This window comes from Cydia splendana, chromosome 1 (assembly GCF_910591565.1).
Source record: "Cydia splendana chromosome 1, ilCydSple1.2, whole genome shotgun sequence".
Classification (NCBI taxonomy): Eukaryota; Metazoa; Arthropoda; class Insecta; order Lepidoptera; family Tortricidae; genus Cydia; species Cydia splendana.
In genome coordinates, this window is record NC_085960.1 from 5,121,897 (window position 1) to 5,410,254 (window position 288,358).

Genomic DNA, 288,358 nt, shown 5'->3' on the forward strand with positions numbered 1-288,358 from the left:
CGTCCACTAGACTCGCCGAGGCGAATCGAATCGAATCGCAATAATTCGCCACCTATATTTTCTATGCAACTGCGTCCATTGACGAATTTCTGCGGCTACGCGTTTCGACTAGACTCTAAGCTACGTGAAGTGCTTGCTTGTGTGCGCACGTTCGTTCTTCAAGTAAATAATGAAAAATATAAAAATGAATCCATATTTCTCTTGGTCACGGCATCGCACGTGAACGGCTGGACCAATTTCACTAATTCTTTTTGTCTTAAAGTTGGTCAAGCAGATCTTGTCAGTAGAAAAAGGCGGCAAATTTGAAAAATGTAGGCGCGACGGGACTTCGTCTCATAGAAAATTTGAATTTCGCGCCTTTTCTACTGACAAGATTTGCTTGACTGTCTATATGTTATAGTCGGTTTAGACTCTCGCGCGAGCCACGAGACGAGCCGCGAGCCGCGCCACGAGACGCGAGTGTGAACGGTAGGCTCGTGACTCGTCTCGCGGCTCGGCTCGCGCTCGCCTGGCTCGCTAGGAGAAGCGGTTTTTTGGGCACGAGTCAAAGGGGATCGCGCGGGACGCGCGCTTGCGTTCACACTCGCGTTCGACTTGTCATCCGATTATAAACCTTATGCCGTGCCGTTAGTGTTTAAAATATATTAGCTCGACGAGCTTACGAGCCATGAGACGAGCCTTGAGCCGAGCCACGAGGCGAGAGTGTAATCAGAGGGCCTACCGCGAACCACGTCCGAAGTGTTGCCTCTTTGTCGCACTTATAAATTCGTACGTAAGTGTGACAGGGAGGCAACACGTTAAACGTGGTTCGCGGTAGGCCCTCAGTAGCTCGACGGGCTCATGCGCTCAAGGCCACTCGAGGCGAGCCACGAGACGCGCCGCGAGACGAGCCGCGAGCCGAAAGTCTAAACCGGCTATTAGTTATTGTCAGGAGCAGTTTCTTATGACAGAAAAAAAATAAGAAAGTTGCGCGGAACATTAGAAAATTTAAGAAAACTTAACTACCATATTAACTTTGATAACATGTTTCTTGCGTGAGCTTCTGCGGAGAACTGACGATCGACGCCGATATCGGAGGCGTGTGGAGCATGGTATAATAATATACTCCGCCATGGTCTAATAAAACATGGTCTTCTATTCCCAGAGTGACACGGGCTACGTCACAATAACATTGCCACTTTATTTCAACCTGATTTCAACATAACATGTTACATGGGTACATTATAGCTATGGTTAATAAGTTAAAATATTTCTCTATAATTTTATAATTTTCATTTATAATGTATTTTATCTTAAATTTTACAATAACACGTCATTTTTAATTATTCGTTAGCAATATCTTCCGATTCACGAAAGAAATTTCAGACGTTCGGGTAATTCTGTTTACATTACTGGCAACACAGGATAGCGCTGTCACATTTGACAATTCGGATCTAGATAACTTCATGCCCTGACGGTCATCCTTGACGAACGCGTGTTAATTGTTATTTCCTTCTCGCTCAGTGTCAGCAGTCGCAGTGTTTTCCAAACTTTTCACGTCGTAAGCTTGGTAATTAATGTGTAACTGTGAATTAGTTTTTTCAACGTTTGTCTTCTATAGATAAATAAAGTTTAATTTAATACATTAGATTTGTTTTATTTTACTATGTTTCTACGCGAATCTCGGAATAGAGTACCAGGCGGAGTATATTATTATGCCATGATACTCCGCCTGGTACTCTATTCCGAGATTCGCGTATGACCTAACTGACACGGGCCTACGTCATCATGCTGTTTACAGGTTCTCAAACTTTAAAATGTGGGAGAATTTTAACCAACGGTGAAAATTATTTTAACGATATTAATTTTAAGTTATTCATGTAGAAACATAGTAAAATAAAACAAATCTAATATATTAAATTAAACTTTATTTATCTATAGAAGACAAACGTTTAAAAAAACTAATTTACAGTTACACATTAATTACCAAGCTTACGACGTGAAAAGTTTGGAAAACACTGCGACTGCTGACACTGAGCGAGAAGGAAATAACAATTAACACGCGTTCGACAAGGATGACCGTCAGGGCATGAAGTTATCTCTATGAGTTATCTAGATCCGAATTGTCAAATGTGACAGCGCTATCCTGTGTTGCCAGTAATGTAAACAGAATTACCCGAACGTCTGAAATTTCTTTCGTGAATCGGAAGATATTGCTAACGAATAATTAAAAATGACGTGTTATTGTAAAATTTAAGATAAAATACATTATAAATGAAAATTATAAAATTATAGAGAAATATTTTAACTTATTAACCATAGCTATAATGTACCCATGTAACATGTTATGTTGAAATAAAGTGGCAATGTTATTGTGACGTAGGCCCGTGTCACTCTGGGAATAGAAGACCATGTTTTATTAGACCATGGTGTGGAGCAAAGAATATAATGGTGTGGAGGCACTAGGAACGTTCGATTTATCTGCACAGTCGGACTGCACAGATTAATCGCTACGATTTATAGTTACGTGTGTAGCCAGCATAAGAAGATACTATCATAGCCAAATAGGCAACATCACTAGTTAACACAATAGTTGACAAGTCATTAGTCATTACCGTCACTAGAAAAAGGCGGCATATTTAAAAATGTAGTCACGAGGGGGGCCAAAGATAATTAGAATTTCGCGCCTTTTTCTACTGACATAGTGAGTTTGCCAGAGTATAGCAGCAAAGTCCAATAAAATAAATAAAGTTGAAAGCTTTTAGCCCCCATACGCACAGGAGCTTTTTCAACGCGCGTTAAAAAACGTTTGAATGACACAAATGGATAACCATGTATGTATAGATGGTCAAGCAAATATTGTCAATAGAAAAAGGCGGCAAATTTAAAAAATGTAGGCGCCAAGGGTTATCGTCCCATAGAAAATTTGAATTTCGCACCTTTTTCTACTGACAAGATTTGCTTGACCAAGTATATTCACACGACAGCGGTGGCGCTTTTTATCAAGCGTTGTTGGATTTTCGACTTTAAGCCTTGGTCTTTAAATCAAATTTAGAGTGCGGACAGATTCAAGCGCTTTTTTAACGCGCGTTGAAAAAGCTCTCGTGTGAATGGGGTCTTACTGACAACTGGTTAACCAGACTATAAAACCTAGCATTCATTATCCTGCCAAACCCAGCAGAACTTGCAAGTAATCATTTCATAATAGCCGTAATAGACTACTGCACCGCACCGCGACCTTGGTGCGGTCAAAATATATCTTTCTCGCTATAACTTATAGTTGCGTCCTTAACGCACGTACGGCGACCACTTCAAGTCGCGGTGCGGTTCGGTAGTCTGTTACGGATTTTTGGATTGGGCTGATTGGGCGCACGGCTGTTAATCTACGTACAACGGAATGTGTACGATAGCGCCATGTTGCTTTTAGATGATACTGACAACTTGCCGCGCTCTGATTGGCCGATCGTCGCCTAAACGTCAGTTGTCAGTGGTTGTCGCCCATGTTTGTTGAAAACTTTGAACAGTTTAAATTATTTTCAATTGCAATAAAGTGTTGATCGAGTGAAGTTCTTGTACTTATCCTCTCCGCTTTATTTGTGATTCATCCATCACCCAGTTCTGCAAGCATTTATGCATTGTGCAAAATGTATTATCAGTGCTGTGTGTGTAAAACTCTGCGAAAGGACGCTTTTACTTTGTACCGTTTTCCTAGTACTGAGAAAAGACTCATTATGTGGTTGAAGTGTTTGGAAACAAATGGTTTTGGAAATATGTCGCCGGAGCAAGTTCGAAAAGCTTATATTTGTGAGAAACACTTCGAACAGCGGTTTGTTTCGGCATCGACACGGCGTCTCAACGCGAAGGCTTATCCTTCGTTATTCAGTCAAGATGAGATTAACAGTGGGATCCCATCTCATGAAAATGCCGGTAAGTGTAGAAAATGATAAGAAGTGATATAATAAATCAGTCTAATCTAATTCGTATCATTTACGACCATAAAAGATAATGTCATAAACTTCTATGCAATTGATGACTCATGAATCACGGCATGGTGATTTTATTATGTGTAGGTAATACAAAGTGTTTGTTTATTCCTGTAATAAGAGCATATGGTTGGGGTGTAGCAAAGGGGGGGCTGGGACTTAGAAATTTTTTTTGCAAAGTGGTGTCATTATGACACCACTTTTAAATGATTGTAATGTGTAGATCACGTGAAAATAAGCATCTTTTATTAGAACAACTTTTCTATAAAATTAAAAATGGCCGAGTTAGACGCCTCCAAAGATTGGTGTTTTTAAAGGGAGCTGGGACTTGTAAAATTTTCATCGAGAGTGGTGTCATTATAACATATATTTTAAATGATTGTAATGTGTAAATCACATCAAAATAAGCATCTTTTATAAGAAAAACTTTTCTCTAAAATTAAAAATGGCCGAGTTGTTGGACTTTTTATAATGTATATTTTAATATTTGAAGCCAGTGGCAGCGAGCGAGCGAAGCGAGCGAGCAAGACCTTCCTGGACAGAGCCGACTTGGATATGGTTAGGTTAGAAGACTAAGGCGGGAGCTTTGCTCCCGCCTTAGTCTTCGAGGTTATTTTTTTTTTCAACAACCCAAAAAACGTAATTACACAGCAACTTTCGGGTCAAATATCCCAATTTTCGTGTCAAATATCTCGGCCATTTTTGACTTTAGAGAAAAGTTATTCCTACAAAACAAGCTTATTTTACCATGTTGTCTACGATTACACAATAAAAAATAGGTGTTATAATGACACAACATCAAAAAAAAAATCTAAGTCCCAGAAACGGCCCCCCTTTCGTACACTCTGACCGAGCATATGTTTCTAGTAAGATAATTATTTCATGCGATCGATATTAATATCTTAACACTTGTGTGTTAATTTTAGCTTAGCATTTTTGTACTTCTTTGGGTAAAGATATCATTGGCAAGTGTTGCAGTCTTTTATTAATTATTTTATTTATATAGAAATTTCCCAATCCTAAAAAAACACCATGCAGAATTTGTAGATAAATAATACCACATTTCACTTTAGTTATTTAAAAATAATATTTTGTTATCAATTTTAGAAAACATGGATCCGCTGAAAGAACATGCATATGTTCGTAAATCACATGACGACCACACATACTGTCAACAAGTGCCTCAAAAAGGTTTGTTTAATTTTTCTGAAATGCATGATAGCCATGATAGATACTCAATTACATTTTAGATGCAAATTAATGCCTTCTTATCAAAGACATTATTAATATTATTATGCACATATATATTTCATTAATGGTACTTAGATCTGCAAGCAATGTAAAGAATCAATTTCTTGTATTAAGGTCAGGCATGGCTAGTGTTTCCATGGGCAACATTTTTTTTTATAAAATATCACCACAAAAGTAAAAAAAAGTCAAAAGTATTTATTTGTCAAACATAAGTACAGGTCCCATATACATCACTGTATCACTATGTTGTGCCGTAAGGCATACAATTTTTCATTTATGGACTGTGACTGCATGCTGTGCGTAGTTACCATTAATTATCAAAATCATCTAACAAAAATTCACATACACTATAATTATATGTTATTAAATATTTATCATCCAAAATTATCATTTAAAAGTTAATTAAAATCTATTTATACATAATATGCTTTGTTATCAAAAAATTTAAATAACTTACTTTTGAAACTAATCATGTCATCTGTATTTCTTAGTTCAATAGGAATTTTATTAAAAAATTTGGCGCCATTTCAAATATACTTTTTCTAAATAACTCCGTTTTGGAAGGCAATGAATTTATTTTACCACTCTACCCTACCACAGTAATATTTCCAATAAGGAAACAAAACTGTCAGAGGAAGGACCTACATGCCTTACCAATATACGTACATTTTAATTACGCATGTATATAAGAAAAGCCAAAGTTATCCCATAGAAGTATTTCCGTAACTACCCATAACAAATTTGTAGCAATGTGCACTGTGTAGGTCCTTTGGAAGATATTTTATAATAATTATAAGCCCTTATTAACAATAATTTTCAACGGTTTTAATGTGTTTATTATGTATTTCTGTTTTAGCGTCTCCTGCCATTCCATCCACATCGGGGGTTAAATCAACCGCAGTGGGCCATACACCAAAACAGACTATGGGTAAGCTAAATAAATGAATATGACACTATTTCCTATGTATTTTAATATTATCACAAGTTATTAGTAAATCTTATAAAAAAAAATTAAAGTGCTATTTTATGTTACAGCCGTTTCTATAGCCACAGAACCTGTCCCGACAACTTCAGACATTGAAAAGGAGACCATGCCCGAACTATGCAGCAGCTTTATTACAGAACTTGTTGTAGCTGAGAAGGTTACAGCTTGTATTTCACCTAGTGTACAGTCACACAATGAAGGTTAGTGAATTCTTATCATTTTTACAAGCTTTTATTTACTTTCACCTGACCGTTGTCTGTGTGTAATCAAATCTTGCAAGTTAAATTTGATCCACTTACCGGTTTCCGATTGAGCTGAAATTTTACATACATATGTAAGTCGGGTGACAATGCAATATTATGGTGTCATCGAGGTGATCTGATGATGGAGACCGGAGGTGGCCATAGGAACTCCGTGATAAAACAACGAAACCTAATTGTGTTTGGGGTTCTTAGAATTGTCTCGATGAGTATTCGTTGCTTGTGGAAAAAAAAGTACAGTCGGCGATAAAAGCTTGTACCAAAAATGAAATTTTGGCCAAAAACTTATTTTGTGTTATTGTATGGCAGTGACAGTACATATAATAGTACTTAATCATTTTTAAAGCAATGGCAATATTTTATGTTATTGTATGGCAATGACAGTGTTTACATAAAATAGTACTTAAACTTAATCATTTTTAAAGCAAAGGCAATATACCTATTCCCCACTATCATTTGAAACTTTATTACAATGTGATAGAGTTCAATTTTACATAATTTCTAACACTCTTATGCCCATTATAGGGTTATCTCACTCTGTCTTTCGCGTTATGAGTATGATGATAGTCACTGAGTAATGAAAAATAAAATCAAATAAATGTGTCATTCTATTTTACGTGCTCAGAATCACGAAGTCTCTCTGTTCTAATAGGAGAAAAAAAGCCCCAAGGTTTATATTCCTATTTCGTTACCATTTTCCATACTAAGTGTATGGAAATTTAATAATTTCAGAAGTCAATTTGTGTAACTAGTAATTTTAATGAAACTAAGTTTTACCTGTTCAGGTCTCGAAATTCTTGAATAACGATCATCATGTGTAAGTCTAACTAGAGTATGCCCCGTGCGAGCCTGCTAGAACTGAGGCATGATCCATATGTGTGAGACTGATTGTTTCATAATTGTTATTTCTATTTCAGCAGTCTTTGTAACAACTGCTGAAGCTGCAATCAAACAATCAAATGCTGAAGAGCAGCAGATTTTGCCAGAAGCAAATATTCCAGAATGTGTTGCGGTTGAGGAGGTTACCTCTACCAATTCACCAAGGGAACAGTCTCAAGTTCAAAGTTAGTATTTACCTTGACAATATTTATATTTGATATTTTAGCCGCAATTTGTACATTGTAGTACAATTAAGTATAAAGTACCTGGGAGATTGAGTTTTGCTCGGAAAACATATAAAAACGCTTTACACACTAATTCAATCGTCCTAACTGGCATCCTAACTAAACAAATGGTTCTAGTTAGTGCAGTCAGAGTCTTACTAAACGCAGTTACAAAGAACCGTGTCCCGATTTGGGCCATGGTGCGTCCATTAATGAATCGCATACTAACGGATAGGGGTTTACGAGTACATTCACGGAAAAATAGTTTCATTGTTAATCAAAGTGGGCATATGATTATAGGCAACCCAACACTGGTGGCTTAATTGCCGTTTATGTCTGAAGATTCTTCAAGGATATTGTCAAATCTTATAAAATATGTCTCCCATTTCTGTTCATAGACGTTTTATTATTGTGTTAGATGCCTTGCATACTCTTATTACCAAATAATGGGCTAATTTGGTTATTTTTTTTAATGAGTTTTTCGGAACTTATGTACGAAATATCATTTGATATTTGCCAGTCGCTTTTCGGTGAAGGAAAAACATCGTGAGGAAACCGGACTAATCCCAATAAGGCCTAGTTTCCCCTCTGGGTTGGAAGGTCAGATGGCAGTCGCTTTCGTAAAAACTAGTGCCTACGTCAAATCATGGGATTAGTTGTCAAGCGGACCCCAGGCTCCCATGAGCCGTGGCAAAATGCCGGGATAACGCGAGGAAGAAGGAGAATGCGCTAATTTGGCCCGGTAGCAACGAAATCATACCGTATACCCAAAAGAAGGGGAGAGGGGAAATAGTCGGCTCCCCAGGTCTAATCTATGCTATATTTCTTCATTTTATTAGCAATAAGGGCAAGTTATATATCATTTTTGTATAATTTAGAGACGAGGAATTCATTTTTGAAATAATCGTTATACCTTTTCATACAAATAAACTGAATTTTGCACAAAAAATGAATATTATATGTATTTTTAGGACAATTTTGGCCTTTACAATCACAGTGTGGTGATTTATACTAAATAAAATATTGGACAATTTAGCTCATTTATTCCTCATTCTAAAAAGTATCACTTTATAATAGGCACTCATATATTTTTTGTGAATAATAATTTGTAGCGCGCGGCGGTAACGATTTCCATTTAAATTGAATTATGGCCAAAGTCAAACATTTTAAAATGTTAAAAAAAACTGAATCTGTCATTTGAAAAGTATGAATACAATGTTTCAATATTTTACAGATAAATTACATAGGCCAAGCAATAAGAAGGTATAGAGGGAAATGCTAGGAACACAATTTTTGACTCCGTAACTTTGTTTGGACTAGTTAGGAGGTGAACATATCAAAAGTCCCCGGCCGTAGCCCCGGTGCTGGGGGTAGAGGGGGAAAAGAAGGTCTCATTTTTCGGTTTTTCACTTATATCTTGGAAACTTTGCGTCTTAGCGACATGACTACTAAGACAAACTAAAAGCTGATAATTCTTTTTACAAGTTTTATCAAGTCAAGTTTTTCGATATCTTAAATAGTTTTTGAGATATCCGCTCTTGAAAGTTTATTTTAGGGCTTTCAATTTTATCTTGATATCTACATTAGTGAAGCTGATAGGCCGTGTTTGGTATCATTTTCGTATAAATAGGGGGTGCTGGGTTTGGGGGGGGATGTCGCTAAGACGCAAAGTTTCCAAGATATCAGTGAAAAACCGAAAAATTAGACCTGCTTACCCCCCTCTACCCCCCAGCACCGGGGCTACAGCCGGGGACTTTTGATATGTTCACCTCCCAACTAGTCTAAACAAAGTTACGGAGCCAAAAATTGTGTTCCTAGCATTTCGATGTAGGCTATGCACTATATCTAATGATATATAAGTTACTTCGGGACGCGACATGGCCCAGAACCCATACTATCCGGAATACGGTTCTTTACGATTTAGGAAGGATTTTGGATTAAGTAAGTGTCCACATAAAAATTTCCTAAATTAAATTAAATGCTTATATTTTTCAGGTGTTGTTGAAGTTAAAGTTCAAAGTGCGAAAAGGCCACAGAAGCAGAGGAAACGATTGATTGGGAAATTAATGAACCTGACACCAACGGGCCGAATGATATACGACGAATATAAAAAATCTAAACGTCAGGCAGATTTTTACCACAGGGCTAAGAGGGCCTTGAAATTCAACAAAGAGAAATCCTTTCAAGAATTGACAAAAGACATGAATCCGTATGCGAAAACTATTTTGAAAATGCAAATCAACCTTTGCAATAAAAATAAGAAAGGGCGTCGATTTTCATTGGAAGAAAAACTAATAGCACTGTCGATAATGAAACAAAGCCCTAAGTGCTATAGGTTCCTGCACAAAATTTTTATCCTGCCGTCGCGATCGACTCTAAATAAAATGGTTGCAGGACTTAAGATCGAGTCTGGGATTTGTCCTCAAGTATTTGAAGTAATAAGAAGAGAGGTATGTATCTACGTCATAAAATCTTAGGATCTACATTAAGTAATTGATAACTGAGTTAAACAATATTATGAAATCATAATTTTTAATAAAAAATACATTGCGAAGATTGTAAAAAAAAAACTAAAGCAAAAAAGGCATATTAAATTTGAACTTTCGTATTTTGATCACATATTAAAACAGTTAAGACCTGGTCTTACGCGAATTTATTGTGTAACCTTAATTTCCGACGTTTCGACACAGGTTTCAGTGGTCGTGGTCGCAGCTAACTGATGTCCTAGTAAAAAAAAATCGCGTTGGACCCGGTTTTAAATATATTTTAATAAAAGGAATATGTAAAACACGAGGTGGTGATGGTGAGGTTCCCTCGTGAGAGCGCTGACTAGTTAGATGGTTTCTACCTAGTTGGCACTCTTATTAGATGGTGATGGGTTCAGGCCTGGCTAATCAGAAACAAGACAGATCTTCCAATAAGAATTTTATTGAGCACACACACAGAGTATAGGTACACAGTTATCTTATAAAGCACCGATGATGAAGTCCGTAATGACACTAGCACTGCACAATTGTCTTTGTTACATATGTTCACTATTCACTACGCGAATTCAAACTGTTCGTTTACTTAGGTAGGCGACCGACCGTATAGGTGATACGGGTATGGCGAATTAACGATGTGACGAGACGTACTCCGCACTGGGCTTACGCCTTACTAGGGTAGGAGTTACACCGTGTGTGATCGGAATTGCGACCGTAGAGGGTTTATGCAATGTGTGATCTGGACGGGCTTGCTCCGTATTAGTAAGGAGTTCGCTTGGAGGACTTGGTCTAGTAGACAGCCGTGTGAATCGGAATTGCGACCATATAGGGTTTACGCAATGTGTGATTCGAGACTGCCGTGCCTAGAGCAAGGTCCTAGCTAGGAGCCGACTGGGATGTCAACTGATTTGGGTCGTGACCCGGCGACCTTTTATACTACTTGACCGCGTGGGTGAAGCGACGCTCTCGGGGCTCGGCGTCACCTCGCGGTGGGGGTGTAACCGATGTTTGGCGCGCGAATCTGGAGCGGGCGACAATTGCATCGTAGAGAAAAAATGGCATGGCGGCGGCATTACTGGAACGCACGACCGTTGCACTATAGAAAAACTGCGTGGCGCCGGCGCTTAGCGGAAGGGCCGGCGAGATCTGCTACCTGCGTTACGCGTCGTGGTCATTTTGGGTCGAAGTTGAGTTTGCTGGTGCTACAAATATTGTTTTCATTTTGTTGAAAATTATAGAGTTTCATTGTAATAATTGTAATTTAAAAGGGACCTTGACCCGCGCTGTGAGTCATTCTTGGCTGTCCATCGAAATTGAACGCAGCAAGTGTGATAGGTACCTTTTCACTGGCGGTTTATTTAGTAGTTTCATATTGTGTTGAATTTTAGATTTATTAAGGGATCTTAGATATAATTTAGTTTTATTTGTATATATACATTTAGTTAAATGTTTTTAACGCTTATCTATGTATTTAAATTTCAGACCGAAAAATGGAGCTACAAAAAAAAACTGTGTTCAGTCATATTTGACGAAATGTCTTTAGAGGCTGGCTTGTCTTATGACAAAAACAAAGATAAAATTAATGGGTTAGTAGAGCTTGGCGAGAGAAAAAATGATTTCGCTGATCATGCCCTCGTGTTTATGTTGAGAGGAGCTGTCCACAAGTGGCAGCAGCCAATAGCCTTTTATTTTTGCCAAGGCGCTACTAAAGGCACAGAATTAAAAAGTATACTCGTGGATATTATCACAGCGGTTGTAGGATGCGGGTTAAAGCCGATATCCCTTATTTGCGACCAAGGGTCAGCTTTCCAAGCGGCTCTAAATTGCCTGAAGGCTGACACAGCGCGTGACCAATTACTGACAAATCAGGAACCAGGTTAGTAGTACTTATAGGTTTAATAACACTTTGAATTGATGTATGTTAAATAATTCTTCAAGGCTTAATTTTTTTTTACCATAGCGCGGGGCAGATCATTGCAAAGCCATCGTAAAACAGTTGTAACTCGAAAATAGAATAAGATATTTCAAAGGTGTGATATTTGAAGTGTTTTTTTAATTTTCTGTGTTTTTTTTAGATGGCACAGTAACAATAAACGAAGTCAAACTGATGGTTATATTCGACCCTCCTCATCTTATTAAAGGATTGAGAAATAATTTTTTGAATAAAGACATTTGTTTTGAAGGAAAATTATCCACATGGAGAGACATCGTGGATGTATACGAAACGGACTGCAATAATATGGAAACAAGAATGCTGCATAAGTTAAATGACCAGCATGTGATACCTGAAAAAATTAAAAAGATGAAGGTTGGTGCCGATTTTTACTAAGACTGCGCAGAGCGTCAAGTGACGCCCTCATTAGGGGGTTTGTGTTTTCTAATAAACCAATTAATTTCTGTATAAATAAGTATATATTAATAGTGTTGTCCTACTTATCCCACAATAATTAATCTGTGATATAGTTTTATATGTTACTTACTTTTGACTTCATCACTTGAACGGAAAAAAGTGGCCACCATTTGCCATTTAGATGATGTAGCAAAATAAAGCTATGAGACAATAATGATTATAATGAACAAAAGTTGGTGAAATCAATAGGGCTACAATTTTAATATATATACTTACACTTACTGGATTATAGACAAATGGATTGGTTTATTAGAAAACACAATAATGAGGGCGTCACTGACTCACTTGACAGTCGATACCCTCTCAATGTGTGAAATCTAGTATAACTAAAGATTTTCTTATACAATCAACTAGCATATGCTTTACCTATGTACTGTAGTAAATGGTTCCGTCCTTATAATCAGCCTATAGATGCATTGAGAATGTTATGACCAGTTGGAATATTTTAATGATTTTATATCCTAATACTCAAGTAATTTATACTGCATTCACATTGCTGCATTTTATCCGCTAAAATATAGTTTGGTTATTGGTATTTTAATATATTAACGATATATTACATATTGAGTACTGAAATATATATTTCTTTTCAGGTCAAGAACTGTGTAAAAGTATTTAGTTACACACTGTCTTCGGCTCTATCTTACACAGCCAACTTCTGTAAGTAATTATTTTTTCTCCTTTTCACTAACATAAATAGTTAGGTACCCATTTGTAGAATGCAAGAGTAAAAAGATAGTTATACTGGGTGTGGCCTGTAACATGAGCAAATAATTAAAACATAGACTCTACTCCTTAAACGGTGATACTTTTGTTCAACAACTTTTAAAAATTATGAAGTATTTTGACTCCCTATTTTTCATACAAAATAAATATTATCTTCAATGGACGCCATCGCCGCGCCATATCATTGTGATAGACGTTGCTTGTCATGCCTTAAACATAACAAAATTCGCAATACATTGCGTCTTAGAATAAACTTTAAAGTGTATTAGAAATCAAACCACAAGTTATTTTTTAAAGTCGCTGAACAAATGTTGGTCAGTATGAGGAGTACAGCCTACAGTTTAATTTTTTGCTCATATTACAGGCCACACCCGGTATATAGGTACATATCTAGATTAATATCCGGTAGACCGAGAAGACTCAGAACACGAATCCCTACTTATATTATATGCGAAAATATTTGTCTGTCTGTTGCTATAAAGTGCTGCAGGGAATGAAATGAAATTTATGAAGATAGAACAATAGGTATAGATAGTGAATACTATTGATGATAAAGTACCTACTTGAACTTCACAAATCTATTATGCATAAAATAAACAAATATGGTCATTTTCTTGTTTTTAGCTCACTATGCGGACGGCAGACCTGTGAGTGAAACATTAAGAAACACTGCTGAAACAGTTTTGTTCTTTGATAAATTGTTTGATAGCATCAACGGATCAGCAACCTATTCACAAAAGAAAGGAAAAGAGCTACGCTGTGCAGTGACAGAAAAATCTAAGCACCATGAATTTTGGCCGGAGAGCATCGAGAAACTGGAAAAAATTAAATATGTAGATTCCAAGGGAAATCCGAAATCCGTGCCTTCCTTAAAAAACTTTATTGCCACGGTAAAAACATTCATGAAGCTGTGGCAGTTTTTTAAGAGCAAAAATATGACAATAATGCGCCCAAGGTTCTTCAATTCAGATCCAATTGAAAACTTCTTTGGCCAAGTCAGGGCCTATAATTATAGGAACAACGACCCCAACTGCCACAGTTTCAAGAACACCTTTAAATCATTATTGATTACTAGAATGATAAAGTTTCATGGTGACGCTTATAATTGTGAGGATGACTCGGCAGACCAAATAATTAATTTAAAATCATTATTTGAAGATAGTGAAACTGCTAGGGTCGAGCCGGGTCGTCCCAAAGTAGGAGATGTAGAAGATACTGTAGAAGAGGCCCAACGGGAGCAACTAAATGTTCTCCATTCGCGAGCGTACACTGCTGGATGGGTGGTAACAAAAACAATGCAGAAATATAATAATCAATGTGACAGTTGCAGAAAAAGCCTTACTACTAAAGAAGGCGCAATCCACAAATGGATTCATCAAAGAGAGTATGATGCCGCCACGAAACGCCTTACTTACCCATCCAGAGGTGCTGTTCGGTGTTTCGGTACAATTATTAAAGAAACTAACGGATTCTTGGAACACCGAGCCCATGAATTAAATCTGACGGCCAAAATTATGGAAAAAATTTTGTTCAACAATCCATTTAGTTTCTTTAAATGTACCACACACCGTGAAATTTTGTCATATTTTATTTCCGTGACAGTAAAGTTCTCGATTACAAATTGGTGCAATAACATTAATAAAATATTAAAAGGAACGGATATTGTGCGGATAAAAAACCGCACTTTGCCTGCGATGCAGCAGAAAGCTTTTTTAAAATATAAGAAAAGACTGAGGAATAAATCGTTTAATAAATAAAATTGTGTTTTATTTAAATTATTGCGACAAGTGTAGTTCCCGGCATTTAAATTGAACACTGACTCAATTTTACTGTATAAGTCGGTGTTCAATTTAAATGCCGGGAACTATATCAATTATAAGTATTAATTTCCTAAGGAGGGGGGGGCTGGTCACGCAAGGTTGGCTGTATAGGCACCGTGCAGAAACTATAGATGGCGTTATAATCCCGACAGTAGAGACACCGTGCGAGTAAAAAAAGAAACTTTCCAGACCCATTGGATGTCACTGTCAAGTCTGTAAATGTGATTTTACTGATTTTACAATGAATAAAATTATAAAATATGGTTTTCTACCAATAATCAATGATCGCCAGCGTGGTCAAAATATATCAAAAGGCCAAAAGCTATTCGAGTCAGGACATGTTTTTGATGTCACAGAAACAGTTGGCCAACAAGAAACAATATTAACTGGCAAAATTGTTGCTCAGACAAAAATTTCAAATGTATATGATGTTAAGATAACAGTAAGTACTTTTCTAAATTAATTGTTATTACAATATCTTTAGAAAACCATTATTACTATTTTTAATTTTTATTTCTGTCGTTTCAGCTTGATTGCAATAGAAACATCAAAAGTGCAATTTGTAAATGCAAGGCAGGTCTATCAGGACAATGTAAGCACGTCTGTGCCTTAGTCCATTACGTAAATTCTGCAGAAAGTGCAGAATCGAAAACCAGTCATGCACAACAATGGGGCAAACCAACGTACCGAAAGTTACTGGGTTATGATAAAGGAGTGACAATGGCAGAGTTATTTCCAACCCCACCAACAAGTATTAAACTTAATAATTTGATGAAACAACTAGAATCAAAGGATATTTCTACAGCTACGTTAGGTGAATCGTTAGCTCATACACCTTTGTATAAAGTTTTAGAGTTAGAAGAAAAACAAGAGAAAGAAATTATAGCAGCAGAAACGTTGGTCGACTTAGTAAGAATTACTGAAATAACTAAATTAAATGAAAAGATTAGCCAGCTAGTGCTAGAGATTTTTACATTGCAGGGCTTTGCTATTTATTATTACTCCTCTGAACTATCACTACCAAAACATTTAAAAGACTTTTATAATGATAAAATTTGTTGTAATGTTGATTCTGGTTCAAATATTTGTTTTGAAACCATTGACCAAGCAAACAGTTCTCGTTGGTACACGGAAAGAAAATTGAGAATAACAGCAAGTAATGCACATAAGCTAAAGGGTGATCGTTTTGATGTAAACAGAGTAATAAATGATTTATTAAGTACAAAAAACATTGAAACATCAGCTATGAAGTACGGTAAGAAGATGGAAGAAGTGGCTTTAACAGAATATAAAAATAAATATTTTCCACATTGTGAAGTATTGAAGGTTGGTTTAGTGGTAAATATCCACCAGCCATGGTTGAGCTGCTCTCCAGACGCTGTTGTGATTTGTGGCAATAATATATGGGAAAAAAAATTAGTAGACATTAAGTGTCCTGCAACATGTACAAATAAACCTGTAATTGAAAGAGATAATTTAGTTACAAATGTAAAATATTTACAATTTGATGAAAATGGTTTAAAGTTGAAACAAAATCACTCAATTTATACACAGGTTCAGATGCAAATATATGTTACAAATATACCTGTCTGTGATTTGTTTGTATATTCTCCTAAGGGAAGTGTACTAGTGTCTATTAAAAGGGATAATATGTTTTTATCTAACTTAGTTCTTCGTCTAGAAAAGTTTTATTTCACTTATTATTTACCAAAGTTATATGCCAATTTATTAGAAGAAAACAAAGAATAATTTTGTATTTATTTTATGTATAGTAGGTTGTTAAATAAAATAATTGAAGTTCAGTTAACAAAATGTTTTTATTTCCTCTGTTTATAACTTTCAAATTACTAAACAGATAAAGCGGAGTTTATAAATTGTACTTGAACAAATCAACTTGTGTTGGGCCGGGTTCGATTACTAACCCGGTGCTACACAATCTTAATTTTAAAAAGTTGATTTTTTCAAGTACAATTATAATGTTTAGTTTACATAGTGTTAGTCAGTATAAAAATACGTTATAAGCGGAGTTTCACAAAAATGTTGCTTTAAAACAGTACATAAAATATTACATTTATTGTTTAATAATTGGATTTTCAACATTTACTAACGCACAAACAACATAAACTATTTGATCTCTATATTTTAACAGACTAATTGGTATTTTATCGAAAATATGAAATTGCTTAATCCTCTGTATGACTCTTTCTATGTGGATTCGCAATGAAGCAATTTTATATGTTTCTTCTACTTCCTCCGGTGAAAATTGTTGTTCATGAAGAAACGGCGGCATAACTACAACAGCTTTTTTCTTATCAACTGATGTTTTAATAGCAGGAAACCCTTTATCAGCAAGGACAGTATCACCAGGCTCCAATAAATCTATCACTCCGCAATGATTTGTTATAAAACAGTCACTAGAGCGACCTCCATAACATTTAGATACAAAACTTATGAATCCACAAGGAGTACAACCAACTAAAAATTTTACTGTATAACTATGTTTATAATCTGAGTACATTTGAACCCTCTGTTTAACTGTTGGAGGACATTCTGTGTGAATCTCAGTACAGTCTATTATGACACGAGTATTTGGATAATCGATTTTAAATGACTCTGGCATATTAATTTGAACAGTTAATTTTGTGGGCCATATAATGAATTTTTTTAACACAGAGTGTAACAAAAACAAGTAGGTTTCAAATATTCTATGTACGGTTGTTCTGTGTATTTGAAATATAACACTCAATGCTGAAAAACGTAATCCTGTTTTTAGTTTCATCAGTGTAATAAGTAACTTTGTTTTTTTATTTATAAACTTGGTTTCGACATCAGGAAGTAAATTCAAGAGTAGATTAAACACTGAAAATGAAACCCCTGTTGTGTTAATTAAATTTTCATCAGTTTTCATTGAACTTATCCCATGAAATCCAGGGCAAAGCAGAATTTGTGAATGTTGGTCAATAGGGTCACAACTAAAATCCTTCATAACTTTGTTAACTGTAACAATATTTGCTTCACAACTTTTATGTGTCATTATTTTTGATACAATGTTACACTGGACCTCAGCAGTGCAAACACCATTATAATTAAATAAATTACATAAAAAGAATGGAGTATAAATCTCATTTTCACATGATATATTATCATTTTGACATCCGACACTTCGACTGGATGGTTTTTGAGGTTCAAGTTCAACACTATTTTCAGGTCTTAATTTCTGACAGGGCTTATCTTCTTTTACTGATCCTGCTCGTTGCATTCGACGTTGGTGTCTTTCAAATCTTTCAATTTTTTGTTCCAAGTTTTTTATATTTTCTTTAACAGGAAAAATTGTAGGCACATACGACGGGTGTAGAGGATTTTCTGATTTTTTGTTGCCAATAAAATGGGCGCTGCAGATGGTGGTATTTTTAGACGGGAGCCAGTTATTTGGACGTCTACTGAAAGAAACAACGGTTATAGGTTAGGTTCAATGAGCATCGAAAATTAAACTGTCTTCAATAATAATTACCCACAAAATTGGTGGTTTTTATATAAATAAAATCAAATAGTACTTTTTAAATACTTGAATGCATACTTACGTGTGTTTTACAACTGCATTTATCCATTTAATTCTTTTATCCTTGAGCCATGGCATGTGAGTACTATTAGTAGGGAAATAGTAAAATTTTACACCCTTGGAGTTGTTTTTGGATGTATTACAGCATCCAGAAATACAACAATACATTTTGATAACTGAAATTGGCAAAATTTAACACGAAAATTCAGAATTTTTTCCGTGGTTTGATAGTAGAATTTTTGACACTTGAGGTAAAAGTTTCGGATACGAGTCACGAGATGGCAGAGTCATCGCTACGCACGGTGCCTATACGTTACGTCCTTTGCTACGCATCAATTCAAAATTAAAAAAAAAAGAAACGTCATACATGACTAGGAGTACAGATAAAATATACTTGTCTAACGTACATAGTCTTTGTTCCCGAGTTGGCGGTCTGATCTCTTTGTAGTCTGTGATTGGGCGGCAAACAAAGGAAGTTATATATTAAGCGGGAGCGAGCTGTCACTTTTTTTGTCATACTAAATTGAACCTTATCACCGACTCAGAAAGTTGTTCGTACCAGACTAGAGAAAACGGTCCACATGAGATAGAAAACCAGAGCCCCGTGTCTCACTCGCAAATGTTGCCAATGTAAAAAAGATACCATTGTGGCAGTATTTATATCAATATACTACTGAAAGTAATTACCTTCTTATACTATTTTAGTGCTTACAGTTCTGATATCTTTTAAGTAATTTGTTAATTATTATGATGTCAATATTATTAACTGATTAAACCAAGCATGTGCACAACAAAAAAACATTAAATTGAATATGGTAGAAATTGTAGTAACTTTGAATATTAATTGGTATCCCCAACTTGATGACATATTTTTCATGTACACACACACACACATGTATACAATACAAGAAAACATTGTCAAACTCCAAGGCCCCAACGCTTTCTGTTCTCTTTGACGGCGCAGCAACTAGTACCATTTCTCTCTCCTTGCTCTTTTAAAAATGCCGTTTGTCAAAAAAGGACAACCATACTGTTGACAAGATGGACTTCAAATCCAAGTGTCCCCTTTTTAGGTAGACCCAGGTTGTGCATGTGCACGTAAAAACGTATATGTGTGCTCTTTTAGGGCACGGACGTAGAGAGTAAACTGGATAGTGTACACTGGCCAAAAAGTGTGTCCACATGAGATGTCAAACCTGAGCACTCCATCTCTTTCTAATTAGGGTGACCATAAGTCATATGAATGTGGGATATTAGCATAAGATGGAATGTATAGTTTGGCCAGGATCTTTTCTCATTCGTGCATAATCAGAGAGAAACATACTGTATTTTCCCTATGCTAGTATAATTGCCCCAGAAAAGAGATGGATAAAGTTTTTTTCTCTTCTGTAAAACGCTTCACACAACCTTACTTAATTTAGTAGTTATAAAGTTATAAAAGCTGTTACAGATGGGATGGGCGTATTGGATCGCGATCAATGCGATCATGGTTGATTGTGAGGAAGGTGGTCCGCCGTACGTCCATCGTACGTATTGGGTGAAAACCAGCGTAGTGTCTTACAGACACTGCTTATGCTGAGCGGCATCCTATTTGGTGTATGTTATTTACTGTATTCTTAACTTTATGTTGTACTTACCGTAATCTAGGTATGTTTTTGTACGCCAAATAAATATTTTCTATTTCTATTTATTTCTATCAAAGACAGCTATAAGAGAGAGCGAGACAGATATTCAGGGTCGGGTAAAACGTTGTAGTTGTACTTGGTAATTCGCAAATCGTATCGATTAAAAACGCTGCCTTCGGTCGTGTTTTAATTTATCACCACTCGTTGCGAATTTAATTCCTACTTTCAACACTTGCAACGCAAATAAATTTATATTATTACTATGCCCACTGGTTATCGATACTAGTCATTTTGTCAAGCCCTAGCGTAGCGTAACAATTTATGTTTTTACACGAAATTATCTTGATTATTGACTAAAATGATAAAATATTAGCACACGACGAAATAAAAACTTACATTTAACTGTGTAAACCGGCATTCTACACTATTTATGCTCTTCATAATTCATAATTTAACAAAATACCTATCACTATCAATATCATACTCATGGTGTGTTCATATACGTGATGACTTCCCTTTTGCATACTTTAGCTATTCTTTAAGCGTCATCGTAGATCTGTAATTGAAACAAAATTTTCAAATTTGCCGCTTTTGTATACTGACGGAAATGTCGGCTCAACCTATATAGAATCGATTACATATATATAAATAGTTAGAATTAACGTTTCAGTAATTAAATATTATGTATAAATATGAGTCTGTAATGTCCAAGGACTTCGGGTTTAATTTTTGGCAATTATGTAGCTCTCATTACGTGAATCGAATAATTAAACATGCCGAAATAAGTATATCTTTATTTATTTATTAGTATACTATTTAGGTAAAGTTATTTTTACATTAAGTATGAAATAACAATTTTGTAAGACCGATCCAAATCGTACCGACATCATGGTCACCCTAATCGTCATCAAGTTGGGGATACCAATTAATATTCAAAGTTACTACAATTTCTACCATATTCAATTTACTGTTTTTTTTGTTGCGCACATACTTGGCTTAATCAGTTAATAATATTAACATCATAATAATTAGCAAATTACTTAAAAGATATCAGAACTGTAATTGGAATATAGCACTAAAATAGTATAAGAAGGTAATGAATTTCAGTAGTATATTGATATAATTTTTACCACAATGGTATCTTTTTAACATTGGCAACATGTGCGAGTGAGACACAGGGCTCGGGTTTTCTATCTCATGTGGACCGTTTTCTCTAGTCTGGTACGAACAACATTCTGTCTCGGTGATAAGGTTCAAATTAGTATGGCAAAAAAAGTGACAACTCGCTCCAGTTTAAACAATATAACTTCATGTCTAAACCATAGACTTATAATATATAGAGACGGTGTCTCAGCGAGCTGTCACTGTTGCCACTTTTGTTTAGTGTACGATTAACAATGAGGCCCACCTTGCTGTAGCCATGTCGATAAAGTCATATCGATAAACTATCGACATTTCTTGCAATTTTAATTTTACTTCAAAGGTTTAACGGTACCTAAAATGAACAAAAACGCTTTTATTCTTTATTGTGGTTATCAGATCACAATTTTATAGTCACGCCCCAGCAGGGAACCAAGGGAAAGTTCAGATATTTAATTAAAATACATAAATACCTCCTAAAATAGGTGTTCCGTAATAATTGAATTATATTATAATATATTCATTATCCATTAGCATTTCAATTATGTTCATGTTTAACGAAGATATTGAAGCTTCAATTAATCGCTATTTCGTTCCACTGTGTAGCGTTTATCGATATATAACATGATTAAAATCGAGTTTTCACATCCCTAAAAGAGCACACATATACGCTTTTACGCACCCATACACAACCTGGGCGCATCAAAAAAGGCAACACTTGATTTGAAGTCCATCTTGTCAACAGTATGGTTGTCCTTTTTTGACAAACGGCATTTTTAAAAGAGCGAGGAGAGAGAAATGATTCTAGTTGCTGCGCCGTGAAAGAGAACAGAAAACGTTGGGCCCTTGGTCTAAACTCACGATTTTGTTAAGCTCTCTCCAGACTATGCGCGTGAATCGCGGGCGAAGCCGTGAATGCGGGTGTTGAGGAGGCTTTGCGTGCAAGACAGGGGCAAACAGGGGGAATCTACCTGCTAGATTGTGATGGTAATACCCTGCGATCATATATAACCACGGTAATACCCTGCCTTTTTACTTTCTTCCTTGCAGCGAACTGCATCCTGCAGTATTGTATTTTAATATTTGCCGCCTTGGATTGCCGCGTTTTCATAGAAGGCTTCTATCCCTGTGTTAGAAAGAGACGCTAACAATGTTTACAGGTTACTAGAGTCTGGCTAGCCAAAAATTGTTGACAGATATTTCGTTGTTGTATCACCAATTGTCTATGATTTGAAAAAAAAGCTAAAAGTCAGTTGACAATTTATGTCATTCATTCAAATTGTTTGCGGTTTATAAGGGGTTTATTTTAAGTAATATTAATAATGTCTATACTGAGTGAGGTTCGCGAACTATTATTTATTTAAGTTCGTAAATAATTACGACAATGTGCGAAGTCGACCTATATTACTTACTTTACTCTTTGGAGATAACTTCATGCCCTGACGGTCATCCTTGTCGAACGCGTGTTAATTGTTATTTCCTTCTCGCTCAGTGTCAGCAGTCGCAGTGTTTTCCAAACTTTTCACGTCGTAAGCTTGGTAATTAATGTGTAACTGTGAATTAGTTTTTTCAACGTTTGTCTTCTATAGATAAATAAAGTTTAATTTAATACATTAGATTTGTTTTATTTTACTATGTTTCTACATGAATAACTTAAAATTAATGTCGTTAAAATAATTTTCACCGTTGGTTAAAATTCTCCCACATTTTAAAGTTTGAGAACCTGTAAACAGCATGATGACGTAGGCCCGTGTCAGAGGTCATACGCGAATCTCGGAATAGAGTACCAGGCGGAGTATATTATTATACCATGGAGTAGAAGCAGCTATCTGCTAAAGTGAGAAAGTAATAGCAACTTTTACTACTTTCCCACTCTTACTTGCCTCATGTTCTATTCGATTGTAATAGGTAGTTGCATTCGATAGGCCATCAATATTAACAATCGATATGTTTTCTGTAATAGAAAACTTACTAACTCCATAGACAAGGGTACTATAAGCGTTAACTTTTTATGTAAATCGAAGCGAAGGCGTTCGTATTTTCAGCCAATTAATAGTAAAGTAAAATCATGATAAAATTAAAATAAGGTAGAACTATATTACGCCTACTAATAATTTATTGTTTATTTATTTAGGCAAATATTACTTAACAAGTAAAAAAAGTATTTTCACAGACCATTCCAGTCAACCTATCAGTGAAGAAGAATGGACGGGTTTATTCTTATTTCAAGTATTATGTTAGCATTTTGATTTTTGGGGAAAATATTTTAAAGAATGGATAAATAAATCACTTGTATTTTTCCTATATTTATCGTATGTTAGTGCGTGAAGTTAGCAAGAAACATATTGGCGCCAGCGGAACTTGTCACAAGCTAACTGCGCTGAGGTTGGCTACACTGTAGTAACTACGTGGTCGCAAGAGTACGAAAATGTAAACATGCACAAACATTTTTTGATATTTTTCCATTATTGGAGTTATAATAAACAATTTACCCTCTAATGAACTATATTTAAGAAAAATAATTCAAGTGATATATCAAAAAATATCTATTTAAGCGAAGTTTCGACATCAATTTATTTTCTGTAACCGTAGTGAATATAGGTGGAAGCGTCGTCAAGCGCTGTAGAAATTTCAAGTCCGTTTAATGGCGGACGCCAATAATTTGGAAGTTTCGTGATTCTATTGTTCTGTTTTCAAGTATTTCAATCGTTTATTGATTCGGGAATGAGTTTTGTTATTAGTGATCGCGCTCAAAGTGTTTCAAACGTGAAAGTGCTATGAAATGTTCTGTTTTAACGTGACAAAAGCGCCTACTAGCTATGTAACCTTTTCCCTAACCTCGTTTACGCCAATGGAGTAGATATGTGATCGATGTGTGTGCGTCGGTGAACGATTTTTCGTCCGTTTCGCGTTATTCTGTGCGAAGTTATTCGGGTTATTAGTGATGGAAGTGTCCGCGTCGCGGTTTTGCAATCCGACGCCCGATTTCGACGTAACGTAAGCGAGCCGGTCGATCGCTAGAGCCGAGTGTAAGCAGGCGGCCGTCCGCCACCAGCCGACATGGCTGCAACGCAGGCCGAGTCTCAGCGTAGCGATACGAACGTAGATCAGACTCCATCGGAACAGCTCAGTGAATCTCGGAACGCTCTATTACAAAACGGCACCGACAAGTCCGTCGGGCGCGTTCCGCCCGATGGCGTCGTGAACACAAAGAGTAAATCGCCGATGTCAGGCGAGCCGGGGCCGCCACGAGACGGCGGCGACGCGCCCGGTCACGACCGGATCGCAGACCGACCGCCGGGCGATCTGTACGGTCAATATAGGTATCCGGATGGCACGGATCCGTACTACGCGCAGCGGCCGGGATTCGGCGGGAAACCGCGCGGTCCGCCGCCGCAGCAGCGCTTCTTCCCGGGGCAGCCGACATCGCAGGCGCCGGGACCCACGCCGACGCTCAACTCGTTGCTACAGTCGAGTGGTGCGCCGCCACACCGCTACCCTAATAGTTACGAGCAGCCGCCGGCGGGCTACGGGCCTGGGCCTGGTTGGCCTCCGCCGCGGCCCATGCCTCCCTATAACCCTCAAGCTAATCCCTATAGGAATTCAACGGTGAGTCAATCTTAAATTAAAGTATAGTATGTAATTTTCTTCTCTAGCTCTGTACAAATTTAGAAACAGCCCCTCCCTGAGTGGGAACTCTTGTACCAACTCAATATATGTGAAGAATAAGGTTTAAATGGTAATAACACACAAAACAAACAATCTAAGTACAAAGAAATACCTACCTAAGTAGAAAATGTCAGGGCACCCACATGTGCTTTTAGTGTCACAGAAAAATAATGATAAACTAAAATAGATAATAACATCAAACATTAAAATCATTCTACTCTTTGTATAGTTGAGTCAACAAAAATTTTACAAGCCAACATTCCAAAATATTACATGCCTCTAAGACCCTGACAATAATAAATGATTGTGTAAATATATTTTTTGAACATCGGCTTGTAAAGATGCTTGTAAACTCAGTCTTACCTAATTGCTGCACTCTCTTTATGAACATTTTCTGCTGCTGTGGTATAACAGAAATGGTTGTGATGGTATAAAAGAAATTTTATTACTGAGGCCCTAAAGATATCAGGATTAACAAACAACATGGTGAAGGAAGAGTCAAACCAATCCCTCTTTCTTTAGGTAATTTATATGTAGTGATTTTCTTTAATCACTTGCTTACATTAGGCTACTATTTATTTACCTGATAATATTTAAATAACAATGCCTACACTCACGTGAATTTTTGTCGTTATTGGCGACATGTTTCGGACCCATCGGGTCGTTGAGGGTCGGGTCGGGTTGTTATTTAAATATTTATAAATATGGCTCAGGAAAGTTTAATTTCTATTACCCTTTTTTTACCTGATAATATCTGTAATAAGTTTAATGACTACTACAAAGTTATCATAGTTCTATTTGAGATAGATATAACTTACAAGTGAGTTAAAGAGTTCCAGGTATATGCCAATGTTGTTTGCTAAATAATATTTTCAGACACACCTTGTACATGTTTATGATTTTTATAGATGTGGATTAAACATCCATTTATCATTTACCAATTGAGGTAGATAATTTTAGTAACTTGTAATCCCAAGTTTTAGGTAATGCCTATTGTGGATCTTTCACCTAAAAATATTTTTGACTGCACAAAGAGTTAATATAAAGTAAAGTAAGCCTAGGACCGCATTATTAAGAAATGTGTATTGGTGTATCTTTTTATTCTTTTTGGATTATAAAATTACTGTAATTATTAAAATAAAAATTGTGTGTAGTACTATAAAAAATATGAATATCAAAAAAAGTTAATATAAATAAAAGATCAGTGTCATATTAAACAATAATATCTGGGAGACATTCCATGGCTGGAAGGACAAAAACAAAAACATGGACCAGATTAGTTCATAATAAGGAAGAGTGGAGAAGATTGGGGAAGGCCTTTGCCCAAAGGCACACAGAAGTGGTTACCGTAGAATGTAGATTAAGGAATCTGTAGATATAGTATAAAAAAAATGTACCTATTCTGAAATAAGGCTATAAATAAATAAATCTGGGAGACCGAGCTTTGCTCAGAAAATTTATAAAAATTCCAAAATGCGCGTTTTCCCAGAGATAAGACCTAGCTAGATCGATTTATGACTCCCGAAAATCCCCATATAGCAAATTTCATCGAAATCGTTAGAGCCGTTTCCGAAATCCCCGAAATATATATATAAACAAGAATTGCTTGTTTAAAGGTATTTGATGCAAAGCAAGAATTATTTATTTTATTATTATTTTGCCACTTAGTTTATGTTACCTCTTCACGCTTAAACTGCTGAACCAATTTAGTTGAAATTTGGTATGGTGATAGTTAGAGTCCCGGGGAAGGACATAGGGTAGTTTTTAACCCTGAAATCAGCCTTTAAGGGGGTGAAAAGGGGGGTAGAAGTTTGTATGGGGAATCACTAAAAAGCAGATTGGATAAATAAATATTATAGGACATTTTTTTACTTGACATAAGGCTTGTCTTGTGGGTACTAGACGTCGATATGTATAATATACACATATATACAAATACTTATATACATAGAAAATATCCATAACTCAGGAACAAATATTTATGATGAACACACAAATAAATGCCCTTACCAGGATTCGAACCCGGAACCTCCTGCTTTGTAGGCAGGGTCACTACAGGGGATAAAAAATAAGCTACCCAAATTACTAACTCCATGCCAGTCCATGCAGATGAAGTCGCGGTCAAAAGCTGGTAACTAATAAATGATTCGGTCAAGTTATGTTTTCATGTATGGGGAAGACAAACAAATTATAGCCAGCATTCAATGAATGTAGTATGATACCTTTGGGTATGGTGCTTTACGCACACTAGTGTCCCATGCACGCCCCCTGACGCAACCCTCCCTTTTAGCATGAAATATGTCCCGGGTGACGGTTTTTTTTAATTTTTGAGAAAAGTATTAGATTTAGGAATAAAGTGTCAAGGCAAGAAATAATCCTTAATAAATTTTAAACAAAAAAGGTTACATGCAACTTTTTGGTAAGTCTCACCATATTCATGTATTAACTTGTTGAAGTTCAATATAACATAGTACATGATAGTACTGAAAGAAATCTTATACGGAAAATAAGCTTGCAAGGTTATTCTCCGTGTAAGATTTCTTGTGCACACTAGTGTGCGTAAAGCACCATACCCAAAGGTATCATACTACATTACAGCATTTGATGCTGGCTATAATTTGTTTTTCAAAAAACACAATTTGACCGAATCAAAATATCAACATTCTTACTTCTGCAGTGTTGTTTATAGCCTCCTAAGATCTAGAAGCAGTTGTTTTGTTTTTAAATATAGAACCTTTAGTTACTCAATAAAGTAGTAGGTTTTGGTAGGTTATTTTATTTAGTTACCCCCCTTATTCATAGAACTTTACGGTCCTGATTTACATAGTTAAATTATGTTTTATCCCTTTCTTATAAATACATAGTCAAAATGACAGATAAGGACAAACGATTATTAGCTATTATTAAATTGTATAAAGGCCTGGCCAAACAGCCGGCGCGACGCAGCGCCGCGGTCGCGCCGCGCGACCGCGGCACATGCTAACAGGTTACCGATGTCAAACAGACTGCGTCCCGCCGGTATCACGCCCCGCTTCTGTCGTGCCCCGCGCCGCGCGGCGCCTTGCGTCCACGCGGCGGCCCGCCGCGTCGCGCAAGGTCACATCAGTCGAATCGGACGTTAGGCAGCGAGCGGTGCGCCGCGTTCCCGCGCGGCCGCGCCGCGTTCACGCGCGCGATGAGGGCGTGTTGAGAGCGTGAGGCCGGCGCGATCCGCGCGCGCCCTGTTTGAACAGGCATCGCGTCGCCATCACGCGGCGCGGACGCGGCGCTGCGTCGCGCCGGCTGTTTGGCCAGGCCTTACCGGGACTTAATCGCGTATTTAAGTTTTAAGATTTACCTCGTTGTACAATTTAATAGTGTGTAAAAATTGTGAAAGTTTAATTTAAATCAGCGATTATTAGCTAAAGGTTCCGTCACACAGGCGCGTTTCCCGGGCGGGGCGTGAGCGTTTTATATCTAAAAGCGGCGCGCCCCGCTCACGCGCCGCCTGCAAAACGCGCCTGGGTGTCGGAGCCTTAATTGGGTTTGTAGCGCGTTTATGTAAGGGGGGTTAGTACAGTCAGCAGCAGAATTTGCCAAGCGGGCGAGGTGTTCAAAATTACCTCCACACGCTCTTATTCTCTTAACAATAAAGTCACATCAAGATCATTTTGAACACCCGGCCCGCTTAACAACTTCTGCTGCTGACAGTACTTAATAATCATTTTTTACAGCCTTACACTGGCTGCGTGTGCGTAGACGTGCGCGTGCGCAAAAATGTTTGAGCCACGCACGCACAGGACACGCAAGCGCTGTGCCGTCTCTCATAAAGATCTGTATATTGCGCACGTGCACGGTACGCACATGGACCCGGTGTACGAAGGCCTTAAACGCGCAAATCGCAGAAAGGTTAAAAACAGTTCTGGAACCATTCACCATATTTAAGCGATGTTTCTATTATAGATTTAAACGGTGAATCATCTTGGAAATATGGTGTGTCAAATTGTCGATAGAAGAATCAATGCTCGGGTTCTTTGCAAAAAAATGTTGTTTCATTCAATTTGTTTGCTGTAGGTACATGTGTTATTGGTGCGGGTGGCGAAGAACTGAAAGAAATGAAGAACTTATAACTTTTCCTCTTTACTTCTCTAAGCGCCACTTGCACCATCCCACTAACCCGGGTTAACAGATTAAACCTGGCGGCTTAGCACGGTCGCGTTTTTATCCCTTGTCACCATGCCTGTCACGTTCTAACAAGTATGTAAGTGCGAAAGGGACGCGCATAGTGATAGTCGATAAAAATGGAACCGTGCTGAGCCCGCTGGAGTTACCATGGTTACCAGTACAATTTTACACTGGGATAACGATTTAACGGGTTAACCCCGGGTTAGTGGGATGGTGCAAGTGGCCCTAACGAGGTTAGGAGGTTAAGCATGTGTACATGTGATTTTTTGTCAGTAAGGTATAACAATTCCTAATTTTTTTTTATTAAAAGGTTCTTGAGAGGTTTAAGATAGTTCCTATCAGGGATGTTGCGAACATCCGCATCCGCAACTGCGGAACTTCCGCATTATATTTAACATCCGCATCTGCATACGCATCCGCATAAAATCGATGCGGAGCTTATGCGGGTGCGGATGTCGAACAAGTCGGTACAGGAACGTCTTAGCGGTGGCCTAAGTCATTGGCGCCGCCAGGATTACTTTACGTGCATATTTGGAATAGAAGCACTTGATGCAGTCATTTGTTTTTTTATGTCATAATAATAGTTTGACCAATCACAATTGGCTAGCTGGGTAAATTTTTGAAGAGTGGGTTTTTTTGTATGGCTTTTTTTCTTTTTTTGCAATATTAGAATAATGATTGGGTAAAGGGGGTGTTTTAACAACATAAAATATAAGGCATCAATCTGCTTTTTGAAATATGAACATTATGAACGCTTAAATATCGACATTTGTATGTCACTTTGTCGACATTTGTACGCCACATTCGACATTTGTATGGTGTAAGTAGCCGTACAAATATAATATTATCTTCAAAGTTTTTTGACCATCTTTCGTACATCATGAACCCGATTGAAGCAGTTATTAGACACGAAATTCTACCATCAGTTTGCTAACTATAATTATAAAGAAACACAAATCATTTGTATATCAACAAATAAGGGCCCATACGAATTTCGTAGTAACCGTACCAAAATATACGTCCCTTAAAAAGTTAACCTTATTTTCTTCAATCAAAAACACCGACTCTGTGTCCACTAGTGTTGGAGATCGAAGCCCAAGTGATGCACTATTGTATCGTATGATAAACGTAAGTAGTGAACCAACAGACACACTATATTTTGGGAGGCATTCTTGAATCATAACAAAAAAAGTGCCGCGCCGTCAAATACATAAACGCTATCCTAATTTTAATAAATAACGCATTATTTTTTATAAACAATAAAATCAGATCTCTAAGCTAAGCTAAGCAAAGCAATGCTCTTTGTAAAGGTATTACGTTTTTGACAATACGTTACCGAAGTCCAAAGTTATGATTTTTTGCTGAGCCCTCACGTGAATACTGTTCGTTAAATGTAAGTAGGTACTTGGAATTTTAGCCTTAGGAAATATACTTAGTGTTCACAGGAAAAGAGTAGAGGAGGATACTGAATTCCTTGACAAGGTGATGAACAAATTTGGACAGCAACCTAGCCTTTTTTTTATTGAAACAGTAACTTAATAATGCTGGTGTAATCGGGTAATTTTTTTTTTTCTATTTATTTTATTTCCTGACAGGGGGGTGCAAGTGCACCCCCTTGCACCCTGCTGCCGGCGCCCATGGCCTAAGTGCTAGGTAATTTCGTCATTACCTATAACGAAATCGTCTAGATCCAGAAAACTCGGCCAAGTTACTGTTTATTAAATATAACGCACCTATATTCTTGCTCCAATACTAAACGTATCGTTTTTTTTTTAAATAATAAAATACTAAAAATGTAATATTTGACGTTTTCTAAGTACCTAATCTTGACATACGCCTCCGCATCCGCGGATGTGAGCCTTTAAATATCCGCATTCGCATCCGCGGATGTCAAAAAATCTGCATCCGCAACATCCCTGGTTCCTATATAATTACTGTGGACCTTAATGTAAATTACGATTGTGTTTTTAGAACATAGGACGCGGTTTTTGTTAAAGATACCTAATGATATCGGATATTGAAAGTAGGTATGTACCTACTAGGTATTTCACTTTCGAAAACTGTTCTATTGTGATATCTGCCAGTGACGGCGTGTCGAGAGGAAGCAAACAAGAAAAACACCGCGAAGGAATAATAACGCGGTCCGTCGCTGCGGGTTGGTGAGATATAAAAACGAAAGCGCACAGCGATAGTGAAAGTTTGATGTGTAGGCAAATATTACTCGCTTCCAGGCGGAGATTTGTGCGTTCGCCTCTCGGTTCCGAAATGCGATAAAGCTTGCCGAAATGCGCGGATACACCGGCGTTTCGCAGACTCCTCTCTTTGCACATACATTATGTAGCCAACACCGGTGGGACGTGTGTTTGACGGAGCCTGGCTGAATGGAGGAGGCCTTGACATCTGACACGTGTACTTACACATCCAGCTTGGCTTGGGAGATGAAAGGGATATCTTTTTTGTTTAGTTCCTCGTTGTAACCTGCCAGCATCGTTGCCTGGTTCATTTGAATACCCAACGTGGAATACGGAAATTGTTTTTTTTCTCTGTAGTTTCTTTCCTCGTATTTTTCTACGGTAAGTATGTTTGTAATGGCTTATCATATGTGTGCTAGCTGCATCTAATAAGTTCGGTATCTACCGACAACAACCTACCTAGTACCTACTTATCTTAGGAAAGATTATGATTGACATAACACCTACTCGTGTTCTTCGGTTGAGTTTTCTTGAAACCTTAACTATCGCAATTCCGTAAAAATAAATTCCAAAGGCAGTCAGTTGTAAACAAAGTTGTACGGATATTCGCAAAAGCTATTTCAAGTTGAAATCCTACGACTGAATCGAGCAGCTATAACAGGCGGCCATAAAACAATGCATCGAGCACGTGTTTACACTTTCGAGTTCACATTCAAGGTCGTACGCATTTGTAAAGGATGTGCCCGTGTAGGTTGGCCGGTGAACAAATACCGGTTACGTAACGTTGTCCCACTTCCCACGACTCCATTACGATTATCTTCTGACACTTGCGGCGAGCTATCGGCATCGTTTGGGGGTTGGGGAAAGTGAATTTTGCATATCATATATACGACACGATACTTAAATATGATGTGCACCTTAACGTGAAAACATGACGGCAATCTAGGAAGGGGAAGTACAATGGTGCTTATCATAGGATTTCCCCTTTTACATGAAACAAGAGGCTAGCAGTCACGTCCATGCTGTACAGGGAAAGATCTGATTCAAAAGGGTTCACGTCTCATACGCCTTAACCCTTACAATAGTTACATTATAATGATAAAATAAACAGAAAATATAAAACAAAATCATCGCCGTGTATGAACCTGGACTGGCTACCAGGTGTTGATGATTATGATGAGTACCTAAATTTTCTGAGAAAAATATGTCAAGTAGATAATCTACATTTTTATATTATTAGAAATAATGTTTATGTTAAATGTATTTAAAATTTATTTGTATAGGTATATTTGTTAACAACATATTAAAATATATTAACTCACATTTATAGACGGATCTAACGTGAGCTAATGTGTTCAAAACGCGAAAGTTTAAAATATTATATTAAAATATGTTCCATTTGTATAACGTGTAAATTGGTTAAGTATATGAATAACAAATGACTTATGACTTTGTTTACATTACCTACCTATTGATAAAATCACTATTGTACAGAAAAGGTAATAACGGTAAATTGGTTTGTTGACACTATTTTCAATATCCACCGTTCCAAACTCGCAGTAGTTCTCGCATCTAATGGCTCACAGTAGTTTACAATGACCAATTTATAGAAAGCTATTCAAATAATACCCTATTTTCCTGTGCACGTGGATGGCTAAAACAAATTAAAGCGATACGAAGTTATAAATTGCATTCCATTAGGTAAAATTGAGGTCAAATGCTTTGCTTGTCTATTTGGGATAAATTATTGGTACTATTTTGGTTACTTTGTATTTGTACAGTCAGCATTAACAGTAGCACTCTGGATTACTTTTCCAAATGGGGATATATCTCGGCAGTACGTTTTCATAAGTATCTGCTGCAGTTGCAGTCTAATTATTCTATAGAGATTTATCGCTCCCTTTTAGATAATGGTAGAAACTTTTGACGTCTACTGAGTGACTAGTCTGATCCTACTCTGTTCGGATGTTTTAATTTACATAGTTTTGTTTTGGAGTGGTACCTAATTTCCCCAGAATTTTGTTACTCTTTCGATACTGTAATAGCTCGTGTACAAGAAAAGCAATGTATTATAAGACACTAAGGCCTACTGTCCACGGAAGGGTAGCTGCATAGACGCGTATTCGTCATTGTACGCTTGGTGTACGCCGTGCCGCTATATAGTTATAGCGGCGTGTAAGCGCGGCGTGGGCGTTTTATATGTAAAAGCGACGCGCTGCCCGCAAAACGCGCCTGTGTGACGGAGCCTTAAATGTGAGACGTTGGTAGTTTTGCCCTAGGCCTAGAGTACTTTTGAGTTTGACTACTTATGATTGTATCGTAACGTAATACAGGTAGGTGTCCAGTCCACACTTCCCAACTCCCAACTCGACGACTATAGCGCCTGTTTTGCCTGAAGATTTTGGTGTAGTTATTAATGCACAGATTAAAAAAATTCGGTAGTTGATAGGAGGCTGACTAGTAAATTAATAGATTATTGTGGTAAAATCCACATGGGTAATTGTATCTTTTATTGAATATTGTGTGACCACAGTGCTCTTTAGGAATTCCAGCGTCTCGGACGTGAAGGCGCATTGTCATTGAAATCGCTATGACGTTACACTGATTATTTATGAATGGGCAAGCATTGTGGAATTAGTAATTTATCTCGGCATGTCGTTTACTCACAATCGTGTTAGATAGTTGTCGATAAGGAGACACGTGGTTGCGAGGTCGACGACCCTACATACTCGTGTACGCCGACAGCTCGGTAATAATAATAAAATGTTTCCTTGCGACTGGTTCAAGGGCGAGTCGCTGATATCGGCAGCGCCCGCTATATTTAGATTTAGCTGTGTATTGTGGATATGTATTGCTACACTTGTCTTATGTTTTAACACGCTCGTTTCTCTTCTCTACCTATTTTCGCTCACATATGTTTTACCGAACGTTTCGATCCAAAGCCCGATGACAACTACTGCTTATGTGGCACACCTTTGACAGGTGTAAATAATGTATTCCCACCTGTTCCTCGCTTCATATGCCGTGCCAGCAGCGACAGTATAACATTCGACATAAGCGTCGTACCTACATATATATTAGTAGTTTCGGCTTATCCAGTTAGAATTTGCTCGTCGGAGAAGTGATCGATTTCCTATTCTCTCGTATTTAGGGCGATACGTGGTGCGTAGTGCAGCCGGAGTAAATTTCGCTCTCGCTTTCGTATCGCAATAGAGGCAGTGTGTACATGAAAACGAGATGAATGGGCCGACGGAGACCGTTCGTTCCGAGTCCGTGATGTGGATTTCGTAAAATCAATGCGAACCGTCTCGGGCCCGCGTGCGGCCGATAATCGTGTCATTGTGTTGTGCTTGGATAATGGGGACGGCCCCGATCGTCTACCGCAACTACGAGGGGTCACTGACCGTTTAACTGCTTTAATGTGTTAAAATTTCACTTGCTTCATACCGAGACTGATTGATATTCCATGGTATAATAAAAGGGTTTATTTTGGTTGGAGTAAGACCTGAGCAGGTGGACAACTCCTGAAAAGATTGCTTGACAAAAAAGTGTTTATAGTATGTACGACCACGAAACAAGGCGACGGCTCTCTCAATACTACCGCATCAGAGTGTTGTTGTGCAGCATCTGTAATGATGTCACTTCTGTGAATCTTAAAGTATCCAACATGAAGCACCTTGCATCATCGTGATTCGTATCGGCGGAGTGAGACGTCACTGGCACGTCACACGCCTGCATTCATTCATACAATATGTTGAATGTTGTAATGGGGTCGTTAAACCGACCTGACGTCACATAATTGCCGGCTCCCTTCGCCACTCGCCAGTTGAAATCAAAACGACGGATTAATAACAAAACAACGAGGGAGGCCTTTGTAGGTCAAGCACATTATCAATACCAACTATTGTTTCAATTAATGCGATAAGAACAAATTGTTATGTTCGTCATGTCGATGACAAAACAGGGTATTAATATATGTTGTAAACAGATCATTAATGAACTTAGTATTTTATTTACCTACTTGAACGTAATGAAATGTGCTATGATGCAATGATTTCCGTTCCAATGACAGGGTAATGTCTATTCTGATTTCTAGCTCTAAGCCTAAGCGACGAGTTCAAAATAGTGTGTTATTAGGTCAGCCTTCTATTATTATCTCGACACGACCTACAATCTACAATTCAAGTCATAGTGAAATGGTAATCAGTAACCGAGCTAACATTGCGATACCGCTTTCGTCAAAAGATGTAATATTATGGAATAGTTTGACTTCAATTATCATGTCATTTCTAGACCCGCAGTCTACAATTCTTATGACTGTCTCTAGTGTTAGATCAGGTTTTGTAGGACGTTAGTAACTCGATCCTTATCTTAACAGTGTCATTCCTTGGTATTTACGGGTGTTGATAATTTCATACTGGCCATGGCTAAGGAGTAAGGAATGCAAATCGGTTATTTTTTTTGTATGGAAATAACCGCGGTTTCGGTTAAAAACAGAATATTTCCATACAAAAAATAACCGATTTGCATTCCCTACTAAGGAGGAAACTGGTTTTAAGCTAACCTCGTCGAGATACTCGTAATGAAATGTTTGAAAGTTAAGGATACTTTGCGTAATCTATAATGACGTAGAATCGAGTCGATCGTATTAGCGACATTGTCGCCGAGAAATCCAGACGTCGAATGAAGACGAATGGTGGCATACCGTATCCAGCGAGGGGTGAATATTTCTTTAATCCATGAGTTGTCGGTACATAACGGGGCGCGCGTCTATACATAGTGTACATCTACATTGAAAGGTCACGACCGCCACTCTTTATGTACTCCAGATAGTAGGTACCTATAGGGAGTTCTTTATTGAACCGTCTTGGGTGAAAAGGGGTCGGTTTATTAGGTCAGTAACACTTGTAATCCGTTTGTTTACACTTGTGGCGTCTTTGAAGGACGAGTTTGACTATTTAACTGTTAAATGAGGAAATAGTTACTTAGTGTAGGTAGATAGATGGTATCGTTTTAGACATTGTCATTACTTGATGAGATGAGAAATGATACTTGACAACGGCTTATATAAGTAACTTTAGCACGTGCATAATTCAAGTTTACGGCGTAAAACTTAACGGCGTTAACAATACTAGCTTTGTAGTTTGTTTAGAAATTGTCCTTCAATTACATTCACACCGCTATGCAGCAATTCATTCATCGTCTTCAACGATCACTCGATCATCACCGATGATCAAAGGCTAATAATACCGATTGATACCCAATTAGACTTCACCTTCACCCTCTCCCAAGGAGATCTCCCTGGCACCTGTACACGTGACGTGATGTGCTCTAAAGTTTACTAGGACGATTAGATAGTAAACAAAGAATGTGTCGTGTAAGATCGGAGTGCAAGCCACCTGTTGCCCAACAGCAGCACCTAGTTACCGCGAGCTTGACATTCACGGGGCGCTCGTGACGGCGCAGACCGAAATAACTTGCCGTAACCGACCGCATAACACGACGTAATGCTCTTTCTATTTATAGAGTCTTATAATTAAATACACAGACATTTGTATTTACCAACCGCTAGTCCGTGACGCCATCGCGGATTGCGATACGCATGCGCGTCGCCGCTCACTGACGGCCGACCGATGCTGCAAAAGTATATGTCCGGAAAAAAAAACACCTTTTATGAATTATTAACTCGGTCCGTTTTAATTAGCACCGTTATAATTAAATGACAAAGCATGGGGACCGGTGTAAAAAAGTTGACAGAAGCAAGTTGTCGCTCTCGCGCCCGTTACTTCAGGCACACGTCGACGGAAGTCGGAACAGATGATTCGATGAATACGGTTTACGTCCCATTGTTGTAACTCAAACTCGTATAAAAAGTAAACCGGTCAGCAGGCCTTTTATCGCTCCTCGCAGGAGCCGATGAAATTAAGTAATAATAGTAATAACAGTCAATCTCATTCATTTTCCCTTTTACTCGCAACAATATATGGGTTCGAGTTTTTTTGTAGATACGCAAAGGGATACCCCGACGGCGTTTTATGTAAAGGAAGGCAAGGTTACACTCACACATTTACATAGTGGTGTGTCGGCGTAAGGTGCGTTTGTAGTGGAGGGAATCCCCAACTTTTTACAAACACAATCAAAGTTATGTAATGTTTGCTCGTATCCGCCGGCGCACGGGCTGCTACCGTTGTTTGTACGAATGCCGATGTTACACATAACTTGCCTCTTGTATTAGTCATAGGTCATTAACATTACCGTTAAACGGTGTTTACATTTTAACACTCAGGGTAATAAATTGTTTTACCTTGACTTTGGAATTTATTTATCCGTCATATTATTATGTTCTGTGGATACAAGTGCAATAATTTTGTCGAAATAATTACATCAGTTGTGCATTATTTAAACAAACTTATTTCTTTCATAGTACATATTTTAAAAATTTGTTCCCCTTCCCATTAAACAAGCATTGTAGTTGTAGCAAACTGTTAAATGATTCAAAATCACCATTGTAAACGTCACACGTCGCGTTGTAAAGGGCGAAGGTGTAATTGCAGTTATTATGTAATGTTTCGGCCGTCGGTTGGCAATGACATAATAGTGATGCAAAGTGGGTGAATGCGCCGCTTCTACCGGCCTGGAATCCGGTCACATTCCTAACGGCCTGCACTTGCACTCTAGTGCCTGCAATTATATCACAACATTCACAACACATCTCACTTCGCGACATATTTATGTCACTCTAAAGTAAACTAGTTTACTAAGAAAACGTTGGAATTGGATTCTAGAATGGGATTATGTGTGCTTCACCAGATAGACGCAATTATATTATGTGCGTATAAGTGTCTTGCAACTTATATTGTGCACGTCAGCACGTCACATTCTTACACCATTGTTCAAAATCGTTGATTCTTATACTATAAATAAATAAATATTATAGGGACATTCTTACACAAATTACTTCCCACGGTAAGCTCAAGAAGGCTTGTGTTGTGGGTACTCAGACAACGATATACCTATATAATATACAAATACTTAAATACATAGAAAGCATCCATGACTCGGGAACAAATATCTGTGCTCGTCACACAAATAAATGCCCTTACCGGGATTTGAACGCAGGACCATCGGCTTCGCAGGAAGGGTCGTTGTCGTTACCCGCTAGGCCAGACCGGTCGTCGACTATACTACATAAAGATGAAGGTACCTATTCATTTATATTCATCTATACAAATTCCATACGACGGAAACAAAACTAAATGACATTTGGAACAATGTTTCCAGCACTAAAATACTACACGTGATAAGAAATTACTGATTACTTGACTTACTTACCCCTGTTTTCAACTTACCTCAACGACCTTAGCATACATTTTAGCATCAAATACAGATCAGACACCTCATTTCTTGGCTTTGCTTCAATCGAATACCTAAATAGAGCGAAAATCTTATGTAAAAAAATAATAATGCGGTCCTGAAACGCCTGAAGTACAGTTTCTTTTATTTTTTAGGATCGTACCCATACAATAACTTGGTTTGAAAGTTGTTAAAATATCAACTCTTTATACTTGGATCATCGCTTAGGTTTCACTGCATCTTAATTTCATTTTACCCGTTTACCAAGATTCCTAGATCTCAAAAAGGAAGTGTCAAAATTCTTAAATCTCAGAATGTCTAAATTTATTTCTCATAATACCACATTTTCATAATGACTTGTAGACAGCTTGTAGTTGATTAAAGGCGAGTACACAATAGATAGGTATGTATTTATGTAATGATAATTGATAATGCAGCCGGCTCTTTCCGTAAACACGCCCGTTGTAATCCCATGTACTGTACTACGTAGAGTACTAGAGTATCATTTCAACCAGAATATTCATCCAAATAGATGAGTTTTTTATTCGTGTAGCTAAGTTCTTGCTTTGCTACGTCCTAATTGCCCAGTTTAAAGGCTTGGCCACACACAGAGCGCGACGCAGCGCCGCGTCCGCGCCGCGTGATGCCGACGCGAAGCCTGGTCAAACAGGGCGCGCGCCGATCGCGCCGGCCTCACGCTCTCAACACGCCCTCAAGGCGCGCGTGAACGCGGCGCGGCCGCGCGGGAACGCGGCGCACCGCTCGCTGCCTACGTCCGATCCTACTGACGTGACCTTGCGCGACGCGGCGGGCCGCCGCGTTCGCTCGGCGCAGCGCTGCGCACGCGCCGCGCGGACGCAATGGGCCGCGCGGCGCGGGGCGCGACAGAAGCGGGGCGTGATACCGGCGGGACGCAGTCTGTTTGACGTCGGTAACCTGTTAGCATGTGCCGCGGTCGCGCGGCGTGGACGCGGCGCTGCGTCGCGCTCTGTATGTGGCCAAGCCTTTAGCCTCGAAGCATGAAACCGAATCCATTCCGTTGGATATAAAACGCTTCCGAACCACATTCACTCCTCATTTTACACTTTGGCATTGCTTGTTCAAAAGACTTACCTCTGTGTTCACACACTGAATGAACCTTTGAAGGTAAACGAAGTGTAGCATTGTAAAACAAAACTCAAAAGGCAAATGAGCTTTAGAAACAGTTTGGCTTAGATAGCAAAAAAGGAATTAGAGCATCGGTTTTACTTGTTTCAATCTGAATACGAACTTTGATTGGAAATGGCGTTTTAGAAAGATTTTACATTCCTTCTCATATTTAAATAATATTAAATATGAGAAAGAATTCCAGAAACGGATAACGCCGTCCTTAGCTATTTTTATTCCTATATGTTAATAACAACACATTTCCTGTTCCTTAAAAAATAGGGACATTGAAAACTGAAAACAAAAGCCCAGGTGAATTAGTGAATTCGAAGGCATAAGGTCTTCGTTAATTCCTCATTTTAAAACCACATAAGCGATTATGGAACTCGTTCCTCTGGTTAGGCATAAATACTTGTGGTCCGGACAAGTGATCCTTTACCCCCCTACCTTTCCGACAAATGCCTCCCTGTACTGGCCTGACATTTATGAGACAAGGTTTACGTTTCGAGGCCAGTACATTTTGTTAGTCAATGGACTTTGTATTTGCAATAGTTTATGCGTTGCAACTATGGATAGCTATGCTTGTTTGTGGGCATATGAGGATGCGTGGAGGGCGTAGGTGCGCAGCCCGCGCACTGTCGGCCAATTACTCCATAAATCAATACGGATGTCGCCCTATGCGGTGGTTCTTTGTTCCAGCAGACTGGAGATCCATGGCCCGTCTCAATGGCTCCAGCTCCGGAAAACTCACAGAGGTATCGCGGGGCCGGATGATTACTTATTAACGTAGGTGGAGGCTGGCTGGCAGCACGGGCGGGCCGAGCCGAGCTCGTCGCGCGATCGATGCCGTGTCGGCCAATAGCGCGCCGCCGCCCCCCGGCTTCGCGCCCTGCGCAACCCTCGCCGCACCCCCCCGCGCACCGCACACCCTCAACACCGCCCCCATAAATCATTGAATCCGCCATAAAACACCCCCGATGTTCGTAAAAATGAAACTAATTGCGGACACAATTCTCATATCTTCTAGTAAAATTACCTACATCCGAGAACCGGGCCGGAAAGTAGTTGGAAAAGTTGCAGGTTCCATCTAAAACATTTACTGCGAACAAAGCGAACGCCGCTCCCCGTCACTCTTTTGCTTCGTAGCGGGGCTCGTACGAATAATTCAATTTCCATCATAGAACAAAATGAAAACTGAAGCGGGGCGACTTTGTTAGCACAACGAATTATTGCGGACGTCAATTTGTTAGACATGTTATCTGGATGGAATTTACATTAAAGATAAACTTATTATATAACAGTCTCCTTTTTGATGAAGCATGGCATGAAAGGGTAGGGAAATTATTGAATGCTTTTATAAGATACTTACTGCTATGATAATGTCGTATTCTGTTGTCGCTGTCCCAGGTGACAGTTTATTTGGTTACTCTGTTTACATTCTCGTACTCGCGTCCGACGCCGACGGAACCTGGATTTAAGTAATTGTATGAACAGTTTTGTTTTGTGGTGTGTGTGAGTTTACAGATAACTGTGTAGATGGAGGTACATATCATAGGCACAAGGACAAGTCTGTTTCTGCAAACGATATTAGACTAAAATTACTGGTGTGTTTTAACCCATAGAAATCTAGTGCGATGGACTCACAATTTTCGAGACAAACACCAAATTGACCGTACCGTACCGTGACCGACAAATAAATAAATAAATATCATATTAGGATATTATTACACAGATAGACTACGCCCCACAATAAGCTCAATATGATAGATACCTATAGATAAATACATAGAAAACGCCCATGACTCAGAAACAAATATCCTTGCTCATCCTCATCACACAAATTTGATGTTACTAATCCCGATAAATAGCTAAAGTGCAAGGATTTCTGAGTGTGATTGTACGAAGTTTTAAGAAGGGAGTCTGGCTGGAAGACTGGAACCGACGGTAGATTTAAACCATCTGACAGAATTGGAATTCGCAGTAATACAATACAACGATCAGTTATTGCTTGCATTGGAAAAGCCGTGTTACTTATGATAACTTGTTATGACTCAGATATTAGTTGAATTGTAACCATTTATTACGTAGCGTACCTAGGTCAGGAACGACATTATTTTTGACCTTCATTTGCATTTTTCCTAACCCAAAATCATTTGGGCAATCGAGGGTCAGGGACGAACTACCTTGGCTGTTGTGCGGTTCAAGGTTGCATGGAATTTCATTTCTCCCACCTACTCAAGTCCCCCTAGAGATACCCCCTGTGGTCTTAATTAAGGCATGATCTAATGTTATGTGTGTTGTTGTTTATAGCCACCGCGAGGCTTCGGCGGGCCTCCGTACGGCGCGGGCGCCCCGGGGGGCCCTCAGCAGCCCCCGGCTGGCTACGGGCCTCCAGGGTCCTATCCTCAGCGGTATCCACCGCCTCCCGGCCCACCGGGAGCACCCAACTCCAGGCCGCCGTTCTCCTCGCATCCGGTAAGTATCGAAACGCACTACACACCACAGGGCTTATTACACCTAGATAAATGGAAGTGAAGTTCTCTCCGCCATATTGCATCACTCTTAATTATCTTAAATGTGTCATAATCAGTCAAAAGTGTTGTAATAAGACAATAACATTCACAATACTAGTGATCTTGTAACGTTTTCAGTTGGCGTTTTATGGACAAGTTACTGCTAACTACCTACCCTTTAAAACAGTATTCTAAATGACACACAATAAGCACAAATACGTATGTTTACACACAATAGTTCTACGAACTAACTTATGGAGTAGTCCGTTGCAGTTATGTTTGTGTAAGTGTATATCATTGTCATTTCATTTGCTGAAATCACTTCACATCCCCGTTGCAGCATCTGTAGAGATCTTTATAATTTGAAATGATGACGCCTCTATTGTCAAGGTGTTAGAGTCTTAGAGTGTGTGTTCAGATATGTTTGAGCATCTTGGCCGCTTCGATGTATCTGATGGCGACTGTACTTACCGAAAACACCGCACCGTACACTTGGTTGATTTGGTAGTTCTTCCGAACAACACCTTCATCGTACTTTGCGAAATCGAATTACTTATTAATTAAGTGTAATTTAATTAATTTACTACACATTGTCTTATGTTCTCTCGTAGACAAAGATGTCCTTAGAAAGATCTATTGTTTTACTTAATACTGTAATAATTATGCTTTCTGAATCATATTTAACTCTTTTTATTATTGTTGTAAGATATCAATTTGTGGCATTCAATATACGGATTGATAGTATTATGTCGGATGTGCCTTTGATCTTATCAACTTGACCGATTACAATCCCAATAGCACTATGCAGATTGTAATTTGCGTCTATGTATCACATTATGTGTATGCAAGCCGCAGATTAATTCTGATTGATAGCTCAGATATGTGGGGATTAGGGTCAATAACCTGAGAACATATGTGCGTGTTAGCATAATAATAACAGGTACCCGTAACTTGATGCCTAATCTACATCATCTTTATTAATATGACTGTTTAGCATTATATCATGCTTCAATTGAGTTATTGTCCGTATGACGCTGTCATGTGTTTGTTTAATGCTTTAGTCTTCTTTCATAATATCTAGCAAGATCTTTACGTGTTAATATGCCTGAATAATAAGAAGATTAACGTGATTAATTTCAATATAAGCGTAGGTCTAATAAAGAAACGTGTATTCCGCTCTATCGTCGCCGTCGAGGCATTATTACACGATTCATATTTAAGTCCCAAAGTAGAGAGCCGAGTCGAACGTTTTCTCAGAATCGTTGAGCCGGCGGCGGCGGCGCGTCGGAGCCTCATCCACTCAAACGAACATAACGTTCTATCATACTTAAGCTTCTCTTAGCGCGGATCTAAATCCAATAGCATAGGTTCTAAGTTCGCTTGACAGCGCGAGATACGCTCGAATGACGTAAGCCGCTTCGCGCTCGCTGACGTAAGCTCGTTGTGCAACGGAGCTCGGAGGTACGGTTTGAAGCAGGGCTCTTGGAGCGAATTCGTGTAGAAATCGGAGTTAAGAAACCGTCTCAATAGGCGGGAGGACAGCTCGGAGGCAAGGGCTAGTGCAGGCTGTCATTAGCGTTTAATAATACCTTACAGTCCCTTACACTCGTAACATATTACGTATATAAAGCGTAACTTTAGTATGATTATTTTCGTCAGCAGTGTATCGTAACCATAATGAAAGAGGGGTATGTAGGTAACTGTCTTCTCAACATTAAGGTTTTCTTATTTGCAGAAATATATTCCCTACTACATATTAGCGTATTGATATTGACACTTCCCTGCTGATTTAGTATGATATGCTTATATCAGGTTAATACTGTTGAAACGTTAATTAATAGCTAGTACAGAATAATACCCTAATTTAAGTAATACAATATGAAGCTGATTGCGGTGATGGCGTTGTTTATTAGCATATTTGTCGCAATTTCTTATATATATTTTTGGGTCAACCATTATAACATTTTTAGTGAGTCTCTTTATGGTTCTACCATGGATACCCAATATTTAATCATTCCATGACATAATCATTTCCCATACATAACTCGCACTTTCGATCATGTAAATTTCCTTCGTCTTCCAAACAACTAAATATCTACACAGACGTGCACTACTATGTCATAATTTCTCACTTTACCATTTTTATATTTAAGTTTAGTTTTTAATTAGTTTATGTGTTATTTTAATTATGAAATAAACAGTTTGTACTCTTTACCATTATTGAATCACATAAATTACACTATAACAAATATTAATAAGTAATATTCTCATTCAATAGAGTTGCGAGCGAAAATGAAAACGTGGAAAAAGTCCGATAGCAAGCCAGCGTCTGCGATTTATTATTTGATTCAGTTTATTTCTAATTCTCCGTTAGCGGTAACTTGTTTGCCATTTTTCAGTCTGCCAATTCCGTTTGACGTAGAATATAATTTCACATTTCCCCGGTCATCTCTGTTTGATTACTTAATTGGAATTTAGATATTGCTTCAATTTGTAATAAAATACCTATAACTTTATTTTAAAAACACCTATCCTATTTTAAATTATGAAAATACTTGCCAAAAGTTAATAGTTCTAGGGTAACGGGAAGTAAGTACATACTCTATACATTTTGATTACCTTGAGAGTGTCGAAATCAGGGACCGTTACCGGTATTCTGACTACAGGTTATTATTGAGGTATAACCGGTGTAATTTGAATTTGGGTATTTATATCACTAAACCTCCGAATAGAGGTATTCGAATACCGGTATTCAATTGTGTTATCGGTTTAGCCAATTGACAACAAATACTACTATTTGATAGTTTACTCCTAAAGCTATTACCGGTAATAAGTAAGTGCCAATACCGGTTGTAGTAGTACTACGATTCGTTCCTTCGCTACTCGTCAAGGACGTGTTCTAATATGCACAGCATTTGCAACGCCAACGTCATGGAAATGTCATCGTTAATGTCAAATTTCTATGAAAATATGACGTTTATATTTTAATAACACTCCCTCACTTTGTTCTGTTCTAATTGGTGCAGAATTAGCTTAGACCAGTGGTTCCTAACCTGGGGGTAATTACCCCCGTGGGGGTAAAACTGGTATTTTACGGGGGTAATAAGCTAACCTAATATAACAATACAACAAACGTACACATTTTATTTTTTATTACCATTGGGAGGAGGGGTAAATCAGATTCCCTAGTTAGTCATAGGGGTGACCGGACTGTAAAGGTTAGGAACCACTGGCTTAGACAGACTCTAATATCTAACAAGGTCACGCCGATGCCACGCCGATAGCACAGCGTCGGCGGCGGCGGCACGAAAATTTTGGCGGCGAAAGCGGCGCGCCGGCGCGGCGCTCATATTTCATATGGAAATGTTTTCTAAGATTAATTATTTTCATTAATTCATTCATTCATTTGGATTTAATTCGTAATGTTTCTTGGTTAGTATTTTCCTTGCGTGTCGTTTCACTCGGTAGCAAAGTTTGTTTAAAGGATGACTCACGTTAGACCGAGCCGTGTCCGGGCCGGAGCTTCCGGAGCTTACTTTTCTATGACATGACAGGCGATCACGTGATGCTTTTCATAGAAAACGATGCGCCGGGAGCGCCGGCCCGGACACGGCCCGGTCTAACGTGAGTCATCCTTTAACCTCGTGCCTTGAAACGGTCGCAACGCTCAATTTTACAGTTTTCGGACCACTTGCTACGCTCGTGGTTAAATTATGAAATCTTTCGCTTGCACAGCGATCAATATTAGCATGAGGACTTAACAACAACTTTAACCTCTTGTAATAATTATTTGTTTTACAACCGCTAAGTTGTTGGTCTTTACTCTTTGATCACGTGCAGTGAATACCGGTATTAAATACAAAGACCATTACCGGTATTCTGAATACCTGTTATTATTGAGGTATTAATGAATACCGGTATTTGATTATGTCAAATAGTGTACAAATAGCGATAAAGACAAAAACGGAATGACAGCAATACCTCTAATTCAAATACAGGTTTAACATTTCAACCGGTATTCGTTTGGCAGTTTTTATACAGGTATTTAATAAAACCGGTTATACGGTCCCTGGTCGAAATATACGTTTTTTGCGGCACAAACGGTCGTAGGTATATTATTTTTTTGCGTTAACTTAAAGTTTGATTTTTTCCCAGCTTAAAGGGACTGTAGACCTGAGTATAATTTCAACTCGATACCTCCACGCGTTCCCGAGACAAAGGGTCTTTACAGACAGATGGACGGACGGACGGACGGACAAAAAAGTGATCCCTAAAATTACTAGGAAATCTGAGCGTTACCAATAATATTTATGCCCCCTTTTCAAGACGTTCAAGAGTTGGGCCCTAAAAATGGCAATTTTTGTTAGGTGGTAGTCCCAACTTCCCAGTCAACTTTGGGAACCATTGCTATAACTATAAGTGTTCCGTTTTTTCCTTTTGAGGTAGGAAAGCCCAAAAAATAATGGGGTCTAATATATAGTTCGTTGAATGAATATACAGTGTACAGTGAACAGGTTGCCAACTAAGATAATTAGGTGCGTGTATTGCACTAATGACCACGTAAGGCAATATCTGGCCTGATGCGATTTGCATGTATTTGTCCGCTAAAGTGACTGTGTCATACATGGGATGATTGGGATATATCGATTGAGTTGAAGTCCAATTATTTTACAAATCTAGGAGTTCTTGTCACATGCGCGTTTAAACATTGCTAATTTTCTTTAAAACATAGATACATATATGTACTTTATTGTTTGTCATAAGATTATCATTGCTCATGTTGACTGATTTTCAAATATTACAAATTTGCGTTAAAATCACTAAATATTACCAAGAGGGAGGGGGGGTCAAAAATAGGCCAAATATGATCACATGATTTCTGGACGACCCCATGATACTCAAACGATTTCCGTACTGTGGCGTGTCCACCGTGTGCCACTAAACACCACGCAGTTGATGCTCGCATAAAACTTTGGTAACCCCTGCACAAGCTCGTGACTTCTGGTCAGTGTTCCCCGTGCGTCAAGGTTGCAAGTTTCCGGAAACACGGATCTGGACACGGGTCTTTGTTTATATTGACCGACCAATCACTTCCACCTCCATTCATTTGCACCAGATAGGGATGTTAGCACATCATGTCGAATAATTTACTATCATAATACATAATTATATAAAAATAATGCGTTTTTTTGACAAAAACTTCATGTTTAATACAGCTATTATCGCGACTTCTTTCAACAGCATCATTATGACAGGCGTCATAATTCCATAGAAATTTGACGTTTATGGTAAAACTACACACTCTGTGCTGTCAAATACGCTGCAGATTTAGCTTAGCCTGACTCTATTATAATTTATAACAGTCCTCCAGACCATTCTAACAAACCCAAACACGATTAGGTTGCGTTGTTTTATCACAGAATTCCAATGGCCATCTCCTGTGTCCATAATCAAAACAGCTCGATGATACCATAATATTGCATTGTCATTGTCACCCAACTTACATATATTATGTAATATTATGTATGTGAAGTTTCAGCTCAATCGAATATGATGATCGTTTATTTTTTGTACTCTGTATATTTGTTATCTGTATTATATATGTAATTTTATTTATTTAAATTCACGGTATATTAAGTATATAGGGTGGAACATCTCTTGGGACTGAGCTGAAAGGATAGTGTTATCCTAGTGATCTACAATCGAGTTATTATAATCGTAAAGCTGGAATTGACACATGTCATGTCATTAATAGGATCTTCTTGCTAAGGTTGAAAGATGAAACATACAGATTTTTGCACAAATGTTTGACAAACTGTATCTCAAAAACGGTTAGAAATATTAACGTGATTAATAAGTGAAAAATAAAGTACTTAGCCTAAACAATTCCCCGTTTGCATAAAAGTCCCTCATTCTGTTCCACCCGATATAGCGAAAACGGGGTTTACTTCTACTGATCTGTTGAAACTTAAAACAATCGAAAATACAACACTGTCGAGTTTGTACTTATAAGAAACGTCTCGAAAAGTGATTGATACATGTGCTAAGGAAGGTACAGTCGGTAATAAAAATGTAAAAAAGAAACACTTATATAACGAAATTTGTTGACGTGTTAGAGATCTTCACTTTTAGTTTCTTGCTTTGTGGCGGTAGAGGCAGATGCATCGGAGGGAGTCACTTTCTCCTTGTAAAGGAACTAGGGCGCGAGTATATTGTAGTAAGGATTCTGCCGCGTGTCTCCGTACATAGGTTAGGTGGTATCTTGCGGGTATTGCGGGTTGTGAGATAAGGCCCGCATCCGGGTGCAATGAATGCGACGGTTTCAAGGGCGCGCCTCAGGTGATGACGTACGGCACCCCACCGCCACCCACCGCGGCTCCCGCGGGTGTTCCGGCACCCACCTAATAATGCACGTCTGCGCCCTGTCTACCGCGTCCGCACCCGCTGCAACCTTGAGTGCTCTTGGGGACGCCCGCAAAGAAAAACGAAGAAAAAAAGACAAAAGTCTGCGACCATCGACACAAATCTTGGTCACCCTAGTCTCATACTTCGCGCAACCGCGACGGCTTCTATACAGCCGTTGAATCCTCTTAGCTTTAGTCGTCACACGTGTACTCCAAAAACAATAACAAACGCTCATAATAAGAACGACTATCTAAACAAGAACGTCGATATTGATTGTAGCAACTGACGGCAGATAACAACAGTGCCGCTCGTCAGCGTCACTGCAATTAGACATTGCGTAGTGAATATCACGTTGATAGCTCTCTAATTATCATAATAATAGTGGAGGCGTACGATGGGGGTGGCGTCCCCGTCAGCTGAGCGAAAACGAAAGTAAACAGAACTCGGTCAAAGGGTTTGTACTCACCTACCCGCAATATTTATGTGGGTACGGGGGGTGTACCCACACCCGATCCGGTCGCCTTCCTTTGATGGATTGGTTGGCGACTGGCGCGGATTATTCCACTGAAACTCGCTTCAACTCCACAGGCAGGCAATAGCCGCGATTTCCTGTTTTGCTCTTCCAGACAAACTTTACCCCCGAAGTTATAACTCTGGGAAAGTGGTCGTTCATATTTTGTTTTGTTTGCGACCCTTCTTTAACAGTTCTTTTTATAAATCTGTTGACAGGAATCGTTGTTTAACAATATATCTTTCATAGAGAAAAAGTTTATACATAAAGGTGTACCTACCCGACTACCCATTGTGCATCACAAACAAAAAAAATATAGGTGTTTATGCTTAAACTAATAACGCATAGACAGATAGTCCCCATACGGCTAACCTGTCAAAAGTGAAGCCAGAACACGATCGATGTGTGCGTGCAAGGCTCGTGTTTTACGCTCAGCAACACACACATATATAGAAAAACGTGTGGCCAGTAGGTATATAGATATTTCCCTCAAAGTGGGGTATTTTAACCACATCCTTAACACTTGGTTATTAATAATTTGTAAGTGTGTAGATTTGATTTTGTAGCAAAAGCTTTTTATGTTCCTTTTAAGGATTTTTTGCATTTCTGTAGTTTTCAATAAAAAAACTGATATATATTTACTATTTTTTATTTAAAATGTGCATAAAATAATAACAATAATACATAAATTGGAATAAAATAATGAAGTATTTAAAAATATATCATTATTATTATAATTAATAAAATACGTTCATGTTAACCGACGACTATTTATTGTGTGACAGAACGACATGACAGCAATTCATATAAAAACATATTTGGAACACCACAGTTCCATATTTAAATCAACACTGTAGATGGCGCTGCTGGATATCATAAAACTACACCCCCACTATATCTAAGCATAGCCATCAGCATCATCAGCATTAAAAAAACAGCTTTAAAAAGAACTACACATACCTACTACTTAGGCACAAGTCCTAACTTCTCAACAAATCTAAAGTGCTTGACAAACCCTAGACTCTTAGTTAATAAGTCAGCTGGCATCTCAGCTGTCGCTAAGTATTTTGCTTCTACCACACCTTTAGCTATTATATCCCTACTAAAGTGGTAACGTATGTCAACATGCTTCGACCTATTATGAAACACAGGGTTGGCAAATAACTTCAGAGCACTTTGGTTGTCATTATAAATTGTAATTAATGACATCTTATTTGTAATTTCATGGTACAATGACCTTAAGTACATAGCTTCTTTAATACACTCAGAAATACTAATATATTCTGATTCACAACTGCTCAAGGACACGCTATTCTGCTTCTTACTGCACCATGAAACTACACTGCCAGACAAAGTGAAACAAAATCCTGAATAGGACCTCCTATCAAGAACATTACTGCCCCAGTCAGCGTCAACAAACCCTGTAAGCTTTGAATCAGACTCGCTACTATACCTGAGGCAATAGTGTTTTGTTTTCTTGAGATAACGCAAAACACGTTTGGCATGAGCCCAGTGTTCTCTACCATGACAGTTATTAAACTGGCTCAGATACCCTACACTAAAAGCAATGTCAGGCCGTGTCAAAACCGCTAGGTACATGAGACTACCAATGAGTTGTTGATAAGGTAATTCAGTATCACAGCTCTCACCTTTATCTAAGCTCAATCTTTCCTCCATAGGAGTTTGAGCAGTGTTACAGTCTGTCATATTGAACTTATGCAACAACTTGTTAACATAATCCTCCTGATCTAAAGTTATTACATTATGTTCTTTATCAACACACACATTCATACCTAAGCACTGTTTGACCTGACCAAGATCTTTTAATTTAAAATGTGAAGACAGTACCTGTTTCAAACTTTTGGTTTCCTTTTCATTATTAGAAAACACAAAGAAATCATCGACATATAGAGCTACTACAGTCAAACCATTGTCATTTTTCACATATAAGCAAGGTTCAAGTTTAGACCTAGTATAACCATACTCGGTTAAGCAATCATCTACCCTCCTGTACCACGCCCTTGAGGATTGTTTGAGACCATATATGGCTCGCTTCAACTTAAGCACCTGTCCTTTACCTTCAGATGAAGGAAAGCCTTCTGGCTTCTCCATATAAATATCCTCCTCAAGATAGCCGTTCAGGAAAGCAGTAGTCACGTCTAAATGAGAAATATCTAAATTTAATTGAACCGACAAAGCAAATAAAAGTCTGAGAGTTGTATGCCTTACCACTGGCGCGAAGGTTTCGTCATAGTCCACTCCGTACTTCTGAGTATAGCCCTTGGCTACTAACCTGGCTCGGAACCGCACATTGCCCTCACTATCGTACTTCTTCTTAAGTACCCACTTGCACTTTACGACACTAGAGTCTTTTGGAACGCTGACAAGCTCCCAGGCCTCGTTGTCTTCGAAACTTTTCAACTCTTCTGCCATAGCTTGTCTCCATTGCTCTTTCTCTGGTCCGCGCAAAGCCTCTGATAGTGAAAGACCACTGGCATCATCCATCCTGCTAGCATCTGAACATAGATTTGAAATGCCATACCTTTCAGGCGCTTTTCTTTGTTCTGCTGTTCTCAGGACTGGACCGATCCTCTCAGGAGCAGGAACATTTTCAGGAACTGAAACACTCTCAGTTGTGGTGTCTGCATCCTCATACTCACTAGGGTTCATTGACTCAAAAGATGAATCAGTCAAAGTTCTGGAAATATCTGGACTCTCATCCCCCACTGAACTTTGACACCCTACTTCAGCTTTTTGTATTGTTTGTTGTTGAACTTCAATTTGGCAATACTCTTGTTTTTCAAAAACCTTTACGTCCCTCGCTATGAAAAATGTTCTCTTTTCAGGATCGAAAAGTCTATATCCTTTGACCCCTTCTGGGTAACCCATTAGGATAGCTTCCTTAGACTTTTTCTGCCACTTCACCCTTTTCTCTTTGGGGATGTGGACCATGACAGTACTGCCGAAGATTCTTAGGTGACTTAGGTCTGGCTTTGTCCCTGTCCACATTTCAAAAGGTGTTTTGTTGTTCAATCCTGAAGCTATTGTCCTGTTCCGTAGATAAACTGCACAACTACATGCTTCTGCCCAGAATTCTGTGGGTAGCTCGGAGTCAAATAACAGGCATCTAGCCTTCTCACACACCACACGATTCTGGCGCTCGCACAACCCATTTTGTTCAGGCGTATAAGGGTTCGTCCGTTGATGCAGTATCCCATTTACCTTCAGGAACTCGCTGAACTTCTTGCTTGCATTTACTGATGTCAATCTTGTCGCTAATACTGAAACCTTCCACTGCATCCTTCATTTTCGTCATGTATGAGCTGTTAACATGGGCGAGACGACGGTGCCAAGTCTCGGCAGACACTGCCATAGCAACGTTGGTCGTATTTTCTGGCATATTCAATTTGTAAACGCCGTTTGTCAAAGTAGCCGTAGCAACAAGCTGTCCACTTCTGTTGTAAATCTTACAACCTTTCTTAGTGAAGTCTACTTTATTACCTTTCTTTATCAGTTGGCTTACAGATAACAGGTTCGTAGTTAAACTCGGTACACATAAAACATCTTCAACAGTTATGTCGAATTCACTGTCGGGAGTCACAGTCGTAATCTGTACGTTTCCGGAGCACAACACTGGCATACATGCCTTATTTGCTGCAACTATCTCGCGAGTAGCCGGCTCGTATGATGCATTCATAACCCAACTTTCATTTGCCGTAAAATGGGTACTAGCGCCGCTATCAATGTAGTAATCATTTTTCTTAAAGTCGGCACTTAAAAACACAGCACTGAATGCATTCGACTGTTTACGGGTAGTATTTTTTTCGATATTTGGGCACTGATTTCGATAATGCCCCGGGACCTTGCATCGAAAGCATTTCACATTGACAGTTCTGACTTTTGACATTTCGCCGCCATCCTGTTTACCACAGACAATCTTTGTTTTATTCTTATTGTTATGTTGGTAACTTGACGTACTCGCGAACGCACTCTCAGTCTCGTTCCCATTCCTTGTCAAATTTGAATTTTTCTCTTCCATGTCTAAAAGTTTTGTTTTGATGGCATCTGTCGTGATAGAAATGCCGGAATGCTCTATTGCCATGATCATTGGGGAATATTTCTCAGGCAAACCTGCTAATAATAGCGAGCCGATCCATTCATCACTAATGGCAAAACCCGTACCACTTAATTTTTGACCATTTTCAACCATTTTCGTTACGTATTCTGTCATCGAAGTTGAATTTTCGAGTCTTATGGAAATTAAATTTCGCAACAACGTAATTTTTCTGGCGAAACCAGAGTCATCAAATAAGCTTTTGAGTTTAGTCCATAATTCAAACGTAGTTTTGATGCCTTTTACATGGACATACAAGGAAGGGTCGATTGTCAAAATCAATTTCGCACGGGCTTTTTCGTCATCTGCAACTTCTGTACCCGTAGCTTCTGGCTTACGCGCAATAAACCTTTGCGTGCCCTCTAGGATAAGAAAATTCTCTGCAGCGAAAACCCATTCACAATAGTTCTCTCGGCCACGTAACTTGGGCACATTCGTCACATAGTTTGGTGACGACATCTTCGGATTTCTGTCACAGATCACACTCACAATATATCACACACGATACACTATAAACTGGCAATCTAATACTTGACTAACCCCCCGTATTTATCACTTTAAATCGCCCATAACCTATAATTAATAAAATACGTTCATGTTAACCGACGACTATTTATTGTGTGACAGAACGACATGACAGCAATTCATATAAAAACATATTTGGAACACCACAGTTCCATATTTAAATCAACACTGTAGATGGCGCTGCTGGATATCATAAAACTACAATTATACAATTATACAAGGAACTTAGCGTATTCATTTTAAACGTCATGTCTCATTTTGAGGAAAAAATATTAACTACACTGGCAACATTTATGAGAAATGGCGGCTGACGAAACTTTGGATTTTTGTATTTACGATTACGTAAAAATATCACATTAAACTCGATACTTACGCGTGAAATGTAATGTCAGTCTGTTTGTTTTTATGATATGATGCGTTGTGAGTGTTGTGACGTCCATTCACTGCACCAGTGGTGGGCAAAGTACGGCCCGCGGGCCATCTGCGGCCCGAGAATGGATTTTATCCGGCCCGCCGCCGGTCCTATGAAATAATTAGTATATGGGCTATATGGTATTGGCTCACGATTATCACAAATAAAAAAAATGGCTACAATTCTGGCCCTCCACTTAAATTTCCTAAACTTTCTGGCCCCCCATGAAGAAAGTTTGCCCACCACTACACTGCACAAACAACCATCTTTCCATGTGTTTTTGATTTTTAAACGGGAGGTGTACACAAACCGATCTGACCTTGAGAACTGCCAGGGCCGTTCGAATACGGTGACACGAGTGCGACGACGTCGCACTTGAAATGGCTTCACTTGGTATGTACGGACACTCTATCTATGCCTTATAAATCTATGTGTTTATGAATATCTCGTTTGGAATTGGAACCGACCCCTTTGATTCCATCGATTCGATACGAATGACGAGTGTAGCCGCGATGTTAATTGGAATGATAGCCACCGTCCTATCGTATTGAATAGGTATTTAGGTTTCGGCTTTGCTGGGAAATAGGCCGCTGCATACCCAATTACGCATGCAGAACTGGAAAACCCAAGGCGTACCGACGCCCTAAGCCGATTGAATCCTTGCCCTTTTGAACTTCGTTTTAATGTCTTGATAGGACAGGACGTTATAATAACTTAAAGACGCCTCCAAGTTTGGGGAGGAATAGTCGATGCCGCCATCTACATAAATTGTACTAACGGTACATTGACCTTTGTCCTTATGCTAAGGATAGAAATGGAAGATAAGTACGTAAGGTTAATAACATGACATTTCATTTGATTTCGAAACCCAGTGACTGAAGAATTCTTTATTTATACAAATCGTTTGTCTTTGCATATGATAGAGAAATTACTTTAGATATCCATTTATGTTTTTCGAATGAGTGTGATTTAGACCCACCCCGGACACCCCGGCTGTCTGTGGCTATCCTATCGCATGCAAATAGAGGAAGTGAAGCAAATGACTCCTTGAGCCGGTGTCGCAAATATCGGCACAGGCTTATCTGACAACCTTGAAACGTGACCGCGGAGACCGCGGGCCCGGAGTGAAAGCATTCGGAGATTGACTGAATCACCGCTGCAGTGAACCGTGTCGAGCACGCCTCACTTAACCGCAGGGGTACTGCTGATAACATCGTAAATACTAGGGATGTACCGACTAGTCGCCGACTAGTCGGGAAAGCCGACTATCCGGCCTCATTTGTAGTCGGCGATTAGTCGGCGACTAGTCGGCAAAAATGGCCGACTAGTCGGCACTTTATAAGTGACAGAAAAACAGGACGAAAATAAATAAACAGCAAATATTTATTTTCATAAGATTTTCACCTATTTCACCCAAATTCCTATTTAGGGTGCTTACGAAAACTGTTGTTCAAAATATTGACCGTGTGGTCGCTTTCTTATGTCCGATTGTCCGGTCGTCGTATGAAATATAGCCTTAGATTTTTTTTATTTTATTTTTTAGCATTAATACAATATGATAAATAGCGCGAACGATTGTTTTTTACTGCATCTGAATCGAACTTAAACCAAACTAATGATCTGGCCGACTAGCCGACTAGTCGGCCGCCTAATCGGCCATCCGAGCGCCGATTAGTCGGCTAGTCGGCCAAATCAATAGTCGGTACATCACTAGTAAATACTACTTTACTTGCCTTCGGTGTTCCTCTGAATACCATAGAATGTCTAAAATAAAACTGAGCCTGTTTCTAATCCCTTAATCCTACCTTCCTTACTTTTAATCTTATGGGTACTGCGTTGAGCTACACCACTTTGATGTCAGCCAATATACATAAAAATATTTCATAACCAAATATTTGGTATCGTCTTGGGTCGTCCCATTCGTTTTTCATCAAGTTCTTAAATTAGTCCTATTCTGCTTTCGTCACTCATTCTACATTCGTCACAATCGTCGGTGGCTTTCAATTTATCAGAACAAGTTGTCGGTACAAGATTGATCGAAAATTTATGTTATGTCTTATTGTGTTGAATTAGGTATGATATAATTGAAAAATCCCGGTTGTGCTCTTGGTAAGAGAATTGAAATTGAAATTGCATAATGATGAAAGAGGTTACTCATCAAACATTAATGACGTGTAGATTTCTTTTGCGCTCGTCTTATTAAATCCATTCCTCGGTGAGCTCAGTGTAATTGCAAAGAGGATGGAGCATAATGCCTTTAATATGCGTACCCATTAGATGCATGGTCAAGGCCATAAGTAAATATAGTCTCGGAAAAGTAGAAGACTCATTTGTATACGTACACATAGCTGCAAAAGTGCATACCCACTATAAACGTGATTCATTCATAAAGTGGATATGCACTTTCAGCTCGCTGTACCTCATACGTTGAAATAGTAGCAGGGAATTGAAACAGAAGCGTAATAATCTAATAATTGATTGTGCATAACAAATGCATTGGTCTCAAGGCCGTTGGTGGGCGAAGTAGGGAGAAAACACCCCATAAAGTAACATCAGAAAGCTATTACTTCGAACACGTCACTCCAGCCATTCATGCACGGCCGACTGAAATGAAATGTTTTCTGCGCCCACCTCATCCAATATTTAGCGAGGCTCGACGTTAATTGCGGCCTGTGCAGACATTGTAGTAGGTACTGGTAGGTGCGTAGTGCACTCGTTCGCAAGTAAACGGGTGTGCATAATGGATGCACGGTCAAGGCCGCGGCCGACGACCCCTGCACGTGCGCAATTGTTTCATACCTTATTGTTGTTGGATGGTAGTTTCAAATCTTTGGTTGATTATGAGGTGAATTCATTGAAATTTGATTACTAAGTTTGGCATTAGGTATTTGCTGCAGGCGCCCTATTGAGATACCTCAGTTGTGCTATTAAAGGACATCTTGAAATCAAATCTTGACTTGACTTGACCATGTGCTTTAAACGCGATTTCACTTGCGACACTGTAATGTATTGTTTCACATTAATGTAAGAATACTTAGTATTGTTTTCTTTTTAACATTTATGTGTCGCATAGAAAAATGAATGATTTAGAAAATCGTCCTCCATACATGTTTGATGAAACATACACACCTCGCACGAAGTACCTATTTTGCGATTTCCTATTACGAGTTTACTAGCATACATAGTATCTAGAATCGTGTGCGGGCCTATTAAGATTGAAAGTTGTTGCATAATTAAAATATGAAAAACAGATAATAGCTGAACAACAAAAAGTAACAATGTTAACTCACGTTATCATATTCAGCATAGTTGCAAATATCTTCGACAGAATGCGGTAGCGTGCCAACAAAATATAGGTTTGTGTCGGTATTGAAGTCGGTTGATTCGATCGCTATGGGATTGTTTAAGTGAGTCATGGCCAAGGACGGCTTAGATGATTAATCGTACGATCTCATACCGATTAGATTGTTGCTCGACATCTGTACGAAACATGTTTACCGCGGTGCTATTTTCCGCAACTTCATGCCATGTGGTTTGATATCTTAATCGTTCTATTAAATTCTTCGTTCTTACATGGTACTTATGATCTAATTTTTTTTTATTTAATAGCCTATTTTGTGTCCCACTGCTGGGCAAAGGCCTCCCCTTTCTTCCGCCACTCATCACGGTTTGGTGCATGTTCCCGCCAGTCGCTGCAAAAAGCGTCAAGGTCGTCCCGCCATCTCTTTTTTGGTCTACCTCTGCCCCGGCTAATCTGGTAGAGTCTGTGCGGAAAGAGAAGAGCCGTGAAATGTATGGGATCCAATACATTCTACGACTCTTCTCTTTCCGCACAGTCTCTAATGATCTCAATGGTCATTTAATTTACATCTCAACTTCAAGCGTTTTAGATAATAATTAATATGATAGGTGTTCAATTTCATTGATATTGTTATTTTATACTTTGCTGTAGCAGGGTTTTATTGATTGTAGTGACCAAGAGAAAATAGATAAAAATGGAATTATATTCTGACCATCAATACATTATACATTTAGTGCAGTGGAAGTAATCAGTACGACCCCTGCTGTTTAAATAAAATATTGATGAACATTGTTGCTACCAAATGTATCGTTCTTTTTAGGGTTCCGTACCCAAAGGGTAAAACGGGACCCTATTACTAAGACTCCGCTGTCCGTCCGTCCGTCTGTCACCAGGCTGTATCTCACGAACCGTGATAGCTAGACAGTTGAAATTTTCACAGATGTATTTCTGTTGCCGCTATAACAACAAATACTAAAAACAGAATAAAATAAAGATTTAAGTGGGGCTCCCATACAACAAACGTGATTTTTGACCGAAGTTAAGCAACGTCGGGCGGGGTCAGTACTTGGACGGGTGACCGTTTTTTTTTTTGCCGTTTTTTGCATTATGGTACGGAACCCTTCGTGCGCGAGTCCGACTCGCACTTGCCCGGTTTTTTATTCTTAAATAAAGTCATATATGTCCAATAGTCTGGCCTCTATGCCACTGACATGACACATCAGGCAGGTTCATCTTTTAACTACTTGTGATACAGTTTATGAACTATTGCTTCGTTAAATTAGCCAATGCTAGTTACTGTTGATTATTATCTCATTCAGTTTTAACGTATCGGAATATTTTCAGGGTTACGAGAGAGGCGGTTCGCCTCAGCCTCCTTCGCAGCCGCCGGGCGCGCCGAGCCCCGGAGCGCCGCCGAGCGCGCCCGGCGGGATGTCCCCGACGCAAGACTCGCAGCACCCGCCACACCACCCGCCCCACGGGGCGCAGCCACCTCCTCAGCACCAGGTAAATGCCAGCACCAAACAGAGGCTCGCTCGCAACTAGAGCACCGCCAAGCGTGGGAAGACTGTCACCGACACAAGATATGGAGTGGCTGCCCCAAATCCACGCGCCGCTACCTCATTATCTTAGGGCCGTTTGTACTAAACTTTCTGTTAACGTCATCATCATTCAATTTAAGAGCTGGGCTCTTGTCGATGCAGCGTGATGAAGTTGTCTCCACCTTGGCCGATCTGAAGCCAGCCCTTTAGTGTCCTGGTACGACACGGCCCCTACATGCTCCTTTACTTGGCTCATATAACTTTACCATGTTTTTCCCCTCCCTCTCCTTCAATTTATCTATGATGTTTCTGATGAAGTGGTCGTGTCATAGCAGGTGGCCGATCATTTTCTGTTAACGTCATTGTAGTTCAATAACTACCAAGCACAATTGCTTGTACAAAAATTATCTATGGGGGATGACAGCTATCACCGCTGTTTTAATTTTAAACGATCAGTTTGATGATTGTGCGTGGTTGCAAGTGGTGCAACCCACAAGTCGTGTTAAGCTTTCGAAGCCGTTGAGCAAATTCGCCACGAGCAAGCAACTGTCGGATTTTTGTACCCTCGACCCTCACACCGCAAAGCTTCGTTTCGTAATTTAGATGTGCATTGTTACTACATTAATGCAGGCATGTAGAGTAGAGACTGTGGAGTTATACTAAGGAAGCCTGCTCGTAAATATTTATCAAAATTAGAAGAACACATTTCAAGTTGGTCTGGTCTTAATGTATTAATATTAAGATCAAATACTAAGGTTCTTACTTGTACTTGCCCATTGTAGGTGCATATAAGGCTTGTTCGTAACTACTTGAAAGTAATATATCGTTTTATCATACGAATATCACTATGACTGTGTCTCAGTGATACAGTAACTTTAAGTATCTCGGTCCCTTTATCTTGATTCTGCAATTGTTATAAAATGCCCTCATATAACATACATCAATAATAACACGGGCATTTTTGTATGGGCATTATTTAAAATATGTGGGAATGGAAATCCATACCCAGAAAATTGCAATCAGTTGATTGCATAGCCTGCTGGATGACGCATGTATAAAAGTAGAACTGTGCAATTGATAACAAATCGCTGTTATCGATGTACCTACCTTTATCAATTATCATACACGGCCCGGCCAGTGTGTTGGACACGACGAAAAGGTTCCGCCGCTGATTACGGTTCGTACTAAAGGAAAGGAACGCATAACGATCACTTTGTTTTGAAAACTATCGTAACCGGTGTTTTGTCGGACCGTAATGTAAGCCACATGTGGCGATGAGCGAGCTGGTGGGCGGACGACGTATTAAGTGTTGTCAGCTTAGCAAATTAGGTGATTCATTCAGTATTTTTTAAGCAGTCGTACTTCCTAACTTTTACCCGTTTCTTAGTGCTGCTAAATCAGATTGACCAGTAGCTGCGGTTTCGCAGCGTTTATGGTTCTTAGGTAGGTTTTTTTAAAGTTTGGAATTGATAAAATACCATAACTTAAAATGCAATGTACGTCACTTTATCAGATGAAAGATACAATTACAGAGTTACAGATCGGCTAGTAATAATCAATTATGATGTGAAGCAATACATATAATAACAGATAAAAAGAAAGAACACTAACAAAACTATATGGATGGATGTTTTCAGTAGTTTAGTATTACACATTATGATTTGGCAGCTTTTTAAACTCGCGAGTTGGCAACACTGGTCATGTTTGCATTTCGTTTATCGCCCCGATATCGCGGCAAGGCGGCGTCGGCGTCGGCGGCGGAAATTTTCGATAATTTCGGCCGAGTCGACTGCTCCACTGAAATACGTTTGCGCGAGATAGCGAAGCGAACTGGCAAGATAAACGGCTTTTCTCCGATTCCGAATGCTCTGAAGTTGATTTCGTGGATGTTTATCTAGTTCCGGGCTTTACTAATACAGAGTCATTTGATGTTTACTTTGCGTCCTTTACATCTTCATCTTTCTGTGACACGTTTACGAGACAAACTGTACATCTTGATACCTTATTTATTAATCAGTAAGGCCCCGCAGAATCATCATATTCACCACTATCACGAAGGATCTCGTTTAGACATTCCCGAAAATGTAACAGTTCAATATTAAAATTATAACGTTTCGGTGCAAATTTCGTCTCGTCTACTAAAAAGACTTAGCGGAGTTTAATGAAAATTGTCTGCCAAGGTTGCCTTAGAGAAAATATTTCACTCACGAATTGAAATCTCCGAAGGAAAGCTTTATACCTACTTTAAAATTGGCGAGGTGAAACTCGGGTTATGAACCTAACTGTTATTGCATTGGACGCAACCCTCGGCCCGTGGTTTTGTTTATTTCAGCCGTGGGCATGGGCGGGGCGGTAATAAGTGGCCTTTGTCATAACTGTCTTATTTGTTTACTTTGTCCTAAATGAACTAACTTGCTGCTTTATGAAGCTCCAGTGGCGAGGCGTCCGTAAAACTCATTCCTGGTTGCATATTTTGATTCTGGAACGGAATGGAACACCTTGGCTATGAGTTAATTCAGAAAAATAGGGTCGTTGCTCAAATAGGGCTTGCCTTACGGTTATTTTGATGAATGATGAATTGATGACCATTGCAAGGGCGCATTATCTTTTAGGTAGATACATACTTTTGTATGTATTGCATGAATGGTTGTAAGCTTAATTAAAAATTCCAGTAATTTCCCCTTATTATAATAAACGTAGGCATGTCATACATGTCGTGCCGTGTCATATGTGTGCGTGACTCCATATCATCAGAGCTACCTACTGCAGCGATCGAATAATTCATTGTGAAACGTGAGCGAAGGGTTTTTGGCACGCTCGGTTCCTCGGAGATTTACATATCCCTACTATACTCCCGAGTTGTATGGACCGCACGTGGCCGGCGGCCTGCTGCCAACGATAAGACATGCTCCTTAACTACATCTTCCTACATATTAAACGTATTCCATAACCATGCTCTTGGCATCTACTTTAAATTTGAACTTTATGTACTAAGGTAGAAGGTTGCTTCCGATTTGTGTTTTCTAGAGTTGCCTGAATGATACGATATTAGCATGGTAATTAGTGCTTACTAACGTAGATACAACTATCAAAGTGACATTACTGTTTATGGAAATGAGCAGGTTAATTTAATTCTCATTATATCAATATAGCATTATAGCTGTTTGAAAATCTTTTATGCAAATATGTACCATGTAGCACTTTTTTGCTGGGTGTGAATAGAATATTTAAATGCACTTTTTGATACTCGAATAAATATTTGTAAGTCCTTGACAATTACAAAAGGAAAAAATTATCTTTCAAGTAATGTAAATAATGTAATGCAAATATATGGAACGATTTATTTCCCCCTTTTTATCGAAAATTTTCATTGAAACCTCGCAATTCATGCTTAAATGCTCGTCGATAATTCAGAGAGAAAATACTTTAACGTAGAAAAAATTAAACGTCAGTTAGCTATCACATGATAGACGGAGCAGAACAGCAACCCTCGGGAGCGGGCGTCTTCTGTCGATTTAACTTTACGCTTCTCTCTAAACACTCCGTTAGGGTTACGGGAACTTCGCCTCCAATTTATGCTAACGTAACCGGAGCCGAGAGCGCCGATACCCGTCTATTCAAATCTTTATTACACCTGCCAGACAGCCGGCAGTTACCCTTGTTGCCGACCGACGGCAAAATAAGATAAAGTTCTGCAAGAGTCATTAACAATGTACCTAATGATAATACTATAGTTAGCTAAGCAAACAGTGAAGTGTAATTTGCCTAATTCGCATATCGATGTAATAACGTCTAAAAAATAAATTGTTTCTCAGTAGGCTTCACAAAAGTCCCAGCGAGCGACGCGCGGCTAATACTCCACGATGTCAGTAGAGAATTTCGAGAGTCAAGGGCCATTCCAGCATCGTGATCGCTAGTGTCCTACGCTCGAAATGAAACGTCGTATCTTATTTTATGATTAGCGGCTCGAAAGCGCTCAGTAATTTTGTTAGTTCCGCCTTTCTGGTGCTGGGGGCGAGTACGGCGAGTGGAGATCGATGCGCGTGTTGCGTGCGAGAGCAACAGGGACAGAACCAACCGGCGCTAGCGCGGTCCCTATCGCGCGCACCGCCTACCAGGCAGCCATGTTTTGCTCGACCTGCGCTCGCCCGACCGCCATTGTAGCTAGTGATGTTCCCCGTAACTTCGACTCGATGTAACACGCTATTATACCAACTCTCGCCCAACTTACTCGGCCTGCACCAATAACTGCCGAATTGCTTTTCGCTCCTATAAATCTACGGAAGGGATCTAATAGAAATTGCTACAGTATTTTCTGTTTAAAATATGTATTTAATTCTCGGCATGTTTATAATGGTTCAAAAGATCAAAAATGTTTGTTTTGGGACTTTTGAGTTTGAAAAAATCGATGAAAATATACTCTTATATAATAGTTTTACTCTACCACTACCACTTAGGTAAATTAGATTAGATAAAATAAAGAAGACGCTGCGCCATTTTTATGAATGTTTATGCCAAATTGAATGTAAATTCATTCTGAATGCTCACAGCGACAGCAATCAACGGAGTTGTAAGTTCGGCGTCATGTAAATAGCTTGCTTTAACGTAACAATATAGAGAAGTTTGTGTGTCGATAAAATAATGTCGATATAAAAGGCTTGCGGTGCGGGTCCGGAATTAAAATGTCAGACGCGCGGCTCGGGCGAGCGAGGGGGCGAGTGGGGGCGCGGGGCGGGGCGGGCCGGCCGGCGTTATTAATAACCATAAGCCTGTAGACGCACGAACGTCCAGAGGGGCCAGCGCGGTAATGAGGAATCACTAATTATATTTTACTGGACTCAAGCATTAAACCAACGTTAATTACGATGCAATGCTGTGGTTTATACTTGTAGATTTGTTTTTTATATCCAATTGAAGCGTCATACCGCTATTATAACCCTTATAATGCTTCATATTGACTTTAGTTGCTAAAGCTTAGGTCTATAAAAATACAAAAGTGTCGTTTACTTAAGCCGCGCTATCTCCAAAGCTCGCAGAACACAACTGAGCCAGAATGACAAGTTATAATGGTCCGGCGGACCGCTTTAATATTCCCCCACAGTCGCTCGCGACAGCTCTGCGCGCTGCTAGCCCGCCAGTAAAAAACAGATAACACAGTATATTTTATTGTCAAGGAAATATATTGTCAAAGGCCGTGCGATTAATTGCTCGACTCTGAAGTTGGCTTTGGGGATTTTTGCCTTAAGGAATTTGACTGACATACTTATGCGATTTGGAGTTTCTTTAGATATTCAATGTTATGAAGTTATGATTACCTATTGATATTACCTAAATCGATTTATTGTTACTAAAAAAGTTGAATATTGGAATTTGGTTATGAAAAGATTGCTTTGTGAACGCTGACATACATTTTTGTACCATTGTATTTTTGGTAGGGCTTGCAATTCGAATATTCGAATATTCGAATATGTCGAATATTCGACCTGTTTTGATATTCGAATATTCGGCCGCTCAGGTTTCGAATATTCGAATATTTTTTATTACTAGGTAAAATCTATTTTCATCCGTTATAGTTACAGTTTCTGTGTATTTTGCCGGGTATTAACAGTGAATGAGGAACCGTAGGTACCCAAATGCGAAGGAAATAATGTTTTTACTGTATTCCTCTCAATAGGCTTCGTGAATACAGTTAAACCTAAGAACCTAACTCAATTTCAAAGGAAACGAAATCAAAAAGTATGTTTTATTACGGTGCGGCTAATGCTTTTTCTAGGTACAAGTAACTTTACGTAAGTTTTAAGATAAAGGGTAATTTTGTTTATTGAGTAAAAGCGTACCTTAAGCGAATATTCGAAGTCTAAACCTTGCCCTTTATCGCAATTCACAAATTTGATCATACCAAACCTACCGAACTAGTTCTAACCATGCACCTTTAGCTAACGAATGATCCACCCCGTAGTCAGCCAACTTTTTCCCTTAAATATTCCAATACCAATTATATAACTTATTATATAACAGCCGACCATTAGGAATCAAAACTAAACTTGCCAAGACTAATAAAGTCAATAAAGATTCAAAATACAATGGAATTAAAGGCCATTTTACAGGCTTCTTAACGACAAGAAGTTAATTTAAATCAGAAAATGATTAGTGATTACCTACTAAAATGTTTTCTCTCTTACATACGTGTTTGGATGGTTAAAGTTATATTAATTCACGAAACGACGCATTTATAATAAAAAGTTTTATCAAGAAATATTGAAAATGTCTAATTTTTGCGTTTTAGGTACTTACTTGCTTTTATAAACGTGGGTATTTCAGAGTAGGATGATAAAATCTAGTCAATAAGTGGATTTCTGCAAAATATCATTAATTTTAGCAATATGTGAAAAAAGCTTTTGAATAAAACGATAATAAACCGATTTTTCGTTCCTTTTCTTATTTTTTTTAAATATTCGAATAATTATTCGAATATTCGAATATCTCGTCAGAAAAAGTCGAATATTCGAATACCTGAAAGTTTCGAATATTTGCAAGCCCTAATTTTTGGTCGTATTATGTAGTTGTTGATAATTACTTAATTAGGTGTCGGTGATATTCCGATTAATAAGTTTTGATTTCAATTTAGTTTGAATTTCATTTGCCTCTAAATTATGATGTGAGCTAATGCGAAAACTCCATTCTAAAAGAACCAATTGTTTACTGTTCCGCTATGCAACAAGTTATATTCATATAATAGATGGCATCCGGGGAATTTAACCCTCATGAAACATATTTCAACTCAAAAACATGATACAAAATATGTAGTTCGTGTGCTTCAGCCCGCTCTCATAAACACACAGCAAAATGTTACAGATTCTGCGAACTTTAGTGTGGCATATCGCCCTCGCTAGCAGGAAGCCTTTAAAGCGCTGACTGCGGGGCATTCTCGGGCACGCCTGTCGCTCCCAACGCTTGCATACTCGTTTACTCAAACAAACCAGTGTACCACCACTCTCTGATCACACATCTTTGTTACGTATCCTGAGGTCAAGTTACACTTGGATCCCAACTCGCCTCACTCGCGCAATCAACGAGCATACCCGGCCAGGGTTGCCGAAATGCACACTAACAAATGGGGCCGAGCCACCCCTGCAGAATAATCATATTCTAGCCAAGTAAAAGGAAACTAAAATTAATACGTCGTGCTTTATCTCACTTAGCTCCTTAAAATGTGTTGTGATTACAGTTTAATGCAGGACATGCTCAAAGTTCTGCAAGGGCAGAGAGGGTTTGTTGATCGTGCCAGCATTTTATTTTTACTTTATTCGCTCTGTATTATAAAAAAAGAAAAATAGCTATCAAAGGAAGTGCGTCCTGACTAGAGTGCGCAAATGAAGTAAGAAAAATCAAAGGAAACATTCAATGTAGCCAACCCTATTTGAAGTGACTCTCGGAACGGACGTCAAAGGTCTAGCCTGACGACGGCACGATTTAGTGCGGGCGGTTGCAGACTGTGCTCTTGTTTCCTACCGAGCACAGGCGAGCTGAACACTCTGGCCAACCAGTGTAACGCGACCTCAAAATCCGTAACAGCTATGCATGAGGAGAGATCAATTAATACCAATTCGTTTTCTATTCTAATAACATCCCAGTGCGAAGGCGTACTGCAGCCGATCCGTGCCGGCTCTAACCGCAAACTCTCATTTACACTGCATCGGCCACATTCGAAGTACTCTTTCGGTTCACTACCGCCAGTTACTTCTATCCAAATCTAAATTCGGTATTCGAAGAGATACCGCAATCTCTGGACTGTTAGTCCTGGTACTTACTAAGCGCAGGCGAACTAGTATTTGTGTGACTTGAAAGCCGTAACAACTATTCATAATGGGAGATAACACTTATACTGGTTTGTCTGAGGTTAACGCTCGTTAAGCTCCGGGAACGAAGGGTCTGGGAGTCGTAGTAATTTTGGCCCCCCGGCTATTACACATGAGGAGCACGTTTGAAAGATTAGAACTTGTAACGCCGTCGATATCGTGCGACGCCGCTTCAAACGTCAGTTTCACGACAGACGCCCCAATATTAAAGCTATTCTGCGAAAACATGCTCAATTTCTTGCTAACATCGCTCGATTAATCCATTTCGGGCCTTGTAGGTTATGGCGGAATAGGGATTAAGATAAGCGCTTTAAAGAATATGAGCTATCAAAAGACAAGTGACCGCCTCGTTCAGCAAGTTTGATCACTTCAAACTTAATACTTCTGAAAAACGTATAGTTTTAAGCTTTTTAATAAGTTGCATTATTCTAACGCTTTAAGTAAAATTATGAAAACAAACTAATGCAATTCAAAAAAAACAAATTACAAGACAATAATAGGACATACATTTACTATGTCTATCGTTAGTTAATGTAGACACATTTAAAACATCCATTCATTAAGGCTAAAGGAAAAGCTATGATCAAGTTTGACTTGCCACACAGACGGGGATAATGAGGGTTGCCTGTGGACGACAAAGTAAATTGTCGACAAAATAACTACGTTTCGCTTTGGCGCATTCGAGACTCATTTCTTTCTTCCCTCCGATGTAAGCACGAACTTGTTTTTGTCATTCAATGTAACGGGAGAAATTGAGTTTCGACTTAGTTCGGCTGTCGTTTAAACGCTTAACATGAATCGAAACGATTGGACTCTTAAAACGTCGACAGTTTTACTTTTATGGCGAGACAGTTTTTGCGTTGGTTTTAAAACGGCCATTGCTAAATAACGGCGGTGTTATTTTACAAAAGGTTTATGTTCAATTCAATCGCAAACATCTTTTATCTTCCTGCAATGTAGCTCGAGAACGTAAAGTTATTCCTAGTGGCTTAGTATATCTCCTATAGTATTCTCCGCGTCCGTTCCAAGAATTCTCGGGTCGAGAAAGATTTTAAAATATCTCTCATGAAGGCAGATGGAAGTGGAAAGGAATAGTTTCGTAGAAGCCCGCCGCCGTTTTCAATTAGTCGCTTAACTGAGTTGCCGACTACAATCTCTTAGAGATTGTATGCCTGACACCGGTCTTACATTTATTTGACATGACATTTTGTAACTTTTAATATGTTTCACTGAGCATTCCAATATTTGGTGCCTAAGATATGACAAATTAAAAGGTAGTAACAAATTGGAATCCAATATCGGAAATCAGTTCCGGAATTGGAAACCATCCGATATTGCAAGCCCTAGTAACAAGTAATAATATGTTCTAAATGGTAAAAGATTGATTACTTATAAAGTATTGTTGTCTAAATAGAATGATTTTCGTTTGTTATGTTTATTATTTATGTTTTTACTTTCACAGGGTTACCCACCACCGCCGAGGCCACCTCAGCCGTCCACACCAAACGCACACGATCCTGATTCGGTAAGTCATTTTTTAATACTATTTTTACTTGTAGGAGCTTCATTAATAGCCTGTCAAGTCACCGAGAGTAATCTTTATATTACGGAGGTATTTTTAAAACCTGTTTCATGAGCAAAGTCAATGAAGTGAACAAACAGCAGACAAATCAATTACCTTCTAGCAAATTACTGCTAAGCTTTTTTTATTTTCATGTTCGTGTTGTTAAAAACCGTCTTCAGCCATCCGTTAGCGTTTGAATTTATCTGCACAGCGTTGTATAAGACTTCTCCGCAATCAATCAACGACGACATGCAGCCGATGAGTCACGGAACCGCTTATTAAAAAGCTATCAGGCGCGTGCTAATATCGAATAAAATGCCTTCTGTGTAAACACCAAGTCACTTGCAGAGATAGTGTAGGCTGTGTAAGTAGTCGAGAGTTTCTGCTTTGACTTTAACTGATTAAACATCTTTCCTATCCCATTGGAATGCAAATAACGAAGCAATTTTGTATTGAATTAGCAACGTTGGACAAGAGTGATGTACGCTAATGGCTGAGTAACGTACCGGGTAGAGTCACGTACGCAAACAATCAAGTAAAGCGCTATACTTAGTGCACTACGTACGTAGTTAATGCTGAAGTAGTCTTCTCGTGGCGTTTAGTGCCAGTAACATTCCGCTAAGAATGTTGCCGCTAAAAAGCACCTACATTAATAAGATGAATTTTCAGTGGAATATGATAAAGATGCCGCATTAACTGATTAATGAGATCATTACAAGCGCAATATTCGTAATTACCACCACCTCGCCGGCTCACACGTGCGGGAGCCGTACTCCAAACGGAACGGTTATGAATAAAAATAATCGTAAACGCCGCGTCTTCATTAGCGCACAGCACATGTGGGCCCTGTGAATATGAGCGGAGCCGGGCCGGGCTCTATTTGCGGACTGACACTCCATATTCCGAGTTAGCAAGCGGACTCACTTCACAATAAGCTTGTTTGCTAAATTGTGCCTCGCTACGCTCCGTTTAAAACGAAAACCTTGCGCCGTAAATAATATTATTTACATACGCCGCTATTGTTTTTATTCGCGAAATGAAAGCAATTTCCTTATTGTACCTGGAGGAAATCGAAGCACCTTTGCGCGTTGGTAACATGAATGAAAGTTAGATTAAGTTAGGAGGAGCGGAGCGGAGTGGTTTTGTTGATCGGGTGTCTATTTGTGCTGCAGCTATTCATTTGGCCATTTCATTTGGAGCGGATCAAAGTGATGGCTGTGTCGGACGGGTGATGGGAGAGTTCATTTAGCCGGCGGGCGCGCCCCTGGTGCCGTGCCGCTTGCGTGCGTTGCGTTGCGTTGCGACCTATGCGATAAAAGTATTGCCGGCGACAGTGACATATTCGTTAAGGGTTGTCACACGCCCTAATGGACAGCTAGTAATGTCAGGTCAGACATTATCAGAATGCATGGTCGGCATCACGGTTAATGCAAACTATGTATTTGCAACTAGGATTTTTAGTACCTATTTTACATTTGTTATTGACTGTTTTACTTTAAAAATCGAAAACAAAAGTATCGAAACGGCGTCGACATATCTAGAGTACCTAACACAACTTTCTAGTACTTAAATATTGCACCCGTTTCGAAAATCTTAGTACCTAATTATATAATGTCAACATTGTACGGTTGCCAAACAGATATAATCTTTTCAGCAACAGCTGACCTAATCTCCTTTTTCCTCTTTAGTCTTTTTGTCAGTATCTTTCAACCCTACAACCCGTGTGCTTGTACGCGAGCCTGTTTGATGTTGATTGATACCGTTAGGCGGGCGGCATTGTCTCGGGCCCGCGGCCGGGGGGCCCAAATGAGTGGAATTATTAAACCCGGCCCGTACGATGTTACGTTTTTGTAATGACTGTCCCGAGTCCCCTCGCTATCTATTGTAGCGCCCAACAACAGATCCTGTCCTGTCCGTATTTTTTATTTCGCTCTTTGATTATTTCAAGTGCGATTTTTAGATACGATATTAGAATTTTATGACCCCTATTTTGTATATGATTAGCTTCTTGTTTTGCTAAGGGGTGGGAAAAAACTCATTGTCATATTATCGAAGTATGTACATACTTATAAAATCATGTTTCTGCAGAATCTGCACAACGAAGTATACATATTTCTTAGAACATTATTTTAGAAATAAAGTATTATTCTTTTGACAAATTTGATATTTATTTTGCGCACAATTCATATATTCAACAAAAGCTAAGAAAATTATTCACCGCCTCTGCCGCTGCTCGCAAGCAACGCGAAGGGTTCTAATGCAAGTTATTTATTTATGCAACTCCAGGCTCTCTGAATGACGGGTCTAATGTGCCGGCTCAAGAGGAATAGGCGCCGAGGGGAGTGCTTTGTACAAATGTCCTTATACAATATCATTCATAATCGCGCGCATTACCGCGTCGCGCCCGAATGAGAAACAATATACTACGATTATACAATGCCTTAACGTTGGAGTTAACAATGCAGTTTGCGTTGGGATTACCGTATAACCAGTCATATGTTCAGGTAGAATGTGGCGTTGTGCTGCCAATGTATCTCATATTTGTTTCTCAGTTTTGAAATGAGGTTATTGAGTAAATGTTAACTGCTATTATTATACAGTAATGACAATATGCTATAAAATAACAAAATGGGAGCCGAGCCGGTAAGGCACAATTTTATTTACCGTTTAAATGCATAATACCCAAACTCCTAGCGTCTTGCGCGAGCATAATAATGCTCTGCTGGAAACGTTACTTATATAAGAACGTATAAAAGTAATGCGTAATATTCAAATGTAAAAAGCGAGAGGCAGGGCAGCCCGGTGCACGCTCATAACAAACGAGATTGAGTGGGGCGGGACGCAAATGAATGACGGCACCAGCGAACGTCATCAGAATCAGAAGTTGGTTGGTTGGTGGTGGTTGGTTGGTTGGTTGTAATCAGAGGGCCTACCGCGAACCATGTTCGACGTGTTGCCTCTCTGGTGCACTTGTGTAATTTCGTACGTAAGTGTGACAGGGAGGCAACACGTCGAACGTGGTTCGCGGTAGGCCCTCAGGCGACGGTGTGATCCGGCGAGCGTGGCTCCACGGCCGACATTTCCAACAAAATAACACCCATTGACATGAAAAATAAAAAAATAAACCACTCGTGATCCCTCCTCGTGATTTTTGTATAGCCCTTAACCTCCGAAATGCGGCATCGACAATTTGCGCCGCAAACAAAATATCTTTATCGAGTGAGCCATCGCAGCCGGCTGGCGGGTCCTCGAGCCGCCCAACTTTCTGATGGAGACCTCCATCCCTGTCTGCTAAATTGCTAAGGGTTGACACGAGACACGTCCTTATCTCTGGATTGTTGTTACGTAAAAATATTACTACAAAATCTTATTTAAATACGTACATAAACGTAGTGTCTTGAGAATGTTTTACAGTTATCAAATAGTTCATCCATACTTCAATCAAACAAGAGCCACGTGTTTTATCATCAATCATATTTTTGTAGGAAAATGTTAAGTAAGCTTTTTGAATCCTTGAATCGAATTCTTGAATCCTTAGAATCTTACCCCTACGTTATTTACTGTTTGTTTTATACCTTTAATTTAAAACTAGCAGCCAAAACTGATGCTACCGATAAAAAGCGATGGCGCTTCGCGAATTTTCGCGAGCCTTCCTCCGTTCACGACCGCCCCAAACACAAATTTCATTTGGGGAACATGAGCTCTTCCTCCAAAATTGCGAATAGTCAAGCGCGCGAGTTCCGTTTTTAATTGAATAAGCTGGGGGTGCTATATAAACCGGCCCGGGCGCGCCCCGGGCCAAAGTCGCGTAAGCAGCCTACGCAGCCTGTTTGTTTTTGATCTGAAATTTGTGCCTGTTTTGTACGCTGGCGGTGTTATCATTGCTAGTTATACCTTTTGACGTTTTTCATTTATTTGTAAAGGGCCCTGGCCCTTTCGACTTAATGAAAGGGAAAAAACTGAAAGTTGAGTTCTTTGTTTTTTGCCAGTCCACTCATGTCTATGTATGTACAATTGGATAAGGACATATTGTATGGAAAATTAATCTTTTGTTATATTTAAACCGAATTTATAACTTATTTCAACCGAAATTAGTTTCGGTAATGAAACAAATTTAATACCTCATTTATTTGTTAAACAAAACATGCGGATTATTCGTTCCTATTCAATTTTCAAAATGTTTGGTGTTCAATTAGTGTTTTGTAATCACGCAGCGAATAGGTACATATTTATTTATTCATAATTGAGATGGAACTGAACGTTGTAAATAACATTAAAAATCCAATACCTATCTGACTCGATCAACATGAACTATTAATTAAACATGTTCAGAGCCACATTATTATGTATCGGTCGGGTCGGCAAAATGTCCACTTTTATATTGATGCAGTATTGCAGTTGGTCCAGATGGACGGAGTGGCCGCGTTTGGTCGAATGTAATTATTGCGGTGAGATTTCGATAATGCGCCGCGAGCCGGCGCTCGGACAGAATGCGCTCGAAAACGTGCTGCGTTTTAATAATTTATGCGGTTCACAAAACAGATAAAGCATTTTCATGTTTTTCATTTATTGTAATGTAACATCAGCGTAGTATTGATTCAATTACATGCTGTCGTTTTTAATCAGCCCTTTAACAATATCAAAAATACAAATACCTACATATATGAAATGGTTTTATCCCGGTGCACTCATCGACTCTAACTCTCACCTAAGTTTTGTATCGTAAATAACTATTTTACGTACGCTATTCAGGTATGCGCATACGGCTTTCCTATGCAAAGAGGCAACGGTCCGTTTGGCAGTAGGGTACACAATAAAAAGATTTACCCCAATTACTGCGCCGTAGCTGTGCCGGCGCCGGGCACTTTAATCGCGCCGTAAAAACGATACAGCCGGTAACGAGGCCGTAAACCGGACCGTACGATACGGCTCTGATACGCAACCGAACCTTCTCAACTTCTGCGAGGCTATATTTCTTCTCGGATTGTATGTCATAAGACTCACAAGTTACGACCAGAGTTTGGAATTAATGCTTCTGTAGAGCAAAAATTCGTGCGCGCTATTTTTATGAAAAATAAGTAGGTACATATATTATAATATTCTGTGGATAATAAAGCTTTTTGCAGTTTTTTCTGGTGTAGGTATGTCCTGCAAGATTGTAATTGTATGATTAATTCAAACATCATCCTTGTTCCTTACGGACTGGATGTCTTTTAAATGTTAGTAGTCACTTATAGAATTTTGTCTACTTTTTATACACGTTGAATACTCGCTGAATGAATACGCTTGATCAGATTGTTGTCTGTCTGTATAGCTATATAGGTACAGGTGCATGGGTATATGGGTATGCACAAACGTTATCATATTCAAAATAACAAATCCATTAACAACAACTGATCTTGCATAAAATCCTAGCCTATTTAAAAAATCCAAATCGCAAAAAAATAGAGAAAGCAAAATAGACGGTTGCAAAATGTTTCGCATTCGGGTAGTTAGTTAGTTAGTCTGTTTCTCCTCCGTGAGCCCCGCGTGCCGGCCGCTGCATTTACTTTTAACTGCATCAGACATCGCTGTAATTTCCACCCAACGATATTAACATACTTCTCATTGCAACCACTATAAATTTAAGCCCAATTGTGACTTTTACTACCGCCCTAATTAATTCTTTTTAGGGTTTTTATTTTCATTTCACATTAAGCGAAATCCGGGCGTGCTATAAATACTTCACGGCAGTCTTAAAATTCTCGATCAGGCCACGATGTGTCAGATATAAAGTTACGACTATATATGACCAGATAAGGAAAACTTCCAATTAAATGTCAGCTGATAAAATTTACCGCTTTCCATTTGGTTAGTTTACTTAACCTTTTAAATAATGTAGGGCTATTGGTTAATCGCCGTGTTCTTTTTATGGGATAGTAGAGTTTATTTGCAGTAAAGTTGTCCTTTTCGAACTTCGAAAGTCCATTTGATATATTTTTAAATTGTGTGTGTTCATGTAATCTAGTTAAATAATAATAAACTGTTATGTATTCTGTTCACTTTGGCACTTTGGTGTACAGACCACAAATATTGGATTATTGACTCAATAGAAAATATTACCTACTTGAAATCTGCTCCACATGGCGGCGCGCCGCTGTGGGACTATCGATTTTAATTTTAATACAGTTCGATAAAAAAAAAGTAAACTACCACTTCGACTATCGTCTTATCGCAGCAAAAATTTGTCTGCCATCCTTTCTAAATTCGTCAATAGGAAGTGCCCAAACAAACTTTATTGAGAAAGAGTGGGTCGTTATTATTTCAGCCGAGTACGGATGTCGAGTCGTCGTAAAACGGCCGTGTCGTTTACGGCAGCGGCCCTACGGGGTCGCAAGCCCACCGTTCCGGGCGGTCGTAACGTAACCCAGGACCACCCCACCTTGTTTATCAATTTTCATAAACTGTAAACAGTTGTTACCGTAATACTGACTTACTAAAGTAACCTACAAAGATACGAGTACGATAATACCTATTAGGTGTAAGTCGTCTGCTGGTAGGCAGAGCGGCAGCAGCGGTGAAATTTGGTAAATTTGAAGCATAAGCAATAAGATGTATTAACAATATATTAAGTTAACAATGAATTAGGCAATTAGCTAAGTCTACCCATCTATGTTTTTAAGGGAGTTCCCTCTGCCAACAAACTGCCCTGCAGTTTGGCAGAAGAAAAAAATCTGTATAATAGGGTTTATTTCATTTGAATACATGTTTTTTTTTTTTTGGTATTGTTTACAAATTAAACTTCATACGTCACCGTAATTAAGATTAAGACCGTAGCTAATACCACTACTTAATCTGTATGTAGCATTTTGTTACTCGTGGTAAAATCACCTGAGCTAGTAGCCTAGTACTGATGTTGAAATCTAGGGAGTTTGTTAACACAGTCACATGATGTGACACCCGTGTAGGCTACAATAACCGCTTTCCATGTGCCGCGTGGGGGCTCGTCTGGCTGTTGGAAAGGTTACTTGTATAATTCAACCGGCGCCCGCCGAGCTACTCAAATTTATGACGTACGAAGGTCAACATAAAGATCGGCCTAAAGGACTAGTTATAGGTAATCGCTCATGACGGCATTGACCCCGCGACCCCAAGTGGCGTGACGCAACGATGTCGCGACCATCAATCACCGGCTCGTTGGTGACGTTTCGCGACCCGGCGCACCGACTGTTACCTAATCCCATTGTTCCTCTGCTTCCAATACTATGTTCCTGCGACGAAACATACGGCATTCAACTTTTTGTGGTATGTTTGTTGTCGTGGCATCGTCTCCGGATACTCATTTTTACAAGCTTTTATTTCACTTTCCATCTTTCATGTAGGGTGTGGTGTACAACAAGTCATATCGAGCATTTTATTCAAGAAAAGAAAAATGTGTAAGTTCTCTACATTGGTATTTGACGTTTTTGCTCGATACCAAATCGAACAAGTTTGTAATTGTTCCTCGTCAATCCTGTTACACAACCAGTGATCGATGCTTTGGTAATTAGCTAGAATGTAGACGTTTTTGTACGATGTGCTCGTAGTAATTTTTGTACTCGAAACAGTAAAACTATTTCTTACACAAATCTCTCTATTTTTATATAACTTTCAAAGAACACTGCAATATTCCAGTTGAATGATGTCATGTATGGCCGGCACGGAGTCGCCTGGTCTTACGACCGCTCCGTGACCAAGACTGCAAACGACTCATGCATACCTAGTGGCAGACCATGCCGAACACCGCGTTCTGCGAAGCATCAAAACGAGCCGTTTTTGTACCGAGGCGCGGGTGACTGCGCGCGACGGCACAAACGGACTCGTAAACAATTGCTTTCCCATGCCGTACTGATACGTATCTAATGCAAACTACGCTTTAAAGTTTAAGTAATGGGAGGATATAAATGACTATTTTTTGTCATATTTCCACGCTTAACCCTTTACTGCATGTCACATTTGTTTTGAATGTGTATTTGTCGCAGTCAAAAGTGTGAACTGGTCAAAAGAACTTTTAACCGACAAAAACAGGCAAAACTGCTTTTGACTGAGCATGTTGGTCAAAAGTAGTTTTACCTGAAAATCATTGGTTAATAGTAATTGTGACTGTTACTATCAGTCAAAAGTACCCGCAGAGATAGGTAGGTTAGGGTTATTTTTGCCTGTTTTTGTCGGTTAAAAGTTGTTTTGACCAGTTCACACTTTTGACTGCAACATATTCACTATGTTTGGGATACACTGTTTCTGAAACACCTAGCGTAGACGGTCTGAGATACAATGAACTTGGGGATAAACAATAGTGTTTACCGCAACTGTTTCTGTCTTTCAGAAAGACGAGGATTTAATTATGTTTCTGAAACAGTGTCTCTAAACAAAATGTTTATAGTTACGCACCTTAATACGTATCAATAGAGTTGAATATTATAACTACCATATACGGCTTCGTATACACCAAGGTGAGTAAAGGGTGAATGAATTAATTATTGTAGATGCGGGGTAACCTCAAACTTTTTATTAGTTATTATTCTTATGACTACAGAAGTTACAGCACTAAGGTATGTTTTTGTTTACATAACATTTTATAGAAATAGATAAAAAAGAAATATCTCAAAAACGGTCTATCTAATTTCCACACGGCTTTGTACGCATTATTATTCGGAATATATTTACAGATGGCCCCTTCCGGTTGGCGGTGATCCAACGGGGAAACCCCTACGTATACCAGACGATTTGATAATTACCGCGTGGTGTGTTGTAATGTGTACGATGTTAATATGTATTAGACGGATAGATATTCTTCCATTCAACACATTCCGATTTCATAGCCGCGTTTGGGTCAATGTCACGTCACCCGGCATCTATCTTTGTTTTGTGTAGTTGTTGTGTATTTATATTGACGTTGTAAGCACGTGCCTGTTAGCAAGCATCCAAGCGTTTCTTGCTCGAAAGTGAGAGTTCCAAGTTTCTCGAGATTGCGCTCTGCGTCTCGCATCGACCGATCCTCGCGGATTTATGTAGCCCGTGTAATTTGCATAAGTATGTATTACCCTACTAAAGCGTCACAACAAATTCGTCTCGCAGTCGTCTGCTCTGTTTAGATCATCAATAAAAATATACATTTCTTTGAATGCGTCAGTATTATTCACGAACATTGTAGCATTTGTAGCAGGAATAAAGGTTTCAACGATGCTACGCAACGCATAAGACTGGGCAAATCCTATCAAAGTAGAGCTATGAATAGACGTCGTGTCAGCTGTTCATCGGATCGCTCAGACGGTTGTTACGGCCGGGTCGTCCCGATAGCGGCTCTTACTTTGTTGTTCTGTACCTATATATATTGTATAAGTAAGTACCGAGGGCCGGAGGCGTTCGTGAGTGGGGGATGCCGCCAGATAATAAATAAAGAGTGCAACGATTGCGGCCGCCGGGACAGGGGGGCCGGGAGGAGGCCGACCATTTTAATGTTCCGACGCCAGACTTTATATTAAACATTCGACCTTGGCAGTGGCCTACATCGACACTGGGACACGCACTCCCACTCCCACTCTAATGTCACGAATGCCTCATTTAACTTTTCGATGCTATAAATAATTATCTGTCATTAACAGGGAACTGACTAGCGCACGACATTGAATTAAATACCTTATCTAAGTTACAGTTGTTGACACCGGCCAAGGTCTATGTCAGCGGTGTTTTTGTCCTGTCTCATTTGTGTTTATTTTATCCTTATCTATCTAACAAATTGTTACAACGATATGATATCAACTATTTAATATAATAACCTAATAAGTATACAATTTAAATTTAAACTTCAAAAGAGTAATGAATACAAGTTATTTTTATATGTAAATTGCACACACTTGTTTTGTAGTGTGTTAGTGAGTAAGGGGAGAAAAAACAACACAATACCTACTCAAAAGCTTACGCGAGAGTAATTAAGTTTTGATATTATGTGAAAAAATGTAAATTTAAACTTTAGTTATAAATTATGATTATATATATATATATATAGTTATAGTTATGAATTATGATAAATTATCCAGCGGATATAATCATGCCAATCTTTGCAGGAAAAAGTGGATTGCTTGAGATCAATTTGGCCGTGGTTATTCGGCCTCACTTGCGCATGTATGTAGATCACCCACTCAAGAAGCATGCGTCTAAAGTGAGTCTGCACTGCCTAATACGTCCGCGTATTGTAATCGTATAATGGTCGAGTGATGTGGGTCAGTGACGAGAGCGAGATGCCATTGAACAGTGACGTTCAGTATCGTTACTTAACTTACGTAATGACCGTGCATTGTTTTGCATGTGAGCCGCCCTACAAGTGCATAATGTGTGATGTCATGTAACATGTAAGGGAAATGGTAATGCGGCAGTAGTGATTGTGTACCGGAAGTTGACCCTACACATGTTGCTAGTAAACAGTAGTGACCAAACAATTATACATGTACTTCTCCCCGTGACTCCGTCTGCGTGGAATGATGATAATGATATTAATGATAATATTTATGATTGATAAAAAATATCCTATATCCTTCCTCACACCTCAAACCACATATCTCCATACCAAATGTCATCTTAATCGGTTCAGCGGTTTAAGCGTGAAGAGGTAACCGTCAGATTGTTACTTTCGCCCTTATAATATTAGTAGGGGTAATGATAAAGACCTTTGTATGTCCACGTCTTTCAAACTCAGTGATTTTGACGTAAGGTTTAGTTTTATCTGGCCTGTGGGAAAGGTTTTTTCACAAGACACAATAAATTTTCTACACTTTTAGTAAACTCGAGCGCCGAGAGTTAAGTTTTAATCACGTTATTAAACGAAGTAGAATTTCTCGTTTAATTTAACATAGTGTTCAGCGCGAAACGTGTGGAGATTGCCATTGTGGCCGACGTTTCCGGGCCGGACACGCAGACCATTTCCTTCGACCAATTTAATGAGATTTTTAATGAAACAGCCGATTGGACTCGACGTTTCTCATACTATAGCTGAGATGTAGATAAAACAAGTTATCTTAAAGGAGTTAAAGGAATTAAACAACAAGTATTTGACGGTAATAAGTCATTAAATATAAATGAAAATAGATTAATGTACAGTCAGATGCAGAGAAAAGGTACCACCCCTGCATACAAACTTCTATGTAGCGGTGGTACCTTTTCTCTGCAGCTGACTGTACCTACAAAAGAATTTAGGCAGACTAGGAATTGTAGTTTATGCACTGCAAAATTTCCAAGAAGATGCACAGTATACGTTTCATCAAAACAAACGCGCTGGTGTGGTGGCGGTTATGCTGCAGGTGTTCGGTGTCTCCAAACTGGTCGGGTATCCGGTCCGCGCCGCGCCGCGCCGGCCGTCCGACAGATGGCGCTGCCTTGCGCGGCGCCCCTCGTTCCCATACGAATTAAGAGCCAACGGGAGTGGTCATTTCTCCATACAAACGTACTCCTCGTTTTCCTCCGTGGTTTTTGAAGCTAGAGCAATGATTTTTAGGGTTCCGTACCCAAAGGGTAAAACGGGACCCTATTACTAAGACTTCGCTGTCCGTCCGTCCGTCCGTCCGTCCGTCCGTCTGTCACCAGGCTGTATCTCACGAACCGTGATAGCTAGACAGTTGAAATTTTCACAGATGATGTATTTCTGTTGCCGCTATAACAACAAATACTAAAAACAGAATAAAATACAGATTTAAATGGGGCTCCCATACAACAAACGTGATTTTTGACCAAAGTTAAGCAACGTCGGGAGTGGTCAGTATTTGGATGGGTGACCGTTTTTTTTTTTGCTTTTTTTTTGTTTTTTTTTTTGCATTATGGTACGGAACCCTTCGTGCGCGAGTCCGACTCGCACTTGCCCGGTTTTTTCAACACAGATTAATATTGTCAATATCTGTGTCGGACCGTTTTGCTTTTTTTGATATTTTTGTTTTTTAAGGCGCTAGAGCCCTTCAAAAATGGCCAAAATGGCCTAATTGACTATGCCGCAATGAGAGGCGTGGCATTCAAAACTGATATCAATTAGCCGAAAAAGCAAAACGGTCCGACACAGATAATTTCATAATCATTTAGATTTCCAAATTTGGTTACGATTGGTTAAGTTTTGGAGGAGGAAACAGAGGAGTACGAAACCTCGATTTTTGAGATTTTTACGCAGGATTTTTCGCCTTGTCCTTATCGCACTACTTTTAGGTGCCGCTTCCGTTAGCGAGACGGGTATATTTACCTAAAATATTTAAAACTCAGCTCCTGTTTCGTCTTAACGTTCCTTGTGAATGCCGCGCAAGTAAACAAATTCCGACTTAACAATTGCGCAGGACTTGTACTTCTTACAGGGGACCGTTGGAAAGCGGTAGTCACTAAGTCACTGTCAGCCGGATTACAATAGCACCATAAAGATCCAGAGTTCCACATGATAAGGTTAATACTGAAAAAGCAAACGACATTTTCAACTAAGTAAACCTAATCTTCTTGTAGATATAATGATATTTTTATCTGATGATGAATGATATGAAATGCATCTATCCTGTTATTGATATGTTCTAATTCAAATAAAATAAACTTATATCCCGTAAGTTACCGGATTTATTGAAAGAAGTTCCACATTCAACTTGCTTACAGAAAGTTCAGCACAGATCTCATCGAGTGGCTATTACGGTATAAGTTGCTATCTCGGAAAATAATTTTATGGCAATATCGATAATAAGACAAATGGTTTAATTACGGCGAGGCCCGGCCGCTTATGTAACTAATGGCGGCATAATCGCTCCAGAGGAATCCGATCGTAAACAGGCTCGCTAACCCACTAAAACATATTTCTTTTATTTTGCGGTGGCCTCCAGGGCCCGTATTCCTATCGCTGACAGAACAGGCGAGTCTTTCCCTCAGGCTATCTGACTTAAATTCTACCTCAAGGCATAATAATAATAACGATGCGTATCCTTTATAATTCCTAGATTATCATGAAATTACAATATTGAATTAGTAATATAAATTAATTACACTTGTAGCAATACTAATTTAGTAGTGTAATTAATTTATGGATTTCTTAAAAAGTGCATTAACCTTGGCCTCAACAAGTAGCTGTGGATTACAATTGTGACCAAGCCATTTGATCTGAGCGAAACCATCAACAGTTAGTTTTATTAGTGTAGATAGAGTTTTTTCTTTATGAAACCGTGTATGTATTGGAGATGGATCACCACATGGTATACCTACTGGTTTCCCGGAGACGAGTGCTCCGGCGATGCGTTGAGAATACCCGGCCTGGCATCAGCCGCCTCGAACAGGTTTCTATATAAATTTACGATAAAAGCCTGCGAGTTGCCGCCACAGCCTCACCCTTTCTGCATATTTTCCTAATTCCGTCTTGAATTTGAGCGCCGCATTTATGTAACGCTCCGAAAACACTGTGTTGGTTTTTCTTGTAAAATACCGTCATGACTTCGTGCCGAATGGGTGTCATTCTGAATCCCTAACAACGTTTGTCCTAAAGTCACTTGCCCTAACTGGTTTGTCCTAATGGGCACACGCTCTAACGATCAATTGTCATAACGATTATTTTCCATAATGTAATGGTTAACCTAAGACTCATTTGTCCTAAGCATTTGTACCATAACTATCAAGATCCCTAATGTTTTTTACCATATTTTTCGAAATCCCTAACAATGTTTGGCATAAAATAACATGCTCTAACTGTTTTGACCTAATGGCTATTGCCCTAATGATCAATTGACATAACAGTTACTTTTCCTATTGATCAATTATCATAAAAATTACTTTCCATAATGAATGGTAACGAACTGTTGCCACAAAAATGGGTTAGATTAGGTTAGAACTGTGACCCTCGCAAAAACGAACTGCTGCCACAAAAGTGGGTTAGGTTAGGTTAGAACTGCGATCCTTGCAAAAACGAACTGTTGCCACAAAAGTGGGTTAGGTTAGGTTAGAACTGTGATCCTCGTAAAAACGAACTGCTGCCACAAAAGTGGGTTAGGTTAGGTTAGAACTGCGATCCTTGCAAAAACAAACTGTTGCCACAAAAGTGGGTTAGGTTAGGTTAGAACTGTGATCCTCGCAAAAACGAACTGCTGCCACAAAAGTGGGTTAGGTTAGGTTAGAACTGCGACCATTGTAAAAACGAAACGAATTAGGGAAATCAAAATTAGGGCATACGAGTGTTAGGTCAAGCAACGATAGGCTAAGTAAAATTAGGTAACATGATGGTTAGGATATATAATTTTTAGGCCTAACAATAATTAGGCAAAAAAAGAATTATGCTACATAACATTAGGATAAATACTCAATATGGAAAGTGCCATTAGGGAAAAACATATTAGGACAAAAAAAAATCGGCCATTCGATAATAGGGAAACCAAAATTAGAGTATACGAGTGTTAGGACAACTGATCATTATGAGAAACAATATTAGGGAATGCAAAGATAGGAGAAAAGACTTTAGGGATTCAGATATAGATCCGTGCCGAATAATATTTATAGCTTTCATAACAAGTTTGATGATTATCCCTCACTTTGGGCATTTTAAACGTTTGTCCAATGTTTTAATTATGAAAATAAAATTGTCTAATGTGTATGTGATTTCATCTAATTTTTTAAATTTGTGAGCCTTTACTACAAAATTACAAATAAAATTTGATAATAGTATTTTTCCAAATCAGAGCTTTTTAGGGTTCCGTACCCAAAGGGTAAAACGGGACCCTATTACTAAGACTTCGCTGTCCGTCCGTCCGTCCGTCCGTCCGTCCGTCCGTCCGTCCGTCCGTCCGTCTGTCACCAGGCTGTATCTCACAAACCGTGATAGCTAGACAGTTGAAATTTTCACAGATGATGTATTTCTGTTGCCGCTATAACAACAAATACTAAAAACAGAATAAAATAAAGATTTAAATGGGGCTCCCATACAACAAACGTGATTTTTGACCAAAGTTAAGCAACGTCGGAAGTGGTCAGTATTTGGATGGGTGACCGTTTTTTTTTTTGCTTTTTTTTGTTTTTTTTTTTGCATCATGGTACGGAACCCTTCGTGCGCGAGTCCGACTCGCACTTGCCCGGTTTTTTTAGTTTCTTGCATTTCTAATAGCAATACTTTTAACTGACCATCGGTAACCCTTTTTCTTATTGACGTTTCTTATGGCTTCGGTCTTCGGTACCTGCATAGATAATTCGATATGCCTAATTTGTGCTAAGTTGCGATTTTATAACCAACTCAACTTTGCATTGCATTGTTTTTTGTAAATCAAAATTTAATATTAGGTTGTTCAAAATATAATGAATATAAGAATAATGCCCCTGCGCAGACCGTTGGGCGTCTATTGTCCGTAGGCCGCAGGCGCCGCTGTGGCGCCGCGCTTCATCTAAACTTATTGGACGGTCTTTTCTTTATTGACCACAGACCTTATTTTTAAGGTAGGCATCTTCTATTATTCCACGTAACCAACAGGGATATCTCAACGAATAAGTTGAACATTTTTGTCTTTCTTGGCACATTTGATAAATTAATGTAAGCTATTTATAGGACAATATTCGATCCAGCAAGGAAATGATCTTTGATAAAGATAAAGATAAAAGATTTTTATTCGTGACGATCACAAAACATGTACGAACATGTACAGACAACAACAGCAAGAACAGAAGAGAACAATAAGTGTGCATCACGAAATGGACCCAACTCAGCATAATGTTAGCTATAAAGCCAGCGCTGGTCTTCCGTAGGGCCCATTCGGTAGGGTTTTGCTATTATAAATAGAAGTATGTGACACTGTGATAATAACAGGGTATCTGCTGGTCTCTTTCACGTACGCTGTGTTAAAGTAAAATGTGACATTCGACATACCTGTCCTCTATCACTATCACGCGTGTTAAAAGCGGTGTCAACGGAGTTAGAAAAGGTACTAAATTTTACATACTTTGACATTGAAAATTATCATAACAAACAATATATGTCTCATAAACCATTTCACTTCTATTTGGAGGTGGCATTTTGCTGTATCGTAGATATGTGATGCACATACATCAACATACATTTGGCCCGCATCCCTAATAGGTAATATAGGAATATTGTTTGCAGTACGGGCGCGCTGATGTTCGATACACGTCGGTCGCATGCAGATCAATATTGCCTAATTACGCTCTCTCTACACAATACACAGTTACACATCCATCTATGTATATCTCATTGCTTTTTAAATTAGTGTTTCAATTTAAAATCACTGAACCGGATCAAATGTTTGTAGATTTGTTGGCTGATGCTAAACTTTATGTTTAATTCGATAGATCAATCTCTACTCTCTACAGATTATTGTATAAGTTTCTGTCACACATTTCATTTTAAAACCCACTTAATTTCTACTGATTGTATTAGGTACCAGATTATTGTATGAAATACACATTTGAATCCGGTGGTAAAAAAAGAACTGAACTTGCAAAGACGAAAGCGAAAGATTTGTAAAGCGATTAAATCATATTAAACGCTTTGATTTGATCACGCTAGTTGAATACTAATTGCAGAAAAATATACTGCAATATTAAGCTTAATTCATTTTGTATCAAGCAGAGACGTCCGCGAACGGCGTTATTAAGCATATAAATAAATTAAAAGTGGAAAAATTCACTGTCTTGGGTGGGACTTGAACCCACGACCACTGGATCACTACTCGTAGTACAGTGCTCTGCCATCTGAGCTACCAAATCCGAACCCAATACAGCGAATATTTCCCCCATATATGAGCCTGCCGTAAGATACTTACACCTCTTAAACCCACCTCACCTCACCTTTTAAGAGGTGTAAGTCTCTTACGGTTTTCTAATATTATGCTTTACAAGTTTTCCTATTGTTCGGTGGTAAACTAGAAAACTCCGAAATAGGACGTCTCCTACGTTTTTGCTTTCAAGGCACCATATCTGTAAATTGAAGACTGAGAGCATTGTCTGTAATGTCTGTTTTGGCCTATCCATGTCATTGATATTAACGACGCTGTTATCACACGTGTATGTGAACGATTTCATGTTTATTGTGTATACGTTACCTCGGCATTATTCGCATCAGAGAGCCGGCTTTTATTATTCAAATATAATGCTCTTGACTGAGCACACGTTCGTAACCTTTCATAATAAAATGAAGCTCCGACCGCTTGTTCACATACTTTTTGCTTGAACCATTCTGTTTATATTTACCATTAACGATACAATCGCTTTTATCGTTTCTAATAACCACCTAGTGTCTATGTGAGCTCAGAATACAAACACAGCACGGCCCGAAGCCATTATTTCTGTGCAGCTATTTCTTCTGAGTCATGATCTACCTTCGTAATACGAAATATGGTTCGAGCAAACAAACAACTGGTCGAGTTGGAGACTTGGTCGGGTGCGTGCAGGCAATTGTGTGTTCTGTAGCGACCCCCCGCTCTAGGTTGGTGGTTCGGTTTGCCCTCGCTCGCTCGGAGCTATACATACGTACATATGGGTCGCGGCGGCGGCGCGCGGCGTGCCGTCGCAATATCAGCCCGGTGAAATCGCTCGCCCGCCCGCTTCGCCGCACCGCATGCCTCGCCTGCGCCAGTCGCCGTGCGCCAACTGAAACGCGCGCACCGCTAGCGCAATCGAACGTTCAACAGACCCTCGCTCTCTCGTCGTCCACCTCCACCCACCCTGCCCTGCACCCTGTACCCGCCGATATCGCCACGATTACAAACGAGACGCTTTAAGGGAACGTTTTTGCCGTCACTGTAGCGCCCTTAAATCGTGTACTGTGTTCTTGTGTGAGTGCATGTGCACGTCGAGTATCTGGTGATCTGGAGCTGCACAGTTAAAGGTTTCGAGACGGCCCTCATCATAAGGCTGCCTGCAAACACAGTGAGTATTGCCGCTCTACGTCCACATGACTGTAAAATGGGACGATTCTTATCTACTGCCGATATATCGCTGTACATGTGTGTGTGCGTGAGTGTGCTACATCGAATGCGCCCGCTTGTGTTACATACCGCCGCCTTCGTGTGCGTTGGCTCAATACTCAGTTCTATTTTGTAGCCGCTAAATGTTTGTTTTTATTATCATATGACCGGCGACTGCTCCAAGTTCATTTAGAACTATTGTCAACTTTATGAAATTGTGATAGAGCTTTAACATATCATTTCTACTTCTATCGCTATATGCAACTACCAACATTCAATCGGTATCAGTGGTTGATGCAATAACGTCAATTTTTATTTATTTCATCCAACATTTACTTTGACACCCCTACTTCATATTGTTTAGATCCATATGCCAGGAACGTCCGATGAAACAGGCTCTCCAAATGGTCGGATGAACGTTGCCGTCGGCACTTTCAGCCTCGTTCAGCGTTTATTTTACTGCCATTGCTTAAGTTAGTATTTTATTAAAACTCTACCACCTCTACTTAACTGTCAAGCGTTTTAAATCAACTTAACGTTTGAATTTCTCATGCTTCCAATCATCTTTATACACAAGTGGAACGGGTGTTTTATGTATTTTCTTTTTATTGAAATACCTACCTAAGATTCTTGGAAAGTAACTGGATGAAAACGGATACTCTACATACGGATGTAACCTTTCCATCAGGTATCCTTCAATGACTAATTCAATAATTTGGATACCATAATGAATGGTAAATAAATTCTCGTGAATTTTCTTGTATCATTACGGCATCCAAATTATTATTTCTTTTATCAGTAGGTATAACTTTATTATTTCATAATATTGTCTTCGGTTACCGCGATACCTAAGCTATTATTCTTCGCGGTTTTATTCTTTCACTAAAATTTAATATTTAGTACTACCTGTGTTTCGTCTTGCATATTCTTGAAGAATAACATTTCTTTCCTCACAGTTAAGTCGGGATAGTAAATAAAGTGCTAATGTTAGTCTTCTAATAGGTTTTTAGCAGTTGATTATCTTTTTTCGGTGCAAGGCTATTCAAGGCAATATTTTAGAATTAATCTAGTTGCTTACACCGATAATAACGATTATGAGGAGTCTCTCATGTCATGTGTTAACTATGATTTTAGCTGCGTTTGAATATGAATATCAACAATGGTTTATATCCTTGTTAAAAAATTCTAACAATAAAATTCACCTATACTTACCTAAAGCTACACTACAAGTAATTGTGAGAACAAAATAAAATGAAGGAAGGAAGGAAGAAATGGAACACATTTTTTGGTTGCAAATTGGTGTTTGGTTTATGTCTGTGTAATCCGCTCCCGTCGCAGTTTTGTTCGTCGATTGTAGTGACTTGAACAGAACAGTCGCGTGGTGAAATTATTAACGTCATATTTTCATAGAAATTTGACATTAATGATGACATGGCCACACTTTGTCATTGAAAATGCCATGCAGAGTTAGCTTGGTTCGACTCTACTACAATAATAAATTATGGGACAGTTTAATGTCGGGAACTTTTTGAATATATTACAGAACACCGCACGAATCTAAACTTTACTGTAAATATATAAAGTAGACCAGTATTGTTTATATCGAGGAGTTTAGTTATCGTCGCACGTGTGTTTGTACTGGTTGTATGTATTTCTGATTATTTAATGCGATCTCACATCGTCCGCGCCCCGTCGCGTAACGTCCTAACTGCCTGTAAAGCGAATCGTTCACAGCTTTTATTATTCTTGTCGTAAAAACGATAATGGCGGAGAAAACGTCGGCGTATCGCACATTCCTCCGTCGGTCGCTCATACAAATTATACGATGTGTGTTACGTATAGCTAGGTAGGTGGGCCGTCATTATTTATGTTCTCTCTAACAGTCGGCTGTGGTGTGGGTTAAAATCGGAGCAGTCAGCTGATCTTCAATGTGTGTGTGCGTTCTTCGGGAAACACCTTTCGATGACGTGTGCGAGCTCCGCTTAATTGGACATTCACATTGTTCCCTCGTGTTTTTATGTACCTATCGTTGTAATGATTGATACGCTTGATAAACTTATTTCGTTATGAATTAATAACTGGACGCCATTTATTTGTTGCTTAATTCATTCATGAATAGCATTGTCATGCTCTTATTTTATCAATGGTTTCATAAGTTGCCTATTCAGTGTTCGTTGATTTAGTTTGGCAAATGATATCTGTTGCCGCTTAGACGCATCGCCCGATCTCTATTATTTTTACAAACAAACGTGCCTCGACGGCCGTTGTACAAAGTTCTTATAGTATAGCATCAACCGTGCAAGGAACATGTCATTTGGCAAAAAAGCCACTGCAACATTGCTACCACTGATTACACCCTCCGTAGGAACGTGTACACCATAATTTCCCCGCTTCGGCTCGTCTCTCCGCCGCTGTATTATTTCTGTTGTTTCTGTCGGTCGCAATGACACGCGATCTCAGAATAATGTGTCAACAATTACGTCATTTTCTAAATTCCATAAACGGAGTAATTGTATTATAATGAGTCACGAGGTCAACGCACTCATATTATCTAATCACAAGTTGCTAGTGTTTATACATAATCCGATTCTCATCATCGCTAAATCTAACTACATCAGTACCTATAAGTTGCCGGCGAAAGTTGAGCGCGCGCCCTCCACCCCTCCACGCTCGTCACAAATAAATGAACCAAAGTCGGCATCCGACAACAATAATAATAATTCGCTCGGGCCCGATCAGCTGTTTAGTCGACACCGACCCGAGTAACAGGTGGCCTATAAAGACATTCAATAAAGTGTACCACTTGCCTTTCGCTTGGAACCTCTATTTTACACAAATGCCCCCGCTTCCTACGCATACACCCGTAAACTCGGACTTGTCAGACTTTTTATAGCTGCCTTTACTGTCGTTAATTACTCGCTGTAGTAATCTGACGGCGATAAAGATTTGGTATTTAAGTTGAAATGGATTAGATGAGTAAGTAATTAATCAAATTAATCGACTGTCAAAGGTGTTTGTTTTCCATAATTAGTAACCGTTATTAACAAACAGCTCCATTCAAATGCTTAGTATACTTATAAAATCAAAGTAGTCAATTAGTCATAGTGTATTTAGATATGTAGTTCCTTTTCAATGTACTGAAAAAGATTTCCAGTTAGTAACATTAATTTGACTTTTGTTTCTAACAATATTTTACATAAACGTTATATTTCATTGCTTCGTTTCTGATCAGGCTTCAGTGCGACTGCGCGAGTGTTTTAAGGAATACCTTCTTATAACGCAGCGGCTTGAAATTTTAATAGGCCAGTCGAGTGGTGGGTGAGGCTGAAAGAAAATGGGTGACCGACTCGACTGGGGAGGCGACCTTTTGTCCTCCCCAACACGTGGCAAAGTACACGAACCATATGATCACTATTATTCGGTAGGTACATATAGACACGTCAGTTCACCGACGTTCTGTATCTGTAACCCGGTCTCAGCGAGCCGCCCGAAGCGCCCACAATGTTTAGCTTTCATTTCCAAGTCAATCAAGGCCCTTCTCATCTTCTTGAATGCTCGTATTTCCCTCTGTAATGCAAGCGAGAAATTTTGAAGTTTGCTTTCAATTTCATGCTTTTATCTTTATATCGGGTTACTCTGTGTAAACTATCTTCCATTTCATGGAAATTGTTGTAGCTTAGATGGCAGGAGATATTAGGAAATTTTAAAGCAGCTTACATTTCGACACTATTATTTCATCATGTTCATGTTACTAGTAATTTAGCTGTGTTATAAGGCCTTATAAAGTTCTAGTTGAGGACGGCTTCTGTTCATCATTCGCTTGTTCTCTTCCCGCATTTATGAGTTGTGTAAGACTTATAGGATTTAGTATTGTCACAAGGAAATGAAGTGTGATGAATGACTAACGACTTCCACGAGCGAACTTGTATCAATACCTCGAGCGCGTTCGTCGAATAGGCTAGTTGGTGCAGCGGCAGACGCAGTGCAGATAGTTCGCAAGACTCGGCATTTCGCTCTCGATAGCGCGGTCGTCAATGACGGCCGGTTATGTAATGTAAATGTTTACGAACCTACTACACGTGCTGCCGCCACGTGCCCACCCGAGAACACTAGCCTTGTGAATTATTTATTTACGAGGCAACATTTTCACACGCCGGTCGACGAACTCTCAATGATCTTGGAACGCATTTACTCTGATTAATCTTGCCATTTCTTGAATGACGCCGATGCACCTACTTCTAAGCGCTCTGATCGGTTCCTGTCTGGTAAGTGGTACTGTTTATTTTGGCGACGTGTTGCGACAACACGCCGCCGGGTTCCAACTCGTACCTTAATATCAACAGCAACCAATCATTGTTAATCATTGTTCGCAGAACTTGCCTTAATTCGAAAATGGTTTACCAGTGGTCAGTCAAGTGCTGCTTAGTACTTACTCTTGCGACGTAAAGTTTCACTAATCTACTCTCTTTCAACATAATACCATAAACCATAATAGCGTCATAAAAACTGTAACCAAACATTTCAACAGAAAAATGACTACAAATAGCCGCAAGCTTGTAACCGCCAGCCGTTGCAGCCGCGGCTCTACGTAGGGGATGTGCGGTTATTTCGATGAGTCCGACTATCAGTGTCTATTTATAACTTTCCTGTGATGCGTGCCACTGACCTAGCTAAACGTTATTTAAACGTCCCTTTTGTTCGTCCTGCCACGTGTTTCCTCTAAAGTGCACCCAAGTCAAGTGTTACCGACAATCCGGACAAGAGTCTTTAGTCTTCGGTTTTAATACTTTTAATCTTGGGCTAAATGGTAAAAGGCTTAGATAGGACCCATTAATACTACTACTAATAGTACAATAGCACCTACCTACACAGAAGATTTGCTCTTATTGGCACCAGTGCATATGCACCCCTGTGTGAGTCTCACTATCTCATTAAAGCAAAATGTGAGACGCAATACACATTGGACATAGAAATTCGATAGGTGGAATACCACCCTAAGTTATTAATTGCTACAGTAGCTCGTAATCGCAGAATTAGTACGAGTAGTTACCATAAAATAGTCCAAACAGACTGCACTGAACAACGTAACACGTAAATATATTGCACAACGGGCTCCAACTTTCCCTCAAAGATCAATGGCGAAATTCGTGATTGTCGTCGCCTGGTTCCGCTGCACATAGCCTTAGATCTATGTACTATGTGGAGCTCCGCGTGCTTCTATTTACTGCGGGCACATTGTGCGGTAGACGTACTACAGGAGCGTTCGGTGTTTATTTGCGTCGGGATTTGGGCCAAGTGCATTCGGTCGACGAATTTAAGCCGATGTCGTTCTCGCCGATATATCATAGAACACGCCCGAGCCGAACAGCTGATTGCCGTTGGATTAGTTGACGACTGATTTGGACGCTATTTCCGGCTTTGTTGAGAGATGTGCATTGTTTCTTGATTGAGAAGTTCCTCTGAGGTCGAAGCATACTTACAAAAAAAAGCATAGAGGAACAGAAGCCTTAATTTTTTTTTACCTAATTGCTGTGTTCATTCCATGGCAAGTGGATATACTTAATGGTCAGATTGCTTATTAGGATCAGAGCTATTTAAACAAATAAAATATGCCACTATCATTCTTACACTTGCTAAGATAATAAACATAAAAGTTAAGTGGTTTATTCGCTTCAAGTTAACTTAAAAAGGATATGCTCTAGGTAGAAGACGACCACAATTTGTAAATTGTTAGTAAGTAATAACTTTAATTTGCGATACCCAAATATTACGATGGAATAAAAAAATATTATTGATAGTTGCAGGCCTATCTTCTTCCAGAAATTAATCTAGATTATTATTTAACAGAAATACATCATCTGTGAAAATTTCAACTGCTTAGCTATCACGGTTTATGAGATACAGCCCGGAGACAAACAGATAGACAGACAGACAGACGGACAGCGAAGTCTTAGTAATAGGCGTTTGTACCCTTTTGGTACAGAACCCTAAAAACTAAGCTATGCCTTGCTTTTTACAACTCTACCCAAAGTATCCCTACTCGTACATGTACAATGTAAGTACATCCGTAAAGAATGTGACAGTGGCACTAGTTGAGGAAGTTTATCAAAACATTCCTCGTTGTAAACCGTAGAGCAAATACAGAGAGCTATCATCGGGTCTCCAAAGGCTAAAAAGTGTTCTAAATTGTTTTTACTTCACTAAAATCGACAATGCGAACTGCTTTTTTCTTTGAAATTCACGATGGCTAAAGCCAAAAAGAACTTAACCTTTTGGCCGCCGGACCTAGTCCGCAAAGACGCTAACTCACACGCCAGAGCAAATTTTAAGTAAACAACTAATAAAAAGTTTAGGGATTCCAAATAGTGATATCGATATTTACAATTTATGGTAAAAATCTCTTCAATTTAGCTTTGTTCTTATCCAGCTTTAATTTCTTTACAAATTACCAAAATTAAACATATGTTTTACACCCGAAAATGTTTAAAATACAGGGATTTGTCATAAAAAACAACCACTAAACAATATCGATTCAAGAAATAATATCGCCGCACTAGGCTGTACGAGAAGTCTTTTATACAAGACAACGGCGCTCATGGATTGACCGGAGTGCAGACCTACAAGGACCGTTTCCGCGCGGATTAAGTAATAATAGTCTCTAGGTCAACGGCGTAAGCGCTTGTCGGTACGTAAACTTTATTAGTGTAACGTTAAAGCCGTGCATCATGTGTCGATAACGTCAATATACCGGAACTGTTTTGGTGAAAATTACACGTGGGTTGAATTTTCAATGAGTGAAGAAATTATTCCGGAATTAGAATCATTCGTTATAATTTCAGTTCGGTATACATTCAATTTACGGTACGGTACGGTATACATTTAATTTACATACAGATTAACGTTCAACTTTAAAAAAAAAACCACATTAATTTCAATGTTACTTATAACAAAAAAACGAAGATCTGTTAAATAGGTATGTCTATCTGTACCACTCTTGTGCGAAGCAGTCGCTGCGGTGTATCCCTTCCCAATACGCTATTAACTCTAAATAAAATAAATTTATTTATTTTATTTATCTCTTGCAACAATCCACAAGGGGAAATTTACTTGTCTGACGCTACTTTTTAAAGCTAAAGAAGCTTCCTGAACTTTACATATAGTTATGCCTATCTGTCTCTCGTTTTACGTATTCTAGTAAGTAGTTACCTACTCGTTACCAACAATTGGCGATTAACAAGTGTTCAAATACCTACTTAAATAAAAACATATTTCTGACTTTATATTTACTTTGAAAATTCCCATATCGAGTTAACATTCCCATCCCTAGCTGTCTTGTATACAAGACAACGGCGACGAGGGACATGGAAAACGTTGAAATTTGGACCAATTTTATTAAATGCCTTATTATAAAAGAATGTATTTATGTAGCTGTATAAAAAGCAAATAAATGAAAAAACAAAGACCTAAAACATGAACTAGAGTGTAAAAGAAATTGCAATTGTTATAATTTTCACATTAGAGTGGTTGAATTTGTGTCCTGTATACAAGACGACGGCGCCAGCGTATCGTTCTATCGTTGTCTTGTATACCGGACAACGGCGGTCAAAGGGTTAAGTGATCTAACCATCCCTGTATTGAAAGAAGAGGTTTTTTTAGGAGTCGGGTTAACGTTGTTCAAACGTTTTCCTTGTTCTTGTGCAGCTTTTAAATGATAGCAAAACTGATCTCCCGAAATGTTTGAGTCCATCCATTCGTCTGGCTCTATACCAATTTACTTAAATCTAAAGGTAAATCAGAAAGCAAGTTACATACATACAGCAAAGAATTAGACGCGGCCCAGCACGTCCCGACAGCTCCCAACCATAATAATTAATTGACTCGTCCGTTCGTTATCGTGCTTTTATATTGACGTTCCCGAGCGAGCAGCCGAGCGAGCGAGGCGCGTTCGGAATGAAATTTCCATAAAAACTTTTGTACTCCGGCGGACGTTGCGAGCGCACGTTAAAATCGTCGGCCGGCAATAAAACAGCGGCCGGGTGCGGCGAGGCGCGACGACTCGCCGCGGGTGCGAGCGGGACGCCAAGAGAGATAATGGACTCTGTACGAAATGAAGAACGCGCTGGAGCGCCGAGCGAGCGAGCCGGCCGGAGCGCGGCAAAAACATCGGCGCGGTTATCGCGGCCCCTCCCTCGCCCCGCGCCCGCCCGCGCCCCTGGGACCGGACTCTGATCGACACCGGCCGGAGCCTCTCGCAGGCGGGCGGACTAACCTCGACGCAGGCGGCGTGGGGTCGACTTACTCGTGCGCCTCCTTCGCTCGCTCGCTTCCAACGGACAAGTAGAGCCGACTAATAATATTACTTCGTTTTATAACTTCTAAGCTCAGTTGCGCTCGTTCTTGACAGTTTACTGCCATGCCACTTGGATTGGATATACCAAAATCACTATTTATCCTTTTGTTTGTTTGGTTTATAACTTGAATCTATGAAACAAGCCAAATCAAGATAAAAATGACACAACACAAGCCTTATCAAAAGTATCAAAACTCAAAAGCATATGCGAAAAGATTTAGGATAAGAGTTTGAAAACGTCAGAACAGAACCCTTATGGCCAGCTCCGAAAGATGATCCGCAAAGACAACGTCTCCGTCGAGCCAGCCTCTCGTTTTGTTTTTATTTGGACCGGTGGGCACAGGCATTGTTTGCATTTGCGGGATTCCGCGCGTTGTTTTATTGTGCGATTACCGCAAGTGCCCGTGCTCTATTGACACGGACTGCCATTGTGGGCTAACTGCCGAGGTTGCAGTGTCAAGGCAACTTCCTACCTTTACTGTTTATGTATGCTAATTATTACCCTTCTGAAGTTTAATTTGACTTAATCGAGCGGGTTGCCGTCGTAAACAACTTTCCGAATAAGGTTAAATGGTTCAGTTATATTCATATTTTATGCGGATGGAATAACTTGTGCGTACAGTCACCCGCAACAAGATGTTATTTTAAGGCAAGTTCCAAAACATCTGAAGAAAAATGCTTGTAGGGTGATAAATAGACCTTGTTTAGTGTTTTTTTTGCTTTGGCGCCTTGATCGATACATACATATCTAGAATATTTTATACTAATAAATTTGTACGCGACACATTGCCATCGTGGATCCTCCACCGACTACCTTGTCACGAAAAATACAGACCTGGGGTCTTAGGGAAGTCTACTACCATGCTACTTCAAAGTAACTCGAACATGAAAATCATCAGGAATAACTAGCGGATGATGTTAGTTATATTTCACTCAGTCCTGTCCAGTCCCCGCAGTGGCTTAGAGTGAGGTTCTGTTAAAATTTAAATAATCTCATCTTCTGTCCATCAGTTTAGCATCGCCTGCCACAGTAGGTGGAGGACTGAAGTTGACGTAGCTTTTGATAAATTAACACATTTACAAATAAGTTCTTCAAAACTCTTCAAGAGTTGATTGTAGCGGACTCGGTCTCGCGCTGATTTGAAGTGGGGAGTCGGCAGAATAATCGCGCTTGATAGCGTCTATCGCGTTTAGTACGTGCCGCCGTAGATACTGGGTTTGTCCGTTGACTCAGACATAATTAGCTTTACTGCGAAGCCTTTTGGAAGCGCTTAGCACGTTTAAGAACTTCATATGGGGCATTATCTATGAAAAGGGACCTTATTGTCGATGGCGCTTACGCCGCACAGCGTCGCGCGGCATTGTATTTATATCGGAGCATCGTTAATAATGGCGTAACCGCCATCGACAATAAGGTCCCTTTTCATCTATAACGTCACATATGCTTAGTACAGACTAACACATAAAGGTGACATTGACTACTCAACAATTGAGACTAATAAACACAAAGGTGACGTTGGCAAAAATATTTTGCATTCAACATGTTTTTGAGAAGAAGGGAAGAGTGAAATGAATGTCATTAAATAAAAACGGAGTCCTCTTTAGACTAAAGTAAAAAGAATCAAAATTATATAATTATACCAAAATACTTACTTATTTTGCTTTAAGTAGATAAGGACTACGGCAGATATCTTGCTATTTTAGGACTTCTGAGGAAATTCAGCAGTATGTAAATATAAAAAAAAATAACTTTGATATAGGAAAATATTCTGTGAAATACAACAGCCTCGTAAAATAATTCACAGATTTATGAACAATTCAGATGTAACAACTATGAGTATAGACAGACAATGCATTTGGATTTAGAGTGCATCCAGGTGGATTATTCCGAATGGATGAATACCTACCAAAACATCTCACATTTTGACATCAGTGCTATTTTGAAATAGTAATGTCTGCATTATTTATAAGTATTACCATTGTAGGCTTTCTTGGTCAAATTATTGCTGGTTAAAATCGGTTGAGAAGTAACTTTTGCATAAATAACTACGAATCAATAGAGTCCGTCTAAGCCTAGGGTAATTCTACACTGATTTGGCAAGCATCAGCAAGTTGAAAAGGCACTATAACATCAAATTCCTATGAAAATGTAATGTTTATAAAGCTCTGTACACTTATTTTGAACATCGTCAAAGCATATTCGAGTAGCGACACGGGATCTTAACGGGATACGGGTAATAGCTGCCCCTCCAGCAGCTGCAATAGTAGCTCTGCTGTTCGGTGACGTTTTAGTCCATTTATTAGGCTTAAGCAATGAACAAACAACATAATCGAAATATGTAATTTATAGTGAGATGTCGTTTAATTGTTCCAGGATCTGACCGGTCAGAACAGCAATGACTCGGGCGGCAGCGGAGGCGCGGGGCGCGCTTCGACGCCGCACCTGAGGCCGACGCCCAGCCCCACCGGCTCCAGCGGATCCCGCTCCATGTCACCGGCTGTCGGTGAGTGTTACTTGCGTACAACAAATATATCAATCAATAGCTTTCCTAAATTTCTGTGACAACCCTGACTCTCGAGCTCTTGCCTCGGGCTGAAGCGGCATGTGCTTAGGATCAAGTATTAAGCTTGAGCTCCGATTATTAGTGGTCCTTTATGCTTTCCCAGGATGCGAGGAGGTCCGAGGATCGCTTCATGCGTTCATTGAAAATGCGTTCTTTTGTCTTCTTCCCAATTGGTGCCACTGGCGAATTGAATTGGCGATTCTTCTTCTTCTTCGTCGTTATCCTCACAGCTGAGGGTCGTGACCACCATAAGTAGCGCTATCTATAAGAAGTCTCCAGGCTGCTCTTTTCTGAGCCTGATGAAGTGCGGACTGTGTGCCACTATTAATTGCCTCCAGGAGAGGATCCGTCCAGCGAGTTGGAGCTCTGCCTCTACTTCTTGTTCCCTCGACACGGCCAATCATTATGATTTTCTCGAGGTTGTGTGAATTGGCGATTATGCCCGTCTAATTTAAATCGGAATAGGTAGACCTTTGAAACTTGCCGTGAACCCCACAAAAATGTGTCGGTCTTTAAGGAACTGGCGCTACTAGCTGCATTGCTCTCATTCCCCAATAATTAAAGGGAAAACCAGCAAACCACACCGCAAAATCTTACTTATTCTTTTTTTTAAGGTAAAACATAAAGATAATATTAATTAGGTTGCTATTATTTAAATCGTCCTCCTCAAGCTAATCTCAGATAATTCTCACGCAGTCAGAAACTGTTGGTTTGGATAAGTATCCAAACCATGTCCCATTTTGACAAACGATCGCTCAGTTCATCCGCCGCCGTGTTACAAGTCACTGACCCATCTATACAAATATTAAATCAATTATTTTAAGCAGAGGAAATCCGCATTGCATGATATGTTATTATAATTTGTGATAATACCAAATGTACCTACTTAATTAATTATAATGTATAAAGGTCTCTGCCCACTACACCGTATCATACCATGACCGTGCTATGAACGTGTCAGGCAAAAAAAATTATCTTTGTATTAAAAAGTATGAGACTATGCCCACTAGCCCGTTCCGTCACCGACCATACCCGTAGCGTGCCATGCACGGACCGTCAAAAATTGACGGCGAGGATATTTTGCCGGTGCCGAAACGCTCCGTGCACGGCACGCAACGTTGCCAGAACGGTGCGTGCAGGCGGCGAAACGGTGAGCATACGGGTTATAACCGCGTATGGTGACCGTTCTGAGCCCGTTATAAACGCGTTGCCATATTTCTTGCTCGCTCTTGCCAGTCTATACCGTCAGTTTTAGAACACGCACGTTAATTTGAATATTAAAATGTATGACTAAAAATTAATTGAGACTGTCCGAAAATACGAATTTATATACAATTTAAAGCATCCTAAATATATGGATAGTACCAAGAAAGATCTTGCGTGGAATGAAATTGGGGAGGAAGTAAAACAGTCTGGTAGGCATTTTGTTTAATTGTACTTTCAATATACATATAAGTATTATCATAGACGACTTAAGAGGAAAGGGGACGGCCGCTTCTCCATACAAACATAGGCGGCAGGGGAAAAAAATGTAGTCAAAATATTTTCAAAAATGTTTATATTTGAGAGGAAAATGAGGACTACGTTTGTATGAAAAGGCGATTTCGCTCGGGTCCTCCACTTTTGTCTTAATATACTTATGGTATTATTATCGAGTAATTTATTCAAAATGCTAGAGGGTACTTGAATATATTGAATACTGTTATTTTTAGGTTATTTAAGTACCTACTTATTAGATATGAGCGCCGATAGGCACTTAGCCGGCGGCGGCGCGCCGGTCAAATTCGCTCGGCGGCGGCGGCGAATCGGCGGCGTGGCCTTGAAACATCTTTGATTAATGAAAAAAGAATTCAAACCAAAATTTTACCGTAAAACATGTTTTTGCTGTAAGGAAGTTATAAAATAAGTGCATTTTTCAATTTTAAGGATAATTTATTGAATAAAGGTACGGTAAAAAAATATATATAGTATAAACGGTATCGTGCGGCATCAGAGGCGGTCTTAATCTTGGCGGGAAAATCTTTGTGAGACCCTTATCTTTTGTGCTAAGTAAAAAGTAGTGGATTCACTGTATCAGGGAAACGTCTTGACGACAGTCCAAAGAGCCGAAGTGAGGAAAATCAAGCTCCGTCATTAACCAATATCAACCCAACAAAACCGATTTATGTCAAAAAGTGAGGCCCAAGGTCGAGCTCCACCTAGTGAGAGTAGTGAGCTGCCGGTAAACATACAGCTTATAATCGAACGCCAAGTGTGAGCTTGGCAGACGGCCGAATGCCTGGAGTGCCGATTGCGGCGCGCTTCTGTGCCAGGCCGAAGGCCAAGCTGCAAGAGAGCAGATCGAGCTTGGAATTGAATTAGTGGTCCAGTGTAAGCAAGTCCGAAGACCGATAAAGACCGAGGCCACAGTGTTAAAGACCTTGAGCTTTCCTGTAGGCGCATTCGTGCGAGGCCAAGGGCCGTGCTGCAGTGGAGCTAAGATTGGACAAGAACCAATGGCCAAGCATTTTAAAAGCGAGGCCGATAGTTGAGCTTTGAATAGGGCTAAAGACTTGGAGATTCATATAGCGGCTTACTTTCATGCGAGTGATGCGATACCAAAGATTGAGCTGCGAGAGAGCAAACCTTGAAATTTGAACAATAGCAAAGTTTAAATGAGACCCGATTCCGTTTCCGACGCCCTTCCGTACGAAGCCAACGGCCGGACCTTTGGACGTGAAAACGCTTAATATCTTGAAAAAAAAACCCTTTTTACACCTAAGATTCAACCATGCTTGCAATGGTTAAACTCGCGGTGAATGACGGATGAGCTAACCAGCTGACAAAATTAGTAATTTTGTTGCCGTGGTCTACCAGACAGAAAAGTTTGAATTTACCATCGATATTTTTGAATTATATGGACCTAAAATACCTTTTAAATGTCTATAAGCTATTTCGGAGTGGCGCCGTTAAAGATCTAAACTAGATAAAATATATAATCTGATTCTGAAAGTAGTAGTATCTATCAAGGTCACGCCGATGCCACGCCGATAGCGCAGCGTCGGCGGCGGCGGCGCGAAAATTTAGTCGGCGGCGGCGGCGCGCCGGCGCGGCGCTCATATCTACTACTTATACATCTGCAAAGTATTCACATTATCTGAACAATTGATGTTAGTTCACATCAATATATTACATGTATTACATTTATATAAGTACCCTTTTTTTAGTTGAACACAGCTACGGGGATGATACGCGGATACTACGGTCACTAGTAGGTATATCATGCGATACCTCGAAGGAGGTATGCGTGGCCGCGCCCGCCTTCCGGCTGTGACGGCTGTTTCGGGTCGCTCCCCACCTCGTGGGGAGGTCAAACGTCATCATTTTATGGATGACAGTGCTTCTGTTGTAAGGTGGGTTTCTGTGCGTCCATGTTGCTAGCAGACGCGCTGGTGCTGCAGGAGATGGAGCTGTGGTGGTCGTCCAAGGTCGTGCGGGCGGTTAGGTCCGCTACGGCGATGGTGTCTGTAGTTGTAGTCGTGCGGGTGGTGTTGGTGTGGCCCGCTACGGCTGAGGTGCTAGAGGTGTAGAGGTCATGGGCGAGCGGCGCATCTTGTCCGAACGGCGATGGTGTCTGTAGCTGTAGAGTAGTAGAGTCCATAGTCGTGCGGGTGGTGTGGCCCGCTACGGCGATGGTGTCTGTAGTTGTAGGCGCCATCGGGATGGGACGTGAGTCCGCTGCGTCGATGGTGCTTTGTAGTTGCAGGAGCCTGTGTCTTGCCAAGATGGTATGCGTGACACACACGACTTCGTGGCATGGCACGAAGTATACGTGCGGTCTACGGTCACTAAACCCGTTATGCACGGATATGAAACGATGTGGACACGGTGTAGTGGGTATAGTAGTCCGTGTCGCGTTACATTCCGTGCCTGATACGTTCATAGCACGGTCATAGTATGATACGGTGTAGTGGGCAGAGACCTTAATACTTATAGAATAAGAAAATGACATGTAATTTTTTTTTTTATATTTTTATCAATAAACTATCTATCTATCTATCTGTTGACTTCTCTATCTAGCATCAGTCATTAGTCTCAGTACTCTCAGTTGCAACAAATTAGACGATAAAAATCTTAATCGCTGTTCTAAATAATATATGAATGGTGTAGCTATATACAGCCTGTTTAGATGGTTTGAAAGGATATTGGTTAGTTAATTCGTTTTATAATGTAATTATACCTAATATATCTCTCAAGAAGCCTTATTCACGGTTTTGACGGTTTATACAAACATACATAGTTATAACAAACGTAATGCCCATATACTCGTAGTTACTAGGAACAGTATCTTTTGGTCCCTTTTAATTTTATGGCCTTACGCCTCCTCTTAATGGAATGGGCACACTCTTGCACTCAGTTGCTTTTATGCATATAAAATCTAATTATATGGAGGCTTTCCACGACGGTAGATTTTGGGTTAAAACTTACATGTGTTATTTGAATTGACGTTGCTTGTATAGTATAACAAACAACATTTCAACATTACGTTCGATCACGCTATAACAAATTTCCTAAAAGTAACGCAATATCTATAAGAATGATTTCTTAATAGGTTAACGACGTCTCGTATAGGCGTGGTTAATTTGAACCTTATTCTTTGGTGATAAGGATCAAAATTAGGTTTGATTAGAGTTTGTAGGATCCTTTATTTGGCCGGTGGCGTGTTGATCAGATTCGTTGTGCATGCTTGCTTCGTCACCAGTAGACACGGGCTTTCCCGACATTGACCCACATTGAGCGGGCTCCCACAGTACGCCGTATTTTGCCCCTTTTGCGGGCGCGAACCACCCCACCCGCCTACCTTATGTACGAGCCGGGGTGGTCGCGGTATATAGGGCCTCGTGAAAAACTTACACCCACCGTCGGGGCGAGCACGCAAAACAGGACCTTCCACCCCTGAGTCCCGACGCGTCGGTCTTATGTGCCGGACCGTCGGCACAATTATGCCAAGATCTCTGTAACGCCCTTGTCGGGCTTCCCTCAAAGTGTCCTTGACGAGTTCACCCGCCACCTTATATACTTACCCACTGACACGAATTGCTTTACATACATAGGTACGTCTATCTGATTTCAGAGTATTTACTACTACTTCATTCATTCATGATACGGAGACTGATTTTCCTGATTCAATTACATGCGTGCGAGAATATATACATATATTGTTTTTATTGTCTGGCGATATTGCCGTGTCTCTAGATTATACATTTGAATCATAGCGCACAGCATGAAGAACTTAAAATGAATAAAACTATTCTTCGCCCCGTCGAATGGAAATGAGAAATGAATTCATGATTGCTTTCAAATCGGACATCACTGACTTGTGTGTTTAATTTCACGCTAGATTTTTATACAGGCACCAAATAAAAAAAAAACAGTACGCTAGCTTGAAGTAATTTCTTTCCAGAAAGGCTCTTATTTAATGAAGTCTTTTGCTCTTTATTACAATTATTATCTGTCATTCTTAACTGCAGTTAGATAGAATATATTTTAAATTTATTTTTATACTATACAGACTTGTAATTATACCCTATCACGTCAGTTATAAAACATCTACCAAAAACGATTCTTGTTTTGTTACCACGAACGATTGCCTAGCGTGGCTTTCTCAAAACATCGGATTGTAGACCGGGCGAGCCGCAACTGTGCCGTCGCACTCGAATACCGGTTATATGACCGCAATATACCTTCATTTCGATTCGTATGCGCTATCGAAACACTCCGCTATTTCTGATCCAATGCTCGGTTTGCTCGAGAGCAATACTAGGCTCTGTCCGCGCCGCGCCTTGTACTCGGCCTCCACCGCCAACTTGGTCGCGAGCTGGCGAGATGGTACAAGTTCTACATGACGGTATGACGTCAACCGTTCGGCTCGTGGGGCTTCTTGGCTCTCGACAAACACTCGGATGATGTGAAGTCTCGTATTAGAAAATTAAAGACCGAGCGCTTGAGGAAGTCCAAAACGTAAAAGAGCTTTTTTATTGGTGCGCCATGTATGTGTAAAAAAAATTTAACAACGTTTTATGGTAGCTTCATAAATATTCTACTTTATTTTCTCAGCTTAATTATGAAACAGCATGATGTGTACGGAAAAATAGCATATTCAGGCCAATTGAAAACACACCGGTTATTTTGCATCTGCCTGTTGGACGTCATCTCTCATTTTAGGCATTGTCCGTATATAGTGGACAATCGTTATCGATTCTCAAAGTATCTACTATCGACAGCATTGTGCTCTTTTCCAATCTAAGTTCCATCGTTATTTGAACACAATGAAGCCGCAATACCGCAACCCGGCGCGTTCGAAGGTGAATTGCGTATTGTTTGACGCCCGCATGCAACGTGACTTTCGAAAACGACTTTAATTTCTGTCCAATAAGGTTTCTTTTGCGTGCTAACTATATTTCTACATTAATATGGTATTTCCAACCTTACTGTCCGTTTATTTTAAGTCGATTTTGCTAGTGTGAGGTGGTTGTTGAATAGTATACGGGCGCTAAAAGCGTTTCGCAGTCGTCCGTCGTGCGTATCGGCGGCCGAGCGCAGGAATGCCATCAACTAAGATAAGGCCGGCTCTGGGGAGCGCAGCGCGCACCGAACGCCGCCGTCCGCTGTCTCCAAAGACATTTAAAGCTTCTACGTAAATTTGCGTCTACCTACGACCAATTTAATTACAACGCAATACAGTAACAACGTAAAAAAGAGAACTGATTTGCTAGGTGTACATTGATCAAAAATACATTTGGGAATGGGAATACCTACGCGTTCAAGATTTTAAATATTAAATATTTACTTTTTGCCGTTGTACGCGTAAGGAACGTTTCCAAAGACAACAAATGTTATTAAATTGACTGATGTGATGGACCCGATAAACCAGTTGACCCATGCTAATCCGTTATTTTGCATTTCTAAACATCCCTTTTTTGTATACATATTAGAAACATCGTAAATGTTATATGTCTGTGTGATTTTATTAAAGTTAGTATCCGTCTCCTTTGTGATCCATTATCAAGGGTCGGTTTACGACCCTTTGGGACTATTATAACAGTAATTGTACGGCCGGTGTGTCTGTCATCACATAAATGCTCCCATTCCGCCGGCCACGTGCCCCGCGTCCTTGACAGGGCAACGACCTCCCTAATCTAAATAAAAAAGAGAGTAGCGTAAACCTTCCCATCTTGTTTGTTGACGTCAACAAGCTCTCGTGATTCGTGAAATCTTTTTTCGTGAATCTGCGGTTAATTCTATCGCTACAAAGCCTCTCTGTCATTCAAATTGAATTTATTATTCGTTTTTGTTTTGTACGTTACTCTGCGTCACTTTTTAAAACAAAATAAAACTCCGACGTTTTATCGTTTGAAGCTTCATTTTCGCTCGCGTCATATACTCTACTTGTATTTATCTGTCTATAGCCAAAGAGAATAGATAGTATAGAGGGGTCCTGTCATAGTAAATTTTGTAGTCACAGTAAATTTACTGCCATCTATCGACACACGACTAAAACTCAAAATGAAAACGTATAAAACTATCGAAAAGATTTATATATATGGATAAATTATTTTTATATAATTTTGACCCATGTTCATTCACTGATACCTATGTGTTAAAATTGTTAAATATAAAACGGTGTCGTCAACGCCATCTAGCCGACCATAGGCCAAAGGTGTGTGCGCCATCTATCCGAGAATGACTTTTTCTTGATTTCCGAGGCACGTTTTTTTCTTAGACTTTATTCATCTTATACGGAGTTACATATGTCTTTGCTATAGCTTAGCGTGTACAGCTTGCTCTCAGAGTTAGCGTTTAATTTTATCTATTTAACATCATTTTTCTGTGTCTACGCCACGATACATTTTGCATTACACATGCAGTCAAATCTACTTATGACTTTACTAAGGATCGTAAACTTATTGCGGTTTATAGTAAAAAAGTTATAATTAGTCAAAGTATTAAACTTGGTTAATGCGTAAGAAAAGTAAGTAAGGATATAAAAAAAAACAACGGAATGCACTCCGGGAGTGCCAACAGAAGTGAAAACTCAATGACTAGTCCAAAATGTCTGCAGCACTATGTATAATTGACCCATCCTCCTTTCTATTGAAAAACTTTAGTTCCGAAATTGCTGGTCAGTGAGTTTGTTTAAAATTCGAAATTCAAATTTGTAGCGTTGATTGTTTAAAATTCGAATAGAAATTGTAAAGTTACCTTGCAGACCTCGCATCTAAATATATTTGGTCATGATATTTTGAGTTTTATTCACCAGTACTAGAGCTCACTTTTATTCGCGATTTCATCAAGATGTAGCTTTATTGAATTATATTTGAGTGATATAAAGTTAGAATGCAACTGTGAGATCCTCGTATTTCAACCCGTACAAGATTAGAACCTTTTTCATGTAATGTCATTTAGTTTTTCTTTATTGATTTAAATGCCATCTAAATGAGTGGCCATCTAAACCTTAGGGGCTGTCCATAAATTACGTCATCGATTTTTGACGATTTTGGACCCCCCCCCCCTATAATCATCCAAAAATCATGCTTCAAATGACCCCATTTCCTCCTACTTCATGTTACCGTCATCCGATGTCCAGACCCCCCCCCCCCCTAATTTGAAATGACGTAATTTATGAATAGCCCCTTACGGTCACGTGATCGCCTTACGCTGTCTCGAGTTTATCATTTTTTTCCCCACCTCAAAAAGTGCCCAGCACCGCTAAAGAAGTTTTCACTTCAAAAAAATTTGGGAACTTGTTGCGGGCACGGGGCTGGCCCCGCCCGTTCCCATTGCCCATCGCTTAATTGTATTCAGATTACCCCGGAAAAGTGATAAATCTCAGTGAGTCAAGGTCGGCCGAGGGTTCGACAGCCCATTCACCCCGTTCCGTCTGCCCCCTCTAATGGTGCGGACATTCTTTAACAGACCCCAGCCAGACTTACCCGTAGGTACCACTTATACATATCCCTATTTACTTTTGCCTTCCCGTCCCTCGCTTGATAATTAGGTGGGTACCCTCACCGACATCTCAATTCCATTCATGGTGTTTCTTGAGATATATATCTACCACATAGTTGCCTTCGGAGGCCCGCTCGTGAAACGTGTAACCAGTTTTTCTCGTCGTTTCTTTATGTAGCTGACAACTAACTAAACATTGTCTTTAGACATTAACATCATTTAGTGCGAGACGAAACAACAGTCTCTAATAGATTAGGAGACAAATAAGGTTTAGCGAGAAAAGCCAGTCGCGTTGATAACGTAGTCTCGCTGCCTGCCGGCGCCAGCGTTGGTGGTGATCAACTAAATGGGTCGACAAACACGGCGGGCGTCGTGACGCCACCATTTGTCTCAACTAGGCCGCTCTTGTTAACGCCATTGTCTATGCTCTGTTTACATTGCCGGGGCGACTCGCAGACCCGTTCTGATTACGATCCAATCGAATAACTTTAGAGCTTTATTGACTGGCCCCGGACTTATCTGATTGCAATTTAAATACTGTTACAGTCATCATTACGATCGTATGATTTTTTTAGTCGTGTTACCTACGACATTGTTGCGCATACAGGTCCGCCATCTCGATACGTTTTGCAGAGCTCGTGACATTGCCGATTTTGTAACTTCAGTAGAACGACTCTGAACTCTCAAAGGATACATTGTAGGTAATACATGAACACCTTTTCCACGACATGCAAAGAATGTTTGTGCCACACCTGATGTAATTGGTGTTTGGCTATTTTTAGGCATTCATGAATTCTAGGTATACTCGTATAGTATATAGTAACATTATGCAGTGTAACGTGTTTCGGAATGCATGCGGTGCTTTTGGTAAGGGTGTGATCAAATGTTTGGAATGTGTTCGGCTCTAGTGTGCGGTGAACGGTCCGCGGCTCGCCGCGCCGCACATAGCTCGCGAACCTCGGCTGCATGCGCCGCGCCGCGCATCGCCCAACGGTACTTACTGCATATGTGCACGATACTCATATTCGCGCACCAGCGTCAACTTATTCCTTAATGCTGGAATACGAATGTGCAGTTAGCTAGATATTCGTGGACACGCAGAAAACGGTGCGAGATGTCAAGCACAAGCCTTATTATCTGGACAATAGAGCAGTGCTGACTTTTTGGGATTCCGATGCCAAAATAGCATTTATAAAAGGAACATTTGTACTAGTAGATGTCTTACCGATGATTATGTCAGTTTATGCCGCATATGTTCAAAAAAATATGAAGTCAAGTTCTGGAAGTGTTACATATCATTCTAGTTAAATAATATGTAATAAAAGTATAGGACGTGGATGCCATGCCGCTACTTGAAAATTATTTCAGAACCAGAACAGGAGACCTTTCCTACAAGGTATTTTTTATTTTATTGAAATTATTGGAAAAATCTTTACTTATATATTTTTAGGGTTACTAAAGAAATTGAAAAAATCAAGTTAGTGCACAACAAAAGTTTTCCACCAAATTTCACAATTGGATAACGTAGGCTGCATCATAAAATATCAATTACTTTTAGATAATAAGACGTTTATGACCTGCAATGATGGGCGAGGGGGAAACCGGTTAGAAGATTATCATAATGACGACTATAAATAGTCGGACCTTAATTGGTATAATTAATGAGACCAATTAAAGCCTTTAACTTAAGCTCCCTGTCGAAAGAAAACTAGAATTTGATAAAAAAATATAACTGCTTAGTAATTTATTTAGCTTTTGTAATTAATTGGTTCTATATTTTATTTATATATTCTTTCAGAAAATATTTTTTACTAAAGTATAGGTTTAAATGGCTGAGTACGTCAATATCGACAAAGGCAAAGTTAGCTCGTATCGTAAGATCGTGATCAATCCTTTAATGCGCTTGATATATCACTGCCAACTACCAAGAACTCGCGTCGTATGTTTAAATCGAGTGCCTTTTATCTCGTCTCGCTCCAACTGCCTACCCTACCATGCCATCGAAGGGGACGGGAGATCTGAGTCGAGGCAAAGCTCAGATGGGAAAGTAAAGACCTCGGCGTGGTGGCCGCGGTGACGGGCTCTGCCCTTGACAGAGCTGGTTTTGTACTAATTCCAGTTTCAGAATTGCAACTCGACTATAACGAGAACGTTGTTACTTTAATCATAGTTGCGACTGTTGCGAGGCACGTTCTGTACTTGAGTAAATGTGTTTATGCATGTTATGTTAAAGGTTAAGGTTTGAGCTACAATCTTATATGCGTAATCTTAGCATATATACGAATATATATTATACGAAGTAAGTTTTCGGTTGAGTTATCTTTACATTTACCACAATAACGGGACGCTTTTGTATGGTTTCTATCTATATACTCTTGAAATAAAATCGCATAACCTGCTTTAAGCGCTAACAGCGACTTTTCGGCCAGAATAATCCTCTAACTAAGCGACCGATACAACGTACGTCGATCCGATGTTTCCCAATCGACAGAATTCAATTTCAATGCAACCCAGTGAACTCCGATCCGCAGCCATAAGTCTCGGTCGCGCCTAGTCGTGCAACATTGGAACCGCTGACATTCAGAACAAGCCGTGTATATCCACCGATTGCGCGGCCACGGGCAAGGCGAGCTCTCTGTCTCCTCCAGTGTTACGTGATCTCGAGATCCGTAAAAACTGTGGGTAATCAGAGAACCACATACTGGTTTGCCTGAGCCTTCGATTCGTCCGCGCTTGGGAAGAAATTAGAATGACAACCATGAATTAGCCGGAGCCCCATGATTTACTGCAATACTAATAAATTCCAATCAAGCTCAAGTTTACTTCACAGCAACAGCTTATCTTATTTGTTATAATAGCTCCCGAGAACTTAAGCAGTGTATTTGAGTGTTTACCTAACTAGGTACTTGAATAGTATGTAAGGAACTCTGTCAAACTAAATTCTAGGTATATGAGAGAAGTTAGCGCTAAGTTCGAATAACTTTCTATCTAGAAGTTTACTCTCGTTGTCGAGTACTTACGCTTGTTAGCAAGGTCAACGTCTCCTTGGATTACCGACGCTAGGAGGGCAATACCTACTTAGGAACGAAGTTGTGTAACTAAACGTAATAACGACATCGAAACGCTCTTTACTCTGAAGTTTACGACTTTTTATTTGAAAACAAAAAGCTTATTTCTGCTCTATATTAGAGCGAAAGTACTGGTTATTCACTGAATGTTTTTTATCCGTCAATTGGGTTCGAGTACCTAGGCTACCAATCCGGCGCGGAGCCATTACCAGTGGCAGTCATTAAAGGTCGCGCTCATAAACAAATAGGTACGCGGCGCATAGGTGGGCGCGTATGGCACCGTGTTATCTATGATTAAGCGGCGCCTTTCCGTCTGACGGCCGTCTGATCGCGCCCCACACTCGATAATGGCCCACTCCTGATGAGATTAAATTGACTACTAACACGTGCCTCTTTTTTCCTCTACGCTCATGCAAAAGGCAATTGAACACTCTGATTGCATTACCCGTACACAAGCGCTCCCGTTCTTTTGCCAGTCTACTCTCGCAATCAGGTTTTTTCGCCTTTCTTTTTCTGACACTTCCATGAATGCGCTCTGAAGCCGTCGGTGATTGAGTGCAAAAGCTCTCTCGCGATTGTGATCAAAGTCACGCTCCCGACGGGAACGTGTGAAGCGGGCAGCTCTGACAGACGTTAGTGTAACCCTCACGTAACACTAACGCGACCTCGTAATGCCAATTCGACCCACATAAAAGTTGCACTACCACTTTCGTCGTCGCAAATCACTGCCAGCCCGTATCTCTGCCTCGGTCAATGCGTTGCGTGCATGTCGTATGCACTTATACGGATGTAATAAAGTGCAGCGAGAATTCGCAGGCTAGCGGTGCATGCCGCTCACGTGCCGGCGGAAAACGAAAGTGAATCGGTGCGTCTCTCCGCCCTCGATTGATGCGCCCGGCTTAGGCGAGCCCTCGTTAACCGTATTATTCAAATACGAGCTCCAGCCGACGATCGATCACACCCGATACCCGAAAACGATGCCGCTTGCACTCTCGATACAGCTTAATCACACTAACATCGAGAATTATGTCTACATCCCGAGCCGTGCCATTCCAGGGACTTGCTAATTGAAGCGGTTAAATTCCACATCGATTCTGGTCTGTTGTCAGCCGCTAGATTAGATTAGACGTTTGCTGACGGGAAATCTATCGACTTTGTGAAATGTTAGCTAATGTTTTCTTGTCTTTGTCTGGTGCTTAATTCACATTCACTCTTAAGGATGCAACAGATCATCCGCGGACGTTTAAATTATCTGTCAATCTCATGTGTCATTTGGTGTCTTAGATTTCCTTGCTGAAATTACATCCTATTTCCGTACGCTGGTCGATAAAGCAAGTTCTTTTGGTTATGAACACAAATAAAGTCAAATTCAGTTTAATACGCTTGTAATTAAATTTATATTGTTGACTGTTACAGGTACGCAGAACGTACCGATGCCGCCGCGGCCGTCGTCTTCCCTGTCGGACGGCAGCGGGCCCACGTCGCGCCCCGGCGGCGCGGCGCCCGGGCCGGCGCCCAGCCCCGTGCCGCCGCCGGGCGCCATGGTAGCGCAGCCCTACCACCACGGCTACAAGCCCTACCCGCCGCAGCCCTACGGCTACCCGCCGCGGAACCATCACCCCTACCAGTACGGGTACCGGCCGCAGCCGCCGCACCCGCAGCACCCGCCGCCTCACCCGCCGCAACATTACCCGCCGCTCAAAGTAAGTTGCTTTCGATTCTGATTTTAAGCCAACTATTATGTTACTTAAGAACCCCTTGAAGAACCATTTAATATTGTTCGTTGGTTAACAGCACTCGCACATTAAGAAATATGATTTAAAGGACTGAGCATATACCGCAGCGTAATTATGTATAGTGTTACGTTTTCCCCATATATTTTGCAACGTAATAAACGATGCGTCCAGTTGCGGTACGGTTAGTCTGTAAAATAAATCTCCTATCGTGATAAATTCATAGTAGTTACTATTAGAAGTAGAGACGCAGGTTTCCAACATTTATCATAAGTATCATGATTTAGAAATGCCCATGAAATGTTCGTTTTGCTGTTGACGTTAACTTTTGACGTTATTTTAACTCTAGAGAACGATAGGCGCTCCTAGAATTACGCCATTAATAATAGCATAGTAAAGCGAAAAAACGTTTAGGCCATTTAGTTTTTTACATAATTGATGAATACGTTGACCTCATTCTGTACAACTAGGTACGTTTAATTAATTGCCATTACAGTTGTTTACCCTTGTATTACGTGTATGTGAGACAATGACGTATTAATATATTGAAGTTCAATTGTTTCACGGTCTCCTAGCGTAGACGCTAGACGGTAGTATCGGGCTTAGGTCCGAATCCCACTAGAGCATTTATTTGTGTGTTTATCACAAATTGTGTAGTGTGCTAAGAATGTTTTTATGTATTGGTTCAATTTGGAGCTAGGTCGATTTGTGTAAGATTGACCGTAATGTATTTTCAGCAGCAGCAGCCCCGGCACATGGGCCCGCCGGGGCCGGGGCCGGGGCCGGGGGCGGGCTCGGGCTCGGGCCCGGGCATGGAGGGCGCCATGCCGCCGCCCACGGTGCCGGCGCCGGCGCCGGGCGGCGAGGCGCACGACAACGGGCCCGCGCCGCCCGCCACCGCGCTCGTCACCACCGGGCCCGACGGCGCGCCGCTCGACGAGGGCAGCCAGCAGAGCACGCTCAGCAACGCCTCCGCAGGTAACATTACAACTGCCGACACTCTACTCCAACATGGAGACAGTGGCATGTCACCCGTCACCCAATAGGTTCAAAACTGCTCCGACCAGTAATGTTGCGAATGATGAGAAATAGTACATTATTGTCGAGGCTCGGAAGTAGCTACTTGCAGGCTGAGGATTCGTTTTAAACGGACGACCTTGGGAGTCCATTTAATTGAATCCGAAGCCAGCAAGTAACCTTCTAGCCGAGTCATATATAGTGCTTTTCTCAAAAATGGTGCAAGAAATATAAATATCATAGAAATATGTTACAAAAGCAACGTTCTTACGTATATATTTTCACAGAAAAAAGTAGAAACAATTGAAAAATTATCTATGCCGCCTTTTTATTTTTTTAATAAAAAAATAGAAGTGTATTTTTCTGCCGAAAATACGCCAACCTATTTGAGACAGCTAAATAGTCGCGGTACTAATTATCTGTTTGGCTGTTTAATGGGCCTGTGCCTTCATTTGATATGGCCATTTTAACTTTTAAAAAGTTTGGAACTCGACAAATAATGGAATTTGTATGCAACATTGCAGTCCCAAAATCGAGACTGCAATGTTTTTAACTTTTTAATTTTTGACTGACCATAAACTACGCGCTTCGCGACCTATTTTTTAAACGGCAAAGTCGACTTTGCCGTCCATTTTTGAGAAAAAGAACATGTCAGGCGTTGGGAGGGATAACATGTTAGTGAGTTTAAGGCCGGATGCACTATTTACAATTAGCAGACTGATTAACGTTACTCAGCAGTGAACTATGGAACTTCTCATACATTTTAGCGAACAGTTTGACCGCGACAGACGTTTTAGTGCAATCGACCGTCTGTATGAAGGAGAGCGCGATAACGCCGCTACCGGTTATCGTCATATGACCAAAGTTATTCCCACGAAAAAAGGTAAGGTTTTCTCATAACCTTCATAGATTGGTGGATGGTGGCATCGGGAACCACGTGTGTAGGATCTTTTTATCCCCTGATTGTGCTACTGTTTAAAGAATGTTTGTGTGATATTCGCTAACGTTGGCTCGTTCCGTTTCCAGCGAGCGGCGAGGAGCCGGTGGGCGGCGGCAAGGCGCGCAAGGAGTTCGGGCTGGGCAGCGCGGCGCCGTCGCCGTCGCCGGGCGGCGGCTCGCACTCCTCCGCGCACGACGACTACGACGCCTCGCCCTCCTCCTGGCCGCGCCCGCCCTCTAGTCCCGTGAGTCACGACCACAACCACAACCACAACCACAACACCCCCTACTACAAGGTTTCATTTGAAGAGATAATGTCCATTTCTTTCTGTCGAGCGATGTCAGCGACAAGCGCGACTCTCCTGGCCTAAGAACTATCCACGAAGTTACGCGTATGTTTCGGGGGATATACGGTACGCTTTCGTGAACTGTTTGCCCAGCGATGGGATTCAAGAAGACCGTACATGTGGGGAACTAATGATATTATAAATTTTAAAGAGGCGTTTTGCAAAATATCATTAAAATCTCCTGTCTATAAGTAAATCTTTCATACGTATGGCTATTTAGTAAAAAAAATATTTTATCTTAAAATATCACTTGTCACCTGTATATTTTTGTCTGGATTAAATAAGGCAATCCTTTAAAGAAAGCACGAAAGATATCGCTTCATGTGTTTGAAATTTATTCTTTTGTGTATGTTAAATGTGTCGTCTGGGAATCTTTGTTTTGTCTACTTCCCTATAAACATTTAACTACACAATCACCTACAACTAAACACGTACACACATTTACACGAAGCTCGAACATGGCAAAACATTCCAATCTGTCATATATTTCAGGTGTTTAACAGTCACATACAGCCGGAGTCCTACAGATCAAAGGTTTATATCAAGTCAAAGATCATTAAGCATGTGTAGTACTCAAGTTAGCACTCGTAACTTGTAGCTTGTGTTAGCAAATGCATGGTAGTCGATCCTTCTGACGCGAGCGCTCCTTTTCGGCGGTACCGGAGGGCTTCACCACGGACAGTGAAATTCGAAAATTGTCCATCTCCATTTTTATCGCTCTTATAGAATTAGAGCGATAGAGAGGCAAATAAACAATTTTCGATTTACTATGTTTGCGATTAGTCCCCCTGCATCATCAGCGCTTTTCGTCCTATTCGTTCGTCGACATTTTTCTGTACGAGTCTCATGAAAAATGTATATCGTCTTGTTCGCCACTTGATCGTGTCACGTTGTGTTTTTCATTTTCGATTGCTATATTGTTTTCTTGATACAAACACTCCTAACGATTTGATAAATAGCGATTGTGGCACGAAAAAGACAAAAAGCAAAATAACATATAAAAAAAACGAAAACTAAATACACCGAAGTGGATACCAAAGAAGTGAAGAAGTGAATAAGAGTCGAATCAGTGACCAAAACACAATGAGATTGGTACCAAAAGTGTCGAAAACCGAGCGGGACGGGAAACGACGATACCTTTTCGACGCTCGCTTCCGCGACCTTGAGCATCTACTAACTGTGAAGTTACATTGACACTGAAAAATGCATGACAATGCGTTTTTTGTTACAAAAACTTAAACCATTATGTGGTGTGTCAAATATAGTGTCTTGCTTTCTGCTGTTTCTTTTCTATCCGGTGTTGGCATATTGGCTTTTGATTTAGGAAAATTGATTTGCCATTCTTATTTGTTTCTATACTATTCATATATGATACTCTACATCCTTATGTAAACTTTCTGTATTGTGTATGTTACACGGGGAATATATTAGCTGCGTAATGAGATGGTTATATTTATTGCATTTGATGTGTTGTCCGTAATTGTATTTCTTTCCCTAATATTGTGAATGGATTAGCTACTTGTTTATTAGTTAATCGCTGCTAAATATTTCCTTATAGTAGAATTGAGTGTATATTTATAATTATTACACGTAGCTACTTTAATTGCAGGAAATTGTTATTATATCGGATTTTTTTCTCAGTATATTTTTTTTATACTTCTTTCTCTGTACTTGTTATTGTTACTATCAATTAAAATATTAAAAAGTTTACTTACATAGTGATTTGATAGTAAAACTCGTCATACGTTATAATTATACATGATTCAAGTTTATTATTGGCTAGTATAAAATGACGTCACGGGGCTTTCCTTGTTGATACTGTCACGCGTGGTACGAATGCTGCCGCCTGCGGCCAGCCACACTGACTCACCCGAGACCTGTTAAGAATTGCTAATTTACTACGCTTTTCTTACAATAACTGAAGATATTGGAATGTCTGCAATCCAAATATAGGATGACAATCATTTATAAAATATTACCTTGGGACCTGAAATACAATGATTACTCAACTGTATGGTATGCGGATTAATACATAAAATCGACATGGTGAACTATCCGTAAGCGTGGCTTCTTAGTGCTTAGCGAAGATTTGCTAACGACACAAAAATGTCGCGTCATGGATTGCAGACTGTCTCGTATTACGACGTCCAGACATTTACTTGACAACTATCAATCTCAATAAGACTTCGTGACACTAGGAAAAACAATATGTTTGCGTTTCGGAAGACTAGGAAAACTATTTTTGGTTAAATTCGTAGAAATATTAATAATGTTATTAACGGATAATCGATCGAGATAAATGGGGAATCCCCGTGGAGGAAAAAATGCTATACCTATAGTGAATACAAAACTTATTCCAATAAGCTACTTTTTAATACCATACAAGAAAGGCAGTTATCAACTCCGTTACTGTAATCGTAGCAATTTGGGAGTCAGGGTGACGCAATCGACACCATTATTTCCCCGAGGCGTGCTCTGGTACTCCAAGTAGGAGTTACACCATTTTAATTAATTTGACTATTCAATTTTAAGAAGGTTTCAGGCAAAAGTTAATCTAAAATTTTTATCTCATCGCGTTACACTTTAGCCAAAGAGGATGTCTGTAGATTTAGTGAATGCACATTTTTTCCCTTTCCTAAACATTATACATATTTAAGCCGAAAGCCAACTGCGTCACGCACGAATTCGAACCACGTATAGTGCGGCAAGCACATCAAAAAGGCGGTACCTAAATTTCGATGCCAATTTAAAGTTACGTGCGTTAGATGAGATGTGTCTCAGGTGGTTTTCGGCTGGCTGGTAATAAAGTGTAGATGTATGACTCGCGTGTATGCGCCAGAAGTCGGACTCGCTGGGCAAGCTGTACGAGATGGACGACGCGCCGGAGCGGCGCGGCTGGGTGGAGCGCCTGCTGGCCTTCATGGAGGACCGCCGCACGCCCATCGCCGCCTGCCCCACCATCTCCAAGCAGCCGCTCGACCTCTACCGCCTCTACCTGCTGGTGCGCGACCGCGGCGGCTTCGTCGAGGTACTAACAGACCCTTTCTTACTTTCTATGTGTATATATCGTGTATGAGCCGCCCCGCAAGTCCCTGACGAGGCGGGTTTAAGTATGTCTAACTACGGTCACTATGCGCCGCATTTGAGCTTGCGCTGGCAACAGCGCAACATAAACGTACCTTAGATGATGTTCGCATCGTGCGACTTAAACTCGGCGTGGTCACGTCTCACCACACCGTTAAAGTGGTTGACACAGGGACATTGCTTGAATATTGTCAAGTATTAACCAAAAAGCTTGGGTTGGACAGAAAGTACCTGTGTGAAAAATTACTCTTAAAGGATTCTTAGATTGTAAATGTTTGTAATCTTGCATATCTCTAATCTCTAGTATGCATTACAACGCGATCGTGCATTGTGCGGAACTTGTAGTCGTACAATAAATGCAGTTAGTTCAGGATATGAGTCTTAATACTAATCACATCGGGTATGGCGAACACGACATAACATTGAATAGGGCCTTAGAATGCGGCTAAGATCTTCGTTAATTTAAAAAATCATTGTAAGGTAAAAACAGGTACTAAATTTTGATTTCAGAAACTTTAGCCCTAATTTGCATTGCCCTAATTGGTCCAATGCGTTATTATTTTTGTATGATGTTTATTCTCTCGCGTAAGTTTTGCTACATGTCATAAAGGCCAATTACATGCAATTGTATTTATCTGTAGACACATTTCGGAACGTAAATATTAGTACTCCGGAATATCACTTAAGCGCTGCTAGTAAAACTTACGAGCGGCGCTCGTGATGCAACCGAGGCTAATGGGCTCCGCTCGGGATTTATGTTAGTGCATGTACCGGCTTTATGGAAATAGGCGCCATAAACTCGCCGGGGCTTTAACGATAGTTAATAAATTTTTATCATTGGAGCGTTCGCAAAGAGCGCTCGGCACAATGTTGCCGCACAGCCGCGCCGGCCCGCGCCGCCGCCGGTCGCCGCCGCACGCCGCCATGGTCAGTCCACTCGTTAACATTCCGACTTATCGCCGCTCTAAACATGCGCACTTTATGTCCCGCCGTTTACGTCCAATCGTGTTCTCGCCGATTAGTAATAACCTGAAACGCTCACGCGCGACTCTACTTCACATTTCAATCCATGATTTCTCGAATATAACTCGGCATTAGTTTATTGCCGCCTGCACAACTCGGCCGTTTTTACGACGCCCGTCGACTCTCTCCTAGCACTTTCGTTCCTCAAGTCAAAGTGTTCCGGGTTCCAGGTGACGAAGAACAAGACGTGGAAGGACATCGCGGGTCTGCTGGGGATCGGCGCGTCGTCGTCGGCCGCGTACACGCTGCGCAAGCACTACACGAAGAACCTGCTGGCGTACGAGTGCCACTTCGACCGCGGCGGCATCGACCCGCAGCCCATCATCAACCAGGTCGAGGCCTCCACCAAGAAGAAGGGCGGCAAGTCCAACACCACTCCTACACAAGGTCAATATTCACACAATTTTTTTTTTTTCTAATTATTTAAACTTTATTGCACAAAATAATAATTGGTTAATTATGTTAACCTTTTCTTATCCGACTTTCTCTGTGAAGATTTTAAAAAGCGTATTTGTTGGATAGATATTTTCTGACTAAGATTTAAAATATTATCATTTAAAACCGATTTATTTATTTATTTTTCATTCAATTTTATTTACAATATAAAATGTTAGCTTAAGCTGTTACTGGTGAACGTATGAAACAATATCAAAAAAGTGAATGTGCATTTTGCGTTTTATTGAAGTGTACGTGTATGTGAAGAACAATACTAGATACAGACAGTGCCAGTTGTCAATATGATGGATATTTATTACACAAAGTTTACAGTCTTCCTTGTGTATTCCGGTATTTTCTAAGTCTATTGTTTTACTCAACATAGTTGTTCGACTGTAAACTTTAACACTAGTTCAATGTTTATGTTGCATTAACAATACTAAGCGGTAAAATTTAGGGTTTATTATGGAACCATCCCCACACTGGTAACTGTACATCGGTGGACCTAATGCTTTTGTAATAAATTTTTGATTGTCAAAAACTTAACTTAAAAGTTTAATAACCACACCGGGCGGGTGAACCAGTTTTAAGTATTCGTCTGGTCAGAAAATACGGTTGTACAATTAGAAAGCGGAACCTTATCGAGTATGAGTAGTGAAGTGGGATGTTGTTTCCCAGCAGGGTCGGGCAACTCGCAGGAGTCGTTCCCCGGCGCCGGCGCGGCCGCGGGCGCAGGCGCGGGCGGGCCGGCGGGCGGCATGGACGGCTACCCCGCGCAGTACCCGCCCTACCCGCCGCAACCCAACACCAGCCAAGGTCAGCACACCACACACCACACACCACACACCGCACCACACACACTGATTACACCACCGTAGGCCGGTCGCACTACACATACCAATTTTGATCGTTCCTTTTTATATTACGCACGAGACGCTAACAGCCCAACAAGTCCGGATTGATATGGGTGTTAAAACTACACGTCTTGTACCCCCCGACTATGCTTCCGTTGTATATTTTGAAGGTCTCGGCTGAAACATTCGGGCGTATACGCAGGAGTTAAATGCGTATAAAAACATATGTGCCGTGTGACCGATCTTATTTTTTTCCCTCGGGTCGGTAACTTATATCTCCATAATTGCGAGCAACTTCATAGACTGGCGAATGAATTAATTGTATCTAGCCTTCTTGCTACGATTGCAGCGAATAAGTCCCGTCGTTGTGAACAATAATGAGTAAAAATTGGGAAAGTTTAAATCAGTGGACCCTTGTTGCTGTTCCATCCCTTTATTTATTATATAAAAGGAAACATATTTGAGTCCATATTTGCAGAAATAGGATCCAATATAAGTTACCGACCTTAGAAGATGTAAAACACTGTTAACTCAATACGAGCAACAATTATGCCAACTTAACTGCATCTGAATATTGCCGGCAGTAATTTGCATACATGCTGTAGAGTCCTTATGAAAACTAGGAAATTTATGAAAAGCTAAATTACTTGAGCGAAATTAAAAGTTTATCGACAAAATATTGAACTTTCAGATTGTCTATACTATTTTATTTCTGTATCCAAAGTACTGCCCCATAATGTGAATCAATTTGAATTTAGTGTAAATTAAATTGTATCACAGTTGAATACATCTTTAAAGTAAAATCTACTCAGGTGTATAGTATAATGGACGATAGCGGCACCTTGTGACATAATAGCACTAAAGTGATATTACTGTACAGTTTTAAACTATAGAAAAAATATTACGAAAAGAGTATTTTTTCGCATTTGATCTTACACATGTTTAATACGTATTTGATCTTTTAGTTTTTTCATAGAACTTTCTTTTCGTAATATTTCCCCTAGAAAAGTCCGTGCGCTCTAAAGCATATGACGTGCGGCGTGCGGTGCTTGTTTTCTTTATTTACGCAATATTTTACTAACTCCATCTCTTAACCAGATAATCACAGCTAACCAATCATTTGGCTCATGTGATCGCTTCTCACTAACCCTTAACCGTACACCACATCCCAGAGGAATTTAAGACTATTAATTTTAGTAATACCGGCGTTAAATAAACTATAACTAAGGGGCCGGGAATGCTATTTTTAAGAGACACTTTGTATATTTTTATGAAACAAGATGAAATACTTTTCGGCTGCACCAATTAAAGTCGAAATCTCAAACAAGTCATCTACGTATGTGAACGAGGACGTATGCACTTCGTCGGGTTTCCAAAATGTAGAAAAGTTGTGTTTGATATTCCCCTGGGCTGGCTGGGTGTACGGTACGGGGCCTGGCGCCTGGCACCTGGTAGCCCGGTACACGGCACGGTACAAGTTGTGTGGTTGTAGGCGGCGGGCCGGGCGGGCCGGCCGGCGACAACCTCGCCGCCTCCAACCCGTTCGACGAGCCGCCGGGGCCGCGCCGACCCCCAGGTAACACCGCCCGACTCACCGACACCACAAGGAGCGCCCGGGAACATACCGCTTGTCTCATTCTGATCTATAGGAAATACCTTTCTTTTATCTAGCTTTAATACGATCAGAGGAATCGACGAGTTCGAGTCCTTGCGAATAAGATTATGTTTGCGAGCGCTCCGTCTCAATTCCCCAACCGCGCGCACACCTTAACCGCGGATCTAATAACCACTATGCATGTTCATCATTCTTGATCATACGTCCACTTATCATATATATTTTGGATAACGAAAATATTGTTTACGATTTACAATATAAATGTGGCACACGCTCGTCATATTCTTTCTTAAAAGAACGCCTAGGTCAAAAAGAATAGATAGTATAGAGGGGTCCTGTCATTGTCAATTTTGTAGTCACGGTACATTTACTGCCATCTGTCGACACACGATTAAAACTTAAAATAAAATTGAAAATGTATAAAATAATCAAAATATGTTTACGGATAAATGATTCTTAATTTTTATTGTTCCATACTGACCCATGTTCCTTCACTGATATGTGTTAAAACTGTTAAATACCAAGCGGTGTCGTTAACGCCATCTAGCTGAGAATAGGCCAAAGGTAATGGCGCCATCTATTCGAGAATGACTTTTTCTTGGCCGTCCGAGGCACGTTTTTTTCTTAGACTTTATTCATCTTATACGGAGTTATATGTATCTCTGCCTAGGTAAACAGCACCTCAGTAGTGTACAGTGTACAGCAAGTTTTTGGATGTATCAACGACGACCTTATTGCTATAATATTGAAGTATCGATTATTTATTTTAGTAAATATGACAAAAGATGAAAGAAAGCCGACAACGTTGAGTGTGAACACGCGGCCCGTGGTTATTAGTTCCGTGCCTCACCCAGGCATCGGTACACTCATTAAAGTCAATCGACACCTTGTTGAGTCAGCTCGAATTTGAATCCTTTACATATGGCAACAAGGTTCAAATTTCTTGTCAATGTCTTTCTTGCACAAGTTTCACAGAATTCAACGATTTAATAGTATCACTATTAACGTTAAAGTATTATTCAGACTAGTGATGGTTTAAGATTTAATCACTATCAGTGTAATTTACAGAAAATGTATTTCGTAGGTGTGACTCAATTCTAAACAATTTCCATTGATATGAAGTAAAATATTCATTAGCTTTCGCTTATTATTGTCAAGTTTATTTTGCTAGTCTTATTGTTAACCTTGATAATGATTGTATAATACACTTTCCTAATTATGCATGGAATAACATTTTAACATTATAAAAATGGAGCATGATAGTACATATGTTATATTGGACCACATTATTAGCAGTGTGAGTAACTTGTATTTGTTTATATTCCAGGTTACCAACCTGGGTACGGATATGAATACGGGTCACCTTACCAGTCCACGAGGCCGGTATATCCACCTTACGGCCCCGAAGGGGATAGGTAAGATTTATACATTTTCATTACTAAACAATTTACATCCACAGTCATTAACTGTGATCTTCTTTTATTTATTTGAGATATTTTTTATGACTGAATATTTAATATTATGCTTACTTATCTGATTATTCCTTCCATCTCTAATCTTATGCCCTTATTGTTAGTTTGATAAATATCATTAATGATAGAGCGATTTTCGCTTCGGCCATTGTGTGTATTGTGACCCAATTTTGTCGTATGTACTACCTACTCATATGTTTCGATCCTAAAACCGAGTATTAACCGGTGTACGACGTTCAAAAATGTGCGCCTAAATAAAAATGTGGAGAGTAACCGGACGGGAGATTTTCCCGCCTCGCCCCGCACGATAACTTGGTGATGTTAATCAGAGGATACGGTGCCGGCAGCGAGTACCGCTACGGCGGGTACGCGTACCGCGGCGCGGCGCCGGGCGCGGCCACGCCGCCGCCGCAGCCCTACCCCGACTACTACCGCCAGCACCCGCACCCGCACCCGCCGCACCCGCACCCGCACCAGCAGCCGCCGCACCCCAGCCACCCGCAGCATCCCGCGCATGTCGCGCACCCGCCGCCCAACCAGCACGAGGTAACATATTGTGTTTTAAAATTACTTCATGGACACGCGTAACCTGAGGGCGACGAAACGCACGCACCGAGCCTGAGTACGCTCGATTCTGAAGCTGACACCGGCCGCCCATACATTGTTTAAAACAAATGTATGGCGGTCGGCGTCAGCGTCGACCGTGCAAACTTGGACCAGGCGTTCCGCAGCTCTCGGGTAGTTACGTCTTTATAGTGTGGGAGGCACGATTATTTTTCTAGCGTTTACTCAGTCAACTGTTTACTTATTTGCATAGATCGATAAACCCGTATCCCGCATGCGAAGAGCTCATGTTATGTCGTTATTTTTTTATTAAGAAACAATGTAACTTCGAAGTGCGAAGTTCATAGCACGTGGTGGCGGATCGATCTGTGTAAATGAATCTGTAGGATGGACACAAGACGTCTATTTCACTAACCGACCGCAAATACAATCGATTCCTTTCCAATTCTCAAGTCAATTTTGGATTTTCCTAATCGTGTTTATGAAATAGACGTTTTTTTTATGTCTATGGATCCTACTAGGTCTCAAATCTGAAATGCGGTAGGCGTCATAGTAAAGTTAATACAGTTTCAAACTAAACGGGACATTTTTTTTTCACCTTTCGAATGGATTGTTTTTTTGTAACTTTGTTAGTGGACGAAGTAGCGAAAATCATAATTCATAACAACATAATTGTGCGAAAAAAAGCAATAGAAGATTTCGGGCCTGTTGTAACTATAGACCTTTAGTTGTAGACAAAGAGTATTTTATCTATATAATAATTACCTACTATGAATATAAATGGAATGTGTGTTTATAGTATCGGCCTGAGAATATTTATGCCCTGCATGCCTGGCATGTCAGGCGGCCTCAATGTGTTTGCAATATTGTGCCTTATTGTATTGTATTCTGTACCTAATTATTGCCCGTTCATAAAGATGATTTTGGTAACACACGAGTTACTTTTTTTTACTTCTACACATATAATTAATTTTAGTTGTCAAATTACATACATAAATATATAGCTTGTGTGTTACTCTTGCCTGTCTTTTTAACTAGTAGTTTTTGTAACAGGTACTTTACCTTAGCATGAAAGTAAATTCCTACCTTGAAATTGGTCCAATATGGTAGCATGATTAAGAAAAGTCAATTTTCTCAACTTGACAGAGCGCCGAAACTAGGCTATATTTATCATTATGACTTATTTTGTAATGTTTGTATGGTACCTACGTAAGTAAATCGTAAGATTTTGTTATTGTTGTTACTTTTTAATGACAAGTGTGGCGTATAATATTAAAGGTTGTGAAAAATCAGTGACCAGAGGAAAAGGATTTAATCGTAGTAATGACAGAAATGATGCTCTGAATGAAAGCTGATCAAAACGGCATATGTGGTTGGTATATTGTGGTATCTATGTTATCTTTACCCCTCTTTTGTTTACTTAGTTGTTGTAATTGTGGTTAATTTGTTCAAATCTATGTAAAATGAACAGTCGTTTCTTTTCTGCATACCATTGATTCTATAAAAGGTAGACGTGTCACGACAACCACATATGTCGTTAGTTATGGAAGCAAAAAATGAGTTTATCAAGACGTCTGCATCGAAAGACGAAACGATCTGCGATTCCGGGGTAGTACAGTCAATAAGGATAATTTCGCAACGACACTTACCGTTTTACAAAATTGGAAATTTACTTCCGAAATTTTTTATAAATTACATACTTCATAAAAAGAGTTTGGAATTTTGCGGCAATCATAAAACTTATATTTTGCGTTTAAATAAATATGTTTTACCTGCTTACTGATGTCAATAAACGATTGCGCTTAGCACTGCGGAAATTGTGACTAGTGATGTGCCGTGGGAATTTCCCGGGGAAATCTCCCGGTGTTCCCGGGAAAATTCCCCAAACGGGAATATTGAAACAGATTAAGTGTATTACAATTTTAATTAAAGCTAGCTATAACGACAAGTAACTGCGTTTAGTAAAATAAAGTACCTAGTCAAAAACCGTAAAATGCAAAGTGGCTTCCCAAAAAAAAAACTTGGAAAGTGGATTTGCTTACAACATTCGACACTTTGGATGTTTCTCAAAAATATATGGCATCACTTTAAGCCCCCGATGTACCTGAATGCGAAGTCAGATCATTTAAAATTTTCTCCATACAAATAGATACTTATAATTTTTTTTTATCTCCAAAAAATTATGGCTACAGAATTTTTTTTATTAGATATTTTGAATAATGTAATGCAAATACATTCACAAGAACCCGTCCTTAACACTCGTATGTAGAAGAATTTCTTGGTAAAAAGCTTACGGAACTCCACTATTCTTATTAGTACCTAACTTATTTTGACCCTGTAAACTGTGATGATTTGTATCGATTTTGTTGAATAATGGCGTATTATTGTAAAAAAATATATTTTGGCCGAGAAATCATTCCCAACAAATTTCCCAGGAAGAATGGGAAATTTCCCGGGAAGAATGGGAAATTTCCCGGGAGTATAGGGAATTTTCGTAGGCGGATGAGATACAGTTTATAATATTTTAAAAAAAGTTTAAGATGCTAAGTGTTTACTGAATTTCTGATAATCTATGCGCCATTTCAAAATTCCCCTACTTTCCCTTCATATGGGAAATTACCCCGGAACGTTTCCGGGAAATTTCCCACCAGGGGAATTTTCCCGGGAACGGCACATCACTAATAGGGATGATGACACATGTTGAATTTTATAACAAAATCTAGTAAAATAGATAGCAAATGAGCAATTTATCACATATTGCGGATATTAAAAAAATATATGGAAATAATACAAAAATACAGCACCTGAAAGTTTCAAAATATAAGTTTTTTTTTTAGCTTCTAAAAACGAAATAAGTAAGGATACCATTCGATTCCTCACATTTTATCCAAAAAAAAATTGTATAGCAACTATATGCATAAACGCAATACGGTCACTTATCGTTTTGTTAGGGGCGTTTCGCGAGTGAAGTACGACTGTCGGACTTTGACTATCATTTCTGACTTTTGTATTGCTTTAATGCAATGGGTCCCATATAGACATTTGATCCTAAAAACAAACCTGATTGATTGATACCATCAATGAAAATTTGTCATCTAGCCTATTGTGACGAAAAATCCAAACTCTGTAAATAAACAATGATACTACGGCCAACTGTAAGAATCGGCCGCTCGTCGCTCGTATTATATCCTTGTCGATTGAACTATCTCGGAGGCTGTAGTGGTCGGCCGCAGCGTGCACCGCGCACCGCGCACCGCGCAGTCGACGGTACGCTAGACCAGAGGTGGTGAGGAGAAGGCTGACGGCAGAGTGTCTGTGTAGATGTCGGTTGGCGGCGGCGGCGGCGGCGGGGGTATAATGAGCTCGCAGCTCGCGCGGCAGCTGGTGGCGCCGCTGCCGGCCGCGCCGCGCGCCTACCATGTACGGAGACGGACCGTTTGTACCACGCACTCCACCACGCTTCCGACATTGGCGACCGGTTCATCCGCACACACCCACGTCCCACAAGATCCCCCGCGACTGTGTTTACCCCTATCACCTCTTGTTCGATAGTAATCCCCGGTGAATGTGATGGGATATTCGGGTACGATTCGATCACAGGACTATCATTCTAGATACATTGTGTGTTATGTTATTGTAGAAACTTTTATTGTTTAACCACTTTTATATCTCTCTCAATTTTTGATATATGTAATATATGTTGGTTTTTCAATTCGATCCTAAAAAATGCACTCAAAACTTAGCTCTTAAAACTCGAGCCCAGATCTTAAGCTTAAATATAATAATGTTTTTTCAGAAGAAATTTCGGAGGACCTTCCAATTCACTGTAAAGTAAATACGAAAGATGGGTCCTGTGATGATAAGTAACCAAGTAATTTCACATCCTGGGGAACTACAGCGAACAAGAAATTGAAGCAGTATTGCACATATCCGCAAGATTAAAGTATTGCTTCGCTCATATCGAATCGATTACAATTCAACTCGATAGACCGACGAAAATACTTTAACGCGATCGATGTGGGACATAATCTCATCCGTGGTTTTGGCTTCATTTGTTTTATTCAATTAATACCACTAGCTAGTTTGAACAAGTTCCAAGCCTGTCACTGTTAAATCCTTCTTTTTGTTGTACACTAAATTCGGCTTGCGGTACTATCAATTGGCTTTCCGGTTTGTCCATTCATCAGGCCAAAACCCGTCCGTCAAAATTTAACCAAAACATAATAAAAATATGGAAGTAAAGGTTTAGAGTGTGTGGTGGTGGCTTTTATGATAAATCTTTGGTCACTAAATCATCTGCATGCATTTAATTACACGGATCATGTTGGCTTAGCCGCGATTGAGCGGAGCCGCTTTGTACATTGCAGCGGCTCGGGGGCACGGCCGCGACGCTCTGGTAGTTCTGAGAGTTTTGGACGCTATTCGATACACTGGCGTGCAAAACAAGGCACCTGTCTTAACCATTAGCGGCTAACTTGGTGGGGCAGCTGCCTCGGCTGTAACTGCCAAAATTGGTATTCGAATTTCGTCTATCTTCAACAGAGCTATTTTGCTCTTGAAATATTTGATTAATAGAGTTAGAGACAGATTAATGTCGAAACTCTGATTTTGCAGTGGAGCCCATGAACTACTAGGAGAGTCGAATGGCAGCGCGCCGCCATGCTCTCTAGGCCGGCCACAAGCGTCATTATTATTTCTATTAAGCGTTCACATTATGGGATCACGGCCAGAGTAATAACACTTATTGTTGCTTTTTTATATAATTGTGCCGATATTTAAATTAACCGTCTGACTGAGCTATTTTAGAATGAATTATTTGCTAATGTGTCGAGTTCCAAGATATTGGAAAACTGATAAACGTGAATTCAGTGAATCGATTTGTATACCTGAAGCTTTCAACTTTTTAATAATGACTCATAACTCAGGAGAGACGGATGATTTAAATTAAGTTTTTTCGCTGTGAATAGTCGAAATTTTACATTCTTAAGATGAAGGTTCGAAAGCTACATGTAGCTTTCAAAACTATATGGAATGTTTTTCAAAGTTTTGGCTATTCAATTAATGGGAAGGCTGACGGTGCAATCACACTGGACGGTTCGTCGAATGAAAATAATGTCGGTTGTCTAGCATACTAGGTATTTTGATTTTGCTACCGCATTAATTGAATAACCCAGTGTGACCGCACCCTAAAAGTTGACGCATCGCACAAAATTTGTAACCAAAGAAGTCCCGGAGATAAAATGGTTTTATTTCATTTCGGTATCCGTGTTCAATTTGTCGATCGCGTTTGAACTCGTCGCGCATAATCAAATGAAACAAAACTATCATTCGAGTGTTTCATCCGGGGGGCATCGGGGTGAACCGCTAACGAAGCCGTCTGTCCGTCCACAGTACGGGGCGGGCAAGCCCGGCATGGGCCCGGGGGCGCCGGGGGGTGCGGGGGCCTCGGGGCCGGCGGGGCCGGCGGGGCCGGCGGGGCCGGCGGCGGGCGCGCCGCGGCGGCACCCCGACTTCGCCAAGGCGGACGGCTACGCGGCGCCGGGGGCCGGCGGGGCCGCGCCGCCCGCCCCGGCCGCGCCGCCGCGCTTCCCCGCCGCCTGGCCGCCCGGCCCCTTCCCGCGCCAGCAGCCGCCGCCCCAGCAGCCCGCCTGGCGCCCGCAGCAGCAGCCGCCGCAGCCCTGGCCGCCGCACCAGCCCTACCCGCACCAGGTAACACACACCCACACCCACACCCACACCCACCCCGCATCACGATCCACTTACAGACACCCGGGTACGGATGTCATACTCTTTACAGTAACCCTCGTTCCACACCATCATTTAGTACCATCACGGAGTCGAAATATATAATTCAAACTACTTCTTATCTACGCTCAATTATGCTCGACTCACTTATTGGACGGCTTCACATTTTTAAACTGAACGTGCGCCCTCCCTCACATATTTAAGCAAACTGGCTTCGACACGAATCATGAATAAAAATGTCATCCATTATCGTTTCTTAACTTATCACTTTAAAATTCGTAATAAATATAATATAATATATAATTACATTCTTTTCTTCGATGTTCGTACAAATAGAGATGTCTTATTATCTCATTTCATTCATACAAAATTTGTACTGAGGTTTACCTTCCATCACGCGAATTCGTTCAGTTGACGGTAAACAAGCGATATTGTTTGTAGGGTCAGGCAGGGGCGGCGTGGGGCGGCACGCCGCGGCCGCCGGCGGAGTCCTACCCGCCCGGCGTCGTGCCCTCGCCCGTAAGTCACCTCATTCATTTTTACACTGTTAAGCTCAACCCGTTGTTACAGTCATAATCACTATACGTCCAAGTAGCAGTTTACTTTTACTAAGATGCGTCTCGTTTCGCACGCAGGGACCCCCCAGCATGAGCCTCCCGGGCGGGCAGCTGAAGCGCGAGATGACGTTCCCCGCCGAGTGCGTGGAGGCGACCGCGCCCGCCGGCGAGAAGCGGCGCCGCCTCACCAAGGCCGACGTCGCGCCCGTCGACGCCTGGCGCGTCGTCATGGCGCTCAAGTCCGGCCTGCTCGCCGAGACCTGCTGGGCGCTCGACATCCTCAACATCCTCCTCTTCGACGACAACTGCATAGGCTACTTCGGCCTCCAGCACATGCCCGGGCTGCTCGACCTGCTGCTGGAGCACTTCCACCGCGGGCTGGCGGAGGTGTTCGACGCGCCGCCGCCGCCCGACGCGCCGTGGTACGCGGCGCCCGGGGCCGCCTCGCCCGCCGCGCCGCCCGCGCCCGCCGGCGCGCCGCCCGACCCCGCCCACCGCGTGCGCGTGCTGGCCGGCGAGAACTACACGCTGGCGGCGCGGCGGCGGCGTGCGCACGTCGCCTACCGCGCCGAGCCCGACGCCGCCGCCGCCGACCTGTTCGCGCCCGAGCCGCCCGACGAGCCCGAGGACCGCCACGACGCGCTCGAGCCCTGGCAGCTGGCCGACCACGTCATGCCCTGCTTCCGCGCCGAGTTCCTGCCGCTGCCCTTCGTGCGCGTGCTGCCCGGCGAGCGTGCGCCGTCGCCGCCGCCACCACCGCCCGAGCCGCGCGCCGCCTCGCCGCCGCCGCCCGAGCCGGCCGAGCCCGCGCCCCAGCCCGCCACGCCCGAGGAGGACCGAGACAACCTGGAGGCGGAGCCCATGGAGCTGGAGGTGGAGCGGCGGGTGACGCTCGCCGTGCGCGACCCCGCCGGCGTGCTGAAGCGCCGCCGCCTGGAGGACTACGAGGACGAGTGCTACACGCGCGACGAGCCGAGCCTCAACCTAGTTAGCGAGAGCCGCGACGCGCTCGCGAAGCGCTGCATAGCTCTGTCCAATATTCTGCGAGGGCTGACGTTCGTGCCGGGCAACGAGGCGGAGTTCTCGCGGTCGGGCGCGTTCCTGGCGTTGGCCGGCAAGCTGCTGCTGCTGCACCACGAGCACGCGCCGCGGGCCGCGCGGGCGCGCGCGTACGAGCGCGCCGCGCGGGACGAGGCCGACCAGGACGCGTGCTGCTCGTCGCTGCGCGGCGAGGGCGAGTGGTGGTGGGACGCGTTGGCGCAGTTGCGCGAGGACGCGCTCGTGGCGTGCGCCAACATCGCCGGCTCCGTGGAGCTGCAGCACCAGCCGGAGGCGGTGGCGCGACCGCTGCTGGACGGGCTGCTGCACTGGGCCGTGTGCCCGGCGGCCGTGGCGGGCGACGCGCCGCCGGCCGCGGCGCCGGGCTCCCCGCTGTCGCCGCGGCGGCTGGCGCTGGAGGCGCTGTGCAAGCTGTGCGTGACGGACGCCAACGTGGACCTGGTGCTGGCGACGCCGCCGCGGGGCCGCATCGCGGCGCTGTGCGCGGGGCTGGCGCGGGACCTGTGCCGGCCGGAGCGGCCGGTGGTGCGCGAGTTCGCGGTGAACCTGCTGCACTACCTGGCGGGGGCGGGCGGGCCGGCGGCGCGGGAGGTGGCGCTGCAGGCGCCGGCGGTGGCGCAGCTGGTGGCGTTCATCGAGCGCGCGGAGCAGACGGCGCTGGGCGTGGCCAACCAGCACGGCGTGGCGGCGCTGCGCGACAACCCGGACGCGATGGGCACGTCGCTGGACATGCTGCGGCGCGCGGCCGCCACGCTGCTGCGGCTGGCGGAGCACGCGGAGAACCGCCCGCTGATCCGGCGGCACGAGCGGCGGCTGTTGTCGCTGGTCATGTCGCAGATCCTGGACCAGAAGGTGGCGCACGAGCTGGCGGACGTGCTGTACCACTGCAGCCAGCCGCGGCCCGAGGACGCCCCCGACCACCACGAACAATAGACGCTCTAGTGCGGTGTGTGGTGTGACTGTGACATGAGACTGAGTTATACCTGTCGGTACGTGTACATATAGTGATACGGCGCAGGCCGACAAGAGGCCGTAGCGGTGTCTGACGTGTTAGGCTGTACAATCCGATTTTGTTATTTATGTCCACGATGATTTATTTACAAGAATGTCAATGTGCTATAATCGATTTCTATTGTTCGATTGAGAAAAGATGTATTATAACTCGTAATTTTGATTTTTATAATAAAATGGGACTTGAATCTGTTTATTGGTTTTATGATGGAGATTTTTATACCGAGTACCTTTAGCGCCTTTGTCTATAAAAGAAATCTTAGTGGAGTGTGAGGAGCTTATGTGGGCTATAAGTTTAAATTAAGTTTAATGTGAATTATTACAATAATCTATAATATATTGAAATTGAATCTGAATTTTATTTATTTTTTGAATTGGCTTTTTTTAAATTCTGCTCACCTCAATTCAAAATTGAATACGCTTATTAAGTCCGTCTCAAATTCTATTTCAAAAATTAGTTTGTGCGTGACCAAAAAGCAATCCAATTGATTTTCTACCTTAAAGTAAACGAAATAACGTCAATATTTGAAGCACGCTGCCACTAAGTAGAAAATCAAATGTATAAAAACCGTCTGTCTACGTTTGACAGATGGTTTTTGACAGTCAAACACAAACTTGAGAGAGAAATGAAATACCTGCAACCTGGGGCCGATTGCATAACAACTTGTATCTAATAAAATTAGCGAAAGTCTTAACGAAACTTCCGCTAATATTATTAGTTACAAGTTGTTATGCAATCGGACCCTGGTAGTTTTTTTCAAGAGCTGAATTGTATTTCAAAACCCTCATATCTTAGATCAGTATTTGAAATCTAATGAAGGTGTTGTCTAGTTAACTGCAATAATATAGGTGCATACAACTTAGGGTGGTATTCCACCTGTCCAATATCTTGGTCCAATGTGTATTTGCGTCTCACATTTTGCTTATTGAGAGAGTGAGACGCAATGCACCATGGACCAACAATAGGGTATTTTCCTACTAGTCAAATCAGTTACTTTTTTGAAACTGTCTAAACGATTTGCTAATATGAAATTTATATCAGACATTACATCGTGATGTCACGGTCAACTTTTTATATTTCTATCCGATTTATTAAATAGAACTTGCGTTTAAAAATAACTCCTATCTGTGTTTTTCTAATAATTACTGGTGCTTTATTTCATGCATGGTGTAAAATAATTTATTTTAAATACAGTATAATACCCTATTGGACAGGTGGAATACCACCCTTACTCAAAAATATGTCTCGTATTAGGTATGTAAAAATTGTAGGTAGAGTCTGTGCAGAAAGAGAGGAGTCATGGAATATATTGGTTCTCAGTTCCCAGATATTCCACAACTCTTCTCTTTCCGAACAGATTCTAGTTGACTGACAACCCCCGTACAACGCCACAAGGTGCGTCAGTGCGCTAAATAATTATTTTGACATTTTAGTTATTTGTATAGAAAAACTATCACCCTGCTGCTATTTATAATTTCGAAAAGTAAAATTGGGCTTGCGCTTTTATAGACCTTAAGTACCCACACTTAAAGCATTTTAGACGTATTTTTATGTAATGGCGCCAGCGCCATCTAGTTTTAACACTAGTTTTCACTACTACACATAAATAAGAATATTCCTTAATGATTTTCTTTCCATTTAGATACATATGTGTGTCTATTGCAGCGGTCAGAAAAGTCGAATTTTACGTTTAGATGTCGTAAATAGCGGCAAGGTGACAGTTTTTATTCACACAAAGCTAATATCAGGCGTGACTCACTCCGCGATTTCGTCGCTTTGCAACAGGTACAAGTACATCCGTTCCACACCAATTTTGGTGGCTAGCCATAAGCCGCGCGTGGCGCTGTCGATGTCGCCACCTAGCGTCCATATCTGTCCTGATCGTAACAGACGCGTTTTGTTAGAGAGTGAGTCTTCTGTACCTAGTACTATTATTTATTCTGTGCTAATATTCAAAAACCGGACAAGTGCGAGTCGGACTCGGCCACCGAGGGTTCCGTACTTTTTAGTATTTGTTACCTATACTATAGCGGCAACAGAAATACATCATCTGTGAAAATTTCGACTGTCTAGCTATCACGGTTCATGAGATACAGCCTGGTGACAGACAGACTGACAGTGGACTCTTACCCTTTGGGTACGGAACCCTAGAAATGGTAGACATAAGGTGAAAAAATTGCAAGTTCAGTTGCATTTTACGATTGTTCGGAAAATAACATAATACTACCCTTATGGTTGCTTATGGGTGCTTATGGTAAAAATCTATCGAGTAATTCCTTTAGGGACCGTGCGCGTTGGAGGGTCTGCCATCTTGTGGCCTGATTGGTCTGAATTGGAAACAAACTACTGTACGTTGATTGTACGCCAAAGCAGTACTGCCTTCTACAGTTCACGTACGCTTTCTTGTGCAATGTAGGTACTGCCATCTTGTGGGCTACATTGGAAGCTTAAACTTGACATTTATTCTTCCTAGTGTTGATTAATATAATACGAGAACGGAAATATGTAGTTGCAATCCCAAGGCGGGTTTTTTCAGAAGCAGATCTGGCTGGCGCACTTGACGAAAATCTGGGTTAAAGAGTAGGTACAGTAAGTAGAGTTAGACCAAGAAAAGTCTGCAGCGATTTTGATAGCCCCCGCGGTGCAAGTGTTATTTATACGTCATAATTTCATAGAAGTTTGACGTTTAAAACAATACTTGAACTGCGTGGGCTATCAAAATCGCCGCAGACTTTTCTTGGTCTAACTTTATAAGTAGTAGGCTTATATTGGCGCTTTACTTAGTCACAATTTTAAGCGTTCTTGGCTTTCAAAGGGTTAACTGTCTTAAAATCTGTCTTTGGAACTGGCAGCTAATGACATGGCTGACGTCTTATTGAAGTTAAATTCTTTATTCAACTTCTATCAAATCTGTCATTTTCCATCTTATCCGTGTATGTTTGGTTAACATTTTAACGTAAATTAATTTATTGTAGTAACTTCTCATTAAAATTATATTAGTTAAGTTAAACACTTCATGTCCCTTATTAGACTGTAATGGAGTGTAAGGCGAGTGAAAGTAAGAAATTGGTTCAAGTGTTCGATGCAACAAAACGTAAGCGTGGAAAAAAGAAAAGGGAAGAAGAGGGCAGGTCCTTAGCGCGTTCCGCTAGTGACTGTACTAATACAAGCGTAAGTAAAATATTAGGCGCCTGGCAAAATAAGTTGGCAACAAACACACCATTGAACGATACCTTAGGTCTGTGCCTTAAGCAACGGGAAAGTCGCTGAGATAAAACTAATTTCATACACCGATTTATTCTTGTTTACGTAGCTCACGCACACATTCACAACAACGATAACTGAGTAAGGTGCATTGGGATAACTTCGAAAACTTGCGAAAATAATTTTGATAATAACTAATATCTACTGCCTACACGGCTATTCGGTATCTGACGACATGGAACGCAGCGACACGTGAAGTGAGATACAGATAGGTATATCTACCGGGTATCGTCTTGGGTCGTCCCATTCGTTTTTCGTCAAGTTCTTAAATTAGTCCTATTCTGCTTTCGTCACTCATTCTACATTGAAAGCCACCGACGATTGTGACGAATGTAGAATGAGTGACGAAAGCAGAATAGGACTAATTTAAGAACTTGACGAAAAACCAATGGGACGACCCAAGACGATACCTATATATCTACCGTGTCTATTTGTTTAACGTAATAGCTGCGTCCCTGTCGTCACTAACTTACTGCACTAAGTAAAGTGTGCGAAGGGCTTTACCATGCTATCTTGCTTAGTTAAGTACTGTTGTTATTGTTAGTAGATATTTGTTATTTTCAAAATTGTCCCGTTTTACAAGTTATCCCATTACACCTTAGGAATTTGTCAGCGTGCGAAATCAGCTTGTCATGACGTCAAGTTTTTAGGATTCCGTACCAAAAAGGTAGAAAAGAACATGTTTTAACCGTGCTACCACGGCTTTTGTACCACAGGGGACCACGGGTAATTTTTTTTCCCCGTAGACCCACTGCATCAAAATGGGACTACGGGTAATTGAAAAGAACTGTATTTTACCCGTGGACCACCGTTGTCATATTTGGAAGGTTATATTGGTAGGATTAATTATTACATTCTCTTACATTTAATTATTACAAACGGCGTCGTCATTATACAAACGTGAAACGTTATGTAAATTGCCGAAAGCAAATTGCAAAGAACCGTGTCCCGATTTGGGCCATGGTGCGTCCATTAATGAATCGCATACTAACGGATAGGGGTTTACGAGTACATTCACGGAAAAATAGTTTCATTGTTAATTGAAGTGGGCATATGATTATAGGCAACCCAATACGGCCAATACTGGTGGCTTAATTGCCGTTTATATATCTGAAAATTATTCATGGATCTTATAAAATCTTATAAAATATGTCTCCCATTTCTGTTCATGGAGGTTTTATTGGTTGTGTTAAGAGGCCTTGCATACCCTTATTACCAAATTAATGTGCTGATTTGGCCCGGTAGCAACGAGATCGTACCGTGTACCAAAAAGAAGGGAAGAGGGGAAATGGTCGGCTCCCCAGGTACAATCTATGCTATAATTTTTCATGCTCTTAGCAACTTTTATATATCATTTTTGTATAATTTAGGGACGGAGAATTCATTTTTGAAATAACCGTTATACCTTTTCATACAAATAAACAGATTTTTGCACAATAAATAAAAATTATATGTATTTTTAGGGCAAATTTGGCCTTTATAATCACAGTGTGGCGATTTGTACTAAATAAAAAATTGTACAATTTAGCTAATTTATTCCTTATTCTAAAAAGTATCACTTTAAAATAGGTACTCTTATATTTTTTTTGGGTTATTCCCACTAGTTACCACCAAGTTGTTACCAGTGGTAACTACTGGGAATTTTTTTCCCACCTTTTACCACTGGTAACTACTGGGAATAAAAATTCCCAGTAGTTACGACTAACCCGAGTTGGTGGTAACTACTGGGAATAAAAATTCCCAGTAGTTACCAGTGGTAAAAGGTGGGAAAAAAATTCCCAGTAGTTACCACTGGTAAAAACTTGGTGGTAACTAGTGGGTATAACCCTTTTTTTTGTTAATAATAATTTGTAGCGTGTGGCGGTGACGATTTCCATTTAAATTGAATTATGGCAAAAGTCAATCAGTCAAGTCAAATGTTTAAAAAAAAAACTGAATCTGGCATTTGAAAAGTATGAATACAATGTTTTTAATATTTTACAGATAAATTACGGACGATATTTTTACAAATGAAATGGGTTTTTGCCGCCCTAATTATGTGGGTCGTGTGGGTGTCTATTATAAGGGTCGGGTCCCAAAAACATCGTGAGGAAACCTGCATACATCCGCGAAAAAATTCAAAGATATATGTGAAGTCCCCAACCCGTATTGGGCCAGCGTGGGGACTATAGCCCAAACCCTCTCATGCTTGAGAGGAGGCCTGCGCCCAGCATTGGGACGTATATAGGCTAATTTTTTTTTATTTTTTATTATAAGGCAGTAGACATTTTTGCTAACGAGGTATGCCCACCAAATACGCTCATAAGAACGATATATTCTATCGATATAGGCTATGCACTATCTAATGACATATAAGTTACTTGGGGACGCGTCATGGCCCAGAACCCATACTATCCGGGACACGGTTCTTTAGTGTTTCTTCTCCAAAAACATTTGCTTCACAACGTAACTAGACGGCGGGGCTCCTATTTCTGGGCGGTTTGCCCTTCGGGCATCTGAAGCTACCTAACGAACCTAACCTACCTACTCGTACCTACCTTAACCTACGCTTAAATTGAAGTGGGTCTATGGGGAAATAAATTATCTGATGAATGACCCGTGGGCCCACGGAAAGTTTCGTATTCAAAAAGATAACTTAAAACTGGAGCAGTGGGTCTACGGGGAAAAAAATTACCCGTGGTCCCCCTGTGGTACAAAAGCTGTGGTACCATGGTTAAAACACCGAAAAGAAACTTTATGGTGCGATTTTGTCTTTAACCTTTTGAACGCCAAACGGCGCATCCATTTGCCGAACCACTGACGCCACGGGGGTAAAATTTAGTTTTGTGAATAAATAATGCCAACCTAAAAGTGGGGTGTTTTTCAGTAGATTTTCATCAAAAAACGATCGACGTCAAATGCCGCCTTCTGCGTCGTTGTCACGATTTTTCGTTGACGTCAATTGCCGTCTGTGGCGTTCAAAAGGCTAAGGACCAGTTGCACCTACCATAATAAGCAGACTGATCAACGTCACTCAGCACTGAACTAGAGTCGAACAAAAAAAGTCTGCAGCGGATTTGATAACCCACGCAGTGCAAGTGTCATTTATATTACGTCATAATTTCATAGAAGTTTGACGTTTAAAATAACACATGCACTGCGTGGGCTATCGAATCCGCTGCAGACTATTCTTCGTCTGATTGTATGAAACGTTCCATACAATAAAATTTATCGGTGACAAACAGTCTGGTGCAACCGACCTTAAGGTGTTCCGCGAGCTGCATTCGGAGGACCTGAACTCACTGCACCTTAACATTTTGAACGCCACAAACGGCAATTGACGTTAACGAAAAATCGTGACAACGACGCCAAAGACGGCATTTGACGTCGATCGTTTTTTGTTGAAAATCTGAAAAACACCCCACTTTTAGGTTGGCATTTAGCCTAAGCAAATTAGAAAAATCTGCGGAAATAATTCGTGTAGTTTTGAAAATTGGTACAGGTATACCTTGTGGTGTACTGAGGGTAGGGGATGTGCTGAGGGTGTAGGGGAGGGGGGGTTGAAGGTACCTTTTTTCATATTTTTGCTCATATCTCGAATATCTGTACGAAAAGCAATAAAATTACTTCGGACAAAAGTTTTATCATAAAATTTACTACAAATTTGGTTATGTTTATTTTTACTCTACAATCAATACTTTAGGAGCTACAGGCTGTTAAAGTTAAATAAGAGATAAAAAATAGACTATTTAAGAAAACGTCGTTTTTTTGTTATTGATCATCATAAATAAAATTTTTAGTTTAGAGTATGCAAGCTAGGCGACCTGCTGATAAAATATAAAAAAAAAACAGGCCATGAGCATGTCGGGCCATGCTCAGTGTAGGGTTCCGTAGTTACCCGTCTGTCAAAATAGACTATTTGCCAAAACTCAAAAACAGCTATACCGATTAGGTTCGCTATATTTTTCGTTGAAATTCTTTACTAGGCTATGTTTTCACGATTTTTTTCAAATTTTTTGGATCCATGGTTCAAAAGTTAGGGGAACTAAAGTGTAAAACACAACTTTTTTTCTTTCAGATCGATTATATCCGAAAATATTAAGTTGACCAAAAAATGATTCTTGATGCCCCTTATTCGTTTTAAAAGACCTATCCAACGACACCCCACACTATAGGGTGGAAGCGAAAAAAAATTTCATCCCCACTTTAAACACCATAAAAAAATATGTTTTCTAGTTTATATGATTAAATTTGACACGAATATATAAATTAGTTACGCTGACAAAGTCTTAAAATATAAACTAGAAAAAATATATTTTTAGGGTGCCTCCCCTACATTAAAGTGGGGATGAAATTTTTTTTCGCGTCAATTCTATAGTGTGGGGTGTCGTTGAATAGGTCTTTTAAAATGAATAAGGGTCTTTAAGGACCATTTTTTGATCAACATAATATTTTCGGAAATAATCGTTCTGAAAGAAAAAAAGGTGTTTTCCACTTTAGTTCCCCTAACATTTGAACCATAGGTCCAAAAAATATGAAAAAAATCGTGAAAGTAAAGCTTAGTAAAGACTTTCAAGGAAAAATATAGCGAACCTAATCGGTCTAGCAGTTTTTCAGTTTTTGCAAATAGTCTATTTTGACGGACGGGTAACTACGGAACCCTACATTGAGCATGGCCCGACATGCTCTTGGCCGGTTTTTTTTTATATTTTTTTTCGCGTCAATTCTATAGTGTGGGGTGTCGTTGAATAGGTCTTTTAAAATGAATAAGGGTCTCTAAGGACCATTTTTTGATCAACTTAATATTTTCGGAAATAATCGATCTGAAAGAAAAAAAGGTGTTTTCCACTTTAGTTCCCCTAACATTTGAACCATGGGTCCAAAAAATATGAAAAAAATCGTGAAAGTAAAGCTTAGTAAAGACTTTCAAGAAAAAATATAGCGAACCTAATCGGTCTACCAGTTTTTGAGTTTTTGCAAATAGTCTATTTTGACGGACGGGTAACTACGGAACCCTACATTGAGCATGGCCCGACATGCTCTTGGCCGGTTTTTTTTTTATTTTATCAGCAGGGCCGTGTTGCATAATAAACTACAACTAATATTACAAGCGGAACTCCTTTTCTAATAAGTGAAGTTAGAAAAGGAGGTCCGCTTGTAATATTAGTTGTAGTTTAATATGCAACATGGCCCAGGTCGCTTAGCTTGCTTATTCTAAACTAATTTTTTTATTTATGATGAACAATTACGAAAAAACAACGTTTTCTTAAACCGTCTATTTTTTCTCTTATTAAACTTTAATAGCCTGTATAGTCGTATCATCGAGAGCGTGGAATTGCATATGTAGTAGTATTGTTTGTATACAGGTATTCTATATTTGAATTTTCTATTTTCTTGTACTATCAGCATACAACCACTACAAATGCAATTCCATCTTCTCGATAATTCAACTATACCTCCTGAAGTATTGATCGCAGAGTAAAAATAAACATAACCAAATTTGTAGGAAATTTAATGTTAAAACTTTTGTCCGAAATAATTATAATGCTATTCGTACAGATATTCGAGATATGTGCAAAAATATGAAAAAAGGTACCTTCAACCCCCCCCCCCCCCATACACTCTCAGCACACCCCCTACCCTCGAGGACTTTTAGTATGTTTATCTGGACACCACAAGGTATACCTATACCAATTTTCAAAACTACACGAATTATTTCCGGAGATTGCCCAAATTGGTTAATTTGACGTGGCTAATTATTTATTCACAAAACTAAAATTTACCCCCGTGGCGTCAGTGGCACGGCAAATGGATGCGCCGTTTGGCGTTCAAAAGGTTAAGTGACTCTACCTCTTTATATGAACTCCGAGGCATTCAATTACGTTTACACTAATCGTAATCATGCTCCCAAAGCAGGGTCAACTTCGTGTCGTTTCAGCTAAAGCCAGTCTACAAGAAACTGTTCCTTCGAAAACTGATGCTTTTCGGAGTCACGATGAGAGGTGATACAAATTAATTATCTAAGTACGTGTTTGAAATATTTTCTATCAGTGAGGTTTACAAATGATTTGTACTTATGATCAGGACCGCCGACAGTAGCCCGTCAGTCCGGTCTCAGAGTTCGCCGCGTCGCCACCGTCGTCCCACGTAAGTTTTCCTACCATGTTGTAATTTTATTCAAATACTTACGTGCAGTATTTCACTTGAACAGTGAACACGCAAACTTTGAAGTACTTAATCTTAAACCTACCGTTGCCTTACTGAGGGTAGGTACAGAGAATGACGTAAGCCTTTGCCCCTCGGTAATAGGTAATTATTTAGGCTGGCCTGTGGCCTGTTCACCGATGAACCTAATATTTTGCAAGTATATAGGTAATACTATATAGCTACGTGTTGTATTCAAAAGTTCTTATTTTTCAATAGCAGAAGAGAAAATATGTCACTGGCTTTGAAGGCGGGTCTTGTATCCACGCCCCGTTCGGGTTCGCCGCAAATAGTAAGTTACTTTGAATGATTACATTTATGAAACCTTCCTAGCTGACCTAAATGACTGTAACCTTAAGTCCCCGAGTGTAATGTTGCCTATACAACAAATTCTACTTCGCTGTCTATGTAAAATTCGGTTGGCTTCCAGTGCCTAACGGTCCTTAAGGGTGGTATTCCACCTGTCCAACGTGTATTTGCGTCTCCCATTTTGCTTAGTGAGAGAGTGAGACGCATAGGGTTTCTGCTCGAGAATTCTCTTGGCGAGAAATCTCGAAAATTTGTCCTAAGTCGAGACGGAAAAAAAAACACTCAATGCCTCGAGAACTCGAGAAATAAATCTCTTGTGATAAGTAAAAAGAAAACACGCGTAGGTAGGTATAACACGTGATGTGTCTATAGTGTTATTCTTTAGGTAGTTAAATAAACGTAAACAATGTTTTTTTTTTTTACATTTTCAGGTACTTAAAATTAATATATTAGGTAGTTAACCAACCAAATAAAAAACTGCCTTGATCTTGTCCCCTGTCCTATAGTTCTGGCTTCAACCGATTTTCATGTTTTGAAACTTTTGAACTGTCATGACGTGTCTTTTTTATTAAAAAAAGCTTTAATAAATTTGTAACTATTACTTGTGAAAGCAAAATAATGTAAACTATCGTATATGAGTAATTGTTACATATTTGCGATGATCTAATTTTCAAAAGTGTTTTTCAATAAAAAGACTCATCAAAATCGCTTAATCTTCTTTCTAATGCTGAATAGCGAATTATAGGGCCATGTAATAACTACACATCGGTAACTCGTAGTGGCATTTAGGTAGCACTTAAAAGATTAGTGATGAGCACACATCGGTAACTCGTGGCACTTGACAGTTTCTAACAGACTAGTGATGTGACAATGTTCTTCCTATACGAGTCGAGAAAAAGAAACCACTAAAAAGGAATTAATTAAAGTAATCTTTTAAGTGCTACCTAAATGCCACGAGTTACCGATGTGTAGTAATAACAAATACATATACTCAATTACTATTGATAAATCAAATCATCCCGATATATTCTTATTAGCAAAATATCACAATTTTAGCAGCTTCATTGTTACGTTGACTATTTCGTAGTAAAACTTCTGTAAGTATGTCACATCGAGTTAAATTTGTTGACTTGAATATTATTATCTAATAAAATACCATATGTAGGTAGGTATTGTGGTTTGATTAAATTTTGTTAAATACCTAAAGAAATACACTATAGCATCACATTGCCGGCGCGCACGCCTGCACATATAGTTTTTTTTGGTTGTTGTTTAATTTTTGATTATTAAGTGCAATTTATGGTAACTAAAAATGTACCCTATGTTTGATTATTGATCTCGCCTACGATTCCTATGAGTTTGATTTGTAATAATGCAAAAAAATGAAAATAACCTGGTGTTTTTTGAAACTTTCAAAATTTCTCGAGATACTTACTCGAGAAAGTCGAGAAATCTTGGTCGAGAATTCCCGTGCCTCGAGAAATAAAAAAGGTCGAGAAACCAGAAACCCTAGAGACGCAATGGTACATTGGACCAAGAATTTGGACAGGTTGAATACGAACCTTATAATCGGTTCATAAATGGTTATCTACTTAATTTTTCGGTGATATACGTACATGCTATCGTAATGAGATTTATGTGACCCACTTGTTTAATTTAGGATGGTGACGGTACTTTCGAGTCGGTGCCGCATGATCAGGGCTCCTTCATCTACGCCTTCCTAGAAGAAGCTATTAAAAGGGATAAGAAGAAGTAAGCCAAAATCTTAATTATGCCCACTATTGCTGTTGCTGTAGCTTTGCTAGCACTCACTAGCCGGCGGGTTGTTTCAGAGTGTCTGAAACTGGTACTTACAGTGAAACATTAGGAATTCAAATAATAGCGACAAAAGAAGAGTTGACGCTAAGCTTGATACCAAAATGTAACCACTCCTACAAGGTACCCTTGTAGGAGTGGTTACATTTTGGTATCAAGCTTAGCTTAGTATTATACTTGTGGTAACGAAAATCTTAAAATAACTTATGATATGCGCGCAACAAGATATGTGAAACTAAATCGACATCTCAGAAACATGATCATCGCATTCTTTGGTACAGGCAACGTCATGCCCGACGCCATGAAGACCGCGAACGCGGGAGTCGCGCGCGACCGCCGTCCCCGAGCGAGCGAGAACCTCGGCAACACCGTGACCACCGTGACCGCCGGGAGTATCGGGACCGGGACCGGGACCGGGACCATCGCCACCACCGGCGCCGCGACGAGTCACCTCAGGAACCTGACAAGTACGTTCCTAGGCAACGTCACGCTGGTGCCATGCAGACCGCGAACGCGGGAGTCGCACAAGAGTGTCATCACGTAGGTACATGACGGTGCAAGCAAAAACCTTGCTAATACCGCGGCCACAGAATGTCTTAGGTATTCACATCTCCTGCAGACTCAAAATCTATTATTGCTCGTTACCAAAACTAAGTAACAACTATGTTACAGTATAAGTTAAGTATAACCCAGTCGACAATACTTAATAGCACCGTACCACTTAATCTATTATGCATGGGATGCAATTTATATGATTTATTTATTTATTTACTTAAACTTTATTGCACAAAAGAACAACTTAATGTACAAAAGGCGAACTTAATAATTGTCCCTTTTTGCCATACCACGAGCGATGATGGTGTTCGAAATGCTTACACCAGTTACACATTATGACCTTCTGATCCTGCATACTATGTTATTATTCTATTAAAAACGTTGCATTGTGTACTGTGGTTACAATCAATTTAAAAACATTAAAATTATGCTACCAAAGTAAAGCCTGACCAGGAATATATGACCATTGTCAAGAGGGCGCTATTATTCTCATTTATATGGCAACAGTTCGGTATAGTATGAACAATGTGGATTCCCAAGTAACAATTTGTGGTTCTATAGTAGTCGATAGAACGTTTCCCAAATACCTCCTAAGGTCCTATAAAAGACCTAAGAAGATTGTATAAAGCCGAAATGGCGCATCTTATGTGCCATTCAGTGATATAGTAGACCTGTAGCAGTGTCAGTCGTAACGTTTTAGGTCTATAAAAGTGATGTGATGATCACTTTTGTGCTAATTTGTTGTCAGTAACGCCATTATAGTGTTAATTTATACTATAGTAGCATTTGAGATTCCATTATATATAGTGCTTGTTTTATACTATAGTAGTATTTGAAATTCTATTATAGTGCTTTTTTATACTATTGTAGAATTCATAGTTCCTTTACTACGAAATTTGCTATCAAGTTTTCCATCAACTGTTGTGAGTGGTTTTGTTGTGTGTTTACTTCACAAAAACGGTACTAAGTAAAATGGTGATAAATAAAGACGTTATATTAATATGCGCCATTTAGATGTCGAATAATTCGGTCCTTAGTGCAAAAAGTATATGGGACGGAAGTTTTACCCTTAGAATAGTATTAGGTTAATGAGGAATTTTAAATGCCCCCTCGATTTATTTATGTTTTTAATAAAATAATTAAATAAATATTATGATATTCACCATAGTTACTACTATACAGCCAAGAAGTAAATCCGACGCTTTTATAGGCTAACTATAGAACTTACGACGAAATATTCACCGCCATCATGATTAAAATTAGGGTTCCAAAAGAATTTTGCTGTGACCCAGTTACACCTACAAACTCTTTAGAAAGATATAGGATTTTTTTTTTTAATTTAGATGTAGTCATTACTTTTGTTTCCTTTTTCAGTGTGATTGGTAAAAAAAATGTGCTAATAATGGATGTCGATAAATATCTAAACCGTCACGATTTTATGCTTGTATTAAATCATTGATGTTAAATCTCACCTACAATCACTAATATCACTGGGGTCTTTTTTATCAATTCATTAAAATATAAAAATATTTTGTACGGAACCACATTATGTGGCTTAGGCCTGAACTTATATAAGCAAGATATAAGTAGCCATTACAGATCAAATTGATCATTTACAAGTAGTCGTTTTCTACCTTTATGTATCTAACTCGGTTTATAAAAGACATAAAAACTCAGCTATAACGCTGTTGTCTTTTAAAAGAAAAAACAAAACCACTATACAACAGTTTTGTGATATAAAAGAGTCATTGTGACGTTTACAGCGATGAGATATAATAGGGATTTAAAAACTACTAAAGCGCTTTTTAACGCTATAAATATGTCCCAAAAACGCTACTATAGAGCAAAACAGTTCTATAATAGTGTTCATATGACTACTAAAGTATTATGTACTATAGCAGTGATATCTAAAGCCACTATATCCTATAATCGTTGTATAGCTGGGTTTTTGTCACTGTTTAAACACAAAACTATAGCGGCTTGCAGGGAACCTTAATAGCGCAAACTACTAAAGTATTATGTACTACAGCAGTGATCTCTAAAGCCACTATATCCTAAAATCGTTGTATAGTTGGGTTTTTGTCACTGTTAAAACACAAAACTATAGCGGCTTGGCAGGGAACCTTAATAGCGCAAATTAGTTGCATAAAAGTGATTATACAGTAATATTGCTCTATAGTGATTATATTTGAACCTGTTATAGTACACGCCTGTAACGGCTCTATAAAATGATGAAGTAAACCTTTACATCAATTGCTTATAGAATATATTAGCTGTATAAGCCTATAGAGCAAAAAGGTGTTGCCAAGCGCTTTTATACGACAGGTGGTCATCTCTGAAACCTTAATACGACGTCTATACAAGCTTTTAGCGATAAAAACTATAATTATAGGACTAAAATGTTACTTGGGTTGGCAACTCGTTATTTTGACTTATACTTTTAATGTTTAATAATCGTGAAAGTTTAAATCAGTGTTATACTTTTATTCACTCTAATCATAATCAGAATCCAAATATTCGGTGTTCACATTTTTTTACTGTCGGTTTTTACCGTATAAAATTCATGTATTTTCTTACGCGTCACACATAGGTCAAAATTACCTTACATAGTGTCTGCTACATTGTCAATGAACAAAATTGATTGTCTCTAAAGCCCATAGCAAAGAGAATAGAGCATATAGAGAGTTATTGTCATAGGAAATTTTGTAGTCACTGTAAATTTATTGCCATCTATCGACACAAGATTAAAACTAAAAATGAAAATGTATGTTATGTATATCATTGCCCATAGTAAATATTTTTCAAACACATCTTTGTTACTGTACTTAAGGATTTCCTCGCTTGTATAACATAACACTACAATAACCAAGTCGTAATAACCAGACTATAATGACATTTTCATTGGTTTACCTGTCAGCTCTGATGTTAATTTGAAAATGTTTCGTAGCGAAATAGTTTAATTTCCCGAATGGTTCTTTTCCAGCAGTTTATTATTGACATTATTTATAATACATTATTTACAATGTTTCGCTCTTGATTATGTATAGTTTTGGCCATTTTTTGTCATTTATTATTTAATATTCAACACTTAAGTATTATTCAAGTAAACCGCCACAATGACACTGACAACAGTGACAACCTATCATTAAAATTATTGCCAGTGTATAGTACATTGTAGGAGAGGACGTAAAACCGCTAAAAGATGGACGAGTGAGTTTGAGGGCCGACAGGTTAGTGGAGGCTCTCAAATAATACGAGTCCATCGTAGCGTTTCCGGCCGAGGCATTACATAGTCCTTTTCACGACTACTGCGAGGAAATAAGAAAACATTTGCATAACTAATAAGTACTAGCCCGCGATTTCTCTGGTAGCAAATTACTAGCCACTGCCTGTGCTGTCTCTTGAATTTCGGTAGGCGTCAGCGTAAGAATATCATTTTATTCATTTTCTTCACTAGAAGAACTCCTTTTTATAGCGAGCGTAGATACGTGTTTCTTGTATTTTTTAGTCAAACACAATATACACTATCCAATTCAGTGAGTATTTTCCGATCCCGCCTTTTTTACTTTTTTTATCACTTTTAAGAGGCGTTTTTCTGTTGTTTGCTTCAAACCGACTCTAAACTTAGAAGCGTTTTTGCTAAAAAACCACAAACAGCTACAAAAGTATAAAACGCCTTAAGCGTGAATCGAATGAACTGACTAAATGAATGAATGGTTTTGACATTTCTTTTTTTTTTAACAAATAATTGGTCCTATAAATAACCTAATTTTATTTTTGAAGGAAAAAGTTGCGCAATAAGACCTTTTATTGATTTTTATGTTTTAAATGATACTCATTGTTGTAGCGAACCATCACCAATGACAGATGATGATAACTATGAAACATTGTAGTAGTGGTGGTTCAGGTGCTACAGCTATTGCCTACTTTCCAGCTTGGTTTTAGATTTCCGAATAGTGGCGTGAAAAGAAATTAGTTCCAATGAAATTCCGCAACATGGCGCATGATCATATATTCCTGGTCAGGCTTTAATACCTACCTAGATTCCTATTTTATTTTGTTTATCGACAGGCCCCCAAAAATTGAGAATCCAGCGCCAGCTATTGATCAAAATGCTCTGATTGAAACTTTCGTTAAATTATGCACTACGCTAAACACGAAAACCGAAAAACCTTCTAACAAAAATATCGTGAGTTAAATCCTACTTCGTTCAAGAGTCGCCAGTATTCGATACAGAGCCGCCGCCATACAAACGTAAATAGTTAGGTAAGTATACACTCTCATTTTATAACGATATGCTAAAATAATATGAAATTTACCACGAACATTGGAGTAACATATATCCAACCTGTAATAGGGTATTTTCCTACTAGTCAAATCAGTTACTTTTTAGAACTGTCAAAACGATTTGCTAATAATTATATGGAATTTATATGAAACATTACATCGTGACGTCATGCACGGTCAATTCGGTCAACTCACCTACTTTTTATATTTCTATCCGATTTATTAAATATTAAATAGTTTTAAAATAACTCCTATCTGTGTTTTTCTAATAATTATCTGGTGCTTTATTTCATGCATGGTGTAAAAGAATTTATTTTAAATACAGTAGGTATACTCATTAGTTTTCATTGCTAGAAATTGTAATACAATGAAAATAAAACGATTTGAGGATTTATATACTTACCTACAAAAAATATAATTGCTATTTCATTTGTGTTACGATTTCTAGCAACGAAAACTAATAGGTATTAATTACAGGCATAAGTAGATAATATATTGTAGGTACTTCAATATTCATGCCAAGTTTCATATTATTCCAGCATGTCGTTATAAAATGAGAGTGTAGGGTCGAGTGTATGAAAATAGAATTGGGCGGCTCTGTGCTGGCGACTCTTAATTAGTTTGGTAAAGGTAAGTAGAATGCTAGAATGAACTCTTCGACATGTTTCAGCAAGGTTCGCTGAGCCACAAGTCACTGCAATGTGAAGGCGTATCGAGACCAACCTGTAACGATGTCGACCACCACCCCGTGAAGTTGACCAGTCATGAAAATTCACAAGGCAATATCCCCTTGTCATTAGCCCGAAGTCAGGAGGACTATAGCGGACGAATTCGTAGTCGAGACAACGTTGCCACGTCTCGCTCACAGCTAGCACAAGCAAGGGGCAGAAGCTCGTACTGCGTCCCCTATGACAAAGAAAACGCTATCGGAGAACAGCAACGGCATAGAGAACAATACGCCAGCAAACTTGATATCAGCGGATCAAAGATGCACACCTTAGCAGACGATAGACGACGTGAATATGCTCCCAAACCTGCTCCCACTAGAAGTGTGCTCAACCAATCTTACAGGGGTTACAGGGAACACCACCCCAACCGGGATCCCCTTAGAGAATGTGACTATCGTAGAGATGATAGAGAATATGATCGCGATATAGAACTCAATAGAGACTACGATCGAGTTATCGAACCTAATAGAGAAAGACCCTATGAAGATGAAAAGAAAAGACTCTACAACCAAACCAGCAGGAGCTATGATGTCCACCGGGACTCTTACGCGGAGGACGACAGACAACACAGAACAACAAGGAGTGACAATCCTAGAGATAGGTGCTATGACGAAAGGCGATATGACGACAGATACCGAAAGAGGTGCGAAGAAATGGAAAAACGGGATAAGTATTACGAAGACAAGCCGATTGCTACTCGCGATCGCAACTACCACATGTATAAAGAAAGCAGAGATCGCCGAATCAAGAAAAACTTGGATAGATTTGAAAGAGCTTCTGTAGCATCGAGGGACGAGGAATATAAAGAAAGGTCTTCTGAAAGAGAAAGGGATTCTGGCCTTAGTGTTGCGGATGGTGAGAGTACCGTCAGTGCCCGAAGCAACTACTTAAGATTAGTAAAGGTTGGTAAACTAATCTTGCTCCATTAGTTGGACATATAATTGAACTTTCATTTAGTTACTTCTAGTTACTTGTTGCATAATATTGGTTCTAACTACAATTGCAGCAAGAAATTATAGAGCAAAGGCAAGCCATGGACAAGATGATGAACTTATGGAAGGAGTTGATGCGATGCTTCAAGAGCTATTCACAAACATCGGGGGACAAAGCTGCAACTGTAACTATTTCATGTGTTATTCAGCAACAAAAATGTTATCCTATTAGGTAATAATTAGGTAATCTACCTAAGTCCTTCAAAACAACCGACTTGTGAATTCAACTGGGAAAACGTTTATGAAATTAATGACTAATAAGTGGCTATTTACTATTTTTATTGCCTAGTTATGATAATTTTAATACTTAGTTGGTACCTAGTTGAACATATTTTCCGTAAGTCATTTCAATTATCTCTGCACGTAATATATCATAAAGATTCAGGACCTGGTATGATGATGCGTCTTGAATGTTTTAAATACATCACAAAATACAATGTTTTCTAAAAATCACTTATGGACACGGAGCATGTAGGGAAATTGGACTGATCCATAATATTTTAATAGATTAGAACAGATTTTATTACTCGGCCAAGATGAATGTAGAAAATAATTTATTATTTTATTATTGTATGGTTAGGAATCGGCGGCGAACAATGCCCGCGACTCGGCCGCCGCCCAACTCCGGTTGTGGCGCGAGTGCATGCGCCGCTACGAGACCGTAGCGCGGGACGTCGGCGACACGGACGCGAGGCTCATACAGACCACGGTATGCTCATTATTAGGAACTTTGCCTAGATACGCAAGTCGAGAGCGTATTATATCGACTTGCGAGGCTCGAGCAATAGTCTCTCCCTTGTCTCACGTTTAATAAAGCTACCAAAAGTTACAAAAACTGACCAAGGCCTCCAGAGATCAGGGCTGGGACCGAACCCGTGTCTTCTGCATTCGCGTCAGACGCCATAACCTAGTGGCCGCCCAGATCATGCAATATTTGTGGAATCCGTAAAAGGCTAGGCGCCTTTGACCATACTTCTAAGGGGCGAGCAGTAGCCTAAGTTGTTTGCACATCCTATAGGTACAAATCCCTCACTGGATAAAAATACGCCCTCCTACGACGACTACACGGTTTGAGGACGTTTGGGTCCTCAAATTTCTTTTGTAAAGCCTGACAACAGTTTATTTAACCCTGAGATAGTGTCGCTGCAAACAGCTTACGTATGGCAATAATGTGCGTACGTCATGTATAGTCGGGGTAGTGGGCATTGGCTTCATGTTGATACGTGGTTGATACTCGTATAATGTCAAAACATTGCTAACAGAGAATTCGGTTCTCTCAATTTACCTATTCGTCAAAATCTGATTCTAAATATTCAATATTATTATATTCTTCGTTTTCTTACTCTGACGAAGTCTGATTTTCATCAGATGTTGTGTCGCTTTCAGGACCACCAACCTCGATTATAAAACGTTCAGTCTCCAATTCGATTATAGGATTTTTATCGTCGATCTATATAAACCTTAAATGAAATATTAAAGTTTAAACCTAACAACTAACCAGTTCCATAAAACCGCACTATAAAATGTCAATACCGGTCATGTCAACATTGTCAACGACCAACTTTAAAACATTGTTTATTGGAATGCTATGTAATCCTTCGTCTTTTTTAAGCTGTAGTAAGTATTTGATTGCATTCACTACAATTTTTTTCGCATCTTTGGTAATTTTTTTTGGCATTTTTTTAATAAAACCGTTTATATTTGAATATATTCGTAGATATTTTCCGTTTGTTTACATCGGTGACATTCGATGTGGATGTCATCGAATGTCAACGTTCGTTGTCAAAGAGTACTTGTTGCCAGTAAAAGAAATTAGTACCATTGAAAATCCGCAAAATGGCGAGGGTCAAATAAACTGTTGTCAGGCTTTATATTTTCACCTAAGCAGAATCCCGTTTCTTATTTATCAACTTTAATCATGTTAAGCTTCAAGTTCTGATCCGCATTATTTCTAAGTACGAGAACATATAAATTTAATTCACACTTTAACCTATTGGTATTCAGGAGGAGATCAACAAACAACGGTCGGAGATGGCAGAGATGGCCACCATGTGGCAGGAGTGCTTGCAGCGCTACCGCGAGATGAGCAATGACTTCAACAGTCTCAAGCAGAAGGTAGGCTGTCATCTGTCACCATATTAGGAACTACAGATGTAGTGCATTATTATTTTCCTTCGTATTTTCACGGAAACGTACGAACCGTGTCTTGCTGTCTCCGTCAGTTTTGGTACAAAAAGTTCTGAGGTTGACTGAAGTAGCATGACAAATACGAACGTTTCCGAGAAAATACGAAGGAAAACAATTATGCACTACATCTCGGCTGCCCTAAGCAGAAATCAAGTAACTCGGTTTTGACAAATTTTTGAGCAGAGCAAAAAAACGTAATTGGTTAGTTTTGTTAGGTATTTTGTCTAAAATGTTAAATATTTTTATACCAATAGACTAAGGGCGATATAATTAAGCTTATACACAGTTTACACACAGTTTATACAGAGTTTGTTTTTTTTATAATTTTGTACATAAAACTTAGTACAGACAAAAATAGTTTTCTGTGTAGTTTACTGCACCATAATAATGTGTAGCATTCTACACAGATTCAAGTATTTCAAGATTCTAAGCAAGAAAGAGCAAGCCCAGTAGATTTTTCAACTTATTAAATACAAGTAACTTAAAAAAAACTTTTTGCAGTCTTTAGTTATAATAAATAAAAACAGACAATCAAAGCTTTTTATTAACACTAAGAAAAGGTCATACCTAAATACATTTGTGACGTTCCACGGAAAAGGTACCTTACGTCGCATAGCGCAGCAATAATATTGGAGCGGCGTTAATAATAGCGTAAGCGCCAACCGCCATAAGGTACCTTTACCCGTGGGACGTCACATTTAGGCTTATGTAATATAAAGTGCCCAAAGTGCGCAAAATGTCATTTTCATAATTATTATGTTTAGAAGTAAGTATACTGTAGTATACTGTAGTATACTGTAGTAGGTATAATGCGGTTAACAAATATTTTTAATTAACACTAATAAAGTTATACCGTTTTGAAAATCGGTTTTGACATATGTATATTATTACTCGACACAAAATCTATAAGCTGATCGACCTGAAACTTGGCAAGTACTCTTCTACATAGAACTGTTCGATGGCTATGTACTAATAGCCCCGATATTAAAATATTGGACTCGTCGACAATGTTAGGTATCTGATTTATTCTGGATTAACTACTTCTCCATGCTCAATTAAATCAAGAGATTTAGCGTTTGTCTCAATAACTGCTTCCAAAATGTTTGACGGTTTTTAGGCATATGGGGAACCAGTTGTAACCATGTGTTTCTTGCTGACTTTGAATTGTATCCAAAGTACCAGTTAAATCCTGAAGTAAAATTAACAAATTAGCACAACAAATCTGAATGCTCGGTTTTTATATTGAACTCATGTTTTTTATTAAATATTATAAGTTTTAAATTACTTACCCGTTATCATTCTCCAAACACATAGAAAATATCCTTTTTGCCCGTTGCCGTGTATCGGAAGCATTCCAGTGTCTTATAGGCATTGTTATTGACAAACTATTATATGTACTAAATTTAATAGTTTTAACAATAATAATTCCTCGCCAAACGCACTCTCACTCTTTCACTTTGACACAATTAACAACTACTGCTTAATGACCGCTTACTTCTCACTGTAAACAGATATGTTTCCTATATATGTAATAAAAAAAGGTACTTTATAATTACACGACTAGTTTCTACCCTAAATAGCAGATTATATTAGGAGATACTTGTTTAACCATTGTAATGAATTCATTTTTAGTTACTAATTTCTACGCTAAAAGCAAGTATCTCGGTCATCTATATGAATTACAAGTATCTCTTATTAGTTACTTGACTTTAGCGTAGAAGTGGGGCATATACTTGAATTTAGCCTAGAACACAGGACTAAAAAAAGATACTTGGATTATTAAAACGCCAATATTTTGAAAAATACACATCATTTTATAATTTTCTTTTCAGTGAAAGATTTCCGAAAGTTTCCGAAACAGCAGTTTCCGAAAATCCAAAAAAACAGTTTTTGAAAATTTTGGAGATACTTGTTTTCTGCTTAGGGCAGCCGATCTGTACCTAATGATTGGCCTTTTGAAATACTGTCCTTCATAGCTTGGCTTTATTGGTCTTTTTAGGAAAGTCACCATTCCTTCCTTTAAATAAAGTTAAGGTACTATAAGTAGGTACATTAGATTAGTCAGGATCTGAAAGTTCGCTACAAAACTTGTCTATTAATTTTGTCGCGTGTAAATTCTCTTTTGAAATATGTATTTAGAACGGCTTATTACTATTTGAAGCGGCATAATCTCTAACTTTAATTTAAGATGAGTAAAATGTAAGAATAAATTTGCTCCGAATTTGAGCGTTGACGTAAATGGCGCAATTTGTCGTTGACTTTATTCATCTTTTACAATTAATGAATCTTTACTTATAGTGACTGAAAAGCCATACGACAAATAAATACCAGTTGAAATTATATATGTCATGCAGCTGGTGACGCCGGCAGCTTCAGGACCCGTGCTGGTGCCTCCGGTGTGCGCAGATGGCGAGGGCACCGCGTCACCCGGCACCTTCTGCCAGCCCGCATACCCGCCGCCGGTACTCATTTGTTTTGCAATATTGTTTTTTCTACCACAAAGAGTACATGGACATGGCGGTGACGCGTGATTAGTGTCAGCATTTTTGTATTCAGTACAAAAGGATCACCCAGTCAGGGCTACGCAGGGTCGTTTATTAATTACGCGAGGGTTTTTGAGGATTTTTAGACTCCCCCCCCCCCTCTTAATCTCACGTTAGATCTTTTAAATATTTTGAGTATAAATGCGTTTGATTTATTAAACAAAACACATTTTGCTTTATTATTTTTATTAATAGGTAGTAGTCAAGACGATAGGGGCAAATTCTTTACGTAATAATTATATCAATACTCAATTTTACATCTATTCATGGATTTTAATGAGGTAACTACTCATTGAATCATATAACACATGTTTAAGGTAACGTATAGATCGTGTAATTTACGATCACGCGCAGATTTGTCATTACCTTACGAGCTTAGCACACATCTTCGTGAATGAAACGATCTATGTTACTTGGTCGTCAAATCATCTCTGCCTTGACAAAGGTTTAAATTTCTTAACAAAACAGATGCCGGCAGCTGGTTACGTGGGTGGCTCGCCGATCCGAATGCGCGCATCACCGCCCGCGCCTCCTCCCTGGTGGTGGAACGAGTCGGGCCATGCGCGAGCGCCGCCGGTACGTCGCTTGTCGCCCGACTCGCGCGGCTCCTGCGACCGCGACCGGCACCGGGACCGCGACCGCGAGCGCCAGCGTCGTCGACACAAGGAGCGCGAGCAAGGTCAGTTATAAGAGCGTTTGCTTTAGCACCATTGCCTCCCCCGTGGTGGTGGAACGAATCGGGCCATGCGCGAGCGCCGCCCGTGCGTCGGTCGTCGCCCGACTCGCGCGGCTCCTGCGACCGGCACCGGGACCGCGACCGCCAGCGTCGTCGACACAAGGAGCGCGAGCGAGGTCAGTTATAAGAGCGTTTGCTTCAGCACCATTGCCTCCCCCGTGGTGGTGGAACGAGCCGGGCTATGCTCGCGCGCCGCCCGCGCGTCGCTCGTGTCGCTCTGGTATAGTTTTGTATGAAAAACTAAACAAACTTTACCAACTGATGAAAAGGCGCAGTAAAGGGGTTAAAGAGGTATTTCCCGTTGGATAGGTATATGGATATTACGTATTATTTTATGATTAATATGTACCGTATCTGCAGTACAGTTCCATAAGTTTGGTAAAATAGGTACCTGAAGTAGTACTGTGACACATTGTAATATTGAAAAAAAAATCAGCCATATCGTATCTGGAGGAGCACAAACTTGGTATGTTTTAAAAAATATTTTTGTTTTAATTTTTAAAAATGGCTGAAATGTAGTGATGTGGCATATTTTTAGAATCGCCTCAAAAAGCCCTTTCATATAATACCACACGTAGATTCTAAAAATTTTATTTTTTCCCATACAAAAAAAAATCGGCTCTCCCCTCCTAAGGGATTTGTTTTTAGGAACTGCGGGTCAAACAATTTGTTTTGACCTCTAGTATACCTACGTGTGCCAAATGGCTAACCTGTACATCGATTTGCGGTTTTTCTTTGAAATTGGGGTCGTACGGCTGCCGCTACACGAGTCGCGCGACTCTTGCGATCGAGATCGGCACCGCCAATCATACTAGGCCAATCATTTTAGGCGTCATTAACAATATAAACATAATATTACATAGAAACACGTTTTACAGTCTTTCTCAATCCACCTTCAACAACTAGTTCACACTAAATTATTTTTTGCCTAAATGACTTGCGCCATTTCATTTTATTTCAGACGATGCCAAGTACAAGGATAAGTCCAAACCCAGCGCCGCTCGCTCCGATCACAGACGCAGAAAAAGATAACAAACAACACAATTGTGTAGCGATGTAACGATACCGATACCGAAATATCGGCCGATATAATCCAATATATCGATATTGGCACCGCCGATTTCAATTCAGCCGATATCAGTTTGAAAAGCGCGCGAAACGAACGACGCTGTGCTAATACCTAATGTAAATAAACTTACCTAAAGTGAACTTTAATTAGGTACTTGGTTTTACTTTTGCTTTGATTGCTAATGTTTTGTTTGATTTTGATTTGCCATTATTCTTTATTTTATTTTTTACAGTTTTTGACACTTCACACAATCGAGTGTCTATAAAACATAAGTATGTTTTATGCATATTAAGTATAAGTATAATTCCTTATTTATTTGATTTATTATTATGCCCTTGATATAGGTATCTGTATCAGTATCGCCGATTATTTACTTCAAAAATGGTATCGGTATCGTATCGGCAAAATCATGTATCGTTACATCCCTAAACACAAACATTAAATTATCGACATAGTTAACTGGCCATTCGTAAACCTTATTTCCAGTTAATTGTGTTGCACATCAACAAAAATACGAGTAATATCTACCATAAGATTTGTAATATGAGCATATGTCGCCGTTTAATGTATGAAAATTAATTATTTTAGATGTTACGTCAGAAATTATGGTAGAGTCGATAATTGCACATTTGGGATCTACTTACCCGTTCACGATATCCGGAACCTATTGTTTTATGATTTGGACTATGTACCTGCAATATAATATTTAAAACTTTCGCGTTTAGAACACATATTAACTCACATTTATAGACCCTGTACCTGCAATTAATGCATTGAATTGTATACCAGTTTATTAAAAAAAAACCGTGTTATTTCCAAATCTGCAGGGTAAGTATAGTTTGCTATTGCAAACGTATGTATTTTGTAAATTTTGTTATTATTACATGTATAATAAAATATTAAAAAATCCCAAAATAGTCTTTTTATGGCATCAGCTTTAGCAACTTCTTCCAGATGGCACGCTAACAAAAACAAACGCTTATTATTTATTAAGTAAGTACTAAATTCTTTTTAATTTACTAAATACCAAACTCTTTAAACACTACCTATTTATTTGTCCTAATAGGGAATATTAGGCAAAGCTCTGCGTAGGTGGCACCTTTGTGGCACATACAGTAAACAAACCACATTGACACATCACACGTCACGTCAATCACATGGCCTACCGCGAAACAAGAAAATCGAAATTTCGTTATCTAATCTCTCTATCACTCTTGCGTATTCGAGCGATAAAGAGCCAGATAACTAAATTACGATTTTCGCGTTTACCGGTAGGCCCTTGTTAACAAACCGCCTTGATGCATCAATGTCATATTTTATTGTCTGTGAAAACTTGTCAAAAACAGTTTAAGGCACAGTATGTATTAGTCTATGAATTTACTGAGTCGGTAGTGCTGCACTCTGGCGGCAGAAGATTGCAGTAATATCCCCTATTATAACAAGTTTATTTTTCCTTGGTAATTTTGTCGGAAAGCTCCCACAGCTTGTCCGCGAGTTCTTTATCTTCGGAGCGACAGGATGATGCCGTTTCAATGCAATCTGAAAAGTATTTCCCCGTAACATCACACAGTTCCGGCGATACGGCTAGGTGGATTGAGGTTTGAGCTCCCTCCTCAGGTAGTTTGAAAACGAGACTAATTAGGAATCTGGAAAGTGCTGGTTGGTGGCGAAATATATCCGTGCTGACAGCGCCTGGGTGCAGGCAGTTGACGGTCACCCCCGTGCCCAGCAGGTCGCGGCTCAGCCTCTTCGTAAACAGCACGTTAGCCAGCTTGGAGTTGGAGTACACTCGAGAATGCTGCAGCCATCTTTTTGCCGGTTTGTGGATATTATCCAAGTCTATCGTGCCATATCGATGCAGCAGGGAGGACACGTTGATTATCCTACTCGGAGAAGACGTTTTGATCATTGGTAGAAGCAATTTCGTTAGAAGAAAGGGACCGAAATGGTTGATTTGCATTTCTACAGGGAGGTTATCTTCGGTTAGTGAATTATCTAGTTTCCCAGTGCCAGCGTTGTTAATAAGGACATGGATATGGGTCTCTGTCTCGAGAATTTGTGAAGCAAAAGTCCGTACAGACTTGAATGACGCTAGGTCTAGATGTTTGTAAACAACATTGTGATTGCCGGTGGCCTTAATAATATCGTCTCTCGCTCTGATGCCCTTCGCTTGGTCTCTGCAAGCGAGTATGACCTTAGCTTCGCGCCGGGCGAGATCTTTTGCTGTTTCGAATCCGATTCCTGTATTTGCGCCAGTCACGATGACCACTTTGTTATTAAGCTTTGTTTTGCATGTACATTTTCCCGATGTCATTGTATTGTAAACTTTGTATGTTAAATATGTCACGAAGACGCCCGCTAAATATATAATCATGGTAATTGTTTGGAAAAAGTCCGCCCGAGCTTGCAGCACGTCCGTCCACCGCGGATGCAAGTCGCGAATCAAAACAAACAAAATAAATAGTCTCGTCAGAGAACAGGTTCCTCGTGCCCCACAGATAAATAACTACTGACCACTACCACTGACATTCAGTGACTTGGAGGTTATAGATAAGCACATGCACAGAGTATACCAAGGTTGAGCTACAATCGATTTTAGCTGTTACGTTGTCAGTACTGATTGTGTTCTCTGTTTTATCATGCCTATCGACTTTTGCACCATTACTGATTAGGGCTTGTGGACAAATCACGCGAGGTTCGATAGGGGGAGGGGGATCACGAAAAAATCACGATAGATCACGTTGGGGGAGGGGGGTATAAGGAAACCTCACATGTATTTTTCTACAGTGAACGAAACTAAGAAAAAAAACCTACCACATGAGTAGATACTTTTTCTCGGTTTCGTTAAACATAAATCTTCACTCTGGACTTCAAAATAGCGAGTCTATTTAACAAAAATAGAAAAATAAACAATATTTTCTATATACAATACTATTTATCTTAAAATTAGGTCGAATGAAACAATTTCAAAAAAATACACGTGAGGTTGTCTGGGGGGAGGGGGGTAGCCAAAAACCTCACCAAATATCACCAAGGGGGAGAAGGGGAGGGGGGGTCAAAAAGTAGCCGAAAACACCTCGCGTGATTTGTGCACAACCCCTTCTTTTTGGATTTCAGTGTTCGACTGTTGGTGACTCCAAACACATCAGTAAGTAGCTCATGTAATCATAAGTATTTTTCACAGCAGCAGTTCGAACAAGGGTACTTTACTGCTTAAAAACATTCAGCGTAGTTCGATATTTCTGCGAGCGTGAGACAAAATTATCCTCAAGTGATTTCTTTATTAGAAAGTAATTTCAAAATGGAGTCGTCGTGTCGAAGTTGGAGCAGAGGAGACACGCAAGGCTCGTGATTCTATTATAATATTTACAAAATGTTTTGCTTTCTTGGTATTCTATCAGCACTCACAGCAAAAACTAAATTTGCTCTTGTTTCACAAATAACTATTATCGTCGCCATTCCATGAATAAGATTTTTCGCCAGGCATTAGTCGCGGCCAACGTACCCTGTATCTTGGAACGTCTAGTGTTGTTCCGCATACATTGGTTCCTTGGCACATGGTACAGTGCCTCTTAGGAGACGCTACGTTTTAGCACTTTTGCCCTGTCTCATTTGAGTGGAGCAAATGTCTTCATAAAACCTTAATAACAAAACTTCTGTGAGACTCAGACATATAATAATAACCGTAGCCTACTTATATCTAAACAGGCCACTCATGGGAAGCTATTGAAATATGCCGTCATCCGAACTTACATTACAACAGCGATTGTGGGTTGGTAATTGCCACCTGGGTGAAAAACTGATTTTAATAAAGGGTTGCAAATGAAACAAAGAAATTCATCGTTCTGAAATATTTTCATTTTCTGTTCACAATAATTACCTATATATTACAAATCTAGTATCATTCAATATTTACCACAACAACACAATTATAATTAACTATCAACTAACTACAGGAATATAACTTTGTCATTTTAACCGGAAAAGGACAAAATTATACATAGGATAAATATTAATGGACAATATTGCTTTTGAATAATAGAGGTATGATACATGTAAGCTTTACGTTTCAGTCTCTATAAAAACTCTTTATTCAGTCATTCAACTGCCCAAAACTAATTGTTCGGGCAAGAAGACCCAAAAGATTCCCATATTTTTAACCAACTTGTGAGGTTTGCTAACTTTGACTACTTATACATAATGTATTCAATCAATTCCAAATTCTCTATATATTCTTGCATATTAGCATTTGCTTAGCCACCAATTTTATCCTTTTTCATTATGCACCATTTCTATACATACGAAATGATATTTTTTTGGGAGAATTTGGAGAACGACCGACTTCTTGATGTCAAGGCAAATTGGTGAAAAAAAATAATTAATGCAATGTGGTCCAATGCAGCTTGTGCAGTATTTAAATGCACCTTGAATAAGATACACTACCTAGGGCCAGTGTAAAATAATATGTACACTCATGGACAAATTTAGAGGCACGCGAAAAAAAATTACTAATTATGAAATTACTTTAGGTGCTGTAATCCAAAAATTAAACCTTTTTTTTGCGTTTCTCTAAATTTGTCCATGAGTAGGTACTTAGGTAGTACCTACATATATGTATAAACAAATGCCATTATGCGCAAACAGCAAGTACTGGCTAGCAAACTATTGGGACCAGTACAGTATTGACCGGGGTGACTTTCAAATGCAGGGGCGACTTTAAAATTCTAGTTTTTAAGCCATAATATATATTTATGCGAGACTTTTTACAGTAGGTGAATATGAATATATAGTAATCTAACTAGTTACAGGAACATTTTCAGTAAATAATGAATAATGGTAATTCTATCGCCGTTTTAAATCTATCAAAGTAACCCCGAATTTTCCAAAGTCACCCCGGTCTACGATACCTAAGCATATCTGTGCGATTTTAGCTTTGACATACTTAGTCGATTCATGGAAGCTTCTAACATACCGTCATTACCGCATCATGCATCAAAATTACACATCTAACGCCCAATAAGGAAATATCCAAACTAAATTCACGACCGAAATATCTTATGACTTATTAAACTTGGAGATTTATCTTATTGGACGTTACTTGTAGTCATCTGTCTGCATTTATAGACGGTAATAAGAGCGCGAGAAGAATGCGCGATATTACTTAATCTCAAATGTTATCACTCGCTTAATTTACTAATAAACATATAAATTGACTATTTTTGCCCTAATATACGGGTTAGACAATTGATTGAGTATAGGTACAGTCGGCGTCGTATAGTAGGCAGCATCCAAAGTATTCAAATAGTTCAGTACGCCATACAAATAATATGGTGTACCGAACTATTTCAATAGTTTGGATGCTACCTACTATATGACGCTGACTTTACAAGAGTAAATGAGCGTTTAGGGCGTCAATTCATTGAATTAAATTGAACATCGGATACCAAAATACGAAATATACGTCTAAATAGACGTCTTTGGTAGAATACCAGCAGCCTAAACGTGTAATGCAGCTTAAACTGTTAATAATATGTAACTTAAAATTGTACACATGTTTACAAACATTGATACTTGATAGCCCATCCGGATTTATAGCATTCGGTAGCACGTGTTTGATGCGAATAATCTAGTTAACCCTTTACGAAGGTCCCTTAACCCCAGGCGAAGGGATATATTCCTCCCACATCTTATATCGGTTACCGTAGTCAGGTTTTAACTCCAAACCTCCTACAAAATATTTTTTCAATCCCTGAAAATAGTATTTTATGATTTTCATTCACAACACGCTTCTAAATCGCGTAATATATCTTTGGCAGCCGTTTAAATTCACTTGAACTCTAATTTCAGTAAACTACGGAGAAATTCGAACACTTTCAATTTCTATGAAACAGAAGTACATATAGGTCGCACAATTTTTTGATATTTTGTAGATTTTGAGTGTTGAAAGGTAATGTAATCGTAAACATTGCTAAATATTCATGCATTATTGTGTATGACCAGAATTAGGATGTGGGTTGACATTATCCCATGGCCTTATTAGAGTTTAACTGTGCGGGAGCTATTCTTCCCATGGCCCGGTAAATTGTCTTGTCATGTCATAAAAACTCACGTAAGTAATAAAACTGTTTTTGTGTTCAACCTAGAGCGATTCAGTGATTGATATAATGTTTCGTAGTAGATTTGGAGTTAAACCTTGACTATGATAACCGATATAAGATGTGGGAGGAATATATCCCTTCGCCTGATCAAGAAATATAATAAGACAAAATCGAGTATGACAGTTAATTACTTAGACAGGCGATGGGATAACCTTAACCCACATTTTTATTTCTGGTTTAAAGGAACATCTCCGACTTTCGTAAATATTACATTTTTTACAAGGCGTTCAATACGGTTGTAACAGTATATACAGTACGTATGAAGACACGCTAGGTCTTAGGGGCCTGGTAAAGGGTTAAATAGTTCAAAATTAGAAGTGTTAAAAATAGTAATCAACGTTTAATTCAATAAATGGCCCAACGTCTATTGACATTTTGCAATAAATTGACAAAAATAAGTTACGTAAGAGTACCTAAACGTGAATCGACCACCCCACATAATATTCTGCCCTATGATAATAACTCAGTAATTCTGCAATTGACACCATCAACAACCATCAACATCAATCGGACACATATATAATAAGTACAGTTATATATGAAAACATATAATTATATATGTAACGAGTACCAGTACGGTTACCATCAGTTTGTCACTGACATAAACGCCGTCGAGAACGTAATTGACTTTCTATACATCTCGCTCGCACTCGCATATTAGTGCAAACGGGATGTATAGAAAGTAAATTACGTTCTCGACGGCGTTTATGTCAGTGACAAACTGATGGTAACCGTACAGGTATATTTTATAGTTAAAAAGGCAGTCAATGACGGAGTAGGTACTTATAACTACTACTTCTACTGGATAACTATTCAAACACTTTAATTTTATAGAATAATTTTATATAAATTCGTTATAATTTATGTCGAGTGTAATATGTTGTACCTATAAGATTTCAGTATTTCACTAACAGCAGAAAATAGAATCATAGTTTAATACTTACTTGAGGCAATATGGAAAATATCTCACACAAGTACGAGTAAGTAAACTTATCATGTGCAGGGTTTCTCAAAGCACGATTTCCCTGAAAATTGTAAATCCCTTTCTCAAGTAATTTTTAGGGTTCCGTACCCAAAGGGTAAAACGGGACCCTATTACTAAGACTTCGCTGTCCGTCCGTCCGTCCGTCCGTCCGTCTGTCACCAGGCTGTATCTCACGAACCGTGATAGCTAGACAGTTGAAATTTTCACAGATGATGTATTTTTGTTGCCGCTATAACAACAAATACTAAAAACAGAATAAAATAAAGATTTAATGGGGCATACAACAAACGTGATTTTTGACCAAAGTTAAGCAACGTCGGGAGTGGTCAGTATTTGGATGGGTGACCGTTTTTTTTTTTTGCTTTTTTTTTGTTTTTTTTTTTTGCATTATGGTACGGAACCCTTCGTGCGCGAGTCCGACTCGTACTTGCCCGGTTTTTAAAGTAAATAACTCATATCACTCAATGCGCAAGTGAGTCAGTTGCCGTTACCAGTCATGAATATGTGGTCTTTGTAGCGAAGTGTTATAATCACTGGCGAACCAAAGGGGTTCAAGAAAAGATTGAGAAACCCTGCTTCATAGATACATAATTACAGTCGTGTAAATTTCTAGATAGATTTGTCTAAAAACAGTTTGAGGCTCAAAGACTTAACGGCCGTCGAAAGTTAGGGTGGTATTCCATCAGATCTGTCCAATATCTTTATCCAATGTCTGTGCGTCTCACTCTCTCACTATTAAGCAAAATGTGAGACTTCGAGACACATTGGACAAATAAAAGTGAAAAAATCTAGTTTCTAGAAACTGTCATATAGGTATATAAATTATCACAATATCTATAGTTTTTACGAATGAATTAGCATGAACTCTTGAAATATTGTTAATTTATTGGAGACGGTGAGCAGCGCAAGCATTGCTCCGTGGTCGACTGATTTAATTTTTTCCTTGCAACACTTTTGTGCGTGTTTATTGTTTGAAGTAATGATTTACTTTTAAAACATATACCTATTTAATTAATGTGACTCAAGGTATTTATATTGTAAATGAGCTTCATTACGGAACACCATTTTGCTTAAAATAAGTATCCAACATACATTAAAGATTAAGAACTGAACAATTCGAGAACAATACAATTAATCTGTTTTATAAAGTACACTACAATATAAGATAACATAATTTTATACAAGAAAGTGGAATGATTTTGTGTCGATAAAATTCACCCAAGGACGATCGTACCTACATCGGCAGCTTGCATATCATGTATCTGCCTTTCAGTAGATGAACTTTAACGGCACAATTCTTTACCAATTGGACTGAATATTAGGGAAGATATAGGATTATCAACGCCAGTCTTTGCATAAGTACAAGGCATTGTAACATTATAATTCGAAACTTCACTGAAGAACATGGAAATCGTAGAGGTAACTTTAGAATTTCGACAATGGCCTTTGTATGTACACTTGAAAACGTACGAACTAAACACTAGCGTAATGCGACAATAAATACGATAATAATAAGATCATAACACGACAGTCACTCAGTCCAAGCACTAGTCCTCGGCATGCGCGTTCAATACGCCTGAAAAAGAGAAAAGAGAAACGTTAGAACGAATATTCGTATATTCTTAAATAAATAAATATTGGGGACATCTTACACAGATCAACCTAGCCCCAAACTAAGCATAGCTTGTACTATGGGTACTCGGCGACGATATAAACATAATATATACATAGAAACACTTATATTGTACATAGAAAACACCCATGACTCAGGAACAAATATCTGTATTCATCATACAAATAAATGTCTTTACCAGGATTCGAACCCAGGACCATCGGCTTCGCAGGCAGGGTCACTACCCACTAGGCCAGACCGGTCGTCATTATGTAAGTTACTATGTTGATGTTGTATAAAATTAAAATAAAATGGATCTTCGTATGTCTACTGCTATAGCCTCCTGACGACCGGGTTTCAAAATTTGCCAGCTTAAATTTAACTCTATCAAGTTGATAAAGAGTCAACAGTTAAATGGGGTCTATGTGCTATGTGTACTAAGTGTCGGACGCCGGTCGTCAGGAATCTAGATAAGTAATTGAACCTCATCCGAGAAAGATACAGAGAAAAATAGAGTTAGACCAAGAAAAGTCTGCAGCGATTTTGATAGCTCACGCAGTGCCATTGTTATTTATACGTCATAATTTCATAGAAGTTTGACGTTTAGAATAACACTTGCACTGCGTGGGCTATCAAAATCACTGCAGAATTTTCTTGGTGTAACTCTGACATTAGTGAAACCTGATACGATCTTCATACCTTCAAGAAAATGATCGTACTCCCATCTTAAATTCCGGCAGCGCACATACAACACCTCTGGTGTTGCGGGTGTCTAATGGGCGATGGTAATTTGTTACTATCGGACAGATTCGTCTGCTCGTTTGCCTCCTATACCTAACCGGCCAAGTGCGAGTCGGACTCGCGCACGAAGGGTTTCGTAACATTACGCAAAAGACGGCAAAAAATCTCATTGTTTGTATGGGAGCCCCCTTAAATATTGATTATATTCTATTTTTAGTATTTGTTGTTATGGCGGCAACAGAAATACATCATCTGTGAAAATTTCAACTGCCTAGATATCACGGTTCATGAGATACAGCCTGTTGACAGACAGACAGACAGACGGACGGACAGACAGACAGACGGACGGACAGCGGAGTCTTAGTAATAGGACCCGTTTTACCCTTTGGGTACGGAACCCTAAAAAGGTGTTGATGATCTCACCTTGACCCCGTACGCCACCTCGTACCCGCCTTTGCTCTGCATCTGGTTCTGGATGGTGTGCAGCAGCGAGGATGGCATGTCCACGTCCGTGGATCCTGGAATACACAAGCCATCATGTTATAATATGATCAATAGGAAATGCCTAATAATTGTACTTTTGTGGACCTTATTTTTATTAGAAGAACCAGGGTCCTGGTCTCCAGCAGAATAAGTGGAGCTGATAGTAAACGCTAGTTTTGGGTAGAATCAATATATTTTTCTATTCAAACATTGACAGTACATTAGACAGTAATAGGTTTACACTATATTGTGCCAGTCTGGTACATATGCAACCTCCAATACGCCATCTTAAACTATTACGGACATACATAATTACTATTGTACTCGTCTGTACTCGGTACATAAAATAAAATTTATATTATAAACTATCATGCCTGACTGTACCCAGACATAGAAATCCGCCAACAAATTAAATCGCATTAAAAGAAAAACTAGAAAAATTATTCTATTACCTAACACAAAACATTTAAAAACATAAACAATATGGCAATTACAAACGTTGTAAATAGTTAATATAGATTAAGTAGGTATAGTTATTAGTTAGTATAGATTTTAAGGGGCCGGTATATGACGTTTTCGATTTAGACCTCACTTTGTAACCATAATTTGTTCAATAAATGTTTGATAATTGCATTAAATTACACGTAAATTTATTCAAGAAGAAACCGTGTACCGACTCTTTATGCCATTATATTTTTAATTTGCTGTTATTCTCTACAAATCGACACTAAAAGTATCAAAAAATCAAAATATGGAGTTCCGTTTGAGACAGAAGCAAAACAATTTTGTCTTTGACAGTAATTGAATTATTCTATGATTTTGGAAGCTAGATAATTCAGCTACCAATTTATTATCGATTTATATTTTTACTCACAAAGACAACACAGAAATTCAATCTCAAATGTAAACTTTCGAACAATTTCCATACATTGACGACATCACTCAAAATTCTTCTTCAAGTCAGATGCCCGTTGGGGCTACACCGGAGCACACGTGTACTTCTTCAAATGAAAATGACAGCTTGATTTTCTTGCTTTTGACAATTATATTGACATTAAATCATATACGCACACGAGAAAGCATACCAGTAGATAAAATGTATTTCAAAAAATAGGGTACATAAATATCAGCTCGCGTCTCATTTAAATTTCATTTGCTGTTATTTACGGGTCATTATTGTTGAAAACCGCAGTAAACTATCTTAAAATAATACGATTACAGTCGAATTTAAGTATTATCTTCCTTCAAAACTCGCTTAAAATGAAAAAAGTTTAAAGACTCATCTTTACTGATTGGGATCAATTTTTATTATGCTGGTATCATTTTGCGTCATTTTAAAAACGTATTTGACTTCTGTATGTCAATGAATTTTGATGACAACTGTAATCTTGTATTATATTATAGAACTTTTATATTAAAATATTGCCTATTAACAGGAAGAGTTATGTAATTCGTATAAGTAATACCTGAAAGTCTTGTAACTAGATCTGTAATACCATGGATTGCGACGAATAAATTATTATGATTATGCCGTTCGTTCCGTCTATATGTATAATGCGTGTACGTGCTGTTCTCTGAAAATCTTCAAGAAAAAATAAAGGCTAGACCAGCACTAAGTACTAGCAAGTTTTTGCGGCTTTGGAGACCGAGATGAAGCTTACAGGCCAATAGCGTTGTGACCTGGTTATTGTTATGTATACCTATGTATCGAATGTTTTATAAATTTACTACAAAAAGCAATGTTTTATTTCGATTAGGTCTACATTTTGTGCATATTGCATATCTGAAGTATTTTCGTACTAAACTTGAAACTTCCGTTGAAACTAAATAAAATAATTATTCCAAATGTACAGTCACCTGCAATTTATGTTACACAACGAAGGCCGCAAAAATATCTGACACGATCTTATTTGTAGAACCATAAGAGCATGTCACATATTTTTGCGACCTTCGAAGAGTAGGTACCGTCATTACTCATTATCATCAACTTTGCCCGCTTTTTTTTAAACACGAATTTCTCAAAAAAAATCACATCATATGACTTTTTTTTGCTCAGCACGTCCATTGTGATCAAACGCATCAGTTTATGTGAAGAAAACATTTTTTTATCGTGTTTTTACCCATTTTTTTGCGTTTTAGAGGGCGGGCAAATAAAAAAATATCCGGGGTTTTCGCCAACATTGCCCAAGTCAATTTGGTATTCAAATACAGCTCGTATATATGATGATGATGTCTAAGGATCACTTAAAGGTTTTGGGCAATCCTACCATTCCCTGTTAATAACTTAGCGATAAGTGTAAAAACTTTTAAATAAATTTGCTGGGCAATGTTGCCTACCCGTTTTTGCCCATTTCCAAATAAGGCTCGCCTAAGCATTTTACAAAGGCTAGGGTTTTCACTTTTGAGAAAATCTGTTACAATAGTTTAATGACCAAAAATATGATTTTTGTTGTGTTTTCATTCGTTAACGGGATAAAACATCTAAATAAAGGATAATAAGACAAATTAAATACAGTATATATTTATAAACTTATTTTAGTGTACAAACATAACCTTCTTTTACTTGCGAAGTTGGGTAAATTAGATGAAAGTGACAACCCTAATCCGTTTTTGGTGGTGGGCAATGTTGGTATGGATGCCAAATTACCGGATTACTTTGCCCACCGCTAAAACTTTTGTGTATTTAGGCCTTATTAGTTTAAATCTCAATAGACATAATCTATGCTTCATGTGTTAGGGGCTGTCCATAAATTACGTCATAGATTTTTGACGATTTTTGACCCCCCCCCCCTATAATCATCCAAAAATCATGCTTCAAATGACCCCATTTCCTCCTACTTCATGCTACCGTCATCCGATGTCCAGACCCCCCCCCCCCCTAATTTGAAATGACGTAATTTATGAATAGCCCCTTATAACTGAAACCCGGAAATATTTGTCAAAGGGTTCTCAATTTTTTCTACTTGCATTCATTATTTATCAATTTTTTGCCCGCCGAAATATACCCTATATTAGACAACTCGCTCAAACTCAAAATTCCCAAGTCAAGTTATGCACAAGTTTGGCATATACTTTGTCAGAAATATAACCAATTTTCTACTAAAAACAGCAGGGTGGCCATAACTATTATCAATTTTTCTACATTAACGAATTTGTTTAAAATTGTCGTTTTGGGCAAAGTTTCCCTGGAGGCAAAGTTGGCGCTAATGACGTAACATATTATTGCAGGTGACTGTACATAAATGTTTCGGTGATTTTGAGATTATTTTCCAGGTTAGTTTACTAACAATCAAGTTATGCAGATACCGATTTCGTGAACGTATAAGTAGTAAGGTACCGCTATTGTTTAGCGATACCGATTATTTTTGAAGGTAAAACTATACCGGTTGAAATATAAAGATATTAAAATTACAGCAGGGACAATCATTTTTTATAGGTGTACCTAAACCATCATTGGCCGAGCGTTAGCAAAGGTCTCCGTTTCAGCTTGGGCAAAAATGCTTTTGTATGTTCTCCTTTGCAGATCACATTTCTCAACTGATTCTCGTGAAAATTTGTAAGCAGGTTCGATAGAACTATTCTGTTCCGCTTTATCCGCCAAAATGGAATTGCCACCCTGCTGAAACTTTATTTATTTAAATTCCTATTGAATGGATTTTGCACCTTATGAAAAACCGTATAGAGTAGTAAATAACATTTTACATCTGACTTAATGACATCTTGTTTTATTCGCTTTAATTGTACAAAACGCGTATCTCGACAAAGCAATAGTAGGTAGTAAAACAGTCAACAATCAAATGAATTAAATAGGTACGTCACGTGTGACATGAACAGACAAGGAAAGCAAGATTAAATGCATTGTTTCTCTTTCATCTTTAAATAGAATGCTTTTACCCTAAAAGGAGGCTAGTGGTCAATACTAAACTAAAAGTCCAATCTTAAAAAAACATGATGGGTCACTGACCTGTCCCAGTAAAGTGAGGTAGTGTGCGTGAAGTGCGCTTGTGTGTGAAATGGGGTAAATTGACAGAATCTGATATTTTACCCACCGCTACCGTCGCCTTAAGTAAACAAATATTGTACGCCTGACAGGCAAATTATAGTGAGTCCACTAAAATACATATTATGTAATCCACCTTTCTGTAACACCTATAATTATGCAATAAATGATTATCTTATCTTATCTTATCTTATCTTATCTTATCTTATCTTATCTTATCTTATCTTATCTTATCTTATCTTATCTTATCTTATCTTATCTTATCTTATCTTATCTTATCTTATCTTATCTTATCTTATCTTATCTTATCTTATCTTATCTTATCTTATCTTATCTTAACACATTATAGTATCAAACACCTAAGTACTACTCTAATCCGCTATTGGAGGTTGCATATGTACCAGACTGGCACAATATAGTGTGAACCTATTACTGTCTAATGTACTGTCAATGTTTGAATAGAAAAATATATTGATTCTACCCATGGACCTAGAATACTACGGACGTAGTTTTGCTAAGACAAAAACTGTGATTCCATCATCCACCAATTTCCTTGTATTTACGCGTGACACACACACATTGACAGTTATCTCAATGCCCTCATCCACCAATTTGCCGTCAGACGGATCGAAACGTCAGTGAAGTAAATTTGTCCACGAAAAATGTAAAATATGCCGGCATGCGTAGTTAAATCCTGCAAGAATTGTACCGATCGAAAGAAAAAAAGTGACGGAATAACTTTCATAGCTAATTTTATCAATTATCACGGTATAGTACATAAAATCTCCATATTTCATTGTTTATAAATGCGAAACAGGAATGTGACCAGTAAGTTGAATAGGGTAATTTCCCGAAAGTAGGGTAATTGATGCCCTTCTTATTATATCATTATGTATATAAGAGATAATTTAGGATATTTAGGTAAATAGCTAAATTATTGATTTTGCATTTTTAAACTAAAGGAAATTCAAGACGTTTACATGAATAATGTTTTTAGTTAACGTATGTAAGGTAAACATACTCATGGTGCTCGACGCGGTCCCAGTCCAGTACATGTCATCTTGAAACTTAAACCATTGTCAATAGAGGTGACAGCAAGGTGTCATCTATTGGACATTAACATGTCGAGCACTAGTACATTTACCTTATATTTATTTTTTGTATAAAATCAGATGTGTTACAAGTTAAATATCATTAGGTATTGCAAATAATTTTTGCACAAAGTAATTTGCATGTAATTTGCAAGTAATGCGCATTTTCAAGACCTATAAAATCAGTTAGCTACACACTTTTTTATTGTCTAACGTAAAACTGTCCTACTTTCATATTTGAAAACAAGGACGATATTGAAAATAATTGTTTCACCATTAGGGGACAATTTGTGTTACATGGTATCACTCGTCTACACGCACACTTTCAAACCGTCCGCCATTGCAGTGTCACAATTTGTCTTAAGTGACATTCCCTCTGTCAAATATATAACTCTATGATTCTACCCAAAACTAGCGTTTACTATCAGCTCCACTTATTCTGCTGGAGACCAGGACCCTGGTTCTTCTAATAATTTTTACAAGAATTACAAAATATGAGGGGGCTAACGAAAAATTGTAGTTCTACACGTCTTAATTTGCTCGGTAGAAAAAAATAACGAAAACATGTCTAAATAATATTCATTTTTAGTTGTAGGTATATCGTTACCCTGCATAATAATAATATAGTAGGTATAATTTTAGTATAAAGTAGCTAATGATATAGCCAAGGGACTTGATGAGCAAAATTTTAAACGTAAGTATATTTTCAGAGAGATAAGATGAATCTTGTGACGGAAGCGTGAACGCAGCGCTTCATATCTTTTGTCCCCTTTCTAATTTCCTGACTACCCCCTCAAGCATGATCTAAGTAAATACGAACACTTAAAAATAATCGATAATATTAGAAGAACTATATCCTATCGTGTAACCATAGATAGAGGGATTATTACTAGTTAAGAACCGACACGTACCTACCTACGATAGAAAATCGAGTAAAAAAATACAATGGCTTCAGCGCACCATATTTACAATAATTCCAGACTCAATTTTACATTGAGCTATTAGACAGCTAAGTACAATGCCAAGGCAAAGCGATGGTTCTATGAATAGCAATACGTGACTGAGATACATTAATTACCAATTCCATTATTGGCTATTAATCTAATCATTTTATAGATCACGCCATTTCTCCATCTAAAAGAACATTAGCAAAGGCCGGCAGAGTCTTAATGAGTGGTGAATGCTTTATAAATAAAACAAAATAATAAATAGCTGGGGCATAACGCAATGTTTTAATGTAGTAACCCGCAGAAGGCCGTTCCGAAACAATGACGAACAGACGTCGAGGTTCTGTGTGGCGTATGGTCAACAATCAATGCGTGATTATCATATCTCAGTTCAATTCAATAGTGAATGCATTGTGTGAGCTTGTGATTCTTAGCTCTATTGAAATTTGTTTTTATATTTCAAATACCAGAGATGTGACTTATTTGAAATATGTACATACTTGTATTTAAAATGCAAATACAAAATGCAAAATACCTATTTTGTATTTAAATACTTTTTGAAGAAAACTATTTTGTATTTTATTTGAAATAGTTTTTGGAACCTATTTTCTATTTTCAAAATACAAAATACTTTATAGTAGGTAATGTAGGTTGGAGTTACAATCTCTTCTGATGTAACTTCCGCTTCTGTTCCTGGTATATATTAATGACCTTCCTAATGCTATCCGTTATCACATGGTGCTCTTTGCTGACGACAGCACCTCAATTATTGAATGTAGTAATTTGAATGATTATAAGCATGGCATCAGTAGCGTATTGGACAGTATAATTGAATGGCTAAATGAAAATAATCTATTAATAAACTTAAGAAAGACGAACCTAATGCACTTTCGACAGCGAACACAAATTATTGACATGGACATAGACTACAATGGCACAAAAATAGAGAATGTAGAGGTAACAAAATTTTTAGGGTTAATGATTGACGACCAGCTTAGCTGGAAATATCATATAGAGTATTTATGTAAAAAACTAAGTACATCAGCCTTTGCATTATTTAAACTGTCAAAAACTGTTAACCTTGAAGCAATGTTGACGGCATATCATGGTCTTGTAGCCTCGGTGTTAAGATATGGCATCATATTTTGGGGCAACTCAGATCATAAAGAAATAGCCTTCAAAGCGCAAAAGCGTTGTGTACGATCAATGTGCGGACTAAAAGTTAGAGAGAGCTGTGTACCTTTCTTTAAGTCACTTAAAATATTAACACTGGCATCGTTATACATACTAGAAGTAGCTATACAGGGTGAAATTTAAATCACTGGCCATATTCATTCCAGGCACTAGGTTACACTTAAGGAATCTATTTAGCGAAAAAAAAGAGTACATTTTTTTTAAATTTTCATTTTTCAATTTTTAAATACTTTCCACGAGTCGTGGTCACCCTATTACCACAAATGTAAACAAACCTAATAGTAGGTTTTAACAACAACATCAGCAAAACCCTTATCTGACCTTCATTAAACCTTATAATCGTTGCAATAGGGTCCACCTAGTTAGTGTTGGCGATGGTAGGCAGGTTTATCAATTTCGAGGGTAGTCTAAACCATTCCGCGCTAGCGGTAAACATAACGGCTAGCATAAATTATTAGTCACTCGTCACTCGCCAACCTTAAAATAATAATCGCGCGCGTACTAAGGTTTAAAAAAATGTTTTCGAACCGGGAATATTAGGAAATGGTACGGTGTTATTTATTAAGTGGTGAGTGTTTACGTGGTGCACAAAGATTATACGAAATGGAATCAGTTCCACGCCTTCGCAGACAAGGATTGAATCCAAGAGTACCATCTCGTGGGACTTTCGTTAATTGCGTCGACTTTTAATCAAATGTAAGTACATAAGATGATTCAATTTTTTAAATACGCCTGAATGCAAAGATTCCTGACCTAGTTTTTACTCATTGTTTTTAAGCCACGGACGTTTTGTTAATAATCATTAGTCAGAAATAATATTTTAGATTAAAAATGGGTTGCCTTTGCATTTTGATGGCTCTAAGCCCGTTAAAGTATGAAGGAAAAATTAGCAACTTATGTAGGTAAGCGTCTTATCTCGCTGCAATAGGGTTCATAATTGGTGACGCGATTGCAAACAGCGGGAGGGGCGGGGTGTTAATGACCTTAACTGATAAGAGAGAAGCGGGTGTAGTGGGTAGTTGTCGGTTCACCATAATGTACGAGGTTTTTAGGACAACTTGATGATGAGTTATTTCGAAAAAAATGTACTGAGCGGTATTAAAAGAAAAAACACGTGTTTAATATTTTTTCGAGTTCTTTCGGGTGTTTCAATTTGGCCAGTGAATTAAATTTCACCCTGTATTTGTCAAAAGCAAGCTAAACTTATACAGCAGCGTTTCTCAAGGCCGGAGATTTCCAACACGTCAACAATATAGTCAGAATCTGAAAACCCTACAGTGTTGTAACACCGCGCTGGTGAAAAATGGCATCTTAGGCATGGCACCGATAATATTTAATAAAATTCCAAACAATTTTAAAGTACTTGACATATATAAATAAATAAATAAATAAATAAATATTATAGGACATTCTTACACAGATTGACTAAGTCCCACAGTAAGCTCAAGAAGGCTTGTGTTGTGGGTACTCAGACAACGATATATATAATATATAAATACTTAAATACATAGAAAACAACCATGACTCAGGAACAAATATCTATGTCATCACACAAATAAATGCCCTTACTGGGATTCGAACCCAGGACCATCGGCTTCACAGGCAGGGTCACTACCCACTAGGCCAGACCGGTCGTCAAATATATGAATTCAAAAAACAGTTTACTTCGTATCTTATTGACAAATGCTACTATACTATTAGTGAATACATAAATGATGATAATGGCTCAGACTTGTATTAGAATTGTATTGATTATTGATATCTAAATGTATTTTCTTTTCTATTGACATTGGATTTAAATTTTGTATTATAATTGTAAGACAATATTTCAGTTTGTATTTTAAGTGAAATTTGTAGTAGTATTAATGTTAATGGATGACTATGTTTTCAAATAGGTAGGTTTTTTTAGACATAAGCATGCGTTTATTTGATAACCGCACGAGACAATTTTGTACACCTGCATAGTGGGTAAAGCATAGAGGCCAATGTATATTTATGTACCTACCATCTTTCATGTAACCTATGTTTAACAAAATAAATGAAATGAAATGAAACAATCCTGGCAAGGTGGCAACTCTCTCATTCTTTTAATACGGAACTGTTGAATCTGTTTAGTAACGTCGCACATGACCTCAAGCGTAGCGAGTGGGTAAAAAGTGGAATCTTGAGTGTTGCGAGGGTTTCAAGGCACGAGAGGAGAACAAACTTTTCTGCCCTGGTGAAACACAAACGAGACGTTTTCATCACACCAACGAGAGGCATTATACTAGTTGTAAAACATTACAAATCTAAATTAATGCTTTAAAAATTGGCTTTTAAAACCATCATCCATGCATCCTACCGGTTAATATGAGCAAACAACTAGAAATTTGCACTTTAGATACTTAGAGGACTTATTGACACACTGTTTCCAAAGAATAAAGAGAGTGTTTTGAACACGGAAATTCCGAGTAATACTTTTTAATTCAGACTAGGTATTCACTATTCAGAGTAGGTACCTTTTATCGCAAAGTATTTGTGTTTTGCATTTGAAATAGTATATCAAGGAAGTATTTGTATTTAGTATTTAAATACTTTTTATAAAGTATTTGTCACATCTCTGTCAAATACTATAATTAATGACAGTTCCATTGTCCTATCTACTGCCACCTACCTAGTGTCTGGTTTAGCCAATTTGAAGTTCATACTCTGACAATAGTACATTTAGGGTTGCCAGATCGAAAGACGCTATTATCGGGAAAAAATATAATTTTTTCGGGATTTTGGGACTTAAGTTGGAAAAAAAAACATCCAAATTAAAGTAATGTATTAAAAACAACGATATTTTACATTATTAGCACTCCGTCAGCTGCTCTGGCCATAGACGTTTTTATATAAAAATAGTATACATTCTTTGAGGTCTTGAGGCGCTCGCTCGCTCGACGACAGTTCGGAACTTGAAATTGTTGTTTTATAACGTGAAGCTGTTTTTCGGGACAATTTTCACTTTGTCGGGAATCGGGAACACATGCTAAAAATCGGGAGAATCCCGCCAAATCCCGACCATCTGGCAACCCTAAGTACATTGTGCAACATGGGGCGTAAGTTGAATATTGCAAACGAGAGTAAGTTAAATCGCGACGGCTTGCCGGAGCGATTTATAGACTCGAGTTTGCAATATTAGTACGCCCCGAGTTACACACAATGTTTTTCATCACACTTGCGATACAAAAATTAAGTAGGTATAAAGACAAAAAACTGGTAATTATGGCACTAGAAACTTCATAACTCCCTAGGGAGAACGCTTTTTCTATAACTCCCGCTAAACCTGCGTGCAATTCCACATTTACTGAGCGAGTGTGATGAAAAATACTTTTCATCACACTTGCTCGGAAAAGATGTATTTACACGTAGGGCTTGCGGGCGGGAAATTGAATTTTTCGCCCTAGGGCGGAAAAAATCTTTTCCGAGCAAGTGTGATGAAAAACACTTATTTACACGTAGGGCTTGCGGGCGGGAAATTGAAATTTTCGCCCTAGGGCGGAAAAGTGTTTTATACAGAAGTTTGTTTTTATTAATTCTCCTTTTTTTCCTTACAAGTGTGATGAAAAACATTGTGTGTGCCACGGGCGGTAAAGAAATTCCGAACTCGTGAACATTTTAAGCCCTCGCTTCGCGTCGGGCTTAAAATTGACACTCGTTCGTAATTTCTTATTTCCCGCCCTTAATACACAATGTACTATTACAGTACATATGGTGCTACTTTACCCCCTAGGGCGGGATTAAGGACAATACGTGCCTAAATGTGCCTATGTCAAAAATTTAAGAGCCATCATGTCAGTACATGAACGTAAAACGTTGTACAATACACGTGCGAAAAGGTAATTCGCAACGAGTAGCGATAAAGGAAACCGGACTAATCAAAATAAGGCCTAATTTCTCCTCTGGGTTGGAGTGTCAGATGGCAGTCACTATCGTAAAAACTAGTGCCTAAGCCAATTCTTGGGATTAGTTGCCAAGCGGATCCCAGCTTCCCAGAGCCGTGGCAAAGAGCCGGGACAACACGAGGAAGATGACGATGACAGCGACAAAATATTTGTCACTGTAAAGGATACCTATCATAAAGAAAGTCAAGTTCACGATGACATGCAGTTACAAATTATACAATGTACATTGAAAGGCAACAAAAAGCCATTGATGTTCAATTTTTTATTTTTATCATTGAATATTTGGAAGAAATATAAAGATATAAAATTATTATAGGTATGTCTATAAAACTTGCATCAAAGTGCAACTGTTGCGTCGGCATTCGGCAATCGGATTAAAATCACTCCCACAACACGTTACCCTATTTGTAACAGATAACAGTTAAGAAGCTTAACATTCAATCGATCACACAAACTTTCACGTAGTCGTGGATAATGATAATGTTACTTCGTATGTATCAATTAAGGCACAACATACATAATGATTTTCATTACAGACATCAGCTATATATGCAATTCATAACCGTGACAACACTGAACTTCACAGTAAAGATAAACAGTCAAACCTACCGAAGTTCTTCTGGGTATAATGTTACCCAAACATGAGTCCTCCTTAGTGTTTTAGCGGATGGTGCTGGGCCTAAAATACGGCGTTGCGTGAACAAGAGATTTCCTTTGGCAGGATTGGTCCTTAGGACCCAAGGATGGATTTAAGAAGTGGAGCCACCGAGATTTTTGATGTAAATTTTTAGGGGGGGGGGGGGGGGGGGGGGGCTCTCAACTTGATCTATATATCTATATCATTTAAGCTACTAGGCCAAGTTTGGTATCGTTTTCGTATAAATCGGGGATGCCGAATTCATTTCTGATATCATAATGACACCATTCCGAAGTAAAAACACATAAAATATGAAATAACTTTTTTTTTTAATTCCTCTTCACGCTTAAACCGCTAAACCAATTTAGTTAAAAATTTGGTACAGAGATAGTTTGAGTTCCAGGGAATAACATAGGCTACTTTAAATCTCAAAAATCATCCTTTAAGGGTGTGAAAAGGGAGGTGGAAATTTGTATGGGGATTCAATAACCGCTGAACCGATTTAGATAAATTTGGTATAGAGATATTTTGAGTCCCGGGGAAGAACATAGGATAGATTTTATTTAAAAAAAAATCGCTTAATAGGAAAAGGTAGGTGTAAGATTGTATGGGGAATCAATAACGGCTGAACCGATTTAGATGAAATCTATGTCTACATCTTTGATTTACTTGAAAATGATACTAAACTTGACATAGAACCTAAACTTAAACAATTATTAACATCAGACGTCGCCGACGCTTAAAACCCCCCCACCCCCCACTTGCATCAAAAATCTGGGTGGCTCCACTTCTTAAATCCATCCTTGGGTGCTAAGGACCAATCCTGCCAAAGGAAATCTCTTGTTCATGCAACGCCGTGGTTGACCTTTTTATGCTCTGAGCACACTCAACTATTTTCCTTGTTGCTTCCTAGTATTAAATTCTTTGTTTCATGGTTTCATGCTAATACTTGCTATTTGGTAGACATAAGTTTTAAAAACTCTGATCATACCTCCTCATCTCCTCAATCACTTTGTATATTTTTAGTATGTGGTTCGTTTACAAACGCTCGCGACCTTAGAGAGACGTGACCCGTCTAACGCCAGTGAGTGAGTCTCTGAGTCAGCCACTATGTATTACATTACTGAGATAACTGATAATAGACACGGACATATAGCCAAATAGATCGTCTGTGTCATTCGCCCATCAAAGTCGTAGTTTACAAATATGAAAACATTAGGAAAAATATTTATACACGATTTGATGTGTATTAACCCATAGCCCATTTGCCTATGCCCCTGCGTTTTTATTTTATATTGCCTTTTTGTTATAAAACTTATAAACTCATTCTAAAATAATTGCTGCATTGCCGACATCCTGTTCGCACACTTAAACAAAATTCTAGACAATAAGTTTTAATATTTGATTGTCAAATGATACGGGTGTTTTGTATGGCTCATAATTATGCGAAAAGCAAGCATAATTTCGCGTATTCATCGGAAACGGTCAGTGCCGCAAAGTTTAAGGTCGAGACATTATGCTATTCTGAACGATTTGACCTCCGCTCACATTCAATGGCACTGTGACACTCACAGCCGGGAAAATGATTTTAGTTGCAGTGTTACAGCAACGCGAGGAAACTAACTGTAGATAATTTCAATTGAAATCCAAATGAACGATATTAAATATTTACCATTCAAAAACATCACATAAAACTTGATAGTTAATATTAAATTTTTAGGGCTATGCCGCTATTTGTATTTGTTTTCCTATCTGCTCTATATTTCTATTTGTTTTGTTTGACTGTATTTGAGTTTTACTTCTTTGAATTTATAATTTGTTGATGTGTCATATGTTCTATTTTACCGTGTAAGCGAATTGGTAAACTACTGTAAGCTTATATGAGAGAAATAAATGGTATTGTATTGTATTAAAGTCAATACCGCTAGCCGACATGAGGAAAACAACTTTAAATTTGCATCAAATTACTTTGCCTCTCTTATGGATAAAATACAATTTTATCAGTTTTAGTAGAATAAAGAGAGCCTTTACGAGCTGGTGTGTTGAAAACGAATTCAATTCTGTACCGTATTCTCGCGCAATAATTTCCAAATTCAAAGTGGATTTCCATTGTAACGGGTGTTGTGCGACTTGTCCGTGGCGGGGTACGAGTAGAATACAGGGGCCCGTTTCTCAAAAGCTTGTAACTTGTAATACACGCGGAAGTCCCGTTCTAAGAACAGCTGTCAAAAAGGGACTTCCACTTGTATTACAAGTTACAAGCTTTTGAGAAACGGGCCCCAGCTGTCACATTTCTCAGCTGAGCCTTCCGAACTCGTACAAAGGACACAACCGTGTAACTGCGGTTTCTATTCAAATATATCCTCTTGAACTATGACAGCCTTTATAACGAAACTACTGTACGGAATAGTTTATAACAGCCAGCCTGTTCACATAATATTTTATCTAAATAGTAATATAGAGATCCTAGTTATTTTAGGTAGTGCTGGTAAATTGGCCTAGGGATTCGGAGAGCTTTGTGTCATAGCCTCATAGATCACAATACTGCTGCTCGGAAACGGTAGATGACCCCAGATTGTGGCATACATTTCTGGTAGGGTTCTGAGGCCGCAAATCGCCCGGGACTGTTACCGACCATCTTGCCAGCGCCTCGGTTACAAATGGTACCGGGAAATTGCCACTATCCAAAGAATAAATGCGAGTGACAAGACCCTCAGTTCCATATGAAGACGCCAGAAAAGCCACTAGTCCCATATCCTCCACGCGACGAATCCCCAAGCCACCGTATCGAATAGGGAGTGCCGCCTGAACCCACTGTGTTTCACTGAGCTCCACGTTCAAAACCAGCTCCAAGGTCAACTTCAACTGCCTATCCAACTCCCTTGCTTCGTTGACAAAAAGCCACGACGGAGACGTCCTCAAAAGATATGTCATCCGCGGCGTGGCAAAACAATTACGCAACAAAGTTAAGGCAACATGGGACGACAGGCACCCCAAGTGACCTCAGACTGCCTCAAGAGCCTCTCTCTTAGTATTCAGAGCTGCACTGACACCATCGGGAAATATTGGCGCCCCCAGCAAAGATAAAGAAGCTTTATCCACCTTCCCAATACCAGGTAGCAAATAGCAATACTGATTAAAGTAAGTAATTAAAATGATTATGATAACCAGATCCATGAAACTTAATTAATCCCACATCTGAAACTAATCTCAAACTATACCACAACCAACCTGTTTAAAATAACTGTAGGTAACTGATTGATGTAAAACGTAAAGTGAGCTTGAAATGTGTCATTTATAACGCTGTCACACCGATGTCCTGCATATTCCTCTCATTCCTCTGCTGCGAGTTATTCGAGGACTCGTATAAATAGGCGTATCCGGTGGAGGCGGCTCGTCAGGACGAACGAACATCACAAGGTTTTGGACACTAATAACTCGGTCCCATTGTCAAAGAACTGAGGTTAATATTAAGATTATTTTCTTTCTAGCAAAGTCATGAGTGTCATGACTTGCGAAGTGCCAATTTTTTCCTTTTCATAGGAGTACCTACCTGTAGTTTCGCAAATAATATAATTTTGATATGTATCTATAGGTAGTAAGTACTTAAACTATAGTTAGGTACCTACGTATATACATATAAAGTGAGCAAACATCGCATAATAAGTAGGCAGGTAAACATTTTACCACAAGTTCTAAATCCGCAACTGTATTCCTGGCATTCAATCTGAATATAAACATATAAACAATATGACTAAGGTAACTGACATGTTTATTTAATTTTAAAGATAGCTACAGTTCAATTCGAACGTACACTGACATCTAAATGAAATCATTCAGTTATCGTGCATTTCGCTGTGCTTTTGCACAATATCCAAATGATATCTTCAAACATAAAATTCTGATATCAGCGTACGTTCGAATTGGCCTGTCTTTGTTGGGCACGAGAAGGCAGTTCCAAGTGTTTCATATTCTGCTGTCTTGCAAGAAACCGAATTACGATAGGAACCAACTGAGAATTGATTGGTCATATTTATTGTGAAATACTAATTTACACATTGTTTTTACAATAATGATGATTTATGTGTCGTGATACGTTGCGCAATGTGAAGTAGGCAGAACTGCGTATTTATTAATTGTTTCCTGTTACAGAGAAGAAATAAAATACGCCCCTTTACTTTATATATCTACTTACGTCGATTTGTTCTCTCTTACTAACGAAATATTATGTCGAGTATGTGAGGTGTGTAATAAAGAGTATTGTATTGTATATTATTAAGAACATAACAACCATTACAATATTAACTACAATTTTAATTATGTTATTCTTATTGAGCTTACTGTGGGACTAGGTCGATCTGTGTAAAATTGTCCTATAATATTTATTTATTTATGATATTGTAACGAATTAGTGCCTACTACTACTATTGGTGGGTACCTACTAGCTACCTAATACAAATATGTTCTCAACTCAATTTATTTGTAGTGAATAAGTAAAGTGAATGAGAACGAATACAATTTACGCTCTTATTTTAAAACGATATTCTAAAATAACATGAACTTAACTTCTAATGTATGAGAGCGGCTTTTTGGCGGCGGGTTCGTGTGACTCTTTAAGTTTACTACTCCACAAATGTAGATGATTGGTTACAAAAACGATTTGCAAACACATAGAGGCCATAGAGCATGAAAAACTAAAACAAAAAACAACCATTAAATAGTTATTTGTACAACAAGAGATCAAAGTTTGATATTTCTTCGAGTGCTTATTTTGAGTCCCGTGCAAGCGAAAGATTCTATAATAGATTCACGAGCGTAGCGAGTGAATCTAATTTAGAATCTTGAGCGTAGTAAGGGATTCAAAAGCGCATGAGATGTAAATAACTTTGATCTCGTGTAGTACACAAAATTTTTCACCCTAAGCAGTGAGAACATACCTAGAGGGACAGAGATAATAGAACCCAAGTATATCGAACTTGTATTAGACCCCGCATGTTGAAATGACATTTGACTATAAAGGTCACTTGAATGTCATTTTGTCTCACTCAGTGAGCAAAATCGCATTTTGCTCACTGAATGAGACACACTCAGTGAGCAAAATGCTATTTTGCTCACCGAGTGAGACAAAATGACTCAGTGAGCAAAATCGCATTTTGCTCACTGTTTTTAAGAAGCAAAGTACCCTTGTTCGAGCTGCTGAGGTGAAAATAAATAAACAGAACTCGCGCGTTTACATGGTATGAGTGTATGACTCACTCGACTCCTCACTTGCCATTTGCACTTATAAATTTACTGTCCTACTTGTACCATGCGCATTAGAGCAGGACAGCTGGCTAATTGTGATACGGATTCGGATTACTACGATATGGGTGGCGGACGGCGAACTTTGCCAGTTATTTTTGACTTCATGTTAGAGGGAAAACATGTACGGTGACTTGCGGGCTGGAATTCCAATGCTGAGAAGGAAAGGTAAATAATAAAGACTGGTCGCCTTACAAAACTGAATTCCTTCTGTTGTGTAAATAAATATACAGATGTGGAAGTTACGGAAAGTATTAAAAAAGTTGAATAAGTTCTCGGAAATGTCATAGGAAATTATAGAAGGTTTCATTTTGGAAACGATAATTTTCGTTCCCCATACGACAATAACTATGAAAATTTTGTTTCTTTGAAAGAAATAATCATCATTCAGCCTATATACGTCCCACTGCTGGGCACAGGCCTCCTCTCACTCGCAAGAGAGCTTGGGCTATAGTCCCCACGCTGGCCCAATGCGGATTGGGGACTTCACATACACCTTTTGAATTTCTTCGCGGATGTATGCAAGGTTTCCTCACGATGTTCTTTGAAACATTATTATTATAAACGTCTGTCAATTCAAAAATATCGTTAAAAAAGTAATTTGAATTTGTATTAGACATAAAATAACGAAGGCATTTGAAAGTTTATGACGAATTGGACCAGTCTTTAGTGTATGGTCTTTGGTCATGGCAATGTAGTATTCATTGTCTGGTATGCTTGCTCGGTTGCTTTGAGATCAGGAAGTAGAACGTTAATTACCAAGTCAGATTAAAGGCGCTTCTTCAAGGCGTTCGACATTTTCAACAAGCATGTAACGAATGGTTAAATATTAGTAGTTTAAAGTATAAAAAAGTTACGCGTAATTTATCGATGACTTTTATATAAAAATATAAACATGTAAAGATCACTACCAAAATGCCAACATTAATATAGTAGTCAGGTAGACCACTCTATGACTATTTTTATAATACTTTTAACCCTCTCAACTTTAATTATTACCCGGCTGCATCCTAAGGAGGCCGGGGTCATTTTTGGCAGGGTTATTCCCACTAGTTACCACCAAGTTCTTACCAGTGGTAACTACTGGGAAAAATAATTCCTAAGAAGTAAGAACTTGGTGGTAACTAGTGGGAATTACCCAATCTACTTACATCTATCTAATCTTATTATTGATCAAAGCATAACTATTATCTCTTTAAACGGACGACCCAGACGACCACTAAAATGCAATGACATGCACGATTAGAGATGATGTGACAATGACGAATGAAATTAAATTGGTAACACAGACATGTTTGCGTAACACTTTGTTTCAGAGATCAGCCCCAACTGATTATGAAAAGTAAATGACAACTCCATGTTCAAGTGCCTAACCTAGATAGTGCCGATTGACGTAACCAAGATTGGTCAAAGCCGGTGTGTAGCAAGAATTTTTCTTTACTGGAAGCAATTAGAAATCTTGTACAAGTTCCAGTTGCCGATGCTCAGTTGTTTTGCAAACCTGTCCCTTTGCTCGACCGCTTGGGATCTTATAGCCCTCAGATCAAACGCTCGTCTCAAAACAAAGCCACTGGGATGTGGAACGCCAGGAATATTATTAGCTTTATTTACGGAAGTCTAGTTTATTAGTTATCGTAACTGTTCTCGCAGTCAAAATGGCCGGATACAGTGACAGGTCTGCATTAAAGCAGAGGCGTTCCAATCGCTTTCAGAGCGCAGGCCAATTTATCGCTTGGGTGAACCAACTTACTTGGGCTCTTTTTGTTTATGGATATTTATAGATTTCTAGGTCACGTATCACTGGTCCGTCCGAGATCTTGCTGAGTCGCCCGTGTTTATGAAATCAATGAGACCTTCCAATCAAGGGGACCTTGATGTATTGACATTTTCCCATTTAAAAGGTCCCCGACTGCAATTGAAATAAAATACACAGGCACAGTCACGATCCTAAATGAGCATAAAACTTTTGCGTTTGTTGTTTATAACCTTCACTAAACACTCATATTCTAATAATTTTTTACATTCATTAAGTTGAGTAACTAACACAACTAAAAATTATTTTTGTCTTTTCAGTTCGCTTTTTCGCAGTCGTGTTTTTTAATTTTTAATTAATTAATTTTATATTATACTTTTTAGATTTTTTTTATTTTATACTTTTTAGAATTTTTACATTCATTTAGTTGAGTAACTAACACAACTAAAAAATATTTTTATCTTTTCAGTTCGCTTTTTCGCAGCCTGGTTTTTTAATTTTTAATTTATTTAATTAATTTTGGGGTCATGATTTCTTTACTAACCATTTGAAGTCACTTTATATTACTTTTGCGAGGGCGTCCTCAGTACAGAAAGGCACGCAGAGCGCCGCATATATCGGGCTACGCCCGACTCCTTTGGAACGCGTACAGTGCGTCACGAACGTCGGGCTACGCCCGACGCTTTCAGTAAGAGGGCACTGAAGGCGTCTTGGTAAGCGTACAGCGTGTCACGTACGTGGGCCTACGCCCGACACTTAGTATGAGAGAGTCGAAGGCGCCTGGCTTTGGACCGAGTGCAGCGCGCCACGTACGTCGGGCTACATCCGACTCTTTTACTATTAGGGCGCCGAAGGCGCCCGGCTTTAGAACGCGTACAACGCGCCTCGTACACGCCCGACGCTTTGAGTAAGAGGGCGCCGAAGGCGCCCGGCTTTGGTAAGCGTACAGCGTGTCACGGTACGTACGACGGGCTATGCCCGACATTTAGTATGAGAGAGTCGAAGGTGCCTGGCTTTGGACCGAGTGCAGCGCGTCACGTACGTCGGGCTACATCCGACTCTTTTATTTACTATTAGGGCGCCGAAGGCGCCCGGCTTTAGAACGCGTACAACGTGCCTCGTACACGCCCGACGCTTTGAGTAAGAGGGCGCCGAAGGCGCCCGGCTTTGGTAAGTGTACACCGTGTCACGTAAGTCGGGCAAGCCCGACACTTTTAGTATGAGAATGTTGAAGGCGACTGGCTTTGGACCGCGTACAGCGCGCCATGTACGTCGCGCTACGCCCGACGCTTTGAGTATGAGGCCGGCTTTGGTAATCATACAGCGTGTCACGCTACGCCCGATACTTTTAATATGAGAGAGTCGAAGGCGCCTGGCCTACGCCCGACACTTTTAGTATGAGAAAGTAGAAGTCGCCTGGCTTTGGGCCGCGCACAGCGCGCCACGTACGTCGGGCTACGCCCGACTCTTTTAGTATGAGGGCGCCGAAGGCGCCCGGCTTTGGAACGCGTACAACGCGCCACGTACGTCGGGCTACGGTCGACGCTTTGAGTATGAGGGCACCGAAGGCGCCCGGCTTTGGTAAGTGGTGTCACGTACGTGTGGCTACGCCTGACCCTTTTAGTGTGGGGGCGCCTTTGGCGCCTGGCTTTGGACCAAGTGCATATACTTGGACAAGTTGCAGGAAGCGCACATCTTTCTTAAGCTCTGAGCCGTAGGCCCTACGTGGAGCTCACCCTTCGGCTTTAAAAAAATGTCATCATCATAAATGTTAAAATTAAATCAAACCTCCTTCTTTCTTTCCCCTGCCCTTATCCCACGTTATGTGGGGTCGGCACAACATGTTTTTCTCTTCCATTCTCCTCTGTCTTTCGTCTCCTCAGCACTCACTCCTTTCTTTCTCATATCCTCTTTCACACAATCCATCTATCGTTTTTTGGGTCTACCATACGCTCTCCGTCCATCAACATTCATCCCTAACATTATTTTGCCTATATGGCATTCATCCCTCCTCATTACATGCCCATACCACGCTAACCTAGTACTCCTCATTTTCTCCGTTACTGGAGCTACTTTCAAACTTCCTCTTATATAGGTACTCATGAAATTTTGAAATTGAACAACATTTGAAAATTAAATCAAACCATACGGTTATAATGATACTTTCACGATTTGTTCTGCCAAAGTCGGTGCAGAGTTAGCTTAGACGGACTCTGCATCGTATCGATTAATAAATAGAAGTTATATTTTAAACTTTTCGATTCCATAAGCGCAATTACGAACATGTTTTAAAAACTGTGAGTAGTATGTACCTAATATACATAATATAATTATATTTTTTTATGATCAGCGGTCAAACCCTTTCCTTTTATTTTAATAAGTACCTATCCCATTCAATAATAATATTTGGTTTTATGAGATTAGCTTCTCTTAACATATTTTGTCAATTCTTACTTTCTCAAAATGAAACTTAAACCCACATGTTGCATATTATCAATCGGCTTTCAAAGCCCTTCATTTTGATACCCTACTCAATAGGTTTGCACGATATTTTTTTCTAAAGGTTGCGTAATATGACGTATTAAGTCCGCCATATTGTTTTTATAATGACGTCACATAGCCTATGTTACCCGGGATGACGTAAGGATTCTAATGATGTATCATACGTCTAAATCGGTTAAGGCATTCAGAAGTTAAGGTGGAATAAAGAAACTCACATACATACAAACATGAACGCTGAAAACAATACACTCTTTTTGTTTGGGCAGTCGTGTAATAAAATACAGAGTCACAAAACACAGACACAACCGGATGAGCATAAATTCATTAAAACAGTCAATAAAATAAATGTAAAAATAAAATTAAATAATTGAATTGTGAATTACAGAAATAAATTAAATTAAAAACATTAAAATAATAACAATAGTTAAATGTAAAAAATCGATCGACAATAATAAATAAAAAAAAGATTAGATAGCAATTATAATAAAAACATGTCATCAATTAAAATTAAAAAATTACCAATTATAATTTACGAATGTCGAATGAAGGCCGATCCATCTTTTAAGCATGGGTGAATCCCACCTGTCGGCAAACACCCTTAGAAGGCTGCTAGGGCTCCCCCGCATCCTTTCTAACAATGAGGCGCAGCGCTTCCTCATGATCGCATGAAAGCCGTCAATCCCCGCCTCCGTAAACATGCCCGAAGCACTGCACCTCCGATGAAGCCCCAGCAACGCCCTAAATGCATTATTATATTGCACCCGGAGTGCGCTGTACGTCCTCTGCGCATAATTGACCCAGAGATTGCAGGAGTAAAAGCACTGGCAGTATGCCCTAAATAGCGTTAGTTTTACTTTTCTAGTACAGCTTGCAAATCTCCGAGCCAACATATTGCAGCGAACAGACAGCGCCCTCCGCTCTCTCTCTATGTCCATATTGTCAGAGAGGTCTTCAGTGACCCAGTGGCCCTTAATGCTTAATCCTACCGTGCCACGATTAGCCTTGATGAGACATGAGTTTAGCTCTAGGGATGCTTTGAGAAGTAATGCATTTTTATTCGCAATATGAATGCTTAGAACGATATAACTTTAAAAAATATGATATTAGCTGAAATAGCTTAAAAAAGTTCTTCAATGTATTTAATGCTTGTCTAAATGTAATTGTATAAATTACGGCTAAATGCCTCGACAGCATTTGCAAAGCCTTGCCAAGCGTCTAAGCAGTCCATAAAATACATACAAACAACATCTATACATATAATAAAGCTGAAGACGGTCGAAAGTCTGTACATGGAAGATATTTGAAAAAAAGTTGGCTGGGGATACTTAGAATCGATAACAGAACACGTTCCAAAAGTTTTTAGAATTTTTGTCTGTTTGTCTGTTTATCTGTTTATCTGTTTGTCTGTTTATTTGAACGCGCATCACGTAAAAACGGCTGAACGGATTTTGATGAAAACTTTACTAATCTGTCGAGAAAATTCCCGGCCAGGTTATAGGCTATAAAAATTCAACCCCTAAAAGGGGGGGTAGCCACAACACTCGATTGACTTAAGTTTGCCCCTGAATCTTATGGCGCTACTTAGGAAGGAGGGGCAAACTTTTTTCAAATATGTGCTACCACTATTGAGTACCCTGGTAAACTAACAGATGGCGCTGAATTTAATACATTGTGACATGAATAAGCCACCGAGGACAGATTTTGCCAAATTAACTCTAAGTTTCAGAGGGGGTACGGATATCAACAAAAATAATTGAATAATTATGTAGATTTAATAAACTAATAATACAACAAAATTAAACGACAGTAAATTAATTGCCCCTCATTGCACAGTGCCATCTTTTGGGGAACTGAGTAAAAATGAAGTTATCAAGAAAATTAAAAATGAGTTTACATAGTTACGTAGTGGTAAAATAAACACACATACCAACACGCGTATAATTGCATAATTATTTAAAATTATAAATTTTCTCTATTATGAATTATACCCAATCGTAATTATATCGCACCCATATCAAATCCATATTCATACGTAGGTATCGCCTCATTTAAGCACTTAATAATGGCCACGAAGGTGGGTACTTTGAGAAAAAAACATTGACCTCTGTCATTCGCAGTGCCGGATTAACCCTTTTAAGCAAAATACCGGGGCACCAAAACCGTAGGCAAAAAAAAACGGGCAGGCTGCATCAGCATTGCAGTCGTCGTGGAGTAGGTACAGTCAACGGTAAAAATATGGGTGTACAAATCATCTCAAAAATATGTCCCATAACTCTTATGTCAGTGAATTAAGAACTATGGGACATATTTCTGAGTAAGTTGTCTACACCCATCTTTTTACCGTTGACTGTACCTACATGAAACTTTTATACGTGTACATGTACCCATCTAATAACGAAGGGTCGTAGGGATCAAGTAAGAGAGTGAGGGTACGTAAGAACATCTCCAACGTAGGCTTTCGATTTGACCTAACGCGGAGGCCCTTAAAGTCATGGAAAAAAATCTTGCTTTCGGGCTTGCAGCCAGCCGATTTTTTCGACATAGGTTACTGATTTTATAGCGAATTTTGCTCTCTTGCACGCCAGATTTGTCGGCCAAGCCGAGTTGCTCCTTAGCCGCGATCCTGAGACCTAACTGTCAAAGTGTTATAAGGGGCCCCGTGAAGGCCGAAAACTAAAAGCATCCTATCAAGTAGCGCTTTCGAGTGAAGCCAAAGAGCGAGCAGTAGAAGAGTCGTGATTACATGCATAGATTCTATTTCAAGCCACTCTTTTGCAGTTCGGCGTAAGGTCTTATGCGAGGTCTTCTGCCTTATGGAAAAGTTGATCTTCTGCCTTAATTACACTTGGGCGTGGATCCAAATCCAAGTTTCCTCTTTCGCAGCTGGGCGTTCTGCCTTGCTCACACTTCACATTCACTTGGTCAATTCCAAGCTCTGCTTTCTTGTATCTTTTCTGTATGAAAACAACCTCGCTGAGACCCTTAAATATCGAGCCCTATGCGAAGCTAGGCTGATAGAAAACTGTCCCATCCCTTCTCTGTATGAAATCCTGGATTCGCGCCTGGTTGGGACTAAAAGCAAAATGTACAACTGTCTATCAAATTGCGTTTATTATATCGAAAAATTTTTTTACATTATAAGATATGATAAAGGTGACATTCGGGTGGCGACTGCAGCAGCATTACTCTGTTGCAACGTTACTGCTGCAGCACTGTCAATTTTCGTGATAAAATTGTGTGACTGATTTCCATACTAAAAGACAAAATGTACAACTGTCTATCAAATTGCGTTTTTATATCGAAAAATTTTCGCGTTTGCTTCGCTCGCGTTTTCAATAACTTTCTAAGATATGGCGACTGCAGCAGCATTACTCTGTTGCAACATTACTGCTGCAGCACTGCCAATTTTCGTAATAAAATGATGTGACTGATTTCCATACTGAAAGTAGAAATGTACAACCGTCTATCAAATTGCGTTTTTATATCGAAACATTTTCGCGTTTGCTTCGCTCGCGTTTTCAATAACTTTCTAAGATATGGCGACTGCAGCAGCATTACTCTGTTGCAACGTTACTGCTGCAGCACTCTCAATTTTCGTGATAAAATTATGTGATTGATTTCCATACTAATAGAAAAAATGTACAACTGTCTATCAAATTGCATTTTTAATCGAAAAAGTTTCGCGCTCGCTTCGCTCGCGTTTTTTAATAACTTTCTAAGATATGGCGACTGCAGCAGCGTTACTCTGTTGCAACATTACTGCTGCAGCACTGTCAATTTTCGTGATAAAATTATGAGACTGATTTCCATACTAAACGTAAAAATGTACAACTGTCTATCAAATTGCGTTTTTATATCGAAAAATTTTCGCGCTCGCTTCGCTCGCGTTTTCAAAAACTTTCTAAGATATGGCGACTACAGCAGCATTACTCTGTTGCAACATTACTGCTGCATCACTGTAAATTTTCGTGATAAAATTATGAGACTGATTTCCATACTAAACGTAAAAATGTACAACTGTCAATCAAATTGCGTTTTTATATCAAAAAATTTTCGCGCTCGCTTCGCTCGCGTTTTCAAAAACTTTCTAAGATATGGCGACTACAGCAGCATTACTCTGTTGCAACATTACTGCTGCAGCACTGTAAATTTTCGTGATAAAATTATGAGACTGATTTCCATACTAAACGTAAAAATGTACAACTGTCTATCAAATTGCGTTTTTATATCGAAAAATTTTCGCGCTCGCTTCGCTCGCGTTTTCAAAACTTTCTAAGATATGGCGACTACAGCAGCATTACTCTGTTGCAACAGTACTGCTGCAGCACTGTTAATTTTCGTGATAAAATTATGTGACTGATTTCCATACTAAAAGTAAAAATGTACAACTGTCTATCACATTGCGTTTTTATATCGAAAAAATTTCGCGTTTTCATTCACTTTCTATGATATGGCGACTACAGCAGCATTACTCTGTTGCAATGTTACTGCTGCAGCACTGTCAATTTTCGTGATAAAATGATGTGACTGATTTCCATTCTCAGCTGTAATGCGGCAATGAACGTCACTCAACTTACCAAAAAAAATCAATGTAATCTCGATGACCCTAGGGAGAGGGGGCACCATGGTCTAGAAATGCTTAGGGCATCAAAATATCTTAATCCGGCACTGGTCGTTTGCGGAGTCAAACGATTTGGGACTCGCATTTTATACGCGTTACCATGCCTTCCCGAAAAAAATCGAATCATTCGCGAAAGTCTCGCAATGCATTGGCTTACAAGGGGCACGTGGTCTTCCTCAGGAGTCTGAAGAAGACCACGGTGAGTGGGTGGCGCTCTAGCCAGGCAGGCCGCTTCGCTTTCGCTCGCGCGCGTATACCTTACTGTATCGTCCGATATACAACTACTTACTACTCTGTCGTTTAAATCACGTGTAAAATTTGAATAAGGGCGAAAAAAAATATTGATTTTGGAGTGTAGTTTTATTTAGTGGTACCTAATTGTAAAATATTTTATCTGGACTACAGTCCTCTAGCATATCCATCTGTCAACTTTACTTCAAGTTCCGCCTCCAGGGGAGAGGGAGAGAAATTAGGATTAGAAATTAGCCGCTTACTGACACAGACCGAATTCCACGCGGGCGGAGCCGCGGGCACAGCTAGTTTTTAAATAGTATGTTGGCATTCGCCTCCGAATTTGGAACGCACGTGTGTTGCCAGCATACTAACGAGACAAACAGTTTTTAGCTGTCCGTGCGCAATGTGATCGCCATAATCGTTATGTCAATTACATAAAGTTGTGTTCATGCAATTATACACGCTTGAAACTTGGTCTCGAAACAGGACATCGTTAATTAAAAGTTTTAACGATTTTTTTATCATTTCATAAGTTCGAAACTCCCGAGAGGTTAAAGCGTTAATTTATTATACACTTTCTTTTTAAGAATTTCTATGTTCACATTGAATTAAACAGTTTATGATGTCCTCCTACTTAGCATGGCGACTTGATACGTGGTCAGTAACAAGTATGTATGGTGGATGAACCTGACACACATGGCAGGCAAAATTAAACCTTCCATCAATGATACAAGGACTTTGACACGTGAAAGCTTTTCTCGCTTTATTTGTACAGGTCGTTCACCTTGGCTTTCTGGAAGGTCACTCCGTTATCTACTCAATCGATTGACTGACAGGAACTTATCGACTACTCGATTGTGTCGTAGATTACATCAAGTGGCATTATGGATATCAATTCTATTGTGCTATTATCTCCAACCTCCTGCAATATTTCTAACTACGTCACTTGACAGTATTACCGAGTAATCCCTTTCAAGTGTCCACGGGAATGTTGTGTGAAGTAATAATATTCTCCCAGATGTTAAATTTGCGTATCTCTCGAAGTTATGATACCTCGTCACGCCTAAAGGCGTGTGTGTAAGTAGGTATATGTAATAAACTGGCAGAAGTGTTTATCCTTAACACGTCATAAGGAGTTAAGGACATGCTATAAAGTAGGTACTTTAGGTGTCTATTGACAGTATTAACTCGCATACGAATCATACAATAGGTACGTAACTTTGTACTTTAAACGCATAATGCAATGGAGTGTTGTTATATGTGCCTACTTGTTTTCAAATATATTTTAAAATAGGCTATCGCACATGACAGTCGTATTCTGAATCCTTTGGGATTTTTTTCAATACCTACTTCCTACGTGTCGTAAAAACACTAAACACTTGCTCCGTGCTGACCGTGCGTTATGAAATGAACCACAGTACGTAATTGATAATTATGTTTTTCTGTGAGAGGACCAAAAAATGTGGGATTTGCTATTAGAATCGGAGCGCCGGCTTTATTTTTATTATGGCACGGTGTATGAGCCTACTTTCGCTCGATGAGAAACACAAGTGGTATCAAGTTTAACCACTATTGCATGCTGTAAAAGTATAAATGCATCCACTTCAGACGTACCGATTGTACATATGCACATGAATTGCTGCAGTTAGCCGACCACTTCGAACTTCAACAGTCGCATCGTTTCAATGATCGTTAAGAACATCTTAATTGCAAATGGCAAGAATGTTGCAGGAAACTCTATGATTGCGGTGAATTAAGCAGTCTCATGTTGTTAACAATGTATCGTAACTACTCTTATCTACTAAAAAGGCGCTTGTAAACTTTATGGTTTTAAATTGGGTGGATTTCACAATCGATCTCACCAACCTGAGCTGTCTAGCTCAGCAATTAATTAGAGGAAGATTTTATATTAATAATACTATTGTATAAGTTGTATAACATACCTATGTGTCCTGTGTGCTGGAAGTTTGTGGGCGCTCCGATCATGGAGCGGTCTATTCTCCGGCGCGTCCGCTGGGCCTGCGCGGCGGGCTGGTAGCAGCACGCGAACCACTGAAGCCAGATCTCACCACCGGTACCGGCCATTTTCAATCACTAAACCGTCCACTACTAGCTCCAGTCACTTGCGCGTGTCAACGCGGCTTAAGAATTCGAATTTCAAATTCGAATTCTCTTTTTTTTAATTAATTCAAGCACTTTCTGTTTCTACTGTACCAGAATTTCTGATTATTTTTTCCAATTTTAAATTTGAATATCGAATGTAGAATGTGGAATAAACACTGAGTGGTACTGTAGCACGATAACACGGAACACTGTCACTTATTGAAGAGCCCGCTTCAGATAATCTTCTTGGAATCGAGGTTTATATAACGCGCGATGATCTCCTCTCCACAGATAACGACGGGTGCATGATGTTGATGCTCCGATAACTGGAACGGAAGAAACGATACTGTTAAAGTTTGCTTTCTCTTTTAAACTAAAGCTTACTAATTTGATAATGGTAAATAAACATATGTTGATGGAAATATTCTTAATGATGTTGACAAGACATTATAAATGTAATTTTAATGGTTAATTAAATTATAAACTCATTTGTGGACCTTTTTCATATAATGTTATATGTAAAGTTTGTTTAATAATTTAACAAAGACATACAAACGATCTTTCTTCAAATTAAAAACAACGATATTGATAACAACTTGGTTTGATAAAGATATTGCTCCTTCTGGAACGACTTGTAATGCCATACAATGCTGTTAAAAGTCATTGAGTTAATATGCATAGGGGCGAAGTCGAATCATGAATTCATATTTAGAAACAAACGGGTTATAAAAATATGATCTTAACCTCCTCTTGTTTAAATAGAAAATGTGTGGGAAAAAGATAGGTAAGTACATTCATTCGCAAGTTTTTACGACGTATTAGAAACTACAATACCTACTTACAAATATTCTTTATTACACACAGAAAGAAACAATGTACAACTCAAGGTATAAATTATTGGAAACCATTTACAACAAAGCGGTCTTGTCGCTAAAGAGAAATCCCATCCAGACAATCTTAGCGGAGTTAGTGCAGAAAGCTTATATATAAAGTATTAAATGAGTGGTGCCGAAGATTTATCCATCATCATGGCCCTAAAATATCCCTCATATCTTCAATACTTAAAGGACCGGTTGAAAACGAAATGTGGTTGATCATTTGCTATAATATGCGACACTTTTACATCCTTTCTTAGAAAACAGACTGCAAAAGCGTGTCGGCACCGGGGTGCGAGCGTGGGGCGGCCGTGGGCGCAAACTTACCGAGGGACTCACACTCAACCCGCCTCAAGTCCACTTATATCCTCACTCTATTCTAGAACGAACAGAATCTGCCAATAAGAAGTAGATTTGCGGGTAAGTTAATGGCCTTGAGACATCTCTACAATCTGTAGGATAGATCGGTAACTGACAGAATCGTGGACAACTATATAGTGACAGCTGCAAGACAGCTGGCTTATCTGATGAGTGATACAGGCGTGAAGATCACTGATGAGGAAATTTAAGAGAAATTCTCAGTGCTGTTTCAGTTGCCATGTGAGATTTCGATAAGGCAGTAGAGCTACCTAGGTATAGTATGTTTGAAAAATAAAAATCGAGAATTTTTGAGTGTTAACAGTTCTTTGGACAAATTCTGAATTTGGCCCATGTTAGTCGGTAGCCGGCATTAGGACAGTTTACCCTTAGAACATTTGTTGCATAAAATCAACTTGTAAAATAGAAACTTATGGAGAGTTTTCTATTTGTAAAATAAACGAGACCCAAAAGAAATGACTGTGTTTGTATTCTGTGAAACAATGTGGTATTAACTTTCTTATTATTTACACCATCAATAACAAGAATATACCTACAGAATTCTTATTGCAACGGCACGCAACGGAAGCGATAAGGCCATGTTTAGAAACATTTTATTTCTACTAGAATGCACAATACACACACCAGAGAAAAAAACCGGGCAAGTGCGAGTCGGACTCGCGCACGAAGGGTTCCGTACCATAATGAAAAAAAAAAATGCAAAAAAAAAACGGTCACCCATCCAAGTATTGACCACGCCCGACGTTGCTTAACTTTGGTCAAAAATCACGTTTGTTGTATGGGAGCCCCATTTAAATCTTTATTTTATTCTGTTTTTAGTATTTGTTGTTATAGCGGCAACAGAAATACATCATCTGTGAAAATTTTAACTGTCTAGCTATCACGGTTCGTGAGATACAGCCTGGTGACAGACAGACGGACGGACGGACGGACAGCGAAGTCTTAGTAATAGGGTCCCGTTTTACCTTCTGGGTACGGAACCCTAAAAACAGTGAAAGTTGATAAGATAACATATCCGAAAGCACAGGTAGAAAGAAGTGTTCCAGCCGGATTAATACGTGATCTATCGCCAACCTGATTATTGCTGTCGGCAAGTATGATTTGTTTTTATGACACCCTGTGACGGCTGTAACATGGCGCCCATGGCTATTTACTTTTGCAAAAACCAGCGATGCCAATTACTATTACCTAACTATCAAGTTTAGCTTTCCGAAATGCTTTAAGTTAGGAGTGTTGGACACTGAAGTGCGACCACGCTAACTCTGCATGGTATTTCTCTCACTTTCTTATATGTTCAAGTCATGCAAAGTTAGCTTAAACAGACTGAAGATATCGCCAAGTTCTTGATATCTCGGCAAAACCTATCTTCAATGTCACTCATTAGGTATCCAAAAATAATGTGGAATACCTCGCCAGTTTGCACAGTGTCAAGCCTGTCTTACGAGCGTGAACTAACAACCCATACTGTCCAAAACCGGTATACACGGTATACCTGTATAGTGGTCCGACAAAACATGTTACCGATACCACTCATCTCGGTTAAGATAAACACACCATTAACTTCCTAACCTACATCTTTTGCACAATTAGCAATATTTGGAAAACGTTTTGATTAATTCGGCCTCTGATCTGTATCAACGCACTAAAACTATTGATTTGAATAGAGAAAGCTACCTTGACCAAAACTTAAACAAATGGGAAATTTTATAGCCGTGTGTGTTTCCGAGAGAGTTGGAATTCATATGATTTGACAGCTTTAAAAAAAATAAAAAAAATAAAAGCTTTGTATGGTAATTTATGAACAAAACAACTTTAGAAGGTACTCGTATCAAAGGTTGGATCACGTTACACCATTTGGGAGTCGAGTTGTAAATGCCTGTATCCTTTAGTACGTGTGGGATATTCTTTGTAACAAATGGAATAAATAAAATAATGCACTACTTATACGCACCCTGCTAATATGACTTTTATTGAGGAAAGAGCTGTACCTCGCTAGAGTCCGTCGCCTGTCAAGTTTCAAATGAAGTTCTAAGGGCGCGGCTATACCTACCTAGCCACTGGCAAGAGTGCCAAATTGGTGCAAATTTAGCGTGGTCGGGGTCTAGCAAACCACAAAAGGAAGCCAGTGTGAGTTATTTTTTATCTGTTCTTACTCATTTCATTTATTATAGTGCAAGAAAATATAAGACGTACCTACCTATAAATTGTATTATTTCGTTGACCGGTCGATAACAAGTCATTGCTGTTATCAGCTCCTAATTGGTCGATGACGAGTGAAAGTGTATCGCCGGACGAGAGCGAAAGTCCACGTCTCGACTGCACTTAGACTGCATTGTCAAGATATTCGGAGCATTAAGGCTTACTTTCCCGCCAAAAGTGCTGTCTTAAACGACACGAATAACTAAAAATGCACTGCAAAACTTCATACTATCGGGTATAAAAATTGTCACTATTTACTTTTCAACTGTTTGTCAATTATAACACTTGTAAACAATCTATATATTTACACTTATACTTTATCTTGTTTACAATGTCGTAAAAACAGGCCTTTCAACATTCTTGTGCACTTACCAATAATAACTTCTATTTTCATCTTAACGGACGGAGTAGCACCATACGGGTTTTCTTATTATCTTTCAATTTAGACAAGGAGCTTTAATACAATTTTATTAGGTTTGCTAAGCTTTTATTGAAAATTAACCCAAAAAACGAATTCAATGAAACAATACTTTCGGATTTTATTCAATAGGTGGAGTCTGTGTGCGGAAAGAGAAGAGCCGTGAAATATGGGCCCAATAAATTCCACGATTCTTCTCTTTCCGAACGGACTCTAATAATTTATTTTTGCTACACAGGCCGACATTTTAATTGCAATAACAAAACGCAATCTCAACCAATCAGCGTCAGTCAGCGTTCGAATTTCAAACGCTGCACTTTTTCGGAGCGCGCTGAGAGGCCGGCGTCACGACCTATTAAGCCGACCCCATTTTGACGACGCTTTCGGTTTTATGGTAATCAATTAGTGTAATGCATATAAAACATTGTTGTGGCTGATAAAATCTTAATAGTTAATTAGTTATAGTACACCTAATATCAGGTGAACCTTTCAGGGCTGGTGGAGTAAAAAGTTCCCCAGAGAAATATAAGGTCAACGTTATAGGTATCTTCTTGAATAGCGGTGTAAGTAGAGTACTTACGTTAGTTTAACTTAGAAATACATGAGTAAATAAATAATTTGACCGTTTTGAACTTTTGAGCTACACTTCACATATTTCCGTGTACTATCTACAGTACCTACTAGTGTAATTTTATGGATGTAAGACTCGCAACATAGGAAGACATTAAACTGTACCAGTATACAAACTGGTAGTTATTTCAACCGTCGCTTCCATAACATTGTCGTTAATCGAGTTTAACCCGAGTTTAACGCGAGCTTAAAGCAGCAACTGGACCAGTTGTCCCGATTGCTGCGATCAACATTAACACAGTTCGCGAGTTTTCGTTGCACAACTGGCTAGCGTATTTCAACAACGTACGTGGACTTAAAAATAGTTGTGGGAAACGTGTGTCTGGCTTGCCTGATATTGAGTTATATAGGGGCTAGGATTAGGTGGCTCAGGTAGGTAATTTTTTTTAGATAATTTGATCAGCAAATAACTCAAGTTATTTTGGCATACAATCTTATTTGGAGGTATACGACCTTAGTCAACAGAGTTCCAAGTGATGTAAAGCCCACTTTGAGAATTCAAAACGTCACATGCTACAAATGCTGACGATATGGGCATTTCGTATCTCTGTATTTTTGTGATTTCCGGCCCAAAACTCTGCTTAGCTTACATTACAGTACAGTTTATGTACTCGGTAACGTGCCAAAACAAGATCGTAAACCCGTTCTCCGTGTAATCGTATCCCAATTACTCACGCATCCCTATCTGTTTACACATGAGTGCAATGTCTCAAATACTGTGTAGGTAATCGGATCATATAATAATATAATTGCATGATCATTACATAGAATAATTCTATTTAAAATTCAAACATTGTTGGTGATCTTCTAAAATTTATTTAAGAAATATAGAAAACGCATTAGGAAACGACATATAGCGTGTTTTCTGTAATACATTTTAACACTAAACGATATTGCAACCACCATTTGTTTATATTACCTATATATCTTTCGTATGGAGGCAACTATTTCTTCATGTTTCAAAAACGGTCACTTAGTTCGCGTTAAATCTTACACCAAATGTTGATTGAATTAATTTCACATGTGAAATATACAAAGCGATTATTCTACTTTCAGCGTAGGTACTTACATGTTTGTGTAATGTTCTATGTAGGTACCATGTCTAACATTGTTGGTCAATGGTCACTTCAAATATGTAAGTAAATAAATATGTAGATAGAAAAATGTCTCGGATAAAATGTTTTAAAACTGGTTTCATATGGAATATAAGGTGTGAGAAACAGAGTTTAGAACGGTTGCAAAATCTGCTTCCGGTAAATAAGTAGTGGTTTTATGGTCGCTTAAATCCTCACGAATACACACGAATACACACGAATAACACGAATTATATTTTTGCCTGCTTATATTTAATACAAGTTTGAGGTATTTCGTTAAGTTAAAAGTGTTATCGTAAATACAGAACCCTATTCCATATAATCTTGCCCAACCATCAACGTGAAACAAGAGTATTTGTAGGCGCGGCGGGAGATCCGCGCGAAAATATCCCAACTAGCAAAATAGTCGTATAAGAATTGATTTACTCAGCCTGTAATCGTATAACAGCCGAGTTACGGTTGTTGAAACACCAATATATCGTATAATAGCGGTTAACTCGACTATTTAGCAATTTTCGCAAATTAGTGCTATAATCATGTCGTATAAACGTTTATAGCACTATCTTTTAGCACTTTTATTCCACCTTTTAATAAATGCTGAGTTAGCGCTACTAAATCACTTTTATTCAGCATAATTGTTCTATTAAAATCATATAACAGCTATAGAATAGCTAATTGTCTGAATAAGGCGCTTTAATACAACTGTTACTCAATTCTCTTCTCTGTTGCTATAAAAGCTTATTAAAAGCAATCCAATAACCATTTGGCAACAATGCTGCTGTAACAGCGCGCTTATATCATAATTCGGGTAATGGGGTTCAAACCGCTGTTATAGGAGCTGAAGTGTATTTACAGGTTTTATTCAAAATGTATTCAGCTTAGAGTACTTTTAAAGAGTTTTGAACTACATTAACAGCACAAGTCAGCCATGTTGTCGTTTCAATATAGTCCGGTGGCCAACTGCATGAAACCCTACCTGATAAAAAAATAGAAAAATCCTACTCTGTAGGGGTAGCTGACTTTTAGTAGCATCAACTGCTCTTGGTCGGCTGCGGCTTAATTTGGCAAATTTTGCGCAAATGGCAAAATAGTGGCACAAAAATTCATCAAAAAAAACCCCATCGTATAATACAATTGAGGACAGCAAAACAAAAGTGGTCAGCTACATCCTGTGTTGGCAGGTTCCTGTGTCCTACCGAATTTGTGGTACAACGTGACAGCTACAATTTACCTCATCGAAAAATAGACTGAAAAAAACTGATTGTAATACCTACATTAAATTTTTTGACGTATGTCTTGGTCGGTCTCACCTTAGCCTGGCAGCTTTTGCAGTCCGTCCGCATTACAAAAAATGTCAATGGCAGCTATCCTACCATACAAGTGACATTCTATTTTTCGATGAGGTAAATTGTAGCTCACTTGGTACCACAAATTCGGTCGGACACAGGAACCAGCCAACACAGGATGTAGCTGACCACTTTTGTTTTTTGATGAATATTTGTACCACTTTTTTGCCACTTGCGCAAAATTTGCCAAGTTAAGCCACGGCCGTCCAAGAGCAGTTGAAGCTGCTAAAAGTCAGCTACCCCTACAGAGTAGGATTTTTCTATTTTTTTATCAGGTAGGGTTTCATGCAGTCGGCCACCGGACTATAAATCCATAAACATGGCGACATCATGTGCTATAAGTGTAGCAGTAAACGCAGTTATTCGACTTATAGTCGAATTAATGAGATATAAGAGAAACTAGATCGTGTAAGCAAATTTTTACTTATTTTAATTAATATTTTTTTATTGAAATTTAAGAAAATAGACGGCCCATGAATATATATGAACCAGTGCCTTTGGTTTTATCAATAAAGTATTTTTCGCGCTAGGTTTTACTGTATTACGTGTACTTACAGACAGTAAAAACTTATGTACACAATCACGGTAAAAATAAATGTCATGGATGACAGCAGTAAAAAAATACTTAAGTACCTTTTTGTTTTATTAGACACGTGAAGACGATTAGGCCTCAAACATAATAAAATAATTGTAATATAATCGCTTACCTGAGATCGTTTTTAGCACATATTAGTTGAATAAAAGCATTTACTGCACTTTTACACATTTAAAATGCCGAGTAAAAGCAATTCGGCTACTTTTACGAAACATTTTTGCTGAGAAAAAGCAGTGCGGCTGCTTTTATAGAACACTTTCACTGAGTAATAGTAAATTGCTAATGTTTATAGAACAAATAGTCGAATAAAAGCACTATCGTTGCTATTAAAACACTAGAAGCGCTTTTATCCACTTTTACTCAACTCTTGCAGCATCGATTTGCTTCTTATACAGCGCTTACTCGATTTTTATAACACTTTTAGTCTGTATAAGTGCGCCTTTTCGCGTTGAGTAAACGCTTACAGGACTTTTATTCGACTGTTTTTACACCTTTTATAGCACCAAAAAGCGAAAATAAAAACGTGCTCTCAACTTTTATAGCACATAGATTTGCTAGTTGGGATAGATCTCGTACTTTTAACAGCCCTATCTGATCTCCGCCAGACGTAAAAAGGAATGAATCTATCCATGCCCATACGCTACCCTTAAAGCGTGGATTATGTCGAAGTTACAATCGTAATTCTAAGTATCGTCGAGGGATCGCAACGGCAGTAAACCGACGACATCTACGCAAATGATGATAAAAATTTACAGTGATATCGCCCGCCTCAATAACAACAGCAGTAACGTCGCAAGTAATGCTGATAGACAATAAACGTGGCAGGGTGTCAACAGTTTGTTATTATCATGTCATTGGTCCAGCCCATCGCATGTGATAAGCATGATGGCGTGAATGTTGACGTGATAACGGGCGCTGACATTTATAGGTGTTACGAGATTTAAAGCTCTCATGAACCCCATATCCCTTTTGATTCATAGAAAAGAGCACTTAAAATGATAAAAATTTATAATAAAAAACATTGAAGATTTAGAAATGAGATTTAAAGAAATTAAACTCGATTTTCTCCTTTTTGTGCTGACCAATTTTACCAAACCACTCTTGCACTTCGTTGACTTTCATTCATTCATTAATTCATATTGTAACCATAACATATAAAAATCTTAATGTCAATAGATACATACAATACATCCAAAATATAATATGTATTAAAATGCAAAAAAGGTAATTTAATAAAATTATGTAGGTATGCAGAATTGTCCATAGATCCAGTTTTATCGTAAAGCGTCGGTAGATTTTTTTGCGCAGCCTAAAAAGTAGAATAGGTATATAAGCAGACAACTTTCCTGCAACGTTCCTTTTTTAGTGTGTTGCTTTGAACTAATAAATAGTAATGAATCATTATGAAAATTAATTCATACAACGACAACTTGTAATTTAGATTGTATTATGTTGTTTCTTAAACAATTTTGAAGTCACAACACAACCTTTTAAATCTATGTACCTAAAAGGAACTTTACCCATCAACTAAATAAATCATAATTACTTGATCCGTAAGTATGGTTGACAATATTCACAGTGAAATTAGGAGGAAAACATTTTCCTTTGCCTTTATTTTATGCCTTTTAGGGCAATGGCCTTTACTTTATGTAAATACGACTCTGGTGATTCACCGGCACCGCTAACACAAGTATAAACAACGTAAGGAGTATTTTGAAAAACATTATTTTCATATAATAAAAAAAGATTCCTCAAGAAATTAAATCGATGGAGAGTACCAAACAATCACATACCTATTGCTTTTTGGTTACCTATAACATAATATCTCGTACAAACTACGAATACATATTAACTTCCTACGAATACGATTTGTGTTTATGCTTTAAAAAAAATATTTTAGGGTAAGAAGGCAGATGTCAATTTTGAACAAACTATACTAAGTATACCTACCTAATACAGTCAGTCAAGCAGGATAACTGCCCAGTTTAATGAAATTCACACGAAATTCAGTATAATTCTACACACGTAAGTGTTAACGATTTTTCTAAACCTTGCTTTGCGGGTTTAAGATAAATACTATGCATGCAATTGGGCTCAGAGTCTCAGTCATTATACTCTTGATAGTTGGACTGTGGTAGAAGTTGTCACCATTAGTCAGATGAGTCGCGACGGTGTCCTGGGTTCAGGGCGGAGTATAAATAGACGCCGCACAAGGATCTCTAATTTAAGACGACGTCTGCGTCTAGTACGTCTGACAAGGATTCGGATTGGAGATAGTATACTAACAACTTAGGAGATTTATTTTCCGGCTCAGACTAGAAACAAGGCTTTATAGGAAAATATGCAAAATAGGTACATAACGTGTCAAATAAATGATTTATCTATCTATCTATCTAGAGTAAATATTTTGTAGTATGGCTTGCAGACGTATCTGCTGCTTGGAAAAAAAATAGTTTGGAGGAGAGTCGTATTTTGAGGCAAGTATCAAGTTAGCCTGTCTATTGTGAATATGTTGCATTATTGTCACGTGTATCACACGATTAGGACATACTAAAACCTGTCTCTTTCTGTAAGACAACGCTACTCCGTAAGTACCGAGCGCAAAAACAACGGGGGTGAAGCACCTGCAAATTGACTCACAGTTTTATTCCCGAGTCCCGAGACGGCCTCGCACTCGCAGTGGAGCGACTGTAGAAAGAAACGAGTGCGATCTTAAGAATTTGTTAACAAGGTAAAGTAAACATGGGAAAATATGTATGGGGTAGATAGTTATTTTAATCTGAGTACTGTTTCGAGAATGAATTAAAAGTACTGTCAGGTAAACGCAAAATTTAACAGCTTCGAACAACTAACAGGCTGATATCGTCCGGCGAACTGATAATCTTTATAGAGCCCCTTTACAGCTCAAGACTCAGACTAAGAGAAAAAACATATGTTAGGTGTTGATATAATTTTTAATGCGCGCATTTTTGTTGTATACCTACCTACTACTTAACGCTTTCCTTTAAATAAATGTAGTAGGTACCTACCTATATATTTATAACACAAATAAAGTACTTACAGGTAACGTAGTTTTTTATTACTTCAAAGTACCTCATGACTTAAAAAACAGCTATGCACGCTTAGAATGTCCTTCTTAAGATGGTATAAAACGAAGTGACAAATCCTTTAAACTCTTCTGTCACAGACGTATTTCTGGTACAAACAACCATACCAACCTAATACGTGACTAGGCTGACAATATTTGGCGGTTACTCAATTCTTAAGTGACGATACAATATGTGTATGACAATGTGAGTCACACTGTCATGTGAAGGGTCTTCAACCCCTGTCGGGTACCTATCAGTTTTAAGTGTATCGTCGCTTAAGTACGAAGATAAGTCGTCGGCAACTCGATATGTGACATTTTGACACAGTGTCTTCGTAGACCATCCACCATCCGGTTATTAAGCTTAAAATAACAAGAATATAGGTATCTTCTTTACTTATTATCATGAAGATTTGGGTTATTTAGAATATAATTTGCACATTTTGCTCAAAGACCACCGTTTAGTTTTTGAGTATATCTATTTATTTTTACACATTTGTATCTCAAAATTGATTTAAACGACGCCTACGAGAAGTTTGACGGGTTAAAAAACAATGGCCAAGTATACTGAACAGTATACAGACTATATATACTTTATACATTTGTATAATATGGAAATCAAATATTTTACCATTTAAATTTTCGGCCACTACCGTGACTAAGAAAGTACCTATTGTATAGCATACTTTGTTTTGTTTTGGTCACCTACTTGTTTTTAAAATGAGCTTTCTAGGCCAAAGCTCTTTATTAAATTATGCGTGGAAACTTTCAAACTTTATCGATTTGTTTATGGTTTTTTAAATAACTCTATTAGATCCCATGACAGGTGGAATATTTTAATTACTACAATCTTGCGACTACACTCCCCATAAATCTTTATGTTAATGTTTTCTATGCTACCGGTTCATTGTAAAATATGCCTTATGTCCGGGACAGTGGGTCGTACAACTAGGGCATTTGCGGTTCCGTGGGAAAGGCTTTTGAGTTATGGATTTGGCTTAAATATATGCCGTTACAGTTTAACGGATATAATAATTTTTAATCAGGGAATCCCGGTGTGTATCCCAGCATTTCAAGCTCCTTAAAGCACTTAGAAGAACTCTATAAAACCTTAGTTGATAAGTTAGAATAGTAAGTACTTACCAGTATTTAAGCAAGAGTGGGCAAGTATTTCTATTACATAAAGGGATACAAGTCATTTATTTACATACAATATATATACAGTGGTACTACTAAACGAAATTAATAACTAGCTTAAATCTAAAATAGGCCCTTGAGGCATTGTACCAAGGATGCTGGCGGCATTTCCTCGCTGTATCGCAATGCTGATACGTTGTGCGAGTTAGCCGCCAGCTCTTCGGTCACCAGTTACGTCAACCAGACGTTTCGCGATTTCTGCGAACAACTTAAGAAGATGCGTACATTAGTGTTAAGTAGGTAAGTGTACTCGTAGATAGTCTAAATATGTATGTATTTATCTCATGAAAACACCTAGTGAGATATTGGTGTGACGCACACCGTTTGGTCTAGGTAAGAAAAACAAATAATATTTACATGTGTTGACGCATTCACTTCTTGACTATCAGTGTCAAATTCATCAGAAGATCAGAACATAAGGAGAGATTATCAGGCAAAACAACCTTCAAAACCTCCTAATGGTATTAAACGATTAAATGTAGGTATCTCACCCCCTTGACTAAGGGGCTATTCATAAATTACGTCATTTCAAATAAGGGGGGGGGGGGGGGGGGTCTGGACATCGGATGACGGTAGCATGAAGTAGGAGGAAATGGGGTCATTTGAAGCATGATTTTTGGATGATTATAGGGGCGGGGGGGGGTCAAAAATCGTCAAAAATCGATGACGTAATTTATGGACAGCCCCTAAGTAGCAGACATCGTAAACTGTATAGCATTTTCGGTGATGCAGCGGAGTGGTGTTAACGGAATTGGTATAAACAATTTCAACCCTAATGATTAATTAGCGTTAATTACGTTAATATTAACTTTAATTAACCATTTCAGTTGGAATTATCTATACCAATTCCGTTAACACCACTCCGCTGCACCAAAAATGCTATATTTACGATGTATGTGTAAGTAGTCAATAACACTTACCCTTAAATATCCTAGTATCAAGTACACTTAAGTCCTTTGATTTGATGATTGTGAAATCTTCACATCTTAAAGGAAAAAAGTAGTTTTAGTTTTAAACGGATTCACAGGGCCTACAAAAGTAATCAGTTAATCGCAGGAGATAATTTGAGTGTTGTAATGAACACAATGGTAGCGCTAATGGTTTAGTTTAAGTGATTGCTATTTTCTGTCGCCGTTGCGTCAGTGAGGTCAGGGGTGTTACAATTGCTTGCTAACTACGAGTGATTGGGGGGTCCCGCGGAATTTGCAAATTGTTACATATTTATAAACGAGAGATAAAGAGTTATATTTATAAAAAAGCCCTAATACGGATCCGGGTTGGATGCCGCGAATCCGCATTTTGCGCATTCGGCAATCGACCCAGTGAACGACCCAGTATGATTGTGCCAGTGCCAGTAGTCATACCTAATCTAAAAACTTTTAGTAATGTGCATTGGGGTAACTTCGAATGCGCTTTTGAAGTTTCACTGGTTCACATGCAGGTACTATCGGTCTGCTGTGAAATCCTTCGGCACCCTTTTGAAGGGGTGCGAGTGGCCTCTTCCGCCTTCCGGCTGCGGAGGCTGTCTCGGGTCGCTCCCCACCTTGTGGGGCGGTCGGTCGCTCGTCATTTTGGGGACGGCTGTGTATCAGTGTGGGCCAGCTTTCTCGCCACCGGCCGTTTATCCAACCCCGCGACCCCTAGCCTGGTGATACCGTTTGAGCGGGGCCAGGCATCGGGGACGCAGAGAAGGCGACCGGCAGCTTAGGCTGGCGTGTGCATCGTGCCTATGTAGGCGACATCCGGTGTGGTGTGTGCGTGTCTTCTTCTTCGTCATCTTCTTGTGTGGTGTGTAGGAGGGCTCGGGGGAGATCGCGCAGGTGATCGTGGTCGGTGTTGTCCGCGCGGTCGAACATGCCCCGCGCGAGACGCTCGATGATGAAGTCTTCCAGGCTGCTGCTCCACTTCAGGTGGGTACTATCAGCCAAAGCCAGAGTCGACCAAAAAGGCGCATTTTGTTTGAAGCGGGAACATCTGCCCGAGGCTCGTCAGCTTTCGTCCACCAATGAAATTTGGGGGCGGGCTACTAGAATTTCTCTTGAAGTTTTTTGTAAAAAAAAGTGTATGGGTATCGGTCATCTGTTTGAAATGCAACGTCTGGTCATGTCCTTTAGGACCCCAGCAGGTAAACGCAGTTATTCGATGCCAGATTGACAGGCCAACGAAAAACTCCCACGCTATAGTGAACGTCCCTAATATTTTGGAGCCCTGGACTAGTACCAACTGTTGGAACAGGAAGCTCAAAATATGTTGGTCCCCGTATGCATGGTGTTGACAGCTTTGTGGACTAGGAAATAACTTATACCGCCACTCCAAAGGTGCGCAAAAGGACACTTGTAAACTACTTTTAATATTACCGGCCATATTCCAATACAATCGAGCTTCAGTTTAGACGACAATATTTGAACGCTCTTACTGCCTTAACTATAAAGTCGAGTTCATTGATACAGTGTATGTCTGACCATGGGGCTTTAAATCCAGGGCTCGATTCTACTCGCTAAACTGAGCTACTTTTACTATGGCACCAACCCCGAAATTCCGAAAAAAATTTTTACTTTTTCATTTTTGCTGATCAGAATGTTGACGTTTTCTATGGAAAAGCCAAAAATTTTTCCCCAATTTGAGAGTTGGTCCCATAGTAAAAGTAGCTCAGTTTAGCGAGTAAAATCAAGCCCTGGATTTAAAGCCCCATGGTCAGACACACCATGTATTTTACCAGTTTGTCCGCGTAGATATTTTTAATTCGACCGCATCCGTACCTACACTGGTCCTGCCCAGAACTCGCACAAGCAATGCTAATACACGACCAATAAAGACATGCAATGAGTACAATTCTAACAATTTACGAATTCAATTCGGTTATGCAAAACTAGACCTTGATCTAAAGAAAATACGAGCATTGACAAGTACTTTCAAGTTGTTTGTCATTGAACTGCAAAATGCGTAATCGCTAGCGCTAATCTGGTGTGACAATGTTGGTAAGAGGAGTTTTTATTCATTTATCAGACTCAAATAAAGTGGAATATTTATGTTTCAAAAGACAACAGTGGTGCGAAAAACATTTCATGAGCAAGAGTAAGCATGTAGAATATTTGTGGCTAGGTATTCGATTTCTTTAAAACCTGGACCTTTGTATTTTACAATCGGCAAGCCAGTAGGAAGCAGTAACGGATGCCACAAAACTGAAAAATATCTAGATTACTACTCTATAAAATAATATTCCAGACCTTACGGATTCTTTAAGTCTAATTTTGCGATTTTAAACACAAAAGTCGATGGCTTGACTACGTATGTATATTGTATAGTTACTGCAATGTAATGTACTTACATCAAAACGTCGAGTGAGCATTTTTCTTTCCAAGTTATTCCTTATCAGCGCCCACTAATGCCACGGCTGCATGGATGCACACAAGTAAGGTAATCGGATTTGTAATTTAATTTCCATTTTGCTGACCTTACCACGCCACATTAGTGCTCTTCTTCCACTACACACACTCTGTTATAACAATAACAGGTTTTATGTATATTTGAATAGGGTTGAGAATAGTGTGCATTCTTGGTGTACCAACCTACTGCTGTGTCTGCGCGAAGACTAGTGAATAATGCAGATTGCAGAGTAATAGTCTTTCAAGCTAAAACACATCTCATCATTGTAACATTAAGGTCTGAATTCTATATACATTGGTTTGTTAGGCTCTTTGATCGCAACAAACATATCAAAATGGTCCAGGTACCTGAGATTGATAGCAATCTTGAATATAACTCAGTTTATGTGTCATTACAGACTGTGGACCATGTCCTGTACGAGACTTCACGAGACTTTAGCAACTGGCTAATTATTCGGTGTCAGCATAAATCGTATAAAATAATGACTAGGGAATGAATTTTCCAGAAACATATCTTCGTATCTTATGTATATTTGCCTAACGGTTTGCCGGAGGCCGGAGCCGGAGCCATTAGACAAGATTAAATTAAAAACACATTAATTTATACCTATTTTCAAACATATAAATTTAATCCTTTACCAGAAGAATGTGTTGTTGTGTTGGTGTGATTCTTAGAATTGTACTCATTGCATGTCTTTATTGGTCGTGTATTAGCACCTTGCCGTGGGGCTTAGTCAATTCGTGTAAAAATGTCCTATAATATTTATTTATTTTATTTATATATTATTTTATAAGACCAGGACTCTTTAGTTTGAAAACTTAAACTAGGCTAGTATTCAATAAATAAATAAGATAATAAGTTAATAAGAGGCTCGCGGTGACGTCAGATTGTCAGTCTTTCTAATTAGTTTGTCTTTAGTCTGGGGTTTCTTGCGCCATAGGCATTGAGCGCGTTCCCATGGTGGATCTCACGCTAAGTGGATGTGGGACTATTCAGTAGCTGGTGTCACCTTGGCTAGGCACCCCGTATACTGCTTATTCATAAACATTAACATTTTAAATAATTATCTAAAATTCGTGGGTCCTGTCCACGTTAACTGTAGCAGGTACATATAGATATACCTACCTATGTATGCAATTATTCAAATGTATTATGATAGCGTTGGCATCATTTTTTTCGCTTGATATGTTAGTGTATGCCTCATCTTGTATAAAAGATCATAGTATGTATGCATACACCTATGCATGACCGTCGCGTCGGTGATATTTGAAGGGAAAACACTTAACCGTTGTTCTTTTTGTCAAAATGAATGTGCATGTTTAAGTAATGAATGAGTCAAGACGATGTGGCACGGTATTTTTGTAATACAATAGCGTCAGCCTTCGTGATGTCAGCCTGTTCAAGCTGTCCCCGTTTCCATTCATCTAGTTTGTATTAACTGAGTCACTCTGTCAACAAGAGATAGCGCACGCATACGCCCCTGTTGGCAAGGCTTCTCCGTAAATATAAATAAGGTAAACAGATTCATAGTTACAAATGTTGGAGCGTTGAAATATAGGATATGACCAGTGACCTGTATTTTTAACTTTACATATCTGTTATCGTTCATTGCTGAGCGAAGGATATTTTCGATTAAGCAATCCGAAGCTATCTGTTGAATAAACCTGGTCAGATGGACTTCTGATACAACCATTCTGCTGAACTGTTGAAAGTAGGTCCACTGGCTGTTAGATAAATTCCATCTTTTTGGACATGTTACAATTGGTGATTCAAAGGTTTACATGCAAGTGTAAAAAAAAATTGAAGAAAGACGAGAAAAATTATATTTGATTTATTTTTTTGGTTAACAAATAAAATTATCTATCTACAGTTTTACAAGTTCAGGTAAATGCACACTTGACTATCGCAGTTTTCGAAAACCGAAAATTCTTAACATCTCATCTGGAAGGATCGACCTTAGCACACAAAAGATTAAATCGTAAGACACAAAAAATATTTGCGTTGACGCATCGTTCTACACAGAGCGATAATACAACGTCTAAAAAACATAATTGCGTATAGGTACGACGCGTCTAGTTCCGGAACGGACTAGACTATCCTGTTCGTACTTCAAATGCTAATAAATGCGAGTCATAATCTGAGCAGACGTTGCGATTGTGCTGCAGTATGTCGAAACGCGGGCAATTCCGGAGGAATCCGGTTGCGAGATCAAAGCGCTGGAAATAGCGGGGAACCCGCGCACGCTCCGCCGCCCTTTTGGGGCTTTGGGTTCGCCGACGAACATATTAGGCTAGGAAGGTCGGCTACTGATAGTACTGATATGTGAGAGGTATGCAGCTCAGGCCTGTCGTGTGAAAGCAAACTCGCTGCTTTTGCAAGTTCTGATCCTTAAGATAAATGAGCATTTGTTTATTTCTTTGTTCATTTTCTCTACAGCGCAGCGCTACGAAGTTATGTTTGAACGTGTGAAAGCTGTGGAGAGTAAACTAACCGACAATTTCCACGGAAAATAATACGTTATTCTTGTGGATAATGACAAAATTAAACCCAATGTAACTGCTTTGTGAATACGCCATGATCTGGGGGATTGATTGAACATCAATCTGGGTTGTAGACGTTGTCTTATTTTGATTTGAGACTTTACAAAACCCACACTAAAAACCATTACAGAGCAAACGAGGTTCTTACAAAACCGTTTCGGACGCGACAAAAAATTGATGCGATAACAGTAATTTTCATCATGCCCCCAACCAGACACCATAACTGCGAGTTATATTGACCACTTCTCGAACCTCTCGCGTGGAATTTATACCGATCATAACTATGAACTATATTGAACATAGAGTAAGGTTCCTTTTGCCTTACAGGGTTTGGCGAGATAAGTGGTTGCGTAGGTTAGAATTAGTTACAACCTGAACTGTTACTTGTTAGAGCACCGGTCATTAGAAAGTGTAAAAGTCACGGGTCACAAAGTGTAGATTGCGTCCGTTTTTTACCGCCATCAACTTGTAATAATCGCGATCCTGGTACAGTCGAACGTAAAAATAGATATGAGACGAGATGAAGAAATAATATTCTGCAATATTTAGTGCGTAAAAGTTCTCATTAGAGTATTTGGCCAGTCACAAGAAGGGCCACAAAAAATCGGGCTATTGACAGTTGAAAAACAAAATTTTGTAAAAATTCTGTCACTGTTTACATAGAGTCGGACCAAGAATAGTCTGCGGCGGATTTGATAGCCCACGCAGTGCAAGTGTCATTTATACGTCATAATTTCATAGAAGTTTGACGTTTAAAATAACACGTGCACTGCGTGGGCTATCAAATCCGCTGCAGACTTTTCATGGACTGACTTTACCAATAAATCTCAATAAATCAATAGATACTTAGATAATCAAAGTATTTTAGTTATACATATATGGTTCTGATTGCCTATCCAACGATTTTTTTGGTTACGATTTCTTGCAAGTTGCACTGTGGATAGGTCCTTTTTCTGCTGTGAGTATCTGCTATAATAAAAACATTAGTAATCATTGGACATCCTTCTAGCATACGCTAACCGAATGTAGCAACAAAAGGACGATAAAACAAACGACGTACGGCATACGAAATTCAAACAAGATAATTCGAAGCTTGTTTTCATATGGCAACCAGCTACATAGACCTGTCGCATCTCCCGCCGTCTTAGGTTTTTCTATAATGATAAGGGCTAATGTAAGATGATCGAAGGTCTTCGTATAGTGGTCGTTGGTATGAGTCAGTGAGCAAAGAACGTCGTGTGTTGACAGTAGAGAGCGCAGGCCTATTGTAGAAGATGTGCTGATCCAATGAGAATGATTGTAATACGTTCTGCTAAGCGGTTAGCTTATGTTATGACTAAATTACAGTTTTTGTGTAGCTGACTTACTGAAGTAGGTTTGTCGGCAAATATTTCAACAAAAAATTTACGCAATTATTATGTAGGTAGGTACAAATAAGCTAAGGCAAATATACCTACTGCTAAGCTACAGCAACTACTTATGATATCTACTTTGAAATTTTTGAATACAATAAGTAATTAGGTACTTACTTACTTATATTTACTTATTCACAAAGGAAAGTTACATAGTTTATGTTGATTATAGAACTATGCCATGACCTGTACCATGAAGTATTTTTGATTCAGCGTATATAAACGCTGTGCTAACTCTTAAAATTATAATGCGTGTAAAATAATCTGATCGATGATACTTAATGCTCTTTAGTTTATAACGTCTTAATGTATAAGTATAATGTTGTGTGAACTGTGAACTGCCATTTGACGTCACATGCAGGTGACAATGGTTGATAATAATGCACGTCACAAGCTCCCAGCTATTGTAGCCGCAGATATAACTAATATACTTGGCTGTGGCTGTATGTTCCATACCATAAGCATATCGAGTCGAACACTCAGTTGAACCAGACGGATGAATTTCGTTCGTTCGTTAGTCTTTTTGCCTCTCTATCGTTCTAAGCAAAAGCGGTATAGAGAGCCAGATACCTGGGTTAAACGAATTTTCGTTTTCTCGGTAGGCTCCCAATTTTACGGTACTTCGAGATTAGTAGTTCAGTAGCGTCAGTAACAAACTAAATAAGTACTGTGCGGAAACGAATGTGAACAAGAGCTCACACCTCATTCATTAATTTTAATATATGAATGTTATTAAACTTGGGATGTCGCGCTAACCTCTGCTAACGATAACAACAACAATACCGACATATAATAAAACTTACATACTGTGTGAAGGATCGTGTGAGCGCGGATCAATAGTTATTGTGGGTACTGTGCAATAGTTAAACACTTTCATTGTTTTGATTCGATTTCTTTTATTAAGTACTGAGCCGTTCTATCACACGACAGTCACGACGAGGTGTAAACTTTAAAATGTATTGTCGAACAAACGCTCGATATGTTTCGATTTATTCTTGAGGATCTTCACCTGGAGCGACGACTGCACGGTCCCTACTCATCGAGCGTGCGACGTGTGCCCGTTCAAAATAATTTTAACATGTTCGAGTCTCACGGGAGCTTCGTACGGGTAACACAAAACATTTACAAATTAATACACCTAAACCTTCCTCATGAATCACTCTATTGATAGGTGAAAACCGCATGAAAATCCGTTCAGTAGCTTTTGAATTTGACGCGAACATACATAGATACAAACAGACAGACGCGGCGCTAGACTTTGTTTTATAAGGTGATAATGATAATGAAAATGGCTAAAAATATTTTTTCGAATCAACCGCAGTTTATCGACTCCGGATGTTTTAATTATTTTATTGTTTTCCTTAATTCTTATTAACCGACGAAAAGACTTAATAGTAATAATTATCATACCTACTTAATTACCTTAGTACGAATTAAATTGGAACAAAATAATATTTGTTTCCTTGTTATAACCATCACCAAAAACCGTATGAGTTCACTACAGGTCTATACAAATTACTGCTTAATGGTTATTTAAGTGCATGTTTATTTTGGTCATATTAACACTTGTGTAGCAATTACGTTCTTCCGGAATTTTGGTATTTCTCACCTTGGGGCCATCTTCTCTCCAAGGTCACATAGGTACCCCTTAAAGTTTTGTTCTCTTATTCGAAGACGAAAACGAATTTCTTAAAAGTACCTTTATGCGATATCAATAGTCTCATTTAATAGTTTACGAAGGCCTTGCCTGTCACGTAGCAAGAAATAAGTATTTAATTATTATATTTGATTATTTACGGTTTGTTTTGAGCTGTTAATTGCACTATTAAGTATTTACTTAATACTCAAGTTCGGTGCAAATCTTTGGTTTAATTTAAAGTATCAGAAACACTTTTAAATACCCGTAAATAAGTGATTTGCGTAAAAAAATGATTATTTAAATTGTACAATGATAGCGAGTAAGTTGTCCTTGTCAAAAAGATTAGATTTCTATTGCTAATTTAGATATTACTCTTTAGTGTAGTAAATAAAGGTAGTGGACCCCGCAGTAATTCCTCAGCCAGAAAAAACTTTACAGTATGATAAAGTATCAATAAATAAAAAGTATTGTATAAATTTCCAAAGAATAATAATAATAGAATTAAAGTAAATACCTAAAGTCTTAAATCGTTAATATCTTTTTACGGAAAAATGCTCCGTTCAAACTTTCTTCACCAGACATATTCATGTAACGTATTGCAACAATATATGAAATATCAAAAAAATATCCCAGCAGAAATACCAGTATTAATAAAATAAATTTTTTTAGCGTGTCTTGGACCGGAAAATTGCTCAGTCTAATTTTTTCACTGGAATGCCATTTTATTGCCGGTTTATACCTAGAAAATGAAAATCTAAAAATTTTCCACTCTCAGTTTTTAATAGTTCTATAATACATACATTTCGATACGCATTTTTTTTGGATTTTTTTACCCACTGCGCCAAATTATATTCTAAGATCATATAAGAAGAAAAAAATGACAGAGCAATTTTCCGATGAAAATGAGCGTCAAAAAAAGGAAGTATCATAAAAAAATATTCTCATGTTTGACAAAACTTTTAGATTTTTTTCTAGTATCACATACTGATACAAATAACTTATTTTGTAAAATAATTTTGGACTGAGGAATTACTCGGTTCAATATATAATCAGATTTGTGTTTTTACCTAACTTAGGAGTGTTTTTTTTTGGATATTTATAATGTTAGTCTCGGCTCATACTATACAATAACCAAGCTAAATTTCATCGACTGAGAAATTAATGCATGGGTCTCCATACAACAACTTGCTTCATTTACTACACTACTTGGCCGGACCTTAAAACCTTGTCAGTTATTATTTGACACATTTAAAGAGCCAAGGTACTTTTAACTTAATAAAACGCTTAGGTAGAATACCTACATAATCACTTTGTTATATTGTTGCTAGCTGACACTTTGGCATTACTTGAATATTTATTTATACCTTTAACGTTTTTGTTGTTGTTGAAAAATGTTGAATTAGGCTTTAAGCTGGTTGCCCAGAAATCAAAACTTCCCATGACATGTGCGTTTAAGATTTGTCAAAATAAATGTTTAAAATATAATAAAGATAAAGATAAAGATAAAGATATTTTATTGAGTTAATAAAGGTGCTTAAACTACTTACATAACTTACATTGTATTATGGTACAAAACCAAATGGCAAGTAAGTGTCATCTGACCCCCGTACTAGTGTGAACTGTATCACGGTGGGTCAGGATTCACCGTCCTTACTTTTTATTTTCAACACAGGTACCAATCCATTTATTTTATGCTTAGCAATTATAATATTACATATTTGTATTACAAGATAATAGAAACGTAATATTTAACATGACGACAAGGTAAACAAAAGATGAATAGCAAAACAATTTCTTAACATCTAGGCTGCGGCCGTAATGGAACGAGAGACCTTCTTATAGGTATGGCGGCTAGAGGATAAGTACTGTAAATCATCTGTTGGCTAGAATTAGCTGCCCGATTCGAACTTTAAGACAATTATGTCAAATATTACGTGTAGATACGATATGGATTAGATACCTATGTCAGCGTCAAAAGTGACATTTTTATTTGACCTCACATTTGACACTGACATATCTAATCCACATCGTACAAGCTGTAACATTTGACGTATCCTAAAGTTCGAATCGGGCCGTAAAAATCTTTAATTTCTCGTAAAGATAGCACGTGTTTAAACATGCTCAAATGTCAATTAATTGTACAGCTAGTCGTTTGTCAATAAGTGGGTACAAACAAAAAGCTGAGGCCCGAGGCGGGTATGTCTTCAATAATTATAAAGTTCATACCATAGAAATTTAAATCGAAAATTTGACATAATAAATCAGCCTCGTCCAACTACGCTTATCATAGGGTCTTTCCGTTATATTCGCAAAATACGAAGCTCAAGTTACTGACAGAATGCTACCTACTTTAAATTTACAAGGTGTTTATTGAAACCCTGTCCACCTTGACAAAAGGAATCGTTTTTGTAAGTTATACATTTGTATAAAAAATTGTTTTAGCAATTCACAATTTTTTCAATCTAATTTCCTACTGAGAGTAAAATACGGGTGAACACTGTTTTTAAAACACCTTGCATTTATCTGCATGTCTTGTCAGCGTAACAGTTTCGAAACAAACAGTATCGAATTTCGAGCACGCATGCGCGCGACACGAATACTGAACCAACCTTTTATTAATTGACAAATAGTCGGTAATTTGGTCTTTGTTTACGCAATATTGAGCTACTAAGAAATATGTGCAGAGCAAAGCAAACAGATATAAGTATTATATATTTATTATATTTACGAATACAATACGTTGTAAATTGTTTATACGACAACGATTTCACTCACTTGAATTTTTAGTCGCTATTGGCTAGAAATTCAAGTGAGTGAATCCGTTGTCGTATAAACAATTTAAAATATGTCTCACGAAAGTTTAATATCGACAATACGTTGTGTTAATTTTAGGAGGAAAGCGACCACTTCTCCAAACCAACGCAATCCATTTTCCCCTCTGGATATTGAAATATTATTTGAATATTAATATTCGATACTAAAGAAAATATTTTTTGGAAATTTTAATGTAAATAGGCAGTCACAACTATGTACCTTTGTTTGATTTTTACCGGGTACCGGGACTCTATATACGTCTGCTCATAATGAGGTCTCTTATAGGTAAATTTATAATAGGTACTTTTGTGAACTCTACACACGAAAAAGTATAATATGTTGAAGATAATATACAATAACTATGTATTTAACTATACAATGTTAGCATGATTTACTAACGTTTGCCAAAGGAAACGTACACACATTGAATAGTTACCATGAATCACTATGTTGAGGACAATGAACTCCAGCAAAAAATGGGCACCTTCTCGTGACTATGGGATCCGCAATACCATAGCCATCTCAAACTCAGTCAACAACCCGGCTTGTCAAGCGGGAATACACTTGAGAATCATTTGACGTACTTATTCAAGCTAATTCTGGTAAATCGCGAGTTAGAATCACTTAGTCCACTTAGGTTATTCCGTGTCGTTTAGATGCTAATTTTGCGTTACAGTTAGGAGTACTGTATTGAATATGTTAAATCCTTCCTTAGTCAGTTTAAAATTCGGTATAAGTGAGTTTGACTAAGATCGGACACCGCGTTAAATTATTCAAGTGAAAAAGAACAAAGCTTTTGCATTTAATATCGTCATTACACATCAGCGATGATTTTTAGATAGACATTAACACACTACAGGGGTTGCTCCTTACGTATATATTCCGTTTCTCTCTAAAAACAGGAATATTTCCATGCATATGGAAATCCTCTTTAATAACACCCATACCCAAAACAACAGAGGGTAAGGCACATATTGACCAGTATAGACCGATCTCTAAACTGTGCGTACAAGGCAAGGTTTTTGAAAAAATCGTTACTACTGAATTATTTGCAGCATTGAAACACCACATATCTGAACATCAACATGGTTTCTTTAAATGTAGGAGTGTCGAATCCAACATGTTGACGTTTACAGACTTTATACTCCAAGCTATGGACAGAAACCAACAGGGGGACGTCGTGTACACCGACTTTTCAAAAGCTTTCGATAAAATTAATCATGATCTGCTCATAAACAAGCTTTTGAACGCCGGTGTGCACGGCAACCTTCTGAGATGGATCGACTCATATATACGTAACCGTAATCAAGCCGTATGTGTTAAAGGGTACCGTTCTAATTATCTTAGCGTGCCCTCTGGTATTCCTCAGGGATCCCATTTGGGGCCCCTTTTATTTACAATTTATATAAATGATATTGGCACAACACTTAATAACTCCAATCACTTATTATATGCTGACGACACCAAGCTATTTAAAATAGTTACCTCAATCAAAGATTGTTGGGACTTGCAGGATAACCTTAGAGCTTTGTCGTCATACTGTTTACAAAATCAATTATTTTTAAATGCTGATAAGTGCTCTGTCATCACTTATACCCGTAAAATAAATCCAATAATATTCAACTATAACCTTTGTGATAATACACTTAAACGTGCAACTAATATTAGAGATTTAGGTATTATAATGGATGACAAGGTATCATTTAATGCACATATAGACAAAATAGTTCAAAGAGCATTTAGAAATTTAGGCCTCATCAATAAATGAAAAATGATTTATTGGTTACACAATAATACATTTTAACTAGAACTAAAACAAGAACCTTCTTTTAAGTAAACAAATACTTGTGCCAGAAGGCTCCGCTCTTCCATTTGTTACAAAGATTTACCATAATTCTCTAAGTCTTAATCTTATACTTAATATAAGGTAAGATACTTTAAAATAAAAACTAAATCAAATTTTAATACAATTTACCATGCATTTTGACAAATTTCTATTTAATATGCGTGTGTGCGTATGCGTGCTAGTGTGCTTGCGTGTGTGTGTGTGTGTGTGTGTGTGTGTGTGTGTGTGTGTGTGTGTGTGTGTGTGTGTGTGTGTGTGTGTGTGTGTTCATGTGTGTGTGTGTGTGTGTGTGTTCATGTGTCTATGTGTTGTTTTTATTATTTATTTTATTTTTTTAATTTTATTGCAAGATAGATTCAATTTCTTTGTATGTTAAAATTTTTAGCCATTCAGTAACGATTTTTTTACAGTCATATAGTTGCTGTGGGTAGATATCGAGTTGCTCGTTTATGGTGTTATATAGCTTAGCAGATTGATGGTAGAACTGTCATTTGGCAAATTTAGAGTTTGTTAGAGGCTTTGCGCTTTCTCCTACGAGTTACTGCACTAGTATTGTACTTTATTGTTGTGTGTAATTTTGTGACACATCCTAGAACATAAAGCTTTCTTATAGATAATAAATTACATTCTTTGTACAACTCGTAAGTCGGATATCTGTACGGTAAAATATTACTTTGAGCAGACATCTTTGGGCTCTTTCGACCTGTAAGAATTTGGTTTTGTTGGCTCCACCCCAGATGGGAACACAGTACGTCACAACTGACTGGGCAAGTGAGACATATATTTGGGTGAGTAATTGTGTAGACGCAACATGTTTAAGGATTTTGAACAGCCAAATGAGCTTCCTGATCCTTCCGTTTAGGTATTCGATATGGTTATGCCAGGAGAGCCGCTGGTCTAAGAAAACTCCCAGATATTTAGTAGAGGAGACCTTTTGAATAATTTGACAGGTACATATCTGAGTGTTATCTAGATTACATATGTGTATTTTTATTTTAAGATCAATAGGTGGCTGTGTGTTCGCATACTTTGAAAAACATATATAATTAGTTTTATCGCTGTTAAGAGTTAGTAAGTTATGACTCAACCACGTAGCTATCTTATGCAATCCCTTTTCAGCTTTTTCATACACCGCATCAATAGACTCAGTAAACCCTTTAAAACCAACAAAACAATAAAAATACTTTACTTCTCGTTTGTAAGATCCATATTAGACTTCGGTAGTGTTGTATGGAGCCCTTACTTCCAGTGCCATAAATCTAGAATAGAAAAGCTCCAAAAAAAAAATTATTAAAATACTCAACTATCGCAATTTTTGTATTAACTCAAGTTACCAGGAATCTCTACAGCACAACCGACTTCTATCTTTAGAAAACAGACGCAATTTAACTGATGCGACAATTTTATTTAAAATTATAAATAATCTAATCGATTCTCCTACTTTGTTATCTAAAATAAGGCTTTCGTGTAGTAATCGTCCAGCTCGCTCCTCACGTAAAAAATATCTATTTTCACCCCCCAACTTTAAGAAAAAATAACAATAAAAAACAAAGTGGTGGCTGAAAACTGATTTTTTTTTTCGATGTTGAAAATTATTTCCTACATTGAAATATGTGTGTAAAAGAAAAGAATATTTAATTCATGAATACCTATTTTTAATTATATAAAAATATAGGCTCTATATTAATTTATTAAGTTTTATCAATAATCTGAACGCAGATCAAAGGAGGTGCTTGGCAGAATATAAAAAACAAAAAACTATTGTAAAAATCATATTCATATTTTTGTAAAAATCGATTTTGACTGGCAAATTATATTACTTTTTGGCAACCGGGTTTTTTACTCTAATTAGACCCCGCTGAATCCGAATTTGCTCGATCGAATTCTTGACCGGAAGTGAGATATTTGATATTAACACATTCAACACCAAGAACCCGACTGTCGGGTACACTGTTCGTAGCGACTACGCGCTACATACGACGAAACCGTGGCTACGCGCTACGAGCGTAACCCGTAGCACTTAGTGGTATTGAATGTGTTAAAGGTCCCTTTTTTTAGTATGTCGTAAATAACTCTTAAACGATGGCGCATAGCAAAAATATTCTTATACATAAGTAACTGGATAAAATTGCCTACAAGAAAGATTCAGTACAATTTTTCGCTAGGTTCAATATTCAAAGAGATATTAACGCGGTAAAGTTAATTATAATGACTTCTTAGGTCCCTTTTTTTTTAGTTTTTCGTAAATAACTCGTAAACGGTGGCCAATAAAAAAAAATGTTGTGAAATGTTAATAATCTACACAAAATTTCCTACAAGAAACATTTTGAACACTTTTCGCTAGGATCAATATTTAAAAAAACAAAGCAGCGGGTAAGTTAATTATAATAAATTTTAAAGTATCTTTTTAGTTTTTCGTAAATAACTCGTAAACGGTGTCCCATAGCAAAATAGGTTTTTATAAATAAATAATCCACATAAAATTTTCTACGTAAAACATATTGACCTTGTTTCTCTAGGATCAATATTTGAAACGATATTAAAGGAAGAAAGTTCATTACAATCAATTCACATGTCACTTTTTTTAGTTTTTCGTAAATAATTTGTAAAGTATGACCTATTTTGCTGTGGGCCACCGTTTACAAGTTATTTACGAAAAACTAAAAATAGGGACCTGGAAATTGATTATAATTAACTTACCCCCTTTAATACCTCATTAAATATTGATCGTAGCGAAAAAGTGTACAGAACATTTTTTGTAGACAATTTTATGTTCAAATGGGCCACCGTTTACGAGTTATTTATGAAAAACTAAAAAAAGTGACCTGTGAACTGATTGTGACTAACTTTCTTCCTTTAATATCGTTTTAAATATTGAGCCTAGAGAAAAGTGTTTAAAATGTTTTTGGAGAAAATTTTATGAAGATTATTTATTCATCAAAACCTATTTTGCTATGGGACACCGTTTACGAGTTATTTACGAAAAACTAAAAAGGGACTTTAAAATTTGTTATAATTAACTGACCCGCTGCTTTGTTTTTTTAAATATTGATCCTAGCGAAAAGTGTTCAAAATGTTTCTTGTAGGAAATTTTATGTTCATTATTTATGTATAAGTTTTATTTTGCTATGAGTCATACTTTTCAAATTATTAACGAAAAAGTATAAACAAGGAACCTTAGAATTTATTCTAATTAGCTTTCCCTCTTTATTATCTTTTGAAATATTAATACCTGCGAAAAGTGTACTGAATCTTTTTTGTAGAAAATTTTGTGTAGATTATTAACATTTCACAACATTTTTTTATATTGGCCACCGTTTACGAGTTATTTACGAAAAACTAAAAAAAGGGGACCTAAGAAGTGATTATAATTAACTTTACCGCGTTAATATCTCTTTGAATATTGATCCTAGCGAAAAATTGTACTGAATCTTTCTTGTAGGCAATTTTATGCAGATTACTTATGTATAAGAACATTTTTGCTATGCGCCACCGTTTAAGAGTTATTTACGACATACTAAAAAAAGGGACCTTTAATATCCAATATCTCACTTCCGGTCAAGAATTCGATCGAGCAAATTCGGATTCAGCGGGGTCTAATTAGGGTAAAAAAACCGGTTGCCATAAAGTAATATAATTTGCCAGTCAAAATCGATTTTTACAAAAATATGACCAGTCTACAATAGTTTTTTGTTTTTTATATTCTGCCAAGCACCTCCTTTGATCTGATCTGCGTTCAGTTTATTGATGACACGTTTTAAATGAATATAGAGCCTATATTTTCCATATTATATTAATATAATTAAAAATAGGTATTTATGAATTAAATATTCTTTTCTTTGGGGCTATTCGTAAATTCCTAGTTTAGTTTATTTTTCAATCTAGGAAATAATTTTCAACATTGAAAAATCTTCAGTTTTTCAGCCACCACTTTGTTTTTTATTTTTGTTTTGTAAAATCAAATTCACAACCTTTTGTAGCGTGTAATTTCCTTTCATTTGATACCACACACGATTTTTAATATTTTTTTTGATTTTTCAAATTTCAAATGTCAATAAATGCGTTTTGCATGCATATATTTTGATATATTTTTAGTATGTCAAAAAGATACACACAAAGAACTAAAAACATCAAACCCAGTCTTTGTGGGAATTATTTTGACCCCAAAGGATATATCTTCTCTACTATTATACAAGTGCTCTATCAGTTCTCAACTTTTTAATGCAGTATAACTACCTTATTCATAAAACTTTACAAGCCTCAAATAGGTAGTTAATTTAAGGTTTATCCCTTTCTTACGAATACATAAGTCAACATAACAGATTAAGACAAACGATTAAGCAATATTGAGGTTTGTGGCGCGTTTATTCAGAAATCATAACGCCATAATAAACAGTTTAAAAACCATGTTGACGTTGTTGCCCACAAACATGCTGATTATCTGTGTGATAAGCATAGAAAACATGCAGATGTAAATACTCTATGGAAAACAACATGTAGGTAATTTGCAATTCGTATGTGCGCAGAAGCCTACAATAGCGATAAGATAAACATGGGTGTTGTTTTGCATATTATCGATCAAATGAAATTGAGATATTAGCACTTGAATAAGATACTATGGTACCTACCTACCATACATGCCTATTTGAGAGAATTCTATGCAAAATAATAAAATAAAGTAACATAATTGTAAGAATCTAAGTACCTGTAAGAAAATAAGACATTCAATATCGGTTCGGACAATGTGAAAACTCTGTAAGGTTAATAGTTTTTGGAGGAAGAAGACCTAAGCTTAATTCAGTTAAATGGTTCATCTTTTTCTTTACAAAACTATCAACTCACCATTGCTAATCGTATGTATATACCAAAACCATTATCACCAAAAAGCTACCAAAGGCAAATAGAGTAGTACATCAGTTAGAGCGTTTAGTACGTTCGTTGTCACTATGCCAGCCAGTGGCCGTGATTCTTAACAATCGAGCCACGTTTGGGACTTTGGGACAGAGGATATCCTTATTATGTTCCTCCAATACAGATCAAGTAATTCAATAAAAGCAACTATTAATAAAACTTGATATATAAAGACTAAATGGATGTTTTAGTTTCCCAAGTTTATCATAATTATAATTTTATTCCTTAGATAAATAAAAAAAAATAATTCACCCTGCGCCTCGCTTTGTTTTTAACTTGATGCTTTTGATAATATCTAAGCCCCTAACAACGAGAGTTACTAGCAAAAATGTTTGTAACATTATGCATACCTAGATATTTTTGCTACAGGGAAAAATAAGTATAAAATTGTAGATGTAGATACCAACTTTAAGCTAATTACTGTTTCACTCACGTATTTTTTGTCACTCGCGCGACATGTTTCGGAGAGCCTAGGTCTCCAACGGTCTAGGTCTAATACGTGAGTGAAAATTAGCTTAAAGTTAGTATGTCTCACTATAGTTTAAATTCGATGTAGATACGATTCGTTTGTAATTAATACTATCAAAGAGGAAAATGAGTTTATATATAGGTAGGTAGAGTTCTATTAAAGGTACCTCTAAGTATATAATGGATTTTAACATTTCGACTGCTTCGTTAGTTAGATTCGTCATCGTCAGAGCCGTAGAAGTTACGTTATATTTTATGTTTTTAAGTTGACTTGTTAAGTTTAATTAGCATTATATTTATACTTCTTAGAACCGGAGTATTAGATGGCGTGGTCCGGAGATGTGGTTAAGGCGTCGACAAATATAGGTACTTACTACAAGGCTGTGGACTGTGGTCAGCGTTGGTGTTTGTTTCAGGAAAACATGTCGTTAAATACACATTGTGGTGGGTTTACAGGCATTTTTATTAGGATACTGGAAGGCCCTGGCTCCGAAGAGTCGATATAGTTAACTGTAAGGGTTTGTTTGTGTGTACCCATCACACACCTACACTATGCCCAAAGCACTTGTTATATATAGTAGGTTGGTACCAACTTTCAGATAAGAATAACCAGTTAGTCAAATAAGAGTAAACAATATGACGCTGAGCATCGAATAATTGAGTTCAATCAGTATTGTGTTGTTTTATAAGAAAAAAATGTCTTATCGGTTGTCATTCAGCCGTCTCTACCACAAAAATGTAATTAAAAATAGTCCCTGTTGACTACTGAATATACGAGTATTGACCATATGGGGCTATTCATAAATTACGTCATTTCAAATTAGGGGGGGGGGGTCTGGACATCGGATGACGGTAGCATGAAGTAGGAGGAAATGGGGTCATTTGAAGCATGATTTTTGGATGATTATAGGGGGGGGGGGGGTCCAAAATCGTCAAAAATCGATGACGTAATTTATGGACAGCCCCTATGCTAAAAGTCACGTTTAGGTATTGAATACTCGGAACAGACACACCGCAGACACTTATCACTAACGTGCAACTTCAAATGTTTCCAGTATGTGTTTGCGGTCAAAACAAGGACATAACTTGCCCACAAACGACAAAGCAGAACGACTATTAATACATATTCATGTAAGAGAAATTAATATGCTCTCACCGGCTTGCCCGCGTACGAGGCAGTCAGACGAGTTGAAAAAACTATCGCACAACTTAACGGAATCGCGACCCAAGCATTCCCATAGCCCCAATCAGAGAAACAATCAAACTAATATACATACCCCCTAGGCCCCTACGTTGCCTTTAACTTCAAGAAATAAACAGCAAAGAAAATCGATATACATACTTACATATAGAAACGCAAATCCACGCTTTAAATTCGTATTAATCCAATATTATATTACACGATATCAGCACTATTGTTTTATTTGTCACAGGAACTTGTTCAGTAAATTGTTATGCAGTTAAAAAGTTTGTAAAGTTAACTGGCGAGGCGTAAAGCGCGTGCTTTCTACGCGCGGTTCCCCCAGTGACTGACTTAACTGCGTGAAGTTCGCACCGGTCGCCTTAACCGGGAGTTTATTGTAATCGCCTACCGACCGCAAACCAGCATTCTTGTCAGTAAAACCAATATTAAGTAAGGTCTCTGACTACTCGTAGTTGCTAGAGATCTTAAGGTCAGGGTTTATACTGGTTATTTTGAGGTAAATGCTCGCTCGCGTTTGGGAAGCTGTTATAACAGCAGCCCAGCTGCCATCGAAGATATAAAGGTCTTATTATACTCTATGTTTACCCCAACTTAGCACTTCACTTCTTTATATTAAGGGTGATATTAATGTGAGGTTTTGAAGACATGTTTAGTTTCGCTCCACATGTGGCATTGTGCATGTGCATCGGTTCCTTGGAGAAAATGCGAAAGGACACGTTGTCCGTTGCGGACGTTGCGGTTGAACGGCAAGCCGATGAGTGCTTGCGATGACATCACACATTCTTACGCTTTTTGGTAACGTTAGATGGTTGTCCAAATATTCAGAGGGCTAATGTTTCTTATGTTCCTCGTAACCGGTTAAACGAGGTTCGAACTTTTGTGGTTAAGTGCTTAACTTTCAATTTCGAACATAATCGTAAATTTAGTTTTAAATTAAACTGCTATCAAAGTATTTGATAGCATCATTTGATATTGTAATATTTTTACCAATCGTATGATTCTTCTTCTTCTTCTCCTAAGCTTTTTTTTCCATCAGATGGGGTCAGCTCTCCTTGTCTGTCTTTTCCATTTTTCCCTATCCTGCGCTGTTGCTGCGACCATCTCGGTCTCCTTCAGATCGTATGATTGGTAAAAATATAATAAATATTCGATATATGTACATAAAATAATTAATGTTGAGTACCTATTAAATTAATAATTAGCATTTATAAAGTAAACTAGTACCTGAGTACTAATTTAAAATACCTATTTAAACTGAAATTATATTAGCTTGTTGGCCTTTGCGTCGGTTATAAATAAAATCCTTTAATTTATGGTAAGTATTCTTAATATTGAAGATACATTTTATTTGAGTATTCGTTCTAATAAGATGTGGTTTTCTTATTAGATACGTTAATAAAATATACACCTACTACCAGCTTACCAGTTATATCTCTCCCAATAATGATTTAAGTAGTATTATGCGAATCTACATTGAAAATATTTCAATCTTAATCCAAGGCCTCCATTCTGATAGTCTTCATCTAATCCAAATCTAATTTCTATTCATTCACTTAACTAGAGATCTCTCTTAGAAGTCTTAGAGATAAGTTCGCTTAGATTGTACTATGTACAGTACATTATATGTTCAATCTGCTGTAAAATATTTCTTGTTCGTACAATAAAGTGTTTAGGTACCTACTTACTTAAATCTTAGGTTGCATAAATTACAGACTTCTTAAAAATGTTATTTATGCCCCAACTACCGAAGCATCTACTGTGTCATATAGAAAAATACGAAAGTAATTAGAGCGTAAATATATTCTCATATTAATGTGATAAATAATTCAATTCAAATTCAAACATGGTTTGATACCTACTATAATGGTTCACTAACATGACATATTGTAATTAGGACGACGTATTAATTAATGACATTTCACGATTTTACCATCACCATTTGTTTTTGTGATATACGAGTATAATATCTTTCATATTCAGCTATTTCTACGCATCACGAAAACTGTCACGTTACTTAAATATTGCACATACCTGTACGGTTACCATCAGTTTGTCACTGACATAAACGCCGTCGAGAACGTAATTTACTTTCTATACATCTCGCTCGCAGTCGCATATTAGTGCAAACGGGATGTATAGAAAGTAAATTACGTTCTCGACGGCGTTTATGTCAGTGACAAACTGATGGTAACCGTACTGTACAATGATTGAATATGACTGAATACATTTCGCAATACAGCATCTGTTTTACTTTGCGTTTACGAATTTTTAAAAGGAACCTATTGAATAGGGTATTTTCCTACTAGTCAAATCAGTTACTTTTTTAGAACTGTCAAAACGATTTGCTTATATGGAATTTATATGAATCATTATATCGTGACGTCACGGTCAACTCACCTACTTTTTATATTTCTATCCGATTTATTAAATAGAACTTGTGTTTAAAAATAACTCTTATCTGTGTTATTCTAATAATTATCTGGTGCTTTATTTCATGCATGGTGTAAAATAATTTATTTTAAATACAGTATAATACCCCATTATATATGCACGAAATACTATCCGTTATAGAAGCCTGAAGGCAGTATGACTTAATTACCACGGGACCATTTGCTACGGGTTATCACGGGTGCGGGTAATCTCTAAATTGTTTAAGCACTTAGCGCCACTTGCACCATCCCACTAGCCTGGGGTTAACCGGTTAAACCGTTAACCCAGTGTCAAATTGTACTGGTAACCTTGGTTACTCCAGGTTTAACCGGTTAACCCCAGGTCAGTGAATGGTGCAAGTGGACCTAAATTGGTCACGAATTAGCGGCTTGACAAGGCTTTAATGATAATAACTGTTTCAGCTTTTAATGCTTTTTGTTCTCAGCGTCTAAGTATTAAAAATATATCTATGACTAAGCTCGGTTATAAATGTTACATCAAGATTGATGATAACATAATCCACGCCGAGAAGGCGTAATCCGTGTCCAAGTGCTTAAGGGTATTGTCACGTTAATGCATTCAATCTCCAGCGCAGCTAAGTGGCGTCGGCGCCTGCGCGTGCGCCTGCAGTGGTAGACCCCCCGGCCTGCGCATGTGGTGACCATAAGATATGGAACTTGTATAATTTTATTTCCATCTTCATGATTAAATTATACGTTCTAATTACCTACAACATAAATCCCAAACAAAATTTTAATCGGCAACAAATTTTTACCACACAAAATAGTTAAATATTATTATTGAGAACCATTTACTGGAGCTGGGTGTCCTATTTCTCATTAAACGCAATTAAATATTGACATTAAATAACGTCTCAATAATCTTGCATCTCTTTCTGAAGATTAACTCATGAATGTAGCTAAACAGCTGCTTTCCAATTTCCAGCGAATGAAACGTTTCAGCTACTTTAGTCTTATTGACACATGAGAACAGACTTCAAGAAATCTTCTTTGTCGTATCCTCATGTGTGAGGGACGTGTCGTCTGTGGACACTCTTCACCAGTGTCACCAGTGCACTCCAAGCCGCTCTATCTTGAGCCCGGTGTATGCCAGTCTGTAATGTGGCTTTACTGACGTTATTTATTCTATAGTGTTAAGAAATATATTGAGTTTCATATTTTTACTACACAAACGGGTCCACCGCGATATAATTTCATTGTTTTTATTTACCTTAAATTCCGACGTTTCAGCTGAGTTTGCATCAGCTGTGTCTTTCCGTGACTACAGCTGGTCACCCGTTTATGTACCTAATTAAATATGTGTACAAAACGCGAGAGTTTAAAGTGTTTAATATTTTTGACTACTATTATAATAAACTGACCGCATAATCATAATCCCAAACAAGACCGCCCCATAGCGGTCAGCCTCTCACGCGATTAGATCCCGGGCGCACAATGCTCATTCATGTGCGTATAAGCACGCGCAGCGCACCCGATGGCCCTTATTTATGCCTTGGCCACCCTGGGGCGAAGCCATGGTGGATTTGTTTAATTATGTGGAAAAGATGAAATTCATTGAGCCATGAATAAACTTAATAATTTTATTTTGCTAATTTTGTTCTATTATGTAGGATTACGGAACAAGCAAATACATAATATGTAGTTACTAAGTACATTAAAGGTATCGTTTGAATTTTGGCTACACTGTTGGCATGACACTGTTGCTAGAAATGTGAAAAATTCAGGCATCAACATCGATTTTGAGATTTACTGTAGTATTACTGCAGGATTACTGCAGGAAACTTCAAATGTAATATACTTAATGGTTTGATCAAATGACCTTTTTGACTGTCTCTGCAGTAATTAATTAAACATCCTTAAATTTACACGAAAATTATACAAATAGTAAAACTTGACCACATAGTAAAACTTTTATTTCTGAAATTTTGGGAGCACCCAATTTTAAGTTAAAGGTTCTTAGACAAAACGAAAGTTAAAAAACCGGCCAAGTGCGAGTCGGACTCGCAAATGAAGGGTTCCGTACCATTATCTATAAAAACGGTCACCCATCCAAGTACTGACCCCGCCCGACGTTGCTTAACTTCGGTCGAAAATCACGTTTGTTGTATGGGAGCCCCACTTAAATCTTTATTTTATTCTGTTTTTAGTATTTGTTGTTATAGCGGCAACAGAAATACATCATCTGTGAAAATTTCAACTGTCTAGCTATCACGGTTCGTGAGATACAGCCTGGTGACAGACAGACGGATGGACGGACGGACGGACGGACGGACGGACGGACGGACGGACGGACGGACGGACGGACGGACGGACAGCGGAGTCTTAGTAATAGGGTCCCGTTTTACCCTTTGGGTACGGAACCCTAAAAATTAAAAACATAGAGTTTCATCTTAAAATTGAGATACGACAGTAAGTAGGTATCTCACGATTGAGATTAACTGCCCGTCTCTTTTCAATTTCCAATTTTCCTTTTATAGAGTTAGGTACTTAAAAGAAAAGTTTCTCTGTTATAATAAGGAATACTTAATGAATTAATAAACCCTTTTGAAATAAATTTTATTTCCGTCAGATTTCGATAAAATTTGATATATAGATAGAGTTCCCTCTTCTATATATAATAAGCTCAATTTTACTTAGTTCATCCTTTGAGTTACAAAATCGTAAGGTTATTTCGTAACTTAGCGAAAAATTACAAAGATTCTTTTAATCCCAAATTTGGATTTCGTATTTATCCATTTCCATCCAGAATGAGAAGCTCTCTAAACCTAGCAAACCAGCAAAATGTATGTGACAGTCACGTTCAGAACGGAAATGGGAGGAGATATTCAGGCGTATTCTGATTTTAATAACGTTATGAATTAGATCTGGATTAGTTGTAGATCTGATCTGTCAGTGTCAAGAGTGACGTTTCTGGTTGAAGAAATGTCACTTCTGTTAAAATTAGAATACCGATAGCTTTAAATTACGTTACGTTAGTCGTAACATTAACGAACATGTTTAAGCATAATATGAAAGTGCCTTAAGTAAAGTAATTTTTTCCATGGAAGAATTTGAAAGTTTATTCTATCAGGCGCCGTACCACAGAATAGATAATAGTAAGTACAGAATTATTTTTAGGGTTCCGTACCCAAAGGGTAAAACGGGACCCTATTCTAAGACTCCGCTGTCCGTCCGTCCGTCCGTCTGTTACCAGGCTGTATCTCACGAACCGTGATAGCTAGACAGTTGAAATTTTCACAGATGATGTATTTCTGTTGCCGCTATAACAACAAATACTAAAAAGTACGGAACCCTCGGTGGGCGAGTCCGACTCGCACTTGTCCGGTTTTTATCGGCTCTCATGATGTGACAAAACAGGCCCAGGCGGCTTAGCACGGTCGCGTTTTTATCCCTTGTCACCATGCCTGTCACGTTCTAACAAGTATGTAAGTGCGAAAGGGACGCGCATAGTGATAGTCGATAAAAATGGAACCGTGCTGAGCCCGCTGATCACCTTAAGGTACAGTGGATTCAACCAGCAGTTTTTGAAAATTCGTAGCGCTTTTTGGGGTGCCTTAGCCTTTAGGGGGCCTTCCATATATACTCGTAACTAAAGTGAAAATTTTATAGTAAAATCAACATGTGGCAATCGATGGGTCTTAAGTCTTATAAAATAACCTAGTGTTGGGTTATTACCGGGTTGATGATGAAAACTATTACTTGTACCAATATTTTAACTTTATTCATTTGTTACAAACATTATAACAACCAATTTACAATCAATTATTCAAGACCTCTTCACTCTAACTTGTCCGTACTCGAACTGGCCACTTGTCACTGCTATACCGGCCTTTTTATAACAATTCAAAATGGCGGGAACCAGTGACAAGTATGAGTCAATTGATACTCTTTTATAAGCTAATCATAAATAAAAGTGAGAATGATCAAAATATAAGCTATTAATAAATAATGATCCTTACAGCTCGGCCATCCTGTTCGAGGCGAGACCCTTCGCCAAACCTTAATATAAGATAGTTAAAATGATAAAAATAAAGACCAATTTATTAAAATAATGAATCAAAATGTATACATTAAAACAAACCAAGATTCACTGATCCAATATTACTATGTGAATGATATTTATGCACATAATATGCATATTAAATAATAATAATTAATAAGTAACAACAGAAAATAAAATTACAAACACGTAATACTCATGTGCACTCATGATTTCACGATATACATATACTATTAATAAGATTATAATTATAATGTGTAATATTGTTAATTATTAGGCATTAATAAAATGATAATTAATGATAATTAGGAAATAGGTGGCCGATACCAAAACATAATATTATTAATCGTTCAAATTATGGTTTTCGAAGAATTTTTACAAGTCTGTTATCAAGGTTAAAGAAACTATATGTCAACATAGAAACGACTAAATTTAATTAGTTCGGCCTGCAGAAATATATTAAACAATAGAAAATTCATACGATAAGCGTAATAGACGGTACACTATGTTTCATTATCTGTAAGATTACGCAATCTAGCATTATTAAATTTTCTTTAACACTTGTTAAATTTCAATAATTATGATCAAGAAATATAATATAATATACGTACACAACACCATTAACTTTTGCACGTAAATATTCAAACCGCTATACATGGATCACTTCCCCAACAGAAGATAGTTGCGTCACCGCGGGTTGCGCCGTCTGCCTAACCGACGCCACGTTCTCATTAACTGCAATGGTGCCACCGACCACGCAAGTTCTGCCCACTGCGATAGTGCCGTCGACAAATCTGAAGCTATCCTGGATGAAGATGCCGCCAACCACGCTGATGCTGCGCAACACGGGGCACCGGATCTCGTGCCGCTACTAGCCGCAGCTTCGCGTGCCATGATGCCAGCATTTGAAGACTCTGCGGTGTAGTCAACGATCGTTACGTACTTCTGCGTAGAAGCACCTTAGTTCTGCTAAGGAACAGGAATATCATTACCCTGGCCATCTCACATTGGCACTCCTGGGTCGGAAGTGATTCCACACCCCGACCCTCTCACCTGGGCACTCCTGGGTGGTAATGGAATACCAAACCCTGGCCCTTTCACCTGGACGCTCCTGGGTTGTTCTGAAACTTTCAAGACTTTCTTTAGATATATGAAATTAAAACTTCTTTTTTTTTAATTATTATTGAATACTCGTTTTTTGTTTCATTGATTTATTTAATCGTTATATCGATTTAAGCATGTTATGAATTTATTGTTTCACGTTTCAATTATTTTAGTACATAAACGACATGGCTACCAAATTGTACCTAATTTGTATTAATTATTATAATATTTGTAAATAAAATAGTCCACAATTCACTATATCATGTATTGCGCAATAAGGTTTAATAATGAAAATAGGACATAAGTGTCACATCTCTATAAAGAATGCATGGTTCTGATTTTATATCTTCGGGCCCAGCCCGTAGTTGACATGAATGCAATCATAATTATGCCGAGATATAAAAACATCTTGATAATAATAATGTAAGTGACAGATTATGTTTTTTTTTTGGCTACTGATTATCTGACGATATAATATGTTGATTTAAATTAACACAAACTTTTGATATTACTTCGAACGTTACCTGTTGCCAACGATTTTTTTTTTATTAAGATATGACTGAATTCGTTTGAAGAGTTTAATTGATAAGAAATTAATCTTATTGTAGAGGTAGTTCTATTGTCCTTTAACCTGCTATTATCAACAGTCAAAGTTTTATATTTTAATATGAATACGACCGACTAATCCTCATTTGAACTGCTTACACGCCTTAGGTCATAAATATAGCCATTAAAGATCCATCAAGTAGGTATAAGAACATAAACTGAGTAACCGTTAGGTTTTGTAAATTTGAATGAACGAATGAATAATTTTATTACAGAAGTTCATAACTTCATTACAAGAACAAATTCCTCATCACATAAAATGGATTTAAACATCAGACATAAACTAGTTAATTAATTATTCCACATGAATGATGAACATCTACACTGCGATTTATTTTTAAAAGTATTTGGTCATTATAACAATACTCTTAGCGAATCTAGGTCGAATAATAGTCATGTTACAAAGTGACTAAGAAATACCATGTTTTTTTTTTTCAACAGTTTTTATCTGAACCAACAAGTTTATTATTTTAGTTGAGTTTGAATACCAAATATTTAATTTCCAGCTATAGTCGTGTTTTTTTTTTAAGGAAACTAAAGTCTAATAGGTATTACGGTGCATTTGTTATCCTAATTCCTTATTCGGACATATCTAAAGAATTAATGATAATACTAATTAAATCAGATTCGACAATTAATGCATGTAATTATGTATGTATGCTTGGAGTATGTTTATTATTAAAATTATTCTGGCTATACGAAAATAAGACTTATTAATAAATTAATTCGTTAGTTACAAGGAAAATATTATTACTGTTATAATTCACGTATACAATAAAGTGTGGGTATATAGAATACAGTTTATCTTGCATATTATTTATAATACTATTTTACTAGATCGAGATATTCGTAAATAATTAAAGTGAGACAAATTAAGGACCGTTTTCTGAAGCCTCATTAAATAAAAACTATATATTTAATTTTTGTAAGTTTATAACTTGTATTGAAATTGACATTCAAATAAATGGGACTTTCTTATGAATTATCGATTATCGAACACGGTATTAGAATATAAAAATATGTATATTCACATATGCATAATAATCATGTTTAATTATCAAGTAATATTGAACAGTTTGACAGTATATTAAAAGCGAAGCACCTTATCAATTATTATTTGATATATAAAAGTTCATAATGATGTTGTACTATGGTGATTGAAATAATGGAAGAAATGACTTCCCGTGTAAATTTAAAAGCTTTACTTATGAATTAAACATAACAACATTTTATTTCTTTTGCAGAGAATTTACCGTATATTCCTCAGTAATACACATTGGTTTTATATATATTTTACATTATGAATGTCTTATCTCTATGGCTCACGCGCCCAACCAAGTTCAAGTTGAACATTAAGAAAACAGGTATTTCATTTCATTTCATTTATTGCATAGTCATGAACATAAATTACATAATAAGATGTTACAGTTAAGTTGGCCAATTCATGACACCCTGTTAGGGCACACAACATTTAACTTACTAGCAGCAGTATCATTAATCTACGCGTGTATCGATTTCCATTACATGTAATTTTATACTTACGAACGAGCGATAATCGTTGTTTCCTTTATTAATCAAGTGTCGGTTTCTAATTCCTTCGTCTCTTTTTTTTAATTTGTGAATATAAAAGTATTATTAAAATCTTAGGATTTTAGCAACTCGTGTATAACACACATAATATGATATTTCATACCGTTTTAATCTAAACTGCACTCAGATGAGAACTCAACATATTAGTAATAGACGTGTAGAAATTTTATTAATTTTTCTTTGCTTATTATTATTACTGTTTATTATGTTTTTATGATTAAATTATACTGATATATGGTTGACTAATTATTTTAAATTGTTGTAAATATATTTATGAAAGTTGGAATCTAGCGCATTCATCCACGCGCGTCAAAGTCTCACACGTTCATCCACGTGCGTTAAAGTCTCGCACGTTCATCCACGTGCATTAAAGTCTCACACGTCCATCCACGTGCGTTGTATATTGTGTATACCTACACAAACATCGATTCCACAAGATTAAGATGGCGCTTCCTATCTACTGATACTAGCGTCTGGACATACGTCATCGACTCTTTACATGAAAACCACTCAACGTATAGCTATGTATAGCTCTGACTACATATGACTCTACATATGACTCTACATATGACTCTACATATGACTCTACATATGACTCTACATATGACTCTACATATGACTCTACATATGACTCTACATATGACTCTACATATGACTCTACATATGACTCTACATATGACTCTACATATGACTCTACATATGACTCTACATATGACTCTACATATGACTCTACATATGACTCTACATATGACTCTACCTATGACTCTACATATGACTCTACATATGACTCTACATATGACTCTACATATGACTCTACATATGACTCTACATATGACTCTACATATGACTCTACATATGACTCTACATATGACTCTACATATGACTCTACATATGACTCTACATATGACTCTACATATGACTCTACATATGACTCTACATATGACTCTACATATGACTCTACATATGACTCTACATATGACTCTACATATGACTCTACATATGACTCTACATATGACTCTACATATGACTCTACATATGACTCTACATATGACTCTACATATGACTCTACATATGACTCTACATATGACTCTACATATGACTCTACATATGACTCTACATATGACTCTACATATGACTCTACATATGACTCTACATATGACTCTACATATGACTCTACATATGACTCTACATATGACTCTACATATGACTCTACATATGACTCTACATATGACTCTACATATGACTCTACATATGACTCTACATATGACTCTACATATGACTCTACATATGACTCTACATATGACTCTACATATGACTCTACATATGACTCTACATATGACTCTACATATGACTCTACATATGACTCTACATATGACTCTACATATGACTCTACATATGACTCTACATATTACGCATAAGCGTAGTTTCCAACTTTACAGTACTACACGCAACTTTCAAAGATATCCACAGAATACACTATTATTCCAAATTAAGGTCCTTTGTTTTTCATTTAGGTAAGTATGATTTACTACTATTACAGAAACAAACAAAAATAATAAAATGTAGCAAACGTTACTGTCAGATAAAACACTGAAATTATTATTCACATCCTATAAATAAAGGGGTATAAATAAGGGGGGAGTTTCTAAATGTTTAAAGTATGCGTATCTCGCAATCAAATATTATATCAAATAGTTAAGCATATCGATTTCCCATCGACCTCGTATTTCTCCATGATCATCATGGTAACACACATAGATTTATATACATTGATTAAGTACTCGTGCCAAAATTACTGGCCCTTACAAGGTTGTTATGATAAAGCTGAATACATTAGTTAGTCATAAAATTTAGACATGATGACATAAAGTTATACAGTCTAAACAAAATGTGACCTGTTATTAAATTGAATCCATTGAGATTCAAGTTCACGATATCTAGTATGTGTAAATTGACACAAAAAATACTTTAATGCTCTACGCACAAAGTTACGAGTTACGTATCTTGAGGAGTGGGCAATAGAAAAACAATAGAAGCATATTACATAAGTACATTCGTTAACGAGTTACTACTCGTGTATTCAACAAACGACATACGCTCCATAACCTGGAGATTTAATATAGATGTATGTCCATACCAGAGTTGGGCAAAATTAGTTAAATTTAAAAAAATGAGAATGGTAACGTTAGTTTTAATAACGGCAACTTATTTTGTAAAATTTTTCATGAGTTTACCAATTAGCTTGAATTCGATATGACACTCTTATGATTTTATCATCGATCATGGTTTGAAAGTATTTTAATTATTCCAGCAGATGGTTATCATGGTTACTCAAACTAACGTTTTAGTTGATACAGTTAAAATAAGGTTCGTTTTACGACCGCTACTTTATTCCTTATTAAATCATGTGACTAAGCTTTATTTTAGTTTAATCACAGATTGCAATCATAAGTGCCCAGCTTACTATTATTACGTTTAACATCCAACATGTCATAGAGGTGTTGTATTTCCATACAAGAAGGGAGATAATTATAAACACGTGTTCTAGTCATTTAGCTTCATCGAGGCTAGGCTTTTTAAGTAATGCTGCGTTGGACAGCGTCGCTGAATGAAAACCGGTATCAGTATAAAACCACTAGGTTAAAAAAACATATTAATAGCTAATAGCATTAAGTACACAAGTTACATAACGTAACCCTGCATTATGGTTTCCAATTTGAACTTAGATCGACACGTCATTTTCTTTTCTTGTGCGCATTGATTCGCAATATTATGAATAAACTTACATAGTGATCAGAATAATTTTAAAGTGGAGTTCCGAAAGCTCATATATTATAATGCCCAACATTCTAATAAAAGCAATCTCTTAGATATGCATTCGTAACAATACTAAGTTATACACTGACGCAAATCGCGTTTAAAAACTTCGTACTAGAGGCATTGCTAATACAAATGCATCAGGGGTTTACTTCAGAGGTATTCAATTGGCAAGATTTTATTTTTAGTTTACTCATCGGTTTCACATTTCCAGTGTATTCATACAATTTTAGTAACGCAAACTGACCTCAAAAGGTCGTATCGTAAATCTTAATGTACATAAAACAATATCCTACTATAGTCTGCTACTACAGTTTTATTATGCTATCTTGCTACGCAACAAAACTAAATAATGAGTCCTTAGCCTGAGCTTGATATAATCGATGTGGTACACCATCATACAATCGAGTTTGATAAGATAGAAGCATTATAATGACATTTGATCTAATTTTCACTAACTCATATGTAATATTCAAAAACGCTTAAATGACAACTGTAAATTTTAAATTTCGTATTTTTATTATAAGCGAGACTACCTGTCATCCGTTCGTACGTTCTTTCTACACATACATATACCAAAATTGGGCAAATCATCATCATTATCTTATACAGTATATTTAATGACGGTAGGTTATCAAACCAATTTTATTTAAAATAAAAGGGAGTTAATAAAAATATAAAAAACTGACTTACCATAATTTAATACACTTTCCGATAAACATTGTTTACTCACTGATACAAACGAAAAAGAAAAGAATACCTTACGTTCGTGCGGCGTGGCAAAAATCCTATCGATTTTTGTTGGATCCAACTTCTGAGTTGTTGGGTTATTACCGGGTTGATGATGAAAACTATTACTTGTACCAATATTTTAACTTTATTCATTTGTTACAAACATTATAACAACCAATTTACAATCAATTATTCAAGACGTCTTCACTCTAACTTGTCCGTACTCGAACTGGCCACTTGTCACTGCTATACCGGCCTTTTTATAACAATTCAAAATGGCGGGAACCAGTGACAAGTATGAGTCAATTGATACTCTTTTATAAGCTAATCATAAATAAAAGTGAGAATGATCAAAATATAAGCTATTAATAAATAATGATCCTTACACTAGATACGTTTTTTTATTCGGTAAATAATTGCTTCGAAAGTCAAAAATATTGTGTCCCCCCCGTGAAACGGGCATACAAAAAATTCGGAAATATTGTAGAAAATAAAGCTTAATAAATACTTTCCAATGAAATTATGCGGATGAACGTTTTTAGCGAATGACGTAGTGAGTGTTAGGTATGTGCAGTTCATTATTTGTCAATAATGCCGAAAACGAAGGTAGTTTCTCGCCTCCCCCGCTAATCGGTCGCGGAGTGCTGTAGCCTGCAATCTTTGTCGGTCCGCCAACGCGTGCTCCCGTTAAAGCTCCTCTTTATGGAAATAAATATGTGAGTGACCCGTATTGATATATTTAATATGTAAATTCTTGATTGAATAAATTAAGTGAAATATTTGTAACGAGAGATATAACTTTTTATTATAACGACAGGCGCGATAAAATATAAAGATAAATGATTTAGAAGAGTCACAAAGTAAGTTTGTATGTAGGTACGGGTATTATAATAGTGATTGTCGGTGTCATAGGATCTTGAATCGCCGAGTCAGTTATAGTAAACATGTTGATTGGCGTACAATATGCAAAACAGTGCAGTGCAGCACCTATTATTCTCCTTGTGCAAATTGTGCATAGTCTACAGCTCTACAAATATGAACGCAAAATGGCCGAACTATTTACTTATACTTACGTCGGGCAGTAGTACTTATTACACATATACACGGTGTGGCCTGTAACACGAGCAAAGAATTAAAACATAGATTGTACTCCTCAAACGGTGACACTTTTGCTCAACAACTTTTAAAAATTATGAAGTATTTAGACTCCCTATTTTTCATACAAAATAAATATTATCTTCAATGGACGCCATCGCCATGCCATATCATTGTGATTGACGTTGCTTGTCACGCCTTAAACATAACAAAATTCGCAATACATTGCGTCTTAGAATAAACTTTAAAGTGTAATAAAAATCAAACCACAAGTTATTTTTAAAAGTCGCTGAACAAATGTTAGTCAGTATGAGGAGTACAGCCTACAGTTTAATTTTTTGCTCATGTTACAGGCCACACCCGGTATAGGCACCTCTACCTCGTTTTATATTAACGCTAAAGCGCCTTACACCGTACCATAAATGAGACTTTGTGCGCTGAGATTGGTTTATAGTCAACCAATCAGTGACTGGAAATTAAGAGTGTAGTACATCCTAAATAGTACAACTGAAACATTATTACATATTTATAATGTAATAATAATAATGTTTCAGTTGTATGTATATAATACGGGACTTAATCGCGTATTAGATTTTTAAATTTACCTCTAACGTTTTGAGAACAGCATTGTCTCCTGAAATATAACTAATGTGTAAAGATCGTGAAACTAAAACATTATTGGACTGTTATTCTTGTATACAATTAAGCGTTATTTCCTAGTCAAGATTTCAGACGATCTATTGCCAGACTGCCACATGTCAGAGCAGTGGCGTGAATAATAATTTTCATCAATAGTTAACGTGACTTCTATAACTACTATAAGGCGAGGCTTCAGACGCAAAAGCCAAACTTGTGATTTTATCAAGGATTTAAAACAGGTTTTTTAATTCCCCGTGATATATTGTTGCAAGTAGAAATTTAGACAAACACTTCAACGGATGTCGCGATAAACCATTCGATTGGATGCCAAATAAGATAAACAATCAAGATTTGCAATACCTTGGTCAGTCGCTACATGAAGTTCCCGGAGCTCGCGCTGCTGCTATCGGACATTTAAATGAAGACAAGATAAGATTACAAAATAGAACAGATCTTGGAAGGATGTAGAATAACAATGTATTTGTTATCGGTGTGCAAGGTTAATGATTAGTTAATTGATCAGTGACCAGTAGTGAGTGAGGAGCGACATGCGTGCGTCGGGGACGTTGTGGCTGGCATTGCTGCTGGCAGGTAATAAATACAAACAAAAAAACAACACAGTCAACGAGTATTTTTGTATTTTTAGATTTGTACGATTTGCAAAGAATTATTGTAAGATGTTTTACAATAATGTTGAGTGTTGTATGTATTGTAAGAAGGAATTGTTACCAGTCATCATTGTTAACTAAGTTTAAAAAAAAAACAATAAACATTAATGTTTATATTGTTTATAAGCATCAATCACAGACAGATTCAGTGATCATATACATTTTTATTTTATTAAAGAGTTTACAGAGTTTAATTTTATATTAAAAGTAGGTAAAATATATATTTGACTCTATTCTTGATTGCACTCATTGTCATGACATGTAGATCTTTTAAAAAGTGCTTGATAAAGTATAAGAACATTTTTTTTTCACCCCTAGGCATAAATGGATCTGATATAGAACCCCAACTTTTCGAGGAAGGACATTTTGTAGAAATTACTGTAATTACATTTCCAAATACGGCATCAACATGCTACCTTGTAACTCCATCGAACACCAACATTGATTTACTGGCAAGTGAAACACTTTCTGATAAATATGAGTACCTTACTAATAGTCTCTCTACGTGTAGAGTAAGGATAAATGATCTAGATGAAAATGATGAAGGGTTATGGTCTCTGCATGCTGGTATACCGTCTGAAGATGGAGAGGTGAACGAATTAAAGGAACAAGTTTACATAACAATAAGAGGAAGCGATGCATCTAAGGAAACTGTCAACTCGGAAGAAACAGTTATTTCTGAAGAAAATTCTAAACTATCAGCAGAGGAGACTGCCACTTCAGAAGAGACTTCTGATGATCATAATGATGCTTCATCGGAAAATTCGGAAGCAACGTCACAAGAATCTTCAGGTAGGCTTACCTACTTCGTGTTGGGAACTTGGCTCATTAAAAATCCTTAGTGTAAAGGGAGTTTATTTGAGCATTTATTTTATTAGGAAACTTGTTTCTATATTGATTCATAATTTATTCTTAATGAGAACTTACTCTTCTCACGATTTAGCAACATAACAGTCTGGGCATTTCATCGTGATACTAGGCAATTTCGATGTTAAGTAATAAAATGTATTGATGATGCATATATAATAAATCCATGTCATTTGCAGAAGCCTCAAGTTCTGAAGAAGAAAAGGTTGTTGAAACACAATGGCTGAGCGACCTACAATTTAGAACGAGAACTGGGTTAGATGTTGACATAAACTTACCAAGGACCATGAATTCTGAAACATGTACATTGACGAAACCAGACGGTACGACCGTAGATGTTGGAGACGAAATAGCTGGAGTTACGGCACACAGCAGTTCCCACTACGTCTCGTGCAGGGTAGTAGTTGGGCCTATGGATTCTTCGCTGCTCGGAAAATGGACTCTTTGTGGATCCTACGAGGAAAACAACATAGAACACAGACGTTGCCAGAATGCTGAAATCATTTGGAGAAGTCAGTAGTTTTCTTTTTTACAAGCTTTTATTTGATATGTCCTGTTTGTTAGTGTGGGTCAAATCTCGGAAGCTAAATTTGACCCACTTCCCGATTGAGTTGAAAATTTGCATACATATGCCAATCAGATGACAATGCAATATTTGATGACATGGAGCTGATTTGATGATGGAGACAAGAGGTGGCCACGGGAACTGTAAAAATAATGCAAACTAATTGTGTTTGGGGTTTTTTGAAATGTCTCGATGAGTATTGCCTGTGGAAAGAAAAGTAGGTACAGTCAGCGATAAAAGCTTGTACCGACGAAAAATTTTTTTTTTTGCCAAAAACTTATTTCTATTAAGGTCATCAAGTTTTCTTATGTCACTACAGTAACGTTTATATTATAGGTACTGCAAACCCTGACTCCATGTGGCAGACGACAATCAGTGCTATATTTAATCACGTAGTCAACTTTGGCGGCACCATGACTCCTGCTGTGCGCGGCTCTGGCTCGGTAGTCTCCTGCCATTTGGTGACTCCTAATGACGAGGACTTGTTCGTTACCCGGGACAGGGAGTACCCCGACGTCCAGTTGGCTCAGGACACAGATTCTACCTGCAGTATCGCTATCGGGCCGTTAGCTGAAGCGCATTTGGCAAATTGGACCGTCTACGGGACCTTTGATTCCGCTTTGTGGGGATACAATGAAGTTCGTCAGCCTATTAATATGGAATTATACGGTATGTCCATTATTAAAGCGCGTTTTCACTTTGTCCGATCCGATATCGGATGTCGGTTACGATATGACTACATAGAAGCAAAGAGTAAAAAGTGCCTTTTTATATTTTTCCAGTCATATAATTATTGTTTGTTGTTGAAAAGAAATCGTTGGTGTGTGGTGCACATAGACATACACATACTGCACATACACATTCAATTTCAATTTCAATATACTTACTGAAATTACTACCGTATGTCTAAAGAAGTGCACTGCGCCGAGCATGAACCATTTATTTATTTTTTTAATCTTTATTGCACAAAAAAAACTTATCGTATAAAAGGCGGACTTGATGGCAAAAGTATTCTCTACCAGTCAACCTTAAGGCAAAGCAGGGAGATTGTTGGCGGTGCTACTAATACTACTAGCAAGATACCTATAAAACACAATGCATTGCAAGTGATATTGCTGCGAATAGAAATCGAGGTAGTTTGATTTAATAAATAATATGGAACACAATGAAGATGACAAAATTAAAATATAAAGCGGTCTAGTAAGAGTGAAACCACAGTAGGTAACGTAAATTTTCACCCTTCAGCCACCCATTACCGATATTATTTGCAACTTTGCTTATATTTTTGCAGATGAAAACAACCCATACGATCAAGCATACAACGTAACAACATTGAACCCCACTCAGCATGTAGTCAACTTAGGCAGCACTATCTTCTTGGAGGTGGCAGGCACTGGTGACGTCGACGTCTGCCAGTTCACCATGCCAACCGGACTGTCGTACTGGTCATCAGGATCCATGCCGACTGGAGCATACTTCGTTGATCTCAACTGGGTAGCTTGCAGGCTATCCGTTGGACCTATAACAGACAATATGATCGGAGACTGGCAACTTATCGGGAAGTTCAGTAATCGCGGTGTACATACAGAGAACAGACTTTCGTTTACTATCATACAAGAAGGTGAGTAAGATACAAATATGTACATAGTTATAACTTATAAGTATGAATTTGTTTATAACTAACTTCTTCCTGCTTGAAATAGTTGAATTATAGATTTTTGATAAAAACTAACTTACGTCCTTCCTCGGACTTCAAACCTTCTCCATGCTAAAAGCGTGAAGAGGTACCTAACAGAGTTAGGTACTTTCGCATTAATAACATTGATACCTAGGGAATTCCTCACTCAAAAAAATTCAATATCAAGACATGTCATGTCATAGCACACGCAGTGCAAGTGTTATTTTAAACGTCAAACTTCCATGAAATTATGACGTATAAATAACACTTGCATTGCGTGTGCTATCGAAATCGTTGCAGACTTATCTCGGTCTGACTCTAGTAACGTGATAAGTAATTAAAGATTTAAAGCCTAAAACTAAAATTAATCAATGGTAATCTTGTTGCTATCAGTGTTATCGTCTCTAAATATTCTGTCCACATGACAACTTAATAATTAATTACATACGCTTTAATTGCACAATTCAATCGATGTACGAGGGAATAAAGATATAATACATTGTAGTCAAGGTACAGTCGCGCAAATACACAGCTGTTCATTTTGTAATTAAGTAAATATGTCCATGCTATCATGCAAAGTTAATCAGAGTGTCTGTGGGAGTCAATGTTCATTAGTCATCTACTTAATTTACATAAGGTAGGTAAACACGTCCGTTAAATCACAATAATGTACTAGGTACAACAAAATAGACACATTATATGAGAAATATATTCGCAATAGTTATAGAAACCGGTTTCCTATATTATGTAATTCGTATACGAGTAGGTATATCTACATAATTATATAAACTGTACTAATAAAATTTGATGTCACAACTAGCACAACTAATTAGATAATAATACATTCTGATCTTTTACAGATCCAAGCAACCCCATAGAAGAAGATAGAACAGTAGAAAATCTCAACGAACAATTCCTTGACACGAGCATTGGTGCAAGCCACCGAGTTACAATAGCTTCAGAAATCTTCACAACCTTCCAAAGTTGCCACATTAGAACTCCAGAAGGACTCCAGTACACTATCATGGAAGGCTTCCATATCCCTGGAGTTGAAGTGGTGACGTCATCTAGTATCAGTTGTGGTGTTACAATTGAAGTGTCGGAGGATCTGATCGGAACTTGGACTCTCATATCCCGGGAAATTAGAAGCTCCGTGGCCATTGAAAAGCGTCTGCCATTCATTATTTACGTGGAAGGTATCTGATTAAAATGACACTAATTTTACGTGTATCAGCTCACGTACCGGTGATAAGATACGAAAATCTTAAGATTAATCAATATATTAGTTAGATTATAATTAGCATACATTTTAGCTTTTAATAAATTTCATAGAAATTATGAAAATATGTACCGTTACGCGTGACGACGGTCATTTTCATACGCAAACTACTTCCGCCCTGGATAATGACATGGACATTATTGACCGATTGAAATCACAAATTACAATAGGGTATTTTCCTACTAGTCAAATCAGTTACTTTTTAGGGTTCCGTACCCAAAGGGTAAAACGGGACTATATTAGGGTTCCGTACCCAAAGGGTAAAACGGGACCCTATTACTAAGACTCCGCTGTCCGTCCGTCCGTCCGTCTGTCTGTCTGTCTGTGTCTCACGAACCGTGATAGCTATAGACAGTTGAAATTTTCACAGATGATGTATTTCTGTTGCCACTATAACAACAAATACTAAAAACAGAATAAAATAAAGATTTAAGTGGGGCTCCCATACAACAAACGTGATTTTTGACCGAAGTTAAGCAACGTCGGGCGGGGTCAGTACTTGGATGGGTGACCGTTTTTTTTTGCCGTTTTTTGCATTATGATACGGAACCCTTCGTGCGCGAGTCCGACTCGCACTTGCCCGGTTTTTTAGAACTGTCAAAACGATTTGCTAATATGGAATTTATATGAAACATTACATCGTGACGTCACGGTTAACTCGCCTACTTGTTATATTTCTATCCGATTTATTAAATATAACTTGTATTGTGTTTAAAAATAACTCCTACCTGTGTTTTTCTAATAATTATCTGGTGCTTTATTTCATGCATGGTGTAAAATTATTTATTTTAAATACAGTATAATACCCTATTATCTGCGATTAGTCATTAATCATATATATAATTATAGTCTTAAAGTTAAGTATTCCACGAGAAACCTCATATCTGGTATAGCACTACGTAACTGAAATATAACAGTTGAAATACTATTAATTTCAGAGCCTGCAGAAGCCGTAATTAATGAAATAACCATCACAGAAGGCAATTCCATCCACGTCCGTTTGGCCAACCCCACTGAGCTCTACGACACTTGCAGGTTAAAGGACCCTAATGATGAAGAGCCCGCGTTGTTTAGTCTCGACGACGACCATAGGGACACTTGTGGGTTCGTGGTGCCCTCGGTGGACGCCAACCATAGTGGCACCTGGAACATCGTTTATGGGAAAACGATTATCTATAAAGCCCCTGTGATGGTGTATGTTAATGGTAAGTATCTTGAATACGTGGTGAAAAAGATAAAACAAGAGATGGAATTCAATTAAAACGGATCACTTTGAATTCTGTATAAAGAGATTAGTTTTGATTGGTCTTGAGTGAATTATTTATATATATATATATATATATATATATATAGGCTTTGCTGTTAATATTAAGAAGGATAAATTGATACTCTAAAAGGTGAATGCTATATTATGACAAGTCCTTTTATTCTTAATTTCTGATTGACTATATAAAGCTTTCAAGCCACTTATAACTATAAGTAAAAAAGTAAGCTCAACTGAGCTTACTTTTTAAGCGAAATTGACGACGGCCCATCAAATGGTATGTTGGACTAGACACCAAGCTAATAGGAGCCAAAAATTCTTTTTGTTCAGTTAGAGGCAACCCGGACACGTTACATCTGACCTTGGTGGAACACGCCTCCGTGAACATGACAATCGGACCTGAAGAAGCGGTCTACTGCAAAGTGACAAGCCCCGATGGTGACGTGGTGTTCGATGGCTTCGGGAGATGTCGGGTGGCTTTGCACCGCGTGTTCAAGGACCAGCATGAAGGCGACTGGACCATGATGGTTGGGATGCCTGGACAGATTGTGACGGAGAGACACTTGTTGCTTGTGAGTGTTACGGCGGCAGGTTAGTTGTTCCCGTTTTGATGGTTTTATTATAGTTTGCGTTGCATTTTTAAATCGGAATATTTTTATTTCTTTAATTTTTAAAGGATATTTAAAGTAAAGGCGATGCTATAGACACAGAGATATGTAGAGAAAAAGAGTAGTATCATTCATACCTAAAAGCACGTAGTAACTGAAATGTCCCAGTGCTTATACACTATCCCATAAATAGTCATCTTCAATTTTATTCCAAGCAATAGAGGTGACAAACGGGCTATCAAATTATAGGAATTAGACTGTCTATATAGGACTTTACAGGACTTTTACCTTAATATAATATATAAACATACATATATCTAAATATGTCATCAAACTAAATATAGACTTTTAAATTTCTTAGTTCATATCAAAAGCTAACTTGTTTACATTTCTTATACCTATTTCAGATGCAAAGCCGGAAGTCGTGTCTTACGTTTCGGTCAACAAACCAACAGTAGAGCTGAGTTGTTCAGTGACAAGCTCGCAGCAGATAACCGGCTGTCTGTTCCGGAGTCCTGCATTACAAGAAGTTCTCGTGGCCAATCCAGGTGTTAGTGAAGGCCGTTACGTCTTCCACGTCAACCAGACCAGGTACTGGTCCTAGGAAACGAGCCCTTGAACTTGAAGTAAACTGTAGATGAATACACTTTATAAAGTATAAACTAGTCTTAACTAATAAAGGGCGATGTTTACGGCTCCAACTAGATTATCATCGTCCACCAATGTTCCCCACATAGTGTAGGAAACACCTCAAACTATACCAAATAGGACCTCCGACCTCGTAGCAGTTGTTAGAAACTTGGTTATTTTAAATTTTCAGCATCGAGTCCGAATACTACTACAGCTGCAATCTCCAGATCACCGAGCCGGTGACTTCAGACCTGGGCCTGTGGCGGTGTGACCTGGAGTCTGTGGAGGAGAACTATTACGGCTTCCTCACCGTGCTCTGCCCGTGGGCCATGCAGGATCCTGTCGTCGCTGAGTCTGTTGTGGCAGGTCTGTTGAATGAATAGTATTTTTAGTATTTAGGTCAAAAATATCTAATAGGACCTTGTTTGTATAACTGTATGACACATATTGTGGCACGTTTCGCGGAGTAAATAAGGTGATTGTTGCATGTGACTATGTCTACGGAGGGAGTTATTTTTGGTGTCAGAACTTATGCCTTATCCTTGTTTTTCTGTGTCGCCGTGAACACCTAGCTACGTGACCAAAAGTTGTGGATAGAGAAGTTTAAAAGTAGTCTATATGGTTTCAGACCCCGTGTTGGTGGCGCAGGCTAACTCGCTGTCAGTTGAGGAGCAAGAGCCGGCTAGTCTGGCGTGCTCGGCGCGGGCGCCGCTCCGCTACTGTTACTTCAGGGCCCCCAATGGAACCGTCTTTAATGTCGGACCTGGTAATTTACACATATCATTTCTTGAGGAACTAGTTACAAATTATTTTCAAGTCCTTTCTTGTTTGTCCACATCTATTTCGATTTAATATTTTTTTTAAGAAACAAACATATTATATGGAGAGATCTACAATATTTTAGAGTGGTATTCCATCTATCCAATATCTTGGTCCAATGTAATGACAATGCATCATCAATGACGCAATGGCGTCTCACTCTCTCATTAAGCAAAATGTAAAACCAAATACAGATTGGACACAGAAATTGGGCAGGTGGAATACCACTCTACCCTTAAACGTGTATTCATAATTAAATAGTTAAATCTTGGCACTCAGCGCATCCGTTTATCCCAGCTTATTTCTATTAATATAAACCTCCATGTTTCCAGGCATGTCATCATCACCAACCATGGAGTATATAGGCGCTGGCTTAGACGCCGGCGAGTACGGCGTGCGCTTCCAGAGTCTGTTGCACAGCGATGCCGGCGGATGGTCGTGCCACGCCAGCATCAACGGACAGGAGCAGAACCAAAGCATCTACGTCATGGTGAAAGGTACAAATACGATTCTTAATCATTCAGCTGATACACTTCCGCTGCTAGGTTTTCTACATCAATCAGTTTACCCTACATAAGTAGGACCCCGACCGAACGACAAACGACCCAAGGGCTCTGCCCGCCACGCCAATAAGATAGCATGTAGATGGATGACATGATAGATGTGTCTGGTAGTGAACACTGACATTTGGTCACGTTGATTCTTCTGGTTCGTGCAGTGTCCTCTATGCCGCCACGCGAGCACTGTAATTGACGGTTATTTTGCCATTTTTTCCATCATTAATTATTGTTATTATTGTAACCAACTTGCCGTTACGCATTGTAATTATTATTTATTAACACTTGTTTAACGAATTTGCAGAAGAGATGAGTGTATCGAGCAAGATCGACTATGACAGTTGGGTGGTGATCGAAGGCCAAGTTGCCTGGAACCGGGAACTAGAATATTGCCGTTTCGTCCGATTTGATGGGTTTGGTGAGTTATAAGTTTCGTTGAACAACTTTGCAATGGCACATTTACGAGTGGAATACTTTAGCTCCCTGCTACGAGTGCTAACGAACTATGGGTGGTGTCACACCAACATTATGCGAGTGTGTTCAGCTTTGGCTTTGTATTTTTAGGATTATTTTTTTGTAAATACTGTGGCAACACCAAAGTCACGGTTCGAATTTAAATATTGCTCTGTCACAAGCTGTCAGAGCCAGTATGTCAGTAAACTAATACCTGTTCGCATCACCTTTCGCTATTCTCGTCAATTTTCTGGCAATTTGTTAAAAGCATTACTGCCAATCTCTAGACTATTTAAAATCAGTGCTGTGTAGCCGAAAGACGCCGTGCCCATCTGTGCAGTGGAGAATCCTAGGTCTAAGTTGGCCGACTGAAGGTAACGGTTCTGAGCTTACCTCTAGCTGGCGACAAGGGCAGCCCGGACCACCACCAACAGTCCACAACGGAGACCAACGGTTCAACCCACAACCACCGGATTGCAAAGGTAACTTCGTCTCACACTATTTCGCACTTAAATTTAATTTTATAGGTTAATTCTAGCATACAACAACTTTCTTGCTCAACCAGCCCCTAAACTTATTCCCCTATCGTCCCCTCTTTACAGTCCACTCTTTCGTCAGTGAACATTTTGGTCTTCGAGCCGCATAATTTGAAAAGTGACCTTTGGTTTTTCGTTTGTCGTTGTCTGTTGCTTATTCAAATTCGTTTCGTCATAGGGTAGTTTAGCCGGTTGTCGGCCAGTTATGCAAATATTCGAATTTAAATGGATTTTATGAACAATATATTCGACAAATCTTTGTCATTTTATGATTTTCAGAATAAAAATATAATACACTTGCCATATTTGTAACAAAATCCATTGTTAATTAGAAAGTTTTATTTATATAATGAAAAATATGAAAAAGTAGCAATTTAGCTGGTTTTCGGCCACTTTTTTTGGTTCTCGGCCGCTTGTTTGGTTAGTTGTCGGCCACTGTTATTAATGTCTTTAAATGACTCTTATTTCACAATCAATAGGATTTATTTTTGAACAAAACAACAAATACTATCCAAATGGTATGTTACAATGTACTTATTACAAGTAGGTAAGTAATAAGGAACGCTAATGGGAACTTTTGTGTTGGTACCTACTGAATTATCTTGTAAATATAACCGCGAAAATCGAAGTTCGCAAATTGCGGGGATTTTTCTCTGATTACGCCTTCATTGGAGTAAAAGAGAAAGACCCCCGCAATTTGCGAATTTCGGTTTTCGCGGTAGCCGCTTAGTTTTCCAAAACATACTCAAAATATTCAAATAAAACATTTTATAGCCTAACTATTAGTGGCGTGCGACTTTTAATACGAAGGTTTTTGAGGTTAGATAATGCCCATGTAACACCCCTGGAGTAGCAGGCGTCCAACGTCCATAGGCAATGAGTTTTTTGGAACTTATGTACGAAATATTAAGATAAGGTAAGAAGTTACGTACTTACGAAACTTATGTACGAAATATTATTTAATATTTACTAGTCTCTTTTCGGTTAAGGAGAATTTCATAAAATATAATACTTCGAATCTGGAGCCAAATAAAAATGATTTATTGTCAAGGCCGAAAACTAAATAAATTTTACTTGTTTTTCGGCCGTCATAAGTTAGTTAGGCCGAAAACCAACTTTTCATAATACTGTTCTCGGCCGCCAAATACAAAAGATTTTAAAGCACATTTTAACCAAGTATTTGTTAATTAGCATGCGGCCGACAACTAACTACATGAACTACTTTGATATAAATAAGTATTATTTGAAATATTTATTGTTCTGGCTTTCATTTAATAGGGAAGATAATCAATTAAAAATGACGTGCCCCAAGCCCGTTCTCGGCCGGGCGGCCGAAAACTAAATGTCGTTGTGAAATTGCATTTAGTTACCCGACCATCAAATTTGATTGAATTATATCAAATATTTTGTACATTTAAATCAAAATAACACAAATTCAACTTATCCACAATGCACATTAACATCAATAATGGTCTCAAACCCACGAACAAAATATATTTACTTAGTCCGAAAAAATCTTCAATCACAATTTTTTTAACAAAATTGACCAACAACCACACTGTGTAAATTGCTTTGGTGCACTGACGAATCATTCAAAACGCCATCAAGCAGACAAATTAAGAATATGTCAATGTCACCTGAATTTATCTGATTACCCTAATTTTTTCATTAAATACGGTAATGTTGTCATGTTATTACAGTTTTACTACGTAGTGGCCGAGAACCAGAGGTGGCCGGTAAACCGGCTAAACTACCCTATCATCTGTTTAATTCTAAATTTAGGGTAGACTTATAAAAAAAGTCGTGGGTAAGCAAGAAAGTTGGTGGTCGTGTAGTAGTGCTTTTACTAAACCATTCGTTCATTCGTGGTTAATACTGCTGGCAACATTTTCATAGCTGTCAAGTGTCGACGACAGCTGTCAGTGTCACTCGTGTCAGTCAGTACTTAGTCAACGTTATTTTGCAAATAGTTTTGTGTTTATTTTCGTCGTTTTAGTGTGATTAATTGCATTTAAAACAATATGAGTGTACATGGTGATAGTGATACAGAGCCCGCGACTGTAGATATGTTCCGGGTCGCGCGCGGGTATGCTATTTTTAGATTAGAGAACATTGAAAGTTCGGACTTAAAAGGTTATGATGAATCGGACATAAAGGATTTAGAAAAAGACTTTCACAATGCTCAGTTAAGGATTTTACGTCCGCTGAAACCTGAAAGACGTGTGGAAGAGTACGAAGTTACGAGGGAATTTGAAAGTAAGTTGAAATCAGTGAAATGTAGGTTAAGACAAATGGCTAAGAGTGAGATAAGTGATAAGTCGGATGTGAAGCCTTTAACGCTTGAAAATAATTTAGCCAAGCTTCCTAAAATAGCGATTAAGCCGTTTCATGGAAATTTGGAAGGCTGGATGCCTTTCAAAGAGCTTTATGACTCCCTCATACATAGTCGGAGCACAATTAGTGATGTTGAGAAATTACATTACCTACTGTCAAGCGTTCAGGGTTCCGCATATGATTTAGTTAAAAGTTTTCCTCTGTCAGGTGACAATTATAGCAGTGCATATGAGACGCTGTCCAATTATTATGATAGGAAGAGGCAAATTGCTGTAATGTATTATGAAAAACTGCTAAATTGTGAGCCAGTCAAGAACAAAACAGATTTGGAACGGGTTTATAGAACTTTCAATGAAAATTTAAATATTTTGTCAAAATTTAACCTCCCCGATAAAAACTTTATGTTGTACTATTTGAGAGAGTTATTTCCTATATTTGTGGCAAAAGATCTGCACAAACTGCCTCCGGTTACGTTCAATAGTCTGGATGCTACTAAGTTTCTGAAAGACATGTTAATAATGAAACGCGAAATAGACCAAATAAGAGAGGACTACGCGACGACTGAGGATATTAAAAAGATTAAAACTGACTTGGAAATCCTAAAGTCATCGTCAACTGTTAAAAAATTTGACTGTAATGTAAATGCCAAAAGAGGGGCTCATCTGTCAGTTTTATCGCACAATAGTTTTAACAATGATAGTGGTCCTATGGGCTTAGTAACTCTAACAGACCATAACACTCGGACAATAACAACAGCTGATGAGTCATGTTTGCAACGGTCACAAGTACAGGCAGACGTTTTGTAAAAATAATGAGGGTAGTCGTGGGTCGCCGCCAGCGCATGATTCGACGCAACATATTGAAACGGCGATGGCTAGTGAGGCGGGGGGGAGTGGGGACGAAAGCGAGATGGCGGTCGCTACCAGTGATAACGAACAGCTGACTTCGAATACAACGACCCGTCCCCGTACCAAGAGACGGCGACAGAAAAAACGCCCGCGTACCAAGTTATCGGAGGATCGGAATGTAAACAAAGACATGCTCATTTCAGATTCACATACGAATAAATCATATGTGGAGATGGCTAAAATAGAAGGTGTTTGGAAAACAAATAAACCGGAAAACGATTGGATAGTAGTACAAAGAAATCGGTTAAAAAATCGTTTTATTGGTAAATTAGGCACGGCACAAAATATTAGTCAGTCAAAATTTCGAGCTGCAGTGACAAGTGTACCACTTTTAATTTCGAATGTACACAAGGAGGTTGAGGAAAAGGATATCGTTGAGTACATATTTTCCAAAACTCAAGTTCATGTTCAGCTGGAGAAAATTATGATGAAATGGGAGAAACGTCATAACGCTTTTAAGTTGAGTGTGCCTTTCAACAAGTTGGCATTATTTTTGGATGATAACTTATGGCCGGATTCAATATCGTTTAGGCGTTTCGTGCAGTTTAAGCAAGGGCGACAGGAAGGGAGTAAAGTAGTTACGAATATAAAATTCAACGAATAAGGTAGTATTCGCTTCTTTTAACTGTAAGAATGTTATAACATCGAGTGAAAGTGTCAAACGACTGTGTCGCATTGCGGATGTAGTCGCTCTGCAAGAAACATGGCTCTGGCCTCATGATGTGCCTCATCTTGGCACTATAGACAGCGAGTTTGCCTATACCGGTAAGTCTGCTATCGATACGTCGGTGGGCGTTATCAGAGGACGACCGTACGGCGGAGTGGCGTTGCTGTGGAGAAAGGCGGCGTTCCCGAATGTGTCAGTGGTATCGTGTAGTAGTGATCGGTTAGTAGCAATAAAAATTGAGTTTACAAGTCGCACTATACTGGTGTTGTCGGTGTATATGCCAACTGATTCCGCTGATAATCTCGTAGAATATACACAGTGCTTAAGTGAGATGGTAGCAATAATTGAAACGCATGACGTCGAGGCCGTGATCATGCTGGGAGACTTTAATGCGCACCCAGGTGAGAGATTTTGTAACGAACTAATGACTTTTGGTAACGAACAATCGTGGTCGTGCATTGACCTTGAATTCTTGCCGCGCAGTACGCACACTTTTCTTAGCAGTGCTAACGAGGCCTTGAGATGGTTGGACCACTGTGTGGTGACCAACTCGGCGCGCCGTTTTGTAGTAAAGGTTTCCGTTTTATATGACGTGTACACATCAGATCACTATCCTATGTTAATAGAATGTGACATAGATATAATTAGACATGTTAGAGATCTGCCCAACTACCCCTGTAATAAAGTAATATGGGGGGAGAGGGACAGTGAGCAGATTGAGAAATATAATGATTTTTGTAATAATAGGTTAAGACTTGTGGTTATGCCAGAAGAGTTATACCAATGCTCAAATAATTTGTGTACGAATGCTGGTCACGTATCGTTATTGGATACACTGCATCATAATATAGTAAGTACTCTTAAACAGGGCGCCGAGTTTTCTCATAAAGGTACAAATCGGCTTAAAAAACGCTCAATGCCAGGTTGGAAACCTGCATGTCAGCGACGCGCACAGGGAGGCGAGATTGCGTTACCAGATGTGGTTAACGTGTGGTAAACCTTTGCATGGCGATGTGTACAATAGCATGCGAGAATCAAGGCGATTGTTTAAGTTGAAACTGAAATATTGTCAGAATAATCAGCAACAAATAAAAATGGATATGATAGCTAGGAGTCACTCTAAGAAACGTTTTGGTAAATTTTGGAAGCGAACAAAAAGCCTAAATCCTAAGTCGAGCCTTCCTGCGAGCGTTTCTGGTCTGCATGATCCTGCGGATATAGCTAATGCTTTTAAAGAAAGTTTTAGGGTGCATACGCCGCTCTCTGAGCGGTCGGCGGTGGGTGATTCTGAGGCCGTCGACACCACGAATCTCGCTGTAAAATTTTCAACAAAGGAAGTTGCCACGGTGATAAATAATATGGTTAGAGGAAAATCTCCGGGGTTCGACGGCCTCAGCGTCGAACATCTAAAGTATGCAGGTCCCCACCTACCCAGAGTACTTACTTTGTTTTTTAATTTGTGCATTGCCCACTCTTACCTTCCCAATGAACTAATGTACACGGTAGTCGTACCAATAGTGAAGAATAGGACTGGAGATGCCTCTGACATGTCCAATTACAGGCCGATTTCGCTAGCTACTATTCTGGCCAAGGTTCTGGACAGTTTGCTTGATAAACAACTCGCTAAGCACCTAAACTTGCACGACTCACAATTTGGTTTTAGGCCGGGGTTGTCCACGGAGAGTGCAATATTGTGTCTCAAGCAAACTGTTCAGTACTACACTGATAAAAATACACCTGTTTTTGCCTGTTTTTTGGACTTGTCAAAGGCATTTGATCTAGTAGACTATAATGGGCTGTGGAACAAGTTGCAGCATGAAACCACACTACCGCCAGAGGTCGTCTTGATGCTTCGCTTCTGGTACGGCAATCAAAAGAACAGAGTAAGATGGGGTGGGTCATATTCAGATGAATATGGGTTGGAGTGCGGGGTGAGGCAGGGGGGGCTAAGCTCGCCCCGGCTCTTCAATCTTTATATGAACCGGCTAATCGTTGAGCTCAGCAGCACTAATATCGGATGTCACGTTGGCGATATCTGTGTGAATAACATTAGTTACGCAGACGATATGGTGCTGCTGAGTCCATCGATTGGCGCGTTACGAAAACTGGTCGCAATGTGTGAGTCGTACGCTGTGACCCATGGACTCAAATATAATGCCAAAAAGAGCGAGACGATTATTTTTAAGGCAGGGTCAAAGACCTATACGGACGCTCCTGGTATCTCGCTCAGTGGCACACCTCTGAACAGGGTGCAAAAGGTGAAGTATTTGGGTCACTGGGTCACGGAGGACTTAAAAGATAATTGTGACGTGGAGAGGGAGCGCAGGTCGCTGTCTGTCCGTTGTAATATGTTGGCTCGCAGGTTCGCAAGATGCTCACAGCCTGTGAAAATTACATTGTTCAAGGCATATTGCCAATCTTTTTATACATGCGGTCTGTGGGTCAACTTTACGCAGCGGGCATATAGCGACTTGCGAGTCCAATATAACAACGCGTTTAGGGTTCTGTTGGGGTTGCCGCGGCACTGTAGTGCGTCGGGCATGTTTGCGGAGGCGCGGACCGACGATTTTGCTGCCATAATGCGCAAGCGGTGCGCCTCCCTGCTAGCCCGAGTTCGCTGCAGCACCAACGGGCTCCTGAGCGCGTTCGCGGACCGCTGGGATTCCGCGCTGATGCGGAGATGGACACAGCTCCATGTATCGCGCTCCACGTAAGTAGGTTATAAGTTTTATTTGTTAAATTTTATTTATGTTGTTTTGCACTAACACTAAATTTAAGTAGTATAAACTTGTTACTAAACATAATATGGGACTAGTCCTGAAATAAATATTATTCATTCATTCAAATATTATTCATTCATTCATTCATTCATTCATTTGCTATGGGCAAAGTTAGATGTCGCTACCCGGGAAGCATTTGAATTACAACTCACTTCTAATACTGAGGTTCCAAAGTTTGACGAGTTGAAAAGTTTTATTGAAAAGCGGAGCAGGGCTTTGGAAAACTCAAGTATTAGTGTTAGGCCTCAATCTCAGAATGTTAAACCGTTGACTAAAAACAAAACGGCCCTGGTTGTTTCGACTCCGTCAACACCGAGCTGTGTTTGTTGTTCGGGTCAACATAGTCTCGACAAATGTAACAAATTTCTGAATCTCAATAATGATGGCCGGTTTAATCTAGTTAAGGAGAAGGGTTTGTGTATTTTATGCTTCTCGAATGCACATAGGGTGAAAACTTGTCGGGCTTCTCGCTGTAGTGTGTGTCATCGTTCACACCATAACTTATTGCATTTTACTAAGAATGTTGAAGCACCCACGGTCACAGAGACTGCTACTGCACCACCTAGCAATAGCATGAGCAGTACTAGCAGTAGTAGTAGTAACACGGTTCTAACTGCTATGTCGGGAGATAATACAATCTTTTTTGCTACTGCCAAGATGTTGATTCGGGACAGTTCTGGTGTCTTCCGCCCAGTGCGTGCACTTCTGGATGGTGCTAGTGCATGCAACCTTATATCGAAATCTTGTGCTGAAATGCTAGGGTTTGAGATTTCTGGCCAACACACTGTGTTTGGCATCGGTAACTCGCCCAATCAAACATTTGGCTCACTTTCACGTGAGATCAAGCCAATGGGTAATAAACCCTCTTCGCTGAGTACTAAACTCGAAGCTTTCGTTTTGTCGCCGGTATGTGCTGACCAACCTCCACAACCTGTCGATTCGTCGGGTTGGTCACACACCAAAAATTTATCGCTGGCTGATCCTGATTTTGCCCGTCCGGCGCCGGTGGACTTGTTGCTTAACGCACAGGTCTTCGTTTCGTCGTTGTTGCCCGGTATACGGCGCGGGGAGCCTGGACAGCCTACTCTGTTGAAAACCATCTATGGATGGGTCGTAATGGGTGAGTGTGATGAGAGTCAGCTCACATCAAGCGCTTTCGTATCGTCTCGCAACAATAATAAACATTGTTTTTTCGTGTCGAGTCCTTCGCAAATTTTGTCGCTCGACGATTCTATAAAAAAATTTTGGGAATTAGAAAACGTTAGTTCTCCGACTAAACCTTTCGTATCTGAGGAGGACCAACGCTGCGAAGACTATTTTCGTGGAAAATACTATCGCAATGAAGAAGGCAGGTTCGTAGTTCCATTACCATTTGTCGACCCCACGAACAAACCTACCTTCCTCAATTCGCGCGAAATCGCTCTCAAGCGGTTCACGTCGTTGGAATTGGAACGCAAATTGAATTCCAACCCCGAGTTTAAAAGGGCGTATGTGGAATTCATGAATGACTATGAGTCTCGAGGTCACTTGGAGGAAGTGGAACCTCCTTCAACAAGTGAAGGCCACTTCTATTACATAGCTCACCATGGTATTCTGCGTGACTCCGTCACCACTCCTCTTCGCGTAGTTTTCGAGGCAAGCGCTAAGGACGCCAACGAGACGTCCTTAAACGCTACTCTTCTCGCTGGGCCCAAGCTTCAGACCAACATCTTCGATCTGCTCACACGCTTTCGCTGGCATGCCGTCGTCTTCACAGGTGACGTGAAACAGATGTACAGGCAGATTCTGGTTCCTGAAGAGGACGCTGAATTTCAGCGCATCTTGTGGCGGCCCTCTGCTGTCGGTCCTGTGCGCGACTATCGTCTTAAAACGGTCACTTACGGGGTTTCTGCTGCGCCATTCCAGGCTCTTCGTACAATGGCTCAACTTGCCAGTGATTCTGCAGCCAGCTACCCAGGTGGTTCAACCGCACTCGCTCGTGACATCTACGTCGACGACGTCGTCACCGGAGCGGATTCTGTCGAGCAGGCGCGTTCGCTTCAGGCGGAACTTACGAAAATACTGTCGTCGGGGGGTTTTCATCTCAGGAAGTGGACCTCCAATAGTAGTGAGTTCCTGGAGAGCCTACCGTCTTCCGATCTATACTCGGAAGACTTTAAACATTTCGAAGAAATGACTGACATTTCTCTAAAGATATTGGGCTTGCTATGGCAACCTCAATCTGACTCCTTTCGTTTTCGTGTAGCATCTACACCTAATGGTCGGTGCACGAAGCGCACCATTCTGTCGGAGATAGCTAGAATCTTTGATCCATTGGGTTTCCTCTCGCCTGTTACATTTCTCGCCAAGTATCTGATGCAGTTGCTTTGGGTTTTGGGCGTTTCCTGGGATGGAGATGTCCCGGAAAGCATCAGGCTGGAATGGCAGGAATTCAAAACTCAACTCTCGTCGCTGAGTGCTGTAGCTGTGCCTCGCCGTTTAGTCGGGGAATTCGACGTGCTACATCTCCACGGATTTTGTGACGCATCAGAACGTGGCTTCTGTGCCGTAATCTATTGCCGTACAGTGACTGAGGAGGGCGACGTTGACGTCAAGCTAGTGTGTGCGAAGTCCAAGGTCGCGCCGTTACGCAAATTGTCAGTGCCGCGTCTCGAATTGCTCGCAGCGGTTCTGCTGTCGGACTTGATGGCTTCGGTCGTGGAGGCTTTGAAGCCCTTCCACTCGGTAGATAGAATCTACGCATGGTCGGACTCAAGTGTGACGTTAACCTGGATCAAGTCGTGTCCATCCAGGTGGAAAACATTCGTGGCCAACCGTGTGAGTCATATCCAAGACGTCATTCCTCCCGACTCCTGGCATCATGTCAGAACCACTGACAATCCAGCTGACTGCGGATCGCGTGGTTTGCTTCCCCAAGACTTGGTCAACCAAACTTGCTGGTGGAGCGGGCCTGATTGGCTCAGGCACCCCACTGAGAGCTGGCCTAAGTCAGTGCTGACGCCAGATAGGGATGTTCTTCACGACGAACAAAGGATTACGGTCCTTGTAGTGTCCAATGACAACGCACTAGTTGACAATCTATTAGAGAAGTTCTCGTCGCTAGGAACACTTCAACGCGTCTTAGCGTATTGTCGCCGCTTTGCGAACAACGCGAAGAACCAAAAGACGTCTGGAAAGCTGTTACGCGGACCTTTGACACCTCCCGAAGTAAAACAGTCACTGATGATTCTCGTGGCGCTTCGTGCAACAGCGCAGCTTTGCTCAGGAAATCGAAAAGATTTCCAACAAGCTTTCGAATTCTCTTCCCAAAGCGTTTAGAAAATTGTCCCCATTCATAGACGAAGCGGGTCTCTTAAGGGTGGGCGGTCGCCTGTCGCGAGCTTCTCTCGACTTCGACGTGAAGCATCCGTTGCTTCTACCTCGCGACAATCGTCTGACCTTCCTTCTTATAGACGAATATCATAGACGGTTCATGCATCCAGGCATCCAAACGCTTCACAACTTGTTGTCACAGCATTTTTGGATCATGTGTCCAAAACGGGCTATCTACGCAGTGGTATCGAAATGTATGAAGTGCTTTCGGGTGCGGCCACTGGGTGCCCCTGCGCCATTCATGGGGGACCTGCCGTCCTATCGAATATCCCAGCTCAAGGCTTTCTCGAGCGCAGCGGTCGATTTTGGCGGGCCTTTCGACATCGCACTCGGTCGCGGACGCGGTAACAAGACGTACAAGGGCTATATTTGCGTCTTTGTCTGTACCGCAACAAAGGCCATTCATACTGAGCTCGTCACCGAGTAGTCTTCGGATGCTTATCTCGCCGCACTTCGGCGTTTCGTCGCTCGTCGTGGTCGGTGCAGCAGGTTAGTGTCTGACCAAGGCAAAAATTTTGTCGGTGCGAACAACATCCTGCAACGTCTAGTGAAGGATGCTGCCGCACACCATTCAATTAACTTTGAATTCAACCCGCCGGGTAGCCCACATTTCTCAGGGCTCGCTGAAGCTGGAATCAAGGCCGTGAAAACACACTTGTCGCGTGTCGTCGGGAACCAAAGGTTGACGTATGAGGAATTCTCGACGATTTTAACCCAAGTCGAGGCTTTGCTCAACTCAAGGCCCCTCACTTAGTGTCCGACCGAAACATGTTTTTTTGCCGAAACCGAAACCGAAACCGAATGTTCGGTTTTGGCTCTAGTTTCGGCCGAAACCGAAACCGAAACCGAACCTTTTGTAGACTTGTTAAAATCGTTGAAAAAATGTCATAAAACCGCTTTTACACCCATATTATGGGGCTGTCAACACCCAATGTCCTTGAAATTGATGTTACTTAAGCAGTTTTTTAAGAAAATTACTAGAGTTAGACCAAGATAATTCTGCAACGATTTTGATAACACACGCAGTGCAAGTGTTATTTTAAACGTCAAAACTTCTATGAAATTATGACGTATAAATAACATTTGCACTAGTTGCACTGCGTATGCTATCAAAATAATTGCATAATTTTCCTAGTCCAACTCTATTCATTCACCATCAGTCAAGCTAACATGTAGATACAGGTCAACCAAAAACGCGAGCGCATCGAGCGCGAAATTTTTTGCTAAAATATCACAAGGCCGGGTACCGATCTTCACCTGGGCCTAAAAGTCCGAAGTGTCCCAGTGAGGCGAACTTTCATGAGAAGTCAAAGCTGCGCTTCAGGCTTCAGGATAAGTAGTTGAGCACAGACTCCAACCAATGTCCATTGTATTAAAAAGCGAGATATTTCCTTGAGCGCTGGTGGCCTAGCGGTAAGAGCGTGCGACTTTCAATCCGAAGGTCGCAGGTATAAACCCCAGCTCGTACCAATGAGTTTTTCGGAACTTACAGGTATACGAAATATCATTTGATATTTACTATTTGCTTTTCGGTGAAGGAAAAACATCGCGAGGGAGCCGGACTAGTCCCAATAAGGCCTAGTTTACTCTCTGGGTTCGAAGGTCAGTCTGATGGCAGTCGCTTTCGTAAAAACTAGTGCCTACGCCAATTCTTGGGATTAGTTGTCAATTGGACCCCAGGCTCCCATGAGCCGTGGCAAAAATTCCGGGATTACGCGAGGAAGATGATGAGTTTTCTTATTATTCCTTTGCCCAGGCCCAGTAACATGCGACAGTGCTATCTCATTAACTCCGATACAATTAGACAGTGTGCACGTTATAGGTATTAACAGCCTCTTAAGACTGCGTCTAGTGGCGCCCTCATTAGTGGAATTGTGTTTTGATAATAAACCAATTAATTACTGTACCTATACATGAATCAGTATATGTAGGTACATGTTAATATTGTTGTCCTACTTATTCCCCAACTTTTGGTCTTTGTCACATAGTTTAGTTTCATAGTACGAAGTACCATTTCGTAAGTTTCGGCCCGGCCGAAAGGTTCGGCCGTTTTTTGGCCGAAACCGAAACTACAGCCGAAACATGATTTTTTGGCCGAAACTGGCCGAAACCGAAACCGAAACCGAACCTTCGGTCGGACACTACCCTCACTCCTCTTAGCACCGACCCCAACGACCTGACGGCTCTGACTCCCGGTCATTTCCTCACCACGGAGCCCCTGTCGGTCGTGCCTGAGGAAGACCTATCAGACGTTCGTGTTAGCCCTCTCCAACGCTGGAAGCTGCTTCAGAAGATGCACCAGGACTTCTGGAACAAATGGTCGAAGGAGTATATGCATACTCTCCAGCAGCGGATGAAGTGGCACGATAGGCAGCCCAACGTCCAAATTGGTGCACTAGTGCTCGTTGTGAACGAGCAGACGAGCTCAATGAAATGGCCCCTGGGTCGCATCATCGACACACACCCCGGATCCGACGGGATCTGTCGTGTGGTTACTGTGCGCACGGCCACAGGGTTGTACAAACGGCCTGTGGTCAAACTGTGCCCACTGCCTGCGTAGTCGCTTTAGAGCGCTACCTTTGTGTTGTCCATTTTTTCGTTTTAGTCTTAATATTATCGCACTTACCTTACTTTATTGTTTCCTTTTCGCTTAGGGGCTGTCCATAAATTACGTCATCGATTTTTGACGATTTTTGACCCCCCCCCCCTATAATCATCCAAAAATCATGCTTCAATTGACCCCTTTTCCTCCTACTTCATGATACCGTCATCCGATGTCCAGACCCCCCCCCCCCCTAATTTGAAATGACGTAATTTATGAATAGCCCTTTAGTCAAAATACAATGCATTTTGGTGGGCGGAATGTTCAGCTTTGGCTTTGTATTTTTAGGATTATTTTTTTGTAAATACTGTGGCAACACCAAAGTCACCGTTCGAATTTAAATATTGCTCTGTCACAAGCTGTCAGAGCCAGTATGTCAGTAAACTAATACCTGTTCGCATCACCTTTCGCTATTCTCGTCAATTTTCTCGCAATTTGTTAAAAGCACTACTGCCAATCTCTAGACTATTTAAAATCAGTGCTGTGTAGCCGAAAGACGCCGTGCCCATATGTGCAGTGGAGAATCCTAGGTCTAAGTTGGCCGACTGAAGGTAACGGTTCTGAGCTTACCTCTAGCTGGCGACAAGGGCAGCCCGGACCACCACCAACAGTCCACAACGGAGACCAACGGTTCAACCCACAACCACCGGATTGCAAAGGTAACTTCGTCTCACACTATTTCGCACTTAAATTTAATTTTATAGGTTAATTCTAGCATACAACAACTTTCTTGCTCAACCAGCCCCTAAACTTATTCCCCTATCGTCCCCTCTTTACAGTCCACTCTTTCGTCAGTGAACAGAGTGATAACTGAATGTGATCGCATCGAGTTCAGGCCGCGTAGCCAACATGCCAATCGCGTACGGGTAATTAAATAGACACTTCATTTGTAGAAACTTACTTACTCTAAAACTCCAAGGCTCGTCAAAATAGTCTTATTTCCTTTCTTTTATTTTGTGTATGCCAAATTATTCCATGCTAAGTAGACTTAAGACCATAAATCACGTAACAAATGTTCACAGGTTTCTCATCAATCGACAATGTACAATCCCCCTATTACCTGGACGAGAGCAGTTCCTCAAGAGGCATCTGCAGGATACGCGTGGCTTTAACTCGTGAAAATCTGCAGCCGTGGACCGTGGTTGCCAAGCTAGAGGGTAGAGACGGCGAGATCTCTCGCGTGGCGGTACTCAACTGGCCTGAACCTACTCCTCCGAGATACTGTAAGCATTAATTAAAACTAGAACAGATCTTCAACAGGTTCGTGCTGCATCAAATTACATAACGATTATTTCCGGAAACGCTAAGCTGAAGGGTTTGTGGCGAGATTTTACGTCAAAACCGGGCAGGAACGCTTGAACTGACTCTTAAATAGGTAGGTACCTACTGTAAGCATTACTACTAAACATAGAAAAGTCCTTTAACAGGCTTCTTTAAGCACATTTTCCCATCCTGACTTTTATCCAGAGGGTGATCCAATTCCACATTACTTTAGTTTGCCCAAACGCAGCTTTGTATACCATAAACATGGATAATAACTGTTTCTCAGTTGTTTTTTAGTTCCATGAAGTAAACACTGCTGCTTCTAATTTTGCCATAGCTTAAAATGATTATTATCAAATTGCAACACTTCTTAAGAGATCGAGAACTGTCTTCTTTTTTATTTGTCTTCTTTTGTTTTAAATAAGAATTTAACCCACTATTTCATAACGTGCGTCCAGATCCAGCGAATGCATGCACCGCGAGTGCGCACGCATGTTTGCTGTAGATTAGCGCAACTTATGGAAGACTCGCACAAAGTCTGTTATAATTTAATAGTATGAAAAGTACATGAAAGTATTTATAATGTGATGTTACAGATAACGCCCTATTCATGTGGCTGCCAATACTGACGATCTTCATCGGGTGCATGTTGCTGGGCGCCGCATTCGCGCCGTCGAAGAACCGCCGTTGGGCCGCCGAGCGAGCGTCGAGCTTGCGCGCGAGCATGCGCGACAGCATGCGCCGCTTCCCCAGCTTCCGCAAGCCAAAAGATACCAACCCTGCCGCGTGAGACTGAGGGCTGTAGGCCATGTTTACGATCAAAGAGCAATCAATTCAGAGGACAATTTAAAGTGCAATTCAAATCCCACTTGCACCTCGCCTAAGATATTTATAATATATGTAGAGAGTATTTTTTACTAAGTTATACAATGTCAAAAGCCTTTTAATATTAAAGAACACTATTTTAAAGAACAGATAGATTATTGTCTAAATACCTATTAATACCTACTTAGATTCCATATTTTCATCCACACCGCGTCCATAACTATGTACTATCATAGGTAGGTCCCTACCTACTTACTTATTAATAAATGCGCAACAGTGAAGAAAATTGAGTCATTATTATTTCATTATTATATCTTGTTAAGAATAATGAGGTTTGGAATAAGTACTTCCTAAATTAATATTTCCATAGACCAAACGTGTCTGTCTGGTTCGACCTAAAAAGTATATAGGTATTAAACAAGCATTTTATCTAAGTAGAAGGTTTTTGGTTATACAATTTTTCAAAGGTTTGTTGGAAATCTTTAAACAGGAAAAAAATGCGCGGATAAATAATAATATATGTATTAGAAATAAGCTTTTGGATGTTAGGTTTCTGAATACAGTTTATTTTATTTTACTTACAGGATGGATTAAATTAGTGCAATTTTAATTTTGTGCGCTATTTTAAACGAAAAATACTCACATTTTTAATTTTTGTCTACCCCGCAACGGCGGTCGTATCCGCCATTTTAATTATTAAATTCGTGATTCAAAAAGAACATAAAAAACAAAAAGTTGGTTAGGGAATCTATGCGTCAAAGCTGTAACAATCGTCAAACACGTAGGAGCCGTCGGGATTCGTCTTGTTCCTGTTGATGAAGCAGTAGGCGGAGGCTGCGCACACGCACCTCGTGCCCACCACACACGTCGCGTTGCAGTTCATGATGCTCGAACAGTACCCCGGACAGCGGTTCACGCATTCCTCATCCGTGCTGAAGTGGAACTCGGTAGGAGCATTGGACGGGTCACAAGGAGTCAGCCACGACGCTATTCTAAGCCCCAATCTGGTTATTGTTATCGGCGTTCTGGCGGGACCCTGCCAACCAATGGTTACCCCAGGGGGCAGAGCGTCGTTCAAAAGCACACATACTCCAGCGAGAAAAACAATTAACTTGAACATTTTTGTTATACGATCAGCTTGTTCCAAGACGGTTTATTTCTGCCATACAAGACACTCGTTTCATGCTTATATTGCGAACCTAACAACAAATAATTTACTTGCAAACTAGTTATTTACAAATAACGACCTTATCTGTATGGCGCTTGATAATAAGGCGAGCACCAGACTAACACATTGCCGCGACGCCGCGTTATCAGCTCCCGACAGGCAATGCAAAAAACGATTGTCGCTTTTTATTTTAAACCATACAGCGCTGATCACGACACGTTGTCGTTTTCACTACTACCTTACCTTGCATCTACGTAGCATTTCTCTACATACCAGGAAACCTATGCTATCGGCTATGACTACGACGTAGCGCTACGACCGTAGCAATTTTATCGCCTCACGTCAGTGTAGTATAAATAAAAATATTAAAAATTAAAGAGACTGTAATAGTACATTGTGCAACGTGGAGGTTTGGGGGGGGGGGGGGGGGGTAGTGGACCATCGTACGAGACATCGACAATTCGACATTCAGCTACAACTATTTAATGTATTTATTCAAATTATCCTAACTTATTGTAAATAATATAATTTGATATTTACCAGTCGCCATTCGGTGTAAGAAAACACCATGAGGAAACTGGCTTAATCCCAATAAAGGCTATAGTTAGTAGGAAGGTCAGATGGCAGTCGCTTTCGTAAATGCTAGTGCCTAAGCCAACTATTGGGATTAGTTGCCAAGTGGACCGCCGTCGTAAAAAGCCGGGACAACGCGGGGAATTACTACCATCTTTAAAACGTTGAGATACTGTATTAAAACCGTAACTTGTCTTCACGATAAACCCTTTATTTAATTATAGTTCGAGTTAATTACCGGGCGCTTATCGTAATAATTAAAAGCCTCTTCGGAAAAGGCAATTAAATGAGTCGGCACCATTACCAAGCATTGGGGGTACCTTTTAGTACCTACATATTAGTCTATTGCTAGCACTGATTGCTAGTATAAAGTTTTGGTGAGGGGCCGCACCGTCGTGTCCAGGCATGATTTTAAATTTCGAATTCTTATCTCCATACTAGATGATATGTACCGTCAACGACACTCCCAGCTGTACATCGGTGGACCTTATTACAAAAGGCATAAGGTCCACCGATGTACAGCTGGGAGTGTTGTTGACTGTACCTACCATCTTCGTTCCATTCCCCTCTATAGATCTATAATGACTATCGCTGATACAGTTATAGGAAGCGTACCTACATACATTTAATAGCAATATTTTTCGATGGGAAGGCGACAAGTAACTCTGTATGTCTGTCTGTCTGTTACCTACTCACGCTTACGCTCAATCGACTTAGATAGGTAAAATTTGGTATGGATCCTACGGATCCTATAGGTTGAGATGATTTTGGTTTTGGGTCCCTATGAATAGCCGTTACCCAACTCAACATGTTAGTCAAACCACCAAAGAGCCATAACCTCAATACAGTGGAATAATATGTTGAAATGTAGATACATTCTTGACCTCAGTGCCAAATTGATAAAATTCGCACAGCAATGCGTATCAGACGAGCAAATTTTATTTATCGACTACGAAGAAGACGGGTAAAATAAACAAATCTAAGTGTACGGATTAACCGTTTGACCGCCGTTGGCATGTATACAAGACAACGATAGACCGATACACTGGCGCCGCGGTCTTGTATACAAGACACAAATTCAACCGCGAGGTAAATGTGGAAAAAATATCAATTGTATTTTTTTTTTACACTCATGTTAATGTTTTAGGCCTTTGTTTAAAAAAAAATTGAATTTGAAGCAGCTATATAGATCCATTCTTTTATAATAAGGCTATCAAAATAATTGCTCCAGATTTCAACGTTTTTCATGTTCCTAGTCGCCGTTGTCTTATATACAAGACAGCTAGGGATGGGAATGTTAACTCGATATGAGAATATTCAAAATAAATATCAAATCGCAAATCTGGTTTTATTTAAGCATTTGAACACTTTTTAAATGCCAATTGGTGGTAACTAGTAACTAGAATACGTAAAACGAGAGAGAGACAGGCATAACTATGGCTGAAGTTCAGGGAGCTTCAAAATGTAAAAACTAAAAAAACTAAATTATCACGATTTGTCTATGCGCTAAATATTCTAAAAAGAAACACAAATTTTGAGATTGCGCTAACAGCTTATTTTGCATATGCGTATGCGTGGCTCCGATATGGTGTGGTTTTATGGTACTCAAGCACTGACGCAAATGATTTGTTTATAATGCAAAAGAAATGCGTCCGTATTCTGACAAACACACGAATACCAAACAGCAGTCGCCCGCACTTCGTAAAACATAGATTACTTACGTTACCGTGTATATATATACTTGAGTCTGCACTTTTTGTTAGAAACCACCCGGAATTGTTTAAAACCAAAGGAGAAGTCTGTAAAACTAATAGTGATGATGATGATGATGATATCCTGTTATCCCTCATCAGGGACATAGGGCTCTCAGAAGGGATTTCCATTCTTCGCGGTCCAGCGCGGCCTCTTCCAGCTCCGCCCAGCCGAGGCCAACTGATGCCGCCTCTTTTTCCACTGTGCGCCTCCAGGTGGTACGTGGGCGACCTTGTCCTCTTTTTCCGGGAATTTTCCAGGTCAGCCCTTGCTTGGATAGGTGATTGTTTGGCCTTCGTAAAACATGTCCTATCCAGCGCCATTTCCGCAGAAGTATCTCCTTAGCTAAAGGGTTTTGGCCAGTCAGTTCCCACAGTTTAACATTGGAGATGGTCCGTGGCCAGTAGACTCCTACGATTCGCCGCAAACACTTGTTTACAAACACCTGGAGTCTACTGGTTATGTCTTGCTTGACGGGCCATGTCTCGCATCCATATAGGAGGACCGACTTTACGTTCGAGTTGAAAACCCTTAGCTTGGTGCGGCGAGTGATGACTGTGGAAGTCCATACGGGTTTCAACTGCGCATATGCGGCGCGGGCTTTATTGATGCGAGCTTCAACATCCGCTTCTGCACCTCCCAGGGGGTTCATAACACTTCCCAGATATGTAAATTTTGTTACTTCTTCAACTGGCTCCCCGTTTACTAGAATAGGCGTTGCATTCTGGGCGTGCAGGCGCATAGCTTTCGTTTTAGTACAGTTGATACGCAATCCCTCTCTTCCTGCGGCATCGGCCAGGTCATCGGTCTTCGACTGCAGATAGTCTTGTGTCGTAGCGAGTAAGCACAGGTCATCAGCGAAGTCAATATCTTCAAGGGTTTTGCCATTGACCCAGGGCAGCCCCCTTTCCCCTTGACTGGTAACTTTGCGCATCACATCGTCCAAGACAATCAGGAACAGCAATGGTGACAGCAAACAGCCCTGTTTAACTCCAGCAGTGACGGGTATCGGATCTGACAATTGGCCCCTGTGCATTATTCGACAAGTGGATCCCTCATAAAGGCACTTGATTATTTCTATGACCTTGACTGGTATTCCCCTTTGCTTCAGTATTCGCCATATGCTTCTCCACTTTACCCTATCAAAAGCCTTTTCGAAGTCTACGAACAGGACATGGAGCTCGCTTTTCATCTCATGACACTGCTCTAGGATCATGCGCAGGACGTTAATCTGATCCGTACACGATCGTCCCGTTCTGAATCCACTCTGTTCATCCCTGAGTCTGCAATCGACAGCGGCCGACATTCTGTTCAGCAGAACCTTACACAGCACCTTGGAGCAGACAGGCAGCAAGTTTATTCCGCGCCAGTTGGAGCTAATAGTAAACTAATAGTAGATCTAAAAATCAGCTAGCTTTGCCAAATACCAAATTAGCTATGTGCAGAAAGGGGCCCTATTACCATGGAGTTTCGTTTGGGACGCGGTGGTGAACGGACGTGCCCGGGGCAAACAAAGGAGTCTCATAAACGCGTTAAAATCCCATCGAACAATAGTCACCCATCGCCAGATGCTAGTGCAATCGCGGCACAAACATCTAAGTACCGACGCGCGCTAACCAAAGCTCTCGCGACGCGTTCTTACTTACTTAATTCCAAATTCCAACCTTTCGTGACAGGACAGTGTTCATAAGTTTATATTACATATACCAGTGCAACCCGGTCATATAATATTTCTGCGTACCAGTGCGTCAAACTAAGTGAGTGTGAGCCGTGTCCACGCCAACCGCGACGAGCGCATGATCGCGGCTGCACCAGTGATTCAAGCGACCTCCATCCGTACTACATCACAGTCAAATTTGGTGAGACCGTTCCTACTCTGTTATTCTTAAGCACTAGGTGCATAAAGGCTAGACGTGCTCAAGCCCTGAGCTTAAGTACCTACGCGACATATGTAGGCAACCTAAGTATCTGAATAGGTATACAGCACAACCTTAACGGACCTCATTACTTTTAATTACTATTATTCAAGCACTAATTAAGTTCCTAACTCACACCACTAAACGTATCTTGCAATTACACGTAGGAAGACTAGAATTTTTAGAATAAAACAAATTAGCGACAGCAGCTGAATACAGTGTGACCTCAATGTAACTCATAAGTTAATAACCCAATAAATTACGGAGTCATATATTGAACGTAGATATCTAGCCCGCAATCACACGCAGGTAAACAGTAGAACCTTAAATTAGGCCAAGTAACGACTAAGTTCCTAGCTGAATACAACACGACCCCAACCTCATTAAACCACTTAGTTACTAAGACACTAATTTATAATCTGAACATATCTAGCGACTATAGGTTCACTAGGCACACATAGGAAGATCCTAGAGTAAGCCAAATAGCGATCAAGTAGCGAAATACAGCATACTGGTCCCCACCAGATTGTACAACTAAGGTAGGATATATTTATCCACCGGCTACAAGTACTGTCTATCCTTGAAAACCTCCAGGAGAGGTATATTGAGAATAAGTCCAAAAAGCGAATATAAGTAGCTGAGTCTAGATCTAGATTCACGCTTTACTATTCACGTTACTACCTATTTCATACCTATAATAAACTGAACCTAGCTGAAAATAACACTTATGAAAACACTAGAATATTTAGAATAAGGAAAATAGCGAATAAGTAGTCAATAATACATATACATATTTTATTTAATTATGAGGAAGACGATAGAATATTTACAATACTTAAGGCCAAAAAGCCAATAAGTAGCTGAAAAATAGATACAGTGAGACCTTCATTTACCTCACTTAGTTGGGTACTACATTTACATACCTAATAGGTACCTACCTCACCAAGTTACATTTAGGTACTGTTTCACTAGTTTTCTAGAATACACGAAATAAGGACATTATTAAGGAGTAAGAAGTATGTAGGTAATTATATAACATGTATTGCTTGGTGTCCGCATGGTCATTAGCGAGGAGGATTGGTCATAGTTTTTTACTCACTCGCAACATTAGGCATAACTATTAGTCTATTACTTAAGTACTCCGCGAAATAAATACCATGGGAAAGAAACCGGTCACATAAAAGCAAGATGCCGTTCTGTTGGGGTAATCTCAACAATTCCGATAACACAAAAGTATTGTTCATTTATTTCATTGAGCAATAATAAATTTCTTCCTAAAAAGAAAACGAACAAAGTAACAAGTTACTTTCAAAAAATCCTGACGGAATTGTTTTAATGGTTACACGCATCTGGCAAACACTCTGTCAAAAATACGGAAACCATAAACCATTGTCCATTACGCACGGCTGTATGGATGCAAGGGTTCTTTTCTTTGTCCGCCCCGCCCGGCTGCGCTATTGTCTTTACCTACAGGACCTTCATCGACTTGGCTGAAACTTTTAAACAGGCGGTCATTAAACACGCAAGTACGTTAGGCAAATAAAATAATTATTACCTAACTAGCGGACCACGAACGGCCCCGTGAACCACGACTCTGCCACATTGAAGAATTTTTAAAAGACTAAATGGACAAAGATGGCACAGATTTGCTGAAGCTTCTCACGATTTTACGAGGGTCGGTCGGAAGATGCGGCCCGCGGAGAAGAGAACAGCTGGATAGACAGCCGATCAGAAAGCCGAACAAACAACCGACCAGATATACAAAGGCATTTTTGCAAGCTAGCCAATTGAAAATAGGTACAGTAGGTATACTGTAAAATGATCTTGTGTGGTGTGTGAATAGTGAAACTACAGAATTATTGTGCGTGCTAAGTGACTTGAGTCTGGTTGGTGTTAATAATGTTATATATACGTATGTACTTATAAGTGCAAGGACATACCCGTTAATACATATCTACCTATTGTGTAGGTAGTTAAAGCCTTCCGCGAAAGAGTCAGATATTTATATTTCATAGCTAATTCAAATGAAGTGCTATTTACTTTTGTGTTTTATTCTGAAATTTAATAAATGAGTGTTTGTTTATTTAAGTGAGCAGTGTGCAGTCTTCTGGTGCTCGAAGCGTGCCTCTATTTTGGTAGAATTAAATATTTTTAAGTAGATTGAGTTACAAGTGAAGGCTAAGGCACTGGGTGCAAAGTAAAGCCGTCTCCACTGATAACAAACAACAAACCATTATACCAACAGATTCTTCAACAAAATTCTTCGTCCACCTTACTGAAGCTCACCGTACGCTACGTCTGTATACTTGGTCGTACCTACGTTCTTCATTCTCGCAAGAACACGGGGAATATACATAGAGATGCAATAACTACGTTAAAAATGTTACGGCGGTATTCGACCTACAATGACAACGCACCTCGGGACTGTTTGTGTCACAGTCTAGAGAAAGAGGGACTACAAATCAATTAATCAGAACCAGAAGAAAATCGAATCCACAGCAGTACTAATACGGAATCCCCAGTACTTCGCAGGAAGAAACACTAAGGCGAGAGCGGCTAATGATTTGAGATACTATCCGAGACAACGTAATAACGACGGGGCTATCCAGGTTTCTACAAATGAGGGGAAAGGGGAGGGTCATAATGCAGTCACACATCCTCACACCTAGTATTTATTACACACCAAGTATAGTATCTATCTACCCCGTGCTGACTTTACGATGCCTTGTATTCGGGTCGGCTAAAAATCTCCCGTCTCTCCTACTATCCTGACTGCAAACCCTACACTCCTGTCCTATCTACTGGGTGCTCCGGTGTCTCGGGCAGGCTGCGGGCGCCTACGGAGGGGTGGCAGGGGTTGTTGCGTAATAAGCTGGTTTGCGCGCGTACTTTGTTTGATTTCGCGTTTGAGGCTTAGCCGGTGTGGGGTGACGCTGACACCTCCACTGACTCGAGGCCGCTTAGGTTGAATCAGCAGAGTCATGCGAGCTTACAGGGCTATTTGCCCCAACTTCGCCTCCCCCCTATAGTCTCCTCTTCCTAGTCCTTGCTGCAGGATCTGCTGGCTGGAGTTGCCCCTAGTATCAGTATCAGTATCAGTGCAGAAAGGGGCCCTATTACCAATGTATTATAATTACAAATAAACTCCCTGACAGTATAAAACAGGAACCGAGCGACAAACAGTTTAAAAATACGCTTAAAAAGCTTCTTCTAGAGAAAGCATATTATACAATAGACGAATTTCTAAATGATCAAACACTGGAATAATGCTATACTATGTACTTACCCAAATTAAATTATTAATATGAAATATTATTGTAAACATCTATCGACATTCATGCATTCTCTAAAAACGACTTAATAGTTAATTAATTAATTGATTCATTAATAGTGACTATATTGTCTATTGTTTATTACTTGAATCTATTTATAAATTAACCTGGACATTTAATATAAATAATCATCATAATCTTATTATTTTACTAGCTTTATAAATGAACTTGACATTTAATACTGCATAAACGTCGATAAAATATAAACTATTAAAATTATGAATATAGATTTTATTGCTATTGGTATAAGATGCATGCATGTACTAAATACTTAATACCTAGACTTAAGATATATTGAATGCCCTTACAGGGTGTCATGTACCTACTATCCTCAAATTGTAACACCTAATGTAATTATGAACATGACTGCAATACAATAAAGAATAAAGAATAAAGCTTCTTCAGCTGTTGATAGTAGAGTCAGACAAGTAAATCTGTCCTTGTGGTTTATTTGCAGAAGAAAAGATTCATTTTGAGATGATAGTGTAGTGGGGGGTGATACCCTACAGTAACCGCTTCGCACAAGAATGGTACAGGCGGACGCTAGGACTAGTCAGTGTCGCCTAACCAGAGATGGGCAAATTTTATTCGATGACGAATAACGAATGAAGATAACAAAATTTAACGCGAATGACGAATAAAAATATTGGATGATTATTCTTATTTGAATAAATTATTCGTCGAATGAATTGCCACGAATAATTTGTTTATTGGAATACCTTATAAACGTTTTACGGTTTCGATAGATTTGGCAACTGCCGGCTCTATTCGGGATATGAATCAGAGCTTCACTAGATATTAAATAGAAAAGATATGTGACGTTCCACGGCATAAGGTACCTTATGGCGGCTGGCGCCGTGATTTGGGAAATGAATTAGAGATTCACTAGATATGAAATAGTAAAGTTATGTGACGTTCTACGGTAAAAGGTACCTTATGGCGGCTGGCGCTTACGCCGCAATAATATTGGAGTGGCGTTAATAATAGCGTAAGCGCCAAACGCCATAAGGTACCTTTACCCGTGGGACGTCACATATCGTTACTATATCGTATCTAGTTAATCTCTAATTCATTTCCTGAATCGCGCCGTCTGATGTGTAATACAACTACCTGCAAGTCCTGCAACTATCTAAATAGTTACTTCAAATATAAATTACGCGTTGTGAGATTCGCTCTGAAGCAAACAACTGCTAAGAAAATTTGGTTTTCTCACTCTTTTAGTATATAGCTATCTCTTTCTAGGTCTGGCTAGAAAGTTACTAATATAACTGTGTGTGTGAGTAATTCATTGTTCACGCTAATCCTTTGCTTATTATACTACCTGGGCTTATCCTTTAACTCTTAACAATCTTTAACTTGTCAGAACAAATTTACAGTAATAACAAGTCATATTAAACGTGTTATTATTCGTGTTGTTTATTTGAATGGAATAAGTCATTTGAAAAGTGGTCGAGTGATTTATCGGCGGATAAATTATTCGGGAATAAATCATCCGCTAATAAAAAAATCGTGAATTATTGTTTATTCCGATAAAAGTTTATTCGAATGATGCCCATCTCTGCGCCTAACTATGAGAATGTTATATATTGAAATTAACGAAAAATTGTCATGGTAGGGAGGACGTAATACGGGAACTAAGAAGCTCATCTAACGAACATGTCGAATGTGAAACATGCATTCCCGAACATTTCCGATCCCCATCCTTTTCCAATATTATTGTTCTTCACTCATTGACAATTCAATTAACTCACGTGTAATTTTCCCCAATGCAGTTCCGGTACTTACATTTATATTATCGACACACGATGCGCGGCTCTAACGTTACGCTTATAAAGTTTACGTACCGACAAGCGCTTACGCCGTTGACCTAGAGACTATTATTACTTAATCCGCTCGGAAACAGTCCTTGCGGTCTGCACTACGGACAGTCCATGCGCGCCGTTGTCTTGTATAAAAGACTTCTCGTACAGCCTAGTGCGGTGAAATTACGTCATGAATCGATATTATTTAGTGGTTGTTTTTAATGATAAAGACCTTTATTTTTAACATTATCGTGTGTAAAAAATATGTTATTTTTTGGCATTTTCGAAATTAATAAAAGTTGGTAATAACAAAGCCAAGTTGAGAAGATTTTTACCATAAATTGTAAATATCGATATCACTATTTGCAATCCCTAAACTTTTTATTAGTTGTTTCCTTAAAATTTGCTCTGGCGTGTGAGTGAGCGTCTTTGCGGACTAGGTCCGGCGGCCAAAAGGTTAAGGTCTGTTTCCTACTGTTGTTAATAGTTTAATATTCTGGGTAGGTATATGACATATGACCTACGTATGTTATCTCGTCTTACAACGATGACTAATGTAGGTATACTTATACATTGCGGCAATAATTGCGAGTCTCACATTATCATGTTTTCTGCTATTGAAATTTAGATCATGCACTAAGGCGTAATATAGGAGCTTTTTGCAAGACTTTGTTTGACAGAAGGGGGCATTTTATCTTAGGAGGATTGGCTGTGACTGGGTAAATAATCATAGATATAAATAAATGTTTTGTAAGATCACTTTTGTTCGTGTTCGTGCAAGATGGGGTCGCGCCGGGCACTCGCGTTTCTCCTGTTTTGTTTTGTCGGATTATTATTCATAGGTGAGTTTATTACTTTACATATTGACTAGGCTATTTTTCTCAAATGATCGTGTACCTAATACCTAACTTAATTCAGAGTCTACAACTGAAAACATTTCTCTTAAACAATATCGATGGGATTGCATTATTTTTCGAAAATTGATTTTAGGTAATGTAATATGCGCTGGTAGGTAGTACAATAAAGAGGCCTGCCATCACCTTCGTTGCTGACGCTGCAAAAACTTCAAAAATACCGGAAATCAGTTTTCATTACAATAATTAAATTATTTTTAGGGATACCCGTGACACAAAAATGTTAGTGGGTTTTCCCCGAGAGCTTCCCCGACGAGCTTCTAACTAGGACACATTCGAAGAGTCCCGGACTAATGGTGGCCACAATTAAGGTGCATTAGTGTAAGGCCTGAGTGGACGCTCGGAGCGGAGCGTTCGGCGGGGCGTGCAGCGTGGCGTCAGGCTCACAAGTGATTTGAGCAGCGTGCACTGAGGCCACTCCTATACGTTTGCATTTTTTTAACATGCACGCCGCACGCCCCGCTTAGCTGCACGCCCAACTCGAGCGTCCACTCAGGCCTTACACTTAGGCTCAGAGAACGGAGTTTATGAAAAGTCGTAGCGCTTTTTTAAAAAACACATTCGGTTCCCAAAAATTTAATTATGTAGCAATTAATTATTATGGCCTTTCTCTAGGGACTTCAGTGATTCGAATCTTGAGTTTTTGACTTTGCGTCAGGTATGCCCACCGGCTGGTCGAGCGATGGTGGCGCCAATCACGTCACACCCGCGCTCGCGCACAACATACAGCTGCCCCGTCGCTGGCGAACACTCCAAGACTTAAATGCAAATAGTAGAAAACGCAGGAATACTCGTGAGTAAACAACAGCCTTTGTTTGTTCTTTATCTATTCAGTTTTTAGTGAGTGGGCTACTGCGGACTTACATCAAAGAAGACGTGAACTGTATGCCTTATATGAGGAACGGCGGTTTAATCAGAGTGATGAATTTAAAGAACATGTGAAGGAGTATTCGAAGAAGTTTAAAGTAGATTGTCATATAGCTAAGGAGATTATCTAAGTCAGAAAATAAAAAGTAGTTCCGACATTGTTAAAGCAACCGGGAAAACTGGTCGCTCGAAACATACAATTAAAGAACTTAAACTAAACATTGATAACAAAATTATAGATTCCAATTTAGAAGTAGCTACAGAATTTGAAAATTTTTTCACCGAGGTACCAGTATCCACAACTAAGGATTTAAATTCATCACCCTCATCTGCTGTTACATTATTAAAACATAACGCTCCAGAGTGTTGTGGAGACCTTCATTTTGAACATGTTTGTACCTCAGATGTAATAAAGGCGTTTAAATCAATTAATGTCAAAAAAACTAATGACCTCTGGGGAGTCTCTGTCCATGCTGTCAAATCCTTAGTAGAAATTGTAGCGCCTGACTTGGTAGTTATATTTAACAACAGTGTTGATTGCGGCGAGTTTCCTGATCTAATGAAACATAGTAAAGTAATTCCTTTATTTAAATCTGGTAGCAGCTCTGACCCCACTAACTTTAGACCGATATCTGTGCTACCAACATTTAGCAAGATTTTTGAAAAATTAGTTCTTTCTCAATTAGTACGACATTTTAACGTTAATAATTTGATGCATAATAAGCAGTTTGGTTTTACACGGGGTCGCTCAACAACCGATGCTGGTGTTGAGCTAATTAAGCATATTTTCGATGCCTGGGAGGAGTCACGAGATGCTTTAGGTGTCTTCTGTGATTTATCTAAGGCCTTCGACTGTGTTTGTCATGAAACATTAATCAGGAAACTTCATTATTACGGAGTTAGAGGATCGGCACTGAATTTACTTAAGTCCTACTTAAATGGGAGAATACAAAGGGTCGATGTGAATGGACAGCGATCACCTGGGTCATTGGTCTCTATGGGTGTACGACAGGGGTCAATATTGGGGCCTTTCCTGTTCCTTATCTACATAAATGACTTGCCATTCCTTGTTAAGACCCACCATGATATAGTATTGTTTGCAGACGACACCTCACTTATTTTCAAAGTCAAACGACAGCAACAAGAAATTGACATAATGACAGTGCACTGTCAATACATTTATGAGAATATTCTGTATGTACATAAAAATATTGTAAATTTTAGGAAAACTTAAGAAATTCATAATATTAATACTAGAAATAAACATAAGCTCGCAGTGCCCTTCACTCGGCTCCATAAAATTAAAAAATCATTCATGGGTAATTGTGTAAGATTTTATAATAAACTTCCAAACCATATTACTGAATTATCTATTAATAAAATTAAGAATTATGTAAAGCGTAAACTTATTTCTAAAGCTTATTATACCACACAAGACTACATGAATGATATTACAACGTGGGATTAATTGTTATTCGAAATGATTATTTATTTATTAGGTATATTTGATTATTGATGAGGAAATGGATATTCCGATGTAATACTATCTACTTCTTTTGTTACTTATGCTTTTTTTTGACATTTAGATTTTATGCTAGAAATTCTAGACTAGTATTTTTTTAAACAATCTTTTTAATGTTTGACGATCCTTTTGTGAAATTTTTAGTGTTAAATTTGATATGTATAATAATCCAATTTTATTATGGAATAATATTAACATCAATAAATTGCTCTGATAATTAGATTAAGATTAATTACGATTCATAAGAGCTTGTTGCTAGGCCTACATGAATAAAGTATATTTTGATTGATAAAGTACCTATATGCTGAATATGCTGATGTATCTAATCGTGACTACACTCCCCCACGGCTCCGACACTTTTAAAATTTTCAAAGACTAATTCAACAAAAAAATCCACATAATAGGGGATGATATTACTGCAATGTTCTGCCGCCGGAGTACTGCACTACCCACTCAGTAAATTCATAGACTAACTTATACATACTGTGCCTTAAACTGTTTTTTGACAAGTTTTCACAGACAATAAAATATGACATTGATGCATCAAGGCGGTTTGTTAACAAGGGCCTACCGGTAAACGCGAAAATCGAAATTTAGTTATCTGCCTCTTTATCGCTCGAATATGCAAGAGTGATAGAGAGATTAGATAACGAAATTTCCATTTTCTTGTTTCGCGGTAGGCCATGTGATTGACGTGTGTCAATGTGGTTTGTTTACTGTATGTGCCACAAAGGTGGCACCTACGCAGAGCTTTGCCTGATATTCCCTATTATCAAAGAGAATAGATAGTATAGAGGGGTCCTGTCATACTAAATTTTGTAGTCACAGTAAATTTACTGCCATCTATCGACACACGACTAAAACTCAAAATGAAAACGTATAAAATTATCAAATAAATGTATATATATGGATAAATGATTTTATTATTCTTATATCATTTTGACCCATGTTCATTCACTGATATCTATGTGTTAAAATTGTTAAATATGAAACGGTGTCGTCACGCCATCTAGCCGAGCATAGGCCAAAGGTGTGCATCTATCCGAGAATGACTTTTTCTTGATTTCCGAGGCACGTTTTTTCCTTAGAGTTTATTCATCTTATACGAAGTTACATATGTCTTTGCTATTATTAAACCTTCACAAAAGAACCTTTTACTAAACTTGCGTCATTTGTATGCTTGGCAAACCCTTAATGTAACGACATAATAATAATAAACACACTCTTAATGCTCTACAAATGTGTCAGATATTTTTGCGGCCTTCGAAGAGTAACATATTATTGCAGGTGACTGTACATATATTTGTAGGTATCATGGTCTAATAAAACATGGTCTTCCATTCCCAGAGTGACACGGGCCTACGTCACAATAGCATTGCCACTTTATTTCAACATAACATGTTACATGGGTACATTATACCTATGGTTAATAAGTTAAAATATTTCTTTATAATTTTATAATTTTCATTTATATGTATTTTAGCTTAAATTTTACAATAACACGTCATTTTTAATTAATCGTTAGCAATATCTTCCGATTCACGAAAGAAATTTCAGACTTTCGGGTAATTCTGTTTATACTACTGGCAACACAGGATAGCGCTGTGTACATTTGACAATTCGGATCTAGATAACTTCATGCCCTGACCGTCATCCTTGTCGAACGCGTGTTAATTGTTATTTCCTTCTCGCTCAGTGTCAGCAGTCGCAGTGTTTTCCAAACTTTTCACGTCGTAAGCTTGGTAATTAATGTGTAATTGGTAAAAAACTGTGAATTAGTTTTTTAAACGTTTGTCTTGTATAGATAAATAAAGTTTAATTTAATACATTAGATTTGTTTTATTTTACTATGTTTCTACATGAATAACTTAAAATTAATGCCGTTAAAATAATTTTCACCGTTGGTTAAAATTCTCCCACATTTCAAAGTTTGAGAACCTGTAAACAGCATGATGACGTAGGCGCGTGTCATTTAGGTCATACGCGAATCTCGGAATGGAGTACCAGGCGGAGTATATTATTATACCATGGTAGGTATATTTTGCCTTCATTTAAGTGGCTAGGTATGTACAGTCAGCTGCAGAGAGAGGTGACCCCCCCTGCAAACAAATTCCTATGCAGGGGGGGGGGGGGGGTCCACTTCTCTCTGCAGCTGACTGTACATAACCTAAAAATACTTATTAAGTAAATGTACTTTTTATTATTTTTTTATAAAAGTTCTCATTATTATAATAGGGTATATTCCTACTAGTCAAATCAGTTACTTTTTTAGAACTGTCAAAACGTTTTGCTAATATGGAATTTATATGAAACATTACATTGTGACGTCACGGTCAACTCACCTACTTTTTATATTTCTATCCGATTTATTAAATAGAACTTGTGTTAAAAAAAAACTCCTATCTGTGTTTTTCTAACAATTATCTGTTGCTTTATTTCATGCATGGTGTAAAATAATTTATTTTAAGTAAATACAGTCATCATCATTCTCTTGCCCTTGTCCCATTCACTTGGGGTCGGCGCAGCATGTCTTTCTCTTCCACACCTCTCTGTCGCCCGTCATTTCATAATTCACTTGCGTTCGTTTCATATCATCTCTCACACAGTCCATCCACCTTTTCCTCGGTTTTCCTTTCCTCGTACTTCCCTCCACATTCGCGGTTGCTACATAAGTATCTGCTGAAACAAGAGTTCGAGTAGTGTCCACCATTATATATTATATATTATGAGTATGTATGAAATATGTAGTAGTATATTAATTATATATATTCTAGTATTTTTATTTGTGTATTCTATATGTAGTTTATCAGAATTAGTAGTTGTTCAGTTGTTTTCCAATGTTCTAATAAATGCCTCTGTTCTCCTTGCACCATTTTTACATGTCTCTGTTTGGCCCGATGGTTGACTGGTAGAGAATGCCATTAGGCATTAAGTTCGCCATTTGTACATAATGTTTTATGTTTTGTGCAATAAACATAAACAGGATGTTGTCTACCGTATTAGAATTCATCATAAAAATGTCCTTATATTATTTGAGATACAATACATATACGTGCTTTTAGCATAAGAAAAAAGGTAAACAATCTTGACATATTGTCTTTTAATTGAAAAACACGTTTTAAAAATAAGTTACGGCAAATATGTAACAATTATGAATCTATACGATCATTTATACTCTTCTGCTTTCATAAGTAATAATTACTGATTTGTAAAAATCGTTTTTCAATTAAAGGACATGTTAAGATCGCTTACCTTCTTTCTAATGCTAAAAAAACGAACTATAACCACTGCCTAAGGATCAACCAGCAGAGTTTTTGAAAATTTGTAGTGCTTTTTAAGATAAATAATATATATAATATGAATAACAATCTTGAGGCCTTTCTATATGGTCTGAGATCCGATGTAAGGTCGACCTCCGCTTATACATATGTTAACCGCGGATGAAAATTATATTTTATGAAAATTATGACATAAAATATGTTCCTGAAGATAGGTACTACCACGAGGGCTTTTTTCGATAACTCAAAAACGGCTTAACTTTTAAAGTTCGCCATTGTTTTCATTGTCTTTATCACTTAAGCTCTACTTTTATTTTACCCACCACACTTTATGATAGTCAGTAAAATTATTAGCTTAGCAACGCTGGATAAAAATATGAACAAAATTAATTAATACGTTCGCACTAATTATTATAAGTGTTGTTAAAACTGAATCAAAACATTAATATCAAAATAGGATGTGGTTTTACCTTATCGTCGTCTTAATTAAATGAATCGAAGCAGTTATTTGTTATTGCATATATGCAATTTTGTACCTATAGGTACAAAATACATATGACTAACCTAACTTCAGGCTAAATTGTTAAGTAGCTTTAGCTCATTTATTGTTATTGTAGACCCTACTACCCAGTTCCAGAGGCGTCTTTAGGATGTTCCTGTACTTTTAAACTGGTTGTTAGGTTATTTCAGTTTGCACCTATATAAAGTGTATTCTGGGATCCCATGTCCATACTCGTTCGACATGAGTACATGCACGGGAGTCGCGCCTGCGCTCTACTCGTACTGCCTAGTGGCAGGTCTATTATGGACTGGTAAGTTTTTCTTTATATTTATGGCAAATTGTAATGCTTAGGTTGACCTTACTGGGTTACTTTGGGGTCGTGGTCCCGTGTATCACGAATGTATATTAAGATGATCATACTGAATAAGGTTTCCCATCGGACTGATACGAAAATAGTGAAGAAAACTTACCGCTGGGCCTATGCGTTTGTCTACTCTACTAAATTAAACTTGAAAGTTAATTGCTTATTTAAGATTGTGTCAGATACTGTCTTGTGTTGTGTTGAAAGTGTTGAAACTCTTTATATCCCTCTCCCATATTAGTGCGACAGAGTGACATTAGCGTATCTTAGTTCCCTTTCTAGTGAACGATTGGCGTTTAGCTAGGCACCCAGGAAAGAAACTCGTTGACACTCTAAAATAATAATAAATAGGTACCTACCTAATTAAAAGGTGCATGACTCATTAAAACAATAGAGAATCCATACACTCATCTTTGCTTAAAACCTAGAGGCCAATTCAAACTTACTTTTGACACTTACAGATCGGTATCGTATCGCTGTGACATCTTATAAGCGTTGTTCGAATTGTGCCGTTAATTTAGATATTATTTTGACGTCAAAGTGTACGTTCCATTTGGCCTCCCATTGACCTATTCTGTTTAGGCACTGTGATCTGCGCGCCGGATCCGGGGGGCGACTACGATTGGGGAGACTACACTTCTACTGAACGTAAGTTAACCACATTTTTTACTTTTTTGTGTTCTCAATGAGTCTGGAAGCTTCGAAACGGCATTGGCTTGATTGATAATCTGGGTACCTAGGTAGAGGTACCGCTCGCCTTCACACTCTTTGTCTCAGCGAATGTAAAATGTTTAAATTCACCATGATAACTATGATTCCGTGGTAGAAAGTGGCCGAGGAAAGATATAACCATAACATTCGGCATTCCATTCCATTTAACGAGATTCATGAATTAATTGATACTTTAATAAACGATGGCTTACAACTATTTGTAATATATTAATCATTGTTTTTTTTTCAGATCCCACAACAGAAGAAGTCAAGCCATATCTAATCTTAAATACCTCAAAGAATATTACGGTCAACGTTGGTGATAAAAAAATAATCTACTGCGAAGGACGATTTTTACATAACGTAAGCCAATCACTGATTACTTTGGTTTTACGGTTTTAGTTGAGAAAACGTTAATTATTTTGAGAGCAAATTAGAAATTAACACTCGGACTTGAAGTCTATATTTAATATCTGCTTTGACAACGTAATAATAAGATTAAATAAGACAGTCAGTCATATTAAATAACGAAAATAACTCCCTACACTAGACTTCACACAAATAAATAAGAAAACGGTCTTATAGGAATTTACAGTTTCCTCATGATGTTTTCGACTACTAAACCTTGTAACCAACCTATTTCTATACTAATCCCTACCGATAATACTATAACAAATAATTAAAAGTAAATCAAATTATAAATGTGAAAGTAACTGTGTCGGTCTGTCTGAGAGATGCCCCGAATAGTGAATTTGGCCGAATACCGAATACCGAATATTCGGCCCCTCTCTCGGCCGAATACCGAATATTCGGCGACCGAATATTCGGCATGATATGCGAACATTTTGAGTCACAATTATTATGGAAACTGTTCGCCAACAAAGCACAACCCCTTCGGCCGCGTATGTAACCGGAGTTTTGTAACCAGTTACATAAAAATAAAAAATGATCCTCATAGGATACTGGTATCCAAGTGATATATTTTTTTCCTTTCACGTAACCGAGTTACAACCTAGGAAAACTTCCTAATGATTACGAGAAAGTACTTTATATTCCTCGCAGGTAAGGTATGGTATTATCAACCTCTTTTGATATCATGGCACTCAACATTCTTTATATAACTGACGTTTTCATAACACATATCGTGTCTGCGGCATTAAGTTGAGGTTCTTGAAGACGCAATATCGAAGAATATATTTTATTGCAAGTACCTAATGCCAGTTTCACACGAGGGCAGAGCAGTGGGGCATGACAGTAGGCAGCACGGTACTGCTACAACCGGGCATAACTTTGCAACTCAAATATAATGAACTAAGCGTAGACTAACTCCTAATACTCTCTGTTGCCCTGGTACTTTTCACTCTTTTCTCACCACGAAATTCGTCACTTATTCCACACCATGTCTTCAATTACAAAAAAATAATATGGTTAGGTCCTAGGTAAAGCATTGGTCCGGATCACTCATGGTTTCATAAGAGTTACGACTCAGCCCTTCGGCCGCGTATGTAACCGGAGTTTTGTAACCAGTTACATAAAAATAAAAAATGATCCTCACATATTGTTAGCTTTTGCACCCGGCTTTGCTTGCATGCACCCGATAAAACATTAATTTATCTGGTAGGTAATTCGAACTACGAATCTACAATCGCTCTGGATTCTATCTATCCGCGTGTTACGCGACTACGGCGATACAAGAAGGATTTTTCAAAAGAAATTTGTTTGGCCGCTATATACATGGTGTTTTTTAATGACCTGCAATATTTTATAACGTAAATAGGTATAGAAGTCCAGATCAGCAAATTTTTTTACGAGATCGGCTTTGGTCCCATGGTAAAAGTTGCTTAGTATATTCACCTCGTAAAATTCGCAGTGGTCAGGCGAAGCATACTGAAACGTACCTATGTGACGCACCGGACTCGGTCCAAAATAAGACACTAAAAGGGTCAGGCGTAGCGCGATGTACTTACGTGGCGCGCTGTACGCGGTCCAAAGCCGGGCGCCTTCGGCATCCTCATACTAAAAGAGTAGGGCGTAGCCCGACGTACGAGGCTCGCTCTACGCGTTCAAAAGCCGGGCGCCTTCGGCGCCCTCATACTAAAAGAGTCGGGCGTAGCCCGACGTACGAGGCACGATGTACGCGTTCCAAAGCCGGGCGCCTTCAGCGCCCTTATACTAAAAGAGTCGGGCGTAGCCCGACGTACGAGGCACGATGTACGTGTTCCAAAGCCGGGCGCCTTCGGCGCCCTCATACTAAAAGAGTCGGGCGTAGCCCGACGTACGAGGCTCGCTGTACGCGTTCCAAAGCCGGGCGCCTTCGGCGCCCTCATACTAAAAGAGTCGGGCATAGCCCGACGTACAAGGCACGATGTACGCGTTCCAAAACCGGGCGCCTTCGGCGCCCTCATACTAAAAGAGTCGGGCGTAGCCCGACGTACGAGGCACGATGTACGCGTTCCAAAGCCGGGCGCCTTCGGCCGCCTCATACTAAAAAAGTCGGGCTACGCCCGACGTACGAGGCTCGCTTTACGCTTTTCGGTGCCCTCACACTAAAAGAGTCGGGCGTAGCCCGACGTACAAGGCACGATGTACGCGTTCCAAAACCGGGCGCCTTCGGCGCCCTCATACTAAAAGAGTCGGGCGTAGCCCGACGTACGTGGCACGATGTACGCGTTCCAAAGCCGGGCGCCTTCGGCGCCCTCATACTAAAAGAGTCGGGCGTAGCCCGACGTACAAGGCACGATGTACGCGTTCCAAAACCGGGCGCCTTCGGCGCCCTCATACTAAAAGAGTCGGGCGTAGCCCGACGAACGAGGCACGATGTACGCGTTCCAAAGCCGGGCGCCTTCGGCGTTCTCATACTAAAAGAGTCGGGCGTAGCCCGACGTACGAGACTCGCTGTACGCGTTCCAAAGCCGGGCGCCATCGGCGCCCTCACACTAAAAGAGTCGGGCGTAGCCCGACGTACGAGGCTCGCTTTACGCGTTCTAAACCCGGGCGCCTTCGGCGCCCTCACACTAAAAGAGTCGGGCGTAGCCCAACGTACGAGTTCCAAAGCTGGGCGCCTTCGGCGCCCTCGTACTAAAAGTGTCTGGCGTAGCCCGACGTACGAGGTACGATGTACGCGTTCCAAAGACGGGCGCCTTCGGCGCCCTCTTACTAAAAGAGTCTGGCGTAGCCTGACGTACGAGGCACGATGTACGCGTTCCAAAGACGGGCGCCTAAGGCGCCCTCATACTAAAAGAGTCGGGCGTAGCCCGACGTACGAGGCTCGATGTACGCGTTCCAAAGCCAGGCGCCTTCATGCCAAAGGTTGTCGGGCGTAGCCCGATATATGCGGCGCTCTGCGTGCATTTCTGTACTGAGGACGCCCTCGCAAAAGTAATATAAAGTGACTTCAAATATTATTAGTAAGTAACGAAATCCTGACCCCAAAATTAATTAAATAAAAAATAAGTTCAAAAACTAAAACCCCACTACTGCAAATCGCGCTCTAAAAAGTATGAAACAAGATAGAATTCTTATCTGAAATTATCATACAAGAAAATTATTTTTTTATATATTTACAGAGATTCAGAGGATAGCCGTGGTCGTATGCCACTTTACCTTAAAGTTTATAATCGTGGCATACGTCCACGGCGATCCTTTGAATATCTCTGTAAATATATATTACTAGCTGAGCCCGTGGCTCCGCCCGCGTGGAATTCGGTCTGTGTCAGTAAGCAGCTAATTACTAATCCTAATTTCTCTCCCTCTCCCCTGGAGGCGGAACTTGAAGTAAAGTTGACAGATGGATATGCTAGAGGACTGTAGTCCAGATAAAATATTTTACAATTAGGTACCACTAAATAAAACTACACTCCAAAATCAATAGCTTTTTTCGCCCTTATTCAAATTTTACACGTGATTTAAACGACAGAGTAGTAGATGTATATCGGACGATACAGTAAGGTATATGTTTCGTATGCATGGAACAAGGATTCAGTACTTTATATTAAATAAAAGATTATTTACGATA

At 39.0% G+C, this 288,358-nt stretch overlaps 7 protein-coding genes and 1 long non-coding RNA gene across 9 annotated transcripts; 6 read left to right on the top strand and 2 right to left on the bottom strand.

Annotated features, from left to right (window-relative positions):
- Positions 1-4,834: 4,834 nt before the first annotated feature.
- Positions 4,835-10,281, top strand: LOC134792070 (uncharacterized). Its single transcript, XM_063763589.1, has 6 exons — positions 4,835-5,153; positions 6,070-6,141; positions 6,249-6,398; positions 7,376-7,522; positions 9,557-10,011; positions 10,252-10,281. The coding sequence occupies exons 1-6, from the start codon at positions 5,075-5,077 to the stop codon at positions 10,279-10,281; spliced, it is 933 nt and encodes a 310-aa protein (XP_063619659.1). The 5' UTR covers positions 4,835-5,074.
- A 1,939-nt stretch (positions 10,282-12,220) lies between these two features.
- LOC134793826 (uncharacterized) lies at positions 12,221-14,360 on the top strand. Its single transcript, XR_010144591.1, has 3 exons — positions 12,221-12,352; positions 13,048-13,114; positions 13,805-14,360. It is a non-coding gene; the product is annotated as an uncharacterized LOC134793826 (long non-coding RNA).
- A 9,321-nt stretch (positions 14,361-23,681) lies between these two features.
- On the top strand, positions 23,682-131,131 carry LOC134792886 (trithorax group protein osa). Its single transcript, XM_063764686.1, has 19 exons — positions 23,682-24,933; positions 42,159-42,323; positions 58,974-59,135; positions 68,492-68,554; positions 97,239-97,368; positions 110,901-111,187; positions 111,955-112,195; positions 113,261-113,418; positions 114,013-114,054; positions 116,360-116,548; positions 117,798-118,014; positions 118,741-118,878; positions 120,409-120,492; positions 121,859-121,946; positions 122,333-122,549; positions 125,889-126,110; positions 127,959-128,276; positions 128,754-128,831; positions 128,948-131,131. The coding sequence occupies exons 1-19, from the start codon at positions 24,385-24,387 to the stop codon at positions 130,859-130,861; spliced, it is 5,262 nt and encodes a 1,753-aa protein (XP_063620756.1). The 5' UTR covers positions 23,682-24,384; the 3' UTR covers positions 130,862-131,131.
- Positions 131,132-133,846: 2,715 nt separating this feature from the next.
- On the top strand, positions 133,847-155,577 carry LOC134793745 (uncharacterized). Its single transcript, XM_063765745.1, has 11 exons — positions 133,847-134,147; positions 142,357-142,448; positions 142,793-142,978; positions 147,138-147,255; positions 148,024-148,983; positions 149,088-149,198; positions 149,654-149,782; positions 151,078-151,188; positions 153,615-153,722; positions 154,272-154,482; positions 155,501-155,577. Exons 1-11 carry the CDS (start codon positions 133,977-133,979, stop codon positions 155,569-155,571), a joined length of 2,268 nt encoding a protein of 755 aa, XP_063621815.1. The 5' UTR covers positions 133,847-133,976; the 3' UTR covers positions 155,572-155,577.
- Positions 155,578-157,052: 1,475 nt separating this feature from the next.
- LOC134794641 (retinol dehydrogenase 13-like) lies at positions 157,053-157,922 on the bottom strand. The gene has a single exon (XM_063766792.1). The coding sequence runs from the start codon at positions 157,920-157,922 to the stop codon at positions 157,053-157,055; it is 870 nt and encodes a 289-aa protein (XP_063622862.1).
- Positions 157,923-163,193: 5,271 nt separating this feature from the next.
- LOC134790164 (CDC42 small effector protein homolog) lies at positions 163,194-226,329 on the bottom strand. Of its 2 annotated transcripts, none has more exons than XM_063760980.1 (4): positions 226,080-226,329; positions 193,737-194,222; positions 165,528-165,622; positions 163,194-164,327 (listed from the first exon to the last, which is right to left on the bottom strand). In XM_063760980.1, exons 2-4 carry the CDS (start codon positions 193,876-193,878, stop codon positions 164,319-164,321), a joined length of 246 nt encoding a protein of 81 aa, XP_063617050.1. In that variant the 5' UTR covers positions 193,879-194,222; positions 226,080-226,329; the 3' UTR covers positions 163,194-164,318. The 2 variants fall into 2 exon arrangements, with proteins under 2 accessions (XP_063617050.1, XP_063617058.1); XM_063760988.1 differs by having other exon boundaries at positions 226,076-226,329.
- A 15,025-nt stretch (positions 226,330-241,354) lies between these two features.
- On the top strand, positions 241,355-247,288 carry LOC134795564 (uncharacterized). The gene is made up of 7 exons (XM_063767815.1): positions 241,355-241,561; positions 241,957-242,430; positions 242,685-243,017; positions 243,407-243,739; positions 244,362-244,691; positions 245,609-245,944; positions 246,966-247,288. Exons 1-7 carry the CDS (start codon positions 241,519-241,521, stop codon positions 247,286-247,288), a joined length of 2,172 nt encoding a protein of 723 aa, XP_063623885.1. The 5' UTR covers positions 241,355-241,518.
- Positions 247,289-247,635: 347 nt separating this feature from the next.
- On the top strand, positions 247,636-264,806 carry LOC134790080 (uncharacterized). Its single transcript, XM_063760846.1, has 7 exons — positions 247,636-247,882; positions 248,307-248,490; positions 248,720-248,895; positions 249,158-249,295; positions 249,681-249,845; positions 250,210-250,323; positions 264,580-264,806. Exons 1-7 carry the CDS (start codon positions 247,678-247,680, stop codon positions 264,789-264,791), a joined length of 1,194 nt encoding a protein of 397 aa, XP_063616916.1. The 5' UTR covers positions 247,636-247,677; the 3' UTR covers positions 264,792-264,806.
- The last annotated feature ends 23,552 nt before the right edge of the window (positions 264,807-288,358 follow it).

Bases quoted from the DNA above. Each gene is read 5' to 3' on its own strand.
- LOC134792070 (XM_063763589.1), top strand. From the start codon at position 5,075: ATGGATCCGCTGAAAGAACATGCATATGTTCGTAAATCACATGACGAC. The intron at 5,154-6,069 runs GTTTGTTTAATT...TTTCTGTTTTAG, and splicing joins TCAACAAGTGCCTCAAAAAG to CGTCTCCTGCCATTCCATCC. The intron at 7,523-9,556 runs GTTAGTATTTAC...TATATTTTTCAG, and splicing joins GGAACAGTCTCAAGTTCAAA to GTGTTGTTGAAGTTAAAGTT.
- LOC134792886 (XM_063764686.1), top strand. From the start codon at position 24,385: ATGGCTGCAACGCAGGCCGAGTCTCAGCGTAGCGATACGAACGTAGAT. The intron at 118,015-118,740 runs GTCAATATTCAC...GTTGTTTCCCAG, and splicing joins CAACACCACTCCTACACAAG to CAGGGTCGGGCAACTCGCAG. The intron at 128,832-128,947 runs GTAAGTCACCTC...TTTCGCACGCAG, and splicing joins CCGGCGTCGTGCCCTCGCCC to GGACCCCCCAGCATGAGCCT.
- LOC134793745 (XM_063765745.1), top strand. From the start codon at position 133,977: ATGGAGTGTAAGGCGAGTGAAAGTAAGAAATTGGTTCAAGTGTTCGAT. The intron at 134,148-142,356 runs GCAACAAACACA...TGTTTAATTTAG, and splicing joins GCGCCTGGCAAAATAAGTTG to GATGGTGACGGTACTTTCGA. The intron at 149,783-151,077 runs GTATGCTCATTA...ATTGGTATTCAG, and splicing joins CGAGGCTCATACAGACCACG to GAGGAGATCAACAAACAACG.
- LOC134794641 (XM_063766792.1), bottom strand. From the start codon at position 157,922: ATGACATCGGGAAAATGTACATGCAAAACAAAGCTTAATAACAAAGTG.
- LOC134790164 (XM_063760980.1), bottom strand. From the start codon at position 193,878: ATGGCCGGTACCGGTGGTGAGATCTGGCTTCAGTGGTTCGCGTGCTGC. The intron at 165,623-193,736 runs GTATGTTATACA...TGTGTATTCCAG, and splicing joins CCAGCACACAGGACACATAG to GATCCACGGACGTGGACATG.
- LOC134795564 (XM_063767815.1), top strand. From the start codon at position 241,519: ATGCGTGCGTCGGGGACGTTGTGGCTGGCATTGCTGCTGGCAG. The intron at 243,018-243,406 runs GTCAGTAGTTTT...TTTATATTATAG, and splicing joins TGCTGAAATCATTTGGAGAA to GTACTGCAAACCCTGACTCC. The intron at 243,740-244,361 runs GTATGTCCATTA...ATATTTTTGCAG, and splicing joins TATTAATATGGAATTATACG to ATGAAAACAACCCATACGAT.
- LOC134790080 (XM_063760846.1), top strand. From the start codon at position 247,678: ATGACAATCGGACCTGAAGAAGCGGTCTACTGCAAAGTGACAAGCCCC. The intron at 248,491-248,719 runs GTACTGGTCCTA...TTAAATTTTCAG, and splicing joins TTCCACGTCAACCAGACCAG to CATCGAGTCCGAATACTACT. The intron at 249,846-250,209 runs GTACAAATACGA...ACGAATTTGCAG, and splicing joins CATCTACGTCATGGTGAAAG to AAGAGATGAGTGTATCGAGC.